This window comes from Triticum urartu, chromosome 7A (assembly GCF_056163025.1).
Source record: "Triticum urartu cultivar PI428250 chromosome 7A, HENAU_Tu73, whole genome shotgun sequence".
NCBI lineage: Eukaryota > Viridiplantae > Streptophyta > Magnoliopsida > Poales > Poaceae > Triticum > Triticum urartu.
The window spans coordinates 689332255-689620612 of NC_141879.1; the positions used below are offsets into that span (position 1 = coordinate 689332255).

Sequence of the window (288358 nt, forward strand, 5' to 3'; positions counted from 1 at the left end):
CGGCGTCCATCTTGGCCTAGTGCACCTTTGCACGGGCAAAAGCCTGGCGGGCACCTTCGATGCAGACGGATCGCTTGATGACTTCCAGCCGTGGGCAGGCATCCACAAGCCGCCTCACCAGGCCGAAGTAGCTATTGGGAAGGGAGTCGCCAGGCCACATCCGGACTATAAAGCCCTTCATGGCCTGTTCGGCCGCATTGTGCAGCTCGACCAGTTGCTTCAGCTGGTCGCTCATAGGCATCGGGTGTTCGGTCCCAGTATACTGAGACCAGAACAACTTCTCCGTCGAGCTTCCCTCCTCGGCCTGGTAATACTTCGCGGCATCCGACACGCTGCGGGGCAAATCTGTGAATGCTCCTGGAGAGCTCTGGACTCGGGTAAGTAACAAGTAATTCACTTTCACATGCTTGCTTTGCATATTGAATGCCTTACCCACCACTATCTTCCTCATTGCCTCAATTTCCCGGAGGGCCTTTTGGGCTTTGGCCTTAGCATGCTTTGTGCTCTCGAGGACCGCGTCAAGCTCGGACTCTCGCGTCTTCGAGTCAAGCTCCAAAGCCTCGTGCTTCTTCACGAGAGCCTGGAGCTCTTGCTGCACCTCGCCCACCCGTGCCTCTTGCCTTTCCCACTCGGTGCGCTCCTTGGCCGCTTTGTCTTCAGCCTCGGACATCGCTTGCTTCAGGGTCGCCACTTCGGTCGTGGCCCCTGGCACATTTATGATGATCCTGTCATTTCGCAACCACATTTTCTTTTATATATAGACAAGGTATTACTTACCTTTGTTCTCCACGAGCTGCCTCTTGGCAGGGCCGAGCTCTTTCTCGGACCCCTCGAGGTCCTGCTTCAGTGCGGCGACCTCCGCAGTCAGTGCAGCAGAGGTCAGCAGCGAAGCCTGCGTACGCATACAGACATACTTATATTAGACTCCTGCAGATATTATTGATCCTCTATTCGGCTTTTCTTTGTGAACACCAAACAGAGCATCAGGGGCTACTGTCTATGCGGTAATATTTTTCCTATATTTTAAATACTTACCTCAAAGCCTGTTAGAAGGCTGGCACAGGCTTCAGTCAGTCCGCTCTTGGCAGACTGAACCTTCTTGATCACCGCACTCATAATAGTGCAGTGCTCTTCGTCGATGGAAGCGCCACGAAGCGCTCCCAGCAGGTTGTCCGGTGCCTCTGGATAGACAGAGGTCACCGGCACGGGCGTCTTGCCCCTTTTGGAAGCGGGCCGCCTGCCCGAGTCCGGAACCACTGGAGGTTCCCGCGCGGTGTTTGGCTGAGGGCCGAACTTGGAGCCCCTGGGAGCCTTGCTCCCTTTACTCCTGGAGTCCGGAAGGTCGCCTTGAGGCACCTCCGAGACTGTCTCCCCCCGGCTAGGTGCCCCTTGAGACAATACCTCGGCATTGTCCGTAGGGCAAGGGGAGGAAGCGGTTGGAAGTGTATCACTATTCATGTCCGACGAGTCCAAGGAACCGTCCGACGATGATACATCGATACGGGCTTGGGGCGGACTGCATAATCATATTCGACGTTAGGAGAAGCAGTGCGACAAAGGTATACTATGAGTTACTCTGGTATCCGAATACTTACGATTTCGCCAGGGGCTTGGCCCTGAGCAGCCACTCGTCTTCGCCGTCGGCGGCGGTGGTGGAGCGGTCCGGAAGGAGAGTCCTTCCCTTCTTGGACCCTTCGGCCTCCCCGGTTGGGGCGGCCTTCCTTTTCTTGTCTCCCTCGGCTGGAGGGGGAGAATCTTCATCATCCTCCTCCTTGTTTTCAAGGGAGGAGGGTGTCTCGGTGTTATCGGATGATGAGTCCGATACCACCTGGCGCCGGGAACTCTTTCGGGTTCCCTTGGCCTTCTTCTTGGTCTTGTCCGGCACCTCATAAGGAGCCGGAGTCTGCATCTCCGTCAAGAGAGCGTCCGCAGGGTCTTCGGGCAGAGGGGCCGGACAGTTGACCTGCTCCGATGTCTCCACCCAGTCCTGTCAAAGGCATGGGAGCTTAGACCCCGCACATGGTTAAGCTATGGGAAATAAATACCCTGCCAGATGTACAGAACTTACCGGATTCGCATGGTGCTTCGCGCTTAGCCCGCGGTCCTCGGTAAGAGGAGGGACCTCGGTACCCTTGAACAACACCCTCCAGACGTCTTTATGTGTCGTGTCGAAGAGCTCGCTAAGGGTCTAGTGCTGCGCCGGATCGAACTCCCATAAGTTGAAGTCCTGTTGTTGACACGGGAGGATCCGGCGGAAGAGCATGACCTGGACTATGTTGACAAGCTTAAGTTTCTTGCTTGTCATGTTCCGGATACACTTCTGGAGGTCGTCCAGCTCCACCGATGAACCCCAGGACAGGCCCTTCTCCTTCCAGGAAGTGAGCCGCGTAGGGATTCCGGATCGAAACTCGGGGGCCGCCACCCAGTTGGTGTCGCGCGGCTCGGTGATGTAGAACCACCCCGATTGCCACCCCTTTATGGTCTCCACGAAGGAGCCCTCGGGCCATATAACGTTGGGCATTGATGACCCACAAGTATAGGGGATCTATCGTAGTCCTTTCGATAAGTAAGAGTGTTGAACCCAACGAGGAGCAGAAGGAAATGATAAGCGGTTTTCAGCAAGTACTGAAATAAGTGGTAACAGATAGTTTTGTGATAGGATAAATTGTAACGAGCAACAAGTAACAAAAGTAAATAAAGTGCAGCAAGGTGGCCCAATCCTTTTTGTAAAAAAGGACAAGCCGGAACAAACTCTTATAATAGGAAAAGCGCTCCCGAGGACACATGGGAATATCATCAAGCTAGTTTTCATCACGTTCATATGATTCGCGTTTGATACTTTGATAATTTGATATGTGGGTGGACCGGTGCTTGGGTGCTGTTCCTACTTGAACAAGCATCCCACTCATGATTAACTTCTATTGCAAGCATCCGCAACTACAACAAAAGTATTAAGGTAAACCTAACCATAGCATGAAACATATGGATCCAAATCAGCCCCTTACGAAGCAACGCATAAACTAGGGTTTAAGCTTCTGTCACTCTAGCAACCCATCATCTACTTATTACTTCCCAATGCCTTCCTCTAGGCCCAAATAATGGTGAAGTGTTATGTAGTCGACGTTCACATAACACCACTAGAGGCTAGACAACATACATCTTATCAAAATATCAAACGAATACCAAATTCACATGACTACTCATAGCAAGACTTATCCCTTGTGCTTAGGAACGAACATAATTACTCACAAAGCATATTCATGTTCAAAATCAGAGGGGTAATAATATGCATATAGGATCTGAACATATGATCTTCCACCAATTAAACCAACTAGCATCAACTACAAGGAGTAATCAACACTACTAGCAACCTACTAGCACCAATCCCTGACTTTGAGACAAGAATTGGATACAAGAGATGAACTAGGGTTTGGAGATGAGATGGTGCTGGTGAAGATGTTGATGGAGATTGCCCTCTCCCGATGAGAGGAGCGTTGGTGATGACGATGGTGATGATTTCCCCCTCCGGGAGGGAAGTATCCCCGGCAGAACAGCTCTGCCAGAGCTCTAGATTGGATCCGCCAAGGTTCCGCCTCGTGGCGGCGGAGTCTCGTCCCAAAAAGTTCCTCCTTATTTTTTTCTCCTCGAAAGACCTCATATAGGATAAGATGGGCATCGGAGAGCCACCAGGAGGCCCACGAGGTAGGGGGCACGCCCCCCACCCTCGTGAGAAGGGTGTGGGCCCCCTGGCCTTCATCTTTGGTGTGGATTTTCTTTATTTCTTTTAAGACGTTCCATGGAGTTTCAGGACTTTTGGAGTTGCGCAGAATAGGTCTCTAATATTTGCTCCTTTTCCAGCCCAGAATTCCAGCTGCCGGCATTCTCCCTCCTTATGTAAACCTTGTAAAATAAGAGAGAATAGCCATAAGTATTGTGATATAAAGTGAAATAACAGTCCATAATGCGATAAATATCGATATAAAAGCATGATGCAAAATGGACGTATCAGGCATCTTCCCCACTATGGCTCCGCCGCATTCCTCTTATTGGCCGCCCACCACCTTCGGCTTGATATTGAAGGTCTTCAGCCACAGGCCGAAGTGGGGTCGGATGCGGAGGAAGGCCTCGCACACGACGATGAACGCCGAGATGTTGACGATGAAGTTCGGGGCCAGATCATGAAAGTCCAGCCCATAATAGAACACGAGGCCGCGGACAAATGGATGGAGGGGAAACCCTAGTCTACGGACGAAGTGGGGGAGGAAAACCACCCTTTCATGAGGTTCTGGGGTAGGGATGACCTGCCCCGCGGCTGGCAGCCGGTGTGCGATATCCGCGGCTAAGTATCCGGCTCCACATAGCTTTTTGATGTGTCCCTCTGTGACGGAGGAGGCCATCCACTTGCCTCCCGCTACGGACATGTTTGGAGAGAGTTGAGGAGAAGGATGTGGACTTGGGCGTTGGAGCTCAAGTGCGCGAGAATGGATGAGCAAGGAGGAAGAAGGCGTGGGAAGAAAAAGGTGAGATCTTATCCCTTTATAAGGGCGGACTAAATTGTGCGCCCCCACTAGCCTGGTAAAACTCGCTTATCCCCCAAGCATCGTAATTAATAGCGCCATTGGGTTACCCACGTCTGTATTGATGAGAATCCCGTAATAAGGGGAACACGATCTCTGTTTTGACAAGATGTGTCAAGAAACCGCCTCGTGTTATGTGCGGGGCTGGTTAAAGAAAAACGATTCGAATAATTACCGGGCCATGACATGATGTCATGCTGCCAAAATGTGTCAGCAGATTAGATTTCTGGAAATATTATTCTCTCTACAGTGGTATGTGGAACTTATTTTGCAGGGTCGGACACTATCCTTGTATTCAAACTCTTCTGTGGTGTATTCGGAGGAGGAACCCGCCTTGCAATGCCAAAGACAAACTGCGCATCGGACTCATCGTCATTGAAGCCTGATTAGGGGGTATCCGGACAGCCGGATTATATCCTTTGGTCGGACTGTTGGACTATGAAGATACAAGATTGAAGACTTCGTCCCGTGTCTGGATGGGACTCTACTTGGCGTGGAAGGCAAGCTAGGCAATACAGATATGTATATCTCCTCCTTTGTAACCGACCTTGTGTAACCCTAGCCCCCTCCGGTGTCTATATAAACCGGAGGGTTTTAGTCCGTAGGACAACATACAATCATACCATAGGCTAGCTTCTAGGGTTTAGCCTCTCCGATCTCGTGGTAGATCAACTCTTGTACTACTCATATTATCAAGAATTATCAAGCAGGACGTAGGGTTTTACCTCCATCAAGAGGGCCCGAACTTGGGTAAAACATTGTGTCCCCTGCCTCCTGTTACCATCCGCCTTAGACGCACAGTTCGGGACCCCCTACCCGAGATCCGCCGGTTTTGACACCGACAAGGGGCAATAGGTGCGGGCGGCGTCGATGATAGAGGAAAAAAACAGGGAAGCGGGTCACGGGAGCTCACCCCCGGTGTCGTGAAGGGGGGGTTTGGTGAGGCCGGGGTCGGCCGGTGATGAGGAGGTCGTGGACGGGGCGGCGCCAGGGTGGTCGATGGCAGCAGGGGCGGACCCGGGCAGCGAGGGGGGTGTTGAGCACGACGAGGAGTCGAGGACGGACCGGTCCGGCGGGGAGGCGGTCCGGCGAGGTCCTGGGCGAGGACAACGGAGGGAGGGGTCGCAGGGCGGAGGCAACGGTCCGTTGGGCGCGGGCGCGTCGGGCGCCCCCGAGATCCAGAGATGAGGAGGGGAGCGTGAGGGGGAGAAGTGGGGATAGGGCTAGGGTTCGGTGGCGGAGTGGGGGGTTAGGGGAAATGGATGGGCCAGCCTGGTGGGCCAAACGGCCCACGGGGAGGGAGGGTAGGCTTTTATCTTTATTTATTTATTTATTGTTTTTCCTTTATCTATTTTTTTACTATTTTATTTTTATAATGTATAAAGTGGATCCCTAAATCGGTGTTACAACATAATCTACTGTCACAAAAAGTTTTACCCCAAACAAAATAGTTTAGTATTTTATAAAATATAAAAGACATTTAATTAATGGTTTTAGCTATTGTTTTAATTAGTTTAGTGCATTTAATATTTTTACAAAAATGTGGTTCCTCCACCATTATGACTTAGGATTTATTTGTCCCATTTTGAACATTTTAGTTTTAGCGTTTGAAAACTTTTGATGTTTGCCTTTATTTAAATTTGAATTTGAGCGGGATTTGAACCTTCGCAAGTTTAGCAACAGTAATACCACTGATGTGGCAACGTTTAGCAGACGGTTACTCTAGATTAACTATCCGGTCCTTACAATGACTAAGAAACAAAGGAGGCAAGCAAACCATATGAAATAGACTCTAAAAAGTGTTGCTTAAAAGGTAAACAAACCATTAGGAACAAGCTCTATCTGAAAGTGTGATGCTAGCCTATGCATTGGTTTGACTAAATTAGTTTTTATTGCCTTGTGGAAACAACATGGTCAAACACATTGCAAAAGCGAATAAAGCAAATAAAGACCGACAACACGGTAAAAGCCTGGCCTCTCTAGTCAAGAAGTACTTAACACATAGTATTTAATAACCAGGATTTGAGGAAAGCATTGCCAAAGATTTGCAAAATGAAATGTCATAAATGAGCAGGAAAAGCCCTTTGGTGCCTTCATAGAGCACGAGCATGTCACTTACTCCTATTTTCAAATGTGCACGGATTGTCATCACAGTTGACCATCTATCAATGAGAATGCTTCCATTTCTAGGCGAAATGAAGTACCTTGCCATCACTTTCTTTTTCTCAACAATAGCTAGTGTGATTGGACCAGAACAGGGCATTAGTTTAGGAACAACAGTAGGTAGCAATAGCTGTTGCAAGATGAATAAAAAATTGTAACACCGCATGAAGCAATAGTTTGCGAAGAGCGTATATAGCATAAAAGACTATGTGACAACTTTTTGTGAATGACACAATTTTTCATATCAAAGGTATACACTAGTGGCACACATATTCCCGTTATGTATCCAGCATTGAAACACTTGGTAAGGAAGCAAAGACTATAAACAAATTTTATGACATGCTTCAAGTCTACCCAATGAAACTTGAAATGAGGAGTAGCATGCATCTCATCAACCACACGCTTAAAACCCCTACAAGGAAATAACACCCTTATCACGAATTATGTATATATATATATATTAGTAATTATAAGCATAGGAATATGGTCAGAATAGGAAAGCCCATTTTATTTCTTAAGGGTTGGTTATCTAGTTAGAATGAGCACATTAATTTTATTAAGTGATAGGTCAACATGCAAAAAAATTCAAAGAAAACTAACTTTTATTATTGGTCCATCGAAAGATCTATTTTGGTAAGGTCAAATAGATGATAAGACCAGGTTCTGTTATATCCACTAACACTTTAGTGCCAACACTCAAGAGGTAACACGTAGCAAACTCTCTCCACAATGCAGGGATGAGAATAAGAGTGACCTTCTTCATCGCCGAAATCGGACCTATATCCATGGTTTGTCTACAATGTGACTTCAGTAGAGTATTCACTCAAGTAAAGGCCAAACTTCTCTAGCACGAGCGTTGTTGCAAAGTAAGGGATGTACTGCGAGAAATCATAAGACATAATATACCTGTTAGTTGTGAAAGGATAATGTGTTATCAAAAGTTACGGAAATCTACAAACACATAACATATCTGCTATTCAAAACTGTTCTATCAAGAATACACAAGAGATAGTTTGTTAACCAAATATGATATTATGTTGCACCCGGAAAATATGACAATGTTGTGAATGGAAAAGTAGCAACTATGTGTGCACTTTTATCTTGTGATGAATATACAAGCTTTTCTAATAGAACCATACAACAATAATTCCAAAATATCTTGCACTGCTGGTGGGCCCACAAGATTGGAGGCGCGCCCCTTGAGCTTGTGGCTCACTGGTGGGGCCCCTCCTGGTGATTCATCTTCCATTATTTTTTATTAATTCCGAAATAATTCTTTGTAAATTTTTAGGTCATTTGGAGCTCTGGAGAATATCTATCTCTCCTATAGCTTTTTCAGGTCCAGAATTCCAGCTATCGGCAGTTTTCCCCTTCATGTAAATCTTGCAAATTAAGAGAGAAAAGGCATTAGAATAAAACCATAAAGTGAAATAATAACCCAAAACATAATAAATAATGTAGGAAAACATGATGCAAAATGGACGTATCAACTCCCCCAAGCTTACACCTCGCTTGTCCTCAAGCGAATACCGAGCTCAATAACCATGACCCGATGCATATAGTGGGAGATGTCGATAAAACAAAATACGGACATGATAGCATCATGATTATTATTATAGCAACAATATATTGTCATAAAACTTCTCATGATCAGGTAACAATTCATCCACAATACCGAAGTATAAATCGTAAGCCTTCTTGAAAACTAATGAACTATGTTCTCAGTCCTTGAAGCAATTGCAGTTCATCATATTTTTAGAAAGATTCTATGTAAGAGCTTATGTTTAGCAAGTTCATGTACTCAATATCCTATAGTCTTATATGATTGCTGGCACTAATGGTCAAATTTGTACAACAAAAGTTTCAATCATACACATATGAAGATAGGGGTTTATTGTGTTCACCTCCCAACTTATTTACCTCGAGGGTAATGTCAACAATAATAACTCATGAATACCCACATCCAACTAGGTATATGTGCCTGGATCTTTCCTCACCACATGATGCTTGCCAAGTGGAGAATAATTAAGGACGGGATAGGGATGAACATTATTGACTCTCGCATAGAAAGTAAATACTGAAAAGTCAAAGATAGGCCCTTCGCGGAGGAAAGTAGAGGTTGCCATGCGTCTTTTATATTTGGATGTCTAAGCTCTTAATGGAAAGGAACATCACTTTGTATTGCCCCTTGTGATAGGAACCTTTGTTATGCAGTCTATCACTTTTATTTCTTTACCATCACAAGATTGTACAAAGCTTATTTTTCTTTACAATAAAAGATAATACATATTTAGGAGCAATATTTATTGCTTTATGCACCGATGACAACTTACTTGAGGGATCTTATTCAATCCATAGGCAGGTATGGTGGACTCTCATGGCAAGAAACTGGGTTCAAGGGATTGGATGCACAAGTAGTATTTCTACTTAGTGCGAAATTTTGGCTACCAAAGATTATAAGCAAGAACCACATGTTGAGGATACATGACAATATAACTTCTATGTGAATATAAGCAAACATAACTCTTGATGTTGTCTTCCTTGTCCAATGTCAACTACTTGATGAAACAGAAAATATTTGATGAGGGCTGACAATCATAATAGATGTCCAATATAGTATATTTATATGTGAGACCTCTCTTCCTTTATTGCTTTTTCATGAATTGCATCAGTGACCAATACTATGTTTGTTACCCTTCAACAAATTTTATCATTGTACTTCTCTTATGTGAAGTCATTAATTACTCCTCACGGGATTAGCATATTATCTTTTTATTCTTTTTATTGCTAGGATTGAAACAAGAAGGTAAAGTACCATAACTCAAACTACTCTTTATTATATGACTCTACTCATACTAAAACTTTATTCCTCCAAATCATGAAATAACTAAAGATCAAACTAAGATAGATAATGATGACCAAAGTGGTGGTGATACGACCCCGGGGCACCTCCCCAAGCTTGGAACAAGCCAAAGGTGGTTCCCATACCCGTATACTCAAGTTTCCTTCCTTGGTGTTGATGGCGAGGAAGTAGTGTGTTTGTCCTCCGTCTTCCAAGGCATAGCCTCCCCATCATATAAGGATAAATGTGTTTCTGGAATCCTTAAATTTGCAGCCAGGCTCACGCCTTTAAACTGGGACTCATACTCACAGTTTTGGTTTTGCAAGTCAAAAACATGGGCTTAGAGATTATCAGTCCAGTCATTCAGCTTGAAGATGGTGAAGGAAATATGCCCTAGAGGCAATAATAAAGTTATTATATATTTCCTTATATCATGATAAATGTTTATTATTCATGCTAGAATTGTATTAACCGGAAACATAATACATGTGTGAATACATAGACAAACAGAGTGTCACTAGTATGCCTCTACTTGACTAGCTCGTTGATTAAAGATGGTTATGTTTCCTAACCATAGACATGAGTTGTCATTTGATTAACGCGATCACATCATTAGGAGAATGATGTGATTGACTTGACCCATTCTGTTACAATAGCACTTGATCGTTTAATTTGTTGTTATTGCTTTCTTCATGACTTATACATGTTCCTATGACTATAAGATTATGCAACTCCCGTTTACCAGAGGAACACTTTGTGTGCCACCAAACGTCACAACGTAACTGGGTGATTATAAAGGTGCTCTACAGGTGTCTCCGAAGGTACTTGTTGGGTTGGCGTATTTCGAGATTAGGATTTGTCACTCCGATTATCGGAGAGGTATCTCTGGGCCCTCTCGGTAATGCACATCACCTAAAGCCTTGCAAGCATTGCAACTAATGAGTTAGTTGCGAGATGATGTATTACGGAACGAGTAAAGAGACTTGCCGGTAACGAGATTGAACTAGGTATTGAGATACCGACGGTCGAATCTCGGGCAAGTAACATACCGATGACAAAGGGAACAATGTATGTTGTTGTGCGGTCTGACCGATAAAGATCTTCGTAGAATATGTAGGAGCCAATATGAGCATCCAGGTTCTGCTATTGGTTACTGACTGGAGACGTGTCTCAATCATGTCTACATTGTTCTCGAACCCGTAGGGTCCGCACGCTTAAGGTTTCGATGACAGTTATATTATGAGTTTATGAGTTTTGATGTACCGAAGGAGTTCGGAGTCCCGGATGTGATCGGGGACATGACGAGGAGTCTCGAAATGGTCGAGACGTAAAGATCAATATATTGGACGACTATATTCGGACATCGGAAAGGTTCCGAGTGATTCGGGTATTTTTCGGAGTATCGGAGAGTTACGGGAATACGTATTGGGCCTTATTAGCCCATACGGGAAAGAAGGAAAAGGGCCTCAAGGGTGGCCGCACCCCTCCCCTTGGTCTGGTCCGAATTGGACTAGGGAAGGGGGGGCGCCCCCTTCCTTCCTTCTCCTTTTCTCTTCCCTTTCCTTCCCTCCTACTCCTACTACTTGGAAGGGCTCCTAGTTCTACTAGGAAAGGGGGAATCCTACTCCCGGTGGGAGTAGGACTCGCCTAGGGCGCGCCATAGAGAGGGTCGGCCCCTCCCCTCCTCCACTCCTTTATATACGTGGTCAGGGGATACCCCATAGACACACAAGTTGATCTTCGTGATCGTTCTCTTAGCCGTGTGCGGTGCCCCCCTCCACCATAATCCTCGATAATATTGTAGCGGTGCTTAGGCGAAGCCCTACGACGGTAGAACATCAAGATCATCACCACGCCGTCGTGCTGACGGAACTCTTCCCCAACACTTTGCTGGATCGGAGTCCGGGGATCGTCATCGAGCTGAACGTGTGCTAGAACTCGGAGGTGCCGTAGTTTCGGTGCTTGATCGGTCGGGCCGTGAAGACGTACGACTACATCAACCGCGTTGTGCTAACGCTTCCGCTTCCGGTCTACGAGGGTACGTAGACAACACTCTCCCCTCTCGTTGCTATGCATCACCATGATCTTGCGTGTGCGTAGGAAAACTTTGTAATTACTATGTTCCTCAACAGATGGTGTCTCCGATTTCCTTCTTGTACCACTTGTGCTGGTGAACAAATTCGGTGATCATGGAGTGATTGGCGCTAAGCCGGCATTCTAGCATTCCTTGGCACTTGAAAAATCTCTAGCTCCACTGCTTCAAGCCTGGCCTGCTCGCTTCCCTCCTTCCTTGGACCCTGAATGTGCCAGATGTGGAGCACCCCCTCACGCAATTCCATGGTTTGAGGGTGCTTCATGCGGGTGGAGGTAGCTATCTACGGTGGCGCGCGGGGACAGCGACTGGAGATAGCAACGTGGTGGTCAGCGGAGGCGGAGCACCGTCCATCTGGCTGGAGATAGCTAGCTACGGTGGCGCGCGGGGATAACAACTGGAGGTCGCGACGTGGCGGCCGGAGTGGATGGATTCGGGTCTGTGGTGCAGTTCAGTTAGCTGTGGCGGGTGTGTGTTTGTTTGGCTGGGTCACTTCCAAAGTGGCCCCACAAGTAAGTAGGGGCAACTTATGTCAATTTTGCAAATAGTGACAGGTTTTTTCTCATCAACTGGGTAGAACGAACGCTCAACTCATGGAAGTGTGACAGAATGGCATTTGTGATACATTATCAAAAGTTAGAGTGGCACAAATGAAATGCCAAATTTTAGAGTGGCATAACCAGAATAGGCCAAAACTAGAATGGCAACAACAAAACTTTCGCTTTAAAATTGGTGAAGAGTGTTTTAGAAAGAAAAGTATGGAGTTAATAGATTACCGTATGTCTCGCATATATACAGCTTTTCAGCCGGTTTTTTTGTAGTCTAATATCTGGTCTATTGTCGAAAATGGCGGCGTATACCCCAATGCTAACATGTTAGCTATTTTTTAGGTTCTTTTTCTTATTTTTATTCCAATACAATTTTTCATGTTTCCCTACTTTTTCTTTCAATTCTTTTAAATTTTTTTCCAATTTTGACGTAATAATCTGGAGAAAATGATTGTATATACAAATAAACAACCTCAAAATGCATGAACTTCGTTTGAAAAGGCACATACACTTTCTAAAATTTCAGAAGAACATTTTATTTATACCAGGATACCTTCTTAAATTTACACAAATGATTTTAGAAGGAGCAATTATTTTTATATATGTAAAATTTTGATTACATGAAGATTTTAAAAAATGAGTTAACACATTTCAAAATTACATGAATAGTTTAATTAATGTATGTGAACACCTTTTAAAATTATATGAAGATTTTTTAATTCATGGGCGCTTTTAAAATTATGGTGGTTTTTAGTACCGTACACTTCTCAAAATTACACTAGTGTTTTTTAAAATATATAAACTTTTTTACTCTTTTTAAAACTGGTTTACAAGAATTATGGAATTATACTCCCTATATGAATTTGAACTAAACCACGGCAAGAACTATGGAACAGAGGGAGTATCTATTTTTTTAGGTAAAGAGGGAGTATCCGCTATTCTTGACTTAGAAATAAACTAAAAGAAAAATTGTGTGTGGTAACAAGCCGCGTAGTGGCCGAGCCTTAGGAGGACCTTCAATTGGAGTGTACCGCGCTGGGCTGACCCATCTACGGTGTTTTAAATAACAAAAATGGTGCCCCCGTGGTGGATCGAACCAGCGATCTCTGCACCGAGAGCTCCTCCCTGGCGCCTTATGCGCCAGCAAACGAACCCAGCGCCCACGCACCTGGTTATGCGGGCCGGCCCAAGAACGAGGCGAAGAGGTCGTTCAACGCGCGGCTTCCGATTAAAAAAACAAACGGCTAGAAAAAATATGTAGAAAGAGGGATTCGAACCCACGTGGCATTCCTGACAGAATTGGAGCTTCAACCACTGCAACGGGATAACATTTGTGTGTTACATACGTAAACAATTTTATTTGACCTCGAGTTTCTGCCGCAGTATAAATTATTTGAAAAAGGGGAACCAGAAATTGAACAAGAATTTGCGAATTTTAAAAACATATCATCTATTTTGAAAAAGTCACGGATTTCAACTAAATGTTCACAAAAAAATTAAAAAATTCATCATTTTTAGAAAAAAGTTCATCGATTTTGAAAAAGGTTCATCGCTTTTGAGAAAAACAAGTTCATGAATTATAAAAAAGTTCACGGATTTGAGAAAATTTAATCGGTTTTGATAAAAAAAAGGATCACAAATTTGAAAAAAATTCACCAGATTTTGGAAAAAGTTCATGGATTTAAAATAAGTTCATCACTTTTGATAAAAAAGTTTACGAATTTGAAAATAGTTCATCGAGTTTGAAAAAAAGTTCATCGAGTTTGAAAGAAGTTCATCGAATTTGAGAAAAAAGTTCATCAATATTGAAAAAGTTCATCAATTTTGCGTCAAACCAGGAAGAAAAGAAAAAAGAAAAGAGAAGAAAGAAAAATAGAGAAGGGAAAAGGGAAAATGATAAAAGAAAAGTACAAGGAAGAAAAGAACTAGAAAGGTGCACATAACCATTAGGGTTTGTGGCGTGGTGGTTTGTGTTGTGTAAGATGTATGACGAAGCAGGAGGTTTCCTGTTCGTATCACGGTGCTGCCGCTTTTTCTTTTGCTTTTGCGTTTTCAAAACAGAAATAAAAGGGCCGGCCCATATAGCGACGATGAGAGATCGGGGAGTGTGCCTATTCGAGGTGGCCTATATTCGGAGCGCCGAATAGGATTTCGCTTCTGCACCGACCAAAGCTTACCTGATATGTCGACTTACATCTTTCCTCTTTATTGGTTCTTCTATCTTTCCTATTTCTTTGTCCTTTTTCCGTTTTTCGTTTCAATTTTTTTATTTTCTCTTCCTTGTTCTATATTTTTGTTTCAAATTCGTGAATTTTTTTCTAAAAAATCAATGCACTTTTTTTAAAATTCGATGAACTTTTTCCAAATTTGCTGATTTTTTTCAAATTCAACGAACTTTTTTCCAAATTTGCGAACTTTTTCATATTTGATGAAATTTTTTTCAAGATCCATTAAAAACATTAAAATTTGATGAACTATTTTCAAGTTTGATGAACGTTTTTTGGAAATCCATTAACTTTTTCTCAATTTCAATGAACTTTTTTTCAAATTTGATGAACCTTTCTCAGATTTTTGAAAATCGATGAACTTTTTTTTTAAATCAATGAACTTTTTTCGGGTTTGTGTACTTTTCTTCCAAAATGGAGCTGTTTTTCAAAGTCCATGAACCTTTTCCAAATTAATAAATTTTTTTCCAAATTATTCAAAAAATGTAAGGTATACAATAGATGGTTCTGTGAAATAAAATAGCGCGGCGACATTGTTTATTACGCAGTTGCCGCTGTTACCAATCACTAGCGACAGGGTAGCTCGAGCGTCTATTGGGACTTGTACGTGAACTCGAAGGTCGTGAGTTGAAGAGCTGTAGAGATCTATATTTGTGCGCCTTTGTGCGAGCTTTTGTGTTCGCTGCTCAACCTGATTTCGTGGCTGGCCCAACTAAGTGCGTAGCGAGCCCAGGGAGAAGTTCGGGCGCTGGAAGCTCCTGATAGGAGCTCCCCAATGGAAGACACCTGTACAAATCAAATATCCTATATGGAAAACCGCCTCTTTCCCGCACGAAGCCTCTTCCCACGAAGTCATCTTCCTCAAGGTCTCATAAATGCACCATGGATGTTTAAAATATATCTTGTATTTCAGAAACTATTCATGAAATTTAAACAGTGTAGATGTAGTTTTTTTTAAGTTCTATAAAAAACGTATTTCTATTAAGAAAAGAGGGGCCATAAACATGGAGAAATTATTAAACAAAAAATAAAGCCAAATATAAAAACCAAAGGCAATCTGAAGAACTGGAAGAAAACCAAAAAAATGGGGGAAAATGTGACACATGAGCCGGCTTACTCGATCACCTTTGTGCGACAGGAACCGAATTCGCCAATGTGGATGACAAATATATTTTTCCGATGTAAAGTGACATGATAACGGGAGGTCCCACTTATTGCAGCGAATTGCCTGCGTTTCGCAAATTGGAGGGGGGGGGGGGGGGGTCCCCCACCTAGGCCGACCACACGGTAGCACCCGCCCGTGAGTGGTGTAAAAATCTCCAAAAAAGTGTTGTGATAAACAAGAATCAAACTCACGACCCTGCCTTGTGGAGACACCTAGCTAGCTAGTGGAGCTAGTAAGTGTTTGTGACATATACGCAGCACAACAAAAAAGAACTAAAAACATTGGCAGATCCAACAAAAATCAAACATTTCTTAAAAAAATTGGAATTTGTAAATATGATTTTTGACAAACAAGATTTCGACAAAATTTCTTAAAAAACATTACGAACAATTTTTGACAAACACGATTTTTAAAAAATATAAAAAAATGAAATTTGTAAAAGCATTGAATTATTTAGAGGAAAAAGAAGTTTTTTCCGCACTTGTGTGCAAATTTCGAAAAGTTGGATCATTTTCAAAATTTCCGAACAAATTTGTGAAACGGGAATAACTTTTAAAATGCTGAATAATATTTTAAAAACATTAACATTTGCTAAAAACAATGAATTTTTGAAAACAAAGCAATTTTTGAATTTGTGGAAGAAAATGTACAATATGGACATTTTGTCAGCTTCTGAGTATTCCTGAAAAGCGAAAAAAATTGAAACAAATTTCAGAACAGAAACCATTTTTCAAGTTTCAATAAATTATTTGAAATGCCAACATTTTAAAATTTTCCAAACATTTTTTGAAAATAATAAAAATAAAATGGAAATTTTCAAATAAACAAAAAATATGAAAGACAAAATTGAAAAATGAAAAACCCAAATAAAAAATTGAAGAGCGAAAAATAAGAAAATTGAAAATAATAACAGTAAAGTTTGCTGGCCATTTACCATGTTCGGGTTTGGTCCATGTACAAGAGGCCTTACTTTGTGATGCGTTGTGCAGCACATAGGATTTTTGCACAATTGGCGCTGAATAGAGTGGCAAACCCTATTTGGCGTTGCAGGCGCCAGTTGTAGGGCAATTTCGCTAATGGTCGCCAACAGCGCTCCCCCGCTGGGCCGGCCCATCTCACAACTTTTAATTTTGGCTTAATGTGTAAAAAAAAGGAGTGCTGGAGAGATTCGAACCTGCGACCTGTAGTGTACGTTCCACTCGCATCAGAAAAAGAACACATTGAGTCAGTGGCCTTCCTTTTCATCTTTTATACTTTGCCAGGCGTTTTTTTTTCTTTCTTGTTCTGTGTTTTTTCTGCACCGCTTTTTCGTTTTGTTTCTTTTCCTGTTTCTTTTCTTTCATATTTTTTCCTTTTTCATTTACTTCTTATGCACAAACTACTTCCAATTGGATGGATATTTTTCAACCTTGTTGAACTTTTTTTAAAATTTGATGAACTTTATATTCAAAATTGAGAATTTTTTTGAACATCAACGAACTTTTTCTTCAAAACCAGTGAACTTTTTTCAAATCTGATGAACTCTTTATCCACATGGATGAACTTTTTTACAAAACCAGTGAACTTTTTTCAAAATTGCTGTACTTTTTTCTTAAATTGATGATTTTTTTCAAAATCATTGAACTTTTTTCACATCGAATGATTTTAAAATTCGGTGAACTTTTACTAAAATTCGGTGAACTTTTATCAAATTCAACGAACTTTTTTCCCATTTGGACAAAGTTTCTTTCAAAATCAGTGAACTATTTTTCAAAGAAAAATCAATCTTTCCCAAATTATTTTCAAATAACTCAAAAATCTTTTGCGACACAGTTGTATTGGTTCTAAAAGGGTTCGCATTGCTATTAATCACTTGCCTTCACATGGTCCTATGGATAGCTACGGAAATCCAGGGATTCAACGGCGCGAGTTAGAATCTACACCAAGGCACTTTTTTGTGGGGGTTTTTGCCCTATATAACACAGGTTGTTGCGCCTTCAGGGGCCGGCCCACTATGAGCTGCATTGGGCGCCAATCAGCTTCTGCGGCGCTCGCTGAAGGTGCCAAACAGGAGCACCCGAATAGAGTGTATTCCGTATAGCGTGTATACCCCCAATGCTCGCTAGAACTAACTGGCCTGTCAGCCTTTTTATTACCCATACCGGTTTTGGGAACCATCTAGAAAGTTCCTAGTTCTAGATGTTTCCATTATCTCAAAAAAATCTTTAGACAGTTCCTTCTGGTTTTATTGGACTGGGTCTTGGTGGGTTTTTTCAGACGATTATTTGTTTTTATTTTATTTCCTTTTCTTTTCTTCATTTTCCCTTCTGTTTTCTTTTTGGTTTATTCTTTTCTCTTACTTTTGCTTCGTTGTTCAGTTTTTCAAATGTGTGAACTATTTTGAATTCCAAAACTTGTCTAAAATATATTAAATTTTATCAAATTATAATTTTATAAATTATTGAACATATCCTCAAATTCGTGAACCTCGTTTTATACAAATTTAGTTTACTTTTTTGATTTAAAGATTTTGTAAAATGTACTGAACTTTTTTTATTAATTTGGTGAACATTTTTTATTTTTAAAAAAATTGTTTTCCCAATTACCTAATTTACCAAGTCTTAGAAAATTTTCAAATTCGGGAAGTTTCTTAAATTTTTGGTTTTTAATAAAACCTTCATGAATATATTTTTGAAATTTTTGAACTTAAACTCGTTAACTTTTCTCAAATACATAAACTTTATTGTTTCCAGATTTCATGACTTTTCAAATGTATGAACTTTTTTTTTCCTGAAGTCACGCACAATTATTGAACTTCATGTACTTTTTTGAAAATCACAGACATTTCTTTGAATTTTTATTTTTCTGAATTTTCCAAATGGGCGCCTAAAGTTCCTCTGTGTTGGGCGTTCTAAGTCTCCCCTTTTTGTTTTTTTGAATCGCAAAAAATGCGGGAGAATCAAACGAGCGATCTCCCGCATGGATCTATGCGGCAGTAACCAGCATGCCAACATGCCTGTTCTGTTAAATAACCTCTTCTTCCATCTTTTCTTCCTTCTTCTTTCCTTTTTCCATCTTTATTTTTTCTTTTTCCTTTTTCCTTTTTTCTTGAACTTTTCTTACAATCGATGAACTTTTTTCTTAAAATTATTGATTTTTTTAATTCAATTCAATGAAATTTTCTCAATTTTAATGAACTTTTTTCAAATTTGATGAATTTTTTAAAAATAAATGGATTAATTTTTTTCAAAATTGATGAACTTTCTTAAAATAGAGATACTTTTTGTCAAAGTTGATGAATATTTTTTGACATTCGGTAAACATTTTTCAAATATCAATGAGCTGTTTTTTCAAATTCTTTAATTTTTTTTAAATTCATGAACTTTTTCTCGAAATTTGATGAACTCTTCTTCATAAAAAAGCAACTTTTTCAAATGGTTTTCAAATAATTCAAAAATCTAATAAATAACGCCAATACAATAGTTCTTACATATTTCGTGTTCCTATCAATCACTAGTGCTTAATTACGGCAGTGGTTAGCAGATAAATTCATAGGTCGTAGCTGCACGGTGTCAGTTCTAGTTCGGGAAAATGAAGTGGAAACTTTCCGTTTTCCGACGGAAAATGGAAACAGAGAGGAAATATGGAAACAAAAGAGGAAATTTGCAAAACAGAAGTGGAAATGGGATTTTTTTATGTGGAAATGGAAACAAAAACGGAATGGTGTTTTCCGATGGTAGCACTCACAAAAATATATGAAAACAAATGTGGTAGCACTCAGTTCTGTTCGTTTCTGCTCCGTTTTCATCCATAGTTCTAGTCCTTTTAGACGCACTTTTTGCGTCTTTTTTTCTGCGAAACAATTTTACTACACTGTGCATCATGGGCCGGTCCATAAGGTGGATCACGTGGGCGCCAACTATCTGTTCTGGCGCTTAAGACGCTGAACAGGAGCTCTGCTATGTGCCACCCGCAACGACACTTGGTGCAGTGTCGCCTGCAGGGAGCCATTGCTTGGCAGGCATAGTAACCACCTGTGCATGTCAAGCTGATGTCACTTAGACGTCACCTACATTTTTTTGGGTTTTTCTTCACATTTCTTTTTCTTTTTTGGCTTTCGTTTTTACTATTTTTTATATGTTGAAATATTCTCTCTCTATATATATGTACATATTACAAAAATTATTTTACATTAATTTTGAAAAATCTTAATCATTTATTCGATAATGTTAAACATGTATAAAAAATATTAATCATGTCTACGAAAATGTTTGTTGCAATTCAAAAATGTCATGTTTTAAAAAAATGAATGTGATATTTGAAAATTGTTTATACAATGCATGAAAATATGTTCATGCAATTCGAAATAATGTTCGTACATTCCAAAAAACTTGTTCACCTCATTTCATAAAAAAGTGTATAAATGTAAATAAAATGTTTTCGTATTGTAAATTTTTTTATTCATACCATTAAATAAATGTATGTGACATTTTAAAGAATAATTCCTGCGATTCAGAAACATAGTTTTGATACTTTTAAATGTCTATACAATGTAATAAAATGTTCCCTTACATTGAAATATGGTCATATGCATTAGAAAAATGTATGCAAAAGATTAAAGAACTATTCAAAATTTTCCAAAAAAAATCCATGAAAATTTCAAAAAATAATCATTCCCAATAAGAAATGTACAACATTTATGTTTAAAATATCAATGTGTATTCATTTTTTTTCAAAATATGTATTTTATTTTGTAAAATACAACATGTATTTGAGAAAAGTCCAACATGTATAAAAATTGTTTCATGTGTGCGCTAAAAATGTACATTGTGAACTGAGAAAAAGTGGACATGTGTTAAAATAAAGAAAATCAATAAAACCGACAAAGAAACTGAAGCAAAGAAGAAAAGTGAAGAAAAGGAAAAAGAGAACAAACCGAAGAAAACAAATAAAAACAATGGGAAAACATAAGAAAAGGAAAAAGAGAACAAACCAAAGAAAACTGAAGCAAAGAAAAGTATTTTTTGATGATGTTTTCTGTAAAGGAGAATAGACTATAGGGCCATAGGTTCACTAGTGGCCACTCTGTGCATTCGGTTTACATGGTTTGTTTTATATATTTTTGGTTTGTAGGGTATAATACTTCGGTAAATATGGTATGAAATTAAAATATAGTTTGGTTTCGGTATATATCAAATTATTTCGGTATGGTCTCGGTATATAGCATAAAAACCAAAGTTGACGTGAATTTGAGAATGACGTAATAAAAATTTATAAATTTATGACTCAAAAGACATACTATTTTACTAGAATAGTATATAACTATATATATAAGGTTATATACATGCATTAGTTCATACTTTGGTGGTTATGGACGTGCTTAGCATTTTTTAAAGAGAAAAATGACTATGTTACACGAAAAATGTACATGTTTATTACACAATCTGGCTCATGTACAAGAAAAACGACAACTCATATGGTTGTTCGCCTCAAGTAATATAAACATATTGTTATTTGTTAACTTCGATTTATTTGGTTAACTGTTTGATTTTTTGGTATATACCATAAAAACCAAAGTTCAAAATGGCATAAAAAGTTCATACCCTGTCGGAACCACAAACTGAACCGAAAAACCATACTGAAAGTAAGTTGCAGTTTGTCTAGCAGACCACACATATCTGGTTGGAGAGGTGCCGCTAGACTAGTTCACTCTGCGATAGCGAAAAATTCGTGAAAAAGTGGCACCGGGCGTTTCTCGAAATATGGGATTTATAGGCGAACGAGATGATGTAAGTTAGTGCCTAGGCGGCCCACGTGCCCACCTCATGCGGGTGGGCTCTGGCCACACCACCTGGCCGCTTGGGTTCATCAGGTGGCTCCTATGCCCTCCCGACACTTTGTGGAATCCTCTGGACTTGAAAAAAATCTTAAAAAATCTCTGGGGTTTTTTGGGCTCCGTAGATATGGATTTTCTGAAAAGTCAAAAACATGTAAAAAACAACAACAACTGATGAATGCCTTTCATCATAACCTATCATCACGATGGCCATGGGCCAAGCCAATTGATGTGCGTATGAGAAATAACACACACCAAAGTAATAGTGCTTTAATAGAATTAATTCTCATTGTTTAAAAATAATTAGAGAAATATCACCAGTCGCTAGACATGATGATGTCAGAGTCTTTTAGCCGAACATGGCAAAGACGTAGCCCGCACAATGGTGAGGTCGGCGCTGCGAAGCGCAGCGATGACATGATGGGTTTGGTGTAGCAGGGTTTATGTAGTAGGATTGGATCCATTGAGCCGGTCGCCGTGAGGCTGGTGCGGTGCGGCAATGGCGCGGTGCCTCCACTTAAGCGAGGGGCGAGTAGATAATTCTAAGGACACAAAATAGTGGAACTGGCAGATTTTATTTTGAGGAAATTAATTTGTACAAACAAAATTTAAACAGGAAAAATAGAGGAAAGAAGGAGAGGGCCCTTCAACAACACCGCATGCAGAGACGGCTCAGAGAGCAGCTAAGAAGCCGACAGTGATTGAGCAATCCTTTCACATTGGGTACATCGAGTACATCGAGTGTTATTCATTCAAGGATAAATTGTATGTGGTAGTGGGTGCTCAGCAACATTAAGATGATGATGAAGAAGAAAATGAGTATGATGATGATGCAAGATCATGGAAGTGTATGCCCTTCCTCCTGATTTTGTTATGACCAAGTGATCCAAGCCGGATCATTGGACATATAGAGATGAAAATCCTCATAACCAAGACCACGATTATGATGTTGATCCAAGGTTGTGCAACTTCATGTAGAGGAGGGTCTATGATGAGATCCTCATGACCAAGAAAGACAAGTTTTCTCAACATAGAGGTGTGGATGTGGTGGATCTCCGAAACAAGTGTCATTTGTATCCAGAAGTCTATGATGCTCTCAATGCAATGAGGCTAATTCCATTTGTGACGTTCAGGCATCCATAAAGTGAAGATCTAGTGATGCAGTTCCTTGCCACAATGTGGTTTGACAGTGATGATACCCAACTCTCTTCTAGATGTCAGGTACCCAACAATGTCAGGCGCTTATGCCAGCATTTAGAGCGATTACTGGCTAGCCGTTCTTTCTAGAGGAGCATCCTAAGTATGGTTGTGTTCGTGAGGTTGGGAGATATGGGTATGAGATTCCCTTCGCACACAAGCCTAAGAAATCCTTTGTTGCAGGTTCTACCAAGGATTTGATTCCCACTTATGACTGCTTGCGCCACATTCTTCACCACACCCTCACTCTAAAGATTAGAGATTCGCAAAAACTTGAGGAGAACCATGATTGATGTATTTTGTCTATGCTGAGAATGAGGAGGTGGATGTTCTTTACTACATGTTTGCAGAGATTCTGAAGTGTGTGATGGCTCAGAAGTCATGCATCTATGCAGCATTAGTTAAAGCATTGATCGAGTTTCTTCTTCCCTGCTATGGTCACATATCATACCAGTGCACCCAAGAACAATAAAGGTTTCAAGCCACCTGACCCAGCAGAGTACAAAGGCACCAAGAAGGGGTGCAACACGAGGCATGCAGAACCGTACTACATACACTCCAGGTTGTGCCTCTAATCCTCGCATTCCCAATGCAACTGTGATGACTGTTCTTATGAGCATGAACAAGCGTGAGAAGAATATGTTTGTTTGAGGTTTCAACAATCTGCTTGAAATGTGCAAATCTATTCAGAGGTGCCAGATAGAGGACATTAACAAAGTAAAGATGTACATGCACCAGAGGAAGGGAGAGGAAGAACCTGAGCATGAGATTGTGCAGCCAGGCCCCGAGGACAAGGATAACATGGCCACCGACTATGAAAACTCGTTGGCTAACTGGCACTTTGACGATCAAGATGATGCTTTAAGTGCCCCTCCATGCATCGAGGCTTCGTTAGCATCGCCTTTTGCTCTTTTTTGGCGTCTTGATGCCAAAGGGAGAGAAGTGTTCTGTTTTGGACCGCTTTCATTTGGGAGATCTCAAACCCTCATGTTATCCTTGATTCTTTCTTTAGGATTGTGATACTTTTTTACATTATTGTACCTTGTGGAGGTGAATCACTCTTTAATTTAATGTTAGACTTTGAGATAATGTTCATCTAGCTATGACATGGATGTGCCATGCTTATTGTATCCATTATGATCATACAATCTTGTGCACCTTGTCGTACATATATATGTTGCTCTCACACCACACCTCTTGCATGTGATCTATGCAGCTTGAGGGCTATTCTTGTTGATCACATGTCAAGGTCTTGGTCAATGATTTAGTTTGTATCTTTGCTTCACTCATATCATTGTAGATGTATATTGATATAGGGGAGCTCCTTATATTAGTAGAGTTGCATAGCATCATTCCTTGATTATTATTATTATTACCATGTGCTAAAATGAATTTCCCAAAAAGGGAATTGAAAGTGCGTTTAGTCCCTAATAGTTTTTTTTCTATGATGACAATGTTTTAGCGATATTAATGACGGGTACTACAGTTTATCTTACGTCAACGGTCTCTTGAGGTGTTCTATAGGGAGTGATTGACTCCCCCTCCCACTTCAACAAGGAATGTTTGGTTCCTTTTAAGTCATAGAACAATCGCACTATTAAGAGGGGTCGACTAGCTTGGAAAATGGCATAGGATCATGCAAAACATACACTAGTAGAAAAAGGCCCATTTGTCCCGGTTCCAGAGGCCCATTTGTCCCGGTTCTGGAACCGGGACTAAAGGGTCGGTACTAAAGCCCAATACCTTTAGTCCCGGTTCGCCTATGAACTAGGACAGATGGGGTTCCACATGGCCGCTGCGGCTTGCCCAGGCAGGAGGGCTTTTGTCCCGGTTGGTAGCACCAACCGGGACCAAAAAGCATCCACACGTCAGCACTTCAGGGGCTGGGGTTTTTGTTTTTTTAAGGGGGGGGGGGGTTGGGGGTTTTGTAGGGTTAATTTAGGGGTTTCATATATTGTGTTAGCTAGCTAATACAGAGAAGTGTCCTCTCTTATCTCCGTGCTTGGTCGACGCTACGTACTATACGTATAGAGAGGACTCGACACGCTAGCTAGTAAGCAAATGAAGGAAACCATTAAGTACAGAAGATCTTCATGACCATATACAGAGAGAAGTGATCGACCTCTCCTTCTCGGAGAGATTGGTCGAACAACAAGTTTTCGTATATCTATCCGACGCTACTGGCTACATATATACAATATAAGATCTCTTACAATCCCCTAACATCTGAAATCAAGTTCCACATGGTATTCTCCAGCTTTATTGATGACGTGGTCAAGAAAGAATCCCACCAATTCCTCCTGAATTGCTCGTATGCAATCTTGTGGTAGGAGTTCATTCCACATCTGCCACATCTAATTTGAAGAAGGGGGTCAATACATATATATATGAATGAAACTCAATGCAATGATGGTAATAAAATAAAATTGTGAATATTATTGCTTACGCACTTCAAATTGTCTTTTAGAGTAGCCCCGCTTATTCTTGGCCGTCGCGTTGTAGATGAACTCGCAAACGTAGTATCCACAGTAATCATTCCCGGGTTCCTGCCACAAGCACTTTATGAGAAATAGAGGTCAATCAAACTGATAATCAAGCATTATAATGTATTGATGAAAGTAGCTAGAATCAACGGGAGATGCGCAGAACTAGCTAGCTAGTAGTACTTACTTTCGGGTGTGTAAATCGCAGCTCCCCCAGCAGTCCCGGAGCTTTTGCGGTGAATACTTTCCAAACCCTGTGAGACAAAGAAAACAATTACGTGATATTAGGAAATGAACAAAGTTGCCGATATGGTGTGATAATGATCGATTGAACTTACTTCTCGAGCATTTTAGTCATGGCCGCATACTCCTCGGGATCTTTTCGTCTCGAGTCTAAGACGGTTACTAGTCCCTTCTCAAGCTTAATCTCTAGGAGAATAAAGTGGAAGCTGCGCACGCATGCATAACTCATCAATTACATTACTATAACCTCGAGTAATAAGGGAAACCGAATATGCACAAGACAGTAACACTCACTTGAAGTTGTAAGGAAAGAGTATTTTATCTTTGTTTTGATTTTGAAGCAACGATCATAGCAAGTTGGCCTCGGTTTCTGTGGCATCATATTTACTGTCCATTCATCTATGAGATTTGTGTTAATGAACCCAATATCATAGATTTATGCTTTTCTGCATTCGACGATCTTCAATCTGCATAATATAGTGAGGATAATTATATATACATGTAATGAAAGAGCCGAGCTATATATAGAGACTTAATTACAGAAGTAGTACTTACAGACAGTAGCAAGTGATGATTATTTTATCGAGGGCCTTTTGATTGAAAAACTGGAAGAACTCCTCAAATGGAATAGACAACAGATCAATTCCAACGAGGTCGTGCTCCTCTTTAACTCTCAGCGTCAAAATATCCTTCCCAGACTCACTACACGTTTTCATGTACCACTCATGGAATTTTCGCATCATCGTTGTTAGAGGAGGATGAGCAGGTTTGACGAGAGGGTTCCCATGCCTGTATTTGAATTTCTCCACCTTCATTGTATCAAAATGTGCATTGTCGGGCAGGTAATCTGCAGGATTGGTACCGGTCACCATCCCCGGATGATTAGTGACGATATCGCTAGACACCTTGAGCAGGGGGCACGATTGGTTCGCTTGTTCGCCGAGCTGGGGATATTTTTCACACTTCTTCGTTCTGCTAACCTTCTATCACTACAAGTACTTCCCGACTGCTCCGCTTAGATATATGACCTTTCAATAATGCGCTCATAGTTGGTTTGCAGCGGAGACGGTGGTGCTCGCTTTAGGGCATCGACAGTGTGCTTCGCTTTCACGAGATCTATCTTCTCCTCCGGAGGTGGATGTTTCATAGCTCTTCACGTTTCAAATAAGTCCTTCATATAGGCTTGACAGATCTCCGCGTTTTCCTCCATGGTCCTCTCGTATGGTAACTTCTCTAGAGGCTTGAGAGATGGACCGAATCTGTATTGCCTCCCGCCTCTGGTTGTACAGCTAGACGCCGGAGCAGCCGGAGCGGTTGCTGCTGTCTTCCTTCGTTGCTTATGAGGCAAAGAAGGAGGTGGAGTGCCACGATGCACCTGAGAAGCTGGAGAGGCGGCGGCTATCGGTGTCAAAACCGGCAGATCTCGGGTAGGAGGTCCCAAACTGTGCGTCTAAGGATTGATGGTAATAGGAGACAAAGGGACACAATGTTTTACCCAGGTTCGGGCCCTCTTGATGGAGGTAATACCCTACGTCCTTCTTGATTGACTTTGATGAGTATAGGGGTTACAAGAGTTGATCTACCACGAGATCGTAATGGCTATACCCTAATTGTCTAGCCTATATGATTATGATTGCCTCTACGGAATAAACCCTCCGGTTTATATAGATACCGGAGGGGGCTAGGGTTGTACAAAGTCGGTTTACAGAGAAAGGAATATTAACATCCGCACACTAAGCTTGCCTTCCACGTCAAGGAGAGTCCCATCCGGACACGGGAGGAAGTCTTCAGTCTTGTATCTTCATGGCCCATTAGTCCGGTCCACGTCACATAGCGCGGACGCCCGAGGACCCCTTAATCCAGGACTCCCTCAGTAGCCCCTGAACCAGGCTTCAATGATGATGTGTCCAGCGCGCAGATTGTCTTCGGCATTGCAAGGCGGGTTCCTTCTCCGAATACTTCAAAGTAGTCCTTGAACAGAGAACGTGTCCGGCTCTGTGAAACAGACACCACATACAACCACAACATGATATAATATTTAACAAGTCCCATCTACAGACGGCTTTCGAGGTGAGACGTTACGTCCCCTGCATGGTTATTATTTTGTACCGTCTTTCAACCTCTCGCTCCACATTACGAGACACGGTCTTTATTGGCACATCTTGTCAAAGCAGAGATCGTGCCTGCTTATCACGAGATTCTTATCAATATGGGCGTGGGTAATCCAACTGTGTCGTTTGCACGATCCCTTGGGAATAGGCGAGCTTTAAGGCTCGTGAGGAGGCATTCGATATTCATCGCCTTTATAAAGGGATACAGACCCACCTTTCTCCCCCACAGCTACCTCTTCCTCAGCCTATCCAGCCCCGAGCTCTAGTGCCTAGGTCCCGATTTCTTTCATTGCTACCAAGCCTTCTAGTCATGCCTGAATCTAGCTCCCAAGCCAGGTGGATGGCCTCCTCGGTCACCGCGGAAGATATCGTGAAGCTCTGGGAGGCGAGGTACCTGACTGCGGAAATCCCCCACAGGCTCCCTGCAAAGGGGCAGGTTATCCCCACCCCAAAATCCGGCGAGAGGATTGTATTCATCTCTCACTTCCTCCACGGGCTAGGGTTCGCTCTCCACCCCTTCGTTCGCGGCCTTATGTTCTATTATGGGCGATATTTTCGCGACCTAGCCCCAGACTTCTTTCTCCACATCTCGGCATTCATCATTATGTGTGAAGCCTTTCTCCACATCCCCCACACTCCGGCCTATGGCTCAAGACCTTCAGTGTGAAGCTAAAGATAATCGACGGGGAGCAGGTGGAGTGCGGCGGCGCTATGGTGAGCAAGCTTGCCAATACTGTCTGGCCAAAGGGCACCTTCTCGGAAACATCCAACTTATGGTAGCGGGAGTGGTTTTACATTACCGAACCTCATGGTACCAAATGGGTAGCCACACCTGCATTCCGATTTGGCCCTCCATTGCGACTCGCATCATGGATTAATAAGGGGCTTGACTGGGGATCAACTGATGAAGTGCAGACGCTGCAAAGTCGTATCCAGAGCATCCTCGAAAAGGACACCAGCCTCATCAACGTGATCCAGGTGATGCTAGTCCGCCGGGTTCTCCCGTGTCAGCGACGACCTCTCCGCATGTGGGAGTTCAATCCGGAAGGGCCACGGACCCTTCATCAATTCTTCAACACAACACACAGAGGGATGTGGAAACTATTCTTCAAGACTCAAAAGCAGTGGCCGGACACATCCGAGGACATCGGCCTCGACTGCAACCACCCAGATACCCCGGTAAGTACCCGGCCGACTCCTGAACACAATTCGATTTAATTATCCCATAGCGATGTTCTGAGAAACCTATCTTCAACCAGGGCTGGATAAAGAAGGCGGAGCGAATTAGGTGTTCGTTTCCACTTCCCGAAGACTCAGTTGATCCTGTGTTAATGAGGATGTTACGTCTAGACAAGAAATGCCGGTGAGGGAAGACAAGAAGAAGAACAAGAGGACTGAGGGTGACCTCCGTTCTAAAGGTGTATTGCACGCTACGTTCGGGGAGACTGAAGCTCCCTCGTCCGAAGATTAAGACAAAGGGGAAGAAGAAGAAAGGGATATTCCTTCCCCCCACGGGAAGAAAAGGAGTGCCCCCGAAGACTTGGAGGTGGAGGCACCCAAGAGAGGGAGGATAACCCTGTTAGGTGGTTCGGGTTCGGAGGACGATGTTGACGCAGAGCTCCTTTCTAGGGACAAGCCCTTTGCCGAATCGTAAGTGAACACGGATGCTCTAGGTATATCCCGTTCTTTTTGGTTTTGCAAGGGTAACATTTAAACCATATGTTCACAGTCCAGCCCGCTATCTACCTCCACAGTCCTCCTCATCAGGGGACTTGCCTCCGGAGATGATGGAAAGCGAGACGCCTCCACAAGCTTCACCGCCCCTAAGGGCGGACGACTTCGAGGTGTCGTCCCGAAGGCTCTCCCCTGACCATTCAGCGGCGCGGGGGGCAGAGGACACAACGCCTTAAGGTGATATTTCGACCATCAAGGGTCCAGGGGAGGCTGCCCCTGCGGGGACCAACAATGAGCGCCCCGAACTATCCGGTTTACAGCCGGAGACGACTCTAGGGTCAAGTAAGCGTACCCTTTTGGAGGGAGTTCACACTCCCGTAGCATCCTCCGGGAATACGGAGGTGCCGGATACACTAATGGGCACATTGCAAAGTGCATCCATCACAGAGGAACATCATACCTTAATGGGTACGGTAGTTGAGAGGATTCTGTCAATGAGAAGCGGATTGAACAAAGCCTTCACGAGCCTGCTGAGAGGCTTCGAGGTATGCAATGTAATAACCGCTCTTTTATGCAAAAATGCACCTGTATATAGTTAATAGCCCCTAAGGCTCTGGTCGGCTTCCACATGAAGGCGATTAGAGGATCAAAAAGGATATGCTCAGGAAGTAACATGATTAATTTGAAAACAGGCTGTTATGTCAAAGGCGACTGCCCAAGCCGCGGAAGTTACAGATTTAAAGAAGAAACTTGAATTAGCTGATGAAGACATTACCCATATTAACAGGCGCTAGACGAGGCACAAGGTATGTTTTGGCACTGCTCGCTTACGCATGTATAATAGTATGAGCAGGAAGCTGAAAACTATACAATGTGATATGCCTGACTATAGATGGTGCTACCGCGATTGAGACCCTGAGGGCCGAGCTTGCCCAGGCCAAGGAGCAGGCCAGAGTGAGTAATGCGGCTGTCCAGAAGGCGGCTGCTGATTTAGAGGCCGAACAGGCCACTCAGCGCCAGTGCGAGGAGAGAATATCTGTCATGGAGCGAGAGCTAGAGGATGCCACTAGCAAATGCAAATCAGTCGAGGAGGATAACAAAGCCAAGGCCGCCGAACTCGACAAGGCCTTACAAGAGGCGAGAGAAGCACAGTCCGAGTCTAGAGCGGCTCGGGAGGAGATCCGGCAAGCTGGGGAGATAGCGGCTGGTAAGCTCTTTCTTTTACAGACTAAATCCGGTGACCCGAAGTATGCTCTGCTTAATTAATTGTGGAGTTCTCCAGACGCATTCTTGGACTTGCCGAAGAGTGTGTCTTCGATGCGGCGCAGTTCTTCCAAGCGCGGGAAGCATGTTCTGTGGAGAAGCTTTTCTGGTCACAATTCAACGTGCCACGGCGTCAAGCGTTGCTGAAGGAATAGATGGCACAGTGGGCCGAGCTCCACAAGATGTCCGGAGCTTCCATGAAGGACGTCATGGTCCGGCTATGGCTGGCTGAGCCCATTCGAACAACTATTTCGGTTTGGTGCAGTGACTTGTCGATGCAGTGCCGCGTATTGTCGACGCCGTTAAGCGGTCGGCGTGCATAGAAGGTGCTCGGATGGCCTTCCCCCGCGTCAAGATATACTGGGCAAAGATGAAGGCCACCGATGTTGCGGCTAAAGGCCTGCCCAGCAGCAAGGACCACCGCACGCCGGAGCATTATTTGGAGGATGTCCTAGAGGGCGTCCGCTTGATAGCCAGAGCTCGAAGGACATTATGTTCGAATAGATGCACTGGAATTGTGAGAACAATATTATGATATATTAAGGCTGTGTTATACTCATACCTTTTTGTGAAAGTTTTTTCCTCCTATGTGGCCCTTTTTTTATAATCTGAAAGTTTTCCAGTCGTCGGCTTCAGTCCCCTCGCATATAATATGGGGGTGTTTGGATTAACACTTGATCACTCTTGACCCAACGTCTTGGTCCATAACGGAGGTGTCAGTGCGGCGAACTAGGCAATCGGACTATAGGGCTTTAACACTTTCACTTAGCTATAGGAGTTTTACGGTGGGTCTACGATGTAGCCCCTAGTATGTACGCGGTGATCCGAGTACGGTTGCGTTACATAGGTGACCGGGACACAGTCCTTCATGTAATACGGAAAAATCACTAACGATTGTAATGAATCGCTGAGTAGCTGACTAGCTCTCACCGCATCATGACAGTCAATTTTCGGCTTTCTCTACTGAGGTGCTTAACTGGACGAACTAGAAACACAATCGGAGTAGTTCTCCCTTTACTACCCTAGCCGACCAGACAGAACATAAGGTAGCAAGCACAAGAGCCGGGAAACCCAACTATTGACCAAAGACATGATTCGGAGCCGATGCATATAATGCCGAACTCGGGACGCCGAAATGTGCTGAAAAGCTGTTCGGACTTTTGTTTGGAAACACATATGTTGCCTTGTAGAGCCCCTCGCAGTTTTATGCCGAGGTATGTACGTGGAACCACATAACAGACATAATAAAAATGATACCGAATAAGAATTTTGGCTCACTGAAATCTGATTGATACGTCAAGACGTGATCTTACAGAAGGTACCATAATCACCAAGGCCATTTACATGCCAGGGGTCTAGGGCGAAGGGAAAAGCTCTATACATGTCCTTGAGCGAAGTTGTGGTCTTCCTGCCGCACGTCTGCGCCTTCGCCCAAATAAGAAAGATTTCTTTAAAGGAATGGTCTTCGGCCATATATATGGAACCGGGATTGGAAAGAGTCCTCGTGGGTCTGAAGAATGAGTAGGTGTTGATTCACCTGCGGTAAAAAAGGAAGGATGATTAAAGAAAGGGCAAGGCCATATAAGGTCGAACCTTTGTATAGGCATGTCCGTATATTGCCTCCTCCGATGTCCAAGGTATTTTGAGTGCATAATTGTGCATGTTGGAAATATGCCCTAGAGGCAATAATAAAATGGTTATTATTATATTTCTTTGTTCATGATAATTGTCTATTATTCATGCTATAATTGTGTTATCCGGAAATCGTAATACATGTGTGAATACATAGACCACAACACGTCCCTAGTGAGCCTCTAGTTGACTAGCTCGTTGATCAAAAGATAGTCATGGTTTCCTGACAATGGACATTGGATGTCATTGATAATGGGATCACATCATTAGGAGAATGATGTGATGGACAAGACCCAATCCTAAGCATAGATCAAAGATTGTGTAGTTCGTTTGCTGTAGCTTTTCTGAATGTCAAGTATCATTTCCTTAGACCATGAGATTGTGCAACTCCCGGATACCGTAGGAGTGCCTTGGGTGTGCCAAACATCACAACGTAACTGGGTGACTATAAAGGTACATTACAGGTATCTCCGAAAGTGTCTGTTGGGTTGGCACGAATCGAGACTGGGATTTGTCACTCCGTATGACGGAGAGGTATCTCTGGGCCCACTCGGTAATGCATCATCATAATGAGCTCAATGTGACCAAGTGGTTGATCACGGGATCATGCATTACGGCACGAGTAAAGTGACTTGCCGGTAACGAGATTGAACTAGGTATTGGGATACCGACGATCGAGTCTCGGGCAAGTAATGTACCGATTGACAAAGGGAATTGTATACGGATTGATTGAATCCTCGACATCGTGGTTCATCCGATGAGATCATCGTGGAGCATGTGGGAGCCAACATGGATATCCAGATCCCGCTATTGGTTATTGACCGGAGAAGCATCTCGGTCATGTCTGCATGTCTCCCGAACCCATAGGGTCTACACACTTAAGGTTCGGTGACGCTAGGGTTGTGGAGATATTAGCATACGGTAACCCGAAAGTTGTTCGGAGTCTCGGGTGAGATCCCGGACATCACGAGGAGTTCCGGAATGGTCCGGAGGTGAAGATTTATATATAGGAAGTCAAGTTTCGGCCATCGGGAAAGTTTCGGGGGTAATCGGTATTGTACAGGGACCAGCGGAAGGGTCCCGGGGTCCACCGGGTGGGGCCACCTATCCCGGAGGGCCCCATGGGCTGAAGTGGGAGGGGAACCAGCCCCTAGTGGGCTGGTGTGCCCCCCTTGGGCCTCCCCCTGCGCCTAGGGTTGGAAACCCTAGGGGTGGGGGGCGCCACCCTTGCCTTGGGGGGCAAGGCACCCCCTTGGCCGCCGCCCCCCTAGGAGATTGGATCTCCTAGGGCCGGCGCCCCCTAGGCACCCTATATATAGTGGGGGGGAGGGAGGGCAGCCGGACCCAAGCCCCTGGCCTCTCCCTCTCCCTCCCGTGACACTCCTCCGTCTGCCTGTGCTTGGCGAAGCCCTGCCGAGATCACCGTTGCTTCCACCACCACGCCGTTGTGCTGCCGGATCTTCATCAACCTCTCCTTCCCCCCTTGCTGGATCAAGTTGGAGGAGACATCTTCCCAACCGTACGTGTGTTGAACGCGGAGGTGCCGTCCGTTCGGCACTTGGTCATCGGTGATCTGGATCACGTCGAGTACGACTCCATCAACCCCGTTCTCTTGAACGCTTCCGCGCGTGATCTACAAGGGTATGTAGATGCACTCCTCTCTCCCTCATTGCTAGATGGCTCCATAGATTGATCTTGGTGACGCGTAGAAAATTTTAAAAATTCTGCTACGTTCCCAAACAGTGGCATCATGAGCTAGGTCTATGCGTAGTTACTATGCACGAGTAGAACACAAAGCAGTTGTGGGCGTCGATATTGTCAATTTGCTTGCGGTTACTAGTCTTATCTTGATTCGGCGGCATCGTGGGATGAATCGGCCCGGACCAACCTTACACGTACGCTTACGTGAGACTGGTTCCACCGACTGACATGCACTAGTTGCATAAGGTGGTTGGCGGGTGTCTGTCTCTCCCACTTTAGTCGGATCGGATTCGATGAACAGGGTCCTTATGAAGGGTAAATAGAAATTGGCAATTCACGTTGTGGTTTTGGCGTAGGTAAGAAATGTTCTTGTTAGAAACCTATAACAGCCACGTAAAAACTTGCAACAACAATTAGAGGACGTCTAACTTGTTTTTGCAGCAAGTGTTTTGTGATGTGATATGGCCAAAGGATGTGATGAATGATATATGTGATGTATGAGATGATCATGTTCTTGTAATAGGAATCACGACATGCATGTCGATGAGTATGACAACCGGCAGGAGCCATAGGAGTTGTCTTTATTTATTTATGACCTGCGTGTCAACATAAATGTCATGTAATTACTTTACTTTATTGCTAAAGCGTTAGCCATAGTAGTAGAAGTAATAGATGACGAGACAACTTCAAGAAGACACGATGATGGAGATCATGATGATGGAGATCATGGTGTCATGCCGGTGACACCGATGATCATGGAGCCCCGAAGATGGAGATCAAAAGGAGCAAACGATATTGGCCATATCATGTCACTATTTGATTGCATGTGATGTTTATCATGTTTTACATCTTATTTGCTTAGAACGACGGTAGCTTAAATAAGATGATCCCTCATAATAATTTCAAGAAAGTGTTCCCCCTAACTGTGCACCGTTGCGAAGGTTCGTTGTTTCGAAGCACCACGCGATGATCAGGTGTGATAGATTCTAATGTTCGAATACAACGGGTGTAAGACAGATTTACACACGCAATACACTTAGGTTGACTTGACGAGCCTAGCATGTACAGACATGGCCTCAGAACACGGAAGACCGAAAGGTCGAGCATGAGTCGTATAGAAGATACGATCAACATGAAGATGTTCACCGATGTTGGCTAGTCCGTCTCACGTGATGACCGGACATGGCCTAGTTAACTCGGATCATGTTTCACTTAGATGACTGGAGGGATGTCTATCTGAGTGGGAGTTCATTGAGTAATTTGATTAGATGAACTTAATTATCATGAACTTAGTCTAAAATCTTTACAATATGTCTTGTAGATCAAATGGCCCACGTTGTCCTCAACTTCAACGCGTTCCTAGAGAAAACCAAGCTTAAAGACGATGGCAGCAACTATACGGACTAGGTCCGGAACCTGAGGATCATCCTCATAGCTGCCAAGAAAGATTATGTCCTAGAAGCACCGATAGGTGACGCACCTGTCCTAGAGAACCAAGACGTTATGAATGCTTGGCAGTCACGTGCTGATGATTACTCCCTCGTTCAGTGCAGCATGCTTTACAGCTTAGAACTGGGGCTCCAAAAGTGTTTTGAGAGACACGGAGCATATGAGATGTTCGAAGAGCTGAAAATGGTTTTTCAAGCTCATGCCCGGGTCGAGAGATATGAAGTCTCCGACAAGTTCTTCAGCTATAAGATGGAGGAAAATAGTTCTGCCAGTGAGCACATACTCAGAATATCTGGGTTGCATAACCGCTTGACTCAGCTGGGATTTAATCTCCCGGATGACGCGGTCATTGACAGAATCCTTCAGTCGGTTCCACCGAGCTACAAGAGCTTTGTGATGAACTTCAATATGCAGGGGATGGAAAAGACCATTCCTGAGGTGTATTCAATGCTGAAATCAGCAGAGGTGGAAATCAAAAAGGAACATCAAGTGTTGATGGTGAATAAAACCACTAAGTTCAAGAAATGCAAGGGTAAGAAGAACTTCAAGAAGGACGGCAAGGGAGTTGCCGCGCCCGGTAAGCAAGCTGCCGGGAAGAAGCCAAAGAATGGACCCAAGCCCGAGGCTGAGTGTTTTTTATTGCAAGGGAAGTGGTCACTGGAACCGGAACTGCCCCAAATACTTAGCGGACAAGAAGGCCGACAACACTAAAGGTATATGTGATATACATGTAATTGATGTGTACCTTACCAGTACTCGTACTAGCTCCTGGGTATTGGATACCGGTGCGGTTGCTCACATTTGTAACTCAAAGCAGGAGCTACGGAATAAGCGGAGACTGGCGAAGAACGAGGTGACGATGCGCGTCGGGAATGGTTCCAAGGTCGATGTGATCGCCATCGGCACGCTGCCTCTACATTTACCTACGGGATTAGTTTTAAACCTCAATAATTGTTATTTAGTGCCAGCTTTGAGCATGAACATTGTATCAGGATCTTGTTTAATTCGAGATTGCTACTCATTTAAATCCGAGAATAATGGTTGTTCTATTTATACGAGAGATATGTTTTATGGTCATGCTCCGATGGTGAATGGTTTATTCTTAATGAATCTCGAGCGTAATGCTACACATATTCATAATGTGAATACCAAAAGATATAAGGTTGATAATGATAGTCCCACATACTTGTGGCACTGCCGCCTTGGTCACATAGGTGTCAAACGCATGAAGAAGCTCCATGCAGATGGACTTTTAGAGTCTCTTGATTACGAATCATTTGACACGTGCGAACCATGCCTCATGGGTAAAATGACCAAGACTCCGTTCTCAGGAACAATGGAGAGAGCAACCAACTTATTGGAAATCATACATACTGATGTGTGCGGTCCAATGAGTGTTGAGGCTCGCAGTGGCTATCGTTAAGTTCTCACCCTCACTGATGACTTGAGTAGATATGGGTATGTCTACTTAGTGAAACACAAGTCTGAGACCTTTGAAAAGTTCAAGGAATTTCAGAGTGAGGTTGAGAATCAACGTGACAAGAAAATCAAGTTCTTGCGATCAGATCGTGGGGGAGAATACTTGAGTCATGAATTTGGCACACACTTAAGAAAATGTGGAATAGTTTCACAACTCACGCCGCCTGGAACACCTCAGTGTAATGGTGTGTCCGAACATCATAATCACACTCTATTGGATATGGTGCGGTCTATGATGTCTCTTACCGATTTACCGCTGTCATTTTGGGGCTATGCTTTAGAGACTGCCGCATTCACTTTAAATAGGGCTCCGTCGAGATCCGTTGAGACGACACCGTATGAATTATGGTTTGGGAAGAAACCTAAGCTGTCGTTTCTAAAAGTTTGGGGATGCGAAGCTTATGTCAAGAAACTTCAACCTGAAAAGCTCGAACCCAAGTCGGAAAAATGCGTCTTCATAGGATACCCTAAAGAAACTGTTGGGTATACCTTCTACCTCAGATCCGAAGGCAAGATCTTTGTTGCCAAGAATGGGTCCTTTATAGAGAAAGAGTTTCTCTTGAAAGAAATAAGTGGGAGGAAAGTAGAACTTGATGAAGTATTACCTCTTGAACTGGTAAGTGGCGCAGCTCAAGAAAATGTTCCTCAGGTGCCTGCACCGACTAGAGAGGAAGTTAATGATGATGATCATGAAACTTCAGATCAAGTTACTACTGAACTTCGTAGGTCCACGAGGACACGTTCCACACCAGAGTGGTACGGCAACCTATCTTGGAAATCATGTTGTTAGACAAAGGTGAACCTGTGAACTATGAAGAAGCGATGGCGGGCCCGGATTCTGACAAATGGCTGGAAGCCATGAAATCCGAGATAGAATCCATGTATGAAAACGAAGTGTGGACTTTGACTGACTTGCCCGATGATCGGGGAGCCATAGAAAATAATTGGATCTTTAAGAAGAAGACATACGCGGATGGTAATGTGACCATCTATAAAGCTCGGCTTGTCGCTAAGGGTTATCGACAAGTTCAAGGGGTTGACTACGATGAGACTTTCTCACCCGTAGCGAAGCTGAAGTCCGTCCGAATCATGTTAGCAATTGCCGCATTCTATGATTATGAAATATGGCAAATGGACGTCAAAACGGCATTCCTTAATGGTTTCCTTAAGGAAGAATTGTATATGATGCAGCCGGAAGGTTTTGTCGATCCTAAGAATGCTAACAAGGTGTGCAAGCTCCAACGCTCGATTTATGGGCTGGTGCAAGCATCTCGGAGTTGGAACATTCATTTTGATGAGATGATCAAAGCGTTTGGGTTTACGCAGACTTATGGAGAAGCCTGCATTTACAAGAAAGTGAGTGGGAGCTCTGTAGCATTTCTCATATTGTATGTGGATGACATACTGTTGATGGGAAATGATATAGAATTCTTGGAAAGCATAAAGGCCTACTTGAACAAGTGTTTTTCAATGAAGGACCTTGGAGAAGCTGCTTATATATTAGGCATCAAGATCTATAGAGATAGATAGAGATGCCTCATTGGTCTTTCACAAAGTACGTACCTTGACAAGATATTGAAGAAGTTCAAAATGGATCAGTCAAAGAAGGGGTTCTTGCTTGTATTGCAAGGTACGATATTGAGCATGGCTCAATGCCCGACCACGGCAGAAGATAGAGAAAAGATGAGTGTAGTCCCCTATGCCCCGGCATAGGGTCTATCATGTATGCTATGCTGTGTACCAGACCTGATGTAAACCTTGCCGTAAGTTTGGTAGGAAGGTACCAAAGTAATCCCGGCATGGAACACCGGACAGCGGTCAAGAATATCCTGAAGTACCTGAAAAGGACTAAGGACATGTTTCTCGTGTATGGAGGTGACGAAGAGCTCGTCGTAAAGGGTTACGTCGATGCTAGCTTCGACATAGATCTGGATGACTCTAAGTCACAAACCGGATACGTGTATATTTTGAATGGTGGGGCAGTAAGCTGGTGCAGTTGCAAGCAAAGCGTTGTGGCGGGATCTACATGTGAAGCGGAGTACATGGCAGCCTCAGAGGCAGCACAAGAAGCAGTCTGGGTGAAGGAGTTCATTACCGACCTAGGAGTCATACACAATGCGTCGGGCCCGATGACTCTCTTCTGTGACAACACTGGAGCTATTGCCCTTGCCAAGGAGCCCAGGTTTCACAGGAAGACCAGGTATATCAAGCGTTGCTTCAACTCCATTCGTGAAAGTGTTCAAAATGGAGACATAGAGATTTGTAAAGTACATACGGACCTGAATGTGGCAGATCCGTTGACTAAACCTCTCCCTAGAGCAAAACATGATCAACACCAGAACTGCATGGGTGTTCAATTCATCACAATGTAACTAGACTATTGACTCTAGTGCAAGTGGGAGACTGTTGGAAATATGCCCTAGAGGCAATAATAAAATGGTTATTATTATATTTGGGGGCGACCGGCTCCATGGTGTAGCCATCCTGTAGTGCGTGTTTGTGCTCCCTCCTAGGGATATGTGTGACATATATCATATTCACTGTTTTTACTTTGGGGGGAAATTGCTTCTGTCCCCCTGTGTTCGGCTGACGAGGCTCTTGGTCATCGTCGTCGCTTGGCGACCCCTTTCCCTTGTGTTTGGCATTAAGCTTGCCGGCTTGTTTGAAGACCCAAAAATTTCTGTTGGTGTGGTTGGCAGGTTTATTGGGGGTGCCATGAATCTGGCAAGGCCGATCAAGTATTTTATCTAGACTGGATGGGCCATCTCTATTTGCCTTTAGTGCTTTTTTCCGTTGACCGGGTTTGGAGCCGCTAAATCCGGCGTTAACCACCGTGTCTTGCGTTCCTTTGTTGTTGTTTCTACGCTTGTGCTTGTCGCGTCGTGGCTTGCCATTGCCGTCCCTGGTTTCGGAGGTACCAGGGTCGCTAGTGCTATTGCTTCTGCGAGGAAGCCAGCTATCTTCTCCTGTGCAGAAACGGGTCATAAGTGCGGTGAGGGCTGCCATGGACTTCGACTTTTCTTGGCCGAGGTGTCGGGCGAGCCACTCGTCTCGGACGCTTGTTTGAAGGCCGCGAGGGCTTTTATGTCCGGACAATCCACAATCTGGTTCTTTTTGATTAGGAACCTTGTCCAAAGCTGTCGGGCCGATTCCCCGGGTTGCTGGATTATGTGGCTAAGGTCATCGGTGTCTGGGGGCCAAACATAGGTACCCTAGAAGTTGTCTCTGAATGCATCCTCCAGGTCCTCCCAACTTCCAATAGAATTTTCTGGTAGGCTGTTCAGCCAGTGCCGTGCTGGTCCCTGAAGTTTAAGGGGGAGATATTTAATGGCGTGTAGGTCGTCACTGCGAGCCATGTGGATGTGGCGAAGAAAGTCTTCAACCCATACTGCGGGATCTGTTGTGCCGTTGTATGATTCGATGTTCATGGGTTTGAACCCTTCTGGGAACTGGTGCTCCATTACCTCATCGGTGAAGCATAGGGGGTGTGCGGCGCCCCTATGTCGGGCCGTGTCGCGACGCAATTCGGATGAAGTCCGTATGCGATTTTCGGCTGGCGCGTGATTATATTTGCCGCGCCGGGATTGGCAACCGTCTTCTCACGCCGGGGCGTGCCCCCGCGATCCATAGATTGATCTGGTTTGGCCTGTTTTATTTTCCAGGTATTGTTGTAGGTCATATGTATACCCTCGAGCCATTGTTTCTCTGCTTTTACGGTGAGGTGGAGCGGCTGGTGTTCGACATCAGTTGCCATTCTGCCCTGGCCATGTGGTGGTTGGTTGGGTCCGTCAGCTGCATTATGTGTGGGCGGTATGGGTTCCGGTGCCTCGGCATCGATTGGGGTAGCAGTTTACGCTTCGGTTAAGTCTTTACTGGGCGTTCGAGGCCGTACTCTTCGGCTGCCAAGACATTAGTACATCTGTCGTTGAGCAGATCTTGGTTAGCTTGCAACTGTTGCTGTTTCTTTTTTAGGCTTCTAGCCGTGGCTATTAGCTGGCAGTTGAAGCGCTCTTGCTCCAGGTGTTCCTCTGGCATGATAAAATCTTCATCGCCGAGGCTCACATCGTCTTCGAAGAGTGGCAGATAGTTGCTGTCCTCCGAGTCTTCGTTCTCTGCTTGCTCGTCGGGATCAATTTGCCCGTCCTCCCAATCATCCTGTTCGGAGGTTGGCTCGACGGGGTCTTCTTGGTCTTCGGTGTCGTCCGGAGTGTTGTTCTCTCTGGTGCCAGTATTGCTGTCTTCTCCACTATGTGAGCGCTTTGGTTGAGTCTCAGGAGGTATATCCTCAACTAGATTTTTCTCGTTATCGCCGTTACCCTCTTTGGGTGTATCCACCATATACACATCCTACGAAGAGGTGGCCGTCCATCGTCCGGTAAACAGCGTGTTTTGGGCCTGCTCTTCTCCGGCATCGTCGTCCATACCGTCGATGTCTTTGGAGCCATAATCGAGCATGTCGGTTAAGTCCTCGACAGTGGCTATGAAGTGGGTGGTGGGTGGGACGTAAGGTTCCCCGCTCTCAGCCCCTAGTCCGGGCTGGGCGTAGTTCATATGTTGCTCCTCTGTAATGACAAGGGATCGCATTAAGTCCAGAGCCTCGCTTAAAGGCGAGGTTCGGTCAGGGAGAAGAGAGTTCGTGGAGTGCAGCAAGAAGAAAACTCTTTGGCCGAGCTCACACGATGATGACTCTGAGGGTTCGGGGCCAGTGTTCGGAGAGGAGTCCGGCTTCATGATGATTGCCGGTGATACTGCTCCCTCCGGCTCTCCCGTACTAGGCTTAATAGCCACAACGAGTCCGGCGGGCTCGGGAATCCTGTTTTCAGACCTGGAGACGCACTCCGGATTTAAGGCCAGAGCGGAGGTTGGGTTCGCGAACCCTTCGAAGATCAAGTCTCCTCGGATATCAGCGACATACTCCAGATTTCCAAAACTAATCTTGTGACCTAGGGCGTAGCTGTCGATCTGCTCTAGCTGGCCAAGCGAGTTGGCCCGTAGTACGAAGCCGCAAAACACAAAGATCTGGCCGGGGAGAAAGACCTGCCTTAGGGCAACTTTGTCGTAGATGACTGATGGAGCCATCGAACCTTCCAGCGACGACACAGCGGAACTCTCAATGAAATAACCAATGTCGGTGTCAAAACTGACAGATCTTGGGTAGGGGATCCCGAATTGTGCGTCTAAGGATTGATGGTAACAAGAGACAAGGGACACAATGTTTTACCCAGGTTCGGGCCCTCTTGATGGAGGTAATACCCTCCGTCCTGCTTGATTGACTTTGATGAGTATAAGGGTTACAAGAGTTGATCTACCACGAGATCATAATGACTAAACCCTAATTGTCTAGCCTATATGATTATGATTGCCTATACGGACTAAACCCTCTATCTTATATAGATACCGGAGGGGGCTAGGGTTGTACAAAGTCGGTTTATAGAGAAAGGAATATTCACATCCGCACACTAAGCTTGCCTTCCACGCCAAGGAGAGTCCCATCCGGAGATGGGAGGAATTCTTATGTCTTGTACCTTCACGGCCCATTAGTCCGGTCCACGTTACATAGCCCGGACGCCCGAGCACTACTAGGGAAAACCTTATACATAGAAATTTATCAGTAGCGTTGTCTAAAAACAGGCGCTACTGCTAATTAGCAGCAGCGTGGGGTATAAAAACCGCGCTACTACTAAGTTGATAGTAGCAGCGAGGGGTATAAACCCGCGCTACTACTAAATGATCTTCATCATACCCCTGAAACAGGCCATAGTAGTAGCGAGGGGTATAAAACCCGCGCTACTACTAAGTAGGTAGCTATAGCACAGGTAAGACCCCCACGCTATTACTAACCGTGTCCACTACTGCACCATCTACCCGGCCCGATCCACTCCCACCCCACCACTAAAAAAACTCTTTCACATCCCTAGAAAAAACTCTCGCACGATCTCCTCGGTCCTCCCCAGCCCGGCTCCTCTCCCCAATATCTCCTCGCCGCCGCCCCCACCCACGCCGGCCGGTTCCGGCGAGCACCGGCCGCGCGCAACACCCCACCTCGTCCTCCTCCCCTCCCTTCCCCTTCCTCCTCAGCCCGCCCCTTCTCTCTCCTCCTTCCTCCTGGTGGCCGGTGATGGGCGCGGACGAGGAGCACCAGTCCCCCGCACGGAAGCGCGAGCGTGAGGAGGGGGAGGAGCCCGTGGCCGCCGTCCCAAATCTGCATCAGTTCGTCGAATAGCAGCGGCCGTGCTGTTTCTTCGCCGGCGAGATGTCTACCAATGGCGTCGAGATTAACGGGTACATTTTGTTCCCCTCTCCGACAAACAGCCATTGGTAGAAACTGGCACAGATTTTAGGGATTTCTGACTGATTTGCTGGCTCCATCGATTCACTGGATGTGTGCTGCGCCCGGGGCGAGGAGTAGTTCCTTCTTCCCAGCGAAGTCATAGGATTCATGAGCGTCCCAAACGGCGCGGTCTGTGCCGCCGGCTATGCACGGCCGCCTGTGGATGCAGTGGTGGGCGAGGTGTGCTCTGAAGCCACCAGCGGCTGGACGCGCAGGTCAGTGAAAATCAATCACCTCTATTTTCTTTCTATCTATTGTTCTGCAATCTCATATCTGGACCATATTTACGTTCTTAGTCACAGAAACGTGTTGATTGGGGCCTGCGTGGTATATGTTGTTGTTGGGGTTCATGAACGAGTCATAGTATATTCGGATGTAGCGGTGAAGCAGTTTATTTCCATATTTGTTAGGTTCCTAGGCACGTAAAATCTTGGCAGTGAGCTATGGGGTTCCCTGTTGCTGAATTTGTTCATGAAGCATTAGTATTTGATTCAGGACTGCTTTGGCCGGTTTGATTAGTTTGAGAGAGAGTCTGTACTACTGATGTTTTTGCAAGGCACTTTTTTTGGTTGGACTGCATAGTTGATTATTTTTATGTGGATGCCAGCTGATTAGTCTAGATGATGCCGGGAGCTGCAATGGAGTGGGCTAAGATTGTTGGCGATGCAGCGGTCTCTTACTAGTCACTAAGATATCATTCCATAAGCTGTAATCAGTCATATCCAAAACACAAATTATTATCCCCACTTCTGTCCCTGTTTATTTTCTTGGATTTAAACAATGGATTGACATCTTAGCCACCAATATATCATTCTGTAAGCTGTAATCAATAGTATCCAAATGGAATGGGACCTTTCTTTTATTTGAAACTTCCAAATCAAGGGTTTTCCTTGAAATATATTCATGGTGGTGTAAGTGATTTAGCTTTTGAACAGAAACTTTTACAAGTTTTTGGTTGCTTTGACAGTACAATATGTTCTACTGTACATTATATTTCCATATCTATATAATTTAGTTTGAGAAAGTAACTTAAGGAGGTGCATCCCTTTTTATAATTCCTCTACACTACTCAATCACTATCTACCTCTAATTATTATAGTGACATCACTTATGGGTGCGGAAACCATGATGCTCTTCTTTACTTGTTTTTTGAGGAAGCTGTAGCCTCCCGCATGCGCATGGTAGATTTAGTTGTGCAAGTGGGTCGTATCTTGATTTCCACTGGACATGTTGCCATGGAGCTGAAAACTATTGATGCTTTGCATAGGTTCATGGCCCTGTCATGTGCTTGCTCATGTCAATGTCCATGAGCAACAGCAAAATCAATCATTTAGTAGCATATCGTCTTAGACCTTAGTACTTTCCCTAGCAACTGGATATACCGGACTCTATAGTGCTAGTGCACTTTCATTTTTGTTAAATTTGTACACCCTGCCTGAGAAAACAGTAGCCGTCACTTAGCTTTTTGTTGGGTGCCTCATATAGGATGCACTTCCTCTATTACCGGACGACATCCACTAGGTTGATGATCCTAAACAGCCTGGGAGAGTGAATGCTTCAATGCTCATCACATACGTGTATGTAGAGTCTGGACTAGTTCATAATCTGTTTTCAACATTTGTACTACTAGATAAGTAGTAATTCTGAACAACTTTGTGGCTTGCAAAAACCAGATTGCAAGTAATTCTGAACATCTTTGTAGCTTGCAAGAACATACTTGAAATCAGTTGACACATGACCCCCGCGACAGAAGGCACTAATTAATGCTAATGATTTAGTAACTACAATTTTTTTTCTTTGCCTTGTCCCGCTCAGCAATGTATTGTATTTGTCTTCCAAGACTGAACTTGGTGCCAAACATTGCGGCGCGAAGTAAACACATCACCCTGCCTGATGTGGTACTATATATAGCGAATAACCTAACAAGAAATCTGCTAACACACAAAGTAATTTAGTTCACATATGCATTTCTGTGTTTCTTTTGGACTTTATGTTTCTCTATGCATTTGCCAATCTATATATTTAGTTTGAATAAGAAGTGAGGAATTAAGCATATATATTCGGCATGAGCCCCTTTAAATTGCTAGATGATAAGGAATCTTAACTTAATGGGTCTTGTGAATTGTAATATACTATTTAGTTTAACTGATGCAATTTGCGTACTAACAAGTTTTCACTTTCCGGATGTGGGTGCAGGGGTGATCGACACTGACTAGCGTGGCCCGGTGGGCATTGTGCTCTTGAACCACTTGGAGGCGGACTTTGCTGTGAAGCACGGTGGCCACATCGAACAGATGATCGTCCAGGTGATTTTGACACCGGAGGTCTTCGAGGTGGAGGTCCTCGACGCCATCGTCCGGGGGAAGGAGGATTCGGGTACATTGGCGTATGAACTCCGAGCCTTGGTAGATACATCTAGAGAAGTGATTTGTTTAGGTTGGTGGTGGACCACTAGGGGAGGTACTTCGATGATGGTTGTGTGTCTGATGTTAAATGGAATCCTGAGATGGTTCTGTGACGTTGGTTTGCTTTGCAATGGACGTATTACCATTCATGAATACCACATCTAACTTTTATTTTTTTTAATTCCTAAATTGTTAGTAGTAGCATGGGGTAAAAGTGAGCGCTACTAGTAGTTAGGTTAGTAGTAGCGTGGGTGTTAGCTTAGTAGTAGCGCGGGTTTAGCCCACGCCACTAGTAACAGTTAGTTCTAGCACCTTATTGGTAGCGCGGCTGTCCGCGCTGCTAATAGCCTAAAAACCCGCGCTGCTGCTAGCCTTTTCCCTAGTAGTGGAGGACCCCTTAATCCAGGACTCCCTCAGCAGCTGTCTTCCGCTGTTGCTGACGAGGCGTAGGAGGAGGCCGGCTGCTCGGACACGCCGGAGGAGGAGGAGAAGGAGGCGGAGTGGCGCCACGCGCTGGAGCAGCCGGAGAAGGAGGCTGTGTGGCTTGATCACTCGCCGGAGGAGGAGGCGGAGTGCCCTGACTCGCCGGAGGAGGAGAAGGAGGAGGAGGAGGCGGAGACGTCCAGTTCAGAAGGTTGATGAGCTCCTTCCGCCATAGACATGGAGTCTTCAGAGCAAGACCCAGCCGAGTCTCCCCTTCACCGGTAGGGTGGTCAAGCTCAAGCTCCTCAAATCCCTCCGTTATTTTATCCACTATCACAACAGCATAGCCTTGTGGAATCAGAAGGCAGTGAAAAGTTGCACCGGGTTCAGGAGGTGCAACAGAGCCGACAACCGCCTTGAATTTGAGGTGCTGCCATTGCATCATAAGGTGGCAATCTTGAGCCTTCGTGATAGCATCCACGGGGTAGCTAGGAGCCGTGAAGTCAAGCTGCTGAAGGAGCTCGGTAGAAGCCACGCTGCTTCTCCGCCGAGATGGCGAGGTAGCTCCGGCAGGTCGCTGGCTATGAACTACTTGTTCCTCTAGCACTCGTACCCCTCCATTCAGCTTCTGCAGTTTGGTCTGCTCCACTTTCCTCCTCCTCTCCCGGGTTTTGTAACTGCCTGCGCCAGGAAACCCAACCTTCCACGCAACGGAGCCTACCGTGCCTCGTGTTCGTCTTGGGTGCTCAGGATTCACTACAAAAAAATACACTTCCATGATGATACGTGTTTGTCACAGTAGATCATGTTTTCTGTCATGCATGTACATCCATGACAATTTTAGGACAGAATCAAGATAGTCATACCTGTGCTGTCGTAGAAGTGTTCCATGACATTACTAAAATTATCATCACGGAAGTGTCCCTTTCCATGACGATAAATCATGCGTCATAGAAGTGCTTTCGTCAAGGGTGACCAATACGTGGCATCCATCTTAACGGAACGCCGTTAAGCTATCGGGTCCGGTTTTAGATCCGATAACCCGTTAACAGCCGGACCAATGGGGATTTTCCACGTGTAAAATACTCATTGGCCGGAGGAAACACATGTTTGCTCACCGTTGGGACAGATGTCATCCACTCATTGGACATGAGGCACCTATGATACATCGACACGTGGAACGGCCCAATAGAGGCCCATTCCGGTGAAAAGGCCGGCCCAGCTAAAGGCCCACCATTTTTTTTCAGGCACTACTGGGCTGGCCCGTTAACAGCGTGCCATGTTTTGGGCCAAATTGAGGCCCATACCAGATCAGGCCCATTCACAGCCTGCCGTGTTTTGGGCCAAATTACGGTCCATATCGGATCAGGCCCGTTAAGAGGCCACTGTTCTTTTGGGCCCATTCTAGGATAGGTTTGTATTTCAGCCTGTTAAATGCCCATTTACCAGTTCGGCTCGATAATAGTTTTGGCCTGTTAGCAGCATGTGGTGCATCTGGGACGTTGTCGGCCTGGTTTAACTTTAGGCCATTTAATGGCCCATGTAGACACTTGGCTATTTATTGTCTGATGTAACTTTAGAACTCTTAACGGCCCATAGTCTTCATGGATAAATTTCAGCCCAACTGGCCTACTGGCCTGTTAATGGCCCGTGTAACAGTTAGGCCTAATTACTGCCCGCATTGAATACGGCCTGCTTACAGCCCATCTGATAATGGACCATGACACTTTTAGGCCTATGGCCCGCATAGATACCAGCCTGCTTAAAGCCCAGAATTTTATTGGGCCAAACAGGCAAGAGATATATTTTGGCCTGTTAACTGCTCGTCCTATTTGGGCCAAACATGGGCCTTAGGCAGTTTCGGCCTGTATTGTCCCATGAATTTTTCGGCTCAATGCTAGCCCAATCTAGGTTTTAGCCTGTTAAAAGCCCATTGTATTCTCTGGCCCAGCTGGCCAGAAATTTACTTGGCCTGTTAAAGGCGGGAAACAACCATAAGGTTTAGACCTGCTAATGGCCCAAGATGATTATAGGCCCATGTTTTGGCCCATATGAGTAACGAGCCGCCCTGAAGACCAACAACACTGAGATCCACTGAACCTTCCAACCTAAATTACAGCATACTGACCAAGAATAAACCTAGACTATACAACAAAGAAATTACATCATATTACATCCCCTCGGCATCAAAGTTCGCCGCCAGTGATAATAAAGGGCAACTAGATAGTAGATTAAATAAAGTGGGCAGGTAGCCACCAGTGGAAGTTAACAGGCGGACAAAATAATAGACAGAACCGACAGTGCTTCAACACATTTCAACAAAGGTTAGCCCGGCCCAGCAGCCGCAACGCAAGTAGCTTAGCAACCTGATAAGAGTATGCTTCTTTGGCACTCATATCCACCAACTTAAGCTACATAGCATCAATAAACGTCCTGTACTTACGGTTAATCTTGCATAGAGATTGGAGTTCCAGTCATATTTGAGCGGAAGCATGTATTTCTGCTTGAATTTCAGACTGGAGAAGTCGAACAGATTCAGGCGGCGACTTAATCGAGTTTGTATCACTGAGTAAGTTTGACACTACATCAAGATGTGACTTCGTGGTTGTATCCCTACCCTCAATATGTTTTGACTTCTCCTCTAGAATATATGTTAGAGGGACAAAAAATGGGTTCGTCTCACTATCATTGTGGCAGTTCTTCCTAGCAGCAGTGTTGTCACCCTGAAAGAGAAACAAGTAGGTAGATAACAGGTTTTGCACGTATAAGCATCAGCGCTGTCAATTCATCTCATTTCTGTGTCAGAAATAAAGAGACATAGTTTAAAATAGCATTAACATAATAGGCATTGTTCATAGTTAAGACGGCAGGAAATGGCATTGCGCAGGAGTGGCCAGCCTCACCAGACCACTGGATTACAGATCAAGAACACAAGCATAGATGTAGATCTAAACAACGTATAAGCATGAATGGTGAGTGTACTGTCAATTTATACCATTTCAGATTGGTAAATAAAGAGACACAATTTAAATAACATTGATATAATATGGCATTGTTCATAGTTGAGACATAGCAGGATATGACATTGCGCTGTTGTTGGTAGTCTCACCACACCACTGGATTACAGATCAAGAACACAAGCATACACATAGTGCTAAAGAACATAACTTTCTATGTTTAGTTTAATTGACATGGTACGAATAAGGAACTAGATTGTACAATTAAAGAATGAAATTGAGAACGACAAACTTATGTTTATGTACTTCTACTTTATAAACTTTGAACAAGCAATTTGATGCAGATGACAAAAATAAACAGCATTTGCACTCATAGCTATCCCAAATATAAACAACAAAGTTTGAAGGCTCGAGGTGAACAAACTTACATTAGTAGTGAAGACAGGCTCTATAAAGGCCTTGTCCATATTGATGGGGGGGGGGCAATTCAAGACGTTTACCTCACACTCTTCTTCAAGAGTATTGCCTTTATTCTACATTTTGTTAAGAGTAAATATAGATGTGAAAATATAGAAACAAATGGCAATTATTCAACTTAACATGCAGAGTACAAATGTAAATACAGCATACAGGCAGAAGGCACTGACAAGAGCAATGCGGAGCTAAACTTCTTCAGTAACATTGGTTTTATTCAATATTTTGGCAAGAGTAAATGTAGATCTGATGTCTAGAAAAATGGAGGACAAGGGAAAATAAGCTGCAAAGTGTACATGAAGAACTGGCTGACAAATATAAGGACTACAAATACTTATAAGAACAATGCAGAACTAAATTTCTTCATAGGCATTGGGTTTATTCTACATTAATTTAAGCATTAATATAGATATGATAATTTGGAGCGAATAGTGGATAAGCAAGCTATAATGCAAAATGATGTCACATAATCCACCAGGTATGAATGTAAGGACGACGATAGAACAATAGATACTCACAAGAGCAAAGCAGCGACCAGCATAGTTGCGATATCCTAGGTTTTGCAGCGCTGGTTCTATCGCCAATATACGTCGAGTGCTATGTGATTTCTTCGGTAGCACTACCTTTTTCAAGGACTTTGCTTGTACTCCTTCAGGTTCTGCAATCACCCTCTTCCTTTTGTATGTCTGAAACACAAGAACAACATTTGAATGGAAAAACATGGTATGACGACAAGTGGAATAGGTGTTGATAATGGATGGGCATGGAATCTTCACATATATCATGAGTAAATTAAGCAGATGGCGGTGCAACGAAGCAAAATAAATGCAAGACACCTTATGCAAGATATGTGCAACCAATAAAACCTTGCCAAATTAGAACATGCACCTTGTTGGGTGAACACGATAGGCCATCTGCCTTTAACTCCTTGAGCTCAGAATAGTCATTAGGATCATATTCTGAATACGAATCTATAGGTCGGGACCATGTGGGTTTCATTGCATCCACAATGGACCTCAATCCCTTCATGCCAAGTTTGTTACCCATTGAACTGTTCCGCAATATTCTTCTAATGTGCGCATTCTTACACTACTAGGGAAAACCTTATACACAGAAATTTAGCAGTAGCGCGTGTCAATATGGGCGCTAGTGCTAAATAGCAGTAGCGTGCGTTCGTAAACCGCGCTACAGATACAATAGTAGCAGTAGCACGTGCACATGAAAAAGCGCTACCACTAATATTCCCATTGCTAAAACGATAGGCTACACATAGCAGTAGCGGTCTTGAGGGAAGCGCGCTACCGCTAGGACATAAGTAGCAGCGCGTTTCGCACGGAGAGCGCTACTGCTAATGGAAATAAAATAAAATGAAAAACAAATGGAAAAGTAAATGAAAAAGAAAGAAATAGAAAAAGGAGAAAGGAAAAAAATAAAATGTAGAGCAAAATAAATGAGAAAGCGAAAAAGGAGAAAGGCGTAGCAGTAGCATTTGTTTGTAAGAGGCGCTATAGCTAACGTAGCTGCATCGCGTTTCCTAGATCCCCGCTGTAGAAACAGAAAAGGAAATAAGAAAGATGACGGAAATTACATAGCTATAGCAGTAGCGCATTTTGTGAAAATCGCGATAGCTAACTTAGCTATAGCGCGTTTCGTGAAAAGCGCTACCGCTAAGTTTGACTTAACCAAAAAACCGTTTCCCCCTGGCCACCACTTCTCCCCCAAAATCCCTCGACCCACACCCCGCCGCCGTCTGCCCGATTAGCCCTCGCCCCACTTCGCCGTCGTCTCCTGCCGACGTCGATGCCCCCGGAGCCACCAGAGCCGCGCGCCATCGATGCCACTGGAGCCGCCCCCAACGCCACCGGAGCCGCGCGACCTCATCAACGCCACCGGAGCCGCAGTCGACGCCACTGGATCCTCCCTCACCACAACTGCCTCCCTCGCCGTCACCGGAGACGCCCCTGCCTCCCTCGCCACCACTACCTCCCGCGCCACCACCGGAGCCATCCTCTGTAAGCCCCCACCCCTCCTCTCTCTCTCTCTAAATTAGTTAGGCTAATTTAGTTAGGAAAAGAATTTAGTTAGGTTAATTTAGTTAGGTTATTAGTTAGGTTAATTTGACAGAGACGCCCCTACCTCCCTCGCCACATCTGCCTCTCTCGCCTTAGGAAAAAATTATATATGCTTAACTAGGGCAGTAGGGTTAGGGTTGTAGCGTTTAATTACAAATGTTAGGAAAGCAAGGTTTAACTAGATGTTAACTAGGGTGGTAGGATTTAGTTTAGAGAAAAAATCAATATAAAAATATAAATTTCTATTAGTGTTGCAATTCTAGTAGGTTCTTAATTTTTAGTGAATTTTTATTAGGACAAAAAATTTAGGACATAATTTGAGTTCTAGGTTCATAATTTGAGTTCTAGGGTTCATCCATCTATATTTGGTTTTTGAATTGAGTTTCAGAGAGCATGAGATTTGGTAGATTTTCTTGAAGTGTCAAACACTAGGAGATGCAAATTTGAAGTGGTCATGGTACATGAAAAATCCTCAATTGTGTTTTCTCATTGATCATAATCGACATTGAAGTGGTTCGATTATGCCCAAGTGGCCTTTTGTTGTTTCTAGGGAATGAAGCTGAGTGGCCGATGTTTCGCCGGAATGTTGATTCATTTCCGTTACGGCAAATTTTAGGTTCTCGATTTGTCCACTTTTTAGCAAAGGTCATGCCGAAATTTTCCGTGAATTTCGGCATGACTTGTGCTACAAACTAGGACATATCGAGTGCCCGGGATATGCCACACCAGGAAGGAGTCAACGTTCCTGCAAAACATAGGCCTTTTTATGTCATTATTCATTTTATTCGGTCTAGAATTAATTTACTAGATTTAATGGTATGAAACATGGCTAGCAACGATGAAGGACATGGTTCTGGTTATTGCGACGACGTCTACCTGGCGACAGACGAATTTTTGAGCATTGCCGACGATCAACTGATGTTGTTGCCGGGCCCACCGGTCACATCGGGGACTGAGACCGACACGCAGACCGGCGCTGAGACTGAGATCGGCGCTGCCTCGGGGAGCGGAGCCGGTATAGAACAGAAAGCAAAGAGGCGACGGCTTCCTAACAAGCTCAGGACTACTAGACTGGTGGTCATAGAGGTGGACGACGACAATTTTGAGCAAAACGCGCCCGAGGAAGCGCGCGCGTGCTACGACAATCAAATTGGCTGCATCATACGGACAACCGCCACCATCAACGATGAGAAACTAAACAAGTTAGATAATATGAGGCCCACCCTCCTAAAGAAGTTGCACCAGATATTCTTGTTCCTGGGCCGGAATGAAAATGATTATAAAGATCCAGATAAGGACCCGACAATGAAGAAGATAAACGTGCCCACCCTCCATGAGCAAGTTTAGCGACGCGTTGGCCGCCTGGAAAGCAAGGGTGAAATATCGGATCTTCAACGAAAAGGAACCCTACTCCGATATTCTAAAGGATAATCCGACAATCACGGCAGAGCACTTTGAAATATTCAAGGCGGCTTGCGAGGCCAAAGATGCCAAAAAAAGTCAGAGTACATGAAGGGGCTTCAACAGAAGAACATTAGGTGCCACCACCTCGGAAGCCGTGGTTATGGCGGGAAGAGGTCCATATGGGCCAAGGAGGACGCGGAAGCCGTGAGTCTGGGCATCCCAGACCCCTTGGCGGAGTTCATCGTCTCGCAGGAGCATGACGTCCTCAGGGACCGGCACTGTTGGGACCCAGTGAAGAAGGTTTTCGAGAAGAACGCGGTCACGACAGAGTTCATTAGACTGCTGGTAATTTTAGTTTCTGATCAATTCGACTGCACGTTTGTCATATTTGTAAACGATCCTTGTGCCTTTTGCAAAGAGAGCAGCACAGGATTACGGCCGAAAGCGACTCGCCGTCTGAGGCGTTGGCGAGGCCCAAGTGGGACACTCTATTCAACCGGGCATTGAACATATTGAAAGGACTCCCGGTGGAGACTCGACCGTCGTATGGATGCGTGCACCGTGTCGGAGACGGTGCCACGTGGAAGAAGTACTACCATGAGACCATAGAGGAGAGAAAGGAAAGACAGAGGTTAACTGAAGAAAACATCGACAAGAAGGTTGAGATTGCGGTTGAAAAGAAACCATCTAAGACAGTCACAAGAGTGGTAGCTACTGCACAACAGGTGCTTGTAGATATGTCTACTACCTTGGTTCCGGCCGTTTTCAATTGGAGCAGGCAAAATCCAGAAAAAATGCAACGGACTTTCCCCTTGCTGACTTCCTCAGGAGCAGCTCGACTAGCGTTGCACCAGCACCTGCACCGGCTCCTGCACCTGCTCCCGCACCTGCTCTGGCACTGGCTCCTGCACCTGCTCCCGCTCCGGCTGCTGCACCTACTCCCGCACTGGCTCCTGCACCTGCTCCCACACTGGCTTCCGCACCTGCTCCGGCACCGGACGTGCTCGGCGGTGCTTCGTCTTTGGCTGAGCTCGACGCCCTCACGGTATCTGTCACACCGGCCCCCTTCAATAAATATATAATCTCCCGTTTTCGTTGCCTTTCGGATGTCTCACGTCACAGACTTTTCTTTGCAGGCCGATGAAACCCCGTGCACCATATTGTACACTATTGGTGACTAGAAGGTGGACGTGGGGAAGGCGACGATAACGGAGCCGAAGGAACCATTGTTCCACAGCCGACCGATCCCCCCGGAAGTCTTCAAGGATTCCGTGGCCAGTGTCAAACCGGGCCATGAGAATTTGGCTCCTCGGTACTAGTGGGGGATGACGACGAGACCCCGCGGCGGCTTGTTGATTGTTGCAATGGGTGGGTCCTGTTGTGGCCAAAGAGTCTGCTTCGTCTGGAGGCGGCCGGGAGCACACCCACGAGCACACAGTTAGGTATGAACATCAACACCCCGCCTACTCCATTAGTCGCTGGTGACGTCGCCATAGATGAGGATGAGGATGAGGATGACACTCAACAGTATGTCAATACTAGCGCCTACTTAGGGTTTGAGCCTCATGAGTCGGTGCCTGAATTGCCGCCTCCGGAGTCTGAACATATTATGGACAACCTTCCGGTAGTAAAGAAGTCTAGGAAGAGACTGAGGAAAGGCAAAAAAGCTGCTTCTGTGATCCAGCAGCCTCGGGTTCAAGACCGTATAGATATTCCCGGTGCGGCAAAATGGCATATCCCCGGTCAACCAATCCTACCTGAAGCTGCGCCGCGGGCCAGATTCGGCGATTTAAGGAGACTTCATGACAATGTGGTGCGGACAGAGAAAGGCCTCATCGCCTCAAAAAATCCAGGATACCCACTCTACGTGGTTAACGTGCCGCGGGGATTGTCGTACGTCGACACATTCCTCGCGGAGAAGTTCTTCCTTCGATTCGATTACATCTTTGACATGTTTCACTTGAAGAAGCTGGATTTTGTATTTGTCCGCCTTTATGCTTTGCACATGAACTACCTGATCGGGGTTGAGCAGATACCTTATATTTGTGTCGCTGACCCGTACTTCATGCACGAGGCCTTCTTGGGAGTCTGCGCAAAGCACTGTGAATACGCGAGGGAATACATCGTCAATTTCATGCTCGCCAATAAGGACAAGGAGGCGATTCTCGTGCCTTATCATCCCATGTAAGTCATCCGCGCGGATATCCTTCCTTTGATTTCAATCATTCATTTGCACGGTGGAGGCTAATTAATTTGAGGTGTACTAATTTTGCACAGCGGCGGGCACGCCATCCTCATCATCCTCTACCCCCGACACTCTCATGCTCTTTACTTGGACTCGTCGAAGAACATTAAGTAAAAGGATTACACCCACATCAAGTCTGTTCTCCACAGTGCTATGTTTTACTACGGCGCACGGGGTGGAGAGGTCAAGGACAAGAAGAAAAAGGACGGCAGGCCCGCCTTCGGCCATAAGACCGACTTCTGCTGCATCCAGCAACCGAGTGATTCTCTTAATGATGGATTCTATGTCCTACACCAGATGCTGGAGTACAGACGGGATCACCAGAACCTTTGCATGTCACCTACATCCGGCGATGCCCATATTCTGCAATGGGCAAAGAACTTAGGAGATATCAAGGATCATCGACTTCGAGCTGAGTTCTATCACATCCAGCACGAACTTGCCCAAATCATCATGAAGGAGGTCGTCGAAAAATCAGGGATGTTCTACGAAGAAGGACAAATGTCGCGGGAAGACGTCCGAACACGCCTCCAAGCTCAGCGTCTCAACCTGAAGCCTTTCACTAAGCTCGGGGACTATCTCCCTGACTTGGATGGATGGCACGACATGGAGTGACTGTCGATATATGACAATGTGTCCGCTTAGTCCATACTATCTGTATGACGAAAGTTTGAATTATGCACGATGAAACTTTATTTGTGATGTAATTAAACCGTCCTCCTCGACTAGCGAAGATCACTCTAGTTAGGGCATTTTGGGTACGACGAACTTTGTTATTTATGCTTATGATATGTTGCTTCTATTTTTGCCAAGTCTATCTCTTTCTGTTGCTCAACTATATATGTAGCATATTATCGACTCATGTGACGATGCAGGTGTATAGATCATCGATGGCGAAGAAGTGCTACGTCAGGAGTATACAACGAGTGGCCGGAATGTCAGGCCCAGGTGTACCGGTTTCCGGTTTCCGAGCGACAGCCAGTATTTAGTTTAGGTTCACGCAAAGTGAGAGCTCTTCTCGCGTATATCATTGTTTAGATGGATGATGATGTAGTTGCAAGTAATCGAGATTTGTATTGCTATTTTCGAGATGATGACGAGAGACCACTTGGTGTTGGATGATGATTATGATGATGACATGATTTGATGAGACTATTTGTATGTATGTGCTATGATTACATTTGTATGTCTATCATATGCTAAAGATTATTGTATAAAGCCTATTCAAATACAAAACAAATATGCAGAAAAAAACTACTAAAATTAGCAGTAGCGAGTGGAGAAAAGTTAGCAGCAGCGCCACAGTAACAGTAGCGCATCCAGGCAAAGCACGCTAGAGCTATTATATAGCAGTACCGCGGGTGTGCACGCGCTACTGCTACGGGTTAGCTGTAGCGCCTTATTAGTAGTGCCAGTCCCCGCGCTATTGATATACCTAGAACCTGTGCTACTGCTATCCTTTTCCCTAGTAGTGTTATATTCATTTTGATTATGCACAATATCTGTAAAGCATGAAAACACAAATAGTACTGAGATTATCTTTGTAATGCAGAGGATATTGTAATATAATAGAGGCTCCCTGTAAACCCTTGTGTTCTATCACTGGATTATGATGAGAGAGCCCATGTGTGCTGTAATATGGTGAGTAGATTAATATAATCTAGCACAACTACACAAAAAATAGGCTCCTGTTGGGGCCCCCAGATGTAAGGATAGTTGGCAGATGATAGGTTCATAATATACTGTATAGAAAGTTTATTGCCAAACCATGATAACGAGAGCGCAGAGCCCGTAGTGTAGATAATAGGGGTACACCATAACCACCATAAATAAATCGGGAAAGCGGAACTGGCTCAAAAACATAGGGTTTTGCCGCTACTAATATGCAGCCTATCGATCACCTACAGGCCAGCTCTACTCATCTGAAGGCGCACAACTGTTACTATCAGTTTAGTCTATCAAAGACCGCATGGCTCCCACCATTTCCGGGGTATTATGACAGACCAACTCGAAGTGCAAAATCAATTAGCAGAACCGACCCAATAGAGGTGTCGACTGCAGATGTCCCTGCTCCCCTTCCTGACAAGGAACATACTATGCTTCCCATACAGAACACCGCACGGGCCGCCGGCCGAACCACCGGCCCCCATCGTCTGTGTTCCTCCGTCACCCCCACCCCCGCCCCCACCGACATCGAGTTTTCTTTGTTCGGCGAGGTCCCACCACCGCCCCCACAACCACCGTCCTCACCCGAGCCCCTTCCTTCGCACCGGCGAACTCCGGCGAGCTCTCAAAAATCTACTGACCCAATTTTGAAATTTATTCTACTGTCATTTAACTAGTGTGGAATATAAAAGGGGAAAACCATAAGCATTGCGAGTATAGTGTTGAGCGTGCCATGGCGGATTTGGAGGTGCAAACCGGATAAAGGAAACTTCGCAACCAATGTTTGCTTTCAACTAACAAGTAAGTGATGGACAAGAAATCATAGTAAAGCAATGTCGATCTATTTTCTTGCTGCGATAAATAAGTTGAGAAGATACGAAAGAGTACCGCCTCTGGTGCGGCACCGTGTATGCATCTGCTGAGAATTTGACAGTGCTGCGGTAGCGATGGCTGTCGGCGGCGTGGAAGTAGATCTAGGATGATAGACGGTGGCGGCAAGGCGCGGTGGGCGAGACAGTCGTGGGAGCGGTGTCGGCAAGGTGGACGACGGCGGGGGTGAAGCGGGAGGACGGGATGCAAGGATCCCGGTCTGAAGCCATCACTACAAAAAAAGACACATCCATGACATTTTGGGCCGAACAAATTTTTTTTCTGTCATACATATGACACTTCTATGACGATAATTGTGACAAAACCTGGTATCATCATAGATGTGGTGGGCTCCTACTTCTATGACAAAAAATCATGACAGAAAATGGGCTTTTCGTCCTGGGCGGGCTGGAGACGCAGCTGCATGACATTCTTTGGGCTGTCCATGATGGAAAAAAACCATGGTAGAAGCGAGGGGGAGGAAAATTTCGGGGAGTTCCCGGTTACGGTGGGAGGTCGGGGGCCGAGCGATGCGCGTTTCTCTCGTACACGTACGCGTGTGTGTGCAAGGCGTTGGCTCTAACTGAACCCGAGTGAGGCGTTGGGCTCTAACTGAACCCGCGCGATTACACTGCAGGCTACGCGTTACTGAACCCGAGCGATCGATCGATGGCTGTTAACTGAACCCGATCGAGCGATTCCTTGGCTACTGCTGCTAACTGAAGCCGATCGATGGGATGAACAGTGAGCGTTGCCGGGGGGGGGGGGGGTTGGATGAACAGTGAGCGGTGGCGTTGCCTCTGGATGAACAGGACACTGTGGTGTGGTGGAGGGCTGGATGAACAGTAGATGGTGGAGGGGTGCCCGTGGAGGGGTGGATGAACAGGACCCCGTGGTGTGGAGGGCAGGATGAACAGTAGATGGTGGAGGGGTGCCCGTGGAGGGGTGGTTGAACAGGACCCCTTGGTGTGGAGGGCTGGATGAACAGTAGACGGTGGAGGGGTGGTTGAATAGTAGCCGGTGGAGTAGCGCGTGGTGGAGGCTGGATGAACAGGAGCCCGTGGAGGCTGGAGGAGGTCGACGGTGGATGAACAGTAGCTCGTGGAGGCTGGAGGGGGTCGAGGGTGGAGATGAACAGTATCCCATGGAGTCCCGTTTTGCGGTACGCCACACCCCTCCCGATGAACAGGACCCCTGTTTCGACCTTAGCGCTCCAACACAAGTCTGTTTCCTCCGTTTTGCGGTACGCCACACCCCTCCTGATCAACAGGACCCCCGTTTCAACCATAGGAGGTCCGTTTCCTCCGTTTTGTGGTACGCCACACCCCTCCTGATCAACAGGACCCCCATTTCGACCGTAGGAGGTCCGTTTCCTCCGTTTTGCGGTACGCCACACCCCTCCCGATCAACAGGACCCCTGTTTCGACCGTAGGAGGTCCGTTTCCTCCGTTGTGCGGTACGCCAGGCCTTTTTTGCATCGCCTCTTCCGTCCAAGCCCTCCCGATGAACACGACCACGCATTCCGTTCCGACCCATGAACACGACGACGACGCTGTTTCTCCGTTCCGTCCCAGCCATGTACACGAGCCCTCGCCGTACGTATGCGCGAGTAGGCGTTTGAAATCCCGCCCGTATGTACATATACGTGGTCGTATTTTCTTTCTTGCACCCTGGCCGCCTCTACTACGACACGTGCGCGCCTCTACATCCACCAGTATATATGTACGTACACGTTCACGACCAGAATGCCAACGCTGCGTACGCTTCGACCAGGTGGGTCCCAACTGTCAGGCACTTCCTTGCGTGCGAAGGTGTAGCTGGTAGGTCCCAGCAGTCAGGGGGGAACGTTTTTTTCGCGAAATACGATGTCCCATCCGGTGGGTCCCTGCTGTCAGGTGGAGCAATCATTATTTTCCAGGTAATAAGGAGGCACTTCCTTGCTGCCGCCATGGACCCAGCTGTCAGCCTCTCCACGTACAGTCCACGTCCAATGGAAGTCGTTCCTTGACCACATTGACCACGCCGCGCCGAGAGCACCAGGGCGGTGGACGACGGCGAGGCGTAGGAAGGGGATGACGGGGAGCCGGGGAAGACGCAACAGTGGAAGCCCACACGCACGCGGAGAGGAGTACGAGGGTTCACTGGTTCGGCTGCGGTGTGAGGTTGCCGTCGCCGCAGGGCCTGGCCAGCGGTGGGAATAGTAGGGGGCGGTGAGGCCTCCGCGGCAGCACAGCCGGCCACGGGAGGCAGGAGCATGCGACACAACCGGCGCTGCTTTGGGCGGCTGGAGCAAGAAGAACAGAGGTTGAAGAAGCTCTATGGCCGTTGGATGGACATCGTACGGTTAATGGAGCTAGAATCGTTCATATTGACTAAGTTGACAAAGCCCTTCGTCCCCGTCAACTTAGTAGGCCCACAAGTCAGCCTCCCACCAAGGTGGGTCCTAGCTAGCCGGGGGAGTATTCATTTTTTTGTGTGTAATAAGGAGGCACTTTCGGTGGGTACGAGCTGACAGCGAGGGGAACATTTTTTTCGTGAAATACGGTGGCCCGTCTGGTGGGTCCCAGCAGTCAGGGGGAAACGATTTTTTCGCAAAATACTGGTGGCCTGTCCGGTGGGTCCCTGCTATCAGGTGGAGGAATAATTATTTTGCATGTAATAAGGAGGCACTTCGTTGCTGCGGCCGTGGACCCAGCTGTCAGCCTCTCCACGTACAGTCCACGTCCGATGGAAGCCGTTCCTTGACCATGTTGACCACGCCGCGCTGAGCGCACTAGGGCGGTGGACGACGGCGAGGCCTAGGAAGGGGACGAAGCGTAGCCAGGGAAGACGCGGCAGTGGATGCCCACGCGTAGAGGAGTACGAGGGCACTGGTTCACTACGGTGTGAGGTTGCCATCGCCGCAGAGTAACAGGGGGTGTGGGTGAGTAGAGGGATGGTCTGGCCAGCGGTGGGAGTAGTAGGGGGCGGTGAGGCCTCTGCCGCATCGCAGCCGGCCACGGGAGGCAGGAGCACGAGGCACAACTGACGCTGGTTTGGGCGGCTGGAGCAAGAAGACCAGAGGTTGAAGAAGCACTACGGCCGTTGGATGGACATCGTACGGTCACTGGAGCTAGAATAGTGCATTATTGACTAAGTTGACAAAGCCCTACGTCCCCGTCAACTTAGTAGGCCCACAAGTCAGCCTGCCACTATACTGGATCCCAGCTAACAGGGGGAGTATTCTTTTTTTTGTGCATAATAAGGAGGCACTTCCTTGCGTGCGAAGATATAGCTGGTGGGTCCGAGCTGTCAATGGCGGTAACGTTTTTTTTTGCGAAATACAGAGGCCCTTTCGGTGGGTCCCTGATGTCAGGTGGAGGAATCATTATTTTGCGTGTAATAAGGAGGCATTTCCTTTCGTGCGGCCATGGACCCAGCTGTCGGCCTCTCCACGTACAGTCCACTTCAGATGCATGTCGGTCGTTGACCACGTTGATCAGGCCGCGCCGAGAGCACCAGGGCGGTGGACGACAGCGAGGCCTTGGAAGGGAACGACACGGAGGCAGGGAAGACTCGGAAGTTGTTTCCCACGCGGAGGGGAGTACGACTGTACGAGGGTTTACTGGTTCGTCTACCGTTGTCGGAGAATAACAGCAGGTATGGGTGAGTAGAGGGATGGCTAGGCCAGCGATGGGAGTACGGTGGGGCGGTGAGGCCTGCGCAGCAGCAGAGCCGGCCGCGGGGAGGAGGGAGCAGACAGTCTCGCCGGCGCCTGTTTGAGCGGCTGGAGCAGGAACAGCAGAGATTGAAGAAGCACGACGGCCGTTGGATGGACATCCAACAGTCACTGGTTGTGCGTCAACCTTTTTTAGGAAAGCCTCAAATCTGTGGAAAACAGCATACAACCCATCTGCCATTATTTCTAATAATTTTCAGCCCATTTGCTAATTCTTAAGGTTTTTTTGGAGCCGATATTCTTTTTGTTAGCATTACAGCCCAAATTGTGGCCACGGTTAAAAAATTATACGAAATTTTGCATATTTCGGTGCGGTCCGAACTGTTTTTAATCCCGAAATTTCGACTCACATTCAAACTGATTTAAAAAATAAATGTATATCAATATAAAATCCAACAAATTCTCCACGCATAAAAATTAATGTAATTTAAAATCTTGAAATGAAAAAAAGATATTTGAAACTAATTGCCGGTTTGATGTGTTTTAAAAATGTACAGCCCATTTCTCATTACTAATGGGCCATTTTCTTGGCTAGCCGAATGAAAGCTCTCCTCGTCTTGAAAGATTTGCAGCCCAACAGGCCTGACAAAGCGACTTACTTGGCAAATCACAAAAAAACTGGGCTGTGGCCATGGACCCAGCTATCAGCCTCTCCACGTACAGTACTCTTCCGATGGAAGTCGTTCCTTGACCACGTTGACCACGCCGCGCGGAGAGCACCACGGCGGTGGACGACGGCGAGGCCTAGGAAGGGGACGACACGGAGCCGGGGAAGACGCGACAGTGGAAGCCCGCGCGGAGAGGAGTACGAGGGTTCACTGGTTCGGCTGCGGTGTGAGGCTGCCGTCGCCGTAGGGCCTGGCCAGCGGTGGGAATAGTAGGGGGCGGTGAGGCCTCCGCGGCAGCACAGCCGGCCACAGGTGGCAGGAGCATGCAGCACGACCGACGCTGCTTTGGGCGGCTGGAGCAAGAAGACCAGAGGTTGAAGAAGCACTACGCCCGTTGGATGGACATCGTACGGTCACTGGAGCTAGAATCGTTCATATTGACTAAGTTGACAAAGCCCTCCGTCCCCGTCAACTTTGTTAGCCCACAAGTCATCCTCCCACTATGGTGGGTCCCAGCTAGCAGGGGGTATTCATTTTTTTGTGCGTAATAAGGAGGCACTTCCTTGCGTGCGAAGATATAGCTGGTGGGTCCGACATGTCAGCGGGGGGAACGTTTTTTTTGCGAAATACAGAGGCCCTTCCGGTGGGTCCCAGCTCTCAGGTCCTCGCAAAAAAGGGAAAGAAAATCAAAGACTTGGGAAGGCGTATAGAACAAGCTATTGTACCAGTAAAGAGACATTGTCGAGTTTTAAAAAAAGAAAGACGTGCTCCTGTAGCTTGTTCGAATCCAAACCTAGACTATGACTATATATGGTGCTATGCTACTCTGCAAGTAATGAAACTGACATATCCAACGTTCGCTTCTCCTCTTCTCTACTTACTCTGCCTAGCATCAGAAGCTCTGGCCGCAGCAACCATGTCCGCTGGCTGCTCGTCCACCTGCTCTTCAGCAGGCAACAACCAGATATGTGCCAAGTCGCAACCCGTACCATCGCCTGTGGGTCTCATCACACCCTCGCCAGCACGCGCACCGCAGCCGATTGCTCATCGCAACCCGCTGCCGTTGGTGTGGTGCCACTTCTGCAAATCACGCAGAGTCATCCGTCGCGTCTTAACCACAATCTGCAACCCTAGCCGAGTCTTCTACAAATGCCTGAATCATGGGGTAATAATATGTTTAAGTGTTGTTCTGCTGCTTTCAGTTGCTGATTTTTTAATAGTTTGGTTGATGATCTACCAATTTGATTCATGCAGAAACAGGAAGATTCGTGTGATTTGTATTTATGGGAAGTTGCTGATGTGGGGGAATGCAACTACGCTGATTATTTGGTTAGCCGAGGAATCCCAATACCAGCAGGTTGGGGTATTGGACAAGTAACTGAAGGAATGACAGAAGAGGAAGATGCAGAGCAGAAGGTTAAAGATGAAGTTCCTCTGATCATGGCCAAGCAACAGCTGCTGAACGGCTTTGACAGCAATGAGGAGATGAAAGAGCTTGTGAAGATAATGGGGAAAATCGATGTGCTCTGTAGGATGATTGTCTCTTTATTTGCAGTGTATGTAGCGCTTGTGATGTATTCAGTGGCTACGACATGAGCACTTTGCTGAAACTAGTAATGAATGAAACCTGTGTAGCAGGCTGGGCGTAGTGTTTTGAACATCTAATGATTTCTATTAAGGGAAATCAGGGGGTATCCCCTTTTGCTCATATAAATAAATAAATAGTAGAGGCCCTGTCGGTCAGCTTTGTTCTCATTTGAAGACGTCGAGCAAATTGCAGTCCAACAACAAACTATGTCATCAAATTCAAGTTTCATAGCCAAATATTAGTACAACTACACAACAATGTCATCATGTTTTAGTTGTCATACAATCACCAAAACAGAAATCAGCATACATAACAAGTGATGTTCTCACAGCAAAATACTAAACAACATGTTCATCAGGTTTCAGTTGTCATAGCAAACACAATTTCACATAGTAGATAAAAAAACGTCTTTTGACAGGCAAATATGACAAAAGCAATGTAATCATCATCCGCAGCAGCAGCGTGAACATCTTCGCCATGTGTATCAGTCTGAATCGTAATTCCCCACGGTGTCATCTTCTTCTTCGTCCTCAACGTCCTCGAACGTTGGCTTCTTCTTGATCAACTCTTGTATGTCCACAGCACGACAGGCAATCTTTTCGTCGGCGTCATTGACGTGATGGTTCTCAAAGATATTAGGAACATCTGTGTTATCTTGTACATCAGGAGCAGTGTAAGCATCTCTTGTTGTGCAACTTCATTAAACGAATTCCTCTGTTCAAACCTTTGCAATACTCTCCAGTCATCGCTAAGTGCAAATGTGTCTTCCAAGAAAAAATATCTGTGTTGCTAGATTTGCCAAAATAAAAGGCTCGTTGGTCTGGTACGCCGCCTTGACATTGATGGATTTGAAATAATCATCAGCTCTGGGTTTTGCGATCCTGGAAAACAGGTTATACCAACGACAGCACAACACAACCACACACCGATGATCCTCGAAACTGGAGATATACTGCAAATGGACAATGTCTGTTATGATAGCATACATTTCAGTTGTCTCTTTGTCATACTTATCCGTGCTCATGATGGCACTGTTTTGTGTCTTCCTGCCTTCGTCTCGTGCAAGAGTGTTGTAGTGCACATCTCCAACAACGCAAGATTCATAATGTCTTACCCGAGTATCAGGACCCATTGCTAGTGAGTAAAGGGCATCATCAACTGCCTGCCCATCCTCCCGCATCTTCTTAACCTATGGATAGAAAATAGACAAGATGATCATCTTATGTACTCAATATATTAAAAAAACTGACAGTGCACTTCAAAAGCTTACATGGTTCTTGAACCATTTCGCAAATCCTGCCATAACCAGTTTGTCAATGTTTCTTGGATTTTGTGGCTGTAACTCCTCTTTGTAGATGCTACACAACATAGTGATCGCGTCAAGCATCTAAATATATAAGAATGTGCTGCAAGTTTGGTAGATTACGATGTATAAGTTGCAGTAATGCACTTACTTGATATAAGGTAGTATGTCAGGACAGTTATTCAACACATACCAAACCATTTTGTCCAAATCTTTAGGTTTGTCCTCTTGTCGACTCTTCCCTGTAACTCGAACAGAATAATCGAAAACATTGAGCCCGGGATTGTCTTTACCCACCTCTTTGCTAAGCTGATCAGCTGTTTCAATGTATTTTGAGCAGAATGTAAATGCTTCTGTAGCAATGTAGGCCTCCGCAATGGTACCCTCGGGTCTAGCTCTATTCCTAACATAGCCCTTGAAAGTGCCTAGCCGCCTTTCAATAGGGTACATCCAGCCATACTGTACTGGACCTCTAAGTAGTGCCTCATTAGGTAGATGAACAAGCAAATGCACCATCACATCAAAGAAGGCTGGAGGATATATATTCTCAAGGTCGCATTGGATAGTTGGTATCTTGTCTCTAAGACGCTCCAAAGCATATATCCTGATATTCCTACTGCAGAGTTCCCTAAAGAATTGTCCCAACTCCGCAACTGCTCTGTATAAGTCAGGGCGGCCCAATCCTCTAAGGATAATAGGTAAAACCCTTTGAAGTAGGACGTGGCAGTCATGAGTTTTCAACCCTTGTACCTTGTTTCCATCCGCACTGACTCTCCTTTCAGGGTTGGAAGCAAATCCATGTGGGAATCTCACACGTGACAGGACCTCGCAGAATTCTTTTCTTTTTACCTTGTCCAAGACGTACACAGCTGGTGCCATATCCCGTGGTTTACCTTCATCTTGCACCTACAAATCCTGTCTGATACCCAGGTGTGTGAAATCAATCCAAGATTTTAAGGTATCTTTCGTCTTGCCTTCAATATTAAGAAGTGTGCCGATAATGATGTCACATATATTTTTCTCGATGTGCATCACATCAAGATTATGCCACAGATCCAAATCTTTCCAATACCCCAAGTCCCACAAAGTGGACCTGCGGGTAAACAATAATCTCTCTTCTGCCCTGCCACGCTTCCTTTTCCCGCTACCATTATCAGGATGGTTTCCTGGTGTAATATGCCTGACCTAATCTAATTCCACTTGCAACTCATCGGCGGTGAGCCTCTTTGGCGCATCACGGTTTTCATGCTTTGCATTGAACACATGTCTTCGGTATTTTCTAGGAAGCGGCTTGTCCTTGTCAAGGAAACGGCGGTGTGCAATGTAACAGTTCTTGCTAAGTATTGCGTATGACAGCGGATTCCTGTCACAGCGAACACATGCATTGTAACCATGTGTCGTTCGCCCTGACATAGTGCCCAAAGCCGGATAATCATGGATGCACCAAATTATAACAGCATGCAGAAATAAATCAGCTGGTGGGCTGCTATATAGGTCTCGAGTGAGAACACCCTTCCATAGTTGTTGAAGTTCCTCCACAAGAGGTTCCATGAACAAATCAAAATCCTTTCCAGGACTTTTTGGACCTGGGATGAGAAAGGCCATCATGTAGTTTGATTCTTTGGTGTAGACATTTGGAGGCATGTTGTAAGGGATAACAAGCACTGGCCACATGCTATATGTGGCGCTCTGGTGGCCAAATGGGTTAAATCCATCTGAAGCTAAGCCAAGTCTAATGTTTCTCGGGTCAGCAACAAACTCTTTGTGTTTATCATTGAAGCTTTTCCACTCACTACCATGAGATGGATGGCTCATTACATTCTGATCTCTGTACTCCTGGTTCCTAGAATGCCACAGTACATCCTCTCTTGTTTCAGCTTCATGAAACAACCTCTGCAATCTTGGTGTAATTGGAAAATGTCTCAGAACATTATGAGGAATCCTCTTCACAGCATTGCCATCTTTCCATCTTGATGATTTGCATTTCGGGCATTCACTTAAGTTGGCATAATCCTTCCGGAACAGAACACAATTATTCTTACAAACATGGATCATATCATATCCAATTCCAACTGCATGAAGGAAATTCTTCATTTTACTGTAGGTGTGTGGCAGCTCAGATGCATCTGGGAAAGATTCGCGGAAAGCAGCCAACATCGCATCGAATGATTTGTTGGTCATCCGCTCAGATGTCTTCACCTGAAGAAAGGTGACCATAGCTGAGAATACTGACAGCTTATTTCCTGGGGTGACAACAACGTTGCATTGTTCCAACATGTGGGCCCACCATTTTTCTTCTGCAGGTGAAAGTTCATGGAATGCACGAGCATTTCGTAGCATTGTTTCAATGTTGGTCAAACTCACTGGCTCCGCCACCACCACCTCCTCCTCCTCTTCCACCTGAGCATTAGGTAGATCAAGATGGTGATCTGCTGCTTCCATGTAGTCAATAACATTGACGTTCACAGCTTCACCATGATGAACCCACCTAGTATATGTGACCGACATCCCATACAAGTGTAGATGATTTTGCACAGTTGACTGGGGTCTTGTAACTGAATTCATACAACTGCTACACGGGCAAAGCACATCGGATTTCGGACCACCGTACTCAGCTCTGATAAAGTTCATGAAGTTTTCAACCCCCTCGACATATGCAGCAGAGAATCTTCGAGCAGAAGTTATCCAAGTCCTGTCGATCTGTTAGACATACAAATTAGTTCTTCTGCTAGATATTACAGGAAAAACATATATGCTTTTTTATGAAGTCCAGAAAAAAATACCTAGGTCGATGTCTAAAGCTATGGCAAGATATTTGGACGAGCAGATCTAAGTAACGAAATATATGTAAAGCTAATTCAGCAAACATATTTGAGTGCCAAATTATGGCAGGCTGTTTCAGTAGTCAATGAGGCCGAGCACACAGCCATCGAACTATCGAAGGCCATCACAACAACAAAGATCGAGTATAAAATGGTGTAGAGCTATTTCACCTAACAGATTGGCTACTAGACAATGGCAATCTACGTCACAATAAATATAGGGCAGGATATTTTAGCAACCAATCGACCTTGGCATGCCATCTCAGCTAAGCAGATTGAGTGCAGAACAGGGCAAGGAAGCTTCTTAAGCAGAGCATATTGCCAGTAAACTACTTCGGCAAACAGTGAGATTAACAGCGTCTATCAGCTAACATTCAGCGCTACACCGACATGAACGGGGCCTCAGTCTAGAGTGCGCGTACCGTGGGAGAAGCTGACCACCGTGCGTCTCCACACGAACGTCGCCAGCGGTGGCGGCGCTGACCGCCGTGCGCCTCCACAAGAACGTAGCCAGAGGTGGCGGCACGGCTAGAGGACGACAGTCTACGAGAGCGTACTGTGGGAGCGAGAGGATCGCCGAACCGCGGCGCCGACGTATCGGCGCGGTGGGGAGGTCGGCTTTGGCGGAGTGAATGGAGTGGAGGGGGACAGGGGGGAGGGGGTTTGGGGAATATTATTGGCTAGTTGGCCGAATGGCGGTTGAATCGGATTTGGGGGGAAATTTTGGGTGTGGGGGGGAGGATTTTCACGCGGTTGGCGGGGGGAGTTTGGCGCATGGTCGGTTTCTCCAAGTGCAGTCCCACGTGTCAGTGAAGAGGCAAGCCGAAGCGCGTTCCGTTTGCGTGAGCCGTGTGCAGGACCGAACGTGTGTGGGGTGCAATGCGACCGCGACAGGAGTGATGTGTGTGTACCGCATATTTTCCTTTTAAACTAGGTGCTTCGCCCCCACAAAAAAATATGTTTCTTCGCGCGATCCATCGATACTACTACTAGTAATCCGGTAATCCCGACTAAAACGGCGCGACCGGGTCTTTTCCCGCGCGATATGCTGAGAGGTTGGCTTAGTTGGGTTTTTTAGGACGAGTAATGCTACACCTACGTAATCCCAGTTACGTAATTAACATAATGTGAAACGTGTGAGCTGTTGATTGTAGATTGGGGGGAGGGAGGGGCCCACCACCATGAAAATCAGGGGAGGAGAGAGAGATGCAATTTACGTTAACCCTTTTGTAGGTTCCCGTAGATGTAGAAAGATGTGTCCGATCCTGCAATATAGGCCGTCCGATCTATATCTAATGGATAGGAAGGAAACTATGACAATTTACTCGCACTCCTCTCCACATTTGCAGATAAGGCTTTCCCTCGTTAATCCTTTTCTCCCACAAGATCTTGATCTTCCGTGCAACGCACGTGCATCTTGCTAGTACTCCTACAATATGTATATTATTGTGAAAGTTCATATACACCGGCCGAGATTAATGCAAACACGGCATATTTTCATTACATTTCGAACTTTTATAGGACAAAAAAAATAAAAGAATCCCGACCCTAAACCTATTCTACGGCGGCGACCGACGTCCTCCATCTGTGATCTCCATATACGGGGGAGGGGTTCAAGACCCGTGAAGTGAAGGTGCGGTCTCCGACGAGGAAAAGTAGAACACGGGAGACGGACCGGCCAGTTGGCACACCATGCGCTACCGCCTCCCATGCCCTACTCATCCTCGGAGGAGTCCCCGACCTCGACGGTGCCGGACGTTGGACGGTGCCAAGTAGGACGCGTGGCTGACGGTGCTCCCGTCGTCGGCCGCTAGCGTGGCCACCACTTGTGCGGCGACTTCAGCGAGGGCGGCGACCTCGAGCTCCATCCCTGAAGACAAGCTCTCTCGCAGAGCGTTCGCGCTTGCGGTCATGGCAGATGTGGTTCCAGGTAGGAGGACGATGAGCTATGGTGTGGAGGTTAGCTGGGCGTTGCCGCTTTAAGTAGCGCATTCCGGTGAGGCCAAGCGTCCGGGTGCGTCATTAAGTCGCCAGAGTTGTTCCTCGGGCACTGAGCCTCTTAATGACAACATACGAACGGACGGCATGAATGCGGGCAACTGGCGCCGGCTGGGAACGCACCGCGTGACGGCGCGAGGGATGAGGGTTTTGGTGTGCCAGGGTAGTCAGCTGCGGTCGTGGCAACGTTGGAGATGCCCTTTGCTCACATGCGATCCCTGCATGTCATTGAAAAAGCAAGACAACCCGGCATGGTCTCAGGTCCAGAGGATGCAGTTGGCTATCAGGACCCCGATTCTAAGTCACACCGATCTAGCCTGTAACACCTCATATCACTTTGCGGCCTCACGCACGGTATTCCCACGGGTGTCGCCTTACCATGGCCTGAGACCGTTTGCGCCTTTTGGCTCACGTATATGATAGTGTCGCTAGCATCCATATGACAGAGAATCCGGGCCGACATGACTAGTCGTGAACCCAAAGTGGCACTAACTTATGGGGACATGCATACATGAATCAACATCAAGCATGTCGGTCAGCAGCGTGCGAATCCGGGCTGTAGCACTGGGCTAACAGGACTCCGGGAACCCGGGCTGTAGCAGGCTAGGCAGGACTCCGGATGTCACCGCGTGACATTTCCCCGAAGGGACAGACACAGTAACAAAGTGAATCACATGCCGGCCAGTCAAGTGTTCCGGAGCAGTAGTGCTGGGCTAGCAGGACTCCGGTGAACCGGGCTGTAGCAGACTACTATGGCTCATGGAAGCACAAGACTACATTTCCCCATCAGAGAGGCTACCAAGGATAAACAACTAGGTTGTCGGATCCCACACATACCAAGTGTCGGTGTCAAAACCGGCGGATCTCGGGTAGGGGGTCCCGAACTGTGCGTCTAGGCCGGATGGTAACAGGAGGCAGGGGACACAATGTTTTACCCAGGTTCAGGCCCTCTTGATGGAGGTAAAACCCTACGTCCTGCTTCATTGATATTGATGATATGGTTAGTACAAGAGTATATCTACCACAAGATCAAGGAGGCTAAACCCTAGAAGCTAGCCTATGGTATGATTGTTGTTCATCCTACGGACTAAAACCCTCCGGTTTATATAGACACCGGAGAGGGCTAGGGTTACACAGAGTCGGTTACAATGGTAGGAGATCTACATATCCATATCGCCAAGCTTGCCTTCCACGCCAAGGAAAGTCCCTTCCGGACACGGGACGAAGTCTTCAGTCTTGTATCTTCAAGTCCAGGAGTCCAGCCGAAGGTATAGTCCGGCTATCCGGACACCCCCTAATCCAGGACTCCCTCAGTAGCCTCTGAACCAGGCTTCAATGACAACGAGTCCGGCGCGCAGATTGTCTTCGGCATTGCAAGGCGGGTTCCTCCTCCAAGTACTTCATAGAAGATTTTGAACACAAAGGTACTGTCCGGCTCTGCAAAATAAGTTTCCACATATTGCCATAGAGAGAATAATATTTACACAAATCTAATCTGCTGACGTATTCCGTAGCGTGACATCACACCACTGCCAAGTCTTTATTCGAATCGTTTTACTGTCCCACCTCAGCGCATTTAGCGAGGCGGTTTCCTTGGCACGTCTTGTCAAAGCACAGATCATGTCCCCTTATTCCGGGATTCTCATCAATACGGGCGTGGGTAACCCAACCGTAACCGTTGGTATGTTTTCTCGATCAAAGGCGAGTCCCAAACGGTCACGGGGAGGGCCCTTGGTATTCATCCTCTTATAAAGAGACCAAGGCCTTACTCCTTTCTTTCTATCTCAAACGAGTTCACCCTTCGCCTCGAGTTCCAACACCCAAGGCTCCAGATTTCAGGCGCTTCGGACCTTAGACAATGTCCGGTTCCGACCTTCGAGGCCGATGGATGCCCTCCTCCGTCACGGAGGAGGACGTGCTGAAGTTGAGAGAGGCCAGGTTCTTGACTGGCGAAATCTGGCATAGGCTGCCTGCTCAAGGGCAGGTCATTCCCACTCCCTAGACTGGTGAGAGTGTGGTGTTCATGTCTCACTTCCTTCGGGGGCTAGGCTTCCCGACGGATCCCTTCATGAGGGGGCTCATGTTTTATTATGGGTTGGAATTTCACGACTTAGCTCCGGAGTCCATCCTCCATATTTCCTCATTCATCGTCGTGTGTGAATCCTTCCTCCGTATTACTCCTCACTTCGGACTATGGCTCAAGACCTTCAAAGTAGAGCCAAAGATGATCGAGGGACGACACGCGGAGTGCGGAGGTGCTTTTATAAGCAAGAATGCTAGGGCTCCATGGCCCGAGGGCTCTTTTCAAGAAGAGTCCAGCTTATAGCAACGAGAGTGGTTTTACATCACTGCTCCCAGGAGCACCAAGTGGGTGGCGCCACCTGCCTTTCGCTCGGGACCCCCACCACAGCTAGTGTGATGGGTCAATAAAGGACTGGATTGGGGGCCGTCCAAGGACGTTCCCTTGTTGCAGGGCCGCATTCGAAATCTCCTAGAAAGAGATATCAGTCTAGTCACGGTGACACAGGTTATGCTGATTCGTCAAGCTCTGCCCTGCAAACGTCGCCCCCTCTGCCTGTGGGAGTTCAATCCGGAGGGACCACGAGGTCTCCAACATTTTATGGGCGCGACGCCTGTGGAGATGTACAAATTGTTCTTCGGATCACAAGCAATGTGTCCGGACTTGACCGAGGACGCAGGTCTGAGCTGCAACTGCCCGGATACTCAAGTAAGCAGCCTTGTGCCCGGACTCGCAATCCACATATTTATCATAAAATTGCCCTTAAAAGAGTTGTCCTTTAAAAAGGAGTGGATAGCGAAAGCAAAGCTAATCAGGTGTCCGCCCCCCTCCACGAGACCACGCCGGGTCCCGTGCTAGTCAGGATGTTGGAGGTTGTGCCTTCGGAGGAAAGCGAGGGAGGGGACAAGGAAGCTACGGCCTCCTCGAACGAGGCTTTTTGGAAGGGAGGAATCGAAAATTCCTCTCCTTAGGGGAAGAAGAGGACCGCCTCTGACGACCCGGAGACCATGGCCTCAAAGCGGGGGAAGAAATCTTCGTTAGAGGATCCTGCGCCGGGGGATACGTCGGCCGAATTATGTCCTCAAGGGGATCAGCCCTCCACCGAGCCGTAAGTAGAGAGGAGTTTTTCTTTTTAAGAAATGAGAGAAATCCTAGCTTTATATCTGAGAAAAGTAATCGAAAATTTACCTTGTAGCTCGGACCTTAGCCCTTTTCAGCAAAGCTCGTCTTCGGGGGATATTCTTCCGGAGATGATGGAGAGTGGAACGCCTCCCCCTGCCGTACCGCCTTGCGAGGCGGGCGACCCTGAGGTATCCTCGCGGAGGGTTTCTCCGAATCCGGCAGGGCTGGAAGGTAGCCATATGGCCCCCCAAAGCCCTCCGTGTCCGGCCTCTGAAAGGGGCCATCGGACGAGTCCGGCACCGTCTGGTGCGTGGTCGGAGGAGCTGAAGGATCTGCTAGGGCGAGCATCTATCTCAGAGGAGCACCGTGCATTGATGGGTACGGTGATTGGGAGGATTTCATCCGTGGAGAGCGGATCGCACGAGGCCGTCAGGAGTTTACTGACAGGTTTTGAGGTACGTGAAATAATGTACCCTTTTTGGACAGTTGCGCATAAATAAGATGCGCCCTGTGTAGATAGTAGCCCCTGAGACTCTGTGCGTTGTCAAAAGTGACGGCGCGCAGAGGATCATAATCCCAGGTCTAATATGCCGCCTTCATACGTAGGTGGCGAAGTGTCGGGTGGCTAGCCGGACTGATGAATTTGCCGAGCTAAAGCGGCAATTTGACGTGGCAGATGCCGACATCGCGCTTGTCAACAAGCGGCTTGACGAGGCAGAAGGTATGTAATTACTCCGGCGGCACCTGGAGGAGCTTTATGCCAGTATCTTACAATGTGTGCGCTTGATGCAGATGGTGCTGCTACCATGGAGAATCTTCGGGCGGAACTTGCCCGAGCCAAGGAGCAAGCTAGGAAAAGTGATGCGGCTGCTAGAAAGGCAATTGAAGAGCTGAAAGCCGAACAGGCTGCTCACTGCCGAAGCAAGAAGGAAATGGCCGAGATGGCTATGAAGCTGAAGAGCGCTGCGACCATTGCAAGCTTCTTGAAAAAGAATATTAGGCGGAACACACGGACCTGGAGAAGGCCGTTGCGGATGCCAAGGATGCTCGCTCTTCAGCCCTTTTTGCATCAGGCCGAAGCAAGAAGGAGCTGCGTCAGGCCGGAGAGATCGCGGCTGAAAGCCCTTTTTGCTGTGGAGGAAGTTCTGTGATCCTAAACATGCTCTGTTAAACCGGATGTGGAGTACAGCGGACACCTATCTGGATTTGGCAGCGAGTGCTGCAGATGCGGCCGAACACTTCCGAGATCAAGAAGATCACGAAGTGGAAAAGCTCTTCTGGTCGCAGTTCCACAATCTAGAGCGTCCACTGTCATTGGCCGATCGTTTGGCCGAATGGGCCGAGCTAAATAGGTTGTCCGGACTCGCCATGAAGTATGTCATGAGTCATCTGTGGCCAGAGAGGCCAGAGCCAAAAAGTTATTTCAACTTGGTGCAACAGTTCCTTGGTGCGGCGCCGCATATCAATGCGATGAAGAGGTCAGCGTGCATAGAGGGTGCGCGGATAGCTCTTGCCCGTGTCAAGACATACTGGGCGGAAATGGAGGCCACCGCTATTGCATCCCCAGACTCGGATGGAAGCTGAGTACCTACCGAGCACTATTTTCAGGAAGTTCTGCAAGGCGCTCGTTTAATAGAGACGCAGTGCTCGAAGGATACTATATTCGAATAGCATATATTATTGTAAAACAATATTTTGATAAATTGTAGAAGCTTTTTATACGTGTGCCTGCAAGTATTATAATACCTCCTGTGCGGCCGTTTAACATATATGTATATATAATCTGAAAGATGGCAGTCGTCGGCTTCAGGCCCCACGCACATAATGCGGGGGTGTTCGCAGAAGGCGCATTTTCACACTTGATCCAACGTCTTGGTCCTACAAAGGAGGTGATAGCGCAGCGAACTAGGCAATCAGACTATGATGCTTTATCACTTTCACTTAGCCATAGGAGTTTGACAGTGAGGCTACTTATATAGGCCCTGGTGGCGCCTGCGCTCGCCCGAACTCGGGGCGCGTATGTGCCTGGCTGGGAAACGACCCTTTATTAATGCGGAGGAATCCTCACTAGTAGAAAAAGGGTCAAACGTGAAGCACATTAGTGCCGGTTTGATTTTGGCCCGGTACTAATGGTACCATTAGTGCCGGTTTGAATGGATTTGCATTAATGCCGGTTTGTGTTGAACCTTTAGTACCGGTTCGTGGCACGAACCGGTACTAAAGGGGTGGTGGCAGGCTGGCGTCAGGCCGGGGCCCCATGATCACCTTTAGTACCGGTTCATGGCACGAACCGGTACTAAAGGTCTAACCTTTAGTACCGGTTCGTGCCATGAACCGGTACTAAAGGGGTCTGACCTATAGTTCCAGTTGGAGACACAAACCGGCACTATAGGGCAATTTTCAAACTTGAAAAAAATCATAACTAAATCATCCTAATTCATAAAAATACATATAATATATCAAAATTTGCAGAACAAAGGGGTTGATCCGCTGAAACAACCAGTTTTCCGTTTCGACAATTTTTTAAAATCACAAAATTCCAAAGGGAAAATAGAGTTTTTGGGCGTTTTAGACGTTTTTTTGGACGTTTTAGCGTTTAGTGCTAGGGTTTAGATTTCAGCGTTTAGGTTTAGGTTTTATGGTCTAAACCCTTAGTTTGTACTATTTAGCATAGAGTTTCCGACGTTTTAAGTCCCGGGTTTATGGTTTAGGACAATTTTTGAAATGACAAATTGTAAAAGGAAAAAAAGATACACTCTAATTTATGTTTTTTTGAATTTTGGTTAAATCTTGTCAAATCGGTCAAACAACTGATTCAAGAAATATAGAGTGTTACTAAATAATTACGCAATAATATTAGTGTTACTAAATAAGTATCTCAGTTTTTTTGAATTTTGTTCAAATCTGGTCAAACTGTGGTCAAATTGTGGTCAAACTATGGTCAAACTACTTATTCAAGAAATATTAGTGTTACTACATAATTATTCAAGAATATTAGTGTTACTAAATAATTATTTCAATTTTTTGAATTTTGGTCAAATCTGGTCAAACTATGGTCAAACTGTGGTCAAACTTATTCAAGAAATATTAGCGTTACTAAATAATTACTGTTTTTTTTAGAATAATAGTTTCAAACTCAAACGGTGAAATGCGTGACTTCATGCTCAAGCTAAACTCCTGAGGGTTAATAGGATTGACATCTTACTATTGTCAGGAAAACAACAAGTGCAGACTCGGAAACGAAGGAGAATAGAACCTGAAAGTTAAGTGTGCTCGGGCTGGAGTAGTGAGAGGGATGGGTGACCGTTCGGGAAGTTAGATGATTTGGAATGAGTGATCCACACTTGAGCAGTTAAGAGAGGTGATTAGAGACTACATCATCAAATAATTCAGAAAAATAAAAAATAAAAAAAATCAAATTTTTTTTTCCAAAATTTTCAAAAAATAAAAAATAAAAAAAACCTTTAGTACCGGTTGGTAACACCAACCGGTACTAAAGGTCCTCCGTACCAGGGCACGAGTTCACGCCACGTGGTGGCACTTTAGCACCGGTTCGTGCCGAAGCGGTACTAAAGGGGGGGGCTTTAGTGCCGAAACTTTAGTGCCGGTTCCATAACCGGCACTAAAGGCCCTTACAAACTGGTTTTAAAGCTCCGTTTTCTACTAGTGCCTAAAGATTCTGGTAAGTCATCGAGTGGTTGACCAGTCTCACGCTATATCATGATAGTCAGTTTTCGGCTTTCTCTACCGAGGTGCTCGCCTAGCCGAACCGGGGCACAATCGCAGTAGTTCTCCTGGTGCCGCCTTAGCCGATAGAGCGGAACGTAAGGCAGCCGAACACAGGAGCTGGGCAAACCCAACATTTGACCAAAGGCATGATTCGGAGCTGATGCATATAATGCCAAACTCGCGACGCCGAACACTCCCTAAGGTATTCGGTCTTTATGAGGGCGGGCGGGATAACACCCTTAGTAATAAGCCCCTAGTGTCCAGGTACGCGCAAAACTCTGACGTGGCCACATGCCAAAACGCCAGCCTCCTCCTTCGTTATACCAAGAAACCAGGGGATGTGTATCAACAAGAGACACTAAAAAAGGTTTACGCAGGGTCTTAATCTGAAAAGAATCCTTGGAACGGGTCCCTGCTGCACGTCTGCGCCTATGTCTCCGTTGTGCCGTATCCTGGACGGGTGTAGCACCGTGTTCATCCGTAAAAGATAGGAACTTAGTTGAAGAAAGATTGTGCCAAACATAATTTATACTAAATGAACAAAGTATAAATCGAAATGGGTAAAATTGAGCTTTATTGTCTCCTGTTTTATATGCGCGGAGCCCCTATTACAGGGGTATACGGCTATTAAGCCTTTATCAATTGTATGTTTATGTCGGACTCGTCTAACCATGCCCGTGGTCTTGACGACCTGTTTAGGTGCTTTGGCTGGTGAAGCCGCTTTATTGTGGGGCTGTCAAGGCAGCCGCACTGTCTTCCGCGCGGGAGGAACACTCAATATTTTCCCTTTAATGAGATGATGCCTTGTGGACCGGGCATCTTAAGCGTAAGAGATGCATAATGCGGTATTGCGTTAAAGCGGGCGAAAGCTTCGCGTCCCAGCAGTGCTTGATATCTACTTGAGAATGGGGCGATGTGGAAAGTTAGCTGTTCACGATGGAAGTTATCGGGGGAGCCGAACATAACTTGTCACAACCCTAGCCTAGTTTTGCTTACTCTTGCATGATCATCATGGCATCATGTTTTTTTATGAAACTGAAATGGGGATGACAGAACCCCCAGCACCCCCCTTAAACCAACTAGGGTTTACTAAAATCTTTTTCAATGATTTCAAAATGCCCTTTAAAAATGTTCATCATTTCTGGATCAAGGTGGAAGCATCTACCGAAAATGGTTGACATTTTTGCAGGACATATTTGGACTTTGAATTAATTCAACCATATTTGAATTGGAGCTATTTAAATGCTATATATATTTTAGTTGCTCCAAAAATGTTGGAAATTGTTAAGGGTCACTGGAATAACTCAGAAAGCACCCATAATTATTTCCAGGATTTTATGAATGGTTTACTATTTATTTTTAAACCAGAACAGAAAAACAGAAATTAGAAAAGGTAACAGAAATAAAAGAGAGAGACAGAGGAGCTACCTGGGCTTACCTGGCGCCCCAACTGGCCCACCTCTGTAGTAGCCCAACTAGGCAAAGCCAGCCCGGCCCACCAGGGGCAGCACTGTCTTCTTCCTCCCGCCAGGAGGAGAAGCAGCTGCATGCCCAATGCGCAGGCGAGCCGCTCTGGCTCCTCCCTGCCTGCGTGCCCCCCTCGACTGCCTGGTCGCCGCCATGCACACCCCCGACCCCCTCGTCCTCTCCCCTCTCTCCCTGGACCTCTTTCCCCTCCTCTCCTCTCTCTCTCGCGGCAACCCGATCGCAACCATCACCACCGCCGCCGTTTAGCATGGCCACCGAGCTCCCCAGGAGTCGTTTCCGTGCCCCCGTGCTCCGCCCCCAACCCCAAGCACCTCTCCGCCGACCAACGCAAGGCCGGATGACCCGAGGACGACGCCGCGACCTTTCTTCCCCGTCCATGGCCGCCGGATGCTACCGTCCGATTCGCCGTCGTCCCTGCCTCCCCGAGCTCCACGACTGGCTCTTTCGAACCGCGGTGAGCTACTGACCGTTTCCCCTCTGACCCCTTGCTTGCTCCCACCCTCTAGCCATAGCCCCGAGGTCACCCAAGGCCGCCGTCCGCCATGGCCGGTGAGCCCGCGCTCCCAAGCCTCTCCTCCTCGCTCTAGGGGCATCGACACGCTCCTGGCGCCTCTAGGAGGCTGCCTAGCCACTACATTTGCTCACTCGAGCACTAGAGCCCCAGACCCGCTCGAGCCCAACTCCGGCCGCCGTTTCTGCCCGCCGCCGTCGCCGCGACACGCCGTTCCCGGCAACCCCGCTTACACCATTGGATGTGGCTGAGCGCCAGCTTTCCAACGGGACCGACCGCGGCCGAAACCGTCCCCTATAGCGCTTCCCACGTCGTCTCCGTCGTCGGCTTTGGTCGCCGCCAGCTGAACTTCGGCGAGGCTGACGTGGCGCCATCATTAGGGGCTAATCACGCCCTAATTAACCCCCCTTGCTCACTGACAAGTGGGCCCCACACCCTAATTAACCCCAGCTTTATTTCTGCTTAGATTAGTCATAACCCCACGGGACCCACGCGTCAGATTTGACCTTCCTGACGTGGCCTTTGACCGGCCCCACACGTCAGTGACTCATGCCAGCGGTGTGTCACTGACCAGTAGGCCTCACTGGTCAGGTTTGACCTGGCCAGCCACAGTTGACCTGATGATGTCACTCTTACGTCATGCTGACGCAGTAAAACCTTTTCTGGATTTTAAATAAATATAAATGATTTATTTATTTTCAGAAAATATCCAAAACTTTGAAAAATCATATAAAATCAACCGTAACTCAGAATGTAATAATTTATATATGAAAAATTATCAAAAAAATTCAAGGAATCTGTTTATGGCATTTTCATGCATGGTTGAACAATGTTTGTCCTCTGTTTTGGACAAAACAAATAAATGGCATTTAACTAATCATATATGGAGTTTGAATTTGAATCTTGTATTCAAACCAACTTCATTTAATTGTGTTGCTAGTTGCATCAGGCCAATCAACAGCATATTGCCATGTCACATTCATGCATCATATTGTTGCATTGCATTGATTGTGTCCTTCCCTGTTTACCGGTAACCGTCCCCTCTCAGACGACGATGTTTCCGACGACTTGATCGATGACACCGATGAAGAACTATATTATCTTCAGAAGTGCCACGCAAGCAAAACTCCCTTGTTCATTCCGATACAATCCCACTCTCTCGCTCCTGCTCTCTTTTACTGCATTAAGACAACAACGATTCAACTGTTACTTGCTGCGGTAGTTGAACCCCTTTATCCTCTGCATGACCTGTCATTGCCACAGTAAATAGATGAAACCCACTAGCATGAGTAGGAGTTGTTTGAGCCCTGATGTGCCTACTCATTCATGCTTGTTTGTCATGCCTGCTACTGCTTAGAGTTGAGTCAGGTCTGATTCATCAGGGATGAATTGGAATAGTGATGAACATATCCTACTGTGTGAGCTAAGTGTGTGAACACGATTTGGTAAAGGTAGTGGTGAGAGGCCATGTAGGAGTACATGGTGGGTTGTCTCATTGAAACCGTCCTCAGGAACTGAGTTCTATGTTTGCGATCCATGAACAGCTACTACCACGCATTGGGCCCGAAACCAATGGACCCTCGACTTATTAACTGCCCTTGCCCTCTGTCCAGGAGTTGCAACTAGTTTCTGGTGTTCGTAGGATATGTGTTGGCGACCGTGCGTAGCGCTGACCCTAGGGGTGGGCTATGATGCGGTAGATACACCGTGGCACGGTGTACCGGGCGCCTGTTTGGTGTCTCTGTAACCCTGCACACATCGTTTGGGGCTGTGAGCGAAACTCCGGTCGGATCTCCTCGTGGATGGAACCCGAATAGGCGATAAACCTAGACTAGAGACTTGTTTGGTTAGTCAGGTCGTGGACGACTCCCTCGCCAGGCTTCCGCTTGAAGGTTGCCGAGATACAGGACGTGTACATGGTGGTAAGTGGCGAGAGCGTGTGTGAAGAGGTACACCCCTGCAGGGTTATAAATGATCTATTTGAATAGCCGTGTCCACGGTAAAGGACTTCTGGGTTGCCTATAACAGTTCATAGACAAGTGAAAGTGGATACTCTAAAATGCGCAAGATAAGCGTGAGTGCTATGGATGGCGTTCTCGTAGGGAGACGGGAGCGGATCCATAGTGGTGTATTGATATGGTGAAGATGTGGACTCGTGTGCGCCACCTCAAAAGAGTTGCTTCCAGTCATAGTTCAGGTTAGCCACTGAGTCAAAGATGGATTGCTGCAGTTAAACTCCACCACCCCCTTTATTGATACCGATGCATATGTAGATAGTTCTGATGTAAGTCTTGCTGGGTACATTTGTACTCACGTTTGCCTATTTTATGTTTTGCAGAGAGACGTCAGTCTCGCTAGTAGTTTCGTGTGGACTTCGACGTTTAGCTTGATACCTCAGCTATGATCTTGTGCCCTAGGCAGGATCTGGTAGATAATCAGGCTTCTTAGCCTTTTCCATTTGTAGATGTATGTACTCAGACATGTTAAGGTTCCGTTTGTGCCTTGATTTGTATGCTATGATTGTTGGGTCATGAGACCCATGTTTGTAATATCTCGCTCCTCGGAGCCTAATGAATAATACTTGAGTCGTAGAGTTATGTTGTGATGCCATGTTGTATTTACACATATCGAGCATATTGTGTGTATGATTGAAATGCTTGGTATGTGTGGGATCCGACAATCTAGTTGTTTATCCTTGGCAGCCTCTCTTATGGGGAAATGTAGTCTAGTGCTTCCATGAGCCATAGTAGTCCGCTACAGCCCGGTTCACCGGAGTCCTGCTAGCCCAGCACTACTGCTCAGGACACTTGACTGGCCGGCATGTGTTTCGCTTCGTTCCTGTGTCTGTCCCTTCGGGGAAATGTCACGCGGTGAAATCCGGAGTCCTACCTAGCCTGCTACAGCCCGGGTTCCCGGAGTCCTGTTAGCCCAGTGCTACAGCCCGGAATCACACGCTGCTGACCGACATGCTCGATGTGATTCATGTATTCCTGTCCCCATATGTTAGTGCCGCTTTGGGTTCATGACTAGCCATGTCGGCCCGGGTTCTCTGCCATATGGTTGCTAGCGACACTATCATATACGTGAGCCAAAAGGCGCAAACGGTCCCGGGCCATGGTAAGGCGACACCCGTGGGAATACCGTGCGTGAGGCCGCAAAGTGATATGAGGTGTTACCGGCTAGATCGATGTGACTTGGAATCGGGGTCCTGACATAACTTCTAGCCAGAGAGAACCCATGCAACGGGCATCCAGGCCTGGCGTTACCCCTTGAAAGGAGGTTTTGCTATGGCGAATTTTTGTTGGGTCTATCCCCATGTTGCGGATTGTGTCCTGGTATAACAGGTTTAGACCGCTGCCTCTGTCCATCAGGACATTTGTAAAGTGGAGTCCGCCGATTATTGGATCTAATACCAAGGTAGTCCAGCCTGCATTCCGGATACTTCTAGAGTAATCCTGATGGTCGAAGGTGATCGGTTTTAACAACCATTAGCGAGACTCCTTTGGGATAGGCCGTATGGCGCGTATCTCTGTTGGCGCCATTCTGTTCGTCACGTGAAGTAAGTTTACTGTTTTGACTTCTTTTGAGAAATCCTTTTGTCTCCTGGTGCTCTGCTTGTGGGGTTTGTCATCATCCTCACTTGGTGTGTCAAGCCCCTTGTGTTCGGCGTTGAGTTTGCCAGATTGCTTGAAAACCCAACAATCTCTGTGGGTATGGTTCGCAGGCTTCCCGGGAGTACTGTGTGTTTGACATATTTTGTCCAAGATTTTGTTTAAGTTGGATAGCTCGTCCCTGTTATCCTTGAGGGGCGGCTTTCTCTGATTCTACCGCGAGCTTTTGAATCCGGCGTTGACCGCCATGCTCTTTGGGATGTTTCTCTTATTTCGGCGCTGGTTCTTGCTGCGTTGGGGTTTTCCGTTTCCATCCCTAAATTCGGATGTACTTGGGTCGCTGGTGCTACATCTTGCCAACCAGCTGTCCTCTCCTGCGCAAAAGCGGGCCATGAGGCTTGTTAATGCGGCCATTGTTCTTGGCTTTTCTTGGCCGAGGTGTCTGGCGAGCCATTCGTCTCGAACATTATGCTTAAAAGCTGCTAGGGCTTCGGCATCCGGACAGTCGACTATCTGATTCTTTTTAGTAAGAAATATGTTCTAGAATTTCCGGGCTAACTCTCCGGGCTGTTGAGTTATGTGACTGAGATCGTCTGCATCCGGAGGGCGGACATAGGTTCCCTGAAAATTTGCCCGGAAAGCATCCTCAAGCTCTTCCCAACTTCCAATGGTGTTTTCGGGAAGGCATGAGGGGTAAGTATTTTATGGTGTGGAGGTCATCTCCTCTGGCCATGTGTATGTGGAGGATATAATCCTCGATCCAGATCCCAGGGTCTGTTGTTCCGTCATACGCCTCTATGTTTATGGGCTTGAATCCCGCTGGAAATTCATGGTCCAGCACCTCATCTGTGAAACATAGGGGGTGTGCGGCACCCCTGTATTTGGGTGTGCCGTGATATTCAGATATTTGTTGGGTTGCATTGCTTACTAGAGCTTGCTTTCTTGGCCCGTAGATAGATCTGGCTGGGCCATCTTTTTGATGTGGATCCTTTGGTGGATCGTGTGCCGGTTTGTGTGCGGCGCAGCTTGCCGCTCCATGCTGGCCATGCGGTCGTCTATCCGACCGGGTGGCTTTCCTATTTTTTGACTGCGGGGGCTCTAAGGCCTCCTCGTCAAATTCAGGATGTAGCTTTAGCCTTTGGATAGCTTTTTGTGTGGCGCCTGCCGCCATATTTGTCTGCGGTGTTGCGTACTTTGCTCCATCTGATTCTGAGTGCATCTTCCGTAGTTTTGAGCTTCCGCTTCTGCTTTTTCAGGCCATGCGCAGTGGCGACGAGCCTTTTGTGGAGGTTCGTCTGCTCCATGAGCCTATCCGCGTAAGGTCGTCCGGACTGTTGTTTTCGCCGGGGATGAGGTGTTCGGTTTGTTTATCCAAGTTGCCCTGTTCGGATGTTTGCTCGAAGGCATGTTCGTCGTCCGCCGGCTCGTCCTGCTCTATGGCTGGGTCTGTATGGCTGCTGTCTCTGTCGAGGCGGGGCTTGGAGCGGCGCTTACGTCACTGCTTTGATTGCTTTTCGAGTGAACGATCCCTCGTTGCATCCCTGTGTTCCTCGTCGTCACTTCCTTTGGGTGTGTCAACCATGTATACATCATGAGATGAGGTGGCTGTCCAGTGCCTTATATGCGTTGGTTCATGTTCATCTCCTACATCGTCGTCCATACCGTCGATGTCTTCGGAGTCAAAGTCGAGCACGTCGTTTAAATTATCGACAGTGGCTACGAAGTGGGTGGTGGGTGGGCATCGGATTTCTTCATCGTCCACATCCCAATCCTGCTGGTCATAGTCCGGCCAGGACTCTCCTGACAAAGAGAGAGACCTAAGTGAATTCAGAATGTCGCCGAAGGGCGAGTGCTGAAAGATGTCTGCGGCGGTGAACTCCATGATCGGCGCCCAATCAGATTCGATCGGTAGGGGCGCGGAGGGCTCGGAGTCCGGAGAGGAGTCCGACACCTTGGAGTCACGGGCTTCGCAGAGGACAAGGCTGGTGTTTGGCTTGATCTCCGTAAAGATTGCAGCCCCTGAGGAGGTGTCTAACCACCCATCCTCGATTGGTGTGATCGGCTCCGAGCTAGGGGTCGGAGCAGACATAGGTGCGGCCTCCAGGGAACTGTTCGGCGGCAGAGCTAGATCATGCCCATCATGGCAGTGCAGCACGCTCGGCTGTGGCTCGAATCCGTCAAAGATCAAGTCTCCGCGGATGTCGGCCGTGTAGTTCAAACTTCCAAATCTGACTTGATGGCCAGGGGCGTAGCTTTCGATCTTCTCCAGATGACCAAGCGAATTGGCCCGTAGTGCAAAGCTGCCGAATACAAAGATCTGTCCGGGGAGAAAAGTCTCACCCTGGATCACATCGCTGTTGATGATCGGAGAAGCCATCGGGCCTAAAAGTGAAGACATAGAGGAACTCTCAATGAAAGCACCAATGTCGGTGTCAAAACCGGCGGATCTCGGGTAGGGGGTCCCAAACTGTGTGTCTAGGCCGGATGGTAACAAGAGGCAGGGGACACAATGTTTTACCCAGGTTTGGGCCCTCTTGATGGAGGTAAAACCCTACGTCCTACTTGATTGATATTGATGATATGGGTAGTACAAGAGTAGATCTACCACGAGATCAAGGAGGCTAAACCCTAGAAGCTAGCCTATGGTATGATTGTTGTTCATCCTACGGACTAAAACCGTCCGGTTTATATAGACACCGGAGAGGGCTAGGGTTACATAGAGTCGGTTACAATGGTAGGAGATCTACATATCCGTATCGCCAAGCTTGCCTTCCACGCCAAGGAAAGTCCCTTCCGGACACGTGATGAAGTCTTCAATCTTATATCTTCAAGTCCAGGAGTCTGGCCGAAGGTATAGTCCGGCTATCCGGACACCCCCTAATCCAGGACTCCCTCACCAAGCATTTCAATCATACACACAATATGCTCGATATGTGCAAATACAACATGGCATTACAACAAGACTCTACGACTCAGAGTAGTTACTCATTAGGCTCCGAGGAGCCAAGCATTACAAACATGGGTCTCATGACCCCAACATACAGAGCATACCAGACAAAGCACATGCGGAAGCTTAACATGTCTGAGTACAGACATCTACAAATGAAAAAGGTTGAGAAGCCTGACTATCTACCCGATCCTGCCGAGGGCACAAGATCGTAGCTGAGATAACAAGCTAAACGTCGAAGTCCACGTGGAACTACTAGCGAGACTGAAGTCTCTCTACAAAAACATAAATTAAGCAAACGTGAGTACAAATGTACCCAGCAAGACTTACATCAGAACTAACTACATATGCATCGGTATCAACAAAGGGGTAGTGGAGTTTAACTGCAGCAAGCCAGCTTTTACTCAGTGGCTAACCTGAACTATGACCGCAAGCAACACTTTTGAGGTGGCGCACACGAGTCCACATATTCACCATATCAATACACCACTATGGATCCGCTCCCGTCTCGCTACGAGAACGCCATCCATAGCACTCACGCTTATCTTGTGCATTTTAGAGTATCCACTTTCACTTGTCTATGAACTGTATAGGCAACCAAGTAGTCCATTACCGCGGACGTGGCTATTCGAATAGATGATGTTAACCCTGCAGGGGTGTACTTCTTCATACACGCTCTCACCACTTACCGCCGTTTACACGACATGTACTCGGCAACCTTCAAGCGGAAGCCCAACGAGGGTGTCAGCCACGGCCTACCTAAACACTCAAGTCTCTAGTCCAGGTTTATCGCCCATCCAGGTTCCATCCAAAGGGAGTCCGGCCGAGGTCTCCACATACGGCCCCGAACGATGTGTATAGGGTTCCGAGACACCAAACGGGCGCCCGGCATGCCCGACCATGATGTATCTACCGCAACATAGCCCACCCCTAGGGTCAGCGCTACGCACGGCCGGCAACACATATCCTATAAACACCAGAAACGAGTTGCAACTCCTGGACAGAGGACTAGAGTGGTTAAGAAGCCGAGAGGATCCATTGGTTTCGGGCCCAATGCATGGTAGTAGCTGGTTCTTAAATCACACATACAGATCTCAGTTCTTAAGGACGGCCTCAATGAAACAACCCACCATGTACTCCTACATGGCCTCTCATCGATACCTTTACCAAATCGTGTTCAACACACTAAGCTCACACATAGTAGGACATGTTCACAACTTTCCAATTCATCCCCGATGAATCAGACCTGACACGACTCTAAGCAATAGCAGGCATGACAAACAAACATGAATGAGTAGGCACATCAGGGCTCAAACAACTCCTACTCATGCTAGTGGGTTTCATCTATTTACTGTGGCAATGACAGGTCATGCAGAGGAAAGGGGTTCAACTACCGCAACATGTAACAGTTGAATCGTTGTTGTCCTAATGCAGTAAAAGAGAGCAGGAGCGAGAGAGTGGGATTGTATTGGAATGAACAAAGGGTTTTTCCTTGCCTGGCACTTCTGAAGATAGTATAGCTCTTCATCGGTGTCATCGAACTCATCGTCGAAACCACGTCTATCGAGAGGGGACAACTTCCAGCAATAAAGAAGGAAACACAATCAATGCAATGCAAAAATATGATGCATGCTCATGACATGGCAATATGCTGTTGATTGAACTAATGCAACTAGAAACCATATTAAATGAAGTTGGTTTGAACCCTAGGTTCAAATTCAAACCCCATATGTTCTTTCTTAAATGCCATTTAATTGAATTATCCTAAACAGAGGATATAAGTTTCTCTAACATGCATGCAAATGCCATAAACAGATTCTTTGGATTTTTCCGATCATTTTTCATATATAATTTATTTCATTCTGAGCTACGGTTGATTTTCTATGAATTTTTGAATTTTAAACATTTTCTGGAATTTTCTAAATTATTTTAAATCCAGAAAATGTTTAACTGCGTCAGTGTTGTGCAAGCATGATGTCAGCGAGTCAACTGATGCTGACGAGGTCAAACCTGACGACCGGGTCCCACATGTCATTGGCTCACTGTTAACTGGGAGTTAATCCCGTGTTGACTGGGATTTGACCCGCTGTAGGGCCCGGCTGTCAGTGTCTGTTAGGGAGGGATTAGTGGTGATTAGCGCCTATCTAAGCGACCACGTCAGTCCACCGGAGATCGGCCAGTGGCGACCTCAACTGCGGCGGAAGCTCGCCGGAAACATGCTAGGGGCTGCGGTTTGTCGCTCGGGAGGCACCGGACATGAGCTCTTGCTCTCGCGCATCTGATGGACCAGACGGGAGGTCACGGGGCGGCAGAAATCTCGCCGGCGACGAGGTTCAACGGCGAAAGAGCCACGGCGTTGTGCGGGATGAGTCTACGGTGCAACATTTTCACCACTGGGCAGTGCTACGGACTCCCGCGAGCTCAACTAGCATGGCTGCAAGCTCAAAATCGGGCGGAGGCGGCTGTGGCCAGGACAACGACATGGCAGGGCGGCGGTGAGCTTCGGGCATGGCGGCGCTAGCGCTAGAGGACGTGCGGCGCGACGGGGATAGGGGCGAAAGGAACAGGGGCTCACCCCGCGTAGTTTGGAGACGTCAGCGAGCTCGGGGGAGGCTGGTCGGCGACTAATCGACGTCGGCGATCTAGGGCGGCGGAGGAGGAAGATGGTGATGTTGCCAGCGATGCAGGGCGTCCGGGCTCGTGTGGTTCGGTCGTGAAGATGAGGGGGACGATGGCGGAGCTCTTGAGCCAGTCAAGGAAGCGAGGGGTAGGCGGTGGCCGCGGTGGTGCACGTCGGCGGCAGCGGGCGCGTTCGGGTGGTAAGAGAGAGAGAGCCAGGGGAGGGGAGAGGTTGCGGGTGAGAGAGAGAGAGAGGTCAGGGGGTCTCTGGGGGTGTCGTGGCGCTCGTAGCGGTGTCGGGGAGGCAGCAGGCAGGCAGGAGGTGGCGGTGCGCGTGCATGCGCGTCGCGGGCACGCACCCCTCTCCTCCTGGCGAGAGGAGAGGAACGACTGGCGTGGCCAGTCAGCTGGGACGAACTGCTGGGCCGGCTGGTAAGTGGCCCAGGTAAGCCTCTCCCCCCCTTTTTTTTCCTATTTTCTTTTCTTTTCTATTTCTGTAATTTTGTTTATGATTTAGTAAAATACTAAACCGATTTATTTTCTTCTGAAAATTAATATAGGAACTAATTGGATTATTCCAGAGCCCCACAGTAAAAATCAGAATTATTGGACATATATAATATATATAACATATATATATATATCCAATGCAAATATTTACTGGATTAACTCAAATGGCCAAAAATAAATACTTCTAAGCTCCCAAAAATATTGGTTGGAATTTTAACTCTGGCCAATATTATTTGAGAAAAACAGGAACATTTTCTTCGGCCAAATTGAAGCAATTTTTATCTTGATCATTTCCAAAATGATTTCTGAGGATTTCACAAGTCCCGATTTCAAATTCATTGAATTTTAAACATGATGCACACATGACTAGCTAGCCCAGAGCAAACCAGAACTAGGGATGTGACAACTCACCCCCACTAAACAAGAATCTCGTTCCGAGATTCAAGCGTAGGGTAAGATGAAGGAGAAACACAAACTAACACAATCTTCACGATCCAGGTTGCACTTTGTAAGAACGTTGATTCGTCACCATATTTGTCTCGACGTCTTGCTCTAAGAACTCCAACCAACATGGCATCGAGAGGAAAAGGAAAAACTCTAGAAGGATCGATCTTCTCAAAGATCGAACAACCGATGATCAACTCACGGAATGAGACATTGAAACATCTCTCGAGCTGAGACATGAAACATACATCCAGAGGGATGGAGTGTAACAGATGACGAAGGTTCACTAGGTAGACAACAATTCTCGCTTAAGAAGGTGGTGAACGGTTGTGAATGTAGCGAGGAGTTGAGTTTCCATGATACCACAACGAGACATCTTAGAGGAAGGTGACTCGCATAAATATTCCCTTAAGTGGCAAAAAGAATTACTTTTGATACAAAGATCATTGAAACTCTCTATACCAGCCTAAGCCAATTCTCAAACGATCGTCTGGAAGAGTTCGAAGGAGTGGCATACTCAGACTAGGATGGATGATGTGGACTACCTTGTTGAAGACAACGCAATGGATGATTTTTTCTTATCATCGGAAATGGATGGGACCCATGGTAAGCCCACTTTGAAGATGATCCTGATCAGTAATTACTGAGAAGGGTAGTCCGTAGTAGGATGACACAATGGCGGTGCAAGCTGGGAACAAAATGCAAATGCTGGGAGTGATTCTAGTAACTGGGGAGAAACCCAACAGTAGAGAGACATTCCACTGTTTGAAAGGTTATGGCATAATCGAAGAAACTGAGAACGGATCCCAATTAATGTCGACGATAAATCCTAGTGCTTGCGTGTGCTCTCAAGAACTTGAGCATTTCCGTATTCATCAAGGTTTTACCAATATCCATGTCAAGGATCCTGGCAACACAACATGCTACCATGATGAATAATGGTGGAAGATGTGGATGCAAAGAAAGATAACACTTTCTCAGATTTCACCGCTCGAGGCCAAGGGATCAAGATCTGGATGATCGACCGAGAGACATTTAGCACTCCTCTTCTAATGTTCTCCTTAATGTGCTAGCATAACCCATTTATTAATATGGTTTGGTATCTAGGACATCAAGTAAAAGGTCGGACTTCGGAAACACAAAAATCCATAAGGAACTACTATTGGAATAAATTCTACGAGATCCTTATGGGGAGGTGGCCAACTTATTCAAACAAGATACTACAATAATAGTCCTTCCGGCTAGGTGTGTTGGCCACGACATCCACGTTACCGGGTTACCGAGAGACCAATATTATAATTCTTGGGACACGTTCCAACCATCATATCTGCTTGAGATTCAGATCTGGTTGGTGTCAGGATATTCCAGACTCATCGAATCTAGAAAGAAAAGTGAAAGTTTGCAACACAAATCGACGAGATGACGTTGCGAGATTCTCGGAAAATGAACTATGATAGTAAGCTCCAAAATGTGAGCTGGTTCTGCTACAAACCTATGAACACGCTGTCCAAGACAAGCATGATCACATAGTAGTCTTACAATAAAAACACTACCGGGTTCATATGGGGAACCATCATTGAGGATATCGAAGTCCTTGTATACTTATCGATGAACTTATTATCCTTGAACAGATCAATCAGTGGCTTGGTGTGTTAGGGAATACATATGGAATGAAGATGATCAGTCTAACAGACCACAGAATACTTCACACATGCATGACTGACTTGGGATGATTCCAGAGGAAGCAAAAACGAACTTTCTTGAATTCACGGAGGCAACTTGCACCTAATGCACGTGAACTTGGAGAAAGTCACTTCTTTCACCAAACATATACCTCATGAGCAGAACACGAAGGAAATTCTTACAAAGTTTCCAACACTAGCATAATGTTTAACACGAGTCATGGGGGAGACAAGATGTTGCTGGTGGGATCAATAGCAATACATCAGAATTTTCCATATCACTGGAATTCCACCATTATGTGAACAATGAGATAGTATTGGTCAGACCAACGGATGTAATGGTGTATGCTCGAGGAACAACCAGGAGTAAGACAACATTACAAATATCGTTGGTTCTGAGTTGATTTGATGGTAGCCCACACTCAAATCAGAGGATTGTAAGACGATAGTATCGACAATTGATCACGTGGATCAATCGATGAAGATATCATCTTTCTTCAACACACACACACAAAGATATCCTTTTAGAATGAACTAAGTAAGGCAAAGCTTTATCTTCCAACTCTCCAAGTTGTTGTTTAGCTTAACCAACTAGCTTAGGGATATCCAACACAGATTCTTGGAGAATGGGTGGTTTATCAGAAACCAACTTGATCACGAACTCAACATAGCGGTCAGGTGATGACCTGGTGATACTTCCGAGAAGATATTCAGAAAATCATGAACCACCGATATGACTCTAAGCTCGAGAATAATCTTGCTTTTTAGGGCAAGATGATATGATCGGAAGAGTGAGGAATTAACACAATCCCAACTCATGGATCAAAGAGTGCACCAAAAATAAGGACTAGGTAGCACGATCAATCTTAGGATGATGATTTAATAATCAACACTCTGAGAATGGGAATATTGTCCATTTACTACAAAGCAACGAGTTGCTCGGAGTATTGATTTCAATCATCACAGTTCACTTGTCGGTATTCCGGTTGTAACAACATGAAACCGAGGAATGAAAAATGATGGCAAGAAGTATCACTGCATCAAGAATTCATGAGAGATGGTGCAATTCTCATGAAAATCCTGACATAAAGGGGGTAATACTCCGAGGTAGAATAGAGCAAAAGCTGGATTGGCATTTGATCTGCGGAATACAACTGCTTTGACCCAATTCTAGATGTGGATGAGGTACTGGAGTTTGTTTCTCCTAGTTATTCTGCAATAGAATGGCTTGACGAACCACAAGAGTAATAGGCATCGATAACACGAGTGCACGACTACTCCTGACTACAAATTGATAGACGGGGATCAGGATACATCTAAAGAGGGACAACCCAAAGGAACATATGTTTTTCAGAGTTGTGGATGCAAAGATTAGTATGTCGAGCGAAGCTCAACATTTCTTCAGGATAACCCATGCGGGAAGGGGTAGAACTGGCAGATTCACAATATAGAATGGAGAACTCATCAAGAGCACTCTGGTCGTGACCTTTTGGTTTAAAAGAACACCTGCCAAGAATGATTCATGATAATTGGAAGAAGGATGTACCACGAACCTCGAGGACTATCGCAAAGGTTACTAATATCCTAAAGGAACTAGCAACACTATCAACATGAGGTAAGTAGGGTGAATCTCGGGTTCAGGAACCCATGAATAGAATACCTACTACTACATGGCATCACGGGATGCTTTCGAGAATAATGGCAAGAATCACACACTGGGGATAAAAAACATGGCTAGATCACTAGGTGACTCCCTGAAACACGTAGGGTCATAATAATAGCTCCAACATATATAATCCGAGGCAATAGAGAACCTCAATGCACCGGTTAGCTTGCCTTCCACACCAAGGAAAGTCCCTTCCGGACAAGGGACGAAGTCTTCAATCTTGTATCTTCAAGTCCAGGAGTCCGGCCGAAGGTATAGTCCGGCTATCCGGACACCCCCTAATCTAGGACTCCCTCACCAAGCATTTCAATCATACACACAATATGCTCGATATGTGCAAATACAAACATGGCATCACAACAAGACTCTACGACTCAGAGTATTTATTCATTAGGCTCCGAGGAGCCAAGCATTACAAACAAGGGTCTCATGACCCCAACATACAGAGCATACCAGACAAAGCACGTGCGGAAGCTTAACATGTCTGAGTATAGACATCTAGAAATGACAAAGGTTGAGAAGCCTGACTATCTACCCGATCTTGCCGAGGGCACAAGATTGTAGCTGAGGTAACAAGCTAAACGTCGAAGTCCACGTGGAACTACTAGCGAGACTGAAGTCTCTCTGCAAAAACATAAATTAAGCAAATGTGAGTACAAATGTACCCAGCAAGACTTACATCAGAACTAACTACATATGCATCGGTATCAACAAAGGGGTAGTGGAGTTTAACTGCTGCAAGCCAACTTTGACTCAGTGGCTAACCTGAACTACGACTGCAAGCAACTATTTTGAGGTGGCTCACACGAGTCCACATATTCACCATATCAATACACCACTATGGATCCGCTCCCGTCTCGCTACGAGAACGCCATCCATAGCACTCACGCTTATCTTGTGCATTTTAGAGTATCCACTTTCACTTGTCTATGAACTATATAGGCAACCAAGTAGTCCTTTACCGCGGACGCGGCTATTCGAATAGATGATGTTAACCCTGCAGGGGTGTACTTCTTCATACACGCTCTCACCACTTACCGCCGTTTACACGACATGTACTCGGCAACCTTCAAGCGGAAGCCCAACGAGGGTGTCGGCCACGGCCTACCTAAACACTCAAGTCTCTAGTCCAGGTTTATCGCCTATCCAGGTTCCATCCGCAGGGAGTACGGCCGAGGTTTCCACATACGGCCCTGAACGATGTGTACAGGGTTCCGAGACACCAAACGGGTGCCCGGCATGCCGGGCCATGGTGTATCTACCGCAACATAGCCCACCCCTAGGGTCAGCGCTACGCACGGCCGCCAACACATATCCTATAAACACCAGAAACTAGTTGCAACTCCTGGACAGAGGACTAGAGTGGTTAAGAAGCCGAGAGGGTCCATTGGTTTCGGGCCCAATGCATGGTAGTAGCCGGTTCCTAAATCACACATACAGATCTCTGTTCTTAAGGATGGCCTCAATGAAACAACCCACCATGTACTCCTACATGGACTCTCATCGATACCTTTACCAAATCATGCTCAACACACTTAGCTCACACATAGTAGGACATGTTCACAACTTTCCAATTCATCCCCGATAAATCAGACCTGACATGACTCTAAGCAGTAGCAGGCATGACAAACAAACATGAATGAGTGGGCACATCAGGGCTCAAACAACTCCTACTCATGCTAGTGGGTTTCATCTGTTTACTGTGGCAATGATAGGTCATGCAGATGAAAGGGGTTCAACTACCGCAACATGTAACAGTTGAATCGTTGTTGTCCTAATGCAGTAAAAGAGAGCAGGAGCGAGAGAGTGGGATTGTATCGGAATGAACAAGGGATTTTTGCTTGCCTGGCACTTTTGAGGATATTATAGCTCTTCATCAGTGTCATCGAACTCATCGTCGAAACCACGTCTATCGAGATGGGACAACTTCCGGTAATAAAGAAGGAAACACAATCAATGCAATGCAAAAATATGATGCATGCTCATGACATGACAATATGATGTTGATTGAACTAATGCAACTAGCAACCATATTAAATGAAGTTGGTTTGAACCCTAGGTTCAAATTCAAACCCCATATGTGCTTTCTTAAATGCCATTTAATTGAATTGTCCTAAACAGAGGATATAAGTTTCTCTAAAATGCATGCGAATGCCATAAACAGATTCTTTGGATTTTTCTGATCATTTTTCATATATAATTTATTTCATTCTGAGCTACGGTTGATTTTCTATGAATTTTTGAAGTTTTAAACATTTTCCGGAATTTTCTGAATTATTTTAAATCTAGAAAATGTTTAACTGCGTGACCGTTGTGCAAGCATGACGTCAGCGAGTCAACTGACGCTGACCAGGTCAAACCTGACGACCGGGTCCCACATGTCATTGGCTCACTTTTAACTGGGAGTTAATCCCGTGTTGACTGGGATTTGACCAGCTACAGGGCCCGCCTGTCAGTATCTATTAGGGAGGGATTAGTGGTGATTAGCGCCTATGTAAGCGACCACGTCAGCCCGACGGAGATCGGCCGGCGGTGACCTCAACTGTGGCGGAAGCTCGCCGGAAACATGCTAGGGGCTGCGTTTTGTCGCTCGGGAGGCACCGGGCATGAGCTCTTGCTCTTGCGCATCTGATGGACCAGACGGGAGGTCACGGGGCGGCCAAAATCTCGCCGGCGACGAGGTTCAACGGCGAAAGAGCCACGGCGTTGTGCGGGACGAGTCTACGGTGCACCATTTTCACCACTGGGCAGTGCTACGGACTCCTGCGAGCTCAACTAGCACAGATGCAAGCTCAAAAGTGGGCGAAGGCGGCTGTGGCCAGGACAATGACATGGCAGGGCGGCGGCGAGCTTCGGGCACGGCAGCGCTAGCGCTAGAGGACGTGCGGGGTGACGGGGATAGGGGCGAAATGAAGAGGGGCTCACCCCACGTAGTTTAGAGACGTCGGCTAGCTCGGGGGAGGCCGGACGGCGACTAATCGACGTCGGCGATCCAGGGCGGCGGAGGAGGAAGATGGTGATGTTGCCGGTGATGCAGGGCGTCCGGGCTCGCGTGGTTCGGTCGTGAAGATGAGGGGGACGATGGCGGAGCTCTTGAGCTAGTCAAGGAAGCGAGGGGTAGGTGGTGGCCGCGGTGGTGCACGTCGGCGGCGGCGGGCGCGTTCGGGTGGTAAGAGAGAGAGAGAGCCAGGGGAGGGGAGAGGTTGCGAGTGAGAGAGAGGGAGAGCTCAGGGGGTCTCTGGGGTGTCGTGGCGCTCGTAGCGGCGTCGGGGAGGCAGCAGGCAGGCAAGAGGTGGCGGTGCGCGTGCGTGCGCGCCGTGGGCACGCGCCCCTGTCCTCATGGCGAGAGGAGAGGGACGACTGGCGTGGCCAGTCAGCTGGGACGAACTGCTGGGCCGGCTGGTAAGTGGCCCAGGTAAGCCTCTCCCCCCTTTTTTTTCCTATTTTGTTTTCTTTTCTATTTCTGTAATTTTGTTTATGATTTAGTAAAATACTAAACCAATTTATTTTCTTCTGAAAATTAATATAGGAACTAATTGGATTATTCCAGAGCCCCATAGTAAAAATCAGAATTATTGGACATATATAATATATATATATATATATATATATATCCAATGCAAATATTTACCGGATTAACTCAAATGGCCAAAAATAAATACTTCTGAGCTCCCAAAAATATTGGTCAGAATTTTAACTCTGGCCAATATTATTTGAGAAAAACAGGAACATTTTCTTTGGCCAAATTGAAGCAATTTTATCTTGATCATTTCCAAAATTATTTCTGAGGATTTCACAAGTCCCCATTTCAAATTCATTGAATTTTAAACATGATGCACACATGACTAGCTAGCCCAGAGCAAACCAAAAATAGGGATGTGACATTGGGTGCGCTACACCACTCCGCGCACGCGTCGCGGCGCCCCGTGCATCCTCGACGAGCCAGGTGTTGGGGTGTGGGACAACCAATACCTCAACCAAAATTTTGGTCATTACCCAAAGATTGGTCTTTGTTTGGATGGTTGCTATTTCTTTGGCATGCCAATGATCTCTAGCCAACTCAAGTTCATTTTTCTTGCCAATGTTGGCCAAATCATGGGCAACCAATACCTCAACCAAAATTTTGGCTACCCAATGCTTTGATGGGGCAACCTTGGGCACAAACCAAACATACCGCTGGTCGTGCCACAACACTAATGCCACCCTCGGCAAACTGAAACCGACCATGTCTAGCGACGATATGAGCGTGTCGCTCACCGCGGTCGCCGTGTCCAGAGGCGGTGCTGGAGCCGCGCCCCGTTTTTGGCCCCAACGACCCACATGAATGGTTGTCGGTGGCGAGGTGGTCGTGAGCCAACTCCTCCATTGGACTAGTCTACGCTACGTCATCCCGACGGGTGTGCCCCACAAGTCTGTTTCCCTGTTTTCCCAGCCATATTCGAGCGTCAGCCTTTCACTATGTAGGCCAAGCGAGACAACCTATTGTTTATTTGAGCCATTCAAGTATAATCATGTGGCGTTTGCTTATTTCTCATTCCTCTCCAACCCTCTCCTCCATCGATCATGTCACCCTCCAGTCGAGTCCATCCTCTCGCATGCCTCATTTGAACATTCTGCCGAGTATCATTCGCATGTACCCACCCTAGTCCTCTTTCAATAGATCTCCGGACCCCGAGATGAAATCGAGAGGGAACGAGTGGGTGCACGTGATACCTATGTGGATTCAATTTTGAACCGGTGATCATAGCATCCGCAAATCATATATAAAGGGTATTCAATGTTCGTTTCGTTTTTGAACGTACAATATACTCCCTCCTATCCTTTCTACTCCCTCCTTCCATCTATATTGGGCCCAATGCATTTTTCAAGACCGCCTTTGAATATTGACAAGATTAATAGTACATGACATGTATAATGCAAAAATTATATCATTGGAAGCTCCTTTCACATATGAATTTGATGGTATGCTTTATTTAATTGCATGTCATATATTATTGCTCTGCCTTTTGGTCAAAGTTAGCCTCAAAAACGCATTAGGCCCTATACCGATGGAAGGAGGGAGTAGTTTACATATAAGTTTTATGTGTAGTCAAAGTATATCTACTTTGATTAAAAAGGTATCAACATTCAACAACACCCAATCAATATTGTTAGATTCGTACGTACTCCTAGATTTGTACTCGAGATGGTTTCCAATTTGACTATTGACAAGATTAATAGTACATGAGATGTATAATGTGAAAATTATATCATTGGAAACTCCTTTCACATACGAATTTGACCGTATGCTTTGTGTAAGTTGCATGTCATATATTATTACTCTAACATTTGGTCAAAGTTAGCCTCGAAAAACGCATTAGACCCTATATGCTTTGTGTAAGTTGCATGTCATATATTATTACTCTAACATTTGTGTAAGTTGCATGTCATATATTATTACTCTAACATTTGGCCAAAGTAGTATAGTGGAAGTGGATCCTCTGATGTAGGTATCCCTACCTTACCCTCCCTTTTGGTCACTTACTGGCGGACCCACTGCTTGCTAGGCCCCGCATGTCAGTTACTCAATGGGTTCGGCCACGTCAGGGGATCCTCATCCGTAGTAATACTCCCTCTGTTTTTATTTACTCCGCATAAAATGGAGGGAGTGGTGGTATAATAAATGACGCGGGCGGGGGATGGGGAGGGACGTCGGTTTGCTCTCAACTGCGGTGCCACAAGCGAGCGAAAACGCAAGACGAAGCGCGTTCCATTCGGTGGGCGACATGGAGGGTCCAGCGTGCCGGGCTGCAACGCGAACGCGACAAGAGCAATGTACAGTCAAAACCGATTGACCGGTCGTCACCGGAACCACTATTCACACCAGAACCTTCACTGCTCGGCCTACGCCAGCCAGTGCCCTAAAACCACACCAAATCTCCAGCCCATTCCCCCACCTTTTGATTCCCTAGCCCGCATCAAGCGTCCCCCTAGTTCGCCGGAAAGCCATGGTGCGCCGCAAGATCACTTACTACATGATGCTGACGCCGGAGCACCGCACAGAAATCACGGTGGCGGTCGGCGCCATAGACCTCCGTTCCCAAGCTCGCTTTGTGGCGGGCCAATCCCCAAGTTCTCTGGAGCCAAGTTACGAGGAGGAGGAAGCCGATCCAATGTTCATGGCGGAGGTCGCGGCGCATAAGGCCCCCGATGGGTATGAGACGATGGACTTCGACTTCGTGCCGGCGTCCGAGTCCCGCATGGTGCAGGCGGACCAGCGGTTCAACATGGCGATACTAAAGGAGGACCGGGAGGCAGAGGCTCAACTCGACGTGGAGCGCGCGCATGCCGCTGCCATCGAGGCTCTCCTGCAGGCGGAACCGGATGTCGTGGATGTGAACCGGGCGGCGGAGGCTCAACTTGAGGCGGAGCGCGCGGATGCCACTGCCATCAAGGCCCTCCTGCAGGCTGAACCGGACATCCTGGACTTGAACCAGGCGGCAGAGGCTCGACTCGACGCAGAGCGCGCGGATGCCGCTCTCATCGACGCCCTCCTGCAGGCGGAACCGGACATCCTGGACTTGAACCGGGCGGCGGAGGCTCGACTCGACGCAGAGCGCGCGGATGCCGCTGCCATCGAGGCCCTCCTGCAGGCGGAGCCGGACGTCCTCGACTTGAACTGGGCTGTGCTCTCGTCCGTGCAGAGCGCCCGCACGCTCCGCTTGAACGAGTAGCTGGAGGCCAAGGACAACCACGGTGCGGAGACACACGTCGGCACCGACGGCTGGTTCGCGCCGGCAGCCAAAGACGACAAGGCCGTCTCTTTCCACGAGCAGTGATAGTTTTTCTATATGTTGTTGTTTTCATGGATCTTTTGCTATGGAAAAACATATATTTGTTATGCAAGTCGCCTGACTTGGGTCAGTCTATCATTTCAGGCGGTTGGATGAATATCCTACGTCTCCTAACCCTTCTTTCCTTCTTCCTCACCTCTTCTTCTTCTTCTTCCCCAACAGACCACCGCACGGCCGTACGGATACTCCCCAACATGCGGTTGGATAAACATACTCTACGAACGAAAATTATGTGTCAGCGATAGGATGGCTGAGCTTGGTGTGTTCACATGCGACATCACGTGTCAGTGAGGGTGCGTTCCCTTGGTTGGGTTTGCGGCGTGCAGGAGCGACTGTGTGAGGGTGCGGTGCGACCGCGGCGTGCAGGAGCGGCCATGTTATGGTGCGGTGCGACCGTGATAGCCGTGCGCAAGTGTACCTCCTTCTCATTTTGAAAACTTTAGGCAAGCTTGGCAAAAATGTGTGGCGAAGTTTGGCAATGCAAGGCCTATACCCAAACAGGATAAGTACGTACTCCCTCCATTTCTTTTTAGTACGTACTAGGAGTACTAGTGTTAAAAAAGAAAGGCTGGGTTTTCCTTCGCGGGATTTAATCGATACAAATCCTCGTTTCACGTGTCAATTAATGCGTATTTTCTTCTCCAAAGACCAAAGAGCTAACCATCTCACTCCTGATCGCTTGATTAATGCAGCGCCATGCAAACCAACCTTCTCACTTCCGCATGCATGCAGGGGATATTAATGTCCTTGGTTGCTAACCCCATCAATTTTGCCTCGATTAGTGTTAGTGGCCTTTTCCAAATTGTAATTTTGATATACTGGCCTTGTGTACAAAAAAATGGAGGTAGTAACTATATTTGACTTCCTTCCCCATTGCGGTGACGTCGACGATATTTTTTTTTGTGGTGGTTTGGCAAAGTGCGTTCGACGGAGAACACCATTTGCATCCAGGAAGTCCTTTACTAGTACTACTAAAAGTAACTAATGCGGTGAGATGGCTTCTCTAAGAAGACGATGGAGAAGCGGAGTCAGCGAAGAGTGAAATGATGGTTGCTTCGTCCGTGCTTTTGTGATTTGACGCCCCACTGCTTTGTGATTTGTGATAGAAGGGACAGGGGAGTAGACTCTGTGCTCTGTACTGTAGTACTACATGCGTCCAAGCATGGGAGAAAGAGGAGAGACATTGCATTTTTCTATTCCTTCAATCAATCAATCATGGAGCTTCGATTCCATCTTTTTTTGACATAAAGACTGTAAGGGACCCCCTACAGTATAGTTGGTGCAACAAACCCAAATTGCAAGTACCAAGCCTTGAACCTGGGTGGGTGGGAAGGCATCAGCCCCTTCCCACCACTAGGCTATGCCCATTTTTTTCGCTTTGGCAACACCGTCCACAATGGTTCCCACGATGCCAAAAGCTATTTTCACATTTGGCTACACATTGTGGATGCCCTTAACCGTACCACTTGGTATTGCTCCTGTGTGCTATCTATACAAATCTCAATTATATTGATCTAAAAAATTATAGAATCGAGATTAGTAAAAAGGAGGTGATTTGCCGCGCGGATGGCGGGGGAGGTTTCTTATTTGAGCAATGCTACATCCACGTAATGGTTTACGTAAAGTTACGAACTAATGTGATGTGGGACTATTTGATTGGATTAAAGGAGAGGATTAGGCCCACCCCACCTGAAAATCAGGTGGGGCATATATAGATTAGATGGAAAGTATATGTAGCAGCTACGTAGCCCTTTGTAAGTCTAGGATTAGGCTTCTTATTTTCGGAGGACGTTGTCCTGGCGGTTTGCTAACATGCGGTCCCACGTGTCAGTGCGTTACCTAGCCGATCCGCGTCCCACATGAGGCAGACCAACTGTAGAAGCAACACGTGGTTAAGTTGAAGAAGATGAGGGAGAAGCGGATTCAGCAACGAGTGAAATGATGGTTGCTTCTTCCCTCCAACTTAACTGCGGGAAAGGTGCAACTTTGTGATTTGACGCCTCATTGGTCATTACTACGCCGGCACCATGACTGGGGTGCTTCACCCCGGCTGCTCTGCACTGTATTCCAGTATGGCACGTGGACCCAGTAGCTTGATGTCCCACATGTCGGCGAAAGGTACTAGAAGATTTATGAAAGCGAGCGCTCCACTCTTTCGACGGAGGAGTAGACGACACGACGGCCCAGTGAACTGTCACTTGTACTGTATAGTACTAGTATAGTTTTGCTGTTTTGCATGATCCATCGATACAAACCCGATTAAACAGGAAAGGGCGGGATTTTTCCCGCGCGGTAGATGATACTGGCCATACATTTCAAAGGCAATTTTAATGTATGCAAACTGAATAATTATAAGTAACAATATGATATCTAGTAAAACTAAAAACACACATGATTTATTGTGTTAGAGTGTGGTAGTAGTGTTGTATTGCATAGTTGTTACATGTAACATGCGAGAACGTGTAGAGATGTAGTTTTGGCGGGCCTATAGAGAGAAAAGCGTAATACGGTCACCGAACTTTAGAATAAGCTGATTACGGTCACTATATATGTTTTGCGGTGATTATACGGTCACTTGCTCACAGCTCAGCATCGGATTGCACTCTGTTGACCGGCCAAATAGTCTGCGTGGCGCCATGTTGACTAGTTAAATTGACCACGTTCGTTGTGGGTCCCACCTGTTAGTTCGCATAGGGAAAAGGTCAGATAAACACAAATTTACGCAGGCGCGACAAGGCTCCAACCCGTGCGCGGGAATCACCTGGTTGTGTATGTGTCTGTCCGGGCCTAATGTGTGCGCATGCATGTGTAGGTTGAGCACTTGAGCGTGATAGTGTGTGTTGGTCGTGTGGTGTACTGGTGTGTGCATGCATGCGTGCGTGTGAGTGTTGTGTGCGTGCGTGGCTGCGTGTGTACGTGTCAGTGTTGTGTGCATGCGTGGGTGCATGTGTTTGTGTGAGTGTTGCGTGGATGCAGTTCGTGTGCATGCGTGCGTGTGTGTATAATCACCACACCAGCTCCTGTGTGTTAAAACAGATGGCTCAGCATACCAATACAAGGCCACCTTGTCCGCTGTGCCCGCGGTCATGACTTCGAACCACCGTCCAAATATTTTTTTGTCATTTGTTTTCATTCTTACTAGCAAGATGCCCGTGCATTGCACGTAACATCAAGATGCATTTGTATGACTTGTTTATCTTGTGAGAGAAAAGGATGAACGAGGGAAGGCCTTATTTGCTAATGTGGAGAGGTGTGTGGGTACCTTTTTCCAAAATTGCCATAGTTTCTTTCCTATCCGTCAGATATAAATCAGACGGCCTATATTGCAGGATGGCAGGCACACCATCATCACCAACTCTATTTTTTATAAGTGTGTATTTTATGTATTTTATAAGAGTGTAGATGTAGAGTAGATACAAGTCGACAGGTGGGCACGATGGTAGTGAGATAATGTGATGCAACACTAGAGGTGCCACATGGAGCGTTTAACTGGTCAACTAGTCATGTCATGAGCAAATACAGAGTTGTACGGTGAGCCCGTGACTGCATAATAACCACTAAACATAAATGGTGACTGTAATGAGTGGATTCTGAAGTCCAATTTACGTATCATGGTTTCGCTTCAAATACAATGATCATCATTGCATATATCGCGAGAGAAAGATGAAACATGCCTGAATTTTCTGGGGGGGGCTTACTTTTAGAGGACTGGAGATAGTGTTGTATGCATACGTGAAAGGGCGTACAGGGGGGGGGGGGTATGCGATGGAGAGAGAGATGCTCTTCATTTCTCTTTATTATGACTAACTTTGTATATAGTATTAAAATATACAAATTCACAGTACGGAATAAATATCATTGTGGGCACCATGCAATGCAAATTAGCGTTTGTACTCCTCCATATAACTTTGTAATGTTGTATATATGTAGAAACTCTAAAATATTTTTTTGGCCACACTTTATTCCAAAGGAATGTTGTATGCGAAATGAACGTGAAGAGAGTGCTTTTTAGATCAATGGGGTACGTGATGTAACATGTGTGAATGTGTAGTTGATGCATTTGGCGGGGCCTAGAGAGGTATGTGTGTGTATTACGTATTCGAGAGAGGCATGGATAGAGGGGCCGACAGGGGGGGCGTGGGAGAGATAGCACAAGAAATGAGAGTGGTCTAGAGAGAGAGAGAGATGAATATGACGTCACGACAAGAGATTCCATTCCATTGAGTGTGTATATGCAAGGGGGGAGGGAATAGAGGCACCAGGAGAAATTTTCTATGTGTGTGGTGTTTGTGTTGGTATTTGTGGGTGTGAGAAGATAATGAGACGTGGGGGCAGAGGGTGTGTCACCGTGTGAGGTCCGGTGGGTCGAGGTGAGGCCCTTCGTTCTGTTCCGTCCTGCGCCACATTGGTTGGCCTGTGACGCATTTAGGAAGACCCATGGATGACTAGTCGTACAAGACAAAGATAGCAGAATTGTGAAGGACTCTGTGTCCACTGACAAAGCCGGCTAGGATTTGTAACCCTAGGTTCTCGGACTAAGGTAACCCCTTTATCTCTGATATTACTATTCATCCAACCTATCTTTAAGGGGCATCCTACAGAATGCTCTGCTAGAATCATACTCGTCGATTAGGAAGAGAGGTGTGAGACAATGCGTGAGAGACAGGCGTAAAGATAATGTGCGTACGTGAGACACGTAGGCAGGTCCATGTATATAGAAAGGGTCGATGAGGATTGTGCATGTGTATGTTTGCGAGAGGAAGAGTGCTTGTGATAAAGGTTAGTGAAAACAGTTGTAAATGGTTACGAGAGAGAGGGAGGGTTATATCTAGAGCATGTGTGCGAGAAAGACACCTCGGGAGAGAGTGTGTGAGCATGTGTGAGAGACCACTGATGGAGAGTGAAACTACACGTAAAAGACTACTCTACACATTGATTAAAGATATAAATTGTATCCAAATATTAGGATGGGATCATGATATTTGCAATTCGCGTAAGGAGCGGTCATTGATCCATCAGACATCTAGATTCTATCGAATTTGAGCATGTCTATGTTATTATTCGACACAATTGATCCACATAGTTAGTATTTCGAACTCCAGACAATGCATCGCTTTAGCAATCGAATATAAACGTGAGTATAGTTCATGTTGTGTGTGTAAAGCACATTATACATACGAAAGTTACACAATGGACATTATAAATAGCTACTACCTATGAACTAGCATACATTTGAATTCAACTTAAGGTGGTTTAAAAAATCGAATTCAACATGAAGTCCATTCAATTATTTGAATTTGATATCAGGGCATTTGTAAACCATACCTAAATTATGGGGGCACCAATCTTTGCTCTGATTTTGTACATAACAGCATATGTAGTCGTGTACAAAATAGATTCAAATTTAGCTCCTGCATTCCAAAATAATCGTAGTTATAGGATTTTCAAGTGTCAAAATTTCAAAAAGAAGCGGATAATTTAATGAGGTTATCAAACATACAAGGTCAAATATAACGTTGTATATTTAGGTCAATCCTCATAGTTCAAGAGTACTCTAAACGTGAATGCTTGTGTTTCCAAAATTTCGAATGAAGTGCCAAAAAGGAGCCTCTACTCGCCCGAAACCGCGTGAGACCAATGTTTGGTAGTACAAGGAAATTACTTTTCTAATAACTCCGACCCGTGAAACCTACCGTCCTGATGTCGAAAGGTCTAAACCGGGGTAGGTTTGTAGCTTCATCTAGACGCCATGCAACCGCATCCGAAAAACATTCATACACAATGGCGCCTAAGCACACATGCGCGCGGCCGCAATCGCTCCCACCCACTATTTGGGACACCTGGGATTACCATCCTACCCCCAACCCGCAGTAGGTCCCAAATTTAAGAGGGGGGCAAAGTTTGTACTTTCCCCAAATTTCAAACAAGCGCATCCCATCTTCTGTTCAAAAAAGCCAAAAACAAGCGCATCCCAGACCGAAACATGGTTCCCCACCACCCGTCCGATTCCCCATTCGTACTCCGTGGGCACCAAAACTACCTCTCCACCAGCCGCGAAACCCCGGCGTCCTCCGTCCGCCACCCCATACCACACATCAACCGCTGCCCTCCTCCATCACGCCAGAGCCGATACCCCGATGTCGTCGTCCACCGCAACCTCAACCGCAACGCCCTCCACGGCTAGTAGTTGAAGACGAGGCCGAGCCGTCCGTACCCGAGCCAGTTCAACCACGCCGTCCTGCGCCTCACCGCTGCCACTCCAACTTCGCCACCCTCCACCGCACCGGAGCTGTTCCTGCTACGCCGTCCTTCGCCGCCTCGGATCTGCTTCCCCTCCACCGACATACGGCCACGACAACACACTTAACAATTTGGCCATGGGTTCGTCCAAGCATGCACCCTCCAGAACATCGGTTTCCCCGATAAAAACAAGAAGATCGGCGCGACATGTGGGGGTGACCACACCGGCAACCGAAAAAGGTACTCCTCTTCCCTTATTCGTGCAAATCTTACATCTCTGCTTGCACGGTATTCATCCCACAGAAGACACTAGTTGACCACTTCTTCTTGATACTAGATGTTCCTAGTAACTCGCGATGCACAAGGTTTCTCCTCATATACTATTTCACGTTAGCTAGAGGTCCGTTGCCCCCCTGAATTTCAATTTCTGGCCACTTGATTCCCAATTAACGGAAGCATTCCCCAGCGTAACAGGCGCTAGTACGCCTATTACGCCGGGGAAGTAGCGCCTTGGTGTTTATCGTAGGGGCATGTGCGGCCTCGAGCTATTGGCGCCCGATCTGGTGGTCGGCCGGGATTAAAGGGATGGCCTAGGGGCGCTGCCAAGCACGGCGGTGGTGTGAGGTCGATGGGAGGGCGGGGCGGCGGAGGCAGGGGTCTGGGCCGGTGGTCGCTGGCGGTTCGAGAAAGATCGTCAACAGTGAATGGCGGGAGGTAGACGAAGGCCATCTACCCGTTCCTTATAGATCGGACGGTTCATTAAAAAATCGACTGACCTATTTATTTTCAGTCGACTATTATCTTAGATATGACCACATGTGGTGGTGTGCTAGAGGAGTACCTGCATTTCCTGTGCTCATATATTACAAAATCATACGGAGTAGAATCTAATTTTGTTTGCCATGCAATGTTGTAGAGCTATCATATGTCTCATGTCATTTATTTTTCAGCCACCTGCTATCTGCTACTTTTATAGTGCACTAGTTCTGCACACACTTCACCCTTACTCTCACTGTTGTGTCTTTATGCAAGGGTATTTCAGACTCTGCTTCCATGAGAGAAGCCAAAAAGAAAAGAGATAAGTCGCTCCAGCTTGTTGTGTGGCTAGGCAAGACACGTTTCAACACTTTAATGGGTGCAGTGTCAGCAGATGGAGACGGGGAACGTAGCTCTGGAGTTGATGACCTCGCTCGCAATGAACCACCATCCCAGGTGCTTGCTTTAACTTCGCGGTGTCATATGTGGTTGCATGTTCCATATGGTGTCTAGCTTGTATTCGAAAGGCCGAAGTCGATAAGATAAGGAAAGATATTTTTTACATGAACCACCATCCCGTGAGCACCAGAAGACAAATAGCTAGTCAGGGCACTGGACGAGCCAGTGACAAGCCCAGCAAAGATATGCATCACCTGGAAGCCAACTAAAAAGCTGCAATGGTGGCGAAGCAGCCCGCCTCCCAGCAGGCTCTCAGGTCCTAGATGATCATGCTCACCACTCCAGCCGGATGTCTAGCTTGTATTGCTTCCAATTTGGTTAAATTGCATCTGCTTAGCTTACACATTATACCTTTGAATATGACATGGCTTTCTATTTTTGGTACATACTAGTACATCTGTGTATTAACCATGTTCTTACATCAAACTAATGTTCTTGTGTATCCCTCATCAATCACTTATGACGAGGCAGGCAGGCAAGGGGACTACTCCTCATTTAAAGAATGCAGCGTCAGCCTCCCGACATGATTCTCAAGAAACATAAATGCTACATGAAGATAGTGAACGTAGCTCTGTAGTTGATTACAGCATTTCGCCTACACTAGCATCGCAGGTGCTTGCTCTAACTTGGCAGCGTGATATGTGGTTAAACTGCATGTGCTAGATTGTAATTCTTCCAATCTGGTTAAACTGCATGTGCTAGTCTGCTTAGCTTATACATTATACCTGTTAATGTGACATGCCTTCCTGTATTTAGTACATAGTACATCTGTCTATTAAGCATGTCCTTACATAAAACTATTGTGTTTTTTTGTATCCCGCATCAATCAACATGACGAGACACCTTTAGTATATGCAGTGCGATATTAGTTGCATCTTTCATATAATTTATAGCATGCGCTGCATCTAATTTGTTGAAATTCCATTTATGATGGGACACTTTTAACTTGGCAGAGTCATATTGGTTGCATCTTTCATGTGGTGTCTAGCTTGCATTGCTTCTTATTTGCTGGAATGGTTTCTGCTTAGTTTACACAAACAGTTGTGAACATGCCATGCCGTCCTATTTTTCTTACATATTCCATCCTAGTATCATGTGTTTGCCTTACATCAAAGTAGTGATTGTCAGTATCATGCATGAATGAGTTCTGAAGAGACAATTTTATTGCTTTTTCTTGTCTGTTTTACTTGATAATTCAAAATCAATAAAGCGGAAGGAAGTTAGCAAGGCAGCGGATAAAGGTGCTCCTTCCGAACGGAGGGCCTCTACAGTCTCTACTCCTCCACACCCCCAAGATGATTTCCAAGACAACACATGCATAGACACTCAACAAAGTTGTGTTTATGATGAGCACGTCTCCCCTAGTGCAGCATCACCGGTGCTCCCTCTAACTTGGCACTGTTATATGTGGTTGCATGTTATGTGTGATGTCTAGCTTTTATTGCTTCTAATTTTGTTGAATTCCATCAGCTTACTTTACACATTATACTTGAGTAAGACACGTGTTCCTGTTTCTAGAACATACAATATCTGTCTATCACACCATGTTCTTACATCATATTACTACTGTTGTGTAACCTGCAACAATCACTTATCATAAGACACGTTTGACTTCGGAGTGTGATATAGGTTACATCTCACATTCTTTTCTAGCTTGTACTACTAATTTGTTGAAATGGCACTTATGACGAGACAATTTTAACTTGGTAGAGTGATATTCGTTGCATCTTTCATATGGTGTCTAGCTTTCATTGCTTCTAATTTGTTGAAATGCCTTCTCCTTAGTTTACACATCATAAGTTGTGAATATGCAATCCTGTGAATATGAAATGGCACTAATGACGAGAGACCTCTAACATGGTAGTGTGATGTTGTTTGCATCTTGCATATGATTTATTTCTTGTACTGCTTCACATTTGTTTAAACTCCATTTATGTTGAGACACTGTTAACTTGGCAGAGCGATATTTGTAGCATCTTTCATATGGTGTCTACCTTCCATTGCATTGCTTCTAATTTCGTGAAATGTCTTCTTCTTAGTTTACACATCATAGTTCTGGTTATCTCTTCCGTCCTGTTTTTCATACATATTACATCCTCCTATCATGTGGTTGTCTAACATCAAAGTTCAGTTCGTCTGCATCACGCATCAATTTGTTCTGAAGAACTAAATTGTTATTCGTTTTTCTTGTCGGCTTGACTTAACATGGCATAGAGAAAGAGCAAGAAACACAGAATGGCAGGGAATAAGAAGCGGATGAATCCTGCAGATTCTGCTGGTACTGATGGTGCAATAGAAGGTCAAAGTCCAGCAGAAAATTCTACAAACACGGCATCCCATGCTACATGAGTTGCAAAAAAAGACAAACAGAAACAAATAGCTGCCACCAAAAAAGCAGAGACAACCCTAGTTCTTGCAACACCTACCACAGTACTACCAGGTGCACGACGTACTCATGCGTCAACTGAGCTAGCAGCACGTTCCCAAGCTCCCTTGCCACCTGACACTACTTCCCAAGCACTCTTGACACAAGACGAGTTGGCAATATCAGATGAACCTTGTGAGCTTCAACAGCAAGAAGGTATTTACTGGAGTCAAGTTACAATTGCATGCTTCTTTATATGTAGTCTCACAGTTTGATGTACACTAACACTTCCTATGTTTGTTGTTGGACTAGCACCTAGGCGCAAGAGGAAACAAACATCAGGGATAATGCTCGATAGGTTAACTAAATCTAGAGGAGGAAGAATGGAGATCCGTTTTGAGGCAGTTTTAAAAAGGCCATGTGATGCTACAGAGTCAGCCAAGTTAGTATCAGAGGCAGCGGTTGCTGTAGGTGTCATGTACGTATCCTCCCAACATGGATTCAGTACAGGAATGACAAAGACGAAACCCAGTTCAACACCTTCCTCGACCATTTATCTGTAAGTATGGTTATGTATGGAAACTAGTAATATCATCTTGATCTGTCCAATACTTTCTAGGTTGCTGATAATGAGACTCCCATAATTTTCAACATATGAGGTTCAAGTTGGATAGCCAAGATGATGCAATCAGACAAGCTTGCACCCATGTTTTCAAGTCTGCTCTATGACAGTATCGGTATAACTTGACGAAAGCTCACTTTGAAGGCAAGGCTAACAGTGAACTTGCCCAAACATCTCCAGTGGAAAATATATCTGATGAAGACTGGAGAGGCCTCGTTAAACACTGGTCCGATCCAAAGTATAAGGTACATTATATATGTGTCATCAGATCACATGTTGAAGTCCTATTTACGCATGTGCCATACAAATCTATCTTCTTGTAGGTGAACTGTTCAAAGAACAAGGCCAACCGTACGAAAGTGAAATTCCAACAAACGACAGGATCTTGTAGCTATGTTGCACACTGCGAGGCTCTTGTAATTAGCTGTTGTTTCACTCTTTTCGCTATACCATATTATCAGATCTATATTGACTTGTTCCAAATGCAGAGGAAAGCCCGCAAGGACCAAAAAGTAACTGAACCAAATGCTGTGGAAATCTTCAAGGACTGTCACACCAGCAAGAAGAAGGGCATGACTACACCAGTCAAAGCCGCTGTTGTAAGTCCTTAATCCTCATGCCTTTTAACTACTACTTACTCTGACTTGTGCCTTGAACTGCATGGTTTGCAGCCAATGTCTATTACTCTTTTCAATTTTATACACAATTGTCTTAGCGTATCATTGCACCTTACAAGGTTTAAAAGAGAGGAGTGATGTTCCTTTCATCTTGACCCGTAATCTAGTTCCGTGCTGGACTTTCCCACACAACATTACAATTGCATGTTTGTCTGTTCTCAGTTGTTTTGTGATATGAATGACGTCATACTATGCTTACCGTATTATAAACTTCGTCTCTTCATCCTTAGCCCTCAATACAGTGTGAACAAATAGACAATACGTTAGCGATGGTACATGGTCATATGTTTGGAACCTGGTTTTATTATGTACTTTGCAATAAAATACAACTAATATTTTACATGGGTTCACCAGAATAAGTTCTATATATAGACCCAAGCTATTTTGTTTGGTTTTGCTGCCTCCTTAATATCTTCTGTTCTGGTACTACTAATGTAAAACCTCAACTTTTCAGCAAGCTATGGAAAAATGGTGGAACCGCCACCTTCTGAAGGTGTTGAGGCAACTATAACCGCAATGTCAGCTCTTGCTGAAGTGGGTCAGTACTTGTCCACTAACAGTGCCAAAAGCACGTTCCTGCGTAATACTGGGTTGGTTGTTAAGGCAATATCGTCCAAACTGCCTCATGATCAAGATATGCAAGCTCAAAGCAATGTTGTATCTGCGCTCCAGACACAATTCCATTCCCTAAAAGAGACCCCTTGTGAAACAAGGAGAAACATTACTCAATGTCGTCAAGATATGCATGGTTTTGAAACCAGACTATCAGACATTTGCTATGTTGTTTAGGAGCCTAGGGGAAATGAAGGCGAGGGTTATGGTGCTCCATCGGACAATATAGCATGAAAACGTAACATTCAGGTGAAATGAACTGAGCTTCTGAACTTCTAGTGGTGCATTTATTTGCTAGACTGTTAAGTTTTACGCCAACCTTCCTTTTGTTATATAGTTGTAATTTGTTTTGGTGCGATACAAAATGTATTCTTAACGTGCAGCCACCGCCTGAAGAAAACAGCAAGCCATTTTTGTATAGTGTAGCGTGTTCCCTATATTTGCACTGGTGGGGATCTTTGATGCCGAGTGGATGTAATCTGTGCAATCGCCTTAATAGCCTAGCATTAGTTTCGGCCTTATTTATTTCCTACTATTCTTTTTCCCTGGTTTGCTAGTGGCCGCAACTACCATGGGCCATATACGGGTCGTAGGATCCATGGGTCACCTACGGGCCGTCGATAAATGGGCATGTAATCGGTGGGCCTCGGGCCGTCGGATAAATGTGTCTACATGGGCCATAATCGGGCGTAATTGGTATCGGCCCAGCACGGTAACAGGCCGTTAACAGGCCGTAGGACAGCAAAGGCTTAATTCTGTCGCAGGCATAACGGGTCATTAATGGGCCAGAATATAGGACGGGCTGGAAAAGGGGCAACGGGTTAACAGGCCAGAAATGGGCCGACTCTTGCCATGGGCCGATTTTGGCCCATTAGGGTAACATGCCAGTAACGGGCCGACTCTTGCCATGGGCCGAATTTGGCCCATTAGTGGAACAGGCCAGTAACGGCCCGGAAGTAATCGAGGGCTGAAAAGGAGCCCGAGAACGTATGGGCCATCAATAGGCCGAAAGCTAACACGGGCTGGAAACGGAACATGTAAATCACGGGCCATTAACGGGTATAAAGAAAATTACTGTTCTTTATGGGCTAGACTCACCGTGGGCCTTTAATGGGCCGAAAGATACGAAGGCCTCATATGGGTCGAAAGACGTTGTGGGCCATGTCATGGTTCTAAGTCTGATAGTAGTGTAGGGGGGTAAGTATGGAGAGGCAAGATCTTAGCTATGGAGAAGTTGTAAGCATGCAAGCTTTACGAGTTCAGGCCCTTCTCGGAGGAAGTAATAGCCCTACGTCTCGGAGCCCGGAGGCGGTCGACTGGATTATGTGAATATGAGTTACAGAGGTGCAAACCCTTGTCTCGGAGGAGGGGGGTGGCTTATATAGAGTGTGCCAGGACCCCGGCCAGCCCACGTTACAAAGGGTTCAATGTACATTAAGGCAGGGCGTTATTGGTAACGCTAGTAATAAAGTGCTATGATGACCATAAAAGCTACTTAATGACCGACCGTTAGCGTGCGGAGTGACTTCAGGTCTCCTGGCCGTTGAGTGGTTGGATCTTGGTCGAGTGATTGCTTCTCGGTCAAGCGTCTTCAAGTCTATCGAGTGCAACACCTCCAAGTCGATTGAAAGGTGGTTTCTTCTAGAGATGTCCTTGGGTAGGGCAGTTAGGACAGGTCCATGATCCTACCCAAGGTACATAGCTTCATCATTAGCCCCCGAATGGATCGAGGTTTTAGTGGGGAAGGAGTTGAGAACTTCTCTGACTCGTTTTTCATGCCGTGAGCATACCTTGTTTCAGATCAACGTACCTGAGTGATAACAGCAACATCCTTTTCAGTCGCCTTGATCCATTCTTAATTCTTCATCAAATGGGTTTCTTTACTTGTAAGGCTCCGAGTGATGGTGCGGAGGAGATCTTTGGTCTGACAAGTTGTTTGCTGCGCGTAGATTTCGTGGGATCCGAATTTTGGGAAGCGTGCGGGGCGGGGGAGGCCGCAGTAATCGGATGGGATAGAGCGGAGCCGCCTCGATCCCCGCGCCACCTTTTTCGCCACGTATCGCGCGTGCGGTCATTACGGGATTTGACAGAGCCACCTGGGCCTACCTGTCAGCCACTGGGAAGCGGCCTGATATAAAGCGCCAGACCGGAGTCTCCCGAACAGTGCATCTCATTACCTCTTCTCTTCCTCACGCCCCTCCGCTGCGCTCGCTCTCGCCCCAGCGCCACCGCACCGTATGCGTCTCGCCGGCGACAATGGGGAAGGAGAAGACAGCGGCTCTGGAGCGGGCAAAGAAGGCGACAGCGAGGTCGAAGGGGAAGGCGACCAGCCGGGGCGGATCTTCCTCGCAGTCCGGCCTGCCGAGGGGCTGGATCAAGGGCGACTGGATCCACTCGAGGATCTCCCAAGAAGACCTCGACGACTTGGACGAAGGGGGGCTGAGCCCCTACGACTCGGCGCGGCTTCTGGGGAAGGAATCTGAGCCGCATCCTCGGGAGGGTGAGCGTGTCCTTCTCGCCACCCACGTCGACTGTGGATTTTCCTTGCCCCCTCACCCCTTCTTCCGAGGGTTTCTGAACTTCTTTGGGACACAACTCTATCATTTTACCCCCAACTCAATCATTTATCTCGCCGCTTTCATTTCTTTTTGTGAGAACTTCCTGGGTTGTCGGCCTCACTGGGGTCTCTTCAAGCATATTTTCACTTGTCGCTCCCAGACAGTGAAAAAGGCTAATCCGAGTGATGAGAGGACCCAAGTGATCCAGATGTGTGGGGGTCTTGGCATCCATATGAGAGGGAAAAGCTCCTTTCCGGCCATGATTCTTCCCAACTCAGTTCGCGGATGGCAGTCGACCTGGTTTTACTGTAAAGACCAGTCGACGCCAGGGCAATCGACTGGCCTCCGCCCCTTACCATGGACCACGTGGAAAAACCCTCCCCTTTGAAGGTGCTCCCGGAGGAGAAGGGGCACATGAAGGTGTTGGTCAACCGAGTGGTCCAGCTTATTCGTGACGGGGTCACTAGTATGAATCTCTTGGAGGTCTTCCTTCAGCGGCGCATCCAGCCTCTCCAAGCCCGAGATCATCCGATGTGGATGTATTCGGGTCTTGAATACTCCACTCGGATCAACCCGGAGGAGGTCGACGACGGCACACTAGAGAAGTGGCTGTCTGGCATTACCGGGAATAAGGACAATCCCAGGGGAGCCAGGAGAGTCCCTCCATTCGACCAGTCTCACGCACCAGAGCAGGTCTGATTCTGAGTTTTTGCTTGTAATCTGAATTCACTCGCGTAGCTGCCTATATTGCGTCGTCTGACTTTGATCTCCCTGCTTTCTTTCAGGCCATTATTGAAATGTATTCAATGCCCAACGGGGAGCAAGAACAAGCTCTGGAAGGCGAGGCGAGTGGCGGCGAAAGTGGCGAGTGGACTTCCAATGGTGAAGCGGATGGAGGAAGCGACGACTCAAGCGATGGAGAAGAAGTCGAGTCGCCTCCTCGCAGGGAGAGGCGATCCAAGCTTGACCAAGAACGGCCGAGTGCCCGTGACAAGGCAACTGCTCCGGCTGGTCAGTCTTCGAAGCGCCCTCGGATCTCTTCACCAACCCCAACTGAGAAGGCGCCAAAGCACCCCAGAGTTGCAGAGCCGAAGACTCGGAAGGCGTTGCCGAAAATCAAGATTGATATCCCCGTCGCTTCCGCGTGAGTGCCTCTCTTTGCATTCACTCGACGCTCCGCGCTGTTTGTTTTTCTTGTTTTAACTGGACGAACTTTGGAACTGTCAGCGCTGCTACCTCCGGGACCTCAGCTTACGGGGACGAAGATGAGGTGATGGAGGATGCGGTCACTTCTAATCCGGGTATGATCCCTGCCATACTGTCTTTATTTTGGTCGATTCAACTGCAACGCGTACCATTGGGTGATGTGATTTTGACGATTGAACGTTGCATAGCTCCCAACGTTATTGACCTCCCTGATGACGATGAAGAGCCTGAGAGGCCTTCAGCAAGGAAAAATAGGTGAGCTCCTGCAAGCGAGGCGCTACAGACGACGCCGAGGCCGGAACCAGTTGTTCAGGACACTGGCGACGTCAATCGGGGTTCTGTTACCTTCGCTGAGCCGCTGTCAAGTGCCTTGCCTTCTTCGTCGACTGCTCAGGCCCCTGTCGACCCGCCTTCAGTTTTTGCGACCCATCATGTCCCAGAGGACGAGGTGAATGCTGCTAAGGAAGCCATACGCCAGGCAGGCATTATGATGGAGAAGATGAAGACGGTGCGGGACGCCAACCAAGCCGCCTATGATGCCAGCTCGGCTCTCCAGAGCAACATTCAGGTTAGTTGGTCGCCGCTTGTTCTGTTAGGATATGCTACCTAAAGATTCTTTCCGAAAACCTTTGCATCTGTACACCCACTGGGTGCGTCGATTGAATTTTTGGACTAGTGGGGGCACGCTAAGTGCACCCAAAGTGCACCCACTGGGTATAGTCCCCGAGACTACGGTGGACTGCTGGCAGTCGACTGTAGTCTTTGTATTTTGCCGAATGTATAAACCGAACTGGTAGTTTGTCTCTTCCACTCGACTTCGGCGGGCCGGTCGAGTGGGATCAGAACCGGTGGGGGCACGCTAAGTGCACCCACTCGGTGTAGTCCCCGAGACTATGGTGGACTGCGGGCAGTCGACCGTAGTCTTAGTATTTATTGCTTTGTTGTTTTTTGCTGTAAAAATAACTTATCCCCTTTGATTTCAGAAATCTTGTGATCTTGGAGCTCGCTTTGCTGACTTGGAGAAGTAGAAGATTCAACTGAACCTTGACTTGGAGCTGGCCAGGACAGAGCTGCAAAAGGTCAGAGACGGCGCCGCAGGTAAGACGAGTTTGTCGACTGGTCAGTTTTAGGCTTGGGTACCCTTCTGCTATTTCTGAATCAATCATCATTTCTTTGCAGAAAAACTGAGAGAAGCTCTAGCGAAGAAGGATCAGGATTTGGCCGCTGCTCGTAAAGAGGTTGACGACAAGACCGCTCTGGCCGAACAGAAGCTGGCTTCGGTCGGCCAGTTGGAAGAAGAGAATACCAGGCTGAAGACCGCTCTGAATGACTCCAACAAGGAGTGCTCGCGCTGGAAGAAGGCGAATCTCGTCCAGGGCGAGAAAATGGAAGGCATTGCTCGCAGGAGGGATGATCTGGAGAGTTATCTGAGAAGTCTTGCCAAGAAGCTGTTCATCAAGCTTGAAGGTGCACATTCTGTTCCGACTGACATTTTTTTTGAGTCGACTCAATGCACGAAAATTGACTTATCCTTGGATCGTGAATGCAGAGTTTTGCCAGAACTTTGAAGACGAGACTGGGCGGATCGAGCCTGGTTTGGATCCAATCAACTCTCCTATGAAAGATGAAACTGCTATGAATCTGCTCCGTTTGGAATCTCGCATCGACAGTGCCGTGGACTACTTGTCTCGACTGAAGGTCTCCATGTCGCGGATTGACCCGGCACTTTGGCCAGAGGCTGTGCTCCAAAATGATATTGAGTCCCTGATGACTCGACTAAATGAAATCCCCGACCGAGTGCAGGAGTGGAAGAAGTCTGCTGCTCGGTGTGGCGCTGACGCGGCTCTGTCTTTGGTTCGTGTCCACTGCAAGGAGGTGCGACAGGACAAACTGGCAGCAATCAAGGTCACCAACACCCAGAATCATGACTTCCGAACCTTTATGGAGACTTTCATTGCTGCAGCCACTCGGATAGCCGATGGCGTCGACCTGGATGAGTTCGTCGAGCCTGCCAGCCCTCCTCCCGCAGAGTGAACAAACTCTTATGTCCCACCTTAAATTTTCCTCGGAATGCCAAGTGGTTTTTGTAACCATTAAACTTTTTCGGGATGCATGTCCGAGTACTTCGATCTGTGATTTGGAACCTTTGGAATTTACCCGAACTTGGTTTACCGTTGAATATCTTTATGAATCTCCTGCTGAGTGAACCCATTCTTCATTCGAGACAACTTTTGCATTCGCAGCGCAGCTCTGAACGAGAGGGAAGGCGGCGGTTGACCCACACCCTGTTACTGCAGAGTGGGATGGAGTGCACATTGTATTTGTGGCGAAGCTCCCCAGGGGAAGGTGGCAGTCGACCTGCCCCTCGTCGTCCTTGAGGAATGACATGTGTTTCGTACTTAGGTGAGTTTTGGACTGCAGCTAAGCCCCTGAGTGGGAGGATTGCTCTCCACTCGGTAGGATTTTTTTTCAAACTTAGGTGAGTGCCGGACTGCAGCTAAGTCTCTAAGTGAGAGAACTTAGGCGAGTACTGGACTGCAGCTAAGCCCCCGAGTGGGAGGATTGCTCTCCCCTCGGTAGGATTTTTTTTTCAAACTTAGGCGAGTGCCATACTGCAGCTAAGTCTCTAAGTGAGAGAACTTAGGTGAGTACTGGACTGCAGCTAAGCCCCTGAGTGGGAGGATTGCTCTCCACTCGGTAGGATTTTTTTTCAAACTTAGGCGAGTGCCGGACTGCAGCTAAGCCTCTATGTGAGAGAACTTAGGCGAGTACTGGACTGCAGCTAAGCCCCCGAGTGGGAGGATTGCTCTCCACTCGGTAGGATTTTTTCAAACATAGGCGAGTGCCGGACTGCAGCTAAGTCTCTAAGTGAGAGAACTTAGGTGAGTGCTGGACTGCAGCTAAGCCCCTGAGTGGGAGGATTGCTCTCCACTCGGTAGGATTTTTTCAAGCTTAGGCGAGTGCCGAACTGCAGCTAAGTCTCTAAGTGAGAGAACTTAGGCGAGTGCTGGACTGAAGCTAAGTTCCCGAGTGGGAGGATTGCTCTCCACTCGGTAGGAGTTTTTCAAACTTAGGCGAGTGCCGTACTGCAGCTAAGTATCTAAGTGAGAGAACTTAGGCGAGTGCTGGACTGCAGCTAAGCCCCCGAGTGGGAGGATTGCTCTCCACTCGGTAGGATTTTTTCAAGCTTAGGCGAGTGCCGGACTGCAGCTAAGTCTCTAAGTGAGAGAACTTAGGCGAGTGCTGGACTGCAGCTAAGCCCCCGAGTGGGAGGATTGCTCTCCACTCGGTAGGATTTTGTCAAACTTAGGCGAGGGCCGGACTGCAGCTAAGCCTCCAAGTGAGAGAACTTAGGCGAGTGCTGGACTGCAGCTAAGCCCCCGAGTGGGAGGATTGCTCTCCACTCGGTAGGATTTTGTCAAACTTAGGCGAGGGCCGGACTGCAGCTAAGCCTCCAAGTGACAGAACTTAGGCGAGTGCTGGACTGCAGCTAAGCCCCCGAGTGGGAGGATTTCTCTCCACTCGGTAGGATTTTTTCAAACTTAGGCGAGGGCCGGACTGCAGCTAAGCCTCCAAGTGAGAGAACTTAGGCGAGTGCTGGACTGCAGCTAAGCCCCCGAGTGGGAGGATTGCTCTCCACTCGGTAGGATTTTTTCAAACTTAGGCGAAACGGATTCGCAGCTAAGCCCCCGAGTGGGAGACTGGCTCGCCACTCAGTAGGAAATTGTTTTCACAAACTTAGGCGAAGCGGATTCGTAGCTAAGCCACCCACTGGGGGATTTCTTACGCAAACAAAAAAAACAATAATAATCACTGGGAAAATTATAATTCTCTTGTCTTTGATAAATAAACTACCCGAGTGAGAATTTAAGTATAAAAGGGGCGGAGTAGCTCCGCATTGCAGGCTCGTGGCTCATCAATATGGCGATCGACATTGTAGAGGTGGTATGCTCCATTGTGGAGGACTCTGGTGACTATGAAGGGGCCTTCCCAAGTAGGAGCGAGCTTGTGTGGTTTCTGCTGATCCACTCGGAGGACTAAGTCTCCTTCTTGGAAGGCTCGGCTCTTCACGTTTCTGGCATGGAATCGACGGAAGTCTTGCTGATAGATGGTCGATCGAATCAAGGCCATTTCTCTTTCTTCTTCTAGGAGGTCGACTGCGTCCTGCCGGGATTGTTCTGCTTCATCTTCTGAGTAGAGCTCGACTCTGGGAGCGTTGTGAAGCAGGTCACTCGGTAAGACTGCCTCGGCTCCATAGACCAGAAAGAATGGGGTTCTTCCGGTCGATCGATTCGGGGTTGTCCTCAATCCCCAAAGGACTGATGGAAGCTCGTCGACCCATGCACCTGCTGCGTGCTTGAGATCGCGCATCAATCGGGGTTTCAGTCCTTTGAGAATTAGGCCGTTTGCCCTTTCTGCTTGCCCATTCAACTGAGGGTGAGCGACCGCAGCATAGTCGACCCGAGTGCCCTGAGAGGCACAAAAGGCCCTGAATTTGTCGGAATCAAAGTTTGACCCGTTGTCGGTGATGATGCTGTGCGAAACTCCATATCTGAATATCAACTCTCTAATGAAACTGATAGCGGTGCAAGCATCAAGATTCTTGATAGGCTTGGCCTCAATCCATTTGGTGAACTTGTCGACTGCTACCGGCACATGAGTGAAGCCGCTCCTGCCTGTTCTCAGTGGTCCAACCATGTCCAACCCCCAAAGAACGAAGGGCCAGACGACTGGAATGGTTTTTAGGGCTGACGCGGGCTTGTGTGGCATATTGGAGTAATACTGACATCCTTCACATTTGTCGACTATCTCTTTGGCCATCTCATTGGCTCTCGGCCAGTAGAACCCCGCTCGGTATGCTTTAGCCACAATGGTCCGAGAGGACGCATGATGACCATAGGTCCCCGAGTGGATATCGTTAAGGATCATCTGACCTTCTTCTGGTGTAATACACTTCTGGCCGACCCCAGTCGCGCTTTCTCTATATAACTGTCCCTTTATGACTGTAAAGGCCTTAGATCGACGGACGATCTGTCGAGCTTCTTCTTCGTCTTCTGGGAGTTCTTTCCTTAGGATGTACGCGATGTACGGTTCTGTCCAGATGGGAGTGATAACCAAGACTTCCATGATCAAGTCAAGCACAGCTGGCACTTCAACTTCAGTCGGATCCGTGGCACTTTTTGGCTGCGGGGCCTCTTCAGTGAAGGGATCCTCCTGGACTGATGGTGTGTGGATGTGTTCCAGAAACACATTGCTGGGAATGGCTTCTCTTTTGGAACCTATTTTTGCCAGATCATCAGCTGGTTGATTTTTCAGTCGGGGGATGTGATGAAGCTCTAACCCCTCGAATTTCTTCTCCAGTTTTCTCACTGCATTGCAATAACCAGTCATGGCTGGACTTCTGACATCCCATTCCTTCATCACTTGATTGACCACCAAATCTGAGTCGCCATAGACCATGAGGCGACGGACGCCGAGTGAAATGGCCATGCGCAACCCATATAAAAGTGCTTCGTATTCTGCCTCGTTGTTAGAGGAATCAAAGTGGATTTGAAGAACATATCTGAGTTTATCTCCTCTGGGGGAGACCAACACCACTCCGGCTCTGGAACCATATATTATCTTGGAACCGTCAAAGAACATGGTCCAATGCTCCGAGTGGACCTGAGTTGGCAGTTGCTGTTCAATCCACTCGGCGACGAAATCCGTAATTGCCTAGGACTTGATAGCTTTCTTTGCCTCAAACCTGATATCTAGAGGAAGGAGTTCAATCGCCCATTTTGCCACTCGACCAGTTGCGTCCCTGTTATGCAAGATCTCTGACAACGGAGCGTCGCTGACGACTGTAATGGAATGATCAGAGAAGTAGTGGGCAACTTTCTTTGTGGTCATATAAATCCCATATACGAGCTTCTGATAATGAGGATATCTTTGCTTCGATGGGGTCAAGACTTCGGAAATATAATACACTGGGCGCTGAACTTTGAAGGTTTTCCCTTCTTCTTCCCGCTCGACCGTGAGTACCGTACTGACGACTTGTCCTGTGGCTACAATGTAAAGCAGCAAAGGCTCCATGCTGATTGGGGCAGCAAGCACCGGCTGGGTGGATTGCAGAGCTTTGAGTTCTGCGAACGCTGCGTCAGCTTCAGGAGTCCACTCGAACTTGTCAGACTTCTTCATCAATCGGTAAAGAGGTAATGCCTTTTCACCGAGACGAGATATGAATCGACTTAGGGCGGCCAAGCAACCAGTAAGCTTCTGAACATCATGCACTCGCACAGGACTTTTCATTCGGAGTATAGTACCAACCTTTTCTGGATTGGCGTCGATTCCCCATTCGGAAACGAGAAAACCGAGTAACTTTCCGCCAGGAACCCCGAATGTGCATTTTGATGGATTAAGCTTGATATCAAACCTTATGAGGTTGGCAAAGGTTTCAGCAAGGTCAGTCAGCAGGTCGGAACCCTTCCGTGACTTGACCACAATATCATCCATTTACGCCTCCACATTCCGACTGATTTGGGTGAGCAAACACTTCTGAATCATCCTCATGAATGTGGCTCCGGCATTCTTGAGGCCGAATGGCATGGTAACATAACAGAAGCACCCAAATGGAGTGATGAAAGCTGTTTTGATCTCGTCAGGTCCATACAGACGGATCTGATGGTACCTAGAATAGGCATCTAAAAAAGACAGTCGCTCACATCCCGCAGTCAAGTTGACTATCTGGTCGATGCGGGGGAGAGGAAAATGGTCTTTCGGGCAGGCCCAATTGATATGTTTAAAGTTAATGCACATGCGAAGTGACTTGTCCTTCTTGGGGACCATGACAACATTGGCGAGCCACTCGGAGTGGTAGATTTCTCAGATAAACTCTGCCGCTAAGAGCCTAGCTACCTCTTCGCCAATGGCCTTTCTCTTCTGGACGGCGGACCGTCGGAGATGTTCCTTGACAGGTTTTATTTTTGAGTCAACTCTTAGGCGGTGCTCAGCCAGCTCCCTGGGAACACCTGGCATGTCAGAGGGCTTCCATGCGAAAATGTCCCAGTTCTCACGGAGGAACTGGATGAGTGCTTCTTCCTATTTGGAGTCGAGTGTTCTCGAGATATGAGTTGGAGCAGCACTGGGGTCGGTCGGGTGGATATGAGCTGTCTTTGTATCGCCAGTCGACTGAAAAGCTGACTAGGTAGCGGGCTTCTTGGCTCGCAACAAATCACTCGGGTCTGCAGTCTCTTCTGGTATTCCCGCAACTCCACCACTGCCATCTGAGCATCGGCGATCTTCGAACCTTTCTGAAAACATTCTTCCGCTTTCTTCCAATTGCCCGTAATAGTGATCACACCTTTGGGGCCAGGCATCTTCAATTTAAGATACACATAACACGGTCGGACCATGAAGCATGCATAAGCCGACCTGCCCAAAATAGCATGGTAGGCACTCTGGAAGTCTACAACTTCAAATGTCAACTTTTCTTTGCGGTAATTCTTGGAATCACCGAAAACCACATCAAGAGCAATCTGGCCGAGTGATTCAGCCTTCTTCCCAGGAATGACTCCGTGGAAACTCATGTTGCTGGCACTGAGTCTGGACATCGGAATGTCCATCCCTTTCAACGTCTCAGCATACAATATGTTCAAACCACTGCCACCATCCATCAAAACTTTGGTCAGTCGAGTGCCTTCAACCACTGGGTCGACCACCAGAGCTTGCCTCCCAGGGGTGGCAATATGTGTTGGGTGATCGGACTGGTCGAACGTGATGGCAGTCTGGGACCATTTCAAATAACTTGGTGTCGCCGAAGCAACATATTCACCTCTCGGTTGATAACTTTCAGTCGACTTTTGCTCTCAACATCAGCAAAAATCATCAAGGTGGAATTGACTTGAGGGTATCCGTCGTCACTGTCCTCTTTGTCCTCGACCTTGTGTGACTCCTTTTCCTTACCTTTGGGCTGTTTGCCCTGGAACTGCTGGATCAAGAGTCGACACTGTCGAGTGGTATGTTTCGGGTAAATGAAGTTACCCTCTTCATCTTTCTTTGTGTGGACGAGACATGGCAAGTCCAACACATCATTTTCGTCCTGGTCTTTAACCTTTTTAGGGTTCCAAGGCCCTTTAGATTTCCCTTTAAACTTTCCTTGGGTTAAAGCCAAGGCTTCCCCGGGAGCCGCTGGCTCGACTTTCCGCTTCTGTTTCCGATTGGAATTGCCTCCGGGTCCTTGGGCGACTGACTTGAGTTTGCCACTCCTGAGCCGATCTTCATCTTTGCGATTAGCGTACTTGGTGGCAATCTCCATCATCCGATTCAGGGACATATCCCCGGTTCGACCGAATTTCAAATTCAGTTCTCTGTACTTGATGCCTTCCTTGAAGCAAACTGCTTGGTGGTCAGGCACATTCTCCACCAAGTGATGTAACGTGATCCACCTTGGCTTCTGTACACAAGACCGCAGTTCCGTCAGCCCTGCCGGTCGCTTGCACGTACCTTCAAATGTGGTGACGAATACTCGGGAGAGATCCTCCCAAGTGTAAATGCTGCTAGGTGTTAACTGGTTCAGCCATGCTCTGGCCGAGCCCTCCAACATGAGAGGGAGGTGCTTCATGGCCACTTCATCATTGCCAACGCCGATCTGGACGGCCACTCGGTAATCTTCAAGCCAAGTATCGGGCTTCGACTCGCCAGTGAACTTACTGACTCCAATCGCCAACCTGAAGTTGGGAGGAATCACGGCGGCCCTGATGGCTCTACTAAAGCACTCTGGCCCCGAAACATGTACTCTGCTGCTGGTAGGTGCATCTCTGTCGTGACCTTCTCGGTGAGCCCTGTTCCTGTCGACCAAACCCTGGACGAGAATGGATCTCGCGTCAAAGCCTGGCCCTCTGGGGTCGACTGAAATCCTTCGCCCACCACTATGAGGGCGCATGTCATCCTGCTGGCGAGGCACATATGACCCGCTCCTCGGGGGAGGCGTGGGCGCTCGACGTCGACCGTCACGATCGACTCGGTGATCATACTGCTCATGGTTCCCATACTGGTCACGCCGGTCTCCACGTCCCTTACGCCTCGGGGGCGATCTCGGGCTGTGAGCCGACTAGACTGTGTCCGCGGCAACGGATTTGCTGTGAATCCTGTTCCGCGACTGAGAAACAGCAGAATTCTGATCTCCTGCTGCCCAGAGTAACGCTCTGATCTGCAGCAAGCCTCTGCCAGCCTCCGACTGGGAAGGCTGAATCGACTCCGCTATATGGGCCGCAGCTGCTAAATTCTGAATCGGAGTTTGATATACCCGCGGGGGCGGGAAGAGCTGACGTCGACTGGATTCGGGAACCCGTTGTCGCGCACGCTCGTCGAGTGCTTGCTGGAGGTTTTCCAGTCGAGTGCGCTCGGCCAAGTTTGCCAGGCGCGCGTCCTCCAAGGCGCGAGCCTCGGGGGTCTCTCCAACGATAGGAGTGTGCAGTGCATCCATGTTCCGGCGGCGAAGTTCTTCTCTCTACAGCGACGTGCGAGGCTCGGGAAGATACTCCTCATGGAGATGGGACGGGTCGCCTCCACCCGCGCCTCCATCGTTACGGGGAAAACCGGGAGGACTGGGCGGTCCATCGACCATCCGAACCTCCGCCGCCGGATCACTGCTGTCGCACTCGGATGCGGTCTCTGCGGAGCCAGTCGGCAGGTCGAACAGGCCATAGAGGGATTCGTCGGGCTCGATCGCCGCGACCTGGGGGGTGGCCGACTAACGCCCTACCGCGTGCCTCACCCACCGCTGAAGTCTCGACCGACCGAAACACTTGCGCTGGCGGGAAACGGGGAGTGAGGAGAACACAGGAGCCAACCGATAGGGGGTCGACGGTTGCCGCAGGAGAACGCCGCGGACACACGCGGTAAAGTGCGTTGCCCCGCGAGCAGGGAGTGCGTCCACGTCGAGCGGAGCCTCCTGGAGCCAAGCAGAGTCGTCGACGATGAACGTGAGCGTGCCGAGACGGATCTCGCGGCCCTCCACCGAAACTCCGCCGAAAACCATGATGATTCGGGTCGGAAAAAAGTCGCAACTTCTCCAACAAACGCTAAAACACCTGCCCCACGGTGGGTGCCAACTGTCGTGGTTCTAAGTCTGACAGTAGTGTAGGGGGGTAAGTATGGAGAGGCAAGATCTTAGCTATGGAGAAGTTGTAAGCACGCAAGCTTTACGAGTTCAGGCCGTTCTCGGAGGAAGTAATAGCCCTACGTCTCGGAGCCCGGAGGCGGTCGACTGGATTATGTGAATATGAGTTATAGAGGTGCGAACCCTTGTCTCGGAGGAGGGGGTGGCTTATATAGAGTGTGCCAGGACCCCGGCCAGCCCACGTTACAAAGGGTTCAATGTACATTAAGGCAGGGCGTTACTGGTAACGCTAGTAATAAAGTGCTATGATGACCATAAAAGCTACTTAATGACCGACCGTTAGCGTGTGGAGCGACTTCAGGTCTCCTGGCCGTCGAGTGGTCGGATCTTGGTCGAATGATTGCTTCTTGGTCGAGCGTCTTCGAGTCTGTCGAGTGGAACACCTCCAAGTCGATTGAAAGGTGGTTTCTTCTAGAGATGTCCTTGGGTAGGGCAGTTAGGACAGGTCCATGATCCTACCCTAGGTACATAGCTTCATCAGGCCATAAATGGGCCGAAAGTGAAATGGGATGGTATTATATTCGACGGCCCACATGACGTTGTTGGGCCGATTTCCTTTAGGGCCTAACGGGCCGTGAGTTAATGGGCCGTAAAATGGGCTATTTGTGAAGAGACCGTTAACAGGCTTTTCATGGGCCAGCCCGTTAACTTTTGACCAAGTCAAACGGGCCGGCTTTGTAAGCTAAATGGGCCACTGTTGGGCCGTGCCACGTGTCAACATATCATAGGCGCCTATCTGACCCACTGACGAGCTGACACGTGTTTCGTCCGGCCAATAAGAATTTTACACGTGGAAATTTCCCATTGGTCGGGGCTGTTAACGTGTTATCGGATCCAAAACCTGACCTGATAGCTTAACGGCGTTCCATTACGGTGGATGCCACGTGTCGGTCACCCTTGACGAAAGCACTTCTGTGAGGCGCGATTTATTGTCATGGAAGTGGACGCTTCCGTGATGATAATTTTGGTAATGTCATGGAACACTTGTACGACATCACAGGTATGACTATCTTGATTCTGTCATAAATTTGTCATGGATGTACATGCATGACAAAAAAGCGACCTACTGTGACAAACAAGTATCATCACGGAAGTGTATTTTTTTGGTAGTGCATGGATGAGACAGATCGATCTCTTGTAATGGCCGATCGCGTCGGGGTATCAGCTCCGGCATGGGGGAGGAGAATGGCGGTGGATGGGTGGCAGATGGAGGAGGCTGGGGTGGAGAGGGTGTTTTGGCGCCCACGGAGTACGAATGGGGAAATGGAGGGAGAGAGGATAGGGGAACCATGTCTTCAGGGCGTGCTTGTCTCAAATGCGAGGAAATTTACAAACTTAGCCCCCGTTTAAAATTTCCTACATCACAGCAATATTAGTCATTGGGGATAGGACGGTAATCTCGCATATACCTTATATTTGCCGACGAGAGTTTGTTTTTGGCGCCCACCATGTATGAATCCGGGAGGGAGTCGATTTTGGCCGAGTAGACACTGTGTTTTGGCGCCCACCATGTATGAATCCGAGTGAGAGGCGGTTATGTCACGTTTGAGTGAAATTACAAACCTACCCCTATCAAAACCTATAGAAATCGAGCCGATAGGCTTTGCATGGTAGGGATAGGCAGTAATTACACCCGCCACCGAGGACCCCGCATCCCACACACACACACACACCGCCCCCCCACACACGCACACACCCACCCCCACCCCCCACACACACTAAGACTCCATCTCTCTCACACACATGCACCCACCCACCCCCTAGACACACACGCACACACTAAGACTCCATCTCTCACACACATGCTCTAGGCGGAGCATTTGTTCCTACCACCCTTCGTCCAACCTTACCCGTATGATAAACAATCACCTTAATATACTTGTATAACATCGACAAATTCCACTTTACTTTAGTAGTTAGAAAACTTATCATCTCTACTCTTATAAAAAACCGAGTTGGTGATGATGGTGTGCCTGCCATCTTGTAATATAGACCGTCCGATCTATATCTGACGGATAGAAAGCAAACTATGCTAATTATACAAAAGATACCCGCACCTCTCTCCACATCCTTATCTCCCACAACCTCATTGCTGAGCAATTAAAAAAGGAAGTCTCTGGAACAATCTAGCATGGTGGCCGCTGCCGCCTGCCGGCGCCGTCCATCCCCATGCCTCCACCCAGTCCGACCACCAGTCACCACCACACTCCACTCCTCCTCACCTCATCTCTCATCTTTCATTTTTTCGATGAAATTCTCAAGATACCAGTTTTCCGATAGAACTCTCGAGATATCATTAGTTTTTACACATGGGATTACTCCTGCATGGGTCAATCACAACAGGTGTTTTGTAAAAATTCATATTGATGTTCCGTGCAATGCATGAGCATCTTGCTTGTAATTATATAACGCAAATCACGAGCAGGAAGTGACATTTTTTTACACAACCACGTTAACATGGCCACGTAAATCACTAGCTAAAGTGTAATACCATTATACTTATATCCCCATGCAAAAGGTTGAGTACATATCCGAAGAGTAGAGTCGCACACACACATACACACACACACACTGTCTCTCAGAATCTCACACACACCAGTTACGTGATGCCCACTTAAGCAGATATGTATGTTACAATTTGTGCACCCGCGGGTACACATGATGGTGCACATTTATTTAAGCCGGACGGCGAACCCAAACAGTAGCTGCTTTCATTCCCCTCCCGCCGCCTCTTCTCTGGTTGCCGTCGCCCGGTAGCCATGGCCCGGCCGAAGGTAACAACATGGCGCTTTAATCTGGAAATTTTAGTTGTCATGCATGCATCTTTTTGTGCTAGCACTCCTATATAAGGGTTGACTGGTCACTTCCTGCGGACGTGCGCATGCGGTGGAAGAGGAAGGACAAGGGAAGCGGGCTGTGGAGTAACGTTTTTTACCACAATCTCTTAGGAAACTGACTGCAATAATTGAGTAGTTTTGCAAACTACCAGTACTACACCTAAAACAGTTCAAAACCAATAGTCCCTTGCCAGCACGCGCTTCTCACCTGAAACGGTTAGCGTCGCCCTGGAGCGTCAGTGCCGCATTAATGCCCGGCCAGAGCGGAGGCGACCTCTCACTGGCGCCGACTTTGAAGCAGCGCGACAGCCGACAGAGCGCCGCTTCCCGGTACATGCGACTGCTCCGTGTCGAGGCTGGCCATAGTTTGGATGAGTCTCCATCGTGAGGAGCCACACTAACTGCGATGATATGGATCGATCCATCTATGAAGAACATGTGGGACTGGAACTACGAGACAGACATGTACCCAGGAGTGGACGTACGAACCTGAGTAATGTAGCACAGTAAGTGAAGTAGAAAGGCACAAATAGTATGAACATGTGTGGCACATAGGCCTTTGTCTCTTACTACGTACCACTAAATGTTGTACGTGCAATGCATGGTGATGTTATGGAGTATGTGCCTAAGTACTCTACTACTACTATATTAATTGAAGGCACATATTAGGTTTTATATTTGTTTACGTGTATGCCCCGAGACCTTCCAACTAGTCGTGTCTTTCTCTCCGGGTCACACTTTGTATCATTCATACCACTAGTACTACTACATGTGGTCTCTGACCCAGAAGTGGAAGAAGTGGAGACGCTCTACCACGCTATTCATGTCCCACTCCTTTCGTTGGCGTGTGGGACATCCAGCACATGCCGTGTTTGGCACTCCTTCGTCGTAAGACTTGAAATGCTATCATTCATCAAAAATATATAGAAATTAGCAGTGATACTATACCACACGGTTTCCTTGCTCCTTGATATCAGAAAGAATACTTCTGTTCGCCAACATGTGGGACGGCGACCATCCTGGTCCCCTTGCCATCCACGCAGAACTCCAAGGGAGAGTCACCCTGGTCGTCGCGCCGTAGTAATAATGACTAATGAGCCGTCAAATCACAGGACCAACCCTTCCCACTGTGAAGTTGCTCGGAAGACGGAACCATCATGACTTCATTGAATTCTGCTTCTTGAAAAAAACTACTGTACCAGCAGTACTGCTAGCTACAGTAGTTACTCCAGCAGAGGCCTCCTTTCGTTCATACGATAGGAATTTTATAGGAATATGGAAATCATAGGAAGTGAGATGACATGCATCTCAATTCCTATAGAGAAAGAGATTCCATTTGATGCATAGGATATGATTTTTTTCCACTGAGTCTAGGCTAATGTACTGGTAATTTGCTCTAAAAACTACAGTAGTAAATAGTAGTACTGGTACATGCTTGTACTCAGACACACACACACACTAACTACTAGTACTACTACTTCTCACATGCTTGCCAGACGCTGTCGTTCTCCTTCCCGGCTTTGTCGGCGACACCCCACCGTGCTTGGATCTCCGCCGACCTCTCCGCAGCAGCGCGTGCGTCCTCTTCTTTCTTGTGGCGGCAGGCCTCTCTTTTCTTGAGTGCTTTCTGAATTCTCCGCTCCCTCTGTGCGGCTTTGGACGCCTCTTGCTCTACCGCCCATTCGGGCTTAGCAGCTTCAAATTCTGCCCACGTAGGTGTGAGGTCGTGAGCGGCGATAAACTCGGCACGGCGGGATGCCATCGCTTCCCTATCATTTTGTGTGCGGTCATGGGCGGCGAGGAACTCGGGCGGGAGGATGCCATCGCTTCCTTACTAGTTAGTGTGTGGCACGGTGGCATGAACGACGCTTGGTGGGAGCTCTGGGTGGAGTGGCCGGACAATCGTATAGTGCATTGGTTTGTCAAGAGCTCAAGGACAGAAGACGGAGGAAGTTTGGATTCCCCTTCAATCCTGGTCATTTATTACTCCGTAAAATGCATTGCCGGTCATCGAACTTGTGTTGATAGCTCATTTTGATCATTATATTATACGTGATGCACACATTAGCACACACCGTCCATAGAGGCAAGTAGCATGTATGTCTGTAGATACTCACGCTCACGCTGTCAAACCATGCTAATGCATGCACGTCGCCCTCTCAATCAATGTCTTGCTCATGGCGCATCGCAAACGGCGAGCCCGTCAACTGCGCGCCCCGGCGGTGCCTGACATTACTGTTTAGACGTTTAATGGAGGCCTCCGCGAACGCCGAGCATGTATTCACCTGGCTCAACACCAACGGTCATACTTGGGACTCGGCGCCTTGCTCATGTATATCGTCCATCACAACGACAGTATATAAAACAACCTAGCTAGAGAGGGTACTATGGTACGGAGTATGTACTATCGTGAGCGACCGATCATAGTGCCACTGCACACGAGTGTGTGTCTGATCGATTCGTCCATTATTCGTAAGTTATGCATGGTTGTGTGGTGTCTAATGGTGGTCGTCGAAGGCAAGTTGGCGACAAGACCGGTTGCATGGACACCTGGTTGTCAATACGTGCCGCATACACTTCAAAGGCTCATCATCCATGAGTTCACATTTTACCACTACACCAGCGTCTGACCACCCTGGCCTACCGAAACCCCTACCATCGCTAGCACGCGCTTCTCGCCTGAAACGGTCACCGTCTCTCCAGAACGTCAATGCCGCATCCACCGGACTTAACTGCAGGTGCAGTTGGTGTGTCACTGACATGCGGGCCAGATGCCCGTTGGGCCCACATGTCAGTAACCCAACACACCTGTAGTTAAGTCACTGAAGCAGCGTCCGCATTCACGCCAGACGAACCTACACTGGCGCCAGCCATCCATCTGTCTGCCACGGATCATTGCCATTCGCCCGCTATATTAACTTGAGCCCCAACTCCCAGCCATAGCCAAAGACCCACACTGATTCTCCTCCGGTCCCTTCCTTCTGTCGGCACCACTCCAACCATGGCCCCCTGGCGCTCCAAAGCTCTCCTGGACGTACTGTCGCGGGAGCAGACGAAGGACATCGGCGGCTCCGCTCGGGGTGCACTCCAAAGCTCTCTTGGACGTACTGTCGTGGGAGAAGACGAAGGAGATCGCCGGCTCCCCCCCGGCCGCCCTCCGCCGCCACTACCATGAAGACGGCGCGCGTGCGTGGGCGTAGCCGGCAGCGATGAAGAGTAGTACACGGTAGGTCGCCGCCGCTCTGGTCCCAGGAAGGCCTCCGCTCCTCTAGTTAGTCGAAGCCAAGCTTGGTGGGATAAACATCGGTGGCCGATTAGCCACTTGACGACGACGTGGAGGCGGAAATCTTTAGAACCTTTTGCTCTGGAGGAGGAGGTTATCGAGGAGGATGAGGAGGAGGCAAAGGCAATGGCCGGCTTTCTCTGGTTCATGGCCAGACATGGTGGTCGGGCGCCGGTGATCGTTTTGATTAGGTTTATAGTAGGTTTTAGTACGGTTTGTGCGAAATATGTAATGAATTTCATCCAGTTTGTAGTAAAAGTTTTTGAAATGTAATGAATTTCATCCGGTTAATTTGAAATTTGCTTTGTTTGCACGAATTTTGTCCGATTAGTTCATATAGTTGTCGAAAGGTATGCGGGCAGCATTGGATGGCATCCATCAGTGTCCTCGGACAGATGCCGGTGTAAATTTGTGGGCCAGCATTGGAGATTAACAGTGCTCCATTATTTGGCAGGGAACAGTTATCCCTCGATCAAAATCAGATCCGCCGTGTTTCACACTCCTCCCACGTAAGAGTGCAAACTCTTGCTTACATAAAAATGGAGCAAGTGGACCGCACTATAGCACGTCACATCACTCAAACTAGCCCGCCTAACGTGCGGCAAAGCACCACCCTCGTCATTTTGTTCTGGATTTCTATTGATTGATCGCACGAAAATGTTTCGCTTTGCAAGTTCAAAAGAAAATGCGGCACACTTACGACTCGTACGCGTTGCACCCTCGACAGTCCGGCTCGCACGCTGCTCACCAGAAGGGACACGCATTGTCTTGCAATTTCACTGACATGTGGGACTGGAATTGAATAAACCGTCGATAGCCAAAATCTAATCGCTCAGCGGGCATCGGCTGAGATGAGAGAGACGGGGGAGGGAGAAGAGATCGCCCGCCCGCCGCGTGCGAACTCCAAGAAATATATGGAGATAATGTTAGGTGGGCCATGCGGGAGTCCGGACCGTTTCCAAGCCCTCCCCCTCAGACGCCAGCTGCCTGCATTCATAGCAAGTACGTAGAACCAGTAAAATAATGGCCTATAAGCCCGCTTATGTGGAGGAGAGAGAGGCATTGACAAAGTCAAGGAGTGGGCTCTACAAGAGCCCGTCTCTACACGTGCTCCTAGGTATAAAAAATTAATTCTAAAAAAAGAGGCATAAAAAACAATTGTGTCTAAAAAAGAAAGGTAAAAAACATTTGAGAGAAATAGATAGAGAGAAAGTGAGTGGTGCACATGCCAAGTTCACTGGGCTGCCGTGGTTCACACTTCTCCGTCGTAACAGTGGAGACAATAGCTTTCATAAAAAATAAACAATGAATACACGTTGCTCGTCCTCTATATTGGAAAAGAATACTTTCCATTCGCCGACATGTGGGACGTCAACCATCCTGGTCCACCTGCCATGCACAAAATTATCCTGGTCCACCCCGGTCGTGGCGCAGGCCCAACCTTTCCCGCTGTAAGTTGGTCGGATGAAGGAACCATTGTCGGTGTCAAAACCGGCGGATCTCGGGTAGGGGGTCCCAAACTGTGCGTCTAAGGTCGATGGTAACAGGAGACAGGGGACACAATGTTTACCCAGGTTCGGGCCCTCTCTATGGAGGTAATACCCTACGTCCTGCTTGATTGATATTGATGAATACGAGTTTTACAAGAGTTGATCTACCTCGAGATCGTAATGGCTAAACCCTAGAGTTCTAGCTTGTATGGCTATGGTAATGAATATCTCCCCTTTCCAGGCTAAGTCCTCCGATTTATATAAGCACCGAGAGGATCTAGGGTTACACAAGGTCAGTTATAAAGAAAGGAATCTACATATCCAGTCGCCAAGCTTGCCTTCCACGCTAAGGAGAGTCCCATCCAGACATGGGTGCAGTCTTCAGTCTTCGTATCTTCACAGCCCATCAGTCCGGCCCACGGCTAATAGGTCGGACGCCCAAGGACCCCTTAGTCCAGGACTCCCTCAGTAGCCCCCGAACCAGGCTTCAATGATAAGGTGTTCGGTGCACAGATTGTCTTCGGCATTGCAAGGCGGGTTCCTCCTCTGACGACTTCCAAGTAATGTATTCAGCTTATAATTCAATGGCGCACCCCTCGGCTTCTGTGCATCTATGACTTCAGCTTCCACATGTCAGGAAAATGCAGACGGTCAGGGTATTTTTTGCAAATAACACCCTGACCATGCAAGAAAGAGCTTCTATTTAAAGAGATTGGGTCTCAGATCCATTCGACACCGTGCAGAGAAAATCCTCAGAGATTGCAAGGAAAGACCATTCCAACATGGCTAATATTCCCAGCTCCTCCTCCCGTTCCGACCCAGAGAAAGGCGAGTGGGAGAGGTGCTCTGTGTCCCACAGTCAATTGGCGAAGTTGCAAACACAGGGATTTCTCCCCCCTCCGGATCTTGTCCCTGTTCGAGCTAGGTTGGCTTCATTCAACGACAAAACCTAGACGGAGGATTTCCCCAATCCTTCCACGGCGGAACGAGTGTGCTTCGTCCCCTATCTGCTGGGGGGCATGGGATTTCCAATTCACCCATTCCTCCGAGGGCTTCTGGAGTATTATGGCCTCCAGCTACATAATTTTACCCCAGCCTCCATCCTGCACATTGTGGGTTACGTCGCTTTATGCGAATCATTCCAAGGCTGTGAGGCCCATTTTGATCTATGCAGAAGGTTGTTTTATCTTGTCCCGCGCAACCACGAGGGATCGATATTTGAAGTGGGTGGGGCCGAAATATGGCGCACTGCTGAGACCGGATACCTATCTGGCACACGGAAGAAAGCTTCCGAAGAGTGGACCTTTGAATGGTTTTATATTTACGACGTCTCACTTCCCGACCCAGTCCGGATGGGCCTCCCCGAATTTTCAAGTGCTCCGTTGAAGAAACGCCATAGTTGGCGTCCTCGGAGCCTCGAGGAAGAGGATAGCGCAGAGATCAGTCTGCTGCTGGGAAAGATCAAGATGCTCACCCAGTCCGGATTGTCAATAGTCGAGGTAATGGCAGTCTCCATAGTGCGGGGTCCAACCACTCCAATATAGAGGGCTACCCATGTGGCATTACAATGGGGAAGACGACACCTCCTTCTATGGTCGCAAGGGCCCGAAGACTACCGCCACTCTAGCCAAAATATTGGTCGAACTATATAAAGGGGAGTAGTAGGAGTTCGCCCGTCTCCAAAATCATGACGGGTTTTCCATGTACAATTCTCCTAGCTGGGTAATCTCTAACTCCACTATTCGACCCCTCTCCCTGAATTATTTTTGAAGGGCGATATCTTATTCATTCATGACAGGAATGGCGAAAGGTTGTTGAGGGGAACCATGACCCTGCCCCTCAGTCGGAGAATCACAATCGGGATCTTGACCCCGGATATGAGGAAGATCTGGACATATTCGTGGAGCTCAAGGATGGAGTTTTCTATCAGATGAGTTATGACGGCACATATGTACCCATCATCACCGATTACCCTAGCCTCCTTCCTGTTTCGCACGTAAGTAATCAGGAAACACTTTGTTCGAGAGGGTTTTCTCATTCTTCCTCACTCACCGCACTGTCCTATGCTCAAAAGGGGAGGCGTTCGGCGTGCCATGCTGCCCGGGGGCATCTCCGAAGAGAGCGTCCCCCACACTAGGCAAGCCTTCGAAGAGGAAGGCAAACGAAGATACGGCCGAGCCTTCATCAAAGAGGTATGAATTTGCAAATATGCACCTTGGCAGTCACATCCAACTGTGACCTTTCCATTTACCTTGTATCAGGAAAAAGGTGTGCCGGACTATATCCGGGAGTCCGGCCGGTCATACTCCCCGCGGCCAGGATCCAGATCCTGTCGTGAAGACAGGGGCTGATGCGGGAGTGATGCCGGATTGTCCTCCAGCCGAGGATTCAGATGATGTATCCGTCACCAACTCGGAAGTGGAGAGCGCCATGAATCATCGGCGCCGCAGGGCTATTTTATGAGACCCTGGTTTTCTAGAAGAGGCATTTAATGCCTTCAGCTCAGCTGATGCATATATCCGAGCTACTCGAGATGGTCTTAATAGAGCCATAAAGCAGCATTTAAAAGATGTGCGGGTAAGTTTACTTTGTCCAAATATGATAGCCATATGCCAGTAGCCCCCGAGACTTGAAGTAGTTGGTACAACTGATTTAAGTATCATTGTATAACCAGGTTCTTATGGAGAAGAATGACCCACTAACCCAAGAGCTGGAGCAGTGCCGGACACAACTAACTGCTGCTACCACCGTACTGGAAAAGTTCCAGAAGGCATCCTCTGGTAATATTTCCCTCCATCGAGAAACAAAAAAATTATACGCCAGTTGTATTGCAACTGCTGCTTGTCTCATAACAGGGTCATCGGACCACCTGGGAGAGGAACTGAAGGCCGCTCAAACAAGCGAAAGAGAGGCGAAGAGACAACATGCCGTAGGCGAGCGCGTTCTAACTCGAGTCAGAGAGGAGAAAAACAAACTCCAGGATTCAAACACCAAACTAGGCGAAGAATTGAAAGATGTGCGTGCCCAGCTAGCCGACTCCGTGAAGGAGAACAAAAGGCTGCAAGGTGGCATATTCAGTATGTAGCCAAATTTACCTTATAACAGTGTGGGGGTACAATTAGCTGATATAGCTGTGATTGCAGGTATGTTGACGGGCTGTCCCGAAGAGGAGGTGTCCAGATCATCAAGTGATCTTCTGCAAGGGCTGTCATAGTTACACGAGCAAGCTCGGCTGGCAATGCGGAGTGTAGCCAACGCCTTATGGCCATCCGCCTCCCCTCCAGGGAGTATGGAGAAGTTTGTAGAGTTGTTCAAGGAGCGCGACGGCGTATCCGACTATGGAAGATATCGGCCTGCCGAGAGGGTGCGCGAGAGGCCTGGGCCATGGTAAAAACGCGGTATACCATGCTGGATCCGAATCACATGGCCCGGGTCAGACCACTAGGGTCAAACGGGGAAGAAATTCCTGTTAATTTAGTATATGAACAAGTAGAAGTAGCCGCCAGATATTCCCAGCAGGATTGTAAATTAGACTGCCTGCTGGACGGCATAGAGGAGGAAATTTTTGAGTCGTAGTGACTATGTACTTTCCTTGGCATATGTGATTCTAGCTGGATTATAAAAACAATTGTCATGGCCGACCTTTTCGCTTCGACCTCTGCACCCGAAGGTGCGGAGTGTTTCCGAATACCCTAGCGGTAGAATATACCGGGGTATGCATGGGAACCAGGCGTAGGGGTCATAGTTGCTTGAACAGACAATGTGTATCCGGCTAGTTATGTTATATTACATTATGTAAGAAACATCTTCCAGAGAGAATACTTCCATTAAGGGTTCCTTTCCCTGGGTGTGCATGCATTTAATGTGCATGTACGAACTGTGATTGAAAGAATCGTAGAGTAAGTAACTTCTAGGTTTCACAATGGAGTGAATGCGGAAACGTCTTTAATTCACTGACCGAATATTCCATTAAGAACGCTAGCTTTCGGCTTCACCCAGTCTGAGGTACACATCCGGATGACCCGGCAGTAACAATCGCGGAGGTGCTCCCTTTATGCCCTAGCCAAACTAACGGGAACGTAGGGCATAAGCACATGAGCCAGGCAACCTAGCTTGGCCAAAACTTAAGTTACATCGATGCATATAATGGCGAAGAAAAGGCACATATGGGAAGAACGCATATGTGGTGAGCTTGATGCTCAAATAATAATAGCAAGCTTCTATACAAGAAGCCCCCAGGTATAATGGACGTACATATTTGGAGATGTACGCATCACGGGAGCACGGTTTAGTCGTACTAAAGCCGTAGGGCTAAAGAGCAAAACAATAAAAGATAAAAAAAGAAAAAGAGAAAAAATAACATTAATAACAGGAGGAAGGAGACGAACACAAAGTTCGGCGCTAGGCATAGAATCGTCGAAGTCTGGCCGCATTCCAGGGGTTCGGCTCCAAGTGATTGTCTGACGCATCACACAGGCGGTACGCTCCTCCGGTGAAAACTTTGTGAATGATGAAGGGACCCTCCCACTAGGGCTTGAGTTTGTCCTTTTTCTTCTCCGGCAGGCGTAGAACAAGTTCACCAACGTTATAAGTCTTGGCCCGCACTTCTCTGCTTTGATACCTGCGAGCCTGTTGTTGATAAAATGTGGAATGGGCTTTTGCGACGTTGCGCTCCTCCTCCAGGGCATCTAAGCTGTCCTGTCGATCAAGCTCGGCCTCTCTCTCTTCGTATATGCGCATTCGAGGTGAGTCATGAATAATATCGCAGGGTAACACTGCTTCCGCACCGTACACCATGAAGAAAGGTGTATATCCAGTAGTGCGGTTGGGCGTGGTCCACAGCCCCCAGAGTACGGAGTCAAGTTCCTCCACCCAGTGCTTGTCTGATTCTTTCGAAGACCGCACTAGTCTAGGTTCGATGCCGCTCATAATAAGACCATTAGCCCGTTTGACTTGACCGTTTGTCTGCGGGTGATTGACAGAGGTGTAATCTATCCCTAATAATAAAGCACGGATTGACTCCGTGGGTTCACCGTCACAATACGCTTTCTTCTCATGTCATAATACGTTTTTACAATTTGTATAGACAAAATCGTAATATAAACGAGGTGGTACTAATTTGAAGTCCGCACATAAACAAAAGTTTCCTCTGTTTATTCCCTTCCGTATATGATGTGTATTAGGCCTGCCCTACGCTCTTTTGGCCCTCATCCACGGCCAGTCTAGCACTCTTCCGATCCCAAAAAGACCAAGATGTCAAGCTGCACAATACATAGGGCGAAGTGGGCTTCTAATCAGCCTTTTCATGTTAGTTTACTCATTAAAAATATAGCGCCGGATGACCAGCACTCTTTGCCTGCGTGTGTTTGCCTGCCGCTACGTACATGCATGCCTGGCTCGCGCGTGTGTGGTGCGCGTGCAAGCTGTTGCCGCTGATTGCCACACTAGAATATGATTCATATTTTAAATTTTTTACAAAATAAACTGGGTATTTGTTATTTCTCCTATACAATAGGAGAGATATCGCTATGTTTTTCTAGAAAGAGAAGAGTATGAATTCAAGGGTCGTGCTTCGTCTATTCTGTGGTACGCCATCATACAACACGAGTATTTTTTTGAAATAGTGACAAAAGATTTACCTCGTCGATTAATTACAACACGAGTACTATATTCTATGCGATCAGATTATGAAAGGGGTAAAAGGCCGCTATAAAATATATTTGCCACTGCAGGAATTCAAACTCGCAACCTCCCTGTCCTGTAATTAATCCGCTACCAACTGAGCTAGCCGAGTGTTTTGATTAATCCCACCTCGCCACTTTATATCTCATCCTCCTAATATATATAGGATTTCAGCTGACGTTGCAACGTGCAGCAAGATAAATAATAAGGAAAGAAAAGGATTTGAGATGGGGGATACTGATAAGGAAAGCCTTCCATGCCAAAGCAAATTTGAGAAAGAAATTTGTGTGGCAAGGGAAATAATAAGGAAGGAAAAGGAATTGAGACGGGGGATAATAAGGAAAGCAATCCACACCGAGGCAAAGGATTGGAGAAGGAAATTGAGATAGGAAATAGCAAGGAAAGCGCTAGAATAAATTAAGAGGCTTTCGTTCGAGGAGTATAAGGAAAGATCCTGTCAAGAGAAAAATTATAAAGGAAAGAGGGTTGGGTATTTAAATTAAATCAGCTGGATTTCAGGGAGGTATTAAAGGAACGATTTTGGTGTATTGTACGTGCGTGCTTGTGTGTTCCAGCCGGCCGCAAAGATCAATCAGCTTGTGTATGTGTCCAGAAACTATTGGTCACATTATGAACTATGGGTAATGTTGATCGGTATAAGGCCGGGAGAGGGAATAATAAGAGGACAGATGAAGGGATGCCGATCCTTTTGGTTGATTTTGTTTTGCTTTTCCTTTATGAATGAAATCAACTATTTTTGGTAATATAATTTTCTTATTCAACAGAGGTAAACCATCCACAAAATGCCAAATATGTGGATTGATTTCATGTGAACCGACCTACTGGAAGATTTTATTCCCTTTTTGCCAACTTCATGAATCAATTCTGGTAGCTTCAGTCGAATAGTTCTAGATTTTTCAGCAATTCATCTCATCCAGTAGTTTGATAGTTTTTTTATAGACTAGAAACAATCTTATGATATTTATTTACCATTCCAAAAATAATAATTTGTGTACCACACTGAAAACAATTGAATGTTGATGTAATGTCGAAGTTCACCATCCAATCCAAGCATCTTGAAAGATAAGCCTCACTATTCAAAGGAATAAAAATACTATTATAATTTTTAAAGGAATTAAACCGTTTACCACAAAAAAGAATTAATCAGTTAGAATCTGACCCAACATAACTGAGCTAGCTATTACTTTTAAAATGCGGTGGTGCTGAAATAGGGAGTTGCACATTCTTGAGGTCTTAGGACTTGCTCGTTAGGGATATGTGATATTATTTTTCTCCCGTTGCAACGCATGGGCATGTTTTGCTTGTCAAGCTTAATTCCCAGATTAGCACACCAAGTTTTCACTTCCTCGGCTGTGAAATTAGAGCCATTATCGGTGATGATGCTATGTGGAACACCATAATGGTGTACCATGCCGGATATGAAGTCTATTACCGGCCCTGCCTCAGCCGTTTTGACTGGTTTGGCCTCTATCCACTTAGTGAATTTATCCCCCATGACCAGCAGATACTTTCTCTTATGGCTTCCTCCTTTAAGGGGTCCGACCATATCGAGTCCCTAGACCGCAAAAGGCCAAGTGACGGGGATTGTTTGAAAGGCAGTTGCAGGCATATGGCTTTGGTTGGCGAAGAGTTGGCATCTGACGCAACGTTGGACAAGGTCCTGTGCATCTGCTCGGGCCGTCAGCCAATAAAACCATGTACGAAAGGCCTTGCTAACAAGGGCCCGAGCTATGGTGTGGTGACCGCCGAGTCTGGCGTGAATTTCCGCCAAGAGCTGCCGCCCCTCTTCCTCGGAGATACATCTTTGAAGAACTCCGGTAGAGCTTATCTTATTGAGATCTCCGTCATGAACCTTGTAGGCCTTCGAACGCCGGACACTGCGGCGGGCCTCATTCTGGTCCTTAGGAAGCTCCTTCCTGTTAAGGTAGGCCAGGAAGGGTTCAGTCCATGGGGCAATGACTGCCATGATGAGATGCACTGATGGTGTTATTTCGGTGGCTGAGCCTCCGATGATGTCAGTGTTTTCGGAATCTGGGGTTATGATCGGATCCGGACTAGTGTTGCCGTTTTCCCCTGCCACACCATGGATGGCTTAAAAAGTCTTTCCAAAAAGATATTCGGTGGGACGGGGTCGCGCTTAGCACCGATATGAGCAAGAACGTCCGTTGCTTGATTACTTTCTCGAGCCACGTGGTGGAACTCGAGCCCCTAGAACCGGGCCGACATTTTTATGACGGCATTACGATAAGCTGCCATCTTCGGATCTTTGGCGTTGAAGTCTCCATTTATTTGAGATATTGCAAGGTTTGAGTCCCCGCACACTTCTAGGCGTTCTATGCCCATGGAGACAGCCATCTGGAGACCATGCAATAAGGCCTCATATTCGGCTGCATTGTTCGAGTCTGTGTATAGTATTTGGAGTACGTACTGAACGACGTCTCCAGTAGGTGACGTTAAAACGACGCCCGCCCCTAGCCTTGCCAGCATTTTGGAGCCATCGAAATACATAATCCAATTGGAATATGTGTTGTATTCTTTGGGTAGTTCGGCCTCTGTCCATTCGGCGACGAAGTCAGCCGGTACTTGGGATTTAATAGCTCGACGTGGTTTGTATGTAATATCAAATGGAAGGAGCCTAATGGCCCATTTGGCAATCCGGCCCGTGGCATCGCGGTCGTTTATAATGTCATTGAGTGGTACTTCGGAAGCCACTGTGATCGAACACTCCTGGAAGTAGTGACAGAGCTTTCGGGATGCCATGAAGACCGCGTATGCTATCTTTTGATAATGGCGGTACCGGGATTTGCATGGTGTAAGGACAGTGGATACGTAGTATACTGGCTTCTGAAGCAGGAATTTGTGTCTGTCCTGTTCTCATTCAATGACGAGCACGATGCTCACCACCTGATGTGTTGCCGATATGTATAATAACATTGGTTCACCGACGTTTGGTGCGGCCAGGATTGGGTTGCTTGCAAGAAGGGTTTTTATTTCCTCCAGTCCGGCTGTTGCCGCGTCCATCCACTCGAAGTGATCGGTTCGCCGTAGAAGTGATCGGTTCTCCTAATCCGGAGATAAAGCGGCTTAGAGCTGCCATGCAACCCGCGAGCTTTTGGACTTGTTTAAGGTCTGTTGGCGTAACCAATTGTGACAGAGCTCGGATTTTGGCTGGATTTGCTTCAATTCCTCTGTTGGAAGCGATGAAGCCCAGCAGTTTTCCAGCGGGGACGCCGAAAACGCACTTTTCAGGATTGAGCATAATGTCATACGCGCGGAAGTTATCGAATGTGAGACGTAAATCGTCTATTAGTGTTTTGATGCGCCTAGTTTTGATGACGACGTCGTCCACATAAGCTTCAACTGTCTTGCCGATCTGTTTCTCCAGGCATGTTTGAATCATGTGTTGGTATGTGGCGCCGGCGTTCTTGAGCCCGAAGGGCATGGTGTTGAAGCAGAAGGGCCCATATGGGGTGATGAATGCTGTTGCAGCTTGATCGGACTCCTTCATTTTGATTTGATGGTATTCGGAATATGCATCAAGGAAAAACAGTGAGTTGTGTCTTGTGGTAGCATCAACGATTTGATCAATGCGGGGGGAGGGGGAAGGGATCCTTAGGGCAGGCCTTATTAAGGTCTTTAAAATCGACGCACAACCACCAGGATTTGTCCTTCTTTGGTACCATCACCAGGTTTACCCGCCAGTCCGGATGTTTTATTTCTCTGATGAATCCGGCCTCAATTAGCTTGGCCAGCTCCTCCCCCATAGCTTGACGTTTGGGTTCGGAAAAGCGCCGCATTGTTTGCTTGACCGGTTTATATCCCTTCAATATATTGAGGCTGTGTTCGGCCAACTCGCGTGGGATTCCTGGCATATCAGAAGGGTGCCAGGTGAATATATCCCAATTCTCACGCAGGAACTCTCATAGTGCGGCGTCAACCGTTGGGTCTAGTTGTGCTCCAATGGATGCTGTCTTCTTGGGGTCCGTTGGATGGACTTGGAATTTTACTATTTCTTCTGCTGGTTTGAAGGAGGTGGATTTGGGTCGTTTGTCTAGGACCACATCATCCCTGTCCATCGTGGAGCGCAACGCGGTTAATTCTTCGGCCGCGAGGGCTTCATATAATGCCTCGAGGGCCAAGGATACAGTTTTATTCTTGGCGCGGAGTGCTATGACCAGATCACTAGCTAGAGTGATTATACCGTTGGGCCCAGGCATCTTAAGCTTCATGTATCCATACTGGGGTACCGCTTGGAAGCGCGTAAATGCATCTCGCCCTAAGAGGGCGTGATATCCGCTGTTGAAAGGGGCCACTTGGAAGGTTATTTCTTCGGACCGATAGTTCTCCGGTGTGCCGAATACCATGTCGAGTGTGATTTTTCCTGCATACTGTGCCTCCTAGCTGGGAATGATTCCTCGGAAGGTTGTGTTGCTTTGCTCAATGCGGCTCCTGTCTATTTCCATTTTTTGTATTGTATCCTCATAGATGAGGTTTAGTCCGCTGCCGCCGTCCATGAGGACCTTGGTGAGCCGAAAGCCGTCCACGATTGGACTGAAGACCCAGGCGGCTGGTGCTCAGACTGTCCTGTATTTTGGTTCGTCACTGGCATTAAAAGTTATAGCCGTGTCATTCCAAGGGTTTAATGCTGCTATTTGACAGACTTCGGTGAGTCCGCGTAGTGCTCTTTTGCGCCTATTGTTTGAGGCGAATGTCTCCAAGACCGTCAGTACTTTGGGGTCGTTGTCCTCTGGGGGTGTTTTTCTGGGTTATTCTTGGTGTGGATATCCTCGCTGCTTTTGGCCACTTGCCGGAGTATTCAGCATGCTCTAAGGCTGTATTGCACTACTAGGAAAAGGCCTACTAATGGCGCACCACCGTTGCGCCATTAGTATCACGCCACTAGAATTTTTACTAATGGCGCACCACTGGTGTGCGATTAGTATCTGGTATGCTAATGGCGCACCAGGCAGTGCGCCATTAGTTTTTCCCACGGTGCGCCACTAGTGTCTGCTATACTAATGGCGCACCACATGGTAGTGCGCCATTAGTAACAATTTTTTTAATTTTTTTTTCTTAATCTCAGGTCACAATTTCACCTATGAGATATCCAACACATATATATACAACAAGCATCCATATAACAATCATAGCCAACACACAAGTTCCATCATATATACATACATAGCCAACACACAAGTTCCATCATATATACATACATAGCCAACACATAGTTCCATCGTTACATATTACAAAAGTTTCACATTATTCATCCAACACCATTATCCATCAATTCACAAAAGTTTCACATTGATACAAAATAAAAACGCAAATGGAAAAGAAGCACTCCATCCATGCAAGCTTCCGTGAATTAAATCAAATCTGCAAAATGATAAACAAGAAGTTAGAAGAAGAAAAAGAAGAAGACTAGAAGAATACTAGAAGAAGAAGAACACTAGAAGAAGAATAAGAAGAATTTTGGAAAAGAAGAAGAATAAGAAGAAGACTATAAGCTTATTATGTAAACTTGATCATTTTGTGCTAACATAAGTTATTTTGGAGCTAACCTATAGGAAACTAAGCATATAAGCTCTAAGTTAGTATATTAGAGCCAACTTAGGTAAAATGAAGCTAACCTATGTCATTTTGGAAAAGAAGAAGAATAAGAAAAAGACTATAAGCTTATTATGTAAACTTGATCATTTTGTGCTAACATAAGTTATTTTGGAGCTAACCTATAGGAAACTAAGCATATAAGCTCTAAGTTAGCATATTAGAGCCAACTTAGGTAAAATGAAGCTAACCTATAGGAAACTAAGCATATTAGAGATAACATAGGTAACTAAGTATATATATATATCATTTTGGAGATCTGACATACCTGACAAAGTTCAGTTCTCATGCATTGTTCTTCTCCTTCTCCTTCCTCAGCCTGATGCGCCATGAGCGGCGAGGCGGTGGAGGCAGTGGGATGTAGTCTTCTACCTCAATTGGCGTGGTCATGTCGCCCAGCTGTGGGATCGCCCGCGCCACCACCGGTGCGTGGTCATTGTCAGGCACCACCACCATCGCGAGGCCACCTTCAGGCACGACCATCGCTAGGTCATCCTCAGCCACCTCCATCTCTTGCCCATGGTCAGCCACCACCATCTCTTGCCCATGGTCAGCCACCACCATCTCTTGCCCTTGGTCAGCCACCACCAGCGCTAGGTCATCCTCAGCCTGATGCCCATCGTCATCCTGCATCTCCTCATCCCCACTCTGCTCCTCTTCTCCCGCACTCCAGTCCGGATCATCCTTCTTGTTGTCTATGCTGCTGCCAGAATCGCTGCTGCTTTCGCTACAGCCAGAATCGCTGCTGCTTTCGCTACAGCCATAGTTGCTGCTGCTTTGGCTGTAGCCAGTGTCGCTGCTGCTGCTCCCATTACCTGTCCAAATGCAACAATGACCGTTAACAATCGATGTGAGACAAAGCCAAATGTAGAGGAATAAGAAGAGGCAGAACGTACCGGCATCATCATCGTCAGCGTAGCGCATGCGACACATAGTCGTGTTGAACACCTTCACGATGAGCATGGTGGCATCGTCGTCGTACCTGAAGAGAAGGAAGTACCCCAGCCACAGGTCGTAGGCACGGTAGAACTTCTCCCACCCACGAGACAAGTACATGTGGCCCTCCTTGATCACCAACTCCACATCCCACTGCCTGCGAAACCCGCTGCCGGCCTGTCACAGCTTCACATTATTTGGCGGATCTTCACCCATCAGCATGTTCATAAAACTGTCAGGAAGCCTCTGCAGTTTGGGACAATGAGTGATGTAGCAAACAACAGATATCATAATGAGATGGGTGAAGGGGAGATCTCTTGTTTTATATACCTGCGTCATGGATGATACTGAAGTCCCTAGTATGATAGTGAAGAACTCGGAAGCATCCAACTCATACTACGGTGTCGCAGAGCGGCGGTGGCTGCTTCCCGCCATCTCTGATAAGCAGCAGAAGAGACCAATTAGTACCCTTACAACAGATCATAAAACATGCATGATAACAGGCATTAGTCGCAAGAACCCCATATGTCCTATTTTTAGCAAAGTCATGCTAAAATTCACGGAAAATTTCAGCATGACCTTTGCTGAAAATAGGACATATGGAGTACCCGAATTTGCCGGAACGGAAGTTAATCGACATTCCGGCAAACTCATGGGCCTCTCGGGGTACCTGCAAAATCATTATCCCCGCGTAATGAAGTCGCCAATGGTTCATTTCAGAAGATCACAAGTAGCATCATCACAAGTACAACATCATCACAAATACAGCAACAGGGATATTTTTATGATACAAGAAGAAAGCAGCCACAACTATAGTAAAAACAAGCAACTACGCACACAGGAGTTGTAAAATATCCCTGCTATTCTTTTTTACATAAACATGTAATTAGACAAGACAACTTCTCTCATATTTTTAAACTTCCATTTATTTTAATCTACGGTAGAGACATGACATCATCACCCTCCAGAAAAAACCAACAAATATGGCATCAGAAACATATGTGCCACCTGTCAGAAAATATAGAAAAGAAAGCACATAGTTATAAAGATTAGTATTCGAGACTTTGTAGCGAGCTCTGGTTTCTCTTAATGGCAATTTGGGTGAACCTTTCCAAGCAAAAAAAATTAAACTGTTATATAGATTTTGGACCCCATCATATGCTAAGCAGGTGTGATGGTTCAGGCTTAATATGAAGCAAGCAGTAGATGAGGTGCAAACAAACATTTTTTTAAACAAATTGTGGTGGGATATTTCAAGACATTGCGGTTCGAGTGCTTCAGAATGGCTGTGAGATGAGAACTACAGACAATCAGATCCTCTTGACTATAGTAGAGCATAAACAGAACGATAAAAAGGGTGTTTGGATTCAGTTAACTAAATATGCTACTCTAGTTCCTCGAGTTGGTTACTTTATTTTGTCTATTCCCATTGGTCTGGCTGACCTTTGGGTAATAGCTACTTATACTTGTTGTTACAGGTTACTGTTGTTATATATACTTACAGCAGCACTGCTAATGATACTAGCCCAAGTGCTTGTGGGTGTGGTGTCCTATTTGCAGAAAAATACCATGTGTAAGTGGAGTGCAGTGTTTTGCAGAAGCAGATGTTCAGTTGGGTGCTACCCTGTCTATTTCTTCTATGCTATCCTTATACTCTGCTTAAGAATAGATGCTACTTGTCTTGGCTATATTCTGCTTTCTTGTCTATTTTTCCATCCCTCTCTCTTCTATTAAACTAATAAGAACAGATGTTGGCTGATCTTATTGCCTATGATGCTGGTCTGAGGCCTCTCTGGGTTCTAAAGTTATTTTTGTGGCTCCAAGAACTCCTACAAATCCTGTGATGCATGACACAACCTTTCCGTGTGAATTTTTTTGTAACTGTACCTAACAGAAAAATTTACTTGAGAATCAACAACAATTTACAAGCCATGGCCATGGTCTCCACTCCCAAACCCTAACCCTATTTACAAGCCATTTTCTGTAACTGTACCTAACTATCACCTGCGTGGTGGTGCCCTCCATAGCGGTCATTGAGCTCGCGCGGTGTGGTGAGCTCGCCGGAGATGGATGGGCCCTGCACAGCGGTCGAGACTCAGAGCAGAGGTTGAGGGCAAGAGGAAGAAGAAGAAGAAGGAAGTGGAGGGGAGGGGCTCACCTGCAGTCGAGGGAGTACACGGCGCTGGCCTGGCTGAGCTGAGGTAGGCCAGAGCAGCGCGCGGACAGCGGCGTCGCGTGGCCTGGCTGAGCTGGCGGTCGTCGTCTCCTCCTCCTCCTCATCCTCCTCCTGGTCCTCCTCCTCCGGCTCGGGGCGCAGGGGCGCGGGGGAGCTACAGTGGTGGGGGCGTGGGGGCGGCGGCACGGGGGAGCTGCAGTGGTGGGGGCGCGGGGGCGTGGGGGCGGCGGCGAGGGGGAGCTGCAGTGGTGGGGGGCGTGGGAGCGCGGCGGCGGGGGTCAGGGCGGCGGCGGCAGGGGACGGAGGGGGCGTGCAGGCCCGGCGGCGGCGTACGGTTGGGGCGGAGGGGGCAAATTAGGTCGAGTGGGAGGAAGGGAAGGAGGGGAATAGGTGGAGTGGGGGGAAGCTTACTAATGGCGCACCCAGCAGCGGTGCGCCAATAGAATGTTTTTTTATTACAGTTCGAGCCCTCAGGTTATATTCCACCTAACCCAATCTACATCAGAACCCGCCCACTAGCCCGACTGGTCAGCACGCAGCACACACACTGGAGGTCCTGGGTTTGATTCCCAGGCTCCCCAATTTTTATTTTTATGCATTTAAAATGTTGTTTGATATTTATTTGTGTTTAAATATGTTCAAACTTGTTTAAATCATAACAGTAATATTTTTTTATAAAAAGAGTAATAAATTTTTTTAAAAATATGTTCAAATTTGTGTAGCGGAGGAGGGTGCGGTTGATCATCGGCGGCGAGGGGGATGTCGATCTCCCATGAACACGGTTTTCGAAGACCCGGGATCTCTATCTAGCTGGCGATACGTTGTGTCATCCATGCACCTTACGCATCCAGAAAATCCGTGGACTACCTGCCCCGCGAGATAACCGTAACCGAGATAGTCGTGTAGTAGTGAAAAATATATATATACTAATGGCGCACCGCGTAGTAGTGCGCCAATACTAGTTTAAACTAGTAATGGCGCACTGTGACACGGTGCGCCATTAGTTGTTTTGCAAAAAAAAAGAACAAAAAAAAATTCAGTACTAGCGCACTCCTTGTCCGATGCGCCATTACTAGTTAGAACTAGTAATGGCGCACTTCGGTCGGATGCACCATTAGTATGTATGTAAAAATGAAAATAAAATTATCACTAGTGGAGCACCTTTTGTCTGGTGCGCCATTAGTGTCTTCCACACTAATGGCGCATCACCAACTGGTGCGCCATTAGTATATAGTAGTGGCGCACTACTTCCCTGGTGCGCCATTAGTGTCAATCCTATCTATAGCCCTTTTCCTAGTAGTGTTGGTATGTTATCCGGTGTTGTGTGTATTTTGCATGGCCCATCGAGCCATCCTTCCAGAACGGTTCCGCGCCCCGTACTGGACTTGAATTTCTTACTATTGAACCGGTCGTGTTGCAAGGGTGCGCCCTTTTCGCCTGAGGGGTTCAGTGGGGACCGATGATTCCCAACAGGCTGCTTGAGTTTTCCAGGCGCTTTCCATTGCGCTGTACTTCTGTACGATAGTTGCCAAGTCAGCAAAGTGTAGGATGCGATAACGGTTGATGGCGTTGAGGATTCCTTCATCCCTGTAATTGTTGTAGAACACTGAGATTGCTTCCTCGTCGCGGTAATCTTTAATCTTGTTTTTGACAAGAAAGAATCTGGCCCAGAAGTGGTGGACCATTTCTTGAGACTGTTGTTGTATGCTCATGAGAGCGCTTGTATTCGGGTGGGTGGGTGGATTTAAATCTGAACCCTGACCTAGTTTTGGATCCAGAGTCTGAAGGTCTTCCTAACTTAGCAGATCAGGCTCCGGGATGTCCACTAATTTCTTAGGCCCATCGTCCGATTCTATGTTCGCAGGGCAGGATGTGTCTCCTCGTAGGTAGGTGTCTGGCTCTTCGAGACCGGAGATCCGGACATAGTCCATCCTTAGTATGGAGGAAGAGTTGTCGACTCGCTCCTCAACTACCGCTATCTGGTGGGTGATCGGTGGAGATTTGATTTCTCTCTGATCGGGTTTAAGCCCAATTCGATCGTAGTCTATAGCAACCCCCAGGGCGGCGATGCGATCTAGGAGCTCGTTTAAGGACGAAAGCTCCGTCGGATCCATCTGCTTGGAGTGTTCGGAGTCGATACGAAGGGGTTTTTTGATGACCCGAGAGGTCATCATCGGATTAACGACCGAATGGGCGGTCATGGTAAAGCCGCTCAGCCAGAGGGTTTGGCCTAGAGCCAGCGTTCCTCCGGTGGTGATATTATCCTTGAGAACAAGGCGAGACATCGATCCCGTTGTTGACGTCATAGTGGAACTCTCAATGAAAGAACCAATGTCGGTGTCAAAACCGGTGGATCTCGGGTAGGGGGTCCCGAACTATGCGTCTAAGGTCGATGGTAACAGGAGACAGGGGACACAATGTTTACCCAAGTTCGGGCCCTCTCCATGGAGGTAATACCCTACGTCCTGCTTGATTAATATTGATGAATACGAGTATTACAAGAGTTGATCTACCTCGAGATCGTTATGGCTAAATCCTAGAGGTCTAGCTTATATGGCTATGGTAATGAATATCTCCCCTTTCCGGGCTAAGTCCTCTGGTTTATATAAGCACGGGGAGGATCTAGGGTTACACAAGGTCAGATACAAAGAAAGGAATCTACATATCCGGTCGCCAAGCTTGCCTTCCATGCCAAGGAGAGTCCCATCTGGACACGGGTGTAGTCTTCGGTCTTCGTATCATCATAGCCCATCAGTCCGGCCCATGGCTAACAGGCCGGACGCCCGAGGACCCCTTAGTCCAGGACTCCCTCAACCATCATGACTTCGATGAATTCCGCTTCTTCAAGAAACTTAGTGTACCCACAATACTGCTACCACATGCGAAGACTGGACGGCACTGTACCACATCATATCACTAAAACCCACTAGGCCAACTAGCCCGCCTAGGATTTGTACTCCCTCCATTTCAAAGTTAGTAGTACAAAGTTGAGTCATCTATTTTGGAATGGAGGGAGTATGTATCTGTACTACTATAATTTTGTGTTGTACGTCTCTGTACTTTTGCTACGATTTTCCTACCCTATGAACCAAATGAGGCCTGAATGTATCCGTGTTGACTATTGTCTGATCAATCGCCAAGCCTACAATTTTAGGAGCTTGGGCTATTGGCGATCGACGATGGATAAGTATAAGTGTACCATGAGCTCATCAGCCCGAAAGTTTCTCTTCGGTGAGTGTTTTGCAAGTACTATAACTGGCACACCTACTAACACCAAGAATCGTCAAACAAGCCCTGCTGATATGATAAACAGTTCGAACTTACATCTAAGCATGCGATATATATTACATCAAAAGTTGGTGAGGATAAATCTGTTTCCATAACTCGGAGAGGGTTCGCATGATGCACTATCAAATAAAAGTAGAAAGTACCGCCCACACAAGACAGTGCACTAGCCCTAAGATGGTTTGATAACACGCACCGTTCTAGTAATTAAACACAGGGCAATGCAAACTACCTTGAAGGATTAGCGCGACCAACTATTTCTTGTCATCAATCTCTCGGGCAATGACCACAGCACGGACAGCGGCATGGGAATCGATCTCTGGAGTGATGTCCACAGGACTGGCCGCGACATCGGAATCAATCTCTGGGGCGATGTCCACTGGATGGACAGCAGCATCGGAATCAATCTTCGGGGCGATGTCAACAGGACGAACCGCGACATCGAAAACAATCTCTGGGGCGTTGTCCACAGGACGGGCTGCAACATCGGAATCATCAAGGACGTCCACCGGCACCTGTACAACCCTAACATATTAGCAAGCACGTTGCAAATAATCAAAAACCACAACTATGGTAAGCCATTAGTTTTTTACCTTGTGCAGCTCACCAGGGAATCCCATCCCTCCTGGGGCCATCTCCTCGTCCTCAATGGGGGCCATCACCTTGCCAGGGGAATACTGCGTCTCAATGGCGACTATCTCCTCAAACTTGGCCTTGAGCCTCGCATAGGTGTCCATTAGAGTTTTCGGGGTAGGCACGGTGGGGCCCTTGCTATTCTTCCAACTATCTTTAAGGACTTTGTCCTCCAACGTCGTCAACTCTTTGGCCAGTGCTTGTTTCTTGGAGTTCTTTATCTCCATGGGTTGGCCCGCCAACATGGTCAACTCGTTGGTCGGTGCTCGCTTCCTAGAGATCGCTGTCTCCAGTGGGTTTTCTGTCGGCAACTCTTTGCCTAGTGCTCCAGGATCCATCAATGAACTGACAAACAAAAATCAATCGAAAGGAAACCACAATCGCAATGAAAACGGGAAAAGAATAGGCTATGAGAATCGGTCGGTTCTTTGCAAAAAGAAGATTCTTGGAATGAAAATATAGTAGCATCACTGATTCGCCCACCTTTCCTTCATCGGTACAGAAGAAAAATGGCAGAAGTGAGTAGCCTGGAGTGAGGTTTTCTTCAAGAAAGGGTAGAAAGGGCTTCAACGAGCGTTCCAGTGAAATGATGGTTGCATCGTCCAGTCCAACTTCGAGGCCACTTTACCACTGCTTCTAAAGGTACGAGATACATTCCTCCAATCAAAAAATGCCTTGGTTGATGAGATTTGAGATTTGAGCCAGTACTGCACGCGGTGTAGTCTAGTCACTTGTTGAAATCTCTAGAAAGGAAAATACTCCTTTCCGGTTTACAGGGCTATACTAGCAAGTACTAGTACTACAATAGTGGGCTCAAATAGCAATTTTGTCTCATGCAAGAGCCTGGCTATATGCATTCTCCAAGGCTCCGCACCACGTCCCACCCCTACACAAAGACTGCCACGCGAGCATTCGCAACTGCCATGTTCGGGTTGCGCTTGGCTCTTCGCCTCTTCGAGAAGACGAACAATGATGTTAAAACTACTTCTACAGTATCGAATCCACTGCTGCATGGCCGTCCACCGCGTGCTGGAGGGATAGCCACCGCACGCATGGGCGAGGGAGAAGGCATGTATTAGTAAAATCAATCTTCTCCTCGTTGTACGAGTTGACGCAACACATCATAGAACTGGAACCACATGGTTGCCTCTAAACTTGGCTGAAAGACCCGCAGCGTACAATACTCCATTTGCTGCAACCTCTAACATTTACCCCACCACAAATTAAAATATATATTCCTGTCTTGACCAGATGAGCATGCAAACTAGAATCACCAGGATGACAGGTAGGGCCAGAAGATTATTTTAATAAAAAAAGCATGGAGCCGACCCCAACGATTGTAAGCTTACAGGCACGGTACACGCTACCCTAGCCTACTCTACACATGAAACTACCACACGAGCGTCCGGGCTGCGCTTGGCTCTTCGCCTCTTCGGGAAGTTGAACAATGATGGAGTACTACTGAAGTGGAGGAGTACTACAGTATACTTCTGGCCATCTGACACTGATTGAACTGCTGCATGTCCACCGTGTGCGGGAGGGAGAGCGTGTAGAGAACGAAAGCTTCTCCTAGTCCTGCCAGCCACCACGCTCATGGGCGAGGGAGGGACGCAGCTTCATTGACTTATTTCTCCTGCCTGTGCTTCTATGACAGGTGGGCCCAACAGGTGGGTGCCCACCTATCATGCAGCCAAAGACAGGTGCGGTTAAGGCGAGAGGGCATTGTAGTAATCAAACTTCTCGGTCTTGTACGAGTTGACGTGACACATCAAAGCACTGCACTCGATATATTTCAATAATTTGCATTTACCGATGTATTAATTACAACGCATGCATGCATGCCGTGACTCTCCTTTTGATACTTGCATGTGTTGATTTAATGCACCTTGCTAAATTTTGACTATAAATTTAATTAACCAAATGTTCATGCATGTCACAAAAATTACATAATTGAAAACTATGTTCAAATACGAATCAAATGATATAATTTTTGTTAACATGCACTAACATTTTGTCAGTTAAATCTTTGGTTAAAATTTAGCACCAGTTACAAAGGGGCCCAATAAATATTTTACTCTCACATTTTGTTTTGAGGATACTCCCACATACTCCATCCGTTCCCAAATATAAGTCTTTTTAGATATTCTAACAAGTGACTACATACGGAGCAAAATGAACGAATCCATATTTTAAAATATGTCTACATACATCCGTATATTGTAGTCCATTTGAAATGTCTAAAAAGACTTATATTTAGGAACGGAGGGAGTAGAAAATATAAATAATAATGCATGTTGGGGCAGCCCACGTTTCCGATAATTTTAGCCATGGCCTTGTTCACAATTTTTACGATGGGGTGGTTGTTCATTTAATGGAGGGTCTTATACCAGACTTGAACGATACAAAGTGCAACCTGGCACACCGTAACACCACTTGGAATAAGCGGGTAGCTATCTCAGAAAACAGTCAACAACTAAAAAACGGCAACCTGGCACGTAGACAATTTTAAACGATTGTTTTGATGGAGTGAAAAAGGAAAACTACTCCACTACGTATATATAGGCCAGAGCCTCCGCGCTTGCTTGCTAGGGTTGCTCTATTCACACACTCTCATCCTCTCCAGATCTAAACAAGATAGAGGTGGTAACACTGTCTTTCTCCCTTCAAAAAACACTATCTTTTTGTCCTCACTGCTGGTTATAGATCTATACATATCCCCCTCCACTGGTGAAGGGGGGGAGGGCAGTGTTTAGGCCATCATCGACGGCGAGGGAGGAGACCCACTACCAGCCACACCGTTATCTCTGGATGAGCGCCGGTGCGGGAGGTCCTCCGATCCCTTCGTCGTTGCCCAAGTGTGGGCGGATCTGGCCTCCCGCTGCCCACCTATCCACATCCCGATGACCTTGAGGTATATCTTCCTTCGAAACCGCCTAAGCTCTACTTCCCCAGCTCGCTACGTCCCTACATGTGCATCATTTTCTAACTCTCAGCCCCTCTCGAGCGGATGGTCCAACGTCACCTATTTTTTTCTTCTATTGTTAGAGGTAAAGCTACTTCATGGAGTCGAATATTGTACTTGGTTCAAACAAGAAATAAAGTGGGGGTGGGGGAATTTAGTATGTACATCGGACTTGGTATAAACAGGAAGGAATGGGGGTGAAAGTAGTATAGACTGGTCATCCAACCGGTCTCTTGATCGAAAAGGGAAATATCGGGGTAACGTAGTACACAATGGTATGACCAGGACTAGATTAGCTATCCACATATAGGAGTAGGTGGCTAGAGTGAACAAAATTGGGACCAACCTAGATATGTTTATGGGATGTTTGTTTCTCGGGGCAACAAACTCTGAATCACCACTTTATGCCCCTGTTTAGGTACATGGTACTGGACTGCTGGTGCACCCACTATCCCATGCCTTTGTACCAAATATTTAGTTGTTCTTAATCTAATGCCCCTGGTAAAATGAAGCCATGCCACTATTATAAGCCATGATAAGTTTAGCCAAATGTTTTTGCTTGTAATTGTTTGAGACTCTGACTGTTTCCATTGTAGCTTTTTGTGCAAACAGGGATATCCATTTCACCAGGTTGCTGGTGTGGCCTTTTGGTGACTGCACAAAACACTTCTTAAAAAAGTGACTTTTGTTTTGTTTAACTGGAATGTCAGAATGGAACAGTTGGTTCATTTCGGTGGAACTGCACAAAGGGAGATCTGTGTTCCAATCCTCATCATCCATATTGGCACCATAACCGTCCTTTAGGTAAGAATGATATATTTAATGCATGTGTTCGACTCTATTTTACGACCGCCATGAGAAAATAATGCAATTGTTTACTATAGTACACTTGTACTCCCTCACTGACAAAACCAATTCTGAAATAGAAGGCCAATGATGTACTTGGTTTAACCAACTGGTGAGGAGAAAGAGAAACAGAGCATGAAGAGGAAGAAGAAGAAGAGTAAGCATTGCCAAGGTGATATTGCTGAAGCCGAGGCCTCAGTCTCGGCCATTCAAGGGCTCCGTCAACGTCTACCTTACATGTGAGACGATCCTCCAGGGAGCCCTTCCACTTCTGCGTATTGTCCATGATGAATTTGATGCTACTGTTAGAGTAATATGCTAATGCCTTTCTATCCTTTCTCCCTAAGATAATGAAGGTTTCACCTTGTTCCTACTTGTGCAAACAGGGATCATGTTGTGCCAATCATACATTTTAGTGGAACTACACAAGACAATACAATGAACTGTATCCCAGCGAGTGCTTTAACTATGCTGGAAGTTCTTGATACTCTTTTGATATAATCTCAGCACTGGTAAACAAGAGTGATTTCAACCATACATTTGAAGTGCACAAAAATATAGACTATTGAGTGATTCCAGTGAGTGCTTTATCATCTCTTATGGGACTACATGAATAAGCTTTTTTTGCTCAGGTTGGTACCGGCCTAAGGCCTTCATCCATATTAGTTTGCTGTCATCTCTATTTGCATCATGCTACTATCATGAGAAACTCCTTTATCTTTGCACGTTAAAGTTTTGCAACCTATGATACATGGCAATGCTTTGAGTTTTGAGCTAATTGGCATTGATTAAATAAACTAATACCTCTCTTTAAGGAAGACTACTATGTTGCTAACTTTCACTACAAAAAAAGACACATCTGTGACATTTTGGGCCGAACGAAATTTTTTCTGTCATACTTATGACACTTCTATGAGGATAATTGTGAAAAAAAACCCGGTATCATCATAGATGTGGTGGCCTCCTACTTCTATGAAAAAAAATCATGACAGAAAATGGGCTTTTTGTCCTGGGCGGGCTAGAGACGCAGCTGCATGACATTCTTTGGGCCATCCATGACGGAAAAAACCGTGGTAGAAGCGAGGACGAGGAAAATATCGGGGTGTTCTCGGTTACGGTGGGTGGTCAGGGCCGAGCGATGCGCGTTTCTCTCGTACACGCACGCGTGTGGGTGCGAGGCGTTGGGCTCTAACTGAACCTGAGCGAGGCGTTGGGCTCTAACTAAACCCGAGCAATTGCACTGCAGGCTACTCGTTACTGAACCTGAGCAATCGATCGATGGCTGTTAACTGAACCCAATAGAGTGATTCCTTCGCTACTGCTGCTAACTAAAGCCAATCGATGCTGCCTTTGGATGAATAGTGAGCGTTGTGATGGTGGGGGGGTTGGATGAACAGTTCCTAGTGGGGGTGGATGAAGAGGACCCCGTGGTGTTGCCTCTGGATGAACAGGACCCTGATCGATCGAGCCGGTTGGGGCTAGATGAACAGGACCCCGTGGAGGGCAGGATGGACAGGACCACCCCGTGGAGGGCAGGATGAATAGTAGACGGTGGAGGGCTGGATGAACAGTAGCCCGTGGAGGGGGTGGTTGAACAGGAGCCCGTGGAGAGGGCTGGTTGAACAGTAGCCGGTGGAGTAGCGCGCGGTGGAGGCTGGATGAACAGGAGCCCGTGGATGAATAGTCGCAGGTGGAGGCTGGAGGAGGTCGATGGTGGATGAACAGTAGCCCGTGGAGGCTGAGGGGGTCGACGGTGGAGATGAAAAATATCCCGTGGAGTCCCGTTTTGTGGTACGCCACACCCCTCCCGATGAACAAGACCCCCGTTTCGACTGTAGCGCTCCAACACAAGTCTGTTTCCTCCGTTTTGCGGTACGCCACACCCCTCTCGATCAACAGGACCCCCGTTTCAATCGTAGGAGGTCTGTTTCCTTCGTTTTGCGGTACGCCAGACCCCTCCCGATGAACAGGATCCCGTTTCGAACATGGCCGGTCGAACACAAGGCCGTTTCCTCCGTTCTGCGGTACGCAAGGCCTCATTTCCATCGGTTGTTCCATCCAAGCCCTCCCGATGAACACGACGAGGCATTCCATTCCGACCCAGCCGGTTGGCTCCCCATGAACACGACGACGACGCTGTTTCTCCGTTCCGACCCAGCCATGTACACGAGCCCTGACCGTACGTATGCGCGAGTAGGTGTTCGAGACCCTGCCCATATGTACGTACGTGGCCGTATTTTCTTTCTTGCACTCTGGCCGTTGTACGTACGTGTACATGCTACGTGCGCGCCTCTACTACGTCACGTGCCCGCCTCTACATCGACCAGTATGTACGTACATGTTCGCGACCAGAATGACAACGCTACGTACGCTTTGACCAGGTGGGTCCCGACTGTCAGGCACTTCCTTGCGTGCGAAAATGTAGCTGGTGGCTCCCAGCAGTCAAGGGGAAACGTTTTTTTCACAAAATACGGTGGCTCGTTCGGTGGGTCCCCGCTGTCAGGTGAAGGAATAATTATTTTGCGCGTAATAAGGAGGCACTTCCTTGCTGCGGCGTGGACCCAGCTGTCAGCCTCTCCACATACAGTCCATGTCCGATGGAAGCCGTTCCTTGACCATGTTGACCACGCCGCGCCGAGAGCACCAGGGCAATGGACGACGGTGAGGCCTTGGAAGGGGACGACACGGAGCCGGGGAAGACGCGGCAGTGGAAGCCCGCGCAGAGAGGAGTACGAGGGTTCACTGGTTTGGCTGCGGTGTGAGGCTGTCGTCGCCGCAGGGCCTGACCAGCAGTGGGAATAGTAGGGGGCGGTGAGGCCTCCACGGCAGCACAGCCAGCCACAAGAGGTACACTACTAGGAAAAGGCCTACTAATGGCGCACCAGTTTTGCCTACTAATGGCGCATCACTGGTGCGCCATTAGTATCACGCCACTAGTATTTATTACTAATGGCGCACCATTGGTGCGCCATTAGTATCTGGTATACTAATGGCGCACCATTGGTGCGCCATTAGTATCTGGTATACTAATGGCGCACCATTGGTGCGCCATTAGTATATAACACCATGCGCCATTAGTATGCCTCCCAGGGGCCATATTTAACCATGTGCTTTGGCACACTAATGGCGCACTGTGGATGTATGCGCCATTAGTATACTTGGCATACTAATGGCGCACTCTTTGGTGATGCGCCATTAGTATACTTTGGCATACTAATGGCACACTCTGTAGTGATGCGCCATTAGTATGAATATTAGGTTTTTTTTACTTTTCTGATTTTTGCACAGGTTACAAAATATATTATTTGATAGAATATAGACAGTAGCACACAGCAACAGCAGATTCATCGAATACAATAGAAGATTAGTCTCCGAATACAATTCATCATATTAGTCTCCGAATTCAAAAGACCGAACAAAGATAAAACATTACAAGTCTTGAGACCGCGAGTATCGAGTTTGTCTTCACATTACAAGTCGATATCGATCATCTAAACTACCATCACTTAGAAGAGAGCTGCGGTCATCATGATGAGCATCATCGCGATGAAACTGGTCTTCATCCGGTTCCTCCAACGCTCCCTCCTCTCTCCCGCTAGATAGCGGGCGTATCTAGATTCCGCCTCCGCCCTAGTGGTGTACCCTTTGTAACTGTTACCGCTGAAATGGTGAACCTGTCTCCGACACTCCTCCCAGTCGTCGTAGACTCCGGGAACCTTACCCTTGTACAGGACATACGACGGAATCTCTATGCACAAGCCAAACAACAGATAATACATACATAAGCAATATATAAGTATGCAACAAAAGGATCAGAAGAGAAAAGCAAGACATTAATAGCACGATTGATGGTCCTACTAATAAATAGCATCGATTACATCGAAGTTGAATGACTGTCCAAACCAAAGAGACATACAATTCATTAAAGTTTAATTACAACATGAGCCAATCAATGTTTCAGAACTACACATCACTACTTTCGAATCGACTCATGGACAGGAGCGTGGATGAAGCCGCCGTCTAGTGTGATGGTCATGAAATTGCGGGCGTTTTCTGCCTGCATTTGTAGCATTCCGTCTATCTCAATGTTGGACGGTTGATATCTGAGGAAGAACTGCCCTGAGGTATGAAGGACATCTTGATGGATGATGTCCGCAAACTCCGACTGGATGCAAAAGAATTCTTGTCTGATGTCCGCGTCCTGGATTGCCGACAAGCTCGCGGCCCAATATTTGAGATTATTTGGTAGCAGAAGGTGATGATGGTCCCTTATGATCGCCCGCATGTGATGGAGGGCGTAGTAGGCATCCATCTGACTGCCAGGCGGCTGCTTGACACAGCAGAACATCGTATTGTGGGTGAACACGTGCTTGCCGTACTTACGAACTGCCCTGGTGAAGGTGCCTCCAGATTTGGCGTAGCCGGGGAGAACATCATCAAGAACTTTCTTGATATTTGTGTAGTCTATCTAGGAGTTATGGTTCGGGTCGAAATACGTGGCCATGGAATATTTCGGGCTTAAGAGGATGAGTGTGCAATGTGTGTCACTGCACAGAACACGGAATGTTTGAAGAAAAAGAACGATCGAAATCTAAGAAATCATATGTTACGGGGTGGTTAAGGGATGACTTACTCGGGAAAGTAAGCCACAAGGAAGTTATCCTTATCTGGGTTTGCCAGAATGACGTGTTCGAGGTGTGAACTCGCGACTTGGCGGTCCCCAGCGCTGCTCAAGAGCTTGGCACACATCTAGAAGGGGTCGATGATCACGATGTCCGGGGTCTTGTCTCTAATGATCCGCATCTCCATACTCAGCGAAAACAGCCGAACGAAGGTGTAGTGCAGCAGATGAAGGTTGAACATAGCAAAGATGTCATCAAACCGCAGGACGATCGTACCCCCGATGGCGCCATCCACAAAGCCCTTGCCCTCTGGCACCTTGGCCACGAAAACCGGGTATGCCACATCATTCTCCCTGAGACGCCGGTTCCCCAAAGAAAGAACACTGTCGTGCGGACTCCGCATAGCACCGGCTGCAGCATTGAGCTTATTTGTCGGTAGCATCTCCCTACCTGCCACATGCACCCTCCTCGAGATATCCTTTGGTGAAGGTGGCCCGTCCTGAGCACGGATCGTACTCGGTGCCGGCTGGCTCACACCGGCGCCCTTTTTAGTCTGCCATTTCCGGCCCTTCTTCTTGATCTGCTATAATGGGACCGAGTTCTGCTCACAGACCGCCTTCTTGAGCATGTTGGGGCTGATAATATTTGACACCTACGCTATCTGAGGCTCGGTGAAGGCGGCAGCTGGAGGCGTCTCCTGAGAACTGAACGCCAGACGACGCCTGTTGCAATTGGGTTTCTCCGCCATACCAGCTAGATCGCGGTCGTCTTGTTTGGGTTCTTGAGAAGGAGGCCCGCAGAACTCGTCACCGCACCCATGTTCGGCGAAGTACTTATCGACGTTGGTAAATGTACCATCGTCGTTGTCGTCATCCTCCGGATCCTGTGCCATATGCATGTCCGGATCCTGTGCCATAGGGATGTCCGGCATGTCCGGTAGCGTTGCGGCGTTCTTGCCATGGCTTGGCGCCGGCACGACTGGCGGTCTTGTCTGTGGGGTGGTGTCCCCGCCCCCAAACGAATCTGGCTCTACGGCCAAAGCAGGGGCCAGCTTACGCAGGCGCTGAGGGTCATCTCATCTTCTTCATCGGCCCCAGCGGGTCGAATCGGAGGGAACAGCTCGTCGCAGCCTGGCAGCACCCGAACCACTTCAACCCTATACATTGTGGGTGGCATCGGATTACCGTGGAACACGGGGTTGCCCGATTGAACGATTCTGCCCTTGGCGACATCGACCAACTCGCTGCCCACGAAGTGCAGGAGAGTGCAAGGAACGTCGGCGGTGCCCTGCGAAAACATGTAGGGCGTCAGGGATGCCCAGTCAAAGGCAAGGAGATGAAGTCCTCGGCCGAGAGGCTTAGTTACCGTGATACCGTCGAGCTCGGCTAATGTCGAGGCACCGCCAACGGCGGGCGTGCAACTGACGGAGGGGCCGCTTGCTGGCGAGGTGCCGGCCGGCGTACACCCGGGTGCATTAAGCTCCAATGCCGGCGTCGGAGACACCAATACCGCCGCTGCCGGAGACACCAATGGCGCCGCCGCCGTAGACACCAATACCGCCGCCGCCGGAGACACCAATGGCGCCGCCTGCGCGTTGTGCGAGTTGCTGGCCGTGAAGCTGGGAATCGGGGGCGGCCCCCGTTGTTATCCCATGAATGAAGGTAGGCATAATGCCGGTGAGCGTCGATCCCAATTGTTGTTGCACTTGCTCTTGGACCATCTCCGGAATCCACGCCACTTGCACCTTGAGTGCTTCAACCTCGCGCGACTGGCTTTTCGAGCTGGTCTTTTTCTCCTTTCGCCCACCAGCAGCATAGTATGACGACCATTTTGTGGACAAGCCTTTGCAGGCCACATGACCAGCTGACGTCGGCTTATTGAGCTTATCCCTGTTTTTCATTACGTTCAACGCCCTATTCAAAGGGGTGTCGAAAGGGGAGCTCTGAGACGACCCCGCGCTACTGCTTTCTTTATCCTGCGGACGGAACGTGAACCATTTAGAAATATTGGGGATTAATTAGAATGCAACCATATGGAGCTAATTACGCGGGGGTGTATTCCTTACTAGAACAAGCTCAAGCTCCTTGGTCTTCGGATCCGTGGTAAGCTCCTTTGTTATCGGGTCCTCCTTGTACCGGGCCCTGAGAAAGTTCCTGGTCTGCTTGTCACTGTATTTCTCGAAGCGGGGCGGTAGGCCTTGCTCAGCACGCTCCGTGTCCTCCTTGTCCCATACAGGCTCCGCCACTCTGTAACCGCCGGGACCGAGTTGGTGGACCCCTATGTTCAACTGCCGCATTTCTTTCCCCCACTGACTTGATTCGGAGGTTGCGGGGCTATTGCACTTGATCTTGAACTCTTTGTAGTCATCTTCGCTAATCAAAGGATATTTCGCCTTGATCTTCTCATAACTATCACCTTTGTCAATCATTGCCTTCACCGTGCTTTTCCAAGTAGACAGGGCCGTGCTCATCGTCGTGAGGGCGGCACCGTTCACTTTATTACCTGAAAGGCGTGTGTTTGCGAACTCAGCAGGAACTTGTATCGTTCGTGCAGCTTCGTGAAGAGGAGGCTGCACAAATTCCCTCGGTCCTTATGCCTTAGGTTCTCGGTGTTGATCGAGGAGGTGCTCCGGAGAATGCACCCGAGCTGAATCGAGTACCCCTTGACTACGTGTTTGGGCGCCATCGGATGCCCGTCGGAGTTCACTTCGGTAAATTCCTCCCTGACGGTGCCGAGCACGTTCGGGCGCCGGTCCTTCCGTTGCCTCTTCGGTTGGCTGCCATCTGTGCGTGCGCCGCCATCATCAGTGGTGGCATCCGTGGCACCATCATCAGTGATGTCATCCCTGACGCCACTAGGGGTTGTGTAGTCAGGATCGGTGTCTTCCGCGGCGTCCTCATAGTGGTGAGGTTCTTCCTCCAACTCCTGGGACAGCTCCCAGAATTGCTTGCCGCCCGAACCGCCGGCCTCATCGTTGTGGGCCATGTTTCGCTCTAAATAGGAAAAAAGTTTGGTCAAAAAGTTGGTTATTGTCAAGGAACAAGATCATGGTCTCATCATTTAGGGTTTGTCGACACCGAGGCATCCTAAAAGCTAAGCTTTTATCATTTAGGGTTTGTCGATGCCGAGGCACCCTAAAAGCCTAAGCGTGCGTCATTTAGGTTCTCATCGACACCGAGGAACCCTATAGAAGCCAAGTTAAGTTTTCATCATTTAGGGTTTATCGATGCCGAGGCACCCTAGGTTGGGCCTAATCACTTGGCACTAATCACTTGGCTCTATGGCCACCTATGTTGGGTTTATCATCTAGGGTTTATCGATGCTAAGGAGAATTCTAAGTTGGGCCCAGTCACTTGGCTCTATTGCCACCTATGGTTTAATGCAGCAAGAATGGCGGGGCAGTTGATCCTTCTTAACTATGTACTAAGATACCCCGGCCCATGCATTAGTCGCAAGTACCCCATATGTCCTATTTTTAGCAAAGTCATGCTAAAATTCACGGAAAATTTCAGCATGACCTTTGCTGAAAATAGGACATATGGAGTACCCGAATTTGCCGGAACGGAAGTTAATCGACATTCCGGCAAACTCAAGGGCTTCTCGGGGTACCTGCAAATTCATCACGACACAATGGTCGGAGACAAAACCCAGCTACAGACCATATGGTCCTCTGCTTTCATATGGAAAAAAATCAGCTCAACTTATGTGAGCTTCCATTCCAGATATAATAGGTCACCAAACAAAAAATCATCCAGAAATAATGGTACAGCAAAGAAACAGCTTAATCCATGCCTCAGCTTATGAACAGTCATTACTTCAAATATAGAAGAAGGAACAATTTATTTGTGACATAGTTACAAATGATGACAGAATAAAGCAACACCCTGCACTAGCCTAAAAACAAGTGAAGTTTCACCCATATAAGAACAACTTTATAAAATCAGAGAAGTTGCTAAATTTTTTGTATCCTTCATATACACTGAAGTTGCTAAATTTCAGTTTTACATGCAGATTTTGACCAAAAAACACATGTTCTTTTTAACAGTTTTTAGTTTGGACAGAATACTGAAAACTATAGTTTGGATAGAATATACTTTGGTCTTCTAGTTACAAAACAAAACTGACATATTTCTAGATGCCATAATCAGATCAAAATTTCAAACCACACACTTACTTTCAACTATAAACAAAACTGACTTGCTGTTAATGAAACTCATGGTGGAAGTAACTACTAGCAGCATGTCATTACCATGGCAGTCCACTATATATTTTTATGACAAAATACATCATTATCAGGGCACATTATGGCCATTTTCTTACATGATGCTAACTGTACCTAACTGATTTTTTTGACTGTAGCTCAAGTTTTTGACAATAGCTCCTAACTGTACCTAACTGAATTTTTTGATAGTAGCTCAAGTTTTTGATGGTAGCTCCTAACAGTAGCTCCTAACTGAATTTTCTCCTTAAAGGGAAGGCTGACTTAAGTGGCAAGATGATACTATTTGCGTAACATAACAATATATGCATCTTAATATAACACCATCTCCTAACAGAAATAGTATCCAGATCTACTAGGGGGCAAATTAGAACTGATATTCTTTTGCTGACCTCTAGTACAAGGTATAGAAGAGGAGGTAAGAGAAGAAATAGTGACAATTCTCTTAGCAGGAGACTTTTTCTTTCTTCTAGAAACTACAGTAAATTTCTCCTCCTCTTCCACTACAGTATCATGCCAACTTAGACACAGGGAGGCGACATTTCCATTCGAGTCATGAATATCTAAACAGTGTTCAGTTTTCTTACTAATTTGTTCCCTGGATAATTCCAATTCCTTGAGAACATGAATAAAATCAAAATTATCCAGAGGTATATCAACACCCATCATTGATGCTCTAAACATAATCTCCTTAGCTACTTAATTCCCCAACCCTAGCTACTTAATTCTCCAACACCTTTTCTTGTCCAAAATTCTCCAACCCCTAACCCCAGAACACATCTTAGAAGGAAATCAAGAGGGGGAAGAGGGGGAAGCGGCTCGGGTGCTCACTGGGGAGGTCAAGGGCGACTCGGGGTAGCCGGAGCTAGTCGAGGCGGCGCGAAGTCGGCGTCGAGCGGTGGCGATGGTGGCCGAGGCAGAGGAAATCAGCAAGCATCGAAGGGATGGCTCGAGGGCGTCCGAGCTCGTCCGAGTCCTCATAGTCGAAGAGGAAGACAACGGCGGTCCTCCTGGGCAGGCCACACGGTGTTGGACGGCGAGCACGAGGTTGACGCAGGCGGGGCCACGGGGGGAGGGGGCGCTTGGGCGGGAGGACGTAGAGGGCGTGGGCGCGGGCAGAGGGGGGACAGTGAGGGAGGCGGCGCTCGGCTCGAGGAGGCGTGGGGGCGGCGGCGGCGTGGATCGGGGCAGCGGGGCGAATTAGCTAGGGGGGCGAGGGAGAGGGACGAAGGGGATCTGGCGAGAGGGAGGGAATTAGCTAGGGGGGAAATCTTATTAATGGCGCATCCGCGGTCGGTGCGCCATTAGTAATCTTTTACATAGCAATGGCGCACCAGGCAGAGGTGCGCCATTAGTAATCTTTTTTTTACATAGCAATGGAGCACCAGGCAGAGGTGCGCCATTAGTAATCTTTTTTATATATATAGCAATGGCGCACCTCAGGTGCGCCATAAGTAAAAAAAATTTGTTGCATGTAATAATTTTTTAGAAAATGAATATGAATATGAAATAGTAATATTTTTTTATAAAAACAGTAATAATTGTTGTTTAACAACAATTGTAGTCTACACTTTTTTATTATTATTTTTAAAAAAATGAAGAGGGGAGAGGAGGTGGAGCTCACCGGGGAGCGGGGGAGGGTGCAGGGGGTGCTCGTCGGCGGTGGTGGAGCGGGGGAGGGTGCGGGGGGTGCTCGTCGGCGGTGGTGGAGCGGCGGAGGGTGCGGGGGGTGCTCGTCGGCGGTGGTGGAGCGGGGGAGGGTCCGGGGAGTCGTCAGCGGCGGTGGTGGAGGGGGGAGGGTGCGGTGGGTCGTCAGCGGCAGTGGAGCTAGCGGGGGAGGGTGCGGGTTGGATCGAGATTGAGATGGAGGGGGAATCGAGATCGAGATGGAGGGGGATCGAGATCGAGTGTCCTCATGAATATTCAATATTTTATCATATTGAATATGAAAAAATATCATCAAATTTGAAAAAATATTCATGAATTCAAAAAGTGCCCCTGAAATTTAAAAATATTCATGATATCAAAAAGTGCCCATGAAATACAACCGAGAAATGAAGACTACGATTTAAATACAGTCGATCTTAGCTAGCTATCTGTTCATAATCTTCTTGCCCTTCTTTTTCACAAATGTAGTTCTTCTGTGGAATGGACGTCCTTTAGGTAGGGTGGTCCTGCTTCTTCTTGTGGTGTATGCTGCTACTTCATCGTCGTCGTCATGTTCGATCTTCGAGTCACCGTACTTGTCGATGTCTTGCTCATTGGCTACTCGATCCATTCTGCTGATCTTCCTTTTGCCTCTCCTCACGACAACACGACTGGGCTTTGACGGGTCGGTAATGAAGAAGCATTGGTCCACTTGGGAAGCCAGTACCCATGGCTCATTTTTCGAGGTGACGTTTGCGCCCGCGGTCTTGGATTTGCCTTCGGGTATAACCATGGTGGTGAAATACCGGTCTTCTTTTAGGACGCTCTTGGCCCATCTAACACGGAACAACGGGACCTTCTCTCCAGCGTAGCTCAGCTCCCAGATCTCCTCGATCCTTCCGTAGTATATGTCCTTGTTGTTACTGGTGTAGGATTCCATCGTTACCCCGGAGTTCTGATAACCATCGCTCTTCATGTTCTTGTCCTCGGTGTAGAATGTGTAGCCGTTGATATCGTACGCCTCATAGGTCATCAGGTTGTGCTCGGCGCCCTGTGACAAGGCGAATATGAGTTGTTCTTCCGCGGAAGAATCCTCATGTAAAGGGTATGACAGAAGCTTCTGCTTGAACCAACGCGTGAAACATGAGTTGTGATCTTTGATTATATCTCCGTCCGTCCTCTGTTGGCCTCGGTCATTGTACGTCTTCTCAATAAAGGTTTTGTGCTCTACCACCCAAGGATCGACCACGTCTATGTGTTGTAGCGCGACTAGGTTTGCTCTTTCAAAGTCCACGAGTCGACCCTCGAAGTCGACATGCATTTCGCGGCGACCCTCACGGTGACCCAATCCAGCGAGCCTGCCGAGGTGCCTGTTGACGGGCAGACCAACGGGGTTCTCGATGCCTAGATAATTCGTGCAGTAGGAGATGCACTCTTCGGTCAGAAAGCCCCTGGCTATACTTCCCTCTGGACGTGACATGTTGTGAATGTATCCTTTGGTGACACCATTCATCCTTTCGAACGGCATCATGCTGTGCAGGAACGTCGGCCCGAGTTGGATGATATCCTCCATGATATAGACCAGCAGATGCACCATAACGTCGAAGAATGCGGGCGGGAAGTACATCTCAAGCTCGCATAGTATCACCACGATCTCCTCATGTAGAATTCTGAGTTGCCTCACGCCAACCGACTTCCGAGAGATGACGTCGAAAAATTTGCATAGGCCAAATAGCGTTTGACGGACGTGTGCGTCCATGATCCCACGGATTGCAACTGGAAGTATCTGCGTCATCAGCACGTGACAGTCGTGAGACTTCATCCCGCTGAACTTCTGCTTCGCTGGGCCTAGGTATCTGCTTATCTTCCCCGCGTAACCGTAAGGAAGTTTTACTCCTACGAGGCAGGTGAAAAACTGCTCGATCTCCTCCTGACATAGAGTGAAGCATGCGGGAGGGTAGTCATTTCCGGTCTTCTTGGCCTTTTTGCCTTTGCGACGACTTTCTGTGTCCTGCTTCGCCTCATCATCATCATCATCATTAGCGTGAACCTCCTGCCTGATGCCCATTGATTTCAAGTTTGCCCTTGCTTTCAGCCCATCTTTGGTCCTCTCTGGCATGTTGAGCAGGGTACCAAGCAGACTCTCGCACACGTTCTTCGTGATATGCATGGCATCAAGGCTGTGAGGCACACGGTGGATCTTCCAGTACGGCAAGTCCTAGAAAACAAACCTCGTTTTCCATACCTTCAATAGCGGCTCTGGCGCCTTTCGCTTCTTTCCCGGCTCTGGCGCCTTTTGCTTCTTTCCCGGCAGTGGGCAATCTTTCCAACTTTTCAACAGCCCGTCTATTTCCTCGCCGCTACTCGTACGCGGGCGTCTTCGGAGTTCGGTTTCACCATCAAACAGATCCTTGCGTTTCCTCCACGGGCCATCGTCGCGAAGCCACCTTCGATGTCCCATGAACACGGTTTTCGAAGACCCGGGATCTCTATCTAGCTGGCGATACGTTGTGTCATCCATGCACCTGACGCATCCAGAAAATCCGTGGACCACCTGTCCCGCGAGATATCCGTAACCGAGATAGTCGTGCACCGTCGTGAGCAGTGCGTCTCTCATAGGGAAATATTCTTTCTCTGCGGCGTCCCACGTATTGGCTGGAGTTTTCCACAGCGTGTCTAGCTCCTCTTTTAGCAGCCCCAGATATAGATTGATGCCGTTCCCTGGTTGTTTCGGCCCTTCAATTAGCATACTCATGTGAATGTACTTCCTCTTCATGCACAACCAGGGGGGAAGGTTGTACATCCACACAAACACAGGCCAGGTGCTATGTGTGCTTCTCTGGCTGCCAAACGGATTGACTCCATCGGTGCTTGCGCCCAGCACGATGTTCCTTCGATCCTTCCCAAATTCTGGGTGTTCGAAGTTCAACGCTTGCCACTGGCTCCCATCCTTAGGGTGACTCAGCATCTTGTATTTTTTATTTATCTCCGGATCATTTGCGCCATCTTCTCGCTTCTTCTCCTCCCTATCCGCGTGCCAACGCAGGAGCTTTGCCACCATAGGGTCCGTGAAATACCGCTGCAGACGAGGAGTGATTGGAAAGTACCACACCACTTTTCGAGGAGCTTTCTTCCTCTTCTTGTATCGAGTGACACCGCACACCGGACATATGGTAGACTCTGCGTGATCGCCCCGATAAATCATGCAATTGTTCATGCACACATGGTATTTCACGTGCGGTAAATCCAGAGGACACACGACTTTCTTCGCCTCCTCGAAATTGGTCGGGCACTTGTTCCCCTTGGGAAGATGTTCGTGCCAGAATGACATGTTCTCGTCGAAGCATGCGTTGGTCATTTTGTGTTTTACCTTCATCTCCAAAGCCATGAGCGTTACTTTCAGGCGGGTATCCTCGAGTCTGCATCCTTCATACAATGGAGTAACCGCGTCTATCTCCAGTTGATCCAGCTTGGCTTTCTCTCGGGCGGCAGCTCTTGCGTTATCCGTCTGCTTGAGAAGCAGCTCTTGAATATGAGGGTCCTGCACCCAGCCCATCGATGGTCCATCGTCGTCTTCTCCTCCGGCATGTAGATCTTCATGATCATGCCCTTCGTCTGCTCCGGCATCTTCCTCATCATCATGTCCGGCATCTTCTACATGATGACTGTGTACAGCATCACCGTCGTGATCATGTCCTGGAGATTCTTCGTCTTCTCGCCTGCCCGAGCCACGGTGGTTGTCTTACTTCATAGTCATCTTCATCACTTTGCCACTGATAGCCATCCATGAAACCACGCAACAGCAGGTGGTCCCGCACCTGCCCGGAATCCGGGTCCGCAATAAGGCTCTTTAGCTTGCATCTTCGACACGGACATCTTATCTCTGTCTCGTTCTTTTGAAGCATCTCGGCCTTAGCGGAGCTCAAAAACCTATTCACGATGCCTTCGGTCATCGTGCGAACCATGGTCGCCTGCGGGGTAGAGCAAAATGATATTTTAGAACCAAGAAAAAATTTGGCATGACTTTCCCTAAAAATAGGATCAAAAAGAATGCATAGTGCCAAAATTCTCGCCGAAACGGAAATGAATCAACATTCCGGCAAAATATTGGCAACTATCGCATTTCAAATACCGGTACCTGCAAACACAAACATATATGCAACACCACAAACATATGCAACACCACAAACATACATAGATCTAGCTAGGCCACAAAAAGTGCATGTGCACGTTGTTGGAGCGAGCTAGGGAGAAAAAAAGTAGATCTACAACATGAAGATAGCTTTCCCCTTACTTACCTATCAAAAAAAGGTAATTCAACACTTAATTTTGATGAATCTATGGTGCAAATGAGGTGAGGAGGAGGAGGCAGCCGACAAGCTTAGAGAAGGAGGTGGGGGGAATGAAGTGGGGAAAGTGTGTGTGTAGGTGTGGCTGTCCAATAATATCTAGCTGGTCCCAGGTTACTAATGGCGCACCACAGAGACATGCGCCATTAGTAACCCAACATACTAATGGCGCACCACACAGACATGCGCCATTAGTGGTTTTGCAAAAAAGTAAAAAAAAATAATTTTTATACTAATGGCGCACCGTGGCACAGTGCGTCATTACTAGTTTAAACTAGTAATGGCGCACTATGCAACGGTGCGCCATTAGTATGTTTGCAAAACTGAAAAAAAAACATTTTGTTACTAGTGGCGCACCATGTGCCTGGTGCGCCATTAGTGTCTTCCACACTAATGGCGCACGAACAGATGGTGCGCCATTAGTATATAGTAATGGCGCACCACATGTCTGGTGCGCCATTAGTGTCAATTCCATCTATAGCCCTTTTCCTAGTAGTGGTAGGAGCATGTGGCACGACTGGCGCTGCTTTGGGCGGCTGGAGCAACAAGACCAGAGGTTGAAGAAGTACTATGGCCGTTGGGTGGACATTGTACGGTCACTATAGCTAGAATCGTTCATATTGACTAAGTTGACAAAGCACTCCGTCCCCGTCAACTTAGTAGGCCCACAAATCAGCCTCCCACCAAGGTGGGTCCCAACCAGCAGGGGGAGTATTCATTTTTTTCTGCATAATAAGGAGGCACTTCCGGTGGGTCCAAGCTGACAGCGGGGGGAATATTTTTTTCGCGCAATACGGTGGCCCGTCCGGTGGGTCCCAACAGTCAAGGGGCAAATGTTTTTTTCATGAAATACGATGGCCTGTCCGGTGGGTCCCTGCTGTCAGGTGGAGGAATCATTATTTTCCGCGTAGTAAGGAGGCACTTCCTTGTTGCCGTCGTGGACCCAGCTGTCAGCCTCTCCACGTACAGTCCACGTCCGATGGAAGCCGTTCCTTGACCACGTTGACCACGCCGCACCGAGAGCACCAGGGCGGTGGACGACGGCGAGGCCTAGGAAGGGGACGACGTGGAGCCGGGGAAGACGCGACAGTGGAAGCCTGCGCGGAGAGGAGTACGAGGGTTCACAGGTTCGGCTGCGGTGTGAGGCTGTCGTCGCCGTGGAATAACAGGGGGTGTGGGTGAGGAGAGGGATGGCCTGGCCAGCGGTGGGAGTAGTAGGGGGCGGTGAGGCCTCCGCGGCATCACAGCCGGCCACGGGAGGCAGGAGCACGCCACACGACCAGCGCTGCTTTGGGCGGCTGGAGCAAGAAGACTAGAGGTTGAAGAAGCACTACAGCCGTTGGATGGACATCATACGGTCAATGCAGCTAGAATCGTTCATATTGACTAAGTTGACAAAGCCCTTGGTACGAGTCAACTTAGTAGGCCCACATGTCAGCCTCTGAAACGGTGCGCCCCAGATATCAGGGTGAGGAATCATTTTTTGGGCGGGTAAAGCTAGAATATCTGAGATTGAAGAAGAAGCGCGGCATCCGTTGGATGGACATCCAACGGCCACTGCTGCTAGAACCGTGTGTTCACTATAATAGGTTCACAAAGACTTGCATACCCGTCAACTTCTTTTTTTAGGGGACGCGTCAACTTAGTAGGCCCACAAGTGTGTGGGAGAGAACTTATAACACATTTGCGATTTGTAAGAATGTACAACCCATTTTTGAATTCTAATGGAATTTACTACAGCCCATTTACAATTTGTTAAAAGTACAACCCATTTTCTAGCTAGAACAACGATTAATAATTTCAACCAACCGTTCAAGACAGAACACAATAAAATTTCCCACATTTTGATGGGATCCGAAATATTTTTATCCCGAAATTTCTAGTCAGATTAAATATAAATTTGTATTACATAAAAATCTCTCCTAGTTACTGCCCAGTTTTTATAATAAGTTCATAATAAATGTACGAGTCAACATAAAAAAATTACGAGTCAACTAATTCCGTGCTTGGTGCATTTTTTTATAGTTACTGCCCAGTTTTTATAATTACATACCATTTATTATTTTTAAAGCCCATTTTCCTGTTAAGCCTAATGCATCCCTCCTAGGAAAGATTTGCAGCCTAGCGGGGCGGAGAATAACAAGTTGACCTTGCTTGGGTAATCCTCAAAAAAACCGTATAGCTGGGCTAGCCATTTTCATCTTGAAAAAAATTAATATCTGGGCTGGATATCTGTCTTGGGATAGACGGGCCACAGTACGCCCAGTTAATACCATGCTCCACTCTGAACAACAACGAAAACATCGCCAAGAAAAACTCTGTAGTGCTCACACCTCAAAAACACAAATACTACTCGAGCTGTTTGGTCCCAGTTGTTGGCCGCACCTTGTGCAATTCTCTCGTTTATTGACTACATAGGTTGACAATGGTGTGGGACCGTGATGTCAGGAAACCAGGAGGAAGCAAAAAAATATAGTTGTACATAATAAGGAGGCACTTGCGTACGTACTGCTATGGCCCTAGTGGGTCCCTACTGTCAACCACTCAAAATAAAGTCATCTCCTGAATCCTCATGTTCATTGACCATATTAACAATGCTCGGCGCCACGGCGAGCGCAACAACTCGAAGGACGACGGAGAGGGCCTCGCGGGCCCTACGAATGGTCTGATACAGCGCCCGCTGCTCATTCAGGAACCCAGGATCATCGGACACCTATGAGCACCTTCGAGAGACTAAGACGGCATGAAACTGTAAGGCCGCGCTTGGGAGCTCTGATTTGTTTCACAAATGCATTAAGATACAAGTGTAATTTACTCGTCATCGGAAACAACGCATAAAATACAGGCGTAATGAAACCGAGGGCCCGAGGTCTGTCAGTAAAACCGGCGGGTTACGCGTGTAATTTGAGAGACCAGTGTATATTTTACTAGTCGAAATCGACCAACCAAGCGCTTCGCCCGAGACTATCTGCTTTTATTTACAAGCGTCAGTTTTACAAGCAGTTTTGGTTGGAAAACGATGATCTAATCACGGCCTAAGATTATGAGTTGGTCGGAAGATCATATGGTTTCACGTCTAACCTACCTGACTTGTCGTATAGGCTATGAATGAAACATAAGACGATGAACTTCTTAAGCACGGAAACAACAGAAGAGGATGATCTCCCTAACAAGCAAATCACTGGCATTAGTTCTACATGCAAAACAATGCGAAGCATTTTTCTTAGGAGGCACGGTGAACAGCTCATGATGCCGCATGCCACAACATTCCAAGCTCAACTTTGCAATCAAACACTAGGCCTGGCATTACATAGACAATATTCAGAACAAACTCTTAAAATAGCTTACATAAGTCAACATTCATGTGACTATGCATCTCAGTAGAGTAAATATTTACTTCTGAACTGAAGACAGGAATAGGAAAAAACGATCGATGTTGCTCACAGCAAAGGGCGTCCCACTAAAAAATATCAAATGCATGTCTTCCGGCTAACATCAATCAACAAAAATTGAAAAGGTTTTCCAATTCCAATATATTAAACTAATGTCAACTTTGACAAGATTTTCCCATTCAAAATATGTAATGCCTATGATTGTGGAACGGGCAGGGTTTGTCATCAGTTTGTCATCTGATAGTCCGGTGGCTCAAGGTGACGACGAATGATTAGGGAACCATTCGATGTATTGTGCACGATGAAGTATTATTATGGAGGACACGAACCATCTAAACATTTTGTGCAGTTCCACTAAAATCAAGTTGAGCATCCTTGTGGATTTCGTATTTATATGCTGCCAGAAAACAAAGACACATCAGCAAACACATGAATATTGGCCCCAGTGTCAACCCACCAATCGGTGGACTAACAAACTGAAAGTACGGTAAACAGATTACCATACCCAGATGCCCCATCATTGTTGATTAGAGTGACATTGACAGACTTTGAGTCTTGTCCTGGTGTCTTGGTACTTGCTTGGGCACTTGTTTGCCCAGTGTTCCTCTGAACCACAAGTAAAGCAACCATCTCTGCAGACTAGTCATGTCACCAGCGTCTACTAATACTCTGTAAAGCTTCTCGATAATTCTTTGTGTAATGTAGCGCAAACAATGACTACTTCTTTCTGTAAAGTGGTAAGACCAACTGGACCCACTAATGCAGCAGTTTGCCTTAGACACATTGCCTCCTTTTGTGCAGTTCAACTAAAATCAAAGTCGGAATAAAACCGATCTTTAATTTTGATACCCCTGTAAGTAAGAAAAGGTATAAGGGAAACAATTACTGAGAAATAACGGTTGATGACTTGTACTCCCAGAAGAAAAACATCTACCGATCTACCTTATCTTAATGGGAAACAAAGCAGGAGAGTAGCAATTCTCAATCAGTGTGATTCATTCATATTAACTGAGACATTATCTTAACAATGCCTTGTTTCAACATGTATAAAGAACGATAAAGCAGAAAAGTGTCATTCCTAAAACAATGCGACTGATTCATTTTAACAGAGACATTATCTTAACAATACCTTGGTTAAACATGTAGAAAGAACTACAAAGCATGATAGTACCATTTGTAAAACATTGTAACTGATATATTATAACAGAGACATTATCTGAACAATACATTTCTTAAACATGTACTCCGGCCGATCCCTAACAGAAATGGCACTCCCGCCGATCCCTAACAAGTGTTGCAGTTTTGAACTAAGATTCAGTAGTTAATTCTGAGGAAAGTAGGTACTGACCTTTCAAGACCAATATTTGAAACAACGCATGAGGTGGATCTAAAAGAGATATCAACACATATATGGAAATATGGTCTCATTTTGTGCAGTTCCACCAAAATTAAGCGAAGCAAAATGTCGCAATAGCAACAAGTTGAATAGATATCCCTGTTTTAACATAGGCAAAAAGGAATCAATTACTGGCCAATAAAGGAGGATGAAACATGCGGTCACAAAAATGGTAATCCCTCCAATCCCTAACAAGTGTTGCAGTTTTGAAATAAGATTCAGTAGTTAATTCTGAGAGTGGCATCACTTAATTTTACCAGTGGCATTAGATTAACAAAAAGCATAAACCGTTCTAGGGGAGAGTGGGCGCAACAACAACATGTGCTTCCATCTACTCATAAAGGGGGTGATGCTGAGTTTGTTGTAACAAAGCAACAAGCGCAATGACTGGGTTCGTCCCATTTTTGTTCACTACTTAATGGGAAAAGACAGCAATACAATAGCTTCAATTCAACATTTATTTAAAATAGTACCAATACAAATAGCACAACATCTCAAAACACACTGCACGATCATGTGGATGAAGGCAAGTACCAGCCTGTCGTGACGCACACAAGATCACGTACGAATCTGCCAACACGAATAGGAAATACAATCTCGTTTTATGCAGTTACTCTGAAATCAAGTAAAGTCGCCGGTGAGACATTTAAGTTTGCTATAGCAACAAGTTGAATAGATATCCCTAATTTAACTGAGGAAAAAAAGGAAACAATTACTTCCAATAAAGGAGGATGAAACATGCGGCCACACAAAGAAGCATCTACCTTATCTTGATGGAAAACAAAGTATAGGACAGTAGCATTTCTAAAACGGTTGAATTGATTCATATTAACAGAGAAATTCTCTTAAAATAGTTCATTAGTTAATTCTGAGAGTGGCATTGCTTAAAATACAATAGCTTCAATTCAACATTTATTTAAAACAGTACCAATACAAGTAGCACAACATCTCAAAACACAATGCACGATCATGTGGATAGGACATGGGACATGCCAGCACCATGTGCGTCCACACGTATAAATGGGTGATGCAGAGTATGTAGCCAAGTAGCATATCTGTGTTGGTCCCATATTTGTTCTTTTTGAAACTTTTTCCGATGTGAGGGCAGCAAATCTAGTCCTGCACAAACTACCTGACACCCTAGTTTCTTTCCCTTTTCAACAAAGAGTTGGGTTCCTTACAGATGTGTGTACTGGGTTACCCCCTTTTTTCCCTTTTCGACCAACAAACAGGCTGGATAGCTAGTCTATACTACTTTCCCTCAATCCTTTCCTCATTGAACCACGTCCTAGATTCATGCTCCACCCCACCGCAACCTTCTTTCCTCTTTGAACCAGGACCTAGATTCGACTACAGAATCGAAAAAGATCAGCATGCAGCTAGACCAATGACGGTTTCAAAGAAACTTATACCTTAGGGTCGTCAGGACGTGGCAAGGCGTGCGGTGGGAGGTCGGATCTTCCCACACTACGTACGGCAGCGAGGAAGAAGGGGTCGGTGGCCCCCCCTGCTACCTCTTGAGCACTGCGTTGGTTTTCCCTTGAAGAGGAAAGGGTAATGCAGCAAAGTAGCGTAAGTATTTCCCTCAGTTTTTGAGAACCAAGGTATAAATCCAGTAGGAGGCCGTGCACAAGTCCCTCGCACCTACACAAACAAATAAATCCTCGCAACCAACGCGATAAGGGGTTGTCAATCCCTACACGGTCATTTACGAGAGTGAGATCTGATAGATATGATAGGATAATATTTTTGGTATTTTTATGATAAAGATAAATAAAAGATGCAAGTAAAATAAATGGGAAAGGAAATAACTAAGTATTGGAAGATTAATATGATGGAATATAGACCTGGGGGCCATAGGTTTCACTAGTGGCTTCTCTCAAGAGCATAAGTATTTATGGCGGGTGAACAAATTACTGTTGAGCAATTGACAGAATTGAGCATAGTTATGAGAATATATAGCTATGATCATGTATATAGGCATCGCGTCTGAAACAAGTAGACCGACTCCTACCTGCATCGACTACTATTACTCCACACATCGACCACTATCCAGCATGCATCTAGAGTATAAGTTCAAGAGAACAGAGTAACGCTTTAAGCAAGATCACATGATGTAGAGGGATAAACTCATGCAATATGATATAAACCCCATCTTGTTATCCTCGATGGCAACAATACAATAAGTGCCTTGCTGCCCCTACTGTCATTGGGAAAGGACACTCCAAGATTGAACCCAAAGCTAAGCCCTTCTCCCATTGCAAGAAAGATCAATCTAGTAGGCCAAACCAAACTGATAATTTGAAGAGACTTGCAAAGATAACCAATCATACATAAAAGAATTCAGAGAAGATTCAAATATTGTTCATATATAATCTTGATCATAAACCCACAAGTCATCGGTCTCAACAAACACATAGCAAAAAGAAGATTACATCGAATAGATCTCCACAAGAGAGGGGGAGAACATTGTATTGAGATCCAAAAAAGAGAGAAGAAGCCATCTAGCTAATAACTATGGACCCGAAGGACTGAGGTAAACTACTCACACTTCATCGGAGAGGCTATGGTGTTGATGTACAAGCCCTCCGTGATGGATGCCCTCTCCGGTGGAGCTCTGGAACAGGCCCCAAGATGGTATCTCGTCTATACAAAAAGTTACGGCGATGGAATTAGGGTTTTGGCTCAGACTCTGATCGTTTGGGGGTACATAGGTATATATAGGAGGAAGAAGTACGTCGGTGGAGCAACAGGGGGCCCACGAGGGTGGAGGGCGCATCTTCACCACACAAAGTATTTAAATCATGCACAACCCGGATGACAAGCCAAGCAATTGTTTCATACTTTTGGTGTTCTCAAACTTTTTCAATCTTCACGCAATACATGAGCCTGAGCCATGGACATAGCACTTTAGGTGGAATAGAATGGTGGTTATGGAGGAGACAAAAAAGGGGGAAGATAGTCTCACATCAACTAGGCGTATCAACGGGCTATGGAGATGCCCATCAATAGATATCAATGTGAGTGAGTAGGGATAGCCATGCAACGGATGCACTAGAGCTATAAGTATATGAAAGCTCAACAAAAGGAACTAAGTGGGTGTGCATCCAACTCGCTTGCTCACGAAGACCTAGGGTATTTTGAGGAAGCCCATCATTGGAATATACAAGCCAAGTTCTATAATGAAAAATTCCCACTAGTATATGAAAGTGATAACATAGGAGACTCTCTATTATGAAGATCATGGTTCTACTTTGAAGCACAAGTGTGGTAAAAGGATAGTAGCATTGTCCCTTCTCTCTTTTTCTCTTATATTTTTTTATTTGGGCCTTTTCCTTTTTTATGGCCTCTTTTTTCGTCCGGAGTCTCATCCCAACTTGTGGGGGAATCATAGTCTCCATCATCCTTTCCTTGCTTGGGACAATGCTCTAAAAATGATGATCATCACACTTTTTTTTACTTACAACTCAATAATTACAACTCGATACTTAAAACAAAATATGACTCTATGTGAATGCCTCCGGCGGTGTACCGGGATATGCAATGAATCAAGAGTGACAAGTATGAAAGAATTATGAATGGTGGCTTTGCCACAAATACAATGTCAACTACATGATCATGCAAAGCAATATGACAATGATGGAGCGTGTCATAGTAAACGGAACGGTGGAAAGTTGCATGGCAATATATCTCGGGATGGCTATGGAAATGCCATTATAGGTAGGTATGGTGGCTGTTTTGAGGAAGGTACATGGTGGGTGTATGATACCGGCGAAAGGTGCGCGATATTAGAGAGGCTAGCAATGGTGGAAGGAAGAAAAGTGCGTGTGATCCATGTACTCAAACTTAGTCATAAAGAACTCATATACTTATTGCAAAAATATACAAGTTGTCAAAGCAAAGTATTACACGCATGCTCCTAGGGGGATAGATTGGTAGAAAAAGATCATCGCTTGTCCCCGACCGACACTCATAAGGAAGACAATCAATAAATAAATCATGCTCCGACTTCATCACATAACGGTTCACCATACGTGCATGCTACGGGAATCACAAACTTTAACACAAGTATTTCTCAAATTCACAACTACTCGACTAGCATAACTCTAATACTACCATCTCCATATCTCAAAACAATTATCAAGTATCAAACTTCTCATAGTATTCAACACACTCATAAGAAAAAATTTATTAATCTTGAATGCCTAACATAATTAAAACAAATTACCATGCTGTTTTGTAGGACTCTAAAAATAATCTAAGTGAAGCATGAGAGAACAATAATTTCTATAAAACAAATCCACCAACGTGCTCTAAAAGATATAAGTGAAGCACTAGAGCAAAAACTATATAACTCAAAAGATATAAGTGAAGCACATAGAGTATTCTAACAATTTCCGAATCATGTGTGTCTCTCTCAAAAGGTGTGTACAACAAGGATGATTGTGGAAAACTAACAAATAAAGACTCAAATAATACAACACGCTCCAAGCAAAACACATATCATGTGGTAAATAAAAATATAGCTCCAAGTAAAGTTACCGATGGAAGTAGACGAAAGAGGGGATGCCTTCCGGGGCATCCCCAAGATTTGGCTTTTAGGTGTCCTTAGATTATCTTGGGGTGCCATGGGAATCCCCAATCTTAGACTCTTTCCACTCCTTGTTCCATAATCCATCAAATCTTTTACCCAAAACATGAAAACTTCACAACACAAAACTTAAAGTAGAAAATCTCGTGAGCTCCGTTAGCGAAAGAAAACAAAACACCACTTCAAGGTACTGTAATCAACTCATTATTTATTTATATTGGTGTTAAACCTACTGTATTCCAACTTATCAATGGTTTATAAACTATTTTACTAGACATAGATTCATCAAAATAAGCAAACAACACACGAAAAACAGAATCTGTCAAAAATAGAATAGTCTGTAGTAATCTGTAGCTAACGCAAGATCTGCAACCCCAAAAATTCTAAAATAAATTGCTGGACGTGAGTAATTTATCTATTAATAATCTTCAAAAATAATTAACTAAATAGCACTTGTCAAATAAAAATGGCAGCAATTCTCATGAGCGCTTAAGTTTCTGTTTTTTACAGCAAGATTAAAAAGACTTTCCCCAAGTCTTCCCAACGGTTCTACTTGGCACAAACACTAATTAAACACAAAAAACACAACCAAAACAGAGGCTAGATAAATTATTTAGTACTAAACAGGAGCAAAAAGCAAGGAATAAAAATAAAATTGGGTTGCCTCCCAACAAGCGCTTTCGTTTAACGCCCCTAGCTAGGCATAATATTTCAATGATGCTCACATGAAAGACAAGAATTGAAGCACAAAGAGAGCATCATAAAACACGTGACAAACATATCTAAGTATAACATACTTCCTATGCCTAGGCATCTTACAGGCAAAAAAATTATCAAGGCAAGCAAAAACTAGCATATGCAAGGAAGAGGAAAGAAACAATAGCAATCTCAACATAACAAGAGATAATTTAGTAACATGAAAATTTCTACCACCATATTTTCCTCTCTCCTAATAATTACATGTAGGATCATAAGCAAATTCAACAAAATAGCTATCACATAAAATATTTTCAACATGATCCACATGCATGCAAAGTTGACACTCTTCCAAAATAGTGGGATTAACATTAACTAAAGTCATGACCTCTCCAAACCCACCTTTATCAAAAACTTAATAAGATTGAACATTCTCCAAATATGTAGGATCTAAAGTTGACACTCTTCCAAACCCACTTTCAATAATATTGCAAACACTATTATCAGTCTCATATTCATCATGGGGCTTAAATAAATTTTCAAGATCAAAAGAAGAATCACCCCAATCATGATCATTGCAACAAATAGTAGTCATAGCAAAACTAGCATCCCCAAGCTTAGGGTTTTGCATATCATTAACACAATTGACAATAAGAGAATTTATAATAACATCATTACAATCATGCTTTTCATCGAAGCAACTATCAAGTATGGGTGCAATAGCAACGATCTCATGTTTAACATAAGGAACTATAGCAAATTCATCTTCATAAATATTGGCATCATGGCCACAAGAATAGCAAGCATCATGTTCATCAAGGGATATTTCAATCAAATCATTGGAATCATAATTATCTATAGATTCATGCATATCATTACTTTCTTCCGAAGCAACGGTCATTCTTTCAATAAATTCTTTGACATAGACATTATGAGCATAGTTTTCATAGCAATATTTAAGTATGTCAAAATTTTCAGATTCGTAGAGAGTAATATCATACTTTTCAATCAAAGAAGCAACTTCATAAGCACCCTTAAAAGCAACAAATTCTTCAATTCGTTCGATATCGTAGTAACTATAAACACCCTTTGCATAAGAAGATAAGATTTCAATATCATTAAACTCACATATGTAGGGGAGGTGTTTTTTAGGGTTCTTAGAGCAAATAGTAAAATCACAAATTTCACAAAGATTCCAAGCATAACACAGCAATATGTTTATTTGATTCCATAAGAGTCTCCCTTTTTTAGACAAACGGTGACGCACAAAATGAGCATGCTCATCTAAAGATTTCCCATCAACTAGGCTAGTTGGGGTTTCAGCACGAGCACATAAGGATCGAAGATGATCTAAGTAGAACACTTTAAGTGGATCCATATCAATAGATTCTTAGCAAGCAAAGATGCAAGCAAATAGAAGGCACATGGAAACACAAACAAGGATACATACGGGAAGAGGGCAAACAAAAGAAGAGGCAAATAGAGAAAGAGAGAGAGGATGGAGAGAGAGGGCAAATAAAACGGCAAGGGTGAAGTGGGGGAGAGGAAAACAAGAGGCAAATGGCAAATAATGTAATGCAGGAGATAAGGGTTTGTGATGGGTACTTGGTATGTCTTGACTTGCAACGGCGCCTCAAGTGACTCCTTGTCGGGAGTCAAATCTTGACTTGTCTTGCGCGAACCTCCCCGGCAACGGCGCTAGAAATCCTTCTTTCTACCTCTTGAGCATTGCGTTGGTTTTCCCTTGAAGAGGAAAGGGTGACGCAGCAAAGTAGTGTAAGTATTTCCCTCAGTTTTTGAGAACCAAGGTATCAATCCAGTAGGAGGCCGCGCACAAGTCCCTCGCACCTACACAAACAAATAAATCCTCACAACCAACGCGATAAGGGGTTGTCAATCCCTACACAGTCACTTACGAGAGTGAGATCTGATAGATATGATAGGATAATATTTTTGGTATTTTTATGATAAAGATAAATAAAAGATGCAAGTAAAATAAATGGGAAAGGAATAACGAAGTATTGGAAGATTAATATGATGGAAGATAGAGCCGGGGGCCATAGGTTTCACTAGTGGCTTCTCTCAAGAGCATAAGTATTTACGGTGGGTGAACAAATTACTGTTGAGCAATTGACACAATTGAGCATAGTTATGAGAATATCTAGGTATGATCATATATATAGGCATCACATCCAAAACAAGTAGTTCGACTCCTGCCTGCATCTAGTACTATTACTCCACACATCGACCGCTATCCAGCATGCATCTAGAGTATTAAGTTCAAGAGAACAGAGTAATGCTTTAAGCAAGATGACATGATGTAGAGGGATAAATCATGCAATATGATATAAACCCCATCTTGTTATCCTTGATGGCAACAATACAATACGTGCCTTGCTGCCCCTACTGTCACTAGGAAAGGACACCGCAAGATTGAACCCAAAGCTAAGCACTTCTCCCATTGCAAGAAAGATCAATCTAGTAGGCCAAACCAAACTGATAATTCGAAGAGACTTGCAAAGATAACCAATCATACATAAAAGAATTCAGAGAAGATTCAAATATTGTTCATAGATAAACTTGATCATAAACCCGCAATTCATAGGTCTCAACAAACACACCGCAAAAGAAGATTACATCGAATAGATCTCCACAAGAGAGGGGGAGAACTTTGTATTGAGATCCAAAAAGAGAGAAGAAGCCATCTAGCTAATAACTATGGACCCGTAGGTCTGAAGTAAACTACTCACACTTCATCGGAGGGGCTATGGTCTTGATGTAGAAGCCCTCTGTGATCGATGCCCCCTCTGGCGGAGCTCCGGAAAAGGCCCCAAGATGGGATCTCGTGGATACAGAAAGTTACGGCGGTGGAATTAGGGTTTTGGCTCCGTATCTGGTAGTTTGGGGGTACCTAGGTATATATAGGAGGAAGGAGTACGTCGGTGGAGCAACAAGGGCCCACGAGGGTGGAGGGCGCGCCTCGGGGGGGGGGGGGGGGTAGGCGTGCCCCCCTACCTCATGCCTTCCCCGTTGATTTCTTGACGTAGGGTCCAAGTCCTCTGGATCATGTTCGTTCCGAAAATCACGTTCCCGAAGGTTTCATTCCGTTTGGACTCCGTTTGATATTCTTTTTCTGCGAACCCCTAAAATAGGCAAAAAAAATAGCAATTCCGGGTTGGGCCTCCAATTAATAGGTTAGTCCCAAAAATAATATAAAAGTGTATAATAAAGCCCAATAATGTCCAAAACAGAATATAATATAGCATGGAACAATCAAATATTATAGATACGTTGGAGACGTATCACTCCCGCACAGGCGCTGGGTGAAAGAGAAAAGTGCAGCCGGTAGTGGATTGCAACCAAGGTGAACTGATGAAGGATATCATCTTTGTGGGTAACAAGCAAAGAGCACTGATGGAAGACAGCTTGCTTTTCATTGAAAATCGATCAGCTTCATCAGCCGACGCGACCATGAGCATCGATAGGTCATCGTGGCGATGCATCATCCATTTGGCATCAAGTTTGGGTGATGCCATGCTATCAAGCTTCCAGCATTTGTTTACATAATTGACGTATTATACAAATAATTTTCCAGCGACATGAAATTGTACAATGGTGTGAGCTTTCAGCTTTTGTTTCGTGTGTCTTGCTATCGATGCTCTTTCAAAAACAATAAAAAACTAACTTCCTTGCTAATCAGAGCTAATATTTACATCACAACTGAAGACAAAGTTGTGATGAGGTGTTAAATTAAAATTGATCCATGCTTTCATTGGCAGCAACATCCCCCATCTCTGTCTAAATCAACAAGGCATGTTGGGAAAAAAGTAGCTGTCTGGAGCGTGCAACATTCCGATCATTTTGTGCAGTTCCACTAAAATAGAGCTGAGCGTCCCTGTTCCAAAGATATTAAGTGTGATTACGATAATAGAGGACTGCTGATGAAACAATAAACACACAAATAGAAGCCGGTCACCTTTGCAGTCTCTCTTAAGACTAACTAGTTTGAGAAGATTAGGCTCGGAGTTGGATGAGGAGGATAGATCAAAACCAATCTCCCTTTGTGCAGTCGCAATGAAATGTAGAGACGTTGCCCGTGTGACATTTTGGCAGAACTGAACAAAACACTCTTAAGAAAAAAGTGATTTGTGCAGTTCACCAAAAGGTCGCAATAGCAACGAGGCGAAATGGATAGCCCTGTTTGCAAAAAAGAGGTAGAAAGGAAACAATTACTGGCCAATAACAGTTGATGACACATGATACGACAAAAAAGAAGCATATTCCTTGTCCTAATGCAAGATAACAACACGGTTGTGTTTGTCTAAAATGGTGTGAGGACGAGATTGCAATATGGAAAGTACGCCGGACGAGCTACGTTTTGGGCAAAGAACTATGGAAGATCCACATGCAGGGACGTGGGAAGACGGGCAGTGGATCAAGGCCGGAGGGGCTACTTGGAGGTCGTCGGGATGTAACTAGGTGAGCGGCGGTGGGCGGAATCTGCCCATACTGCGGCAGCGAGCAGGTGGCGTAGGCCCTACCATGCCGGAGCTTGGTCAGAGAGAACGGCGTGTACCGCAGATCGGCACGTGCTGCCTCGGCGCAGTCAAACGGAGAAACGATGCACGTCCTCCCTTTCCGCTGGCGAATAGGATGCGGCCGGATCAGTGAGAGACAAACCAGGCAGGCTCCATTGTATATAGTGGAGCAGACTACCTTTTTCTTCATAAAAAATGTTTTATATTTTGTGTACGTGCCATTGAGCGATATAACTTTATTTTAAAATAACGCGCCAATGCATCAAGTCGAACTTTGTTTCGTGCACGCGTGGTACACGACCTCCGTAGGTAAACAACCGCTACACGCGATCAAATTAGCACGTGGGCTGCCATTTCGTACAGAAATGAGGTCCACCATGTACCCGCTTGGGTGTGGCTGGGCACGAAGCATGAGTACGTGCACGGTGCACCTATTCTCTTCTTGTATACGTACACCACCTACGTGGGGTTGTGTGAGAGATATACAGATCTACAGAGATATAGTGTGTGGGTTCGTGAGAGTTTTTTTGGGGGGGTGGGGTCAATAAAAAATGTAATATATGCAATGTGTGTGAAACAGAGTCCTGGATATATCCACGAGAAGAGAGTGGAGGTATCCTCGGCTTGAGGTGTCCATAGAATCGAAGAGAGGGATGATGTGTGTGTCTGCCCGCGCGATCGATAAAGAGTGCCATCGAATTTGTGTCTGCCCATGTCAAAGATATAGAGTGGCTGGCCTACTGGAATGTGAGAGGGGACAGGTGCAGTTTGTCTCTGTGGCATGGATACCTACCTACAGCGCTCGACTATCGGTGTGTGGTGGGGGGGGAGGGAGGCCTAATTAACTATAGAGGTACAATGGCTGGTATATGTGTGGAGGAGGAGAGAGGCCTACCTCATGTATTAAGGGAGATCGATCTATCTCATGTATTCAGGGAGATCGATTGGCATACATGCATATGTGTAGGAGAGGAATAAGGTTGGGAGAGAGACAGAGCTAGAGTGTTGGAGGGGGTGGTAGTGGAGTTGCTTCTAAAAATGATGGTATGGGCTTGCTAGACAACCGGAGGGCATGCCTGCAATATCAATAAGAGAAGGGATGGTTGCCTGTCTGTGCACGTGCGTGTGAGAGGCGGGTCAGGAGGCATGCACGAATGATGAGGGGGGCGATATGGATGTGGTAAGCAGACATAACTACATAGGAAGATCAATCGTCCTTTGTCAGAGAAAGGAGAGACATAACTTGTGAGGTACGTCGATTGATGGGGGGAATAGTTAAAGTCAATCTAGGTATATGTTGGGAGATCGATCGGTATACATGCATGTGTGTGTTAGAAGCAAATGAGGCACGAGGAGAAGGATAGAGAGAGGGGGATGCATCTAGGAGGTGGTATGAGAGTCATACTATATCGAGGAGGGAGAAGTGTGCGAGTACGAGATCGATGAAAAGAGTGGTGGGAGTGAGGCATGGACGGTGATAAGAGAAGAGGGCAAGCTTGTGTTTTGTGCTAGGCACACCTGGCTAGAGAGGCATATCGATCGATAAGTGCCGTAAGAAAGGAGCTGGGGGGCCTACACACACTGTGGGTGAACGACCTAAAGTGAAAAGACGAATTTGCGCGATGGGGCTAGAGAATGCTGAGGGAGGGTTAGAGGGATGCGGGCGTCTGCATGCACGAGAGAAAGTTGGCGCTAGCTAGCTACAAAGATAAGAGGATTGTGTGGGTGTAAAAGACGAATAGAGGATCATACTTCATTATAAAAAGCAAATTCGGATATTTGAAGAATTTATCATAGTGTTTTAAACCGACGCATGTGTGAATATATATAACGGTGATACAAATGGTGTGGTTATGAACATGTTATACTACATATAATATATTTTATCTCTACTCTTACAAAAAACGGAGTTGTTGATGATGGTGCCATCCTGCAATATAGGCCGTCCGATTTATATCTGACGGATAGGAAGGAAACTATGGCAATTTTGAAAAAAGATACCCACACCCCTCTCCATATTTTCAAATTAGGCCTCCCCTTGATCATGTTAATGTTCTATGGAATGCATGGGCATCTTGCTAGTACTACGTATAACATATAGAACATTGATCATAATTTGGGCTAATGTGTGGCTTTTGCAGCTCAGGTCTAAATACTTGTCATAATATAGGGGGCGGGGCACTATACTATGTGTGATAAACACGGTGTACATGTATGGAACATGGTTTAGATTATCAATAGATAGTTAGTACATCAAATGTACTATTATTTGGAATCAACATCAAGTGTATTCAAAAAATAGAATTCGAGTTCATGTAGTACACATAGTTCATATCTATCTCTATAGTAATCATGTGTTGTGTTATTAAGGTAATACACGAATGATGGTTGAAGTTGGCAACAATCATGATTGTAGATTGTTATTGAAATAGATAAACGAATTCAAATTCAGTTCGAATTGCAGCGGTAGTATAGACATTTGGAATGCACTAAAATGTTGGTATGAGTAGATTACATGCATTATACAACAAGAGAAAAAATTTAATTCGACATAACATGGATTCATACTACCAAATAGCATTTAATTGCACTAAATTGTTGGTATGAGTAGCTTTAAATAGCATTTTATAGTAAAACAGGGCAAGACTCTCTCTTTGTGTGGTGTGAATAGTTTTATTTTTTTTCGTTTTATTTTTGGTTGAGGGAAGTGTGAATTGATTTGGTACGTACAAGTACAATATTACACGTTAGGCTTGTCCCTAAAATTCAACCCGTGCCTTGTTATATCCCGAAAATTCAGATATCGTGCTCCCAAAACTGGCGCCTTCACAACCCGCGTCTTGCTATCCCAAAATTACAATGCGCGCGAAAACTCCCTCGAGCTGCCAAATCCCGACACGCGAAATCCCCCTTCTAACCCTAAGCCGAAAAGGCCGCTAGTTCAAATCGGTGTGGGGTACTTTTGTAACACATCCTACATTTTGGACAAGCGTGTCCCTAAGTCATGGTTCACCCCTCCCATCGCCTCCTTTTTGCCATTCGAAATCATAGGCCGCCATGACCTCTCTGCTCCAGCCGTGAAACCCCACCCTCCTCCGTCCGCCACCTCACCGCTGCCCAGCCGGAGACTCTTCCCCGACGACGTCGTCCACCGCAACAGCTCGACGTCCCTCACTCACCTCCTCAGATGATGATCCGTCATCCATCTGGCATCCCACCAGTTCAGCCGCCCCTTCCTCCACCTCCAAGGAGGTGCTCCGACAATCTCCTCGTCTATCATTACTGCTCCATCCCCACAGCGCCGCCTAAACCTGCTCCACCGGAACCGCAGCATCCTCACCGACTCCTCGGACGAAGCCGAGGCCTACTCGGCGCCACAAAAGAGGTTGTACACTCATCGCATCACACCTTCTCCTTAGCTCGACCTCCCGGCGCCGACGGTGCTCCATCCCGCACCCCCATGGAGCGGCTACCTTGAAGCCGGCGCCGCGGGAGACATCTCCACGGTGGCTCTCCTCCAGTGCGAGGCCCCTTCGGCGGCGGTGTCCATACCAGCTGGATCTACTACTGCTGCTCCGTCTCTCGCTCGATCGCTCGCTCGCCCAGCTGCTGCTGCTGCTCTCCCCCTCGCTCGTGCTGCTGCTCTGCTCCGATTTAGCTACACTTCAGTCGATGAATCGACTTTTGGGTCAGTCGATTTTCAGGGGGTGGGAGGGCTCGCCGGAGTTAAGGAAGAACTACCCGCAGCGGGGACGGGGTCTCGCCGGAGAGGTACCCCACTATCTATGTTAGGGTTCAGGGTGGGGGCGGGGGGCTATAGGGCTGGCCAGGGCGGCGGCGAACCGGCGGTGGGGAGTTGTTTCGGGGCGGCGAGGCTGCCCTGGGGCCGGCGGTTCATCCGGTGGTGGCTGGCGGCTCAGGGGGGGTCAGGTTGAAGATGAACTGCGGGCCCTCCCTAAACTACATGTCAAGTGCCTCTCTCCTACCATTGCATTCAGTTTCGACAGTAACATTCAGATTCCACAGTAAATTTCAGTTTCGACTTTCGACAGTTAAGTTCAGAGTCAACAGTTTTTACCTCATATGTTGTAGTCAGGTGGTTTTTGGTGATGTAAATTTTACATCTATTTTACATCATCTATTGGAGATGCTATTAGAATCACACTTGAGATGGACGGTGTCTGTCTTGTGCTGCTTCAGCCTTGACGTCCTATGACTCACCGGGGCTGCTCCAACGACAGAACGATCCATCACGACAAAGCAGTGCCCTAGACACCATCTACAAATTCCTCAGATCTTCCTCCACACCTCCGACAGCCACCTCTGCCTCAACTGCTTCAGCGACCAACCCAATGATGCTGAGGTCGACACGGCTACGGCAAAGAGGTTGTACACTTGTTGCATCACTTATTACTATACATTCATGTCGATCCATTTGGGCTATTTTGGTTCAAAGGAAAAACATAGGAATAGGGAATTTTCCAATGGCACTCTACTATTCAATTATTCATGCATTTTGTTGAAAGGAATGAAGCAAAACATCCACCTGGACCTACTTTTCAAAATCCTATGCATAAAAACAAGACCAAGTGCATTAGTGGCAGAATAATATTCTAACTGTACATGCTTTCATATGGTTTCACTTTATTTTGGCCATGTTTGTTTGCATTCCTCTGCTCTTCCAATTCCTGTAAACCAAACACTCAAGTTGAGAGAAATCTTGTGTTTACAAATGCTCTATTTACCATGTGCATTCCTATCCTATTCCGGTGTTTCCTATCCCTGCGTTTTTAGAATCATGCAAGCCAAATGAGCCCTTACAGAATTACTTCAGTTACAGGTCGATGTCGAAGGGATCTTTGTGTGGTTTGTCCTGCTCCTGCCGCGATGTCGTCCACCTCAATTGAGTTGCTCCATCGACAGAAACATCCACCAAACCAGACATCACGACTCCTGACCATCTTTCGCCGCCTGAGGTCTCCTTCCCTGCCACCGGCACCCACCGCAACGGCATCACCATCATCCACTCAGCAGGTGAACCTGAGGAGTACACGGGTCCACAAGAGAGGTCACACTCTTTTGTATCTGCTTATGTTATGCATTGCTAAAAATTTCCTGCTACTTTATCGTCCTGTTCACCTCTTGGACTCCAAGTCAGGTCCAAATTAATGTTCAAACCTGAGTTCTAAATTAGTTGTGGGGAACATATCGAGGAAGCAATGAATAGTATCTCTGTCTAATATCTGTTTCACCTAGGGTATGCCTATGTTGTTCATCTTGGGTGGGAAACAAATAGTAAAGCAATCATCATTTGTATTTTTATTAAATTAAAGCAATCATCAGCCTACTATCATTATTTTTGGATCCATCCATTGGTTGTTACCATCACTCTAAATTTCTGCATGCTCTCCTTACATAATGTCACCATTTTTTTCCGTATGCATGTAAGATATTGTACACAGCCATGCTGAACATGTAGAGAAAAAGAGAAGAGTTTTGCGCGGCAATACAATGTCATGCAGACATCGCTCCATGGTGGGTTCAATGGCAAACCCTCCCCCACCCCTCTCCAGATTGTAATCTAGAGGAAGATATCTGTTCTTAGGCGGATTCAGATGCCTCTAACCACTCCTATTTACCCCCAAGGTGTTTGCTCTACCTTGGCATGATGATGTTAGTCATATCATGCATATGTTGCCTTGCAGTTCCTACTTTTTACATCATATATGTCATCTGCTTAGTTTAGACATGTTCTGTAATGCCACCTGTTTAGTTTCCATATCATATATGGGAATTGTGCAGTCTCATGTCTTTTAGCCAGCCATAATATACATGAAATGTGCAATGCCATCCTGTTTAACCAGGCATCATATATTTGAATGATATCTTGCCCATCCTTTTCTTCATTACATTTTCATTTGTCGATAATGTTTGTACATTAAACTACTCTTCCTGTGAATCAGCCATTTGGGTGGGAGATTGAAAAATCTGGAGTGAAAACAAGGCCTTCGGCGCAGACAATGCTACATGTCAAAGCAGATCTCTTGTTGGGTCCCGATAGCTCCTCAGAGATGGATTCAGAGACAGATGACCAGTCATATTCCCCCACCGAGGTGTATGCTCTAACTTGGCACAATTATACTACTCATATCATGCATATGGTGTTTTGCATTGCATAGATTAGACATCATATACACAATATTCAACACCATGTTCTTAGTTCAGACATCATATCTAATGCCCTATGTTTAGCATATAAATCACATATGTGAATTAAATGATGCGATCATAATTACTTAGATAACATGTAGGTGAATTATGTCATGCGATCTTGTTTAGTTATTCATCATATCTTTGAATTATGTTATGCTATGCTATCCAGTTTAGATAGACATCATATATGTGAAATTATGTCATGTTATCCGTTTTAGTTAAACAATATACATGTCAACTATTTCATGCCCTCTTTTTTCCACACTATCTATTGCATCTGTCTCTCATAGAATGTCTGTACATTCAACTATGTTTCCTGTTTATCAGCCATTTGAATTGGAGCGGGTGATGCCAGCATCTAGCGGACTAAAAACACGGTCTTCAAATAAAACAGTGCTACCTCTTGGTGGAGATAGCACCCCGGTTGTACATGCACGAGAACTAGCCCTACCACACATAACCCAAACTCTCGCAGATTGTACCCCTACTGCAATGGACAGAGAACCAGCTTCACCCAATCTAACCCCAACCCCAGCAGATAGTAACACAGTTCCTGTTGACACAACACCATCTCCACCACAGAGCTCCCAAACAAGAGCAGTTAGTAAGGAAGCTCCAGTGCCCAAAGGGCCAGTACTACCACGGCGAACCCCAACTCCACCAGTTAGTACGCCTATTCCCGTGGAGGAAGCACAACCAGCTAGTCGTAGTTTAGCATCTATCGCATTTGATGTTCTTAAATCGTATGTGCGTATCTTCCCATCTTGGAAATATTATACGGAAGATGAAGGAAAATGCCAGTTGCAGGTGTTTGTCCAGGAGTTATGTGTAAGTAATGTTATTCATGGCAATTACTTTGCTTTGTCCCATACATCCTACCTCCATGATGGTTATAATACAGCAAATTTTCCTATTTTTTTCTATAGAGAAGGACCGATTTGGAAACTCAGGATGAGGTAACCTGTGCTAATACCTCTGCTATCTTCAAGAATGCTTGGTGGCAGTATCGGAATTACCTGAAGAAAACGTACTTCACCGGCAAAGAAACTCATCAAATTCCCTTACGTTCTCCTAAGACACATTTACTGGACGATGACTGGGAACGCCTTGTTCTGTACTGGTCCCGAACCAAGAATGTGGTAAGGTATATGAGCTCATTTTCTATTTTTAAGTACTATATTCTTGCGCCTTGCTGTACTCTGTTCATGTAGAACAAGTGCCTAAACCTGAAGAACAACTGTTCTAATTTAAGATTCCACTACTAACATAGTTCAAAAAAGCGCTAGGCGTTAATTGTGCGTTTTGCCACCACCTTGCGCTTTACTGACCAAAGCACATGCTTATGTGCGGGTATGCACAGATTAAGCGTAGTTATGCACAATGCGTTTCGCTAACGCCTAGAGCCTAGGCGCGCTTAAGCGCTTGCTTAGGCGCGCCTTTTTTTAACTATGATTGCTATTGTGCATACTGCTTTGCTCTTGTATCACTGTATTTACTCATACAAACTTATTTTTAAATTAAAGGATCCAATCGAAACTTCAATGGCACAGCAGGTATATTCACGCATGTTTCTTTAACAGGCTTGCTCTTATCAATAGCTCTGTTGATTTCAATTTCAATTGTGTATACAGTTGACTTCTCATATCATGCACATTACTAGCATCACAACAGAGCCAATAGTGTTGTTGTACATGTAGACCCGTGGTACCCATCTAAAATCTTGTTGTGTCATGTAGTTTCCCACGATTTGTATTCTTTCACTGCTGCTTTATCTTGAACTGATATGATTTGAACCGTGTCTCTATTTTGATTTGGCAAGATAATGCAATGACCACAGGACATAGATATATATTTGTTTGATGCTTTTATTATGTACTAGTACTTGGCATTAGAAGACTTGGTAGTTTAATCCTGTCCACCTTACTAATGAACTGGTTCACCGAAATGAGTTTCATATACTAGTACATGCTAAACTGTTATGTGTCTGCTTGTTTCTTCTTTTAGAATGCTGACAGAATATTGGGGAAGAGTGCCTTATTAAGCAATGGTAAAGAAAGTAATGCAGATGAGGTTCAGGATAGTGACACATCCTTGTTTGTCTCCAACAAAGCTGATAAAACAACTAAGTAAGACTATCTCGAAGACAGTGAGACAACCCCAAAGTCCTGTCTTGGTTTAGTGTTGGAGTTACTGGCCACTACCGCTTGCACAAGCTATTCAAACTCACTGTCTGAATCAGTTCAGTTTCTTGAGTCTCAACTACAAGCTGAAAGACATCGATCAGCTGTGCTGCGGCAAGAAGCGGAAGGACTACGGAAGTCCCTGGAGCATTCAGATGCATACTTTCTGGTGCAACAGCAAGCGTTGGAGGATTTTAGCGCCAAACAGGACAAAGCTAATAAGCTTGCTAAGCTTATTGCCAGCATGGTGGATACCACGTTTCTTGAGCTCTTCTGAAGTTGTTTCAGTTATGCTCTTGTTTTGCTGCCGCGTTTATTTGCACTGGTGGCCAATTTTGACGGCCAGTGTATGTAATATGCTGCTTTGTTCCCTATATTTTCACTGGTGGCGAACTTTGATGCCCGGTGGATGTAATATGTGTAATAGCGGTAATAGGCTAGCGTTAATTTCTTACTTACTTATTTCCTTATTGTCTTGTTTAGTTGTTTGTTTGTAGTCACTGAAGTTCTTTTTCTGTGTTTTTCTAGTGGCCACAATAACCTATTTTTGGAAACTAGGCCAAAATAATCATGGCAACACACGGACTGTTGTAACCATGGGGCTCATGTGGGCCGTATGATCCATGGGCCTTCTACGGGCCATACACTAGTAGAAAAATGGTCAAACGTGAAGCACATTAGTGCCAGTTTGTATTTGAGCCGGCACTAATGTATACATTAGTGCCGGTTCCAACGGATAGCCGGGCCGCTTTCATTAGTACCGGTTCGTGGCGAACCTTTAGCACCGGTTCATGCTACGAACCAGTACTAATGAGAGTGGTGGCAGGATGTTGTCAGAGTGGGGCCCCTCCAGCACCTTTAGTACCGGTTCGTGCCACTAACCGGTACTAAAGGTCGTCCTATATAAACCCTTCGTCCACCAGCACTCTGTTCTTCCCCCTTTCCCCTCTCCGGCCCTCTCCTCTGTTCTTCCCTTCTTCCTCTCGAGTTCATCACAAAATTTGCCCAAAATTTGTCAAGATTTGAAGGCCCTCATCCATTCAAATGATCACAAAGGTTAGCAACTTTGTCCTTTCATCTCTCATTGCTAGATTAGCTCTTGCATTGGTTTATATAATGATTAATTTGTGAGTTTAGTAATTTGGGAGGATATATATATATATATGTGCTAGTGTTTGATTTATATGCAATTTGAGGTCAAAAATAACACTTAGTTTGCATATGTAGGTGTGGTTTATTTAGTGCCTTCTAAATCTCCATCGTAGCCACCGTCGATCGCCCGCACCGTCCCGTCGCCGGCACCACCTTGTGGTGAGCCTCTTGTTCATGAAATTTTATATAAAAATTGATGTTTGTGTGATTTGGATATATAGTTACTCGTATAATTATCTTACCCGTACATTGTTTGTTATACATATAGTGCCATGGTTTTGATATCCGTCCCCGTCGGCCCTAGTCCTTGTTATGATTCGGATGTGGTATGTATATTCTCTTTTAAAACTAGTTGCATTTCGTGTTTATGACAAATTATGCCCATCAAGTTGACATAGAAATTTTTTCTAGGAGGTATCTGAACCGGAAATTCCAACCGACCCTATTGCCGAGAGGTTTTATTTAGTTGAAAGAGAAAACGAGTACTTGAAAGAAAAATTGAAAAGAATTGAGGGGGAGAAGATGGAATTGGAGTTGCATGTTGCCGATGTCGTCGATGATCACAAGATCAAGATGGAGAAAATGCGCTTGAAGATTAGAAAGATTAGAAAATATGCCATCGATAGTGAGGCTTGGTATGATTATGCTGTTGGATCCATTGTTACCTTAGTTGCGATCTTGATCGTATTTGTTGTTGCATTTAAATGCTTTAGCTAGAGAGTTATTTGTTTGTTGCATTTAAGTGTTGTATGAACTTTATGTATGAACTTGTATTAATTTGGTCTATTCGGTGTTGTGTAATGAAGATGAGCCGGCAATGGATGTACGATGACCGATGCTCTCCCCAGTTCGTTGAGGGCGTGCGAACTTTTTTGCTTGCGGCTGAGGCAAACAAGCGGGCGGATGGTTTTATGCCTTGTCCATGTGCTCGCTGTAAGAATGGTCACAATTAGTCTACGTCAAGAACCATTCATGTCCACCTGTTTAAGACCGGTTTCATGCCCCATTATAATGTTTGGACCAAGCACGAAGAAAGAGGGGTTATGATGGAAGACAATGAAGAAGAAGAGGACGACGACAGCTATCCTGGCCATGGGTTCCCTGAATACGATGATACAACAATGGGGGAAGAAGCTGAGCCGGTAATGCGGGAAGAAGCTGAGCCGGCAATGTGGGAAGAAGCTGAAGAAGAGGCATCAGATGAGCCCGTTGATGATCTAGGTCGGGCTATTACCGATGCAAAGAGAAACTGCGCAAGTGATTTGGAGAAGAAGAAGTTGCAGAGCATGTTAGAGGATCACAAAAAATTGTTGTACCCGAATTGCGTAGGTGACAAGAAAAAGCTGGGCACCACACTGGAATTGCTGCAATGGAAGGCAGAGAATGGTGTATCTGACAAGGGATTTGGAAAGTTGCTGGTAATGATAAAGGATATGCTTCCAAAGGACAACGAATTGCCCGAGAGTACGTACGAAGCAAAGAAGGTTGTCTGCCCTCTAGCATTAGAGGTGCAGAAGATACATGCATGCCCTAATGATTGCATCCTCTACCGCGGTGAGTATGAGGATTTGAACGCTTGCCCGGTATGTGGTGCATTGCGCTATAAGATCTGTCGCGATGACCCTGGTGATGTCGAGGGCCGGCGCCCCAGGAAGAAGATTCCTGCCAAGGTGATGTGGTATGCTCCTATAATACCACGGTTGAAACGTTTGTTCCAAAACAAAGAGCATGCCAAGGCGATGCGATGGCACAAAGAAGACCGTAAGAAAGACGGAAAGTTGAGAGTACCCGCTGACGGGTTGCAGTGGAGAAAAATCGAAAGAAAGTATGGGAAGGAGTTTGCAGATGACGCAAGGAGCGTATGGTTTGGTCTAAGCGCAGATGGCATTAATCCTTTTGGGGAGCAGAGCAGCAACCATAGCACCTGGCCTGTGACTCTATGTTTGTATAACCTTCCTCCTTGGTTGTGCATGAAGCGGAAGTTCATTATGATGCCAGTGCTCATCCAAGGCCCTAAGCAACCCGGCAACAACATTGATGTGTACCTAAGGCCATTAGTTGAAGAACTCTTACAACTGTGGAATGGAACAGGTGTACGTGCGTGGGATGAGCACATGGGGGAAGAATTTGACCTAAAGGCGTTGCTGTTCGTGGCCATCAATGATTGGCCTGCTCTCAGTAACCTTTCAGGACAGACAAACAAGGGATACCGCGCATGCACGCACTGTTTGGACAGTACTGACAGTATATATTTGGCTAATAAGAATGTGTACCTGGGACATCGTCGATTTCTTCCGAGCAGGCATCCCGTAAGAAAGAAAGTCAAGCATTTCAAAGGTGAGGCGGATCACCGGACGAAGCCTCGCCACCGTACTGGTGCTGATGTACATGATATGGTCAAGGATTTGAAGGTGGTCTTTGGAAAGGGTCCTGGTGGACAACCTGTTCCAAATGACGCTGACAGACGCGCACCCATGTGGAAGAATAAATCTATATTTTGGGACCTGCCCTATTGGAAAGACCTCGAGGTCCGCTCCGCAATCGACGTGATGCACGTGACGAAGAATCTTTGTGTGACCCTGCTTGGCTTCTTGGGCGTGTATGGGAAGACAAAAGATACACCTGAGGCACGGGAGGACCAGCAACGTATGCACGGAAAAGACGGCATACATCAGGGTCATGCAAGCTACGCTCTTACCAAAGAAGAGAAGGAAATCTTCTTTGAATGCCTGCTCAGTATTAAGGTACCGTCTGGCTTCTCGTCGAATATAAAGGGAATAATAAACATGGCAGAGAAAAAGTTCCAGAACCTAAAGTCTCATGACTGCCACGTGATTATGGCGCAACTGCTTCCGGTTGCATTGAGGGGGCTTCTACCGGAAAACGTTCGATTAGCCATTGTGAAGCTATGTGCATTTCTCAATGCAATCTCTCAGAAGGTAATCGATCCAGAAATCATACCAAGGTTACATAATGATTTGGTGCAATGTCTTGTCAGTTTCGTGTTGGTGTTCCCACCATCCTTCTTCAACATCATGACACACGTCCTAGTTCACCTATGCGAAGAGATTAACGTTTTGGGTCCTGTATTTCTACACAATATGTTCCCCTTTGAGAGGTTCATGGGAGTCTTAAAGAAATATGTTCATAACCGTGCTAGGCCAGAAGGAAGCATCTCCAAGGGCCGTCAAAATGAGGAGGTCATTGAGTTTTGTATTGACTTTATTCCTGACCTTAAGCCGATTGGTGTTCCTGAATCGCGGCATAAGGGCAGACTAGATGGAAAAGGCATGCTAGGAGGGGAACAAATAATATGTATGGACGGACATTCTCTCACTGAAGCACACTACACAGTTCTACAGAATTCCGCCTTGGTGGCTCCGTATATGGATGAACACAAGAATTTGCTACGCTCCAAACACCCGGAGCGGTCTGATGACTGGATTACACGTGAACAAACCAGGAGTTTCGCCAGCTGGTTGCAAGCACGTACCATGCATGACACCTCTATTGAAGATGACCTGTACTTGCTGTCCCAGTTACCATCTTCGAATATACTGACTTTCAAAGGGTACGAGATAAATGGTAATACATTTTACACGATCGCCCAAGATAAGAAGAGCACCAACCAAAACAGTGGTGTCCACTTTGATGCAGAAACCAAGACGGGAAAGGAAACATATTATGGTTATATACAGGAGATATGGGAACTTGACTATCGATGTGGTTTGAAGGTCCCTTTGTTTCGGTGCAAATGGGTCAATATGACACGAGGCGGGGTAACGGAAGACCCGCAGTACGGAATGACAACAGTGGATCTCAACAATCTTGCGTATGCAGACGAACCATTCGTCCTAGCCAATGATGTGGCACAGTTTTTCTATGTGAAGGACATGTCTACCAAGCCAAGAAAAAGAAAAGATAAGGAAGCGAATGCATCGTACGATGAGTCAAAGTGGCACATAGTTCTTTCTGGGAAGAGAAACATCGTGGGAGTGGATGACAAGACAGACAAGTCAGAAGATTATGAAAAGTTTGATGAAATTGCTCCATTCACAGTGAATATTGACCCGAGCATCCCGTTAAATGATGAAGATTTTCCATGGCTACGACGCAAAGGGACACACGCGAAGAAAAAGTTTCACACCCAAAGATCTGGGATGTGATCGGCTTAACTATCATCACTTTCTTCTGTGTTTCACACCCAGGAGGGAATCTCTGTAATAGTTAGGGTAGCTAGTTATGTGTTTTGGCATTTGAAACGCGAAGAAATTTTATGTGCAAGCAAATTCTTTCATGCATTTATTGATTTTTTCAGCTAAATGACCCTGAAATTGAAAAGCATTTCAAATGAACTCAGAAAAGGATGAAAGTGGCATGGTATCATAATTTCACCCACATAGCATGTGCAAAAAAGTAGAGAGGGTTACTGCAAAAACTGGATGCACTTCGTGTACAAAATGGACAACCTGTTTCGAAGTATCAGGGTTTCGGACGAAAACTCATCCGTTACAAAGGCATTTCATTTTTAAATAACTTAAGCATTACCAAATTGAATATAATGATAAAAACACACTAATATTAAACATAAGAAAAAAGAATCACTGGAAAATGTATTTTTAAAGTTAAGTTATTCACAAACTAGTGATTCACACAAATTTCAAATAATTCAAAATTTAAACTATTCAAATTTAAAAACTACCGGCACTAACTGAAAATTTCTAAAAACTATCAAAAATATTCACAAAGAAACTCTAAATACAGCAAAAAAACAACTAAAAATAAATAAAACAAAATAAATAAAGCAGAAAAGAAAAAACTAAATGAAAAAAGCCCACCTACCGGGCCACAGCCGCCTGCATACGACTAGAAACCCAACCTGTTGTTGGGCCAGGATGCAGGCCCGCAAGCCCAATAGGCCCCACAGGGCAGAGTAGCAGAGGTAGGCCCAGAAGGCCTGCTTTAGAGAGGAGCTCGAGACAGCAGCGGCGGCGGGGCTTATAAGCAGGTGTGAGCGCCCTTCGGCTAGCGAGGTGGGACTAAACTTCTGCGCCCCTCGCCTGGCAGCGCACCCCCTTTAGTACCGGGTCGTGGCACCAACCGGTACTAAAGGGGGGGCCTTTAGTACCGGTTGGAGCCAGGAACCGGTACTAAAGGGGGGTGCTTCCCCCCGCTTGGCCTGGCCAAAACAAGCCTCTAGTACCGGTTGGTGGCTCCAACCGGTACTAAAGGTGTCCCCTATATAAGAAACACTTCGAAAAATTTCAGTTTCTCATCTCCCACTTCTCTCTGCCGCCGCCCCGTCCCGCGCCGTCGCCGCCCCCGTCGCGCCGTCCCCGTCGACTCCACGACGCCCCCGTCCTCGTCGCGTCGTCCCCGTCGACTCCGCGGCACCCCCGTCGCCGTCCCGGTCGCCGATCCCCTCGCTTCGCTATCGCCGTCGCCTTTGGATCGACCTCGCCCTCGCCGTCGCCGTCGCCTCGACCTTGCCCGCTCGCGCTGTGAGCCCCTCCCCCGGCCCCTCTCCTCCCTCCAATCGATCGTAGCGCACACCAGCGCCAGCGCCGGCGCCGACCGTAGCGCACACACACGCGCGCGCACACACACACACTACATGCACACACACACACAAACACACACACACACACACAAACACACACTAGACGCGCACACACACACAATTTTTCTGTTTTTAGCTTTTAGTTTTTTCTGTTTTTCTGTTTTTCATACAAAGTTTTAGATGAATTAATTAATTAGATTAGATTAATGTCAAATAGTATGTAGAAATGTTAGTTATAATATATATAATGTCAAATGTTATAGAAATGTTAGTTATATAGAAATGTTAGTTTTAGCTAGCTAGATGAATTAGATTAATTTCAAATTGTTAGACGATGATCGATCTTTTTTTAGTTTCTTATATTTTTAGTTATAAAATTTAGAATTTGCATATATGAAATCATCACAATCCATCATTTAAAAAATGTTACTTTACTTTTGCGGCATATAGTATTTTGTTGTCGACGATGCCCGACCCGCATCCTCGCCGTCGACACGTCCGCGACGATGTCCTGCTTCAGAGGACCCATGTCCGGGACTGGGCTCCGCCGGGCTGGCACTGGGAGGTGCTACCTTCAGGGGCGCGACGCTTGGTGAGGAACCCGGCCCAGGGTCCCATCGTCGACCCTCATCTCCTTTGGTGGCATTCGCGTGGGCCACTTTCGGTGCGGAGGGAGCCGGCCCCGCCGGAGGTGGTACGTCACCGTGTCAGGGAGGAGGACGAGCACGTCCATCGCTACATGGCTGCTATGGACGTCAGGTTCTCCAATACCTGGCAGGTTCTTTGGGGAGATCACCCGAGCTATGATCCAGTGATGGTTCCTTCTCTTTGGGTGTCCACCGCCCGCACCTCAGGAACCGCGAGTGGCCTAGATTACTCTGTAGTATTCGATCTTTATTAGCTTGCTAGCTAGCTAGCTAGTGATGTATTCAATATTATATCTATTATTCGAGATGATGTATTTGAGATTATATCTATTATTCGAGACGATGTATTTGAGATTATATCTATTATTCGAGATTATACTAAATTGTTTTATATTTCTTTTGGCATAGTTAAATAAAAGCTATGGCGGACAATACCGACAGAGAGAGAGAACAGACCATGTTCGATATCATACGCGGTCCAGATGATGATCAGAATGAAGAAGATTTTGACAGCTCCGAATTTCTAAACAACACCGGAGACGGTGATATGATATTCGATCGCGACGACCGAGAAGATGAAGTCATGAACTACGATGAAGAACATGTTGATCCTAAAACAACAAACACCGGCAAGGTATATATATTTATATAAGCAGGAATCTGGTGATCATCGCATGTTTTAAATGAGTTGAAGATATATTAACGAATCGATCTTTCTTCTTTCAGCCATCCGGATCGAGCAAATCTTCAGGCAAAAGGACGAAATGAGGCCCGAACAAAAAGTTCAAGGAGGGCGTAAAGTACAATATCAAGGCATTCAAACCTAATGGCGAACCATTAGCGCCTAAGAAGATTGCGGACAAGTTCGTTCGTCAGTGCGGAGTTCTTGTGAAGGACCAACTCCCGATCTCCCTTCAAGAATGGAGAAAGCCAGCAAATCCACGTCCAGATGTTACTTTTGTCGACGAGAATCAAAAAAATCTGCTTTGGGATACTCTCATGGAACATTTCACCCTACCAGATAATTTCACAGAAGCAGACGTGCGGAAAGTCAAGGACGTTGCTTTTAGGAAGATGGCGGTTGCATTCAAGAACCACAAGAGAATGACGTGGGAGAAGTACGTCAAGGGAGGAAGGAAGACTCCAGTATTCGAGGGGATACTAGAGAATCAAAGTGCTCATTGGGACGATTTCGTGAAATTCAAGGATTCGGAATTAGCTAAGGAACGGTCGAGAATAAACAAGAAGAATGCCGAAAAAAAGGATAAGTTCCATAAGCTGGGGCCAGGTAGCTACGCGGTGGCAATGCCTAAGTGGGATAAGTCTGAGAAAGAGATGGAGGATGCAGGTGTCACTCCGGTTACTAAGAGCTGGCCCCCAGGTGCAGGACTTGGTTCTATGCGCATGGGGGGGAGTTGGACCCGAAGACAGGCAATGTTTTGACGAAGGCATGTCTGAACGGAGCCGACGATGCGCTACTTGTTGCAATAGAAGAGGCTCGATCGGGGGTGTTCCAGCCCAACAGAGAGAACGACGAGCTTACGCGTGCCCTGGGAAATCCTGAACACCCAGGAAGAACACGAGGCAAGGGCGCTATTCCGTGGTATGAGGGGTTTTCAAACTGGAACGCCGACTACAGAACCCGTGCGAGAAAGAAGATTGCGGAGGAGAAGAAGAGGAAGATGGAGGAGGAGCAAAGGAAGCTCGACTATGAACGCCTTCAAGGCCTAGAAGCAAGTCAAGCGGAATTGGCAGCTAAATTCCAGCGGCAGCAGGAGCAGATCGACTCACTTAGCCAGCAAAGCGGGTCTCAGCAGCTGCAGCAGCTAGCGGATGATCCAGCATTGGATACCACCGCCCCATCCATGCCGAGAAGCACCGTGGGTTCCGCCCCGGGCGACGCAGTAGTGCTGGATAGATACCTCGTGGATGACATCACGGAGAACACTAACTGCGAGCTACACTTCAAAATGAAGAACATATCCATGAAGGTGGCGGACGCCGTTGCTTTTTCAAATTCCCCCGAGGCAACCTTCCATTGCAACCCGATTCCAGCGGGCTATGCTCGTGTCTTGGTTGATGAGGTGGTGGACCAATATTCGGGGCTAGAGCTTGACATTCCTGGAGGTGATGAGGAGCACACACTCGGAGATGCCAAACATCGTATCATCCTATGGAGAAAGGATTGCATCATTTTTCGAAGGCCACCGACACCGCGTCACCCGACTCCTCGTCGAAGTCCGCCACCGAGTCAGCAGACTCCCGCTCCTCCAAGTCCACCAACGCGTGAGGCCACTCCTCCTCCTCCAAGTCCGGCAAAGTGTCAAGCCACTCCTCCTCCAAGTCCGACACAGCGTCAGACGTCCACTCCTCCTCCAAGTCCAGCACAACCTCAGGCCACTCCTCCTCCAAGTCCGGCACAGCTTCAGGCCACTCCTCCTCGTCCAACTCAGCCCCGTCAGCCGTCTCCGCCGCCTCAGCAATCGCAGAAGAGACACCCCACAGCTATGGTGCGTAGCGGTACCAGTCGAGGTCATAGTACAGGAAGTACAGGCGGAGGCAAGCGATATAAATATGGTCCAAACCTCACTACTCCTCTTCCTGTGAGGGCTTACGACAGGACCGAGGAGCAAACCAATGCCATAGTGCGGGCAGAAGTCGACGCCCATTTTGGACCGAAACCGCCACCACCGCCAAGGGAGAAAGTGCCTGTGGAAGTAGTTGACCACTTCATTCGTATGGCTCAACCACCAGCTCCTAAGCCTGTTGACACAGACTATGAGCGCCACATCAGGAAGTTACATCGACAACGTCTACAGAAGGAGGCGAGCTCGAGCTCGAGCAAACAACAAGCAGCTGTCGAAAAATGCGGGAAAACCGTTGCCCAGCTGGGAGAACAGGCGGCGCAATCGACCCTCCCCCCCCCCCCCCCCCCCCCGCTTGTTGTGCCGCCAACAACACGTGACAGTACACGCGCCCAATATTATTGTGGCCAAACAGTTTACGTTCCCGAGGTGGGCGATGTGGTAATAACCCAGGAGCATATAATGCAGGCTGAAGAACTCAAGATCACTGTTGGACAACTCCTCGAGATCGAGGACATGCCTGGGATTACAGAGGAGGAAATAAAACGGAAATATGTCCGGGGCCAACCTTTGGTCGAGCCAGAAGATGTCAAGAAGCTCCCAACGAGAATGTATGAATTGCATCAATGGTACATGGACATTATCAAGAGATCCGATCGAGAGTCCCTCATGGTGTATGTCAAGAAGGATCATTACTACCGTGAGAAAGCTGTGGCCGTTGAGTATTCTGAACTGTTTCAGTTATACAATCAAGACGCACTCGACAAATCTATCGTCAGTTGCTATTGTCTGTAAGTGATTTCTTTCTGTAATTTAAGTCTCAAGCTAGCTGTAGTGATCCTTTTGATCAATCATTACCTGTAATTATCCTCACTATATTCTTTTCTGTGGTATTATGCAGGATGAAGATGTATGAAATGAGAAAAGGTGGACGCTATGGCATTGGGTTCATTGACCCAAACACCGTTAATCAATACACATGGAAAATGAGCAAGTATTATGAAAAGCGGGTAGAGGACAGCATGCTAGAGTTCTTGAAGCGCCTCAAATACAACGAAGATATACTACTTCCTTACAACTTCGAGTGAGTCACACTTTCGTGTACTACAAATTCTCTGTTTTTGCCTACTAGCTAGCTACATGTTTTTGCTTACATATGCCCTCTTAATTAAGACATGCAAACGTGTGTGCATGCAGATTTCACTGGATCTTGTGTATCATTAAAGTTGACGCCGGAACAGTTAAAATACTGGACTCGCTACTCAAAGCAAATAGTGACTACAACATCTTGTATGGGATAGTCAACAGGTAATTTCAACCATTATTAACTATATATCTCGGCCTATTTAGTTCGTCATTTCATGATATGAACTATTTAATAACCCCTTTATTCATTTTCTTTGTCGGCGGGCAGGGCTTGGGCAAGGTTCATCAGCGTCACGGAAGGCGAATGGAAACCACAGCTGAAATGGTTTCGATCCAAGGTAAGTAATTAAGTAGTACTAGCTAGCTAGCTAGCTGCCATCTCTTTAATTATCATGCTTGATTAATTATTATCTGATCAAATTAAATTCCATTCTCGTAATAAAGGCCCTGAAGCAGGCTGAAGCAGGCGCAGGGGACTAATATGTGTGCATACTGCGTTTGCGAGAACATTCGCATGATGGCGTCCGAAAGGAGCAGATCTCAAAGACAGGAATGGGTACGCTTGTCAGAACTAGTCACACAACTAATACACATGCATATTGATCTCCTTCTTAACAGTTCAAAGAGGTGCGGGACAAGCTCCTAGAAACGGAGCGCGTAGAAGCACTTCAAGAGGAAATAGCGGGATTTTTGCTCGACCAGGTCATAAATCCGAAGGGAGAATACTATTACCCGCTACCGCCCCCATCGAACAGGTCATGAACCACTTCCAATTGTCATCATGCTCCGAAGGCACCAACTAGGCTAATGCCACTGGCTCCGAAGGCAACATGCATATGTAGGAGAAATTGTATATAGCTATACATGTGTGTATGTGTAAATTAATATGGTGGTTTGTGAGACATTAATGATATATATATGATTGGTTCTACTAGAAATTCTATTTATATATATATATATGCATAACGTGTACAATGTGTAGTACCGTAAAATACCAGCAAACGAAAAAGAATTAAAATGAAAAACACAAAATTAAATGAAAAAAAAATCATAAAACCAAAAATCCCCCAAACATTTTAGTACCGGTTGGTGTTACCAACCGGTACTAAAGGGCTCCCGGCCCCCGGAGCTGGCTCATGCCGCGTGGTTGCCCTTTAGCACCGGTTCGTGCTGAACCGGTACTAAAGGGGGGGGCCTTTAGTGCCGAAATGTTAGTGCCGGTTCCGAAACCGGCACTAAAGGGCCTTACGAACCGGTGCTATTGCCCGGTTCTGCACTAGTGGTAGGATCCATTGGCCTTCTATACGGGCCGTAGGATCCATGGGCCTTCTACGGGTCGTACGATCCATGGGTCTTTTACGGGCCGTAGGATCCATGGGCTTTCTACGGGGCGTATCGTCATTTCACCAATCATGGGCAGTACTATTCATGGACAATAACGGGTCATTTATTGCCGTATTTGATAACTCTATGAAAACAGCCCAACGGTTTTTTTTCGACATGAAAATGGCCCAACATATTAACGGGTCGACTGTAACCACGGGCTGAATTTGACCCACAAGAAGAAAATGATAGTAACGGGCTGTAAGTAACCGAATGCTGGAAATGAGCCCAAGAATAAATGGGTCCTGAGAAGGCCGAAAGATATCATAGGCTGGAAACGGCCCAACGGAATAATGGACCAGTAATGGGTATAAAGTGATACATTGTTCATTACGGGCCAATTTTACCATGGGCCGTTAAGGGGCCGAGGGTTACTAAGGGTCTCATATGGGCCGAAAGACGTCATGGGCCATACATGGGCCGGAAGTTAAAACAGGCTGGAATTATATTGGACGGCCCAGATGACGCTACCGGGCCTAATTCGGATAGGCCGTAAACGGGCCCTGGGATAGCGGTTTGTAAATGAGCTATATGTGAACAAGCCATTAACAGGCTTGCTGTGGGCCGGCCCACCATCTTTTGACCCAAGTCAAACGAGCCGGCCTTTTCACAGGAATGGGCCTCTGTTGGGCCGCGCCACGTGTTGGCGTATCATAGGCGCTTTTGGTCCAATGAGTGGATGACATTTGTCCCAACGGTGAGCCGACACGTGTTTCCTCCAGCCAATGATGATTTTACACGTGGAAAATCCCCATTGGTCGGGGCTGTTAACGGGTTATCGGATCCAAAACCGGACCCAATAGCTTAACGGCGTTCCGTTACGGTGGATGCCACGTGTCGGTCACCCTTGACGAAAGCACTTGTGTGACGCGCGATTTATTGTCATGGAAGTGAACACTTCCGTGATGATAATTTTGGTAATGTCATGGAACACTTCTACGACAACAGAGGTATGACTATCTTGATTCTGTCATAAATTTGTCATGGATGTACATGCATGACTGAAAATGTGACCTATTGTGACAAACACGTATCATCACAGAAGTGCATTTTTTGTAATGTTTACCCATTAAGATAATGAGGGTGCTTCTATTTGTTAGTGTATGTTTCATCAACAGGGATGCTCGATTTTGGTGGAACTGCATAAAAACTTTGGGTGCTTCATCGCCTCAATAGCTTCCTTCCTTTCCTGTCAGTCGCTAATCTGGGCTTCCTTTCTTCCTTTGATGTCAGTCACTTGGCTTATCTCGGCTTCCAGTCAAAGGAAATAGTAATTGATATGCTACCTCACACAGGTTGGTACTGGTCTTTATCCTAATTATTGTGCTTGTCGTATGTCAGAATATCACCTTGAACTCCCAAAGAAAATGGGATCAGCAAGCTCTTCTCCTAGCTTGGAGTTTAGAGCCAGTAGCCTGGTCGACTGCTTGAAGTTCACCTGGGCACCTATCCCTCTGCTTGGAGTTCAAAGCTCTTTGCCTACTTCGAGTAAAGATCCAGACTTTCCAGAGCCATTGGACAGGACGAAGCAACACGGCGGGCGGAGCACCTGACCATGCAGGACACACAAACCTAGCCATGAAGAGCTCTGGTGGTCGGTGGCCCTGCTGTCGCTGAACCCCGCGCCCCCTTCTACAACCGTCGTGAGGTTCTGAACACAGCTCCCGTCCATGGCCAGCTCCTACTGCAGCTCCTCCCCGAGCAATGTTGCTCTGGACCAAGCTCCGCACTTACGGCGTCTCTTATGGAAGCAGAGGACGAAGGCCAGATCCTCGTACACCCATCGGGACGCCGTCGGTGACCGCCCCTCCCAAATCGCCCGTCGCTTCACCCCCCCCCCCCTCCCCCCTCAAATCGGCCGCTGCTCCACCTCCTAAATCGACCGTCGCTTGCTATTTGAGGCTTCCACTCCTTGTCTCCGCCGATCGCTGCCGCCCGCATCCTCTTCGCCGCTGCCTGCCTCATGGATGGCGCATCCCGCCTCGTCGCCGGCGCACTTCCTCACGAGACCCGTGTCGAGGAGAGGGGGGATGAAGTGGAGTGGTGTGTGTGGCTGAGAGTGGGCAGTGTGGTGTGGAGATGCGTTTGGGAAAATGAAAAACGTTCGCGATGACCCGATGATTTTCCGAACGGAATCCTGCGCTGGCGTGGTGGACCCTCTTGCTTCAAGATTCGTACCGCCATCGAACGAATGCGGGCATGTTCGGGACGTTCGGGAGTTATAGAATTCGCTGTTTTTTCTAGCGCAGAAGCCTAGGAGTCCAGATTGACTGTTGTTTCAATGTCCGGCCATAAGACACTTCCTTGTTTTTTTAATTGGGTGCTTCCTTCCTTTTTTTTCAATTAGACTCTTACTTCGTTCGCTGGCTAGCTACCTAGTTGGCTGCCATTGTAAAAGGTATCTCTGGTCGTGTGGGACAGATTTATTTCAATAAAAAAGCATATGAGTTAGGCAATCAGAGACGTGTTATTTGTCCGTGACAGGTGATGTGTCAACCTATTTATACATGACATATTTACGTGTAACGTACTTTTTTTAAATCACAACCGTTAATCTTACCTACTAATAAAGCACGGATTGTTTCTGGTCGTCCGTCACGCCATTTTACAAATAAACCCCTCAGTTTTCTGTAAATCAACCCGCAGTACACGTTTAAGTTATAACCAGCCGAAACGTTTTTTAGTTTTAACAGAAAACCCCTTGACATTTCGGTTAATCAATCTACAGTTTGTGTAAAATAAGATTATTCATATCTTTTAAACCGTAACTTAAATTTTAACATGTTATATATGAAACTTGATTAGAAAAATATGTAGAATCTAAATATGAAGTTATTTTTAGCTGTTAAATACTGCTAAAATATATTTTTTGGTGCAAACTTAATATATAGTGTATGGTCTGTTTTTCTGTACCGTCGGTGATTCAAATTGCAAATAAACATCTATTAAAATCAGAGTGAGAGAAAAAAACATCGAGAACCATGCATACACAACTATGAAAAACCTTGCGGGAAAAAAACAACATACTTTTTATCTTATTCCAAGCGAGTGTGCGCACGTGCGCGCGCGCAAAAGAGAGAGACATTAAGACTAACCACATTCAAACGTGTTTTCATTGTGTGAGCACATAGGTCACTGTCGGCAACACAAATGTGATGCCATGTGAAACTAAAAGACGTGGGCCTATTAATGTCTTGAGTCATGGTTATTGGGTTAAGAGTGTGTGTTATTTTCTTTCCCGTTGCAATGCACGGGCTTTTTTTCGAGCGAGTGTGTGAGTATAGAGGAAATACAAATGTGATGCCATGTGAAACTAAAAGACGCGGGCCTGTTAAGGTCTTGAGTCATGGTTATAGGGTTAAGAACGTGTGTTATTTTCTTTCCCATTGCAACGCATGGGTTTTTTTGCTAGTATCTATAATTTATGGTCAAGATAATTTAATCTGTGTGGACGAACATGATGACTTGTTTGACTCATGTTTTAAGTGTACTAGTAGAATGCCCGTGCGTTGCCACGGGCATTTTAAAAATCATTCTGGTTCATCATGATCATGTTTTACTGGAAAAAAATGTGATTTACGGATATATGATATTCCTCATTGCAATTAATTTCACTAAATTTCTCGATCCATCAACTATGAGTAAGTGCAAAAGTAAATGAATCTGAGTTGAGTGGAATAAGGAAGGATCAAATGAATGAGCAAACAAATTGTGCACACGCCGTTCAGTTCTTCTCCATCAGAAAATGGAACCCAATACGTTGTTACTGCAGCATTGCATTGCTCCACGGAATCCATTAGCCTCGCTAGCGCTAAGGAACCCCATTTGGCCATTTATTCCGCCATCGGCCTCAACATCGCCTCTCACATCTCTCAGCTAGCTCTGCCACGATGCCATATCCTTCATGTTTCACTTCATCCTACATTACTCCCATAAGTACTCCCTCCGTATTCCTAAATATAAGTCTTTTTAAATATTCCAATAAGGGACTACATACAGAACAAAATGAGTGAATCTACACTCTAAAATATGTCTATATACATCTGTATGTAGGTTGTATTGAAATCTCTAAAAAGGACTTATATTTAGAAACAGAGGGAGTACTATTGTTCAAGCATGCATACCAGCCGTTAGATCAAGCACATCCAAACGGTTGCGATCCACCCGTTTTCACCCTCTCCTCCCATCGCGAGACGTCTCCCACACAACGTCAACAACGCTCCTCTCATGCACGCGTCCAGTGTGGGTCATGGCCCCTCATGAGCCACCCTCACCAGCCACCGACCTCGTCGTAGGTCGCACCTTGCCACCCTCATCGCTGCCGCAACTCTTCCCTCTTCCTCCCTTCCGGTTACGTCATGTCGGCCATTTCAGATATGAAAAATGCCAATGAAGTTGTTGCAGCACGCACATGAGAAAACGCTCCCTCCCCTTGCCACCATAGAATTGTCGATGATGATTGTAGCTCTGTTCCATTGTCGCAACACCGTCGGTAGTGGTGGCAGCTCCTTCACCCGCGGTCGCGGCGTGGATGCAGCAAAATCCTTTGCCAGTTCGAGCATCCAGAAATGTCTACGCTGGCAATTTCATCGGCGAAGGTTCCAACATTCCACAACCTAGCTCAAGTAGTAGCCGGTTCTAGCAAAATCGTTTGTTGGTTCCAACATCCACTTCACCATTCACAACATTGCCCAGTTGTGGTCACCATCAGGCCTCTCGTGTTCACGGGTAGTAGCAACCACCAAACACGGTTCCAGCATAATGATTTCACCGATGAAGTTACATGATAATTTCTAAATCGTCACTTGATTTTGGAGCGATCTTCTTCTTTCTTTCTTTCTTTCTTTCTTTCTTCCTTGCTCACGTGAACCCTCCTCAAACCCACCCAAACCACATGTGCTGCCCCGCCCTAGCCGACAACTCCGTCTTGTCGATGCCACAGTAGAGCACATCCATCTACACCCCCCCCCCCCGGCAACACTCGGACACACACACACACACTTCTTCTCCGACGCCAACAACCCACCCGACACCCGAAACAATCAGGCCTCCACCTCGTCTCCACTTGTGACGTTGTGGTCAGCCACTTCATCGCCTGCTCCAGCTCGTTCTTGATGATCCCTCATCAGGATGTGTCGGGGCCAACCGTGGCCTTCCCATCTCAAGCTCGGTACTCTACCCCTCATCTATTTATCTCTAGAAATTGACTTGCGCTACAATTGATTTCAAGCAACTAACGAATAGCAAACGTGCTTGCATTCTCCTCGTCCATTTGCGTCTTGCAAGAAAGACAGTACTTTTCCTCATGTCTTCCTTTCTCTGTACATGACCAAACTGCACCACATATACAACACATGCAGATATGCTACACCTCGTTTACTATGCTAGACATGCATATTGTTTGCTAATTTTTTCCTGGTACTTTCTTATTTCTTTTCTAAAAATATATCTGAAGTACCATTAGAACACAGTATAAAATCCAATTTATTAAATATGATAAAATCCACTAAATAATGCCAGTAAAGTATATACAAATTTGCACTTCCATTACTTTGAACGAAAAATATACATACATCCGCGTCCACTACTCCTTTCAAACAATGATAAAACATGATCACTTGTCCGTCTTTCAGCGGACAATCTTTGACTCCTCTAGTGACCTGGGAGCTGCGGAGATCACTCCTCAACTGACTTAGCTGTTTGTTTATCTAAACAATAAAGGCTTAGCTTTTCGTTAATTTCAGTCTTACAGAGTTGCAGCCCCTCAAGTATTTGGTCTTTGTATTTTCTTTTTTTTGTCAGTGCCTTGTTTCCTAATTATCCGATGTATTTTCTTGTAGACTCAGGCATATTCTACACTAATTCTAGAACATCCTCGAGTTACCTAGCCTCCATGGTAGCTCCTCCTCCCTTTTGCCGCTCCATGTGCTAGCCTTGAAAATGCCCAATTATATTGTGTCCTTGCATTGTTATGTATGTAGTTCTGATCAATCACACAAATACCTAAAAGTAAAGAATAAAACTAAAGTGAAATTGCTAGGAAAATGTCAAGAAATCACATACTGCTAGTTAGGGCATCAGAATATCAGATTATACTATCCTCTATAATGGTTACATGTAAAGCAAATTTGGAGGCATATACAACTAAAAAGTAAATCATTGCATCATGGAAATGACATACAAATATGGACCATGGAATAAAATACTATTGGAAGGCATGTCTGCAAGGATTGTTTAGAAACTTGATCACTGTATCATGAAAATGATATTGCAAGAGCTGACCTTTCCCTTGGGCACATTCCCATGCTTTGACTAAAATAGAGGATTTGCAGTTCCTGCTTGGACGCTCACGTTCTTTCCGTTTACTCACTTCATATGCTATCCCCTGATCAAATCAATAGCTAAGCTGATTAGCCAGCCAACCAGCTCTACTTTTGCAGTTTGCATTGAACACTCCAAAGGGAAAATTAGAGGGACTCATGGCTTCAAGGATGAGGTAGTAACAGCAAGGTCGATGAGTAGCGAGAGCGCACCAGACACGGCTGCCCCAGCCCCTCCTCCCTGACGGCACCACGGAGATTGAGCCGTTGCCGCACAGGGAGAGCCAAAGGAGCCGGTCAGGGAGACAGTACTAGCACACGTCGTTGTACACACAAGGAGTTAGTACGGTCAAACTTCATCCTCCATTAACTCTGACATGGGCATGTAAGTGCCTGCTACAGAAAACGGGCGTGTAAAAATCCGCACGAGAATGCACAGAAAATGGACAGTAAGGGGTTTGTTAAAAATGGTGCATCTAGTTGGTTAACAAACTGCAGCTCAAAGAAAAAAATCAATTACTTGGTAAAAATGTCCCAATAATTCCTGGCCAGAAGCTATGTTGCAACAAAGATTAATTTTAAATTACCAATCACCTCCAAGCACGTTCTTACGTCCAGCCAAAGCTATGGCACCTTCATCAGGAAATAATATATTTCAAACATGAGTACATGACTCACGTAGCTAGTTCCATATACATACCCTGGGTGTATACACTACTGCAATTTCAGGCGACAGTGTGATGCTATCCGTTAGTGAAGCTCCATGAATGCTCCATTTATTTATTCAATCAAGGCATTTATATCTTCCCCCGTTCTCCCATCATCTATTTCTCACCTGCAAAGACATCAGACAATCAATAATGTAGAAGAGCCATCGTTATTTTTAACTACTTAAGGGCAGCCAGCCATAGGAACATAGCAGGTACTGAACCAAATAATAACAAAGAGATACAAAGGATTTTGAATTTTTAAACCACAGTTAGTCTATGAAGAGCATCTATATAGCAAACAAATATGAACTTTCACAACAATAAGGAATGACAAGTAATTACTTTGCTCCCTTAATAGTTGATACTGGTATGCACCCATATGATCTTTCTGAAATTAGTACCTTCAATAGACCAATATTAGTATTATCAGTGGGCCAATATCTACTCCAACATGAAAAACAAATCATGGTGTAAAAAGAGATATACAGCTGGTCCAACTTATTCAAGAGATTAACAAAGAAAGAAAATCTCCGCAATTAGAGTATATAGCTTGCGTCTGAAGATATGGACATGCTTAGATATTTGTTAAATAAGTAAGCAATATCAAACTTGAGGTATGTATGACTGAAGAAGAAGCAAAACATCTGCATTAAGAATTCAAAGCCAACGAAGGAAATGCAGAGGATCAGACATCTACAATAAGTAGAATGGGGGCCCATATATACCAATGAGTTCTTATGTTCTTCATGGAGCTGAAATCACTCACAAACTCAGTTAAGGAGGGAGATAGAAATGCTAATTACTCTGCCATATGGAAATAGCAATACATGAGAGAGCAGTCATTGGAAAATCTGGGATCCTGATTTATATGCACGAACACTGATGGCCTGACTTACAAGCATGAACAAATAAGGTTAACCTCTGGAGGCTAGGTGATTTATATGCACGTTTGGCTGCCGGTGAGCTACAACTGGTGCGTGCAGTATGCACTGCTTGCCGGTGGCAGCGACGGAGAAGGGGCCATTCGGATTAGATCAGAGGGCTAGGGTTTGTACGGGGAGGAAGCAAAGTTCTTAATTTCCTGATTGGCCAAACAAGCATGTGCTTCAGGAACAATTCGGAATTTTCATTGATTGATAAGCTTCTAATCTTGATAAGAAAATGAGCTGATGTCTACATCAAAAGAAGGGAATAAGAGCAATACTGTGGATATAGCCATCATTTTTGTACAGGTAAGAAAGGTATCATCTTTCCGGATAAACTCTTCTTATTTAATTACTCATTTAAACATCTCCTAATGTTCCTGGTCATGTAAGCAAATATTAAACCTCATCTCCTTTGAGGGACAAAAAAATCAATGTTCATTTTCACATTGACTGACTAAATTTATTGTTCCTGAAAACAATTGAATGCATAATGTAGTTTATGAAAAGATTCCAAATTGTGCTGATCCAATTTTCAGTTTCAAGGAATGGCATATGTATAGCACATAGCCTACGACCTGTGATCATGACATATTTACTTGCCTGACAATGTTAAATAAAGTAAAAATTCTGAAGTGCAATGGCACCTTACTCCACACAAAGCATTTAAGATAACTTCATTTACATAGTAATACAATATATTTTTTGAAGAGGACCATGTCTTCTGAAGGGGAGACATACCTTCTTGACAGCCTTCACATTTTTCCTACATGGCCAGCTACAAAGAATCTCAGGCGCCATATACAGAGTAAGAATTAGCAAACCTTGCAAGAATAATACTTCTGAATGAAATCTTGGATTCACCACAATTTTCAGCGAGTCAATTGAAGTCTTAAAAATGCTTATAATTATTCAGGAAAAAATCCTAAACAAAACTTAGGAACAAAGAAGCTAATCTCCAATGTGAATCATTAAAATTGATCTGTCCAGGGACTTGGTCGTTGGAGCATTTGCCCATTCGGCAAGTATATAAATACATCAAGAAATACATGAAGTCGATGCAGGTTTTCTTGAGCTAATCAAGAGGAGGTGCATTCTCTTTGCATTTGGGAGGCCTTTAGTTGGTTCAACCATGATAGTAACTAAACACATGAGGCCTTAACTCAAGACGCAAGTAGGTCATCTAACCTAGAAGTGTCACCCATTGTTGGCCAGGGCAACAATCCTAGAGAATTATTACTTATACGGTGTCCAGGGACAGTAATGCAGTACCATGCACTGTAGATATTTGATTCATGAATGCAGTCAACTTACGCATATGGCTTCATTGTCGGATTCAAGGGTGCAGGTCCTGGATGGTCGTTGCAAGCTGCGGAGAAAGAAAAACTCAAATTGGCGTCCATGAGAAATGAGCGCCAACATAATAAGGGGCAGTTTCATTCATTCATCCATCCATTGAGTGTGGTTCAGTTTTCAGCTAAGAGAGCCAACCAATCTATTATCTATTATTTAATTAAAACAAGAGGCAAACAAGCCATCACGTTCGTCCACATATATTAAATTATCTTGATCATCAATTTTATATATTAACGGTGAAGATTTAAAAGATATAACGTTACATACAAATAAAGTTATACACAAACAATTGGCATGGCACGTAAAGATTGTTTGGCAGGTCTTTCATACAAGTCACGTGTTTTTTCTATTAAAAAAAGTTTGTCCGAGAGAGACAACGGGACGTGAACGTCAAGTACGGCTGCCATATAAAAGTGCAGCTGCCTAATAAAGTAGGCTGCCCGCTTCCATTAGTGAACACGGCTTCCAAACAGCTGGAAAAAATGCGGCTGCCATATAAAAGAGTCTGATCACCCAGAGTCCGATTGCAATACTACTATGTTGCCATCTATGATTTGAAAAAAAAAATAGGATCTGATTTTAGCAAACTAATCAATTCAGACTCTTTTTTACATTAAAGGAAAATCTCTATAAGAGGACATTAGCAGTTCACGTTGGGATAACAAACTTCTTTTAACCACAGTTCCACAAAAAAAACATCTTTTATCCACAAGAAAAGGAAACTTTCTCTACCGACGTGAAAAAGTACATGTGTACATACATATCATAAATTCTGGGACCTAAAAATTAGCAATAAAATTTTGCTTAATAAGAAGTATGCATACAATAGCATGTTAGAGGCAAAACATCATCACTGGACAACTGATACTCAAAATACATGAACATCTAAGTGCCAAAAAAAATATTTATATTCTCGCAAAATTTTTTAGAGATAATTTGGACGTCTGATCTAATTACAATTATTTTTTGAGTTGCTAATTAAAATCATTGGTATTATATATTAAGCATTTTTTCACTAAAAAATAGTCTGAGTAGGATTGTGAAAGCATATACTGTACGACAGCAACCATGGTGTTCGCCCGATCAAAGCATGCGCTAAACTACACAGAGCATACTCAATATGGCCATGGCGCTCGGATGCCCAGATAATGGAAGGCACGGCAGGCAACAACAATCAAAGGCAAGAACCAACAGATACCATGCGTACACACTTGCCAGCTTCCTCATGTACGGAATATTACAATTTCATTTGAATGTGTCACTCGAACATATTCCTGGATTCTAAAGACTACTAATTAAAAGTGGCATCCCACGGGGGTCGTGGGCAATGATGATGCAGATGAACCAACAGATACGTACATATGTTCAAACAAAAAAAACAGAGACTGACATGCTCTTGCCTTAACGTTGCATGCTTGGTTGAATAGCATCAATTGGGAAGTCAATACATACATGAAATTATAATATTTCTATTAATAATGTCCAAACCACTAATTCAAAAATTAGCTTCTAACTGTGCCTTCCGTCATATATAGACATGGAATTTTTCCTATAAGCACGACAACTATCTATGGATATATAATGTTATTTTTGTCAATATAGCGGTCATCTTTTGTAGATCCCAAATACCTCAAATACACAGTAATAATAATATATAAATTTAACACTGGCAAGGAAAAGTGTTGCAATCATGAGGTAGGATACGACTTATAATGACACTAATGAAGCAACCATGTTACTTCACAGATGCTAAAATATCTCCATCTTGGATCATATTGGTTGATTTTAGAAATCAATAATAAATACAGGTCTTATTATGTGGACAAGGGGTACCACTCCATTTTAGAAATTCATAGGTCTGGCTAATTTCATGGAGATATAAACAACACACTTCTGTTACATGTGTAGAAAATACACCTCTTCTTATCCAAATATCCAAATTAGTAGTTAATAAAGGAGAAGTTTATTTATAAAGGAAATCCAAAAACTCAAGAAGTGAGTCCTCACAAAATGAGTAGAAAAGAATTGGGCTTGAAAGAAGTTTTGCTACACATCTTCTAACGGTAGTTCTGAGATTTAACAATGCAGGATGCCCATGTTCGAATAAGATTCAGATTCCCACGGCCACATAGGTCTTTTTAGTACTAATAATTTCATAGGAAAAGTGGGAGAAATTCTTTGGAGACACATGATGTTAGGATATGATATATTTAGTCAGTGGCGGGATTGAAAATGATGACCATGTCTACATTGCCATTGCCACTGTAAACATGGGCTGCCAGTAGAGGTCCAAAAGTATGGGTAGATAGGCATATAAAAAGTATAAAAAATGTTAAAAAAATATTTGGGGAAAAGTCGACATTGTTTGACGAGAAGGAGTGGAAAATGGAACGTGGAAATTATTATACATATATATAGTCTTTCCCTGGCAAAACATATTGAAAAATACTACTGGTGAATAATACAACGTTTATGTGAAACACATTTTTGGATATACAATAGCCTCTATCATGATAGGCATACCAAATACATATGATAAGATGTAAACTATCTAGCCGCACAAATGCGCGGGTCACCCCGCTAGTTTTATTTATGACAACAACTGTAAAAGGACTAAGAATGATAGTTAGATGGGGCAGCGAGGAGAGGAGGAAGGCTAATGGATTCTCACCAGCGCCGCAATAGACGCTAAACAGAATAATAACTCCCAAGCTTATCATTAGGTCAACCTCGCCGTCATCATCGGGACCACACCACTACCTCAGCGCAACCTGGTCCTTTGGTTGAAATTACAACTTTCTTCACCATTGGTTTCATTCATCAAGAGGATTTCCCTACAATTGGAAGAAAACATGCCATTATGCAAACTTCTTAGCACAAAAGTACGTGAATAAGCTTAGCAAATACTACCTCAAAACATAATCCTCGTAGTAATTCTTCCTGGTCATAAAGAAATTACTTGTGAATATAATTAGATTATCATACGTTCGATATAAGAAAACACTTTCAGCTTCACATGGGTCAAGTATCTTACTGCTACCTATCATTGTATGATGCTTTAGTTCCAAAAACTCACATGAATCAACTCGATGCCTTTCTTTGAAATAAGAAGAATGCCGCTCCTTATTTTTGCCATTGTTTTCGCTGCTATACTTGCTATTCTCGTTGATGTACAACAAGAACACACATAGTGCAAAGCCATTTCGTATTGACATGAAAAGGCCGATAGTTCTGTGGTGGCATATATACAATAGCTTTACTCGTACAACCGTACATGCCCTAAATACAGTAGAATGCTTTCAGACTTAAGCACGTGAAGAAAAAACAAACTTAAAATGGCGGTGGAGGTCGTTGCTTGATGCAGTGGCCACACACGCGCTGCTTGAGGGCTCATGGCGTACAGTTACTTGGACCCCAAAGGCCACGGCCTTGGATCTGTCAGGAGGAGGTCACGAATTGCTGCTGAGGACATACTGGCGGGGGAGAGGCAAGGCCGCTCGTGCTGCCCACAACGCGACCACGCCCTGCCCCGGGGTTCCGCGACGGCAGCGGCAGTGGCGGTGTCGACCCACAACCACTCGCTGACCTGTGGTTCAGCGATGGCGGCGGCGATGGAGGCCTCTGAGGTTGGATGCCAGAGGCTGGGAAGCCTGGTTCCGCATTGGTGGCGGTGGCGACGGCGTCATCCCACAGCCACGACCTAGGAAAAAGATCGGGGGAGGATAGGATCGAGAGATGGGTCGGATCCGCGATGCCCCAGCAGGTCCACCCCATCAACGACGCGACCGCCCCTCTCCCATCCTCGGTGCCCGCAACACGAGTTGGTGGCTAGGGTTAGCCGCAGGGGCGCGCGCAGGGGGCGGCGAGGAGGTGCTGGGGATCAATGGGGGAGACAGAGGTGGAGCCGCACTGGTGGAGGCCGACGCGAGGGGCGGATGGCGTCGGCTGGAATCGGAGGCGGGGGCGGGGCAGGGCGGCGGCGGCAGGCCCTGGCAGGAAGGTGGGAGAAGGGACCGGCTGCGTCTTTTTTCGGTGACGACTCGTGCGGGCAATTGCATCGAGGGCACGAGGGTGCGAACGCCTGGCTAATTTTCTTAAAACCAACGGAGAGGAGTTGGTGGACGGTACGAAAAAAATCTACCAAGGTTAACCTACGAAAAAAAACCGGACGAAAGTGATGGGACGAAAATTGACCGGCGGAGACTACCAACTGCTGCATTAGGAGTAGAGATAATAACTAGCAGGGCGACCCGTGCATTTGCGCGGCTAGACTTTGCATATAATTATCATTATGTAATGCTTGATTTTGACATGGTCTTGAGTAAACAATCGTGGAGTGTTGCTTTTTATCTTAAAGAATATTACTACTTCGCGAACCAACCTATGGTTGGATGGTTAGGAGGATAGTGGTATCCCCAGCCCATCAGAATTCAAGTCCTTCCGATGAGGTGCATTCAGTGGGAGAAGACATTCCTGTCGACTCAGAAGACGCCTATGGCGACTTCGTCAATCTCAAAATAATGTGTCGACTAAGTCTTTCAAAGGTGCTCATAAGGAAAGGGTGTGCGTCTGTACTATGTTAAAAAAAGAATATTGCTACATCAGCTTATGGTGTGACATATTGTTCATATATTAATGGCCAATGTTAGGAATGCTTGACTACCTCCTCCAAAACAATGGAACACTTGATTACCAGTACTTCTCAAAATCTATAGTTTTATTATTTTCTATTGGTGTGTAATTAGCACCAAATTAGGTGGAAACACCTAGTTCTAATGCATTTTTCTCAAATAGAAAAATTGGATAAATAAAATGTCGATGGTTCACACATAAACTGTTTCTTTTCCCTCCATTCATCTCATCAATACGTGGTGTTTTTCTATTCGATTAATGAAGTGTGATGCATTCAAATTATTCCTCAACACTCATTCTACTATATAATATGCTCTTTGGTTTCACACAAAAAATGCTCTATGGTCTACTCAACTAATTAATGTAATGTGTTGATTTCCGCATATACTCATTGAATGCAAACGATTCTCCATACCTCGGTCCAGTCATATATTGTCTTTTTACGGTCTTGCACATGTTATTCATACTTATTTCTATTGTTCAATTTAGAAATAAAAAACTCATATTGCATATAAATATTTTTGTTTTGCCTACACTATTCTCGCTACCATCTATGTTGCTTTCTTCATCAGGAGCGCTCTCTTGGACACAAGCACATTTTCATTTCTTTTGAATTTTTTGCCCATTACACATGAGGTTTTAGGTCGAATCATGTAAATGACTAATTTCTTAGGAAAAACTAAACAAACTTTAGTTATTTATATGGACTCTATGCAGTGACCATCTATCCCTTATTACGGATTTCTTACATAAAAATGGTTGTACCTAATATGAGTTGTCTGAATTTAACTTCTAAAAAATATACTTCCTATTGCTAAATTCTTATATCAAATAGAGTTCCATTTTATTAGCAATGCTTCTAAATTTATTTTTATGGACTTTTTTATGAGCACCAACTTTGTTATTTTCCTTGATTATAACACTTCGAAGATTGGCAGCGCTATTGTCGTGCCTTTAGTCTGTAGTAGGTCCTCGTCTTGTAGTGCCTTCTCTCATTTGAGCACCGCGGGGCATGTACTACATGTAAGTTTTCGACGTTGCTATGAGTGTGCCTTCGATATGAGATATGTACTTGATATGCCTCTGATCGTCCAATCGATAAGTTCAAGTTGCTGTTGTCGTCATTGCGAAGAATGAACGGGTATATTACTGAGGGTTACTGGCATTATTTTTTATATGGATTTTCGGACATCTCAGTGTACTTTTGATAACTGAACAACACGGTGCCCATAGCATATATAATTTGATGGGGTCGTACCTTTTTCCGTAGAGGAGCATTGATTTACCAGGCGCCTTGCCGGGCCATTGACCATCATGGCGTCACCGGCCCTTGTGCATCATTGCATTGTCTATTTTTGCATGGTTGGCGGGTGCTTGGGCGACTTCTTGTGTCGTCTAAACTTAAATTGATAAATCGCTGCATCAATTTCGTGAATATTATGATGTAATGTCTGCATGTACAAATATATTTGCTGAATAAATTTTTTTGCATGTCCTTATACATGGAGACTCCTACGCCGATGGATATGAGCTAATGATTCTCAACCATCCAATTTATATTGCTTTAGGATAGATATAGAATATATAGATGGCACCGTATCATGCATAGCAATTAGCAAAGGTACCCGCAAAAAAAAAGAATTAGCAAAGATGCAAAACACTCATGATTCACAAATGCAAAAGCAGCAGTTATTTTGACACCGACATTATTAATTAATTTAAGCAGCACCATCAAGACGATCATATATAAGCAGCACCATCAAGACGATCAAATGTAAAAGGACCGGAGACTAATATTTTTTATTAATCCGTGATCGAACATGCAGATTATAGAATTTAGCTTAAATCAACCGTACATGTAGCTTGTGCATTGACGTGTCTGAAATGTTTAAATCAGCTGAGGTTGCCGCCTTTTTTGAGCTGCTTGCGTTTGGGTTTGGGTTTGATGTGCTAGTGGTACCGATATGTTTTATTTGATGGCCGGTCCTGCCTGTGTGTGCTCGTTTGTCAGATGCATGCCACTATATATACCAGATTAATTGATGCATACGTGTTTGCTTGTGTGTACCTGATCTGTAGTTTTTTCTCAAGGGGACACGTACCTGATCTGGTTTCAGCCGATGATGGATGATGGACTTTGTTTTTTAAGAGAACATCCAATGATGGACTTGTGCTGCTAAATGCCGGGGCAATCCATGCCCGATCCGAAGAGGGGCACTGTTTGCCTTTTTTCCTTTTATAATCATCTTGGTTCTCCTGTCCAGACACGGTTTGTGGTAATCTAAAAAACACGGATGGCCGCTAGCCTGCCGCAGGCACTGTTTGCCTTTTTTCCTTTTATAATCATCTTGGTCCTCCTGTCCAGACACGGTTTGTGGTAATCTAAAAAAAACATGGATTGCCGCTAGCCTGCCGCAAATAGCTTACAATTTTCTGTTGATGAATCTCAACCGTTTATTTCTCATAACTTGATAAAGTTAAATCTTCACCGTTACCTTTCTATCGTTTTAATAATATAATAGAAGATAGATTTGGTATTGTGCTACTGTTTGCCGATTTCATAAAGGAGTAACTTGAAGCCTGAACTCGCAGGCAAATCATTACATTGGGTGATTTCAGTAGAACTGCACAAAAAGATCAGATGGACAGGTACTTATGCTGCTGCTATGTACTCCAAAGTTCACTCAGACAAACATCGATGTTGACAAGAAGAAGTGCCTGTTGTCAAACTCCAAGTATTAGGAGAAGTGAACGCCAAAAATATTGCTTAGCGCATAGCCCAGAAAAACGCAGTCCAGTCTTTAGTTCCAACTTGTGCCTTTTGGTTATCGGCACATATGGTAGCGAACTGTATGGCATGGAGTCTAAAGATTCCACACAAGTTGGTTGACGCGTATATTCATCTGGCACTTAATCAGTCTGCACGCGAGGGATACTCCATTTCAGTTGAACTGCACAAAATTTGGGTGGTTCGTTTTCTCAACCGTCTCCTTTCTTGTCTGTAATGTAGAATTTTGGCGAGCTACAGGACCAAGATGAGCCAATAAACTAGTTGGATGAAAGTAGTGGCCAAGTTGCTCAAACATCCCTCGGCATGAGACCACTATTTGAGGATAAATCTACAAGCAAAGTTCAGATTGTCTGTGATGCCTCTTATATACTCGAAAGTTTACTCGTACAAGCATTAATTTTAGCAAGAAATACCTCCGGCTGAACAACATTTACCAGCCTGTACCCTAGGTAATTAAAGTTCGTCCATGGATGATATTGGCTGTGATCTCAATCATTTGGATACATGAACATATTGAACATGTGTATATCTGAATCTTTTTATGAATTATCTATGAATATTGTCATGTGATCTATCAATCATTTGGATGCATAGACATGCTGAACTTTTGTATATATGAATCTTTTGAGTTGTTGATTGTGAATGTTGGCTATGAATATGAACGTGTCCTGTGAACCCGAGTTTGATACAAATGTTTACCTTTTCTGTTGTACCTGTGTGTGAACTTGTTAGTATGCCTACTGTGGGATTTGCGACGTGTGGGTGTCAATGGCACAACTTCTTCCCGAGAAGAATTGCACCGCTTTGTTAGGGTAGCAATGGCGCATCATCTCTTTTTAATCTTTTTTCTCTGTCTTCCCCCCTCCCCCACTCAACCCCTGCCGTAATGTTTTCGGCCTCAAAACAAACATAGTACTGCGTTGTTTTGGGGCTTGATGAAAAATCGAGTGCTGGTTTCTGTAGGTTGGCCCGCCCAGCAAATGGCTGCTGGTCCACCATGGACTGGGAGGCTATAAATGCAAGTTGTAAGGTGCAGAGGCAAGTAAAAAATGCCATCGAGAGCCATCCACTGAAGAAAAAAATCGCTCCTGATGTGCTTCTTCAGTCGCGCCGCCGGCCCCCTGTTTAATCCAGTTCGCTCGGGGATCTAGTTGGTATCATTTTCTTCCAGAGGGCAAACAAGTATCAGCTAGGCCTAGGTTTTGTTTTTTAAATGCGTAGCCCACGACTTACAGAGATAATGGTTTCAACTTATTTTTTGAGGTCCATACCGGCCTATGGGCTTTTTTTTAAAGATCGGTAGCCCAATGTATTTTTCTTAATAAAACGCAGATCTCTGTTCTATTTATCTATATATAAGAATAATAATGTTGTCTCCAATTTATGTTTTTCCTTCTAACCATATTATATATATTTATATTATTACTATTATTGTATATTTTATAGAGACTTATATATAGATTATAAAAGGGCCATTTGCATTTCTGTCCCTAACTCGAACCACCTAATCAGATATACCCCTAATTCGAAAGCCTGCTCAAATTTGCCCCTCCGCCGTTAGGTGCCCTTACAGAAAAGCCCTTCTGCGCCGTTACCGTCCGGTCAAACAACTTTGACCGTCCTGAAAAAAATAGCAAAAAAATTTAAAAAAATCTAAAATTTTGTGAGATCAAAGATACTCATGTGCGCAAGGTGCGTGCAAATTTTTGTGCTATTTGGACATTCCAGAAGCTCGTGGCGAGGAAAAACATTTAATATGCACGCTAGTGAACAGTAAATTTGAAATAAAATAGCAAGAAAATTCAAAAAATATGAAATTTTCTGGCATCAAAGAGGCTTGGGTGCACAAGGTGCTTGCAAGGTTTTGTGATCAAATGACTTGCGAGGAGCTCTCGCAAGAAAAAACAAAATAGTCATTTTTTCCCAAGTTTTTTCCCGGGCCAGATTTTGTTTTTTTCTCCACAAGCCCCTCCAATGTCCAAACACAACAAAAATTGGCACGCAGCTTTTAGACCATAGCCTCTTTGATGCCAAAAATTTTCATATTTTTTTGAATTTTCTTGCTATTTTTTTGAATTTACTGTTCATAGGCTTACATATTTACTGTTTTTCCTTTGACACGAGCTCCTGGAATGCCCAAACAGCACGAAAAATTGCACGCACCTTGCGAACCTGAGTATCTTTGATCTCACAAATTTTCAGATTTTTTAGATTTTTTTTGCTATTCTTTTGGGGCCGGTCAATGCCCTTTGACCGGCTTTGACCGGACGGTAACGGCGCAAAAGGGCATTTCTGTAAGGGCACGTAACGGCGGAGGGGCATTTTTGAGCAGGCTTTCGAATTAGGGGCAAATGTGAGTAGTGGGTTCGAGTTAGGGACACAGATGTAAAAGACCCATTATAAAAACATCCCACATGTTATTAACTTATAAAAGTAAATGTTTAACAGAAGTTGGGAAGGAAAATCCTGGTTGTTTTTGACTCACAGGCAAGGAAAATCGTGGTGATTGCATACAGAAGCTTGCGAAGATTTTAAGGACCAATGTAATAATAACGCACTCATTTTTATTTTAAGCAATAATTTGCTAATTTGTTAATTATATATATAATGTGTCGCTTCGGTTTATTTTTTGATATTAATTGCTCCTTCTAACCTAACATTATATATAGAACGAGCCTAGCTAATTCGTGTATTTCAAGAAAGTGCAAATGGGCTCGGATTTCTTAGAAAATATAAATGGGCCGCATTGACGCGAAATTATTTGTTCACCCAGCCAAGCAAATGGACAAAACATGGGTTAAATATATGCCACATTTTTGCAGGCTGACATGTGGGCTAATAGGTCGAAGACTACGCAGGACGTTGTCAACTTGGTCAACAAATGATTATGACATCCACAGCCATTGAATTTATATCCAACGGCCGGCATGCACCTTCAATATCTCGTCTTCTTCCTCCAGCGTCGCCAGGACCGCCTGGTCCGGTCTCCGGCGGCTAGCGGCTCTGCTTAGCACGCATCGCTGCGATGCGCTACCCCACAGCCAGCCAGGCTATCCCTCCACCTCTCCACACCTCCTGTTATTCTCCACCGACTGCAGCCCCACGCCGCACCAGAACCAGTTATAACCCTTCTTCTCGTCTTAATCTGCGACTCCACTGCCACGTCTTCCCATCTCCGGGTCGTTCCCGCCCGGGGCCTCGCCATCGTCCACTTCCTCGCTGTGCTCGGTGCGGCGTGGTCAACAAATGAGAGTCATCATAAGAGGACTGTACGTGGAGAGCCTGACGGCTAGAACCCACGAGGTCCATGGTCGCACGCAAGGAAAGTTCCTCCTTATTAAGCCGAAAAAAATGTTTCCTCCCCCTGGCAGCTGGGACCCACCGGCTGTATCTTCGCACGGAAGGAAGTGCCTCCTTGTTATGCAAAAAAAATTATTCCTCCCGTTGACAGCTGAGACCCGTCAGATTTGGTGGCTGACTTGTGGGCCTACTAAGCGGACGTGTACGCGGGGCTTTGTCAACTTAATCAACAAATGATTCTAGCAGCTGGACCAGTAGATGTTAATACAATAGCCGTGCTCCTTCTTCAACCTCTGTTCTTGCACCTGTCTCCCATGGGCGGCACCGAGGAAGCGCTGCCGCGCACCCGAACTAGTCAAGTTTTCTAGTCCTCTCCATGTGCGACTCCACTGCCGCATCTTCCCGATCTCCGGGTCATTCCAGTCTGGGGCCTCACCATCGTCCACCGGCCTTGGTGCGCTCGGCATGGTGTGGTCAACATGGTCAACAACCGAGAGTCCTCGGAAGATGACTGTACACTACTAGGAGAAGGGCTATAGATGGAATTGACACTAATGGCGCACCTGACATGTGGTGCGCCACTACAATATAGCAGTGGCGCACCATGTGCAGGTGCGCCATTAGTGTGGATGATATTTTTTCAATGTCACCATGTGCGACTTGTTACTAGTGGCGCAACATGTATCTGGTGCGCCATTAGTATCTGGAGATCGGGAAAAAATGTTACTAGTGGCGCACCATGTATCTGGTGCGCCATTAGTATCTCCATGTGCGACTTACTAGTTTCAAATTTGATGATATTTTTTCACATTCATAAAGGTTTTACCAATTCACAAATGAATGCAACTAAAAATCGAAAAAAAAATTGATGATATTTTCAAATAACAAATTTGATGATATTTTCAAATAACAAATTTGGTGATATTTTTTCATATTCATAAATATTTTCAAATAACAAATTTGATGATGTTTTTTCACATTCACAAATGTTCTCAAATTTGATCGTCATTTCAAAAAAATATTAGATGCAACTAAAAATCCAAAAAAAAAGTTAGTAATGGCGCACCGGGGAAGGTGCGCCATTGCTATCAAAGTACTTATGGCGCACCCCTAGGAGGTGCGCCATTGCTAACCTTCCCCTCTCGCTAACCCTTCCTCTCGCCAGATCGATCCCCCTCGTCCCCCTCGCTCGTTCTCTCTCTCCATCGCCGCCAAGCAAACCCCCCGCGCCCGCTCTCCACCGCCGCCGCCGACCCCCACATCCGACGACCCCTGCGCCCGCTCCGCCGCCAGAGTCGTCGCTGGAGCACTAGGAGGAGGAGTCCTTCTTCTTCCTCCAGCCGTCGTGTAACGCCCTCGATGTGGCTATATCTCCTACGTGTCGAGGCACGACTTAGAGGCATAACCGCATTGAAAGCAATGTCGCAAGTTAGGCAATCTTCACAACATCCCATGTAATATATAGATAATAAAAGGGGAGAATACATAGTTGGCTTACACTCGCCACGTCAATCAAAGTACATAAATAGCATTACATCAACCAAACACTCATGGCCCGACTACGGCGCCCAAATAAAAGACCAACCCAACATGCGACACGGTCCAGATCGCCCCAACTGGGCACCACTACTGATCATCAGGGAAAGACACATAGTAACGGCGTGAGTCCTCGTCGAACTCCCACTTGAGCTCAAGCGCGTCATCTGGAATGGAGTCATCAGGCCCTGCATCTGGTTTGGAAGTAATCTGTGAGCCACAGGGACTCAGCAATATCGCACCCTTGCGATCAAGACTATTTAAGCTTATAGGTAAGGCAAGGTAAATATGTGGAGCTGCAGCAAGCGACTAGCATATATGGTGGCTAACCTGTTCGCAAAAGAGAGCGAGAAGAGAAGGCAAAGCACGAACGAATAACTAGAGAATAACCTGCGGCAAGCATTACTCCAACACCGTGTTCACTTCCCGGACTCCGCCGAGAAGAGACCATCACGGTAACTCACACAGTTGATTCATTTTAATTAAGTTAAGGTTCAAGTTATCTACAACCGGACATTAACAAATTCCCATCTGCCCATAACCGCGGACACGGCTTTCGAAAGTTCAAAACCCTGCAGGGGAGTCCCAACTTAGCCCATGACAAGCTCTCACGGTCAATGAAGGAATAGACCTTCTCCCGAGACATTCCGATCAGACTCGGTATCCCGGTTCTACAAGACACTTCGACAAGTTAAAACAAATCCAACAACACCGCCCGAATGTGCCGACAAATCCCGATAGGAGCTACACATATCTCGTTCTCAGGGCACACTCAGATAAGCTCTCCATACAACTAAAACCAAACCTCGAGTTTCCCCGAGGGGGCGCTGCACAGGACTCTAGTTCCGACCAACACTCAGAGGAGCACTGGCCCGAGGGGGGGTTTAAAATAAGATAACCCTCGGGCTCCGGAAACCCAAGGGAAAAAGAGGCTAGGTGGCAAATGGTAAAACCAAGGTTGGGCATTGCTGGAAAAGCTTTAATCAAGGCGAACTATCAAGGGGTTCCCATTATCACCCAACCGCGTAAGGAACACAAAATCTGGGAACATAACACCGATATGACGGAAACTAGGGCGGCAAGAGTGGAACAAAACACTAGGCGAGAGGCCGAGCCTTCCACCCTTTACCAAGTATATAGATGCATTAAGATAACAAGGCAATATAATGATATCCCAATAAGTAAATAATGTTCCGACAAGGAACGGTCTCCAATCTTCACCTGCAACTAGCAACGCTATAAGAGGGGCTGAGCAAAGCGGTAACATAGCCAATCAACGGTTTCCTAGGACATGGTGGGTTAGAGGTTTGACATGGCAATTTGGGAGGCATGATAAGCAAGTGGTAGGCATCGTAGCATAGGCATAGCAAAAGAGCGAGCATCTAGCAAAGCAAAGATAGTAGTGATTTCGAGGGTATGATCATCTTGCCTGCACAGTTGTCAGAGTTGACTGGATCCTCGAAAGCAAACTCAACGGGCTCCTCGTTAGCGAACTCGTCTCCCGGCTCTACCCAAACAAGACAAACAAGCAAACGGAACAAAATCAACCACGTGCAAACTCAAACAACATGATGCAAACATAGTATGCTATGCGGGATGCGACATGTGATGCATATGCAAGATTTGACAAAGAATGAATGAACCTGGCCTCAACTTGGAATTCCAAGTGTGCCACTGGAAAGGTGAGATGAAATCGCTTGAAAACGATATAAAGAACGCCGGAATCGGAGTCACGGTTTGAAAATGGAAAGCAATTCAAATATGGCACCGATCTGCGATATACGGCAAGTAGACACCTAAATGCAACAAGATGAACATGCTACAGCACCCAAACATGACAACAAAATACATGGCAGGTATCCATTCATGATGTTTAACAAAAGATGGACACTGAGTTACAGCCAATTCATCCATTAACAGGTTCAAACAAGCATGGCAAAAATGCATTTGGTAAACAGATTTCAGACTTGGTGAAATTAACACTTGTCTGGAATTTCAGATCAGGTAGCACACTTTGGAGCATGAAAACTATATGCTACAGGATCTGAACATGGAAAAGTAAAGCCTGGCATGGAGCTACTCAAAGAGCTTAACAAAAGTCCCTTAGTGACCTTGAGCCAAAAGGGATCCTAAAATACATTTGCAAGCATGTGAACATGGCAAAAACATAATTAGATCACAGACTTACTGAAAAACTGGAGCATGCAAATCAGATATCAAGTAGGCATGTTTACGAGCTCGATGCACTCACTACAGAGCAAGTAATGACAATCTAAGAATACACCCATCAAGAATACACATTATACAAGCTAGACATGGCAAGAACAGTAACATAGCATGCACGGATCAACTACACCATCCTCAGCAAAATCGCTAACAAGTAGACAATCTGCCCAGATTCACGAAATAGCAAAAGTAGAGATTGATTTACTCAAGCTAGGGTGCTCCATAATTGCAAACAAAGACATGGATGGATAGAGCACTACAAGATTAACAAATCACCCTTACTGAGCATCCTCAAAAGAGGCACGGATCACTAGGAAACAACATGAACGTGTGGCATAATGAAATAAACAGATCAAGGACTTAGTGGGATTGCTAAGTCCCTGAAATCAGCATTAACGAATGCACCACTTTGCAAGCTTGTGCTAGTCACCACACACATCACAAAAATACATGGGTTGCACCTCTGGATAGATGGCAAAGCATATAACAAAACACATATAGAGCTCAGGGGCATATCATGCACACAATAATCATTGCAAAAATGACAAATATCTAATTGGAGCAGCAGATCTGACAATTATCTCAAATAGCATTCTTCCAACAGCATTTCGGGCATTAAGATGAACTCAAATGAAAATGATGCAGTGAGATGAAAAGATGTGCTCTCTGAGACGAACATTTTGATATGCTATATGCCCAAAACTGAGCTACAGATGCGGATTTACGGCACGACAAACATAGCAAAATAATTAGGGTTTCGGGGCAAAAAGTCAACCGAGAAAACTCAGATCTGAGATTTGCATGCTTCCCGAGGTTCGTCCTCGAGCTCACCGGAGATGGAGCTTGAGCTCGTCGGAGAGAGGTCGGCGGGGGAGGAGGAAGCGCGGGGCGGCGCCGGAGTTGGAGTAGAACGGCGGCGGGGCGCGGCTCCGCGGCGAGCCGGCGTGGAGGCGCGGCGCGGAGGGCCACCGGCGGGCGGCGAGGTGGGGCGGCGCGGCGGAGCGGCGGCCGCCGGCGAGGAGGCGTGGTGGCGCCGGGCGGAGGAGCCTGCCGGCTCGGGCGGGGAAGAGGCAGGCTCGTGTGGCGCAGAGGGAACGGGCTCGGGGGGCCCGACGCGGGCCGAGCGGGCCCTCGGCGGGGGATCTCCCGGCGCGACACTCGACTGGCCGGGCGCGGCGGCGGTAAACGTCTGGCCAGGGACGGACATGTCCGGCGCGGTGCGATGCGATTTTTAGGGTTTCGGGGGGAAGAAGAAACGTGGATCTCGGAGGGGGTCTTTAAATAGGCATAGAGGGAGCTCGGAGGGTCCAAATGAGGTGCGGTTTTCCGCCACGCGATCGTGATCGAACTCTCTAGATGATGGAGAGGGTTTTGGTGGTTTTTGGGCCAAATTGGAGGGGTGTTGGGCTGCAACACACACGAGGCCTTTTCGGTCCCTCGGTTAACCGTTGGAGCATCAAACGAAGTCCAAATGGTACGAAACTTGACAGGCGGTCTACCGGTAGTAAACCAAGGCCGCTTGGCAAGTCTTGGTCCAATCCGGAAATGTTTAATCCCCACACATGAAAGAAAGGTAGAAATGACCACCGGAGGAGAACGGAGCACTGGAATGCAAAACGGACAACGGGGAAAATGCTCGGATGCATGAGATGAACACGTATGCAAATGCAATGCACATGATGACATGCTATGAGATGCATGACAACGATAACACACATGGAGACAAAACCCGAACCCGAGAAAATAAAATAACTTAACGCCGGAAACGGCAAGAGTTGGGTTACATATTGGGTAAATCATATCCGGGGTGTTACATGTCGCCATCTCGCGGTCGCCACCGTCTCTCTGGTCCACCCCGGCCTTCACCGAGCCTGCCACGATCTTCGCGGTGAGTCCCTCAGCGTTCCCCCCTTCGATCCGCACCCATAGGCCGCCGTAAGCCGCCGCCGTCGACCTCGCGCTCAACCCACAGTTGGCTCGTGCCCCCGGGCTCCTCTGCCGTGCCCCGGCACACGCCCTCCCTGCTGCTCCTGCCCTTGGGCACGCATCCGCCTGCGCGCCCCTGGCCATCCCTCGCCTGTGCTCGTCCGCCCGTTGCCGCTCATGCGCGCCCGTGCTGACTGTTGTCGCGCGCCCCCGCTACTGTTGTTGCTCTGCTGACTGCACTACTGTTGTTGTTGATGTTCGCTGCTTGGCCGCTGCTTGCTGCTGCCTTGGCGTTGCTTTTTCCCGCTACTGATGCTGCTCTCTGCTGCCGCCACACTACTGCTCTGCCTGTTGCTTGCTAGTTGCCCTTCCAACCCGATTCCATTCCATCTGGTTACACCGCTGTGCTGCTGATGCTCGATTGATTGAAGTCCCATGTCTGCATCCTCCCTTGTTAACGATCCAGAGGGATTTGGTGCCATTTCCATGGGTAATAATCACTTTTTGATCGAGGTAGTAATCGTCGGTTGGCCCTGTCAAGTTCTTCCACCCCTGGGAACACAACACTCATCTTTTTTATCAGTTTCTTTTTGTTTGCACCGTTCAGGTCCACTCCTTTGTACCCAAAGGTCCACTGCTTTTTCATATTAGCAAACGCCTGTAAGTATGTGCCTTGTTATAGTTTAATCTAATCATCGTTGCCCACCAATGCATGATATGGGCATCTCACCACCACCACAAGAGAACACTAGGATTATCGCATTCGGTTTTAGCCATTTTAGCTAATGCGGGAGAATAATATTATGTGTCGAACTGAGAGTGAGCGTCGTACTGTCATGGGAAGGATTTATTAGGAGTGGCTATTAAGTTGGTGCTTGACACTTATGGGTGCAATTGCAAAGCTTTCCCCTGTCCATCAATATTATGTGGTGCCTTTTCTTTTCTGAATTTAAAGAGTGCCAACTTCAGCACTAATCAGTACCAACTTCAACCTCTTAGCCAGACAACAAGTGGATTCGACCACCTCCATCCCAACAACATGCTTTATGGCTGCACAGGCAGTTGACATGTTCTGAGCCATTGCTTTAATCCAGTGTGCCTCGTAGGATTAAGCAAAGTCAACTAAGCAAAAAGACAGCACCATCATAGATCACACATCCCTCAAGGAAGAACCACTTTCAGCTATCCATGAAGAACCACTTTCCTGCTTGTCTGCAAAGTGGTTGTTGGAGTCCAGAACACTTAAATACTTATTCAAATGAATTGCTTGCTTGCTACTGTTTTTATTAAAAAATTATTGGAGTTTATATCATATATATTGCTGGCATGTATTTCATATGTTCTGTAGCATTAAGGCTACATATCATGCCATTTTTGTGCCTTGTATTAATTGCTTTCCCTACATGTTTGCAGGTTTAAGTGAAAAAAGAGGAAGAAAGGAGAATCAGGGTAGGGTTTCATGGCTAGAAGATATATTGCTGGGTTTTGTCTCCGACCATCGTGTCGTGGTGAGATTGGGGGGTTTTGTCTCTGACCATCGCGTCATGATGATATTGTGGGGTGTTGTGGGGTTTCAGCGGGGCGGGGGTGGGATAATGATTTTGCAGGTACCCCGAGAGGCCCTTGAGTTTGCTGGAATGTCGATTAACTTCTGTTCCGGCAAATTCGGGTACTCCATATGTCCTATTTTCAGCAAAGGTCATGCTGAAATTTTCCGTGAATTTTACCATGACTTTGCTAAAAATAGGACATATGGGGTACTTGCGACTAATGCATGGGCCTGGATATCTTAGTAGTTAATTAAGTAGGATCAACTGCCTCTTGTGTTATACATATAGAAGTATGATATCAACTCATAGTTATTACTAATGTCAAGAGATGATGTAGTTTTGAATTATGAACGTAGGAAATGTTGTCATCGGACGACGAAAGTCTCCCGAGGGAGTGCGGCTGGTGCCATGACGATTGAGGTCTGTGCAACAGGCCTCACCTGTACGATGATTGGCGCTTCAGCATTAAGCTCGAGGAGACCTTCGAAGTTGAAACGGTACACAACGACGACAATTGTTTTTTTCATAATTAAGCATGACTTCAACTATTTCAACGTGTAATTTTCATCTTTTACAATTCGAGTATAGCTTATCCCATGCCATGAAAGACGCTATGTCTTGGAGAGGATGGATTTTGAAGACCATGAAATTTCTGAAACAACGAAAATTCACCTAAGGACTCATCATGATGTGGACTTTGAAGTAAATCTGTATAATTCCGAGAGCGTAACCCATTTTGGTTGCAAAAATTGGGAAGCATTTTGCAAGATGTATGGTTTTTATCAGGGTATGCTAATCACCATGGATCTTGGTAATCCTGACATCGACCAAGACAATATGGACATTTGGGTCCTTGTTGATACGCCTCCAGTTCTACCGCTATGTGAGTTTCTCAAACATAGTTATTAGCTAATTTATATTGTTTATTTCAAAATAGTTGACAGCTTATTTTTATTGTTCAAAGAATGTGCGGAGATGGTAGACAAAACCCACTACACCGATGGCTCTAAATTAACAACTTGTAAGGAGAAAAATTATCTGGTCGGATTTTGTACTGACATTGAGAATTACAATATCCAAAATCAAACTCCTCAACATTATGGTCAATACGTGCCACTAGTGCATGTGTTCAACTACGGTAACTACCATGAAGATACCCTGGTAAGATTTTTACTATTACGACATCCGTGCATCTTTTGCATACTTCTAAAACTAGTACATCATTGCTAACTATGAAGTTATTACTATGTTTTTCAACAGATAATCCCAGAGAATTGTGTGCCTCATTTGATGTATCAGAAAGGTAGTCTTAATGTTTTGAACATACAGCCAGGTCATCCTACGAATCTCAACTGTCCATACGAGATTTCTAAAAGAAGTGGAGACATGAAAATCAAAGGATGGAAAAAATGTATGGACAGTCGTAAGGAGGTTCTTGGAAGCAAAAGGAAGTGAAGCGCAAGAATTGGAGACAGGATGTTCTCCATTCTCCATAATGAAGAGTCAGGGTCTATATTGTTTTATGCTATTTTACCTTAAATAAGGTATTTAGGTCCTGCCTAATACTGATGATCATGTGCTAAGAACAATTAAGTAGGGTTGGTTCGATGACTATCAAGATGATGATCATATGACTTGTTATTAATAACGAGTAGAAATTCTATGATGATGATTAGTAGGACTTGTTAGGATTAGTATTACTTACGACAAACTCGCTACTCGCGGTCTCGAGATTTGTAATGTTCTATCTTTGTTCGGTCTTTTGAATTCGGAGACTAATATGATGAATTATATTCGGAGACTAATCTTCTATTGTATTTGATGGAATCTTCTCTTGCTGTGGGGTGTTGTCTATATTCTGTCCAATAATATATTTTGTAACCTGTGCAAAATTCAGAAAAGTAAAAAAAAAATATTCATACTAATGGCGCATCACCCCACAGTGCGCCATTAGTATGCCAGATACTAATGGCGCATGGTGGTCAATACTAATGGCGCACCAGTGGTGCGCCATTAGTAAAAAAATAATAGTGGCGTGGTACTAGTGGCGCACCAGTAGTGCGTCATTAATAGGCAAAACTGGTGCGCCACTAGTAGGCCTTTTCCTAGTAGTGGTACGTGAGAGGCTGACAGTGGGGACGCACCACATCCATGGACGCATGCATGCAACTGCATCCTTTTTACCCTAAAAAATAATGTTTTCTCCCCCTGACTGCTGGGACCCACCAACTACATCTTCGCACGCAAGGAAGTGCCTGATAGTTGGGACCCATCTGGTCGAAGCGTACGTAGCATTGTCATTCTGGTCGCGAACGTGTACGTACATACTGGTCGATGTAGAGGCGCGCACGTGTGGTAGTAGAGGCGCGCATGTGTGGTAGTAGAGGCGCGCACGTAGCATGTACACGTATGTACAGCGGCCAGGGTGCAAGAAAGTAAATACGGCCACGCCCGTACATACGGGCGGGGTCTCGAACGCCTACTTGCGCATACGTACGGCCAAGGCTCGTGTACATGGCCGTGGATGGGTCGGAACAGAGAAACTGCATCATCGTCGTGTTCATGGGAGGCAACAATGCGTCGTGTTCATCGGGAGGCAAAGGAACGCGTGCTGTTCATCGGGAGCCAACCAGCTTGGACGGAATAGGCGATGGAAACGAGTCCTGGCGTACAGTAGAACGGACAAAACGGCCTTGTGTTCGACCGGCCATGGCCGAAACGGGATCCTGTTCATCGGGAGGGCTCTGGCGTACCGTAAAACGGAGGAAACAGACTTCTGTTGGACCTCCTACGGTCGAAACGGGGTCCTGTTGACCGGGAGGGGTGTGGCGTACCGTAAAACGGAGGAAACAGACTTGTGTCGGAGCGCTACGGCCGAGACGGGGGTCATGTTCATCGGGAGGTGTGTGGCGTACCATAAAACGGCACTCCACGGGATACTGTTCATCTCCACCGTCGACCTCCTTCAACCTCCACAGGCTACTGTTCATCCACCGTCGACCTCCTCTAGCCTCCACCTACGACTGTTCATCCACGGGCTACTGTTCATCCAGCCTCCACCGGCTACTGTTCAAGCAGCCCTCTCCGCGGGGTCCTGTTCAACCACCCCTCCACAGGCTACTGTTCATCCAGCCCTCCATCGGCTACTGTTCAACCAGCCCTGCACTGGCTACTGTTCATCCACCCCTCCACAGGGTCCTGTTCATCCAGCCCTCCATGGGGTCCTGTTCATCCACCGGCTCGATCGATCGGGGTACTGTTCATCCAGCAGCAACGGCCTCTACTACCACGGGTTCCTATTCATCCAACCCCTACCGGGAACTATTCATCCAAACCCCCCAACAACGCTCACTATTCATCCAGAGGCAACATCGATCGGCTTCAGTTAGCAGCAGTAGCGAAGGAGTCGCTCAATCGGGTTCAGTTAACAGCCATCGATCGATCGCTTGGGTTCAGTAAAGCGTAGCCTACAGTGCAATCGCTCGAGTTCAGTTAGAGCCCAACGCCTCGCTCGGGTTCAGTTAGAGTGCAACGCCTCGCACACATGCGCGTACGTATGAGAGAAACACGCATCGCTCGGCCCCCGACCACCCATCGTACCGGGAACTCCCCGATATTTTTTGCGCCCTTGCTTCTACCATGGTTTTTTCCGTCATAGACGCCCAAAGAATGTCATGCAGCTGCGTCTCCGGCCCACCCAGGACGAAAAGCTCATTTTCTGTCATGATTTTTTGTCATAGAAGTAGGAGCCCACCACATCTATGATGATACCGGGTTTTGTCAAAATTATCGCCATAGAAGTGTCATAAGTATGACATAAATTTTTTTCGTTCGGCCCAAAATGTCACGGATGTGTCTTTTCTTGTAGTGATTCCCAAGGGCCTGTGTGAACTCGTCGTTCTCTCTTCAGGAATGAATGTCCCTTGCTGCGCTGCAGCGATATACTTCTAAAGCTTCTTGACGGGTATTTCCAGTTGCTCGTCCGTCCAAACGCACTTCTCTGTTTCAGGGTCCAACATTCCCCCAACCCCAAAGAACCAAGTCCTTGAACAGTCTGTCCAGTGGAATGTCTCTGCTTCGATCCCTTTAGCAAGCAGGTCATTCTCAGCCTTGTCCCACAACGGCCAGACTTTGAGGTAGCCACCTGATCCCGTGCGATGGTGATGCTCCTTCTTTGCAGCATTTATCTTGTTTGTCACTGACATCTTCTTACTCTTCTCCGATGTCTTGTAGGCCACAAATGCGGGCCATTAATCTCTTATCTTCTCAAATTGGCCGGTGAATTCTGGAGTCTTCCCTTTGTCGCGTTGATTTCAACTCATTCTTCCACCTCCTGAATAGATTTGCCATCTTCTTAAGAGCATGAGCCTTGACCAATGGCTCTATAACTGGCTTCTCCGGATCCTCCTCTGGCGGTAGGGTGAAATTTGCCTCTAGCGTTGTCCAAAGATCATCTTTCTGCCTATCGTTGACATAAGACACTTGAGGGTCTTCGTTCTTAGGCTTATTCCATTGGTGGATGCTGATCGGGATCATGTCCCTAACAAGAACCCCGCACTGAGCAGAAAATGCTTCCTTGGTCCGGTTGCGTTCAATCGGTTGACCATCGGCCGCGATTGCTATGATCGTGAACGCTTCATCCTGTCGCAACCTTTTCTTCGGGCCTCGTCTCGTTAGCGAACTTTGGCTCAATCCGGAGGGCTAGAAAATAAGAAAGAAGAGAGTTAATATGTGTACATACCAAAACAATTAATGCATCAATTAGCTAGTCAGCACAAGCTTAATTAATATATACTAGCCGTCTACCCGTGCATTCGCACGGGGCTAGCCTATAAAAGTGAGTGCTGATTAGAACTTTATGTCCGCGCTCAATTTAAAGTCATTGGGTGCCTTTCTTGGACCATGGTTCATTATTTTGCACTTCTATGATAAATTATGCTAACAATTGTACACAAATATAATTTGCTAGCAATGTTATAAAGTGTACAAACAAATTATCATTCAAAAATTGAATATAAAAATGTCATTCTTGTTAAATAATACACCACATTATTGAAAAAAAAAATCTGATATCTATGTCTTCAGTCTCAACACTAAGCAATTTGCCTCCAGAATGTTGTCAATTACCAAATCATTTTTGCTGCTCCAACACTATTGAAGTTGTCGGTACAGATCACTTCCCTCTAGTTTGTAGTGTTCATGTAATAAAGTGTGTGATGACATCTTCACCAGTTTGTTTAGTCTAATCTTCTCTGGCCATATATCTTGGCTGCATATGGCAACAGTAAAAGTCTTCACCTGTTGTGTGTTGGGACACCCAATTCACAACCCAATGTCTGAAATTTCGTAAATTCCATGACTTGTGTGTGCTCCATTGACCTGTCCTACATATGTAGCTAATACAACGATGCTGAAGCTCTGTTAATATATTACCAAAGTTGTAAATCATGTTTACAGCTACCATGTACAGAATTCCATCGTTTGAATAATTATTGATGCTTATCTGAGACCCGTAAGCAAAATATTTAGTATTCTTTCACTTTTTCCAAGAATGAAAGTAATTGCCGACAAAATCTAAATATTCGCAATCATGGTTGTGATCATTGTTGGATCTGTGGCATAAACTTGTCTACTTTGTGCCTTTTACAACACCATATCATGTTGTCCTGTATTCTTGCGACAGCCATGCGACAATCTGAGAATATATATTTCTTGTCAAGTCGTGTTCATAAATACCTTGTACATGTTTCCCCCATGTTCTTTCTTTCTCAAAACCATGTGCGACGGTAACTTACAACAATCATGATGAAGTAAGACTATATATTTGTCCACTATTAAAACCTCTAATAGTTGAGTGATGATGAGAAACATTTGCTCATGTTCTTCAATAACAAAATCATGGCACTATAATAAGAAAAAAAAGAACACACAACTTTCTACTTCATCGACATCTAGTATCCATCCGCCGGTCAAAAAATTGCAGGACAAATATTTGTCAAAATGTAACGTTCTCCAGATCAAACCCATTCCTGGCAATTGGACATTCTCCTTCTGGACTCTGAACCATCACTTGATGCACCTCGGCCATGACAGAGGCGCACATCAGGACGGTTGAAACAAACTGCTTGTATGCCTTTTCGTGTAACGTTTTCTCCATGTACGTCAAGGTTAGTCATGATCTTTGTTACAAATTGATTGTATAGGTTAGTAATCATAGAAGAATACTAATAAGCGTTCTATGTTCAAACCTTCGAAGTGAGAACAATGAATCTGGGAAGAAGAAATAACATCTGGTAGATCGAATAGCTGAAAATCGGACAAAGTTCTGAAGGATAACATATCATGTGCTTTTACCACTTTTCATATTCCGTTTTTTCTTCCATGTTAGATTTTATATCATGCATATACGGTGCAACCAATCCATCTCTTACATTACTCTTTTCAGTATCATCATGGTCACAAAGATTTTACACGGATTCCACTTCCATGTGGTCAAAGATAAATGTTACGGTGGAAGATATATATATCGGTACAAATATATGATTGCGCCAATCAATACCAATCTATCGGCATCAGACGTCCTAGCCTGCTGATCACGTTTCATCGCTATACACATATAGGCATGCATCAATGACGTGCATGATGTTTATGCTATAGAGATGAATGCCAGACCATCGTCGGCAATTGAAGCTTCTTGACGCCACACATTTCCGTGATGTAGGCTATGAAGCTACTCCTGCTCGAACACCCAGCAACCGCTACAGCCCAAGAGAAACTGAGATCCGGCAACTCACTCAGACAGAGCATTAAGGCATCAGATTATTACTACTATTGGTAGGGAACAGAATTTGTAATTTAAAGGACAGATTGTGATAATGTATGCGATAAATTGTACTGTATATTATATTTTTATAAATTTATATAGTGTACCCTCAATGGAGCAACCGACATACGGTACATGCTTATATATACGCCTGAATCTCTGCATTGCACAATCTAAATTACTATGTACATTCTGAATATCATTTGCGTATAATAGAAGATTACATACCTCAACCTGTATCTGTGAAGCTCCTGGTTTTCCTGGTCTATTGAAAGGGACAGAAGCAGTCGCGCCTTGCGGAACAACGCGCCCCGTAGCACTTCTTTGAACAATCCCAGGTTATCTGCAGTCTCCATGCATTATGGCGTTCAGAGCGCTAGGCCAACAGTGTTATTGCTTTCTCAGGCTATAAATTGTATCATATAGTGTACATACCATTCTGTGAAAAAGAACGAAATATAATACGGCACTAAGTTATAAGAAAACTCGAAAAAGAGAATAAAACCATAAGTGAAATATCTCATACCCTCTTGAGCGCTCTCAATCTTCAAAGCGGTTTTCTTGGGAGTTCATCATAGGCTGCTTCTGTCCATCGCAGATGTGCGCGATGCAGAACCGAAAAAGCATGCACATAGGTCTGGTAATCTGGAGTTGGACACCATAACATGCTCTGCTCTCCAACAATTACAGAGAATCTTCTCATGGAGTGGCATGCAGCGGCATACAGGTTATATTCTCATCATGCCGGCCTTACCAAAGCTTTCTTCTATGTCACAACTGCCTGCCCCTAAGGCACTTTGATGTGGGTTGATTTAATTGACCATCTGATGCGTCTGTGTGTGCTTGATTGGTTTTTATAGTCGATCAGAGGCCATCAGTACTCCTCCTTGAGCAGAAGCAACACAAATCAATTAGAGGCTTAGGGAGCGGGATGGCAGCGAGATCGAAGCTTCAACGTTCTCTTCCAACTTTCTGGCTGGCCTTGAAGTTAGTGTACAGAAATAATCAGGCTAAAGCAGGAATTGTAACGTAATTAAGGGTTCGTCTTACCTGAACCTGTTGGCGGATGTTCTGAGCAACCCCATCGGCTCAGCAAGAACTCTGGGCGGGGTTGAACCTAACTTGATGAAAGCTCGAATGTCTGGTTTTCTTTCCTCACACTGTTGCTTTCAGATAGATCTAAACCTGATTACCAAAGATCATTAAATGCAATCTTGTCTCCCCAACCTGGTTACTCGAAACAGTAGCTGCACGCAGTCGTACAACAAAGCAGTCTAATAGACTTTGCTTCCATGGTGTGATCCTTTAGTTGCAGTTATACCTTATAGAGGCAGCCTTTGATTGATGTAAAGAGCTGGCCTGAACTCACGAAATATACTGATCTCAACTGGCTGGACACGCACGTACAGCAACAGCAAGCAGTTGGATTGATGTTTAACGCCGGCTTCAAATTAACACATACAACGCACGCACGTGAGAGAATTTGGCGAGTTGTTAGGATCCAACGGAACCAACCTGGAGCTGGCCATGATGAAGGCGCTGCTGAAGACCTTGGTAGAAATCCCCAAACATATAGCTAGAGGGTGGAGCTCGAGGGGACATCCCTGGCATATATGTGGAGGTCGCTGGTCGCTGTCGGGGCTTCCGATCCGATCGGGGGAGATATCTTTTTAATAATAAACTGGACATTGCCGATAGAACTTGGATGTTGGGGACGTCATGGAGGGGAGATCCAGTAGCCGGAGACTACGAAAAGTTTGGCTAATGCTGCAACTTTGTTGGATGCGAGAGCAGAAGAGGTGGAGGAGGGTTGGGGAAGGCGCATCGGCAGATCGGGCAAAGGGAAACCAATTGTAATTTGCTCCTTCGTGAGGAGGAAGGAGAGAAGGAGAGGACGTTTGGATTGTCTGGTTGAGGGAACGGTGATTTATCACTTTTTTTAATAGTAAATCCTGATTCATGACATGGACGAAGGAGAGAAAGAGAGAATCGTTTGGATTATTTGTGCGATCTATTGTTTCATCCAATGGTTGTAGATGGATCTATAGATGGTGGTTAGTTTTTTTTTGCGGGGTGATGGTGGTTAGTTTTAGGACCCAGATGTGATACAAACATGATACAATTACATGATACAATTATACGGGTTGATCTACACCGTAATAACATGGTCCCACCAGATTAACGGCTCTTAATTACTAATTAACGTGGTAATTTCTAGAGAGTCCAAAATTAGTATAGGTACTAGTCGCCAACCCATGCATTCGCACGGGCTAGCATATTGAAAATGTCAGATGGAATATTTCTTTCTTTCTGATATAGCTTCCTTTGTTTCTGCTCTAATGATGTTAGATGACTACCATTAGGTTCTAGTATCGCAAGCTGGGAGCTTGGTTTACTTAGGTAGCAACCTTTTCCTGTGTATTTGTTTTATTTTCACATTTGGAATGTTTGGTCACCTGATATATTACTGTATTATATTTCAATGTCATTATATAATCTAGGTAGATTAATGGGTATATGCTTAATTCCTGGTTTTGTTGTAATAGTTAGATCTTGTTGTTTTGATTTGTTCCACTAAGTTTGACACATGTTGACCATGGCTAGTGAGCAATAGGGGCGATCAATATTTAATTGTTTTAGACATTTAGATATAACCCAAACATCTACTACAGATTAATTGGCATTTTTGTAATAAAAAACTGATGTGCATGTACATTTAGTACAAATCTGATGTGCGTGTACATTTTTGAAAAATCCTAAATGTCACTAAATATTTATCAATGCGCTACTTGTTTTTTAGTCCTTGATGCACCATGTTTTGGAATGTCTCAGGTCGCCGATTGTTTATCAACCCCATTACACAATGTCCTCAGTTTGGAATCTTTATGACTTTGAGAACCTTCCAGTCTTTGATTTGCGGTCTTCTTCATCACTGTTCTTTATTCCATGAATTTTGATTCATTCGTTTCCTTTCATCCCTTAGTTTTTGATTCTTCATCAAGATGCATAACACGACTTGTGCTCCCTGTACCAATTTTTTTATGCTGGTTTACAATGACTTCATCAGCAATCAGCGCTTGCTTTGAAGTTTTCTACTGGAAAACAATAAAAAGAATGTATTAGTCACTAACTTAAATGTCTATAGCAATTATTGAGGCCTGATACTTATATTATGAAAGAACAGGAAAATACACCAAGAAAGCTTACATACTTATCCTATTCAATTCCTGAATTTGCTTGTGCTCGTACTTATGTTGATCTTCGAATAATCTTGGTTCCTCTGATTTCTGAATGCTCAACATCAGCGTTGTTTTCCGGTATTATATCAATGCTGCCACATCTCTATCCTGAATGCCCTTATTCCCAATTCTTCATCAGAATAAAATGCAACATGTGTTCCCATCCTAGTCTTTTTGGTTTCCTGCACAATTATCTTATTGTCAGCAACATGCTTATACGAAAACATTTTTTGTTAATTAACACAAAAGAATAATTATATAATGTGGCATGTGGTAGATAGTGAACAATATAGAGCATCCTATACACAATAATCTTGGTAACTATACATCAGGTATTGGCATCTACCAATTGTTGTGCACATATTTTCTGTATTTGTTTGTCCTCTATTGATGTCACAATCATCCATATCTATCCATAATATTGCAGATTTCTTAATCATATTTTTACTCTTCCTAAAACATGGTGCAGATTGTTGTTGCACCCAAATCACATGTAACGGTGCAAATTACATGGTTCTTTTTTTAGGCAGTGTTAATATGGAGAGACCATATGAATTCATAATTTCAACAAATATAGTTCTACCAGATAAGTAAATCGTCTAGCATCTTTACTCGAAAGAACATCAATGCTAGAAAATGTGCATCTTTGTTTGGCTATCCCAATTTTTTTAGACATTTTATATCGTGAAATTTCATCATGTGAAAAAAAATACCAGTATGTTGTCACCTTCAAATGGATGGAAATTCCACAAAGATGTAACCGAAAATTTGATACCATGTAAACGGAAGCTTGGTAGACCAATGGCCATATCTTGCTACCAATGTTTCATTACCTTGCTATGAAGCAAATACAATGCATTATGATAGACAAAGAAGCCTATAAATTCATAATAGCTTCTATAAGTCCTAATTTCCTATTTAATCAATTTCCTTGCTAATTGAATCAAGCATATCAGGTGCCATTGCTTTCGAAGCAAAGAAAAAAATAAAACATAACTTCAATACATATGAAAGGAATACAAAATTGCGGAGATTATTAGAGGCGCAAGCCGAGTACAAAACTTTGATTAACTCTTGGTTGCCGTGTAGTATGTAAACAATGTGAACTGCGTACTCTACTAATGTGATTGAAAAAACAGTATAACAAATCGCTAGAAAAAATATTTCATTGCTTTCAGGGTTAATGGCATGCTAAAGCCTAATTACCTTTCCAGGAATCCTTCGCATCGAGTATATCGCAGACCATTGTTTTCAACCAAAGACTGCAAAAAAGAAATAATGTAGAACTTGAATATAACAAATTAAAGGAATACAAAAAGATTAATCGCTATGGACACAAAATTCTGAAGATTAGTACTTGTTTACCCTCTAGGGTATTAGAGTTAATCCCGCGTCCGCCGTGTATGCATGTGTATTCTACATGGATGCGCATGCCAGGTTTGTATTAAGTCAAGCCAAGTAATATATATACATGTATGTAAATAACACCTCATATGTAATGGATAGTGGGATCAATAGAAAGAAATCAAATAGGACTCACATGGTCCTGTGGCCATCAATTCGCTGTGTGCTCCTGTGTCGTGTGCGTGCGTGTTTCTAGTCGAAATTTTCCTGTTCCTCTGTACGTACTGTCGTACACGCATCAAGGCGGCGGCTCTACGTATGTGAGCTAGCTTCGTACGTGTGACATCGACGGAATCTATCCACCTGCCTATCTAACTTTGCACGTACATGCGCTACTCTACTGTCAATTGATTTATTGTTCTAAAACTAATTTAGGGAAGCAGCTATCAAATTAAGGATTTAATTCAAAAAAAGAGAGTAACACTATGATCAAGTCAGTTCTTCGTGCAATAAGTAAGCAACATGTTTCATCTAACCAGCGGAACAAATAATTGCTAAAAAATATTGGGTGGGAGAACGATTCGCTAACCTGCCCAATGACAGCAACCGACCAGAGACAAACTTCATGCAGAGTGGGAGAATCTTGAGCAGCGATGATGGGCATTGTTCGTGTGCTCCGACCTGATCTCAATAAAGCATCCAAAATTTATACGTGAGAAGATTCAGGATCCAATTCGTGGAGACGGCAAAAATTGATTCCGCTCTAAACCTGCAAGAAAACAAATCAAGAATAAATAGTGTGAAAAAAATATGGATCTAATACATTAGGAAAAACTCCTTGAAGACATGGAATCCATCCTACGATTTTGTTCTCCTATGAGGGAGAGGGAGATAATGGAGAGGAAGAGATTGTGGATGGATTTGTCTTCCATCTAGGGAGAGAGAGATAATGAAGAAGAATAGATCATGGAGAGAGAGAGAGAGATGGAGAGGCGAGGCGGCGGTGGAGGGGGATCGAGAGAGAAGAGGCAAGAGTCGGCGGAGGGAGAGCATCGCTCGATGACGCAATGAGTTTTTTTTACATAGCTGAATCCTTTTTTTCTTTTACAAAAGTGCGTGGACAGTTTTTTTTAACATGCGGGCAGGTTTTGCATCTAGATTGAATCTCATCCCATGATTGTTGTGGACTCTTTATTTTGTTCAGATAGATGTGAGAGATTAAGAGCGTTGGGTTCTGGGAGAGATGAGAGATATATGTGAGTTTTTTTAGTTCAATGAATCAATCTACACCATAATAATTCGGGCCCACCAGATTAACGGCTCGTAAAATCTAATTAACGTGAGAATTTTTAGGAAGTGCCTAATTAGTATAGGTATATAGATAGATATATAGATATAGATAGATAGATACCTGGCCGGACTCCGTTCGCACACCGGAACCGTCATCACGATCTCCTTCTTCCACCGGCATTCGGTCACCGGAGCCATCATGATCATGTCCTTCCCCCTCCATTGTTCGATCACCGGAGCCTGCTTCACCCTCTCCTTCCAGACCATCGGTGTCGTTGAGATACGACAAGACATCACCTCCGTCGCGGATTATATCCCCCAATAATTGTTCTGCTTCCAAGTCTCGGTGCTCCATAGTTTCTGCAAATACTACAACATGGCAATTAATATACAAACATGACAGATGGATATATTAGTGGCAAACGTAGACCTAGCTAGCTAATCACAACAAGGAATCATATTAGTGGCCTTGATATGTCCATTTTGCATCATGCTTTTATATCGATATTTATTGCATTATGGGCTGTTATTACACATTATGTTACAATACTTATGCCTTTTCTCTTTTTTTACAAGGTTTACATGAAGAGGGAGAATGCCGACAGCTGGAATTCTGGGCTGGAAGAGGAGAAAATATTAGAGACCTATTCTGCACAACTCCAAAAGTCCTAAAACTCCACGAAAATCAGTTTTGGAATATATTAAAAATATTGGGTGAAGAAAGCACCAGAGGGGGGCCAGCCACTGTCCACGAGGGTGGAGGGCGCGCCCTAACCCCCTGGGCGCGCCCCCTGCCGCGCCCCCTGCCTCGTGGGCCACCTAGAAGGCCCTCTAATACCCATCTTCTGGTATAAGGTGTCTTTTTCCCTGGAAAAAATAATGAGGCTTTCGGTACGAAGCGCAGCCGTCTCGAGGCGGAACCTTGGCGGAACCAATCTAGGGCTTCGGCGGAGCTGTTCTGCCGGGGAAACATCTCTCCAGGAGGGGGAAATCATCACCATCGTCATCACCATCGATCGTCTCATCGGGAGGGGGTCAATCTCCATCAACATCTTCACCAGCACCATCTCCTCTCAAACCCTAGTTCATCTCTTGTATCCGATCTTTGTCTCAAAACCTCAGATTGGTACCTATGGGTTGCTAGTAGTGTTGATTACACCTTGTAGTTGATGCTATTTGGTTTATTCGGTGGAAGATTATATGTTCAGATCCTTTATGCACATTAATACCCCTCTGATTATGAACATGAATATGATTTGTGAGTAGTTACATTTGTTCCTGAGGACATGGGAGAAGTCTTGTTATAAGTAGCCATGTGAATTTGGTATTTGTTCGATATTTTGATGAGATGTATGTTGTCTTTCCTCTAGTGGTGTTATGTGAATGTCGACTACATGACACTTCACCATTGTTTGGGCCTAGGGGAAGGCATTGGGAAGTAATAAGTAGATGATGGGTATCTAGAGTGACAGAAGATTAAACCCTAGTTTATGTGTTGCTTCGTAAGGGGCTGATTTGGATCCATATATTTCATGCTATGGTTAGGTTTACCTTAATTCTTCTTTTGTAGTTGCGGATGCTTGCGAGGGGGGTTAATCATAAGTGGGATGCTTGTCCAAGGAAGGGCAGTACCCAAGCACCGGTCCACCCACATATCAAATTATCAAAGTAACGAACGCAGATCATATGAGCATGATTGTCGGTGTCAAAACCGGCGGATCTCGGGTAGGGGGTCCCGAACTGTGCGTCTAGGCCGGATGGTAATAGGAGGCAAGGGACACGAAGTTTTACCCTAGTTCGGGCCCTCTTGATGGAGGTAAAACCCTACGTCCTGCTTGATTAATATTGATGATATGGGTAGTACAAGAGTAGATCTACCACGAGATCGGAGAGGCTAAACCCTAGAAGCTAGCCTATGGTATGATTGTTGTTCTATATGTTGTCCTACGGACTAAAACCCTCCGGTTTATATAGACACCGGAGAGGGTTAGGGTTACACAAAGTCGGTTACAATGGTAGGAGATCTACATATCCGTATCGCCAAGCTTGCCTTCCATGCCAAGGAAAGTCCCTTCCGGACACGGGACAAAGTCTTCAATCTTGTATCTTCATAGTCCAGGAGTCCGGCTGAAGGTATAGTCCAGCCATCCGGACACCCCCTAATCCAGGACTCCCTCAGTAGCCCCTGAACCAGGCTTCAATGACGACGAGTCCGGCGCGCGGATTGTCTTCGGTATTGCAAGGCGTGTTCCTCCTCCAAGTACTTCATAAAAGATTTTGAACACAAAGACAGTGTCCGGCTCTGCAAAATAAGTTTCCACATATTGCCATAGAGAGAATAATATTTACACAAATCTAATCTGCTGACGTATTCCGTAGTGTGATGCACCACGGCCAAGCCTTTATTCGAATCGTTTTATTATCCCACCTCAGCGCGTCATGCGAAGCGGTTTCCTTGACACATCTTGTTAAAGCAGAGATCGTGTCCCCTTATTCCGGGATTCTCATCAATACGGGCGTGGGTAACCCAACCGCGCCATTGATTACGATGCTTGGAGATAAGCGAGTTTTACCAGGCTGGTGGGGACACGTAGTTGCGTCCACCCATATAAGGGGATAAGGATCCACCTTTTCACCTACGCCTTCCTCCTCCTTTGCCTATCCATTTTCGCGCACTTGAGCTCCAGCGCCCAAGTCCGCACTCCCCACCTCAACCTTCTCCAGCCATGTCCGGAGCGGGAGGCAAGTGGATGGTCTCCTCCGTCACGAAGGGACACATCAAAAAACTAAGGAAGGCCAGATACTTGTCTAACGACATCTCGTACCGGCTTCCCGAAGAGGGGCAGCTCCTCCCCACCCCAAGGCCCCGTGAGAGGGTAGTGTTCCTTCCCCACTTCCTCCGCGGACTGGGCTTTCCTATCCACCCATTCGTCCGGGGACTCATGTTCTACTACAGCCTGGATTTCCATGATCTGGCCCCGAATTTCATCCTCAACATCTCGGTGTTTATCGTCGTGTGCGAGGCTTTCCTCTGCATCCGCCCCCATTTCGGCCTATGGCTCAAGACTTTCAATGTCAAGCCGAAGGTGGTGCGCGGCAACCAGGCGGAGTGCGGAGGCGCCATGGTGGGCAAGATGCCCAACGTCTTATGGCTCGAGGGCTCCTTTGTGGAGACCCTGAAGGGGTGGCAATCGGGGTGGTTTTACATCACCGAGCCGCGCGATCCTGAGTGGGTCGCAGCCCCCGAGTTCCGGTCCGGATCCCCAACGCGGCTCACGTCCTGGAAAGAGACGGGCCTATCGTGGGGCAGCAAAGGAGAGGTGACTGGACTGCAAACATGCATCCAAACCCTGGTGGACAAGCAGCTCAAGCTTTTCAACATAGTCCAGGTCATGCTCATCTGCCGGATCCTCCCGTGTCAACAACGGGCCTTCAATCTGTGGGAGTTCAACCCGGCGCAGCACCGAACTCTGAGCAGGCTCTTCGACATGACGTACGAAGATGTCTGGAAGGTGCTTTTCAAGGGCGCCGAGGCTCCTGCATCCGCTACCGAGGATCGCGGGTTCAGCGCGCAGCGTCACACTAGTGCGGTAAGTTGTTTGTGCCTTTTACAAGGTATTAGTTTTTCATAGTTTAACTCTATGCGGGATCTAAGCTCCCTTACCTTTGACAGGTTTGGCAGGCGAAGTCTGGACAGATCGATTGTCCGGCTCCTTTGCCCGAAGACCCAGCCGATGCCCGCTTGGCGAAGTTGCTGGTTCCGGCACCCTATGTGGTGCCGGAGAAGAAGGCCATGAAGAAGGCCACGGGGACTCGAAAAAGTGCCCGGCGCCGGGAGGTGTCGGGTTCATCATTCGACGGCTCCAAGGCGCATTCCTCCCCTGAAGACGAGGAGGAGGAAGAAGATATCTCTCCCCCTCCAGCGGGGGGAGAGAAGAAAAGGAAGGCCGCCCTCACTGGGGAGGCCAAAGGGTCCAAGAAGGGGAAAACCCTTCCTCCGGACTACTCCACCGACGCCGACGACGGCGGAGAGGAGTGGCCGCTCAGGGCCAAGCCCCTGGCGAAATCGTAAGTATCGGGATACCAGAGTAATTCATAGTATTCCTTTATTGCACAGCTTTCCCTTATGTCGAATATGTTTATGCAGCCCACCCAAAGACCAGCTCGACGCGTCGTCGAGCGGTTCACTGGACTCGTCGGATGTGAATTCGATTCCGACGGCTTCCTCCCCCCACCCTACGGACGACGCCGAAGTGTTGTCCCAACAGGTTCCAAGCCAAGACGAGGTGGTCCTGGAGGCGCCGCAAGGAGACCTCCCGGACTCCAGGGGTAAAGGGGATAAAACCCCCCAGGGCTCCAAGTCCGGCTCTAGGCCGGACACCGCTCCGGAACCTTCAAAGGTTCCAGAGTCCGGCGGGCGACCTCCTTCCAAGAGGAGCAAGCCCACCGTGCCGGTGACCCCCGTCCAATCGGAGGCGCCGGACAATCTGTTGGAGGTGCTCAAAGGCGCCTCCATCAACGAGGAGCACCGCACCATTATGAGTGCGGTGGTCCAGAAGGTTTAGTCCGCCAAGAGCAGACTGACTAAAGCTTGTACTAGCCTTTTAACAGGCTTTGAGATAAGTAAAGAATGTGTAAATAATATTACCGCATAGACAGTAGCCCCTGATGCTCTGTTGGGCGTTCGGGAAGAAAAGCCGAAGAGAGGATCAAATAAGATTCGCATGAGTCTAACAAAAAAGGAGTCAATATGCATATGCAGGCTTCTCTGCTGGCGTCCGCCGCACTGACTGCGGAAGTGGACACGCTAAAGCAGAACCTCGAGCAGTCCGAGCAAGAGCTCGGGCGTGCCAAGAAGCAGCTTGAGGACAAGGAAGGTAAGAAATACCTTGTTTAAATATATATAAAAAAGGTGCAATTGCAAACTATGACAGGATTATCGTGGCTATTGTAGGGGCCACGTCGGAGGTGGCGACCCTTAAGCAAGCGCTGGTCGAGGCCGAGAAGAGGGCGGCCACGGAGCGCACCGAGCGGGAGAAGTATGAGGCCCAGGTTGGCAAGGTGCAGCAAGAGCTCCAGGCTCTCATGAAAAAACATGAGAGTTTGGAGCTTGACTCAAAGACGCGAGCGTCCGAGCTCGCGATGGCTATTGAAAATGCCAAGTCTGCCAAGGCCGAATCCCAGAAGACCCTCCAGGAGTTGGACGCGGTGAAAAAGATAGCGGCGGGTAAGGCATTCTTTATGCAAAGCAAACACATAAGCGTGAGTTACTTGTTACTTACCCGAATCCGGAGCTCTCCAGGAGCATTTGGAGATCTTCCCCGTAGCGTGTCTGATGCCGCTGCATTCTATCGAGCCGAGGAGGGCAGCTCGACAGAGAAGGTGTTCTGGTCTCAGTATGCTGAGGCCGGACACCCCGTGCCCCTGAGCGACCAGCTGAAGCAACTGGTCGAGCTCCACAAGGCGGCCGAATAGGCCATGAAGGGCCTCATAGTTCAGCTGTGGCCTGGAGAGGCTCTGCCTGGGAGCTATTTCGGGCTGGTGCGGCTGCTGGTGGGGGCCTGTCCAAGGCTCGAAGTCATCAAGCGCTCCGTCTGCATTGAAGGTGCCCATAGGGCCCTTGCCCGTGCTAAGGTGCACTGGGGCAAGCTGGATGCTGAGAAGCTTGTGAAGGACGGGCCACCGCCGGGGAAAGAGCATCGCAAGCCCGAGAATTATTATACGGATGTTCTGAAGGGTGCCCGCCTTGTGGCGGATGAATGTTCCAGGGATGTAATTTTTGAGTAAAACTCGCTCGTTTTGTCCTGTGCGCTGAAAACTTGTTCATATGCGCTAAGCAATGCTGTTGGAATTTAAAATATTACCTTCTGTGCGGCTGTTTATCAATTCTGAGAGATGGCGAGTCGTCGGCTTCTACCCCCATGCCGCTAGTGCTGGGGTGTTCGGGGATAAACCTGAGCGCTCTTTTTCTCATGTTTGGGTCGTTCGAGGGAGGCGCTCAGCACAATGAACAAGGCAATCGGACTATAATGCGTGAACACTCTCACTTAGCCATAGAATTCTATAATTTTAAATTTCGGCGAAGCCCCTGGTATTCATAAGACCGAGTTCGGGGCGCTATCCACGCCCTGGCCGGACAGAGCCGACTCCTCGCTCTAAGCGGCATAAGTCTTTAGGGACTCGAAAAACCTCTCGAACAGCGAGCAGCTGTCGCTTCATCATGACAGTCAGTTTTAGCTTTCTCTACTGAGGTGCTCGACCCAGCTCAACTGGGGCATAATCGCAGTAGTTCTCCTAGTGCTACCTTAGTCGACACAGCGGAACGTAAGGCACCAAAACATAGGAGCCGGGCAAACCCAACTATTGACCCAAGACATGATTCGGAGCCGATGCATATAATGCTATAAGTTCGGGGTGCCGCACATGTTAAAGTGTTCAGACTTCTCACACCATATTGAGGGGTACTAAAGCCCCTGGCGTATTTTGGCCGTACCAAAGTGTATGGGTGCAACATGTCGTTAAGGAACATATATTTGTAAAAAAAGAGTAATGCAAAAATAGACAAAAGCTATGCATTGTTTATTAAAAAGGTCTACGATCAAAGCAGAACGATACAAATAATGCGATAAGCAAAAGGTTGGACTATTTAACATGTCCGTTCCAGGGGCAGGCTGCGGAATGGTATGCGAAACAAGTATACTGCTCGTGATAGAGACCACCTGGGAGTTCCGTAATGCGGCATGGCTTGTCTGCTTCCCTGGTTCTTGCATCGTTTGTGCGGCAATTGAATTGCCAAACAGGCCTTCCGAAGAATGGAGTCTTGAAAGTAAGAGAAAATTTAAAAATCGGCAGCCCCTGGTGCGGTTTAAGCCGTGTTTCGGGCGTGCCGTGATGGTGCCCCTCCCCCTGTACCCATAGTATTTCTAGAGCATGGTTATGTACGCGGAGCACTGGCATCGCATTTTTCCGAGGGCTGGGGTTGGGGCCGCATTGCTACGCCTGCTCGGAACGTGCCAGGCGGTCTTGTTGTAGGTTACTCCGGGCGCGCTTGACAGTGTCCGGACGTTTAATGGCTGGACCGGAGAACTGCTTGGCGAGGCTGCTTTGCACTTCTGCTGCAAGGGCCGCCATGTGCTCCTCCGTTCGGAGGGAGTGTTCGGTGTTTCCGTTGACCGGAATTACTCCTCGAGGGCCTGGCATCTTGAGCTTAAGGTATGCGTAGTGCGGTACCGCATTGAACTTGGCGAATGCGGTTCGCCCGAGCAGTGCGTGATAGCCACTGCGGAATGGGACTATGTCGAAGATTAACTCCTCGCTTCGGAAATTATCCGGAGATCCAAGACCACTTCAAGTGTGACTAAGCCTATACAGTTGGCCTCTACACCTAGTATTACGCCTTTAAAGGTCGTTTTGGTGGGCTTAATCCTCGAGGGATCTATGCCCATTTTCCGCATTGTATCCTGGTAAAGCAGGTTCAGGCTGCTGCCGCTGTCCATAAGGACTCTAGTGAGATGAAATCCGTCAATGATTGGGTCTAGAACCAATGCGGCGAATCCTCCATGACGGGTGCTAGTGGGATGGTCCCTTCGATCAAAGGTGATCGGGCAGGAGGACCATGGGTTGAACTTTGGGGCGACTGGATCTACCCCGTATACGTCCCTTAACGCGCGCTTCCGCTCCCTCTTGGGGATGTGGGTTGCGTATATCATGTTCACCGTCCGCACTTGTGGGGGAAAACCCTTCTGTCCACTGTTGTTCGGCGGCCGGGGCTCTTCGTCGTCATTGCTATGCAGCCCCGTGTCGTTATTTTTGGCATTTAACTTGCCTGTCTGCTTGAACACCCAACAATCCCTGTTGGTGTGATTGGCCGGCTTTTCGGGGGTGCCATGTATTTGGCACAAGTGGTCGAGTATTCGGTCCAAACTGGACGGGCCCCTAGGATTTCTTTTGAATGGCTTTTTCCGCTGACCGGATTTATAGCCTCTGAATCCGGCATTAACTGTCGTATCCTCAGCATTGTCGCCGTTAATGCGGCGCTTCTGCTTGTTGCGACGCGACCTGCCACTACTGTCCCTGGTATCCGAATTACCAGGGTTCTTGGTCATATTGTTGCTACGAGCAAGCCAACTGTCTTCTCCCGTGCAAAAGCGGGCCATGAGTGTCGTGAGTGCTGCCATAGATTTCGGCTTTTCCTGTCCAAGGTGCCAGGCAAGCCACTCATCACGGATATTGTGCTTGAAGGCTGCTAGGGCCTCTGCGTCTGGACGGTCGACTATTTGATTTTTCTTTGTTAGGAACCGTGTCCAGAATTGCCTAGCCGATTCCTTTGGCTGCTGAATTACGTGGCTTAGGTCATCGGCGTCTGGTGGTCGCACATAGGTGCCTTGGAAATTGTCGACGAATGCGGCTTCCAGGTCCTCCCAGCAACCGATTGATCCTGCTGGCAAGCTGTTAAGCCAATGCCGAGCTGGTCCTTTAAGCTTGAGTGGGAGGTATTTGATGGCGTGGAGATCATCGCCGCGGGCCATGTGGATATGAAGGAGATAATCCTCGATCCATACCGCAGGATCTGTTGTGCCATCATATGATTCGATGTTTACGGGTTTGAAACCCTCGGGGATTTGATGATCCATTACTTCATCTGTGAAGCATAGTGGGTGTGCGACGCCTCTGTACTGGGCTATATCACGACGTAGCTCCAATGAGCTATGTCTACTGTGTTCGGCCCTACCGGATTTGTGTCCGGCATGACGGTTACTGTCTCGAGTCGTGGGGCGCCCACGCGATCCGTAGATTGATCTTGTTTGCCTTGCCTTGTCCTCCAACATATCTCGCAGGTCTGGCGCATTTTCCCGTGCCTTGGTACGGGGTGTGGCTTGAGTGGAGGGCCGAGAGGCCTCTCTCTCGCGGCCACGAGGTGGCCGATCAGCCGTATCAAGTGCTGGTGATGTAGGTTTAAGTGCTTCCTCCTCTAGTCGGGGTAGTACCCTGCGCTTTGGGTAGCTCTTGGAGGGGCGTTCGAGTTTATGCTCTTTGGCCGCAAGGACTTCAGTCCATCTGTCGACTAGCAAATCTTGATCAGCTCTAAGCTGTTGCTGTTTTTTCTTGAGGCTTCTTGCCGTGGCCATAAGCCTGCGTTGAAAATGCTCTTGCTCGACGGGATCCTCTGGCACGACGAATTCGTCATCGTCGAAGCTTGCCTCGTCTTCGGAGGGAGGCATACAATTATCGTCCTCGACCTCTCTGTCTGCCGCTCTCTCATGAGGGCTGGCTTCTCCATCCTCCTGTGCTGAATCTTGCTGGAGGTGGTTTTCTTCGGCACTCTCCGAAGTATTATTATCTCCTGTGCTGGAATCACCGTATTTGCTTTGGCGGGATTTTGAGCGGCGCCGCTGACGCCAGCGCTTAGGCTGTTTCTTGGAGGGGTCATCCTCCGCTGTTCCATCGCCATCTCCTTCTTTTGGGGTGTCCACCATGTATATGTCATATGATGAGGTGGCTTTCCAGGGCCCAATAGGCGCTGGTTCTTCATCGTCTCCTGCATCGGCGTCCATACCGTCGATGTCTTCGGAGTCGAAATCGAGCATGTCGGTTAAATCGTCGACAGTGGCTACAAAGTGGGTGGTGGGTGGGCTTTGAATTTCTTCATCGTCCGTATTCCAACCTTGCTGACCGTAGTCCGGCCAGGGCTCTCCTGATAAAGAGAGAGACTTTAGTGTCTTCAGAATATCGCCGAAAGGCGAGTGCTGAAAGATGTCCGCGGCAGTAAACTCCATGATCGGCACCCAATCGGATTCGATCGGCAGGGGCGCGGAGGGTTCGGAGTCCGGAGAGGAGTCCGGCTCCTTGGCGTCACGAGTCTCGCGGAGTGCGTGGCTGGTGTTCGGCTTGATCGCCATTGAGATCGCAGCCCCTGAGGCGGCGTCCAACCACCCATCCTCGATCGGCGCAGTTGGCTCCGAATTAAGGGTCGAAGCCGATGCGGGTGCGGCCTCCAGGGTACTGTTCGGCGGTAGAGCTAGATCATGCTCGTCGTGACAGTGCGGCGGGCTCGGCAGTGGCTCGAATCCGTCGAGGATCAAGTCCCCGCGGATGTGAGCCGTGTAGTTTAAACTTCCAAATCTGACCTGACGGCCAGGGGCATAGCTTTCGATCTGCTCCAAATGGCCAAGTGAATTGGCCCGCAGTGCGAAGCCGCCGAAGACGAAGATCTGTCCGGGGAGGAAGGTCTCACCCTGGACTGCATCGCTATTGATGATCGTAGGAGCCATCAAGCCTGACGGCGACGACACAGAGGAACTCTCAATGAAAGCACCAATGTCGGTGTCAAAACCGGCGGATCTCGGGTAGGGGGTCCCGAACTGTGCGTCTAGGCCGGATGGTAACAGGAGGCAAGGGACACGAAGTTTTATCCAGGTGCGGGCCCTCTTGATGGAGGTAAAACCCTACGTCCTGCTTGATTAATATGCGAGCCCTCGCGTGGATCGCGTATTGGCTTATGTGCGACGTTGTTTGCCACTCTATGTTGGTCGTGAGGTCGTCTATCCGGCCGAATGGCCATTTTAATTTATGGTTGCGGGGGATCTAAGGCCTCCTCATCGAATTCAGGTAGCAACATCCGCTTCGGGTAGCTCTTGGTGTGGCGATTACCGCCATACTTTGCCACTGTGTTGAGTACTTTACTCCATCTGATTCTGAGTGTGTCTTGCGCAGCCTTGAGCCTTTGCTTCTGCTTTTTTAGACTCCTCGTTGTGGCAACAAGCCTTTGATGGGCATTCTGTTGCTCCAGGTGTCTGTCCGGTGTGAGGTCGTCCGGATTATTATCTTTGACAGAGTCGGGTTGTTCCCTTTGATTCTCCATGTTGCCGTGGTCCGGTGATTGTTCACCCTGCTCTAACGCTGGGTCTATATGATCGTTGTTTCTGCCAAGGCAGGATTTGGGGCGGGGCTTACGCCGCTGCTTTGACTGCTTCTCGAGGGGACAATCCTTCGTTGCGTCCTTCCGTTCCTCGTCATCGTTTTCTTTTGGTGTGTCCACCATATATACGTCATGTGATGAAGTGGGCGTCTGGTGCCTTGTGGGCAGTGGTTCCTATTCGTCTCCTGCATCGTCGTCCATACCGTCGATGTCTTCGGAGTCAAAGTCGAGCATGTCGGTTAAATCATTGACAGTGGCTACTAAGTGGGTGGTGGGTGGGCGACAAATTTCTTCGTCATCCGCATCCCACTCCTGCTGGACATAGTTCGGCCAGGATCCTCCTGACAAGGAGAGAGACCTTAATAAGTTCAGTACGTCGCCGTAGGGCGAGCGCTGAAAAATATCCGCGGAGGTAGACTCCATGATCGGCGCCCAATTGGATTCGATAGGAACGGGCGCAGGCGGTTCGGAGTCCGTGGCCGGAGAAGGATCCGGCAGTTTGACAACACGGCTCTCGTGAAGGGAAAGGTCGATATTCGGCTCGATCGCCGCTGAGGATACGGCCTCCGTGACGGGGTTTATCCACCCGTCCATGGATGGCACAACTTGCTCCGAATTGAGGCTCGGAGCGGCTGCCTGTGCGATCTCCTGAATGCGGTCTGATGGCAGAGCTAAATCATACCCCTCGTGTCCTCGTGGCGCACAAGGCCTGGACTGCATTGCTATCGATGATCGTAGGAGCCATCAAGCCTAATGGCGAAGACACAGAGGAACTCTCAATGAAAGCACCAATGTCGGTGTCAAAACCGGCGGATCTCGAGTAGGGGGTCCCGAACTGTGCGTCTAAGGCGGATGGTAACAGGAGGCAGGGGACACGATGTTTTACCCTGGTTCGGGCCCTCTTGATGGAGGTAAAACCCTACGTCCTGCTTGATTTATTCTTGATGATATGGGTATTACAAGACTAGATCTACCACGAGATCGGAGAGGCTAAACCCTAGAAGCTAGCCTATGGTATGATTGTTGTTCTATATGTTGTCCTACGGACTAAAACCCTCCGGTTTATATAGACACCGGAGAGGGTTAGGGTTACACAAAGTCGGTTACAATGGTAGGATATCTACATATCCGTATCGCCAAGCTTGCCTTCCACGCCAAGGAAAGTCCCTTCCGGACACGGGACGAAGTCTTCAATCTTGTATCTTCATAGTCCAGGAGTCCGGCTGAAGGTATAGTCCGGCCATCCAGACACCCCCTAATCCAGGACTCTCTCAATGATGAAAACTAGCTTGATGATAATTCCCATGTGTCCTCGGGAGCGCTTTCCTTTATATAAGAGTTTGTCCAGGCTTGTCCTTTGCTACAAAAAGGATTGGGCCACCTTACTTCCCCTTGTTTACTTTATTTACTTGTTACCCATTATGAATTACCTTATCACAAAACTATCTGTTGCCGATAATTTCAGTGCTTGCAGAGAATTCCTTACTGAAAACTGCTTGTCATTTCCTTCTTCCCCTCATTAGGTTTGACACTCTTACTTATCGAAAGGACTACGATAGATCCCCTATACTTGTGGGTCATCAAGACTCTTTTCTGGCGCCGTTGTCGAGGACTGAAGCGCTTTGGTAGGTAGAATTTGGTAAGGAAAAATTTATATAGTGTGCTGAAATTTACTGTCACTTGTTACTATGGAAAGTGATCCTTTGAGGGGCTTGTTCAGGTTATCTTCACCCCGACCAGTAGAGCAAAGAGTTGCTCCTCAACCTAATGAACCTACTGAAAATGTTTACTTTGAAATTCCTTCGGGTATGATAGAGAAACTTCTAGCTAATCCTTTTACAGGAGATGGAACATTACATCCCGATATGCACCTAATCTATGTGGATGAATTAAGTTTGTGGATTATTTAAGCTTGCAGGTATGCCCGAGGATGTTATCAGGAAGAAGGTCTTCCCTCTATGTTTGAATGGAAAGGTAAAGACATGATTTAAGCTATGTGATGATATTGGATCATGGAACTACAACCGATTGAAATTGGAATTTCATCAAAAGTTTTATCCTATACATCTGGTTCATCGTGATCATATATCGCGAAGGAGAAAGTGTCACTCAAGCTTGGGGGAGGCTTAAGTCAATTTTATATTCATGCCCCAATCATGAGCTCTCTAGAGAAACTATTATCCAAAAAATTATGCTCGGCTTTCTCTCAATAATCGCTCCATGCTCGATACTTCTTGTATTGGTTCTTTTATAATGAAGACTATTGAATTCAGATGGGGTTTACTGGAAAGAATTAAACGTAACTCTGAAGATTGGGAACTCGATGAAGGTAAGGAATCAGGTATAACACCTAAGTTTGATTGTGTTAAATCTTTTATGGATACCGATGCTTTTCGTGAATTTAACACTAAATGTGGACTTGACTCTGAGATAGTAGCTTCTTTATGTGAATCATTTGCTAGTCATGTTGATCTCCCTAAGGAGAAGTGGTTTAAATATCATCCTCCCATTGAAGTAAAGGTAGTTGAACCTATTAAAGTTAAATAAAAGACTATCACTTATAATGTTGATCCTATTGTTCCTTCCGCTTATATTGATAAACCACCTTTCCCTGTTAGAATAAAGGATCATGTAAAGCTCCAACTGTGGTTCGTAAGAGTAATGCTAGAATATCTACACCCTTTGAGAAAATTAAAGTTGAACCTAGTATTGCTATGGTTAAGGATCTCTTGGTCAATAATATTTATGGGCATGTTATTTACTTATGTGATGAAGCTGCTAGAATTGCTAGACACGATACTAAAAATAAACATAGACCTGTTGTTGGTGTTGGGGAACACAGTAATTTCAAAAAAAATCCTACGCACACGCAAGATCATGGTGATGCATAGCAACGAGAGGGAAGAGTGTTGTCCATCTACCCTGGTAGACTGTAAGCGGAAGCATTTTGACAACGCGATTGATGTAGTCGTACGTCTTCATGATCGACCGATCCTAGCACCGAAGGTATGACACCTCCGTGATCTGCACACGTTCGGCACGGTGACATCCCACGAACTCACGATCCAGTTGAGCTTCGAGGGAGAGCTTTGTCAGCACGACGGCGTGATCAAGGTGATGATGATGCTACCGGAACAGGGCTTCGCCTAAGCACCACTACGATATGACCGAGGTGGATTATGGTGGAGGGGGCACCGCACACGGCTAGAAACAATCAACTTGTGTGTTCTAGGTGCCCCTGCCCCCGTATATAAAGGAGCAGGGGGGAGGCCGGCCGGCCTTGGGGCGCGCCAAGGAGAGGGGGGAGTCCTCCTCCTAGTGAGAGTAGGACTCCCCTTTCCTAGTTAAACTAGGAAGGAGGAAGGGGAAAGGAAGAAGAGGGAGAGAGGGAGGAAAGAGGGGGCGCCGCCCCCCTCCTTGTCCAATTCAGACTCCCAAGGGGGGGCGGCCAGCCCTAGGCCTTCTGCTCTCTCTCCCACAAGGCCCATGTTGGCCCATTAGTTCCCCCGGGGGTTCCGATAACCCCCCCCCCCCCCCCCGGCACTCTGATAAATATCCGGTGACCCCCAGAACTCATCTGGTGTCTGAATATAGTCGTCCAATATATCAATCTTTATGTCTCGACCATTTCGAGACTCCTCGTCATGTCCGTGATCACATCCAGGACTCCGAACTATCTTCGGTACATCAAAACACATAAACTCGTAATACCGATCGTCACCGAACGTTAAGCATGCGGACTGTCGGGGATATACCCCGCGGTATGACCCGGCCAGATGTATAACCCGGCCGGACTTGGCGACTCACTAATGACCCGCCCTGACTGAACGACTCACTAAGTGATCCGCCCGAGCCTGACGACTTATGGGTGACCAGGCAAGCGGATCAAAGGAGCGACAAGACCCGGGGGCCCAAGAGGCTCAAGGCCCAGAAGGCCGGCTACGTTATGGTAGGCCGGCTTAAGAGGAAAGGCGTGAGGAATATCTCCTTTACGAGGAAGCAAGACCCGGACTTGTAATCAACTTGTAAGAGAAGATAGACTAATCCTAGTCCTACTAGGACTCCACATGTAACCCGCCCCTCTAACTTATATAAGGAGGGGCAGGGCTCCCCAAGAGGGACAGGCAACAAGAAACAATATCTAGGGCTAGACACCAAGAGGAGAGCCGGCTTACGGCGACTTCCTCATAATCATAATGAGACCTAGCCACAAACAGCATGTAGGGTTATTACCGGATGATGTTTCCCGGGGCCCGAAGCTGTCTAAATCCTCGTATTGTGTGTTGAGTCTCTCGATTCCGCTCAACCCCATCAAGCTACCACATAGATGCGTTGGCCTCGCGACTAAGTCCTTACACTAGAACATCTGCCGTGACAATTCCACGACACGGACCCTACGGGTTTGAGAACTATGTAGACATGACCGAGACATGTCTCCGGTCAATAACCAATAGCGGAACCTGGATGCTCATATTAGCTCCTACATATTCTATGAAGATCTTTATCAGTCAAACCGCTTAACAAGATACATTGTTCCCTTTGTCATCGGTATGTTACTTGCCTGAGATTCGATCGTCGGTATCTCAATACCTAGTTCAATCTCATTACCGGCAAGTCTCTTTACTCGTTTTGTAATGCATCATCCCGCAACTAACTCATTAGTCACATTGCTTGCAAGGCTTATAGTGATGTGCATTACCGAGAGGGCCCAGAGATACCTCTCCGACAATCGGAGTGAAAAATCCTAATCTCGATCTATGCCAACTCAACAAACACCATCGGAGACACCCGTAGAGCACCTTTATAATCACCCAGTTACGATGTGACATTTGGTAGCACACAAAGTGTTCCTCTGGTATTCGGGAGCTGCATGATCTCATAGTCATAGGAACATGTATAAGTTATGGAGAAACCAATAGCAACAAACTAAACGATCATCGTGCTAAGATAACGGATGGGTCAAGTCAATCACATCATTCTCTAATGATGTGATCCCGTTAATCAAATGACAACTCATGTCTATGGTTAGGAAAAAAGTGCATTGAATACTATGAGAAGTTTGATTCCTTATGATTGTTTTTGAGACATGAGGATGGTGATATTAGAGTCATGCTAGTGAGTAATTGTGGATTGTAGAAATAATTATGTTAAAGTTTGTGATTCCTGTAGCATGCACGTATGGTGAACTGTTATGTGATGAAGTTGGAGCATGATTTATTTATTGATTGTACTCCTTATGAGTGGCGGTCGGGAACGAGCGATGGTCTTTTCCTACCGATCTATCCCCTAGGAGCATGCGTGTAGTACTTTGTTTCGACAGCTAATAGACTTTTGCAATAAGTATGTGAGTTCTTTATGGCTAATGTTGAGTCCATGGATTATACGCACTCTCACCCTTCCACCATTGATAGCCTCTCTAGTACCGCGCAACTTTCGCCTGTACCTTACACCCACCATATACCTTCCTCAAAAGAGCCACCATAACTACCTATGATGGCATTTCCATAGCCATTCCGAGATATATTGCCATGCAACTTTCCACCTTTTCATTTATTATGACACGCTTCATCATTGTCATATTGCTTTGCCTGATCATGTAGTTGACATTGTATTTGTGGCAAAGCCACCTTTCATAATTTTATACATGTCACTCTTGATCATTGCACACCCCGGTACCCCGCCGGAGGCATTCATATAGAGTCATATATTTGTTCTAGTATCAAGTTGTAATTATTGAGTTGTAAAGTAAATAAAAGTGTGATGATCATCATTATTAGAGTATTGTCCCATGTGAGGAAAGGATGATGGAGACTATGATTCCCCCATAAGTCGGGATGAGACACTGGACGAAAAAAAGAGAAAAAAGAGGCCAAAGAGCCTAAAATAAAAAAAATGAGAGAAAAAGAGAGAAGGGCAATGCTACTATCCTTTTACCACACTTGTGCTTCAAAGTAGCACCATGATCTTCATGATAGAGAGTCTCCTATTTTGTCACTTTCATATACTAGTGGGAAATTTTTGTTATAGAACTTGGCTTGCATATTCCAATGATGGGCTTCCTCAAATTGCCCTAGGTCTTCATGAGCAAGCGAGTTGGATGCACACTCACTTAGTTTATTTTTGAGCTTTCATACACTTATAGCTCTAGTGCATCTGTTTCATGGTAATCCCTACTCACTCACATTGATATCTAGCCCGTTAATACGCCTAGTTAATGTGAGACTATCTCCTTCTTTTTGTCTTCTCCACAACCACCATATTCTATTCCACCTATAGTGTTATATCCATGGCCCATGCCCATGTATTGCATGAAAGTTTAAAAGGTTTGAGAATATCAAAAGTATGAAACAATTACTTGGCTTGTCATCGGGGTTGTGCATCATTTGAATATTTTGTGTCATGAAGATGGAGCATAGGCAGACTATATGATTTTGTAGGGATAACTTTCTTTGGCCATGTTATTTTGAGAAGACATGATTGCTTTATTAGTATGCTTGAAGTATTATTGTTTTTATTTCAATATTAAACTTTTGTTTTGAATCTTATGGATATGAATATTCTTGCCACAATAGAGAAAATTACATTGATAAATATGTTAAGTAGCATTCCACATCAAAAATTCTGTTTTTGTCATTTACCTACTCGAGGACGAGCAGGAATTAAACTTGAGGGTGCTTGATACGTCTGATGACCCACAAGTATAGGGGATCTATCGTAGTCCTTTCGATAAGTAAGAGTGTCGAACCCAACGAGGAGCGGAAGGAAATGACAAGTGGTTTTCAGTAAGGTATTCTCTGCAAGCACTGAAATTATCGGTGACAGATAGTTGTATGAGGAGATAATTCGTAACGAGTAACAAGTAACAAAAGTAAACAAGGTGCAGCAAGGTGGCCCAATCCTTTTTGTAGCAAAGGATAAGCCTGAACGAACTCTTATATAAAGCAAAGCGCACCCGAGGACACATGGGAATTGTTGTCAAGTTAGTTTTCATCATGCTCATATGATTCGTGTTCGTTACTTTGATAATTTGATATGTGGGTGGACCAGCGCTTGGGTGCAGCCCTTCCTTAGACAAGCCTCCCACTTATGATTAATCCCTCTCGCAAGCAGCCGCAACTACGAAAGAAGAATTAATATAAATCTAACCATAGCATGAAACATATGGATCCAAATCAGCCCCTTACCAAGCAACGCATAAACTAGGGTTTAAGCTTCTGTCACTCTAGCAACCCATCATCTACTTATTACTTCTCAATGCCTTCCCCTGGGCCCAAATAATGGTGAAGTGTCATGTAGTCGACGTTCACATGACACCACTAGAGGAAAGACAATATACATCGCATCAAAATATCAAACAAATACCAAATTCACATGACTACTTATAACAAGACTTCTCCCATGTCCTCAGGAACAAACATAACTACTCACAAAGTATGTTCATGTTCATAATCAGAGGAGTGTTAATTATCATTAAGGATCTAAACATATGATCTTCCACCAAATAAACCAACTAGCATCTACTACAAGGAGTAATCAACACTACTAGCAACCCACAGGTACCAATCTGAGGTTTTGAGACAAAGATCGGATACAAGAGATGAACTAGGGTTTGAGAGGAGATGGTGCTGATGAAGATGTTGATGGAGATTGACCCCCTCTCGATGAGAGGATCATTGGTGATGACGATGTCTTCGATTTCCCCCTCCAGGGAGGCCCGGCAGAACAGCTCCGCCGGAGCCCTAGATTGGTTCTGCCCAAGTTCTGCCTCGAGGCGACGGCGCTTCGTCTCGAAAGCTTCCTTCTGTTTTTTTCCAGGTCAAAACACATCATATAGTAGAAAATCGGCATCCGGGGCCTGCCAGGTGGCCCACAATGCTACATGTCCCCGGTCAGCTTCGGCAACATGGCGTGCAATAATTGCGGGAAGAGAGGCTCTTGATGTTGTCTTAATAAAATGAATTGGTGATGGTACCTCTGTCTCTGCATAGAATGACAAATGGATACCAGGCACTATTTCCATGAAGCCCTTGTTGAAGCCAGCCAATACCAATGTAGACAGAGTTGCAGATTTGATAGATACAGATTTGGTATGTGGAGGCAACAACTCGTTCGTGACACATTCATTGCACCTGATGCGGAGGCGATCCTTAATATTCCTATCAGTGTGAATGGAGGTGAGGACTCTCTAGCTTGGGCTTTTGAGAAGTCAGGCAACTACACTGTTAAATCGGCGTACCGTATTCTTGTGACTCAGAAAGAGCCTTTAGCTCTCGAGGAAGGATGGCTACCGGCACCTCAGAGGATGATAAACAGATGTGGAATGCCTTATGGAAGCTCAACGTTGTTCCCAAAGTGTGTGTATTCTGGTGGAGGGTCCTTCGTGGAATTCTTCCCGGCGAATGCACCCTGAAGAGACGACACATAGCAGAAACTGACAGATGTAAAATCTGTCTTGCGATGGGAGAAGACCTAAAATATGCATTGATTCACTGCTCACATGCATCCAGATTTTGGGACGAAGCTAAGGCGTGGTTTGGGATCAGTCTCCCGCGACTACACCCTGCCACTTGGGCCAGGGATATCTTATGTGATCAACGATTCACTAACAGAGATCGAGCCATCATTATTATACGGTAATGTGGAGTGTTTGGCACTCACGGAACCGAGTGAAGCACGGTGAAGACGCTCTGGATCCTGTGAATGCAGCAAGAAGGACCAAACAAGCCATGGCGATTCTTGAGTTGCCCAGAACTACGCCGTTGATGCTTCCGGGGCATGGCTGGAGGCCTCCGGAACAAGGCGTAATCAAGATATCTACAGATGGTGCGCTGAATTTTGCTGACGACCAAGGAGGAGGTGGTGGTATTGCTCGTTCGGACACTGCCCTACTCGCGGCGTGGTGCAAACCCTACCCAGACATCTCTGACCTGTTCGTTATGGAAGCTTCTTCTATCCAAGGTTTTGGTTACCGGTCGAAATTTCAAGATTTCCCATGGTTACCGCGTATTTCCGTGCCCCTCGGTAAATCGCCATACCGAGCAAAAAATACCATTTTTCTGAAATTTTTGAATTTAAACACTCGATTTACAGTAAAGTACGTAGGATCTAAATAATGCCATGAGAGTTGGTTCTGGCATGTTGGTAGCAACCTAGTTCCTGTTTTGAGAGGTCTCTGGTTTGAATATTCGTTCATTCACTTATTTGAATTCAAAATTCAACTATAAAATTCGCTTGAAATATTCTCGGTATTTTTTGATATTTCTCGGTAACCGTGGTAACCACATTTACCCGTCCCCCTCGGTAAAATTGCCTCATTCGGTAACCAAAACCTTGCTTCTATCCAAGATGGTGCCAAATTCGCCAAGCTGAGAGGTTTTACGCATGTGATAATGAAGACTGGTTGTCTGGAGTTTGTTTCACTCTGGAACACTCGCCACAATTCTCGTTCGATTGTGGCTCCTATTTTAGATGAAATTGGAGAGCTAGCTAGGGATTTTATCCTGTTTGATATTCATCATGTAATCATGTCAGCAAACATTTCGGCTCATCTTTGTGCTAAACGTGCTTGCACTTTAAATATGACCGAATGCTGGCTTGAAAATACTCCAAGCTTTCTAATGACCAGCATGTTGGCTGATTGTCCTAGGAGTGCTTTCTTTTAATAAAGCTCTTTAAATTGCCTGCAAAAAAAACATTATAGGATTCAGCAGCCAAAAACTTGGCCAGCGGGCGGCATGCCTGCATGCCCCGCCCGGCTGCTTTTGGCGGTAGTAATGCTGAAGTCAACGCCGCTCAGATGCATGGCAGGGCCGTGGTGGCCGGCCCCTTCCCTGTGACTATGAGGCCGGTGGCGCTACGGTCCAGGACGTACGTGGCCGGCAATCCCGCCATTGCCGCCGCCGCGCATGCCGCTGTGGTGTTCCCGTCTCGAAGGGGACGAAGGAAGAGACGTGAACGGCGCACGGCGGCTGAGTACGCCTGCGCGGATGTAAGTGCACGTGCTGGCAGTGCTGCGGCTGGTGCTCGAACGTGACACGGTATGGAGTGGCAAGCATGCATGGCATGCCCGGCCCGTGCCGCTCCTGCCGGTGGCAACGCTGAAGTCAGCACCGATCAGACGCATGGGAGGGCCGTTGGCCGGCCGGCCCCTCCCCTCGCTCTCTGATATGTTTCTCCTCCTGTGAGGCTGGTGCGGTCGAGGACATAATAAGCGGGCGGCAATCACGCCATGCTGGCCGGCGTGCACGCCGCTGCGGTGTTCCCGTTTCCAAAGGACGAGACGAACGCACATGGCTGTTATCAACATGACTTTTTATGAGGGGGCTCGGTACGAGCCCTTAGCTACTACCGGCCCGGCTGCTTTTGGCGGTAGTATTTCTCAAGGACTGAGAAATATAGCTGTTTCCAAGTGGATGCTAAGAAATGTCTGATCTGAACATCGAGATTTGAGCAAATGCGAAGAGGTAGCGAAGTCTTCTTCATTGCTATCAGTATCCGCTGAGTAGATACAGAACTTTTCTTTTTGCGAAAAGAGTAGATATAGAACTACTTTTTAAAGTTTTTTTAACCTCTCTTTTTTTAGGAAATGCCGTCATGGCTTGATTGGGCTTTCCATTTTTACAGAGAAATCAGATTGTTTTCCTAATGCGTCCATGCGGGCCAAGCCGGCCCCAGGTACTCACCACATATTATGCGAAAAAAGGGTACTCACCATATAAAATAAACAAAGCAAATACACTCTACGCCCAGCAAGTCCTGGTAAAAAAACAAAGCAAATACATTCCAGGCCCAGTGGGCCGCAAGCGTATCAAGGAAAGACCTGGGCGGGAGAACTCATATCTTGGGAGTTAAACTGAGCTAATTAAGTAGGGAGTTAAACAAGTGCATGCACCCAGTCACATCCCATGTTGGGAGGAGATGTTTTCGTCGATTACGAAAATGTCTGTGACAACTTCATCAATTTTAAAATATTATGTCAGCTCAGTATCTCGAATGTGCTCGTGTGTGCACGTGTTCATAGGAAGGAGTCCATGTGGCATTTGCGGTTGTAATGTGTTCAAAAAAAAGTAATGCACCATATAACACGCCTAAAAGAATTGCGCCACGGAGGAATGAATGTATGTACGGGCGTGCGATGAGTAGCAGATCGGCCGGCTGGCTGCCCGGCGTTGCGCCCGCGGACTGCGGCGTCGCCGGCCAGCACGTACGTACCGTACGGTTGACTCGCTAAACGCGTGCGCGGCTACGCAACAGTGACGCGGCCCGGCCTGTCACCTACGTACGTACGTGCATGCATGCACGGGCCGCAGCTGTGGCTTGGATAGCAAGCAAGCAAGCACTGTTGGTGTTGGAAAACTAGCGCAACAACGCACGCCTGCACAGTGCTCACGCTACACGGACAACACTATACGTGCATCCGAGTTGCGAGTTGCGACTTGCGAGAGGGACATACATCGATCACTGCAATCACTGCCGTATCGCCAAGACCATGCACTACGTTCTCCCACTGTTCACGGCTCGCCATTTCCGGGTCGACGCCGCCGGCCAGCCGGGGGCGCGCGCGTAGAGCCGCTCGATCTAGCAAATAAACGCCGGGCGTCGAACCGCGCCAGAGACAAGCCAAAAACATGCACGTACGATCGGCGATGGCGCGCGCGTGGGTGGCAATTGATGGGAAGACCCCGGGCGCGGCAGGCCGACAGAGGAATTGAAGCCGCGAACTGTTCACTCGACCGAGTTAAACCAGGCCACAGATAATGAGTCAATCAGTCAATCCGAACACGCGATCGCGACGTCACGTCGATCAATCCCCTCGATCCAAAGGTCCAATCGTGTCTTTTTTGTTTTTTCAATCGTGTTAACGGTTTTGTTGAAATCATGTGTGATGGTACGTAAGTTGCCCTTTGGGGCAGCCCTAGCAGCCGTTTGATCTCACTTGAACGCGACATCTTGCCCGCTAGACCATGTATTTATATACATTCGTAATAATGTTGTCAAATAAGATATATTTTTTTGCAGGATTGTCAAATAAGATTTTGACACACTCAAATCGTAGGTATTTTATTCTTATGCATACATATATAACATATCACTCCTCAATTGCCTGAAATGCCAAATCGTGTCAGTTTATTCTTGTGGGACGGAGAAGCAGCCCCTCGTGTCCGAGTCGGGAGCCACGCCACCGCCCATGGCATCCCGGCAAGGCCTCGTTAGGAACGAGCCAGAGCCGGCAACGATGTGGTGGGCTACAACATCGTGGGTGGCCAGTCAAAGGCTTGACAGGTTTGGGTGGACTGGCCTTTTTCCATGTCAGCCGCTGGTCGGATTGGACGAAGCCCAAGCTGGAGAAGGGACGTCATGGAGTCTAGTGCCGTTACCGGTGAGGGTTCGGACATGACAGCGCCGAAGGCCGTGAACGGAGGAGAGGGTTGGATCAAGGTGCGTTGCCGGGATAAAATGGAAAAAGAAGATTATCTAACTGTTTGTTGCCAAATCAACTAAAACTGGGGAAAATCAGTCGGCCTGGCGTTTAGGCAGTGCCATAAAATATGGATAACAGAAATTGATGCCAATCATGTTGCAATTTTGGTCCATCCCTTGCCCTCCATGCACCATGGAGTATTTTGGCTGAGCATGCATATATGCGCCACACGTTTGCATGATACAGTATAAATGTACTCCCGAATTAACCAAATTTATGCTACACTTGAATGTGCTGTCATAGCCTTTGGAGGCAGCCGAATCGGCCAAACCATATGGTTCGAGCTCCCAACCTCCAACAAATGGAGGAACTCAACTAACCACTAGAGCTGACAACTGTTGCTGAACAAGTGAACCGCAAAACGTTTAAGCACTAAATACATCGCAGAATCCAAAAAAATGAATTTTCTGAAAAGTGAAGGAATCTTTAAAAATCTAGAAATGTTTGAAGGTCTGACATTTGAACAACTCGAACAAATTTTGAAATTCTTTTTTCTTAAAGTGTGAACATTTTTTGATAGGAACAATTTATAAAAATCATGGACATTTTCTCAAAAAGGCAAACATTCTTTGAATTTTGAGAACAAAATTAATAGTGGCAACATTTTTTGAAATTTTGAACAATTTTGCGAAAGCACAAACAATTTTTAAAATTACCTAACATTTTTTGAACATGCAAATATTTTTTTACGTTTCGGAAAAAAAATTAAAACCATAAAAAATTTCAAATCCCCCAAAATAATTTAATTTATGTAAAAAAATAACCGAAAAGGAATGGCAGTGTGACAGATCAAACACCGTAACTCCTGCTATTAATCGTTTTTCACTAGCCACACGAACTAATAAGCTTTAACTTCTAACTAAAAACACAGACTACATGAACTACCGGTTGTTTTCTCACTTTTTCTTTTTCTTTTTTCAGTTGTTTTTATTTCTTTTCATTTTTTCGGTTTACCTTTTTGATTTCTTATTGTGCTTTCAAAAAATGCTCCTTCTTTTTAATTTTTTGTTATACATGAATTTATCTTTATATGTTTTGTATTTATATTGAATTTTTTTAAAACGGGAACGTTTTTTGAAAAAAATTGCTTTTTTTAGTTTTGTCGATAAAAAAGGCTGATAAATGGCCGAACGTGTCGCAACTTGCATACAATGTCAGAAGTCGTTCAAACTTGCATTGATGCCTATCATGGGCATGCCCACCTAGCGACACAAGTTGAGATCATTTCAAGGATATCCAAAAACACCACGTTCAACGGAGCATGTTCGGGTAGACAAAGGGTCTGTTTGAGAGCACACTTTTTTTTCAAGATCCTTGAAATGGCCTCAATTTTTCTCCATGGCCTTGTATGAAAAACTCAAGGCACAATGCCAAGTTGTTTTGGTTTCGACAAATTATGCATTTCTGGAGTTTTCCTAGTAAAACAAGGCCGATAAAATTGTCGAATGTGTCGCAACTTACATACGGTGTCGGAAATCCTTCAAACCAGAGATGGATGCCTACCATGAACATGATCACCTTCTTGCAAAAGTTGGGATCATTTGAAAGATGCCAACAAATAGACCATGTTCAATGAAGAGTGTGCGGGTAGGCTAGAAGAGTCCGTTTGAGAGCACCTCGTTTCTCGACATCTCTTAACTATAGTTAATTTTTTTTCATGGCCTTGTTTGACCAATTCAAGTCACCCTGCCATGTTGTTTGGATTTTTGACAAGTTTTGCATTTTCTGGAGTTTTCTCGGTGCAAAAAGGCTGATAAATGGCCGATCGTGTCGCATCTTGCATACGGTGTCAGAAATCATTCAAACCTGACATGTATGCCTACCATGGGCATGCTGACCTACTTGAAGTTGGGATTATTTGAAAGATGTCCAAATAGACCATGTTCAACAGTGAGTGTCCGGGTAGGCCAGAAGGGTCCGTTAGGAAAAAATTGTTTCTTGACATCCCTTAAATGACCCCAATTTTTTAAATGGCCTTGTATGACCAGTCAAAGGCACCATGCCCAGTTATTTTGTTTCTCGACAAGTTTTGCATTTTCTAGAGTTTTCTCGGTTAAAAAAGGCATGCCCACCTGCTTGCAACCAAGCATGGTCAGACATATCGCAACTTGCATACGTTGTCGAAAGTCATTCAAACCAGGCATGAATGCCTATCATGGGCATGCTGACCTGCTTACAAAAGTCGGGATCATTTCAAGGATGTTCAAAAATGGACCATGTTCAACAAAGAATGTTTGGGTCCATTTGAGAACACGTTGTTTTCCGACATTTGTCGGATGGCTTCAAAAAAAAATCACCAATTTCTATGAGTAATTTAAGGCATCATGCCAAGTTATTTGAGTTTTTGACAAGTTTTGCATTTTTTGGGGTTTTCTCGGTGAAAAAGCGTCGATAAATGGTCGGACTTGTCGCAACGTGCAATCGATGTCGAAAGTCGTTCAAACTAGTCATGGGTGCCTCATATGTATGTACCATCCTATTGCAAGAATTTGGGGTCATTTATCTATAGTCTAAAAAACCACCTGTTTTTTTGGTGAGAACTAAAAAACCACCGGTTGAGACAAGTGTGCATTTGGAATTCCGAACAATGTTTCAAATTTTTAAACATGGCGCAATTTTTTGAAGGATTTGATTTTTTGCATATTTTCAAACATTGCTTGCTTTTAAGAATTTATTCACAATATTCAAGAAATGTAAAAAAAATCAAAAGCTGTCTGGAGTCTGCGTTGTATTTGGGGTGTTTTTTGCTTTGTTTCCTGGGAATTGCAAACCTGATCTGGTCATCCCTAAAATCTTCCTGGAAGGTGTTTGGATGGTGTCCTGAAAAGGTTAATGTTTTTTTTGCGGGTGTGAAAAAGTTAATGTTTGGCTGGTCTGGCAGTTCTAAATGTGTGATTAGCTCGGGCTAGTGAAAAAAACAAAATAAAGAAAGCAGGTTGAGTCCAATCATGTGCGATGAGCAGCATGGCCAACCCTGTGAATATTTTTTAACTACTAGTGGACAAAGCAGTAAGCTCAGGCAGGAATCAATCCGACATACACTAGCTTGCCTGCCCAGGCAAAACTGCCCACCGTTTTCAGGCATTGTGTCAAGGCCTTTAACCAAAATACCCCTTAATTCTTAACCTTGCACGTTCCATTTTTCTTTATTGAACAGTTGTTAGCTCAACTGGTAGCTGTGATGCACCAGCAACGTGGAGGTCGGAGGTTCAAATAGCCGATTGTTGGCCTTATTGTTAAGGCTCTTTCCAACCGAATTTGGTGTCGATCTGATGTGATAAAAGGAAAACTACCATTAATTTGTCAGACTGGTCGTAATGATAGTATCATATCTAGTATCATGCATGCTAACTAGACTATTTTACTGAGGTGACATAGAATTAAATGAAAAAAGAGAGTGTTAAGTATCATATCATGATACTGTATCATATTAAATGATATGCTACTATGTGTCATGCATGGCAATAAATAAAGTTACCTATGATACTAATATATGATATTGTGCATTACGAAGGTAGTATCATATCTTAATATCATGTGCATGATATTAAGATATGATACTACCCATTACAAGCAGCCTCGTGTATTTCTTTATCGATCAAGGACAAGAACAATGAGGAATGCAATAAAACAAGAGCAGAGGTCGATTGATGCACCATTAAGGCCGAAACCACTGCGGTGAGTAAATATTTTTGCAGCCCCGCGCAATTAATACTCATGAAGACATCCTAATTACTACTACTACGAGATCACTGCGAAGATCTTCTGCCCTGATATATTTGCTGCATGCATCGATCCTGCATGCCTGTCGGATATATAGATAGCTGCTGCTGCACTGGCTCAGTACGTACTAGTACATCCTGGAGCCAATTTACGCGCAGGGGAATATATTCAATCTATCAATCAATATACAATACACGTACATATCATTAGCCCCAGGGGAAATCCGCGCGAGAAATTTGTATCCTAGCCTGCCAGCCGCAGGGTAATTGCCATTTGCCACCTTGTAGTACGTGCCTGGAGACGTATAGTACTCCACATATATTTGTTTAATCAGTTTAATAAGACTGGGTCCTGCGTCTTGTTCTTGTGTGTCTCAAACAAAGGGCCCGGTGCACAGTTAAAATGAAGTAGCTGTGAGGTAATTGTTCGTTGGACCTACCACCTGCTGAGCACTGGCTGGCTCCAAATGGTTTCAGAGAGTTCACTCCATACTCCAGAGTACGTATGAGATGAAGGCCGTGTGGTTGTGCGTGGATAGGTGCATGCACTGATACACACATACGTACTCCAACTTTAAAAGGTTCCCAAAACAGTTGTTACTGCTATGCTAGAAGTACATCACTGCTGACTACTGAGTACTGACCATGTGACCATGCACAGGGTAACAAAACGTTACCCCGTGGACGAAGTACGATCGATCGAACACGTGTACGGTTCGCCGAACACACTGTGCAAATACATCAGTAAAAAAGAAATTGAGCCATGCATGGAGAAACTCCTGCTGATGCAGTGAGGAGACTTAATGACAAGTACGTACTGTACTCAGGATCGTGTATATACATGTCTTGCCATTATGGCATCATGCAAATGTATTAAACCATACGTGCTACGTGCACCTACCTACGTTCTAACGGTTCCCATGTGCCGGCCGGCCCAGTGGCGGATTCACCGTACGGGCACCCTGGGCACGTGCCCGGGCTCGATCCCGTCGGTGTTCTCAACTATAGCGATCTTTCCTAGCCATCGCATGCCTAAAAACGCAAAGAAACACGAAAAAACGATGGAAAATATGTAAACTTTTCTAACTGGGCCAGTTTGGGTGTTTTATGCAGTTTGGGCCTTACTCATACCAGCTAAGCAATCAGATGGGCCACAACAGCCAATAGGCCTTGTTTGCTCGATCAATCCACGCACTGAAGAAGAATCGAACGATCCATCAACAAGTCGCCTGTTCGTCTGCGTACGCAGGAACGCGAGACCTAGTCGTGTCCTACCATCTGCTGCGCAGCTGCGCCTCCAAGGCGGCGATGGCGTGAGGTAGACTGCCGCCAGCAGCCAGATCAATGTCGGACGACAAGATTAGAAGAGGATTAGAAATGACGCACGGCCGGGCCTCGGCTCTGACTCCGGTGGGCGACGGTCAAGATCAGAAGCGTAAGCGGGGGCGCCAAGGCGGCGAATCGTCCGGTACCACCAGTGGGAATTCAACTCCGGCTGGATCGGACGTTGGGTCTTCACCGTCGACACTAGCGAACACTCAACCTGTTCAAGAAGCATCCAGTAGCAGACTGCCAACAATTAGGGCTAGAGGCAAGCGACAGCTAGGTGAGTTATATTTGTAATTTAAGAAGTTGTGCATTGGATTGCTTGCGGACTCTAATTATGCTCGTTAAAATTTCAGAGTTGAGCAGATTTTTTGTTGACACTAGAAGAAATTCACAAGTGGAACCACCACAAGACCCACAACCAAGTGATGTTCATGAACATGGTGACGACGTGATAGATGAGGTTCAGAACTGGATTGAGCAGGAAATGCTGGATGATGACGATGATGATGATGATGATGAGGTGAATTTTGAGGACAAGGACGATGATGAGTTTAATCCGGCTGAAATTGTGTGTGATCCCGCTCATAGGCAACAAAATGCTGATTATCATCCGAATATTCAAGATCAGGTGAGAAGAGCATACATATTGAAGGGTCCAACCCGACCAACTGTCAAATTTGATCGCAAAAAAATTGGTAGCAAGAACCGTGCATTTTCTAAAAATTGGTATAAGAATTATGATTGGTTAGAATATAGTGTGTCCGAGCAAGCTGCATTTTGTTTCTATTGCTTTCTTTTTAAGCAACCAGGAAGTAGTACACATTTTGGTTATGATGTCTTCACCAAAAAAGGATTCAGGGATTGGAAGCATGCATATCAGGCATTGCCTGTTCATGTTGGTGGGGTAAATAGTGCGCACAACAAGGCAAGATTGCATTATGATGATTTTCGTAATCAAAGGCAAAGCGTGTCTAGTAACTTTGCTAGGTCAACCAAGGAGTCTGAAGTACTTTACAAAATTCAGTTGCACACTTCTCTGGGTTGTGCAAGATATCTCATTGCTCAAGGCTTGGCTTTTCGTGGGCATGATGAAAGTTCAACTTCACTGAACAAGGGTAACTTCCGTGAGATGGTAGATTGGCATAAAGCTAGAGATGAGAAAGTGAGGCATGCTTTTGACCATGGTAGTAGAAACTGCAAGATGCTTGCTGCTGAAATTCAAAAAGATCTTGCAAAGTGTTGCGCAGAAGAGGTCACCAAAGCAATCATGAGAGAAATTGGTGATAAGAAATTCTCTGTGCTTATCGATGAATCACGTGATATATCTGTCAAAGAGCAAATGGCGGTGATGTTGAGGTTAGTAGTGGTTTATTATCCATTTTAATTGTTATTTCATAGTTGTTTTCTACTTTTATTTAACCTTGTTACAAAAATCTTGATGTAGGTATGTCAATGATAAAGGGAAGGCCGTGGAACGATTTCTCTCTCTGTACCATGTCAGTGAGACTACATCAGAGGCACTAAAGGTAGCTCTTGTTGACATTCTTGATCATCATAAGTTATCCATTCATAGTCTACGAGGGCAAGGATATGATGGAGCTTCAAATATGAGAGGTGAATTTAATGGTTTGCAAAAGAAAATTCTTGATGAGAACCCTTATGCCTTTTATGTGCATTGCTTTGCACATCGTTTACAATTGGTGGTTGTCTCGGTCGCTAGTTGTTGCTCCTATATTCATGATTTGTTTGAATATGTCTCCTTAATTGTGAGCACAACTACTGTATCTTGCAAGAGAAGGGATTCACTGAGGGAGGAACGTCATCAAAATATCTTAGATCAGCTTGAGAGCGGTAAGATATTTAGTGGAAGAGGTTTGAACCAAGAAACAAATTTAGCAAGACCCGGGGATACTAGATGGGGTTCACACCATACAACTTTGCTTCGTTTGAGTCAAATGTGGAAGTCGGTCATATATGTGCTTCGTGAGGTCAATGATGAAGGGCGCGGACCGTCTCAAGCGGCGGGTTTGATAGAGATAATGGAGAGTTTCAAATTTGCTTTCGTATTGCATCTTATGATAAAGTTGCTTGCTATCACAAATGAACTCTCACAAGTCTTGCAGAGAAAAGATATAAACATTGTTAATGCCATTGAACTAGTTGGTGATGTCAAAGCTCGGTTGGCCTCTATGAGAGAAAGTGGTTGGGAAAGCTTGTTCGATGAAGTCCAACACTTTTGTGTCACCAAAGGTATTCCGGTGCCCGGTATGAATGAAAGAATACCGGTCCGAGGTCGTTCAAGGCTTGATGGTGTGACTTACACCAATCTTCATTTCTATCGAGTTGAGATCTTCTATGTTGCCATTGACAAGATATGCACTGAGATGAATCATCGCTTTAATGAAGCATCTTCAAATATAATAGTGGCCTTCTCATGCCTTCATCCAAAAAATTCCTTCTCCAAGTTTGATGTTGACAAGCTTGCTAGCTTAACTGAAGTTTATCATGGAGATTTCTCTAGTGGTGATCGTGCAATCATAAGAGACGAACTTCAGACCTACATTCTTTATGTACGAAGGCATGAGGCCTTTTCTTCTTGTAAAGATATTGAAAGTTTAGCTACAACGATGGTTGAAACTGAGAAACATTTGGTTTTCCCACTGGTGTACAGAATCATAGAGTTGGCTTTGTTATTGCCAGTCTCAACGGCATCGGTCGAAAGAGCTTTCTCGGCAATGAAGATTATCAAATCTAAATGGCGCAGCAAGATGAATGATACATGGTTTAATGACTTGATGATTTGCTACACCGAGCGGGAGATTTTTAAAGGACTTGATGATGATGCTATTATTAAACGGTTTCAAGCCATGAAGTATCGGAAAGGGCAATTGCCCAGGTCCAATTAGCATATCACTGGTACGCTCCATTCTATCTAATGTGTTTAATTTCAATGAAAATTATATAAATTATTAATGTGTTTTATCTTGTAGATTCTCTTGTGTGCACAAGGATGAACGTTGGAGATTGGACTATTGTTGTTGAGGTGTCGAAAGGTTAGGTTGTGTGACTAGTGTTTGGAGAGTTATTTGGTATTGTATTCCTGTTTTTATTTACTTCTATGATCTATAAAAAATTAGTGTGTATATTGCACATGACATTTATCCAAATATATGATACTTATTGTGTCTGATAGACAAAAGTAAATTTTAGCTTACGGCGTGTCCGGGCTTTAGCAATTTGCTGGCTCCGCCACTGGGCCGGCCCCTGCGCCGATACCAAGTTGGCACGTACACGTACGCGTAAGTAAGTGCATTTCGATCGGTTTCCCGCGTTAAGGCCACGGCCGGCTACGTGTGTGCGTGCGTACACCATGCGTGCACGTGATGCGATCATGGGGGTGCGTGTCTTGGGCTAGCTAGCTAGCTCGACCGACCGATCAATATATAATGCACCTACGTACGTACCGTCGACAAGTATATACTCGCGTAAATATAGGATCTATGCGTATGTCGCACACTGTAGATCGACGTATGACCCCTAGCAACCTCTAGCTACCCTATGGCTACAAAAGTTACTCCAGTATTGATGGTCAATGAAGTTCATATGATGGAACCATCGGTTGATATGCACTGGCGTATCTAACGATATGTATGCATGGATCTGTGAACAGTGGACTTGCTTGTGCTAGGGCAAAGGACGCGCTACTCCGGCCGCCGCCACCTAGCCTAGCCCCGACTTAACTGCCTCTGAGGCCAAATCTCTGTGAAGAGGATCCTGCCCCCACGGAATTCAATGGTAATGTAACTAATGCATGCATCCAGGCATGTCAGCATGTAGTTCCAGTTAATAATGTCGTAATGATATCTACCGTTGATCCATCCAGCTTTGTCTCCTTGTCCTTATTTTCTTTCCTTTGTTTCTTGCATACAAATACCAGGAGAGATAGTCGTTAGGCCCGGCCAATTTAAAATTGTGTGTGTGTGTGTGCGCGAGAGAGAGAGAGAGAGAGAGAGAGAGAGAGAGAGAGAGAGAGTACGTCGTGCGTACATGGAAGCCATACATGGTGTACAAAGTAGTGGGATCGATGGAACATGCGCACGCGATGACATGCAAGTCAACGAGCAGCTAGCTAGGCAGCCATTCATGCATGCAACGCAAGCTTAAATACCAAACATCGATGGATACATTTGGGTGTACGTTTGCACGAAAGATCCATTGGTGGCCGACGACATGAATAGACAATTAATCATCGAGCAATGTCGCCTACACCACGTGCATGCGTACGTCGTACGTGCGCGATCATTCCTTTGGCGCGTGTACGTGGTAACCACACGCAAGCACGTAGTACTACTACGCATGTCCGTACACGTATGTAGAGCAGCTGCTCGATGTGGTTCTGCCATATAATATTCTAGTCTGTGTGTTTCTAAGCTCCGAGATGTCATGTTAATTTGTTTTAAGGGATGCGACGAACATCACGCATACATGCTACGCCAATTACTATAGTACTCCCACCGTCCCATAATATAAGAATATTTTTAACATAGTGAAATCTTTAAAAGTATTATATTTAGAAATCTCTAGTAATTAGCGTAGCATGTACTATAGTTAAAAATGTTCTTATATTATGGGACGGTGAAAAACATATACTCCTTTTGTTCCTAAATCCGTATGTAGTTCATAGTGAAATCTCTAAAAGTATTATATTTAGAAACATAGGGAGTATATATTTTCTTGTGCGGCATCCAAAGGGGACTTCATGAATATTTATATGTTTTTCCTCTTATAGGATGTGGTGTGTGTTTCCTATTTGATCATGTGCTTCTATAATCATGGGATCCAAAGAGCCTCTCCTTAAACACACACAATATAAATTTTGGTTTTGCTAAGTTTCAATCGACTGAAATGTCCTTTGACTTGCGGTTGTTTCTGTGTAATTTGCGGTTTTCACCAAATTGAAGTTGTTTTTTTTAATAGACGAAGACGTCAGAAATCTCAATCAACCGTGCCCTAAGGGAGCACAGCAATTAGAGAGACGGTAACCGATTGTGTGGCACTGTACAATAAGCAACTAAACAAATGATCAAGAGATCTCAATCAACTGAGACCAAGGAAAACTCATTTGTTGAGACTTAGCAAAACCCTAAAAATTGAGTGTGAATCAGCATAATTATTCTTGATCCCTGTGATTCAAACGTGATTAAAGGACACATGTATATGTGTAATGTGTTTGTGCGTGGGGTGTGCGTGCGGTGTACGTGATCTGCGTGTGTGGCCATGTTTTCCATGTAATAAAGAGTTCAGGTAAAACATATAAGTGGGTACGAAGGCGTGCATAAAAAACATCTGCTTCAGTTGTGCAGCTTGCCATGTATATATACGTTTTTTTTTCGAAAAGGGGGAGCTCCCCGGCCTCTGCATCAGAGTGATGCATACGGCCATCTTATTGACCAAAAAACAAAATGTGCCAACAAGGTTCCAAAGTCTCTAGCTTAAAGAAAGAAAAAAGATAAATGCAGCTCACACAGAGCTAAAAGAGGCTAGACACACAAACTAGTCAGGGAAAGGTGCCACAACCAGCTGGCTAAAAATAGATAGGAAAACTAATTGCCTATCCTATTACATGACCGCCATCCAAACCGGTTGAAGATATCCCGATCTACCATCTCCCAACGGATAGATCCAGTAACCAAATGCTCCCTGGCCTCCATCGGAGTGAGTAGCTGTCACACCCTAGCTAGTTCAAGCATTAGAGTGTGCATCATGTTTAATTTCCTTTTAAGTTTGAAATGGGGATGACAGAACCCCCAACACCCCCCCCCCCCCCGGAAACAACTAGGGTTTACTAAAATTATTTTCAATGAACCTGAAAGGCCCTTCTAAAAAGTTCACTCTCTTTGTCTTGGGTTGGAACCTCTGGCAAAATTGGTGCACAATTTTCTAGGTCAACAGAAGGTCATTGAATTAAATCATAAGTATTTGATTTTGGGCATTTAAATGCTATAAAATAATTTAAATGCTCAAATAATTCTGGAAATAAATGTTTGCTGTTGAAAATATTTTAAACAGAGCCCATAATTATTTTCAGGATTTTTGGAAACGTCCTAGTATTTTTAATAAAGCCCAACAGTTGCAGAAAAAATAGAAAACAGAAACAAATAAGAAAAAGAGAGAGAGGGAAACCCACCTGGGCCTCACCTGTGCTGGCCCAGCCCACCTGGCTCGGCCCAGCCGACTGGCCTTGCCAGTCGTCCTCCTCCTCCCGCCAGGAGGACGAGGAGCGCGTGGCCGGCGCCCGCGGCCACACGCCGGCCACCTCCTGCTTCTGCCGACGCCCTGGAGGCGTCTGGGGTGCCACGCCGACCCCACGTCCCCCTCTCTCCCTCCCTCACTCTCCCCCTCGTCTCCCTCACCCTCTCCTGCGATGGCCGAGCGCGATCCTCGCCGCCGTTCGCCGTAGTCGTCACCAGAGCCACCCCTCGATTCTCCGACAAGCCCATTAGCTCCGCGCTGCCGTCCTCGACCTCCTCGTCGACTCACGCGACGCCGGACGCCTCCAAGCACCTCCCTGACGCCTTCTTCTTCCTCGGTCCGCCGAGATCGCCGGCAACGCCCCGACGACGTCCGACCTCCCCCGAGCCCGCTGAGACGCGTTCTGCAATCGCTGTGAGCCCATCTTTCTTCCGCCCCTCTCCCCGCGCTCGTCCGCGTCCTCCAACCCCCTCTGCCATCGAGGCCGAGAGCTCGGATCCGCCGGCCATGTCACCGCCGTGGCCACAGGCGCGTAAGCTCGAATCCGAGCACGCCTTCGTCTTCCACGCGCTCCCAGGAGCCCGTAGCACCATTCCACACGCCTCGCCGTGCCCCGCAGCCTCGGTTTCGGCCTCGCCCGAACTCCCGCGGCCGCCAAGGTCGTCGCCGGCGACGTTTCCGGCCACCCTAGCTCCACCCACTGCCACCACTCGATGCGGTTTGCTCCCAGCTATGCGTAGATGCTCTCCGCCGTCGTTTTGGTTGCCGGAGCACGAAACCCGCAGCCCTCCGCCGCGTCTGGCCTCATCGGCGGCTAAACGCCGGTGAGTTTGACTCAGTTTGACCCCTGTGTGGGCCCAGGTAGACCCCCCCTGAGTCTATGACAGGTGGGGCCGGTCTGCTAATTAGTTTAGGATTAGTTTTAACTAAGTTTAATTAGTTCAGTCACTGACATGTGGGCCCAGGCCCCACTGACAGCTAATTAGTGTTAATCTAATTCTGTTAACTAGTTGTGACACTGACAGAGAGGGCCCACCAATCAGGTTTGACCTGGCCGACCCAGTTGACCCGCTGACGTCACATCTATGTCATGCTGACGCATTAATTCAATTACTGGATTTATTCTTTAATAGGAAATTCCAGAAAATAGTCAAAACTTCTAAAAATCATAGAAAATCAACCATAGCTCCAAATGCAAAGATTTATATATGAAAAATGATCAGAAAAATTCAATCTATCCATCTGTAATGGTTTCATGCATGACAAAACAAGTTAACCTTGCTGTTTAAGCAGAATAAGGTGATGCTCTAATAAGGCCATGTTTAATGAGCTAATATTTGAATCTTTGATTCAAATGAGTTCATCCCCTTCTGTTTTAGCTTGCATTAGGCCAAGACACTTTCATCTTGCCATGTCATAGCATGCATCTTATTGTTGCATATTGCCATGTGTTGATTATGCTTCGGTGTGTCTTTCGTGGTAGGTTCTGCCTCCGAGGATAACCCCGAGTATCCGTCTGAAGGGCAGTACCCTACTACCACTACAACAGGAAAGCAACCCATTGATCATTCCGATACAAACCCATGTTCTCGCTTCTGCTCTTGTTTACTGCATTAAGACAACGCGATTCAAACTGCTGTGTGCTACGGTAGTTGAACCCTTATCCTCTGCATGACCTGTCATTGCCACAGTAACTAGATGAAACCCACTAGCATGTGTAGGAGTTGATTGAGCCATGTATGTGATTCCTACCTTGCTATGCCTGCTATGCTTAGAGTTGTGTCAGGTCTGGTTCATTTGGGTGATGGGCTAGAGTGATATGATTATGTCAGTAATATGAGGGATGTGTTGAACATGTTTTGGTAAAGGTATCGATGAGAGGCCATGTAGGAGTACATGGTGGGTTGTTTCATTGAGACCGTCCATAAGAACTGAGATCTGTATGTGTGATTTAAGATGCAGTTACTACCGTACATTGGGCCCGAAACCAATGGACCCTCTCGGCTTCTTAAATACCTTAGTACTTTGTCTAGGAGTTGCAAATAGTTTCTGGTGTTTGTAGGTTATGTGTTGGCGGCCGTGCGTAGCGTTGACCCTAGGGGTGGGCTATGTTGCGGTAGATACACCGTGGCACGGTGTACCAAGTCACCCGTTTGGTGTCTCGGGAACCCTGTTCACATCGTTCGGGGCCGTATGTGGAAACCTCGGCCGGACTCCCTGCGGATGGAACCTGGATAGGCGATACACCTGGACCAGAGACTTAAGTGTTTAGGTAGGCCGTGGCCGACACCCTCGCTGGGCTTCCGCTTGAAGGTTGTCGAGTACATGTCGTGTAAACGGCTGTAAGTGGTGAAAGCGTGTATGAAGAAGTATACCCCTGCAGGGTTAACATCATCTATTCGAATAGCCGTGTCCGTGATAAAGGACTACTTGGTTGCCTAGACAAGTTAATGGATACTACTAAAAGACTCAAGATAAGTGTGAGTACCGAGGATGGCCCTCTCGTAGGATGACGAGAGAGGATACCCGGTGGAGTATTGTGTTGGTGAGTAGTGGACTCGTGTGCGAAAACTATTTTACTAGTGGAGTACCGTAGGATAGCTTAGCCAAGAGTCAAAGCTGGCTTGCTGCAATAACCCCACCACTTTCTTGAGAATGAGCATGTATATTAGGTTCTGATGTAAGACTTGCTGAGTACCTTTGTACTCATGTTTGCTTAATTACTGTTTTCAGACGACAACACCGCCCCTCCGATGGGTTCTACGTAGACCTTGACGTCGACGAGTGACTAGCCACCCAGGTGGTGATCCTGGCCATGGAGGGCCCTATGTAGATAGACAGGCTTCGAGAAGCCTTCTTTCTTTCTAGTGTCTGTACTCAGACTAGTTGCTTCCGCATGTGCTTGTATGATTGTATGACTTGAGTGTCGGGTCATGTGACCCCTATCTGTATGAACTTGTTATGTATGGCTCTCTGGAGCCTTTAAATAAAGTACTTGAGTTGTAGAGTTTTGTTGTGATGCCATGTTGTATGTACTCATATCGGGCATATTGTGTGTATGATTGAAATGCTTGGTATGAGTGGGATCCGACAATCTAGTTGTTTATCCTTGGCAGCCTTTCTTATGGGGAAATGTAGTCTAGTGTTCCTTGAGCCATAGTAGTCCGCTACTGCCCGGTTCACCGGAGTCCTGCTAGCCCAGCACTACTGCTCAGGACACTTGACTGGCCGGCATGTGTTTCACGTCGTTCCTATGTCTGTCCCTTCGGGGAAATGTCACGCGGTGACATCCGGAGTCCTGCCTAGCCTGCTACAGCCCGGGTTCCCCGGAGTCCTCTTAGCCCAGTGCTACAGCCCGGAATCACTCGCTGATGACCGACATGCTCGATGTGATTCATGTATGCCTCTCTCTCCATAGGTCTGTGCCGCTTTGGGTTCACGACTAGGCATGTCGGCCCGGGTTCTCTGTCATATGGATGCTAGCAACACTATCATATACGTGAGCCAAAAGGCGAAAACGGTCCCGGGCCACGGTAAGGCGACACCCATGGGATACCGTGCGTGAGGCTGCAAAGTGATATGAGGTGTTACCGGCTAGATCGATGTGGCTTGGAATCGGGGTCCTGACAGCGTTGGCATCAGAGGCGGACTACCTGTAGGTTCGTTGAGCCAAACTGGTCGATGTCGAGTCTAGAAATGCTTTAGTTATATGTAGGGGAATTGATTGTGGGAGGGAACGTAAGGCTCTTTTACTCCTTTACCTTATGCCCTCTGCTCTGAATCATTCTCTTCTCATTCAACGTGGGTTAAGGACTAGGCTCTCTTCTTCTATCAGGTTCACGTGTTACTAATCCGTAGTAGCTTATAGAATTGTTGTTACAAGTCCCAGTTCAGTTTCTACTATTTTTAGTATGTTGCTAATTGGATCAGAACCTTGATATGATGTTGTTGAGTGGTATTGCAAACTGTTGTGGATGTCTCAAATCTTTTTCTAAGCATTTACAGCTGTTATGCTGTCCAATTTTCCCTAAAAATTCTAATGTCTTTGCATTGTGGTTGTGCTTTTAGATGGCCAACTGTGCTCAAAACCAAGTGGTTCGCCTTACCCGGTGCCTCGACGTGCCCGGTCATACTGCTATGTTAGTCCGGGTAATGATCGAGATGGGTTACCGTTGGTATCCCGAATACACCGTCGAAGAGCAATTCCGAGACTTTAATCAAAGCCAATATTTCTGCACTGTCAGGATATTTCCTTCTTATCCTGGATCTACCGAGGCCCTTCACTGTTCCTATGGACTCGGGGTTACTGTTGAGATGGCTGTGCAGGATGCTGCCTATTCCATGATGACCATCATGCGAGTCCGGACTGGCCTGCTTCGGAACACCGACTTCCGTTACATGCCAGCTTCACTTCCGGGAGCGCAAGGGTATCTTCAGGCTATCTATGCTGACTCCACTCAGGAGGACTCATTAACTCGTACCACTGCCGAGATGCTCGAAGATAAGGACCGAGAGAATCGGGCCTTGAGGCTGGAGCTTTTCAATACCCGTGCTGATCATTGGGCCACATTGACTCGGTTTGCACCTGCGGTGCAAGCTGGATGCATGGATACAAGGGATCTGTATCCTGTGAGATCTGCTCTGCCAGACATGGTGGATTGGCGTGATGTGGGAGGCATCACCCCACCCCGTGGTCCCCGCAGGCCACCGTTTGTTGGTCCAAGACCTCATCCTAGCCCCTATGGTCCACTGGCTCCTCAGGACCGTCTGTTCCCGGATGATCACGTTGAACTTCCAGGCTATGGAGGTGACTTCTATGAGGACTACTATGGAGCTGTCTGAGTTAGTTGTAGTATCACTAGTATTGTAGTAGTTGTATCTCCACTGTCCTGCGTGACTTGTGGAATATGACTTTGTGTGTAATCAATTCCGAAGGTGTAGACAAATAATGTATAGGAGCTTGGAATGCCTCTGATGAGATGTAACGTCTTTCATCATAGTTGTACTGTAGCCTGGGCTTGTACTAAACTATGTATGATGTGTATGACCGTTGGTATATATATGGTAGTTTTATATTACCATGACATACGGATGAACATCTCTGCATTCCGTGTTATCCATTACATTCTGCACTTCCTTGCTAAGTTTGAGCCATCCTTATCTAAACCGTTGTCTTGTTATCTCCTAGGATGGTCAACGCCCGCAGCAACCCTGCTGCCTCGGAGCAGGGGGAAGCCAGTGCAGCTAGGGGTGAAAATCTGCCTCACCCGCCTTCTCTGGCCGAAGTGATGCTGGAGGAGGAAAGAAACAAGCGTGAGACTAACCGCCTGCTAGAGCGGATTGAGCAGAACACTGCACGCCATCAGCGAAATGACTTGGTGTCAATCAATGACTTTATCAAGCTGTACCCACCAAAGTTTAACCATTCCGTCGAGCCCCTCGACGCGGATGACTGGCTTCGCAGCATTACCCACAAGCAACGTTCTGCCAACATAGCCGAAGCCGACAAGGTTACTTATGCTGCCTATCACCTCGAAGGCTCTGCTAGCCTCTGGTGGGAACACTTCAAAGCTATGCGCCCGGTCGGCCAAATTACTACTTGGGCTGAATTCAGTGAAGCTTTTCATGAACATCACATTCCGGAAGGTCTCATGGATCGCAAGAGGGAGGAGTTCTGCAATTTCACCCAAGGAAGACTGACTGTGGATGCATATAGTCGTGAATTTGGGAATCTGGCACGTTATGCCCCTGAAGAGGTATCTACTGACGCTAAGAAGCAGGCAAGGTTCCGCAAGGGACTTAGCCCTGAGCTTCGCCGCGATCTTCGTCTGCACGAGTGCACCTCCTTTCAGAAGTTGGTCAATAAAGACATCAGTGCTGAGACAGGACAGACTGATTATGATGCTTCACGCAAGTACTCCCGTGATTTTGGCTCTTCATCGGGCTCTGGAGCTCAGAAGCGCCGGGTGTGGATCCCAAGCACGGCACTGCCACCCAGGCTCATCCCAAGGCCATCCTTTGAGGCGCCTCGTCCCAACCAGCAATTTGCACCACCCAAGCCCTATGGTGGCCCCGCTGCTAATGCTGCTCCACGCCCCAATGTGGTGACATGCTTCAAGTGTGGAGAGCCGGGTCACTATAGTCGAGAGTGTCCCCAGAACAACCCTAATCAAACTGGAAAGTCCGTTGGCCATGGTAAGCCCACGGGAAAGACATTCTACGCCAAGCCGGCCACCACTGCCCGTGGCCATGTCAACTATGTTTCATCCGAGGAGGCTCATGAGGATCCTAACATCGTCCTTGGTACGCTCCTTGTTAACTGCCATCTGGCATCTGTTCTTTTCGATACTGGAGCATCTCATTCATTCATATCCGAGAACTATGCTCGAATGCATAACACGACATTCTGTGACATGCCCACTTCCATGGTAATTCAAACTCCGGGTTCCAAATGGCAAACTTCTAGAGTAAGCCATGGGAACGAAATTCTTGTCGATAGACTTGTCTTCCTTGCTTCCTTAATAGTTCTCAAGTCCTCGGACATAAACATCATTTTGGGTATGGACTGGATGTCAGCTCATTATGCTAAGATTGATTGTGCCACTAGAACCATTCAACTTAATCACCCATCGGGCAAGACAGTCAATGTCTTAACTCGAGTGGCCAAGCGCCAACTTTACTCCCTAAATGCCAACCCCCTTCCAGACCTTTAGGATGTTCCGGTAGTCCGAGACTTTCCGGATGTCTTTCCAGAAGAACTGCCAGGTGTTTCACCTGACAGGGATGTCGAGTTTGTGATAGACCTTGTTCCAGGAACCGTTCCAATTTCTAGAAGACCCTACAAGATGGCACCCTTAGAACTAGCCGAGCTTAAGAACCAACTCGATGAGTCCTTGAAAAAGGGTTTCATCCGTCCTAGTTCCTCTCCTTGGGCTAGCCCCGTCCTCTTCGTCAAGAAGAAGGATGGAACGGATCGAATGGTTGTAGATTACCGACCTGTCAACCTGGTCACCATCAAGAACAAGTATCCGCTTCCCAGGATCAACGATCTGTATGATCAGCTCGCTGGATCCTCAGTCTTTTCTGTTGACACACGAACACGTCACGTGTACCCTCGACGCCGGGGGTGATGCACCGCAGCTCACGTCGAAGGAGACCCGATCGACAGCGCGATACGCAAGACAGTCGATAGGTGCTTTTGCAGACCCGAAAACCCCACACCCCCGGGAGGGACCCCGTCAGGGAGTGCGGCGGCTATGGGCTGCCCTAGGTCGATTCGCTCGCCCCTAGAGCCTCGGAATTCGCAGCTCTCAAACACGAAGAACAACGAAGAACGTGATAGAAAACGGTGGAGAGATAAAACGTAGATGAAAAAGTAGTATATTGATTTGTTCGATTGTGTGTTGTTCAATCGGCCGTCACCCCCAACATATATAAGAGGCGGCTGGACTTCCCGTACAAGTAAAGGATTCATCTAGGCTTTCCTTACAAGAAAAATTACATCAATTCACGTCCTAGAGTCCTAATTCTATTCCAACTCGGATTCAGTCTGAATCTGGCCCAAACTCTGTCTTCCTTCCTGCGCGGGCCGCCGGGCTTGCATATGATCTCCGATCGAGACGACCCAAATATCAAACTTGTGCGCCTCGACGATACGAACAACTCTCATGTTGATCATTTTTTCAAATAAGGCCATCTTGAATACTTTTCGAGGTCATCTTTATCTTCCAGTCGGACTCGGTTTTGCCGTAGACTGGATTATCCGAGTCTCGTAGTGAATTTTTAGGCTATAGATTATCTCTGATGATGATGACTCCAAAATCAAAATTTACTGTCTTGATGATACGCACAACTTCTGTATTGAACACTTCTTCATCCAAGGTCATTTTGATAAACTTTCGAGCACATGTTCAATTTCACTCGGACTTGAGCTCATCCACTCGGATATTAGATACTTTCACTCGGATCGTCCGATTGGACTTTTTCACTCGGAAGACAATATTTCACTCGGATGACTATATTTCCACTCGGATGACTATATTTCCACTCGGAAGGCACTATCTTATTCACTCGGATGACTATATTTCCACTCGGAAGGCACTATCTTATTCAATCAGCAAGTTTTCGTCCCGATGGTAATCTTTTCACTCGGAATATTTTCACCTGGACGACAATTTCACTCGGATGATCATATTTTCACTCGAATGACTACATTTCCACTTGGATAATAATAAGTTCATCCGGTCAGCAAACTTTCACTCGACCGTAAACTTTCACTCGACCGTAAACTTTCACTCGGATTTCCGACTGAAAAAATTGGCCGATCTTGATTTGTCTCCCCAGGCCTCATATGATCTCGGATTGAGACGAATTATATATGAAAATTGATCGGCTCGACGAGACGAAACTTTTCCATGTTGAAGGTTTTTCGATTCAAGGCCGTATTGTCTGGCACCTCGCGCCATATTTCCATTGAGGTTCAGTCTACAGTATATTGCCTCTAACTTTTGCATATGAACTCGGATTGAGATGATTTATATATCAAAATCGATTGCCTCGACGAGACGAAGACAATTCCTTAAGAGTGATCCTTCATCCGAGGTCATCTTGAAGACGTGATTGGCGAAAAACCACTCGGAACATTGAACTATGCCACTCGGAGTATAGTTTCGGTCCGTAAGATAAAGTCGAATGAATATAACCGAAACATCAAAGTGGTTCCACTCGGTGACGTGAATATTTTCATGCTGAAAACTCATTCACTCGAGACCATCTTCATTGCAATCTGTATCTTGCCAAAATCAGGTGTCAACACATGCCGCCCTGTTTTTCGGCAAAGCTTGCACGCCGAAAAATAATATGCATAGTGTTTGTTCTAAGGACGATATCAACACTCCATCGGCCATTTATTTTTCTCAGGGCGGTAATTATGTATCGGCCATGTTTGTGCTAAGGGAGATAATCGTATATCGGCCATTGCCCACTTAGGCTTCCTGCCACACACTCGGGTGCTACTTCTTCAAATATTTGCCATTGAGAGCTCGAGGTAACAATGCCCCTTGTATTGATTCCACCAAATATGAATTTCTGGGAACAACTCTTGTAATTCTAAAAGGACCTTCCCAACTTGGAGACCACTTCCCGAATTTTCTATCTCTTGAACCAATCGGCAGAATCACTTTCCAAACGAGATCACCAACTTGAAAATTCTTCAACTTGACTTTCTTATTGT

The 288358-nt window shown here is 46.1% G+C and overlaps 3 protein-coding genes across 3 annotated transcripts; 1 reads left to right on the forward strand and 2 right to left on the reverse strand.

Annotated features, from left to right (window-relative positions):
• Positions 1 to 48292: 48292 nt before the first annotated feature.
• Positions 48293 to 144360, reverse strand: LOC147961554 (uncharacterized). Its single transcript, XM_087533859.1, has 3 exons — positions 144201 to 144360; positions 143728 to 144119; positions 48293 to 48541 (listed from the first exon to the last, which is right to left on the reverse strand). Exons 1-3 carry the CDS (start codon positions 144358 to 144360, stop codon positions 48293 to 48295), a joined length of 801 nt encoding a protein of 266 aa, XP_087389985.1.
• Positions 144361 to 149955: 5595 nt separating this feature from the next.
• Positions 149956 to 150360, reverse strand: LOC147961555 (uncharacterized). The gene is made up of 2 exons (XM_087536250.1): positions 150295 to 150360; positions 149956 to 150216 (listed from the first exon to the last, which is right to left on the reverse strand). Exons 1-2 carry the CDS (start codon positions 150358 to 150360, stop codon positions 149956 to 149958), a joined length of 327 nt encoding a protein of 108 aa, XP_087392376.1.
• Positions 150361 to 274003: 123643 nt separating this feature from the next.
• On the forward strand, positions 274004 to 275780 carry LOC147961556 (uncharacterized). Its single transcript, XM_087538003.1, has 2 exons — positions 274004 to 274230; positions 274319 to 275780. Exons 1-2 carry the CDS (start codon positions 274004 to 274006, stop codon positions 275778 to 275780), a joined length of 1689 nt encoding a protein of 562 aa, XP_087394129.1.
• The last annotated feature ends 12578 nt before the right edge of the window (positions 275781 to 288358 follow it).

Coding starts and splice junctions, on each gene's coding strand:
- LOC147961554 (XM_087533859.1), bottom strand. CDS start 144,360: ATGTACTTGTCTCGTGGGTGGGAGAAGTTCTACCGTGCCTACGACCTG. Junction 144,120..144,200: donor CGCTGACGATGATGATGCCG/GTACGTTCTGCC, acceptor GCATTTGGACAG/GTAATGGGAGCAGCAGCAGC. Junction 48,542..143,727: donor CTGACAATGACCACGCACCG/GTGGTGGCGCGG, acceptor TTTCTCTTTCAG/GGTGACAACACTGCTGCTAG.
- LOC147961555 (XM_087536250.1), bottom strand. CDS start 150,360: ATGGCCCCCATTGAGGACGAGGAGATGGCCCCAGGAGGGATGGGATTC. Junction 150,217..150,294: donor TCCCTGGTGAGCTGCACAAG/GTAAAAAACTAA, acceptor AGGGTTGTACAG/GTGCCGGTGGACGTCCTTGA.
- LOC147961556 (XM_087538003.1), top strand. CDS start 274,004: ATGGTAGATTGGCATAAAGCTAGAGATGAGAAAGTGAGGCATGCTTTT. Junction 274,231..274,318: donor CAAATGGCGGTGATGTTGAG/GTTAGTAGTGGT, acceptor ATCTTGATGTAG/GTATGTCAATGATAAAGGGA.